General features: G+C 44.2%; 6 protein-coding genes and 1 long non-coding RNA gene across 9 annotated transcripts in view; 2 read left to right on the forward strand and 5 right to left on the reverse strand.

The window, feature by feature from the left end:
• Positions 1-8207, forward strand: part of LOC130152335 (uncharacterized) — a 23390-nt gene extending 15183 nt beyond the window's left edge. The window contains exons 3-8 of the long non-coding RNA XR_008822959.1: positions 1-771; positions 1998-2238; positions 3532-3665; positions 5199-5643; positions 5730-5852; positions 7727-8207. The exon at positions 1-771 is cut by the window's left edge and continues 840 nt beyond it. This is a non-coding gene — a long non-coding RNA (uncharacterized LOC130152335). The remainder of the gene's footprint in view (positions 772-1997; positions 2239-3531; positions 3666-5198; positions 5644-5729; positions 5853-7726) is intronic.
• A 3068-nt stretch (positions 8208-11275) lies between these two features.
• TLNRD1 (talin rod domain containing 1) lies at positions 11276-14450 on the reverse strand. The gene has a single exon (XM_056345722.1). The coding sequence runs from the start codon at positions 13137-13139 to the stop codon at positions 12072-12074; it is 1068 nt and encodes a 355-aa protein (XP_056201697.1). The 5' UTR covers positions 13140-14450; the 3' UTR covers positions 11276-12071.
• Positions 14451-23994: 9544 nt separating this feature from the next.
• On the forward strand, positions 23995-33235 carry MESD (mesoderm development LRP chaperone). The gene is made up of 3 exons (XM_056345724.1): positions 23995-24201; positions 28894-29126; positions 29864-33235. The coding sequence occupies exons 1-3, from the start codon at positions 24037-24039 to the stop codon at positions 30126-30128; spliced, it is 663 nt and encodes a 220-aa protein (XP_056201699.1). The 5' UTR covers positions 23995-24036; the 3' UTR covers positions 30129-33235.
• A 143-nt stretch (positions 33236-33378) lies between these two features.
• On the reverse strand, positions 33379-41039 carry LOC130152333 (uncharacterized). Its single transcript, XM_056345723.1, has 3 exons — positions 37058-41039; positions 35135-35329; positions 33379-34787 (listed from the first exon to the last, which is right to left on the reverse strand). The coding sequence occupies exon 1, from the start codon at positions 41037-41039 to the stop codon at positions 40116-40118; it is 924 nt and encodes a 307-aa protein (XP_056201698.1). The 3' UTR covers positions 33379-34787; positions 35135-35329; positions 37058-40115.
• Positions 40521-154599, reverse strand: CEMIP (cell migration inducing hyaluronidase 1). Of its 3 annotated transcripts, none has more exons than XM_056345721.1 (29): positions 154373-154599; positions 97008-97115; positions 93961-94113; positions 93136-93274; positions 92107-92343; positions 91556-91735; positions 87429-87499; positions 86598-86693; positions 85850-85971; positions 83532-83673; positions 82524-82715; positions 73060-73235; positions 72270-72479; positions 66484-66689; positions 63123-63192; positions 62160-62288; positions 61375-61460; positions 58450-58581; positions 56474-56509; positions 56227-56382; positions 54500-54680; positions 52492-52707; positions 51367-51578; positions 50707-50892; positions 49805-50009; positions 48869-48952; positions 48381-48538; positions 45313-45413; positions 40521-44425 (listed from the first exon to the last, which is right to left on the reverse strand). In XM_056345721.1, the coding sequence occupies exons 2-29, from the start codon at positions 97081-97083 to the stop codon at positions 44298-44300; spliced, it is 4080 nt and encodes a 1359-aa protein (XP_056201696.1). In that variant the 5' UTR covers positions 97084-97115; positions 154373-154599; the 3' UTR covers positions 40521-44297. The 3 variants fall into 3 exon arrangements, with proteins under 3 accessions (XP_056201696.1, XP_056201695.1, XP_056201694.1); XM_056345720.1 differs by having other exon boundaries at positions 48869-48955; positions 93961-94110; positions 154373-154597; XM_056345719.1 differs by having other exon boundaries at positions 48869-48955; positions 154373-154597.
• On the reverse strand, positions 104347-154535 carry LOC130152994 (cell surface hyaluronidase-like). Its single transcript, XM_056347384.1, is given in 24 exon segments — positions 104347-104698; positions 106759-106868; positions 108154-108314; positions 110558-110659; positions 111356-111569; positions 113442-113624; positions 124915-125123; positions 133087-133302; positions 138613-138790; positions 140340-140492; positions 141339-141374; positions 141495-141626; positions 142990-143075; positions 144077-144205; positions 144833-144902; positions 146484-146689; positions 150457-150666; positions 151577-151746; positions 152107-152295; positions 152590-152759; positions 152963-153069; positions 153071-153525; positions 153695-154186; positions 154373-154535. Coding segments are annotated over 24 exon segments (4362 nt in total). The 3' UTR covers positions 104347-104477.
• Positions 154600-164371: 9772 nt separating the features above from the next.
• On the reverse strand, positions 164372-194928 carry ABHD17C (abhydrolase domain containing 17C, depalmitoylase). Its single transcript, XM_056346881.1, has 3 exons — positions 193615-194928; positions 169719-169898; positions 164372-165887 (listed from the first exon to the last, which is right to left on the reverse strand). Exons 1-3 carry the CDS (start codon positions 194145-194147, stop codon positions 165668-165670), a joined length of 933 nt encoding a protein of 310 aa, XP_056202856.1. The 5' UTR covers positions 194148-194928; the 3' UTR covers positions 164372-165667.
• Between the last annotated feature and the right edge of the window lie 26624 nt (positions 194929-221552).

Here is a 221552-nt window from a genome sequence, read left to right on the forward strand (position 1 = left end):
GACAATAAAGCTTTCATTCTGATAAAGAAGAAAGATTCACCGTTAAGTAGACTTGGCCCAAGTACCCTTAACAGGTACCATCCTGACTCACAGTGCTCTACAAATCCCTTAATTATCAGAAAGCTGCATCTCCTTACGTACCAGCTTAATCCAAGTTAACTCTGGAAGCGCCTGTTTCTTTCCTGAGAACTGACCTATACTTTTTGACCAAACAAGTTTCAACTTTCTTCCCTAGTCCTAACATGCAGAGACCCCAAAACCACTGGCAAGGCGTGATGACAACAAGCATTTACATTATTACCAAATATATTTCCATGTAGGTCCCTGGTTATAAGCAGTAGTTCTGTTAGCTACTAATCGTGATGCAGTTGTTTAGCAATTTAATAAGTACTTAGTATTTAAGAAGTATTAAATGGTTATACTTTTATATATAATATGGTTATATTATGGTATAATATATAATGTTATGTATTATAACATTACATATTGTAATGGTTAACTGCCCTTCCAGCAGACTCTGTCTTCCCAACAGTACTTACTCTTTGATGGCAAGAAATACACAGTTTTGCAGAGAAGGCTGTGGGCAAGAAAGGTCAAGCCTTAGGAAGGAGGCTCCTTTGTGCATGTGTGTTTCTACCTGTACACTTCATACCTGCATTTACCACAGCTGATCTTTATCTGCATGCAAGAATCCCGACGGCTACACCATTTATTGAGATCAAGGCAAACTTCCTTGTTTTCAGAGTTCATCCATCAGGACTAACAGTCCAGGTAGGATGCTAGAGACAAAGAATTTATCTAATGAAGGGAATCATGCTATAAACGCTACCCCCACTGAAAACAGCTGATTTTCTACCAGCATCAATGGGTATATGTGCAGAGGGTACTTGCTGTGTATGTGGTAGGGAAAAAAGGAAAAAAAAGGAAGTATCTGAGAAGAACTGAAGAGAGGTGAGATCACCATAAAAAGCTTCGGGGGCTTTCATCCACAAAAACAAATATAAAAGGCTGCTTATAAAAAATAAAAATCTGTGTTGCTTTGAAAAATCCCAGACACCCCAATCTCAGATAACACAGTTCTTAACAAGTATTACAGCAACCCTCCTCACAACGTGCTAAATCTGTACATCCCAGTTTCCCATCTGCAGGTAGGACTCACCCTGCAAACTAGATCTAACTAGGATCATTTTTGCTAAGTATATTCTAAAAGGCTTTAATTTCCAAATAACCTGGGTCTGGGAAAGATAATTCTGTACTCCCTGGAACGGTGATAAAATTAAACAGTTTGAAAATAACATGCTTCAGGCTTGCAAGAGTCCTCAAACACACTACTACAAATGCCAACAGCCTTTAAAATTACTAGGTTGAACTTATCATCAATTTGACTTATGCAAAGTGCTAGCTTTTCCCCTTAGAAATAAATTTAGTATCATTTCACTCTATCATTAACCAGGCTTATTCAGTTCTAAGAAAAAAATGTATATACCGTCAATATGACTGAAGCACATCAACAAGCTGAGCACTTTTCTAAAATAAAACTGTAGGATGTCAATGGAAATCAACATTAAAAAGGTATTTTAGAGTGCAATAAGCAGTGGAACAACTTACTACACAGCACCTACTGAGCAAAAGGGATACTGATTGTTTTGCAGTTCCACTTGTGAAAACCAAAACAGAGGCTTTCACTTTGTTTTTTCCCCATTGATTAAAAAAAAATACTCTATTTTTTTTGATAAAAATACATTTAAACTGTTATTTTTAGGTAGATAAGACTATGAACAGAAGCAAAACATGAAGGAAGCTTGCACGCATTATGTAGGTTATCAATTTTTTTGGCAGCTGAAATTTTTTAAATACTCTCATTAATTTTAAACTAATATTCTTGAGGAAGAGGGGCTAGTTCAGGCAGAGAGTTGTTGAAAAAAAGAGTTGTCCATCCTAAAGTTTTTTCCTATTGATGTGCTCTTAATATTCTTTATGCTTTACCCTCTTGACAGGAGGCATCTTCCCTGGGCATTAGGGCAGGGAAGCATTCATATGAACTCCAGATCACTGCAGTAAAACGCAATCTTACAAGGGAGCACATGCAACATCTCAACAGATCACAGCCTTGAAAAGGATCCAAGACCAGTCAGCAACTGCATCTTCCCTACGTGAAATCAGTCCATCTTATAAAACCATCTCACAGGGAAGGAAACGTCCAACAGTAACATGAAATGAATGTAACAACAAAACCAGGTAAAACTATAGCTAAAGCAGTACTTTGGGGAAAAGCTTCGGAAAAGTACTTTGACTTTTTTTTTTATCATGTTTCTATCAGACAGATTTACTAGTTTTTAAAAGCCTGTTTTACTCAAGCTTCTGAGCACCGTTGTACATTTGCAAAGCATATTTATCATCCAGGGAAAGTCTTCTACAGCCCACCATTATTTTCAAAGGAAACGAGAAAAATATAGCAATGGCTTCAAAGATGTGAGTGAATTATTTCATCTCCTTACAAGTGCAGCATGTGCTCTCTCTTCTGTAACGACACAGTACAGAAAACAAGATGTAATTGATGCAATTTCTTTGCCAAATGAGTGGGAGCTTATGAAGAATTGGCACGTAATTCTGATTTGAGCTTTCTTGTCTTAAACAAAACCAAACGCAATACAGAACATTATAATGTACTAACAGGGTCCTCCAACAGATTCATCCCCACCCCCATCCCACCCCAATACAAGTGACTGCAAAGTGCTGGGCCTGTAATCCAAAGGATCCTCAGTGTCCCAAGCAGCCATATTGATGCAGCTAGGCATTTTTGACTCCTACAGTACAGACATGTAAGTGAACCAAAGAACATTTGACCTTTTGTTATCTTACGTACCAAGGCAGAAAAGCATGCCTTTTCCTCTGCTCTACCCCAATGAACAGATGTGGTTTTAATCATGTCCAAAACAAAATGCTCACAAGTTTCAAACCATGACTTGGAAATTTAGGAGTCAAACTATTTTTCAAAGAAAGTGATTTTCATCTAATAATCTTGAAACTGTCCATAAAAGGCAGATAGTGGGGAATGCACCAAGTAGGGGTTTTTTGGTTTGTTTGGTTTTTTTTTTCATTTGGAGAGAAAATTAAGGTAATTTTGATAAACAAATAACCTGTGGTAAGACAAGAAATGTTAAAAGAACCCTCAGGGTTCAATATAGAACATGTATTAGAGATTCATCAATAAATAGATTTTACAGGGCAGTGTAAATCCAGATGCTACCTTTCTGATACTGAACTCAAAGTTGCAGATTAACCAAATACATAATGTTAGCAGAGCAGTATAGTTCGTTAAGAGAGACAGAAAATGCCATACAAAGCCCAAATGCTACTTCGATGGGAAACGGGCACCTAGAGCTGCTACAACTCCAAGCTAGCCACTAACCTACATCTATGGTATCCAGCTCACCCGCCACCCCCTCAACTGAAAAACACCTCATAAATACTTAATTTAAAAAAACTAAAAAAACTAATAAAGTACAGTTTACCTTTTCTTCTGAACAGCATTAGAGCTCTCTGACAAACTGCGTGGGAAACACAGTTCCTGGGAATATGGATTACAGGCAACTCTTCAAGACCTATTTTGAAAGGATGTGTGTGGTATTGAGGCAGCTGGAATTTGCATACAGATAAAACAGGTAGGTTTCTAATGCGATCTGGACTCCAATTAGCATGAACTATCTTTATGTGTATGACCTGTATGAGGATAACATGCACAGAGTACAAAGGGATCTCTGTTCCACACCAGGAGCAGAGGGTAGAGGGAGGAAGGTGAGATCTGTCTTCCGATGTGAAGGTAAGATGCACGATGCTGGCATCTGGCAACCATAAAAGACAAAGGAGGCAGAGCTGGGCCTCTGGCTGCCTGCCAGCCAGGGCATGTCCAGGGATAACAACAGCTTTTAACCCATATGGAAAGGTCAGGATGGTAAGAAGAGAATTATGGCCCATATTCATATTTCAACTGCAAATTTTCTAGCTTTATAGAGTTTCAATAGAACTCTACCGCAACATCCTATAATTAATTTTAAAACCACAGGCATCCAAAGTTCATCACAAATGACCAGGTCAAAACATCTAGACATACAGCTCCACTGAAAATCAATGGGAGTTAAGCCCCTAATTACTCTTACAGTTCTGACCAAGTATTTTATTTTTTTTTCTTTAAAAACTATAAATTCCACCCTCACTTTCAAACAAACCTATCCTGCTCATAGCTTTTTTCAGTGCTGTATTTCACTATAACTCTTCATGACTATTGCAACCTGCAGTGCCCTGGTGCCAGCAGCACGTATCTCTGAAGTTTCCAAGATGCACTCGTGTGTCCCTGGAGCTTGTACCGCTCACTTCAACAACTGCTCTTCAGCCTGTTCGATGCTACCGGCTCCACGAACAGGCTGTTGTGACAAACTCCTCTAATACGACAGTCACAAGTGAAGACAAGGTTACAGATTCTGAATGAGTTCATGTCTAAAGTCAGTATTAAGGAAGTTTCACACACGGTTTTGCTCACAGATTTTCTCACAATGCCTAGGACTGATCTGAGTTTCCAAAAAAGTGAGTTTTTAATTATGAGCAGAGAAACAATAGCTCACTTCAACACTAGAAAGAATAAACCCACTATTTTTCCATGCTCTGTAATACAAACATAGGTTGACCCATTAGCTTTAAAGCTTTCAGAAATATTAAAACTGAAATATACAGGTCAATTTCCTTTTTGGTTTTTAAGCCAGACCCAGAGACTGAAAAGTTTCAGACTAATGGCTACTTTAAGATGATAAAAGGCGATAAAGTTTTTGAACTATGAATCTAACGCTGCCAGAACAGATTGATGCCATAGTAAATTTTTAAACGGAAAGTAAATTTTTAAACATCAACTAAATACGAAGCGTTTAAATCAGACCAGAGCGTTAACTGCACGCTCATTCAGAAGTGCTACAGGGCCTATAATTTATCACACTGCACATATAGATCTACCTGACTTTTCTCACTTTTTTCCATAGTGTGCGTGTTCAGAATGCAAACAGGGGCCAAAGTACACCTGAACAGCATGCCTACCCATTCCAGAGACTTCCTATGTTTAATGTGAACCAGACAGAATCAATACAAACTGCAAAAATTGACTAGAAAATGCCTTTTTTATTATTATTATTATTTACTCTGTTCATTAGAAACGTAACCCTGGAGGCCAGAACTATGATCTTGACCTTTTGGCAATTGATGACAAAAGAATTATGATCAGCGGGATGCTGACTCCCAGTGTTTCCCAAGCACCTTCTGCAGGAACTGGAGGAACATCTTGTATACGTTGAGCATGAAACAGAAGGTCCCTCAGTTCATCAACACCACAGTGCCCAACAGGCACTGCTCTTTTGAGAAACATTAGTCCTAGACTCAGCAGTTTGCCTGAATTTCAACCAAATGAAACCTCACGACCGCTAAAACCAGATGAAGGGTAACCAGACCTGGCCTGGCACTGCTGCTGACGCCCTTGCGCACTAACCTGTGAACTCGACTGAATGGGCAAAGCATCCCAAAGGTCGGGGAATAAAAGCTGTTTCAGACCACCCCATTAAGAGTCCACCCCGGCATCCGTACAGGCTGCCGGCGCCAATGGTATGATTTGTAAGCAACCTCAGCAATCCTAACAGCCACTGAAGTCTTAAGACCATCTTGGGATTTCCATCTCAATTCTGTTCCAGATCCTGTACTGGATTCAGGGCCGTGTTCTATGCTCTTCAGGATTCTCCATCCCAAGACTGAAGTTCAGGTTCCTGCTGGCCAGCAAAATCTGGAGAAAAACTGTTGGTTTGAAATCACGGTAGGTAAGTCAAACCTCGCCAAAACCCAACTACTCTGAGGTATCTCATACTTGCAGTCACTTCACCTCAAACTAACTTGATTTTTAAACTGAAGTTAAGCAACTTCAGTTTAGTAATCACTTTTCAAGTATTTATTTATTTTGTTGGGGGAGGAGAGAAAAATCAAGCTATTTAGCTTTCCAAGTATTTAACATAAAACCCAAAAGAGCTCCATCTGGCAACCAGCAGGATTTCTAAATAATCTAAATAGTATCTACATAAGAACCAGCCTGTCTATGGAGTAAGACAACTTCAACTTTTACAGCCACAAGAAGCCTTTATTAACATAAAAGGAAATTATAAAAAATTGTTAGAACAGGAACAAGAGTCTGGCAAGCTGACAAAAGACCCCAGGAATCTCTGCATTAATCTTGAAATGCTGCTTTTGACTTTGTTGGAATATAGCATCATTCACTGTGGTTTTAAAAAAACAAAACAAAACAAAAAAACCCCTTAGGTTCAAAGGACTCTAGTACAATAAAACCAGTTCTAGGAAAAGATTCAGATTAATGAAAGTCAATATATAATTCCTTGCTTTGCAACACAAAATAACCCCTACAATTTTAACATAGTTTGTAGAATACATTAGTACTTAATTACACAGACTTCACTGAGTCATGGATGAAGCCCTTCATGTCCATAGATACTAGTCTTATTAAGAAAATGTTTTAGAATACTGCTTCTAATTATGTTAATTAAACATACCTTTGAACTACTCATATAGAAAGTTTGATAATTCATAATTCTCAAGTAAATAAATGCCTCTCAGAGTACACAGTGTTTATTTTTCCAAGTTATTCAGATGAAGGATCTGGCCTTGCGCTCCATACCTTGCCTGTGTATTTTTCGGCCCGTTTGTGAATGATCCAAAGCTGGGGGTGTTTTGCTGTCCTGTGTGAAATATTTTACTCCCCCTGATGCTCCTGTCAAGTTGCCTCTGGGATTTTCTGTCAGGCTCTTAGCAAAAAGTCAAAGAGTGAAACCAGTGGACCCAAAACTCCACCGCATCATGGTGATGCTGTGAGGACAGGGCAGCCTCAAAGCGCTGGATTTTCGCTGTCCTTGGGCTGCGGGGAGAGAATTTCTGCCTTTATCATTGCCCATCTGGCACCTTTCACAGGCAGCAAGAACAAAGAAGTAAAATGTACTGGTCCCTACCATCTGCTTTTGCTTGTAAAGTCTACAAAGAGCCTGATAGGGAAGGGGAGGGGGGGGGGGGGCGGAAGAAAAAAAAAGAAAAAAAAAAAAAGACTTCATCTCCCACCAAGCTGTTCTGGCAGGTACACATTTTTGCCTGGACTCCTGACATGTCTCAGGGCAACCCAGAGGCTGCGGGTTCCCTACAGCAAGGCAGCTGCCCGACGCAGAGCATCCCAAACTCACCCAGCCCCACATCTCCACTCACAGGCATCCAACCGCCCGGAAAGAAAGGTTGCATTGTTTGAGATTTGCTTCATTGGATCAGCCTCTGTTTTATCTAGAATAGGAAAATTCCTGTGTGTTTAATAGGAGGTATTACCCTACAGATTTTCTCTGGTTCCACCTCCTTTCCCATCAGCCACATCCCCCTCTTGCTGCAAGGCTGCATACACCATGTGTTGGCTCGACCCCTTCTGTCTCTGACAGAAATTTGGCCAAAAAGAGCAGATTTTCTGCTACTTTGATCATTTCCTGTGGTAAAAAGTAAGGGAATTATCTGACCCATGGTCTTTTTTTCGTAGTTTTGAAAAATAACATGGATTTACATTTGCAAGTTCCCTTAAATAGCGTACTTGCTTTTCAATAGCATTTTGCTGCTAGTTTCCTGGTTGTCTTACAGAACTTATTTTATTTTTTAGAATCAGAAAACACATTGCTCCAACCTCAAATTCAGAGATAGAGCTGCTGTATGAAGTCAAAAACAAACTTTGCTATGATGAAGCTGCAACCAAAAGGTAATACCAAATTCACAGACAACACAAAAGTGACAACTTCTTTCCTGTTAAAAAATTCTTACATTTAAAAAATAAGCTTAATTCTTTTTTGGTGGAGACAGTGTTATTTTTGGCTACAAATATGCATTGCATAGCGTGTTTAGAAGTAAGTTAACCCTTTTATTAAATGCATTATTAGAGTAGGTCTATGATACATGTTATATAAGCACCCAGAAATATTGATTTCTTTCGTCAAAACCGCCAAGCTTCCAAGTCAGAAAACACATCTAAGCCTATGTTGAAATAGTGGCACTACCTGTTGACCTGAATGGTGTAAGCATTTGGGCAACAAGGGCCTAAAGTATGATGCCAAGTGATAATCAGTGACCTCGACATGGCCCGCGATGACACCCTGAAAACTAGTTCGCCATGTATTTTTTCTGTCCCAGACAGTACAAAGTAAGTGAACAACATGAATATACCTACTGAAATAATGTTTTATATCAGAGTTAATATTCTATACGAGTACACTCCAAATAAATTATCACAATATACATTTAAGTCTTTATAAGCGTGGCACTGCAGCATTTTTAGTAGTGGAGCTGCATACTTTCGGCTCAGAAAATGCTACAATGTGCATATGTTTATATAGACTTTTTCCTGTTAATCATTTACTCGGAGTGCACAAAAACAGTTGTACTTGTTAGCATGAAAAGCCTTTTTTTTCTTCCCCTAACTTTGCTGTGCTAATTACATGAATAGCACAGATTTTGACAGATACTCTCTGAAGCTGAGACCAGGGAGCACATGGGTCCCTTTGTGTGAGTTCTACCTTGGAAAGAAATGGTTGAATATTTTGAAGTGTTAAAAATGACAGTTATTTTAAAATGTTACAGTAAGTTACTCGGTGAATTTACTACTTGTGTGTGTATATATATATATATATATATATATATTAATCAGCCTGTTAACTAAAATCATGGCCTGGCTACATTTCATGTTTCATTTTATGAAACTGAATCTCCCCAAACCCCACACACCTCAAAATCAAAGGGAGACCTAGAGCAGTCTGTTTTCCTTCACTGAAAAGTAAAATAAAAAGGGGAAAGGAAACATATTTATTTATATATATATATGCATGTACTTCACTTTAAAATATAATCAAAAAGGGGGAAGAATCTGCAGTATCCTTGCTAAAACAAAAATTGCACTAAACCACTTAAAACAAAATCTTACCACAACAAATCCTGGCACTATCATTATTAGTAATATATTGCCTTTCACATGCACATGTAATAAGGAGGCTGCACTCTGATCCATATAACCTCAATAATGTATAAATGAATCAAAAAGAATCTAATTAGTTCAGCAGCACCAAAAAAGTAGAAACATCAAAAGAGCCAGTGGGATGTTCTTTTTTTTTTTTTTTTTTTTTCCTCCTGTCAGACACTCCACAGAGCTGCCCTTCAGAACCCTCTGGTCTGTATCTGGAAGCAGGCCTCACAAAGGTAGGTCACAGAAACTTAAAGGAACTGGAGCTAAAGGATGCCATCCTGTACCTGTACCCTCTCGGAGCAGCGCTGCCCCACAGCCTGCCCAGCACCATCTCCGCACGTCCCACACGAAGTTCTGCACCATCTAGGATCTATGCGAAGGAAGGGTGGAGCCCGTTCCTCACCTCCTGTCTGCAGCCACAGGAGATAGCACATCCTGAAAGCATTACGTTTGCCACAATCCCCTTTTCCTCCTTCCCCTCGACGCAACTGCGGAAAAGACGGAAGGGTAGATTGGGACGGTATCTTGGCTTCCACAGAGACATGCTACAAGGCAGGGAGATACGAAGGACGGTTGGGCGGACAACCGCAAATGCCACAGAGGCACAGGACCTCCCTGTAGATGGCCTTGGCCTCCTGTCATTCCCTCCGGAGTCCTACAGCTGTTCCTGCCATCCAGATGGGAAAACGTTGTGTGCATGCCGGGCTGAGAGAGCCTCTGAGGAAATACCTGTGGAGGCATCTATGTGAAAGTTAGAACACTGTGTGTATTTATTTATTTATTTATGGAAAAAACAGTGAGAGAACTTTTATAATATGCCATATAGGTGCAGACATCCATGCCTTTGCAGCATATACTGAAAGCTTATATTGCATCAGAAACAGCGTAGCGAGAAAATCATACCCCAAAGGAATGTAGCTTGGACTGATTTTTCACAAAGAAAAGTCCTAACCATGCAATTCACCGAAGGCAGGTAAGTTTCATTTAAAAATGAACAAAACTTAATACTAGGGTCCACTCAACTTAAGTCAAGGAATTATTTTTTCTAACTTTGAAGATATGGATATATAAGCTTAGCTCGTACGTCCTTCAACATGATGTATTTGTCCACTACCCAGTAATGTTTCCCTCCCTTTTGAAATTAAAAGCACCACATGCAAGAGAAACAATAATGCTATAAAAAGGAAGACCTCTCGCTACTCCAGGACTGTTTTGTATCCGAAACCAAAAAGTTTACTTGTTCAGAGGAATAAATAGAAGAGTATTTGTACAGTAAAGGTTTAAAACATGGTAACAACATTTTTAAGGTACATTCTCCAATAGCTTTCAACATTGTTCAATTTGCAGACATAAAAAACCAAACCAACCAACAACATCCAATTATGCAATGGAACTGGGCAGATAAACAAAGCCTCCTTGCCAGAAGATTCACTCTCCTATTTACCTTTCAAGGAACATATAGAAGGCAACAGATTCCACAGGTCCACAAAGACCAGGCTGAAAAAAAAAATCAACACTGCCATCACAGGAGCTACCGCAGCATACCCCAAGGCCCACTCGCAATTCCCAAGCAATTCAACTGGAGGCGGACTGGGCCTCAAAAGTTACTAACTTTTCCTGTTATCTACATCATCAAACTTAAACTACTTTGACAGAAATCTGCACTGAGGAGCTCCAACAGAAACCTCTGAGGAATCCAAGGTCCCACTCCGACAAACCTTGACAATCCTAAGCAGACACACAAACCAGCAGGACTATCCAGCAGGGTAAAGTTTTTTGAGAAATAAATGAATATGGAAACTCACAAATGTAACACAGATGGCCCGCAACATCTGCAGGAGTTAAAATACAAACACTTCTCACAAGGTAACACCAAATACTGACAAAGACAGACAAAGCCAGCCCATGCCCTGCCGCACCAGCCGCCAGCACCAGGCAGAGCCACCCCAATCCACGCAGCACTGCCCAGCCTGCCATAAACACAACCACAGAGCATCTCTGTCAGAGGCGTCCTGAGGAGGAGGGGTAGTACTGGGAAGGGACAGGATTTATGAAAATAAAAGAACTGAATTGAAGCCTGTATGCTGCTGTCTAGAACTAGTTACATTTGTACCACCCATTCCCTGGGGGAAATGACTTACAATGCAAACAGGCCTCGTTGTTCAATTATTCAAGTATTAAGAGATTCACAGAAAGACATCTGAGAAACATAACATTTTAATAGATGAAATAAATACTCCAGTACATGCAAGATAAAAACTGACATTGGAAAAAAAAAAATTAAAAATCACTTTTGTTATAGTGTAATTTTTTTGTTTGTTTGTTTAAACACTCACAGTAGCTTTTCCCCCAGTTTGGAAATTAACACATGGAAAACATAATCACAACCTCCAGTCCTTCCACTCCTACACACCAAATGCACTTCTAACCTAACACTTGATGAAAAAAAAAAAAAAAAAAGTCATACAAAACAGAAACAAACAAAATAGTAGCTACATCCATCATCTATGTGTTGTTGGTTTTTTTAGTTTTTTTAAATGAGTGAGAACTGAGGTAACCTTTTTCCTGCACAACCGAACAGTAAAATTTAGAAGGGAAATTTCGGAAGACAAGACAAGACAAACTTTAAAAACCGCACCCAGCGCGATTAAAGCTTTTTTTCCCCCACTTTTTTTTTAAGATGCCCCCACCTCCCGACATATAAAAAAAAAAAACCCAAACTTTTAAACAGTTATTACCATTTGTGTGAAGACCTTGTTGAATAAAGGAAAATTTATCTGCAGATACTTGCTTGCCTTTAAAGTAAAATAAAAAGAAGCCCAAACTGGCTACTTTTATTAGTACGTATAGTTTGAATATGTTCTGCTTCTTCACCACATGAAATCAAAGGATTGGGCTCATCCAAGCAAATTCTTTGGTATACCAAAAAGGGGTGAGGAGGTGGGATATTATTTTCCTTTATCAGTGACTGGGATCTAAACAGAACATGTGGGGGTTAATTCACAGAATTGGAGTTCACTGGCGGTAAAGTCCTGGGTGAAGATCTTTCTCTTAGTGCCTGAGATAACAGGTTGCAACCATCCGAGACGGCGCAAGCTGAGTTCCTCAACCTTTCCCTGTAATCGCTCATTTTGGTGCTACTTTCGGGGTGTTGGGCTATATCCCTGAGGCATTGGGTCAGGAGCACACAAGCAGATACCACACTCATGGCTCCTCCTAGGATGGCAGTTTGCACAGCTTTGCCCTCCGGATTGATGGTGGCAGCTTTACCCAAAAACTGGGGCTCAGTGGCAAAGCCCACCAGAGCATAGACAGACTGCACCAAAGGTCCGCTGAACAAGACGCATCGGTTCCTGGTCAGCTCGCTGGGTGAAGTCTTGACCTCCTTGACACACGCCAAGAGGGCAGAGGCGCTGGTGCTCATACATTTGACACTGAGTTTGAACTGCTCCTTAGCAAATTTATCCTTGGATTTCTCACTGGCCAGCACGCAGGCGTCTGTCAGGAATTTCAAGTTCTTGGACATGTTCTGAGAAACCTCCAGCAGGAGCTGAGGGCTCATATCTGCCAAAGGGGTGGTCTTCAAGACCCCGCAGCCGTGCTCCACCTCATGCCTACATCGGGTCACCTTGTAGCGATCCACCAAGCCAGGCATGGCAGGCTGGGCCCCCGGAGTCTCCACTGCAGCCAGGTAAGCAGCGTGGGCAGAGCACTCGGTCAGGGAGACCACCAGCTCCCCCATCTCCATCAGGCTTTCCCCCACCTCCCCGAAGCGTCCCATGTTGAGCTGGCTCTGGACGTCATGGGTCAGGATGGAGAGTCCTTTGGTCCTGGCAATGATCGTGTCCCTGCACTTCTCGAAGGACTCACCGAAGACAGACAGGCTCTCGGTGTTCACCGGCCTGGTCTCGCTCGACAGCAGCAGCAGATCGGCCACCAGTTGCATCTTGATCTTGCAGTGGTCGCAGATAGAGATGAGCTTCTTCCTCTGCAGGGAGCTGCTGCTGGGGATGCCGCCGCCAGACACCTCGCTGCTGGACTTGCCAGAGCCACCGCTAGCCATAGCGCCGGGGGGGCACTCGCATGCCGCTCGCTACCCCGCTGCCACCGTCTCTGCCGCCGCCGCCCGAGCAGTCCCGACTGAGCCCGGCAGGATCGCTCTGCCTGTTCCGCAACATCATTCCATCAATGGCCGGGAGGCACGGGAGGGCTCTGGGCGCCGGGGCTGCCGCTGCTGCGGGGAGCGAGCTCCGCCGGGGCGCCCGCCCCGCTCCGGCGCCAGCCCTCGCCCCTACGGCGCTGCCGCGGCGGGCCGGCGCTGGCCGGGAGCCCCCGGGCCCCGTTCCGGCATCGTGGAGCTGAAAACGTTATTTCTTTTTTTTTTTTTTTTCTCCTTTTTCCTTTTTTTTTTCTTTTTCCCCCGCACGTTGGCTCCCCTCCCTTCCACCACCTTCTCCGGCTTCCCGGCGGCGGGATCCTGCGCAAAGTTCCCTTTACCGGCCGGAATACCTCAGAGCCGCCCGGCAGTCGCGCGGAGTTGGGGCGCAGCCCTCCGAGTCGCTACTGCGCCCCCGGGCTCCTCCGCTCGGCGGGCGCCGGCCGGGCGCAGCTCGCAGGGGCCGGAGGGGCGGCGGCTGCGCACCATGTGCCGCCCCCGGCCCCGCGCCGCCGGCGGCAGGAAGCGCCGCCGAGGGTGTGGCCGCCCGCCGCCCCGCGCCGCCACAGCCACAGCGAGGGGAGGGCGCACCGCGGGGAGCGCGGGGGGGACGGACGGGGAGCGGGACCGCGGAGGGGGGGGGGCAAGGAGAAAAAGAAAAAGAAAGAGGGAGGGAAAAAAAAAAAATCCACCGGATCCGGGCGCTGGGGGCGGGCGGGACCCGTGCCCCTTCCTTTCGCCGCTGCCTCACTCCTTCCTGCCTCGGTCATCGGCGCGGCCGCCGCGCGCTCGCTCCCCGCCGCGCTCCATGCCGCGCGCCCCGCGGGCTCGGCGCCGCCGGCCCCTCCTCGCCCGGCTCCCGCTGTGGCCGCCGCCGCCGCCGCACCGACTTAGGCGCTGCCCGCAGACAAGGGTGGTGGCTCCGGGCTACAGCCGCGGATGCTGCGACCCGCCCGGCCTTGCGCTCCTCCTGCCATCTTTTCTGGCTGAGTCGCCAACTCCCAGGGAAAAAAAAAAAAAAAAAAAAAAAAAAAAGAAAAAAAAACAGGGGGGGGAAGGAAATCTTCTTTTAAATTCCCTTTCTCAGGCTTTCAGACAAACTACTGGGAAGCGGCGGCTGCGGCGGATCTGCCAGCCAGACGCTGCACGGCTCCGAGGGAGGCTCCCCCCTCCCCGTTGCCTTTGCTGTAACCTCACTTAAGCCTATCGAAATCTTTTGTGCGGTGTCACCGCCCTGCGTTTAAATCCTGCCCTCCCCCCGCGCCCCGCGCCCCGCCCGCCGCCCCGCGCTCCTCCCAGGCGGCGGGGGCAGCAGCGCCCTGCAGCGGCCGGCACCGCCCGCGGCCCCCAGGCGCGCTGCCGCCGGCGGGAGGCGAGCCCCGGGCTGCGGGGGGCTGGGTGAATAAATAAGCACGGGGCGGGGGGCTGGAGGGGGAGGCCGGCGGGCAGCCGGCGAGGAGCAGCGGATGGGCTCGGGCCGGTGCGGCCGTGCCGGTTGGGCGGGAGCGCGCCGCGCAGTCGGGTACCGGAGAGCGAGGAGATGCCGGGGGAGCGGGGGGGCGCTGAGCCACCGCCCTCCGCCCCAGCCCGCCGGGACACCGGCGTCCCGCCGGCCGGGCCCGCTGCGCCGGGCAGCCCGCCAGGTGAGTTCGGCGTTGCGGTCAGACCTGCCGCCGCTCGGCGGGGCTCGGCGGGGCAGCAGCGCCCAGCGCCCTTGGCGGGCGGGCGGGCGGGCGGGCGGGCTTTGGGGGAAGGGTCCCCCCGCCGCCCCCGGGGGGCTCAGCCTGCGGGGGCTCAGCTGCAGAGCCCAGCCCCTCGCTAGTCATCGTCGGTGCCGTCGGAACGGCTGGGGGGGGGGGTGGTGGTGTTACCGCATCTTTATTGACATGGAAATATTTCCCTCCGCGCTGGGCTTGACCCATTTTTGTAAGCCAATGACGGTGCATTCGGTGTGCTTCCCTCCCGTTTCTGTCGCTGCCATGCAGACTGGTTACCGGGGTTGGGGTTTAGGAGGGGGAAGGCAGCACACCCACTGACCCCGGTGTGCTCGGAACGCCTCGGCAAAGACTCTCCTCCAGCCTGTGCCCAGCCTGCAGCACATCGGGAACTGCGCTCGACAATTCTCGTCTCTAAAATGTGATGTGATGCTCAGTACATCTCAGGCATTAACGCCAATGCCATTACACAATAATAAAATTAAAATTACTAATCGGGCTGGAACAAGTTACAAGAAGATGGGTTTAATGCTGCCTGGGATGTTTCCAAAGGGAACGTATAGTTTGGTAAATAACGGCGATGAGGATGTTTATGCCCCACACATCGGATTCTCTCTTGGTATTCATTGTCTCAGTCAACATAATCCTGAATAATCAGAGTTCGTGTTGAAACCACATCTTACATTTGTTATGTATTTTGCCGCAGCTTAAGCTGCAGCCAAGTAATAACATCTTTTTGCTCCTTTCAATGAGACTTTTAAGTTAGCCGCTTCATTCTAGGCGTTTACAATGCATTTAGCAGGCTACAGAAATCCAGGAGTGCATTTAGCCCAATTCACCGTTATGCTCATGTCCTGCTATGGCAGGGCTGTAAGTGACCTTGAAATAAACGAGAATCAGACCAGCTCCTCACTGGCAGGCCAGATCCAAGTGTCCCGGCAGAAACGGCGCCCTTCTCACGGACTGCTTACATTGAAGGAGCTTCAGACGAGTTTATTTGTACACATTCTCACCCGCTAGCTAGAGGAACCCCTGGCCTCCTTGGCGGCCCTGTGGAGCATGACGTGAGCGGGATGAGCACAGATGTGGAAGTGGAGGGTTAACAGGATGTGTGCTTCTGGGGGGTGGGGGGAACCCTGGCCATAGAGCTGGGCTTGAGGAAAGGGGCAGATGCTGGTCTTTGGGTGTGTCGACAATAGGGCACTTCTCCACCCATCCCTCCTCACAGAAACTGCGTGAGGGAAATTCTGTTTACTTGAGTCAGATTATAGCAGTTTAAAGGAAGGTCATGATTTGGGCCTAAACAATTTTGGCTTACCGCCAGCAGCTCATTTTCAAAACTATAAATAGGAATGATTTCAGAGTGGGCTGAAAAATAAAAATCAATGGGCAGGAGAAGCCAGCTGAATTGTGTTTCCAAGTATTTCCAGATATGTCCTCAAATGAGGCACTGGGAGATTATGTAGCACGAGGAATGCCTCTCATAAATACTAACCTACTTTATTTTTAATGAGGATTGGCTAAATTTAATTAGGGTTTGAAAGATTTAATTTTTAAAAACGTAGGTCTCTGCCCTGGCTAGCAGCGGTGTTAAATGACCCAATAATCTTTTCCATTTTTAGATGCTGCCGCCCGCCATGATGTTCCATATGATTTGTGCCATTCCCCAAGGACAAAGTGGAGAGATCTGTGTTTTGGACGGTTCCTGCTGTGGCTCCTCCACCTACCTTCCTCCCAGCTGCCCACACCAGGAACACAGCTAGGCCCTCACCCACGGCAGTTCCTAGCTCCTGACAGGGCCACCAAAGGCATTAGTAACTGCTATAATATAAAGCAAATATTGTTTGAGCTCCTTTAATCTGTCCGCGAGACCAATCCAGTGCTCATCAGCCTCAATATTAGCAAGGGGCAAAGCCAGTAATTATTATCATGTAATAGGTGTTGCTTGTGGACCATCTCCAAGGCAGTCCTACCAGATGTCCTTTTCCTCCAGTGGTAGCCCTGGGTGTCCAGCTCTTCTGCATATGAAATGTATGATGAAGAGTGACCAGACTTTGGCTGTTTGAAAAAATAATGTTGAAAATAGCACCTCAATTGGTCATTTTCAACACGGGAAGAGGCATTTCTTGGAGCAGCTGCCTGTTAGAGTCTTCCTACAGACCGCATTGTTGCTTCATAAGTACACCTGTCATAGCTGGCTTCAGCATCACTCACAGTCTGTGCTTGCCAGGCTTATTATTTGACCATAAATACATGGTTTTATTGTAAAAGGCAGCCTCAAAGGCAGAGTCTCTTGAATCCGGCAATTTGAGTAGAACTGAGGACCAGCTAAGCTACATGCTTTAAAGTTCCAGTAGATGTATCTATGTGATTTAGGAGGAAGCTTTTACTCAGTGATGTTTGGGGTGGGTGTTTCTTTCATACATCTTTCGCACATCCTCTTTCAAGGAGAACGCGTGCATACCCATTTGTTTCATAGCCGCTGAGTCCAAAGGTGACTCACAGGACTTGGGCAGCTCTGTGAATTGGTGTAAAGACTTAGAAGACATGAAAATCAGGTGGCCGTGCTTGGCTTTGAAAAGATTCCACTGACAAAAGTCTGAATGAAATAACTCTCTGGGGTTCAAAACAGCAGGCATTGTCAGATACAAGGGATTAAAAGGCTTTTTAATGTGGCTTAGTAGTGTACAGAAGATTGGCTTACTTGTATGAGCTCTTCTTTCATCACATTGATCTTTATTTTGCATTGTGCTTAGTACAACAGAAACTGGAGGCTGAAGTCTTCTTTCCTGAATCATCTGACAGGACTTGGCCCTTTTATTGCTTAGTAAAATCTTTTTTTGTGAAGGAAGAATTGATTTTTGCCAGTGTAGCCAGTGTTGAGTAATAGCCGAAGAATACCAAGTTGTAATAATTTTATGAACACTGTATGTGGCCAGGTCGGTGAGGGGAAGTTACTATACAATGGGTTACACTACTTTATATTACTTTCCTGTATAGATGTATCGATCTAACTTAATAGGGAGCTGGCTGATGAAGGAATAAAAGGCAATTCAGTGGTTCCCCTGTGTCAGCCGTATGTGACTAAACCCCTGAGGTGGTAATTACAGGAACGATAGCTCCAGTTCCGAGGGATACAGCTGGTTTGTCCAATGAGAACTGAAAGTCAGAGGAGGATCAAGTCGGCTGACACTGATGGACGAAATAATTTAACACGGGTAGGCTTTGCAGAAGAGGCTGGAAGAAGTTGGGCCTTCCCCTCTGCAGCGATGGAATGGTAAGTCATACAGAAGGAAGGGTGAGTGTGTTGACTGGTTTATTGTTTTTAAGATCTATTTTGTCTTAAATAGTTTCGTGCTAAGTAAGTGTTTTGTGGTCTGTACTTCCAGTCATTACTTCATGAGAGACTAAAACTGCGAGGTCTGAGTCTGTCTCAGGTCTGCAGAGGTAATCATGGTTGATACACTGGGGATGCAACCTGAGAACTGGTCTGTGTGTAGCAAAAAAAGACCGCTAGAGATCTGGAGGAACAGTTAACTGGTCACTTGTGACAGCAGAATGCAAACACAGTTGCAAGTTTTGGTTTTTCTTCTTTGAAAATGATTTTGTGTATAAATAAGTAGCTTTTTAGAATAATAGGTGGGCTTTCACAGATGAGCTTAAGATGAGTGTTTTGATGTGGTGGGTTATTTTTTTTAGTATGGCATAGTCAAAACCATAATATCAAAGGTAAGAAAAAAAGTTATTACATAGATACCAGTAATATAAATATCTCAGTTATGTCTAAAATACTGGTCAGCTCCTGTTGCTCAACTGAAAGATAATAACAGCAAAAGTGCGGGGTTTTTTGTTGTCCTTTTATTCACTATTTATTGTGCTGTTGTTTTCATCACTTACCGTATATAATCAATTGTTTGTTCCCTGCTGTTACCATGGATATTTAATACATTGACATGGAAAGGAGACACATTTTTATGAAAAAAATGCAGCCACAAAACTCCTCTTGCATGGAATGGAAGGCTGTGTCATATTTTATGTTGATATGGCCAGTAATGGCTTTCTGGTTCTTGTTCTTATCTACCATCTACATATCCAGATATCCATCCTACACCTCGTGTTTTACGAGGCTAGTGCCTAGGAGAGCATTGGGTGCAGCGTAGCTCCTCGCGCCCGTTCTCCCTCCCTGAAGCAGGCAAGAAGGGCCAGGTGCAGGTTTTTAGGTCAGTTGGCTTGAAACTCAGAAGCACTTAATGAAGGAGTGGTAAATGCTAGTGATTAGAATAGTCCAGCATGAACAGGAATCCACGACCCTCCCTTCAGACTCTTAGGTCTGCAGGTTTTTTTGGAGATCAAAGGAGAACACAGTATTTTGAACAAAATGTGCAAGGGCCCACCCTTCCTGAATTGCACTTTTGGTAGTACGTTCTGTCCTGCAGCTGTAATATTCTACAGAAGGGTTTGGGTTTCCCCCCTCTCCCTCCTTTTTAAAATATATATAATGAGAGAAATTTACTAGATGCTTTCACAGGAGTCTGTGATCCTACACTTTTCTCATTGTGCCTGTGTGTTCTATAAGGAGAGCTGCTGATCATTACTGGTTTAAGTCTAGCACCTTTAATTCATCAGAAGTTCATGTAATGTATTACTTACATTAGATGTGGGTGCCAAAACTGACCTGTAAACCTAAACTTAAATTGGGACTACAAAATTAATTTCACTTAGATTGTGGAAATTGGACTATAAATGGAATTCCTGTGGGAACTGCGTAAACCTTCTTTGACATTGATTTAATGTAATTCTTTTCTTAATAGGGTAACTTTCAATTGTGTAACCAGTACATAGTTTTAACCAGCACAGATCTGTAGCAAATATTGCAGTAAGATGAGTACTAACAGGAACATTCTGTGGTGTTTCTGAATTTAAGGATTAAAATGTGTAGCTTTATTGCAGCTGACTAGACAGTCAGGCGTCATACCCTCTCCCCAAATACGATCAGAGAGGTAATGACACAAAGCTAACATGTCATTTATCAAACATCTCCATTCAGTCAATCAGTTTTAATCTATAAAATGTGCATGCACAGGACAGCATAAAGTTGGGGTAAAGATTTATTCTGTGGTCAAACCTGAATTCAAGGATCTGAATTTCAGAGTTAGTACCTGAATTGGAATTTCCTGTCCAAATCACAGTAATTAACCCCTAATTTGGGAGAATTTTGAATTATAGACTTAATTTTTCAAACTGGACCCAGGAATTCAAAGTGTGACTAGCTCTGGAACAAAAATCTGCATTCTCTTAATAGATGGCAAGTGAGTGTCCTTGCTTTATGCATGAAATTCATTTGAGGACTGAAATCATTCTGAATCACTCAAATGTTCATGCTCTAGATGACAACATATTTTGCTTACTATGCTGCTAGTAACAGTATTTAGAAATAATTCTAAAATATTTAGAAATATTCTAGAAAAAAGAAAATATTTTCTTCTTGAAATTTAGAAATATTCTGGTTGTTTTTAAAGAGAACATGTTCAGGTCTGCTTTTTCAAGTTTTTCTCTGAATGTGGTGGCATTTGGAGGTCTGAACGAACACATGCACTGTCTTCGCATGAGAGCTCGCATTAGATTGTCTCTGCAGGGGAACATTTAGGGTACTTAAGATAATTTGACCTATGAAAACATTTATTTTCAATGTTTTACTGGAAGTAACTCAGAATATCCTGACATTCTGTAAAATGTACAATAGTGCTTTTAAACAGGGTAAGAATGCTCTGAATGCTAGGTCATCTCAAAACTTGCTTCAGATTTTCTGCGATCTGTTACTCAGCAAGTCTTCCGTATTGTTTAACACAGTATTGTCCTGGTCCTTTGCTAAGCCAGTAGGTGCAAAAGCAGTTCTAATATCTATCAGGCTGCACAAAGAGCACAGCTGTACCCCAAACCTCCATCATTTTAGACATTCAAAGTAATCACTAAAAGGCTGCCTTTTGCAACACCTCATTCATCTGAGCCACTATTAGACATCCTCTTTTATTAGCAGAGTTAAATTAATTCTTCCAGACACAGCATGTGTCGATAGCAGGTAGCCCTTGCATGTTCATACTCCCTTCTCATGCTTAGGGCTGATCTTCTGATCTTGTTAGTTTAATCTCTTACTCATCTATATGTCCTTCCAAGAAGGCGCTGCCCTTTCCCTGATGAAGTCAAATTCCTTGTTCTTTCCAAGGTTTTATTCCAAGGAATGTCAATGCACAAGCTTTAAGACCCTACAGTACTGTATTTGCAAAGAAAAGCAAAATGTGACTAATGAGAATCCACTTTAAAATAGAAAACTGCACACAAAAATGCACCGCAAGCGAAGACTTGAGGGAGCTTTTGGCAGTTAAAAATATGTGCACATTGTTCTCCTAACTCATAAGAAATAATGGTATGGGAAATATATTTTGCACAAATGTAGTTCAAAAAATACAGGTTATATTAAAAAAAAAAAAAAAAGAGCATCCCAAACTTAATTAACAGAAATTTAGAACATCCTGAATCCTCTCACTTTACAGCTTGACCCAACCCTACTCAATAATGAAAACGATTTACATCAACAGGGGGAGGTAGATTTGCCTTTCTGTTAAGGTGTAACACTGTAATTTAAAGTACTACTAGTAAAATTTGTGTGTTGCTGAAGTAAAAATGACAGCCACAGCTTGAGACATTCCTGGCCTGACTAGATGGGACTTTAAGCTACTAGATAAAGCCTTAAACACCTTACTTGTGCAATCTACAATGAAAGTAACCATCTATTACTGGATATGTTCTGTATTGTAATCATAATAGTGTTAGCTGCTGGGACTATAAAAACTGTTAAGGAATATGAAAATGCTTAAGCTATAAAAAACATATTTGTGTGATTTTATAGGTGTTCTGAACAAAACACAGTGTGCCTCAGTAAAAATAAAATGCAGTTTAATTTGCCGCTGTCAGTGATCCATGTTTCTAGCTGCATTGCTTTTGTCTCTTGCATGGGAAAGAACAGCAGAGTACAGAGGCTGAATAGGTGTTTGTCCTGCAGCTGACTCCACAAAGCATACTTTGGGCAAGTTCTTCCTGGGCACAGAATTCTGCCTGAACAGAGATAGTTGCGAGGTCAGAGCCAAGCATGAATAAAACATCTCCCTTTCAAATTAAAGCTCTTATATGCATGACAAGGAAACGTGTAGTGTTGTTTGGTGCAGTGCTGGATATACTGAACAACTTGTTCACTTCTAAAGAGAACTGGATTACTTTTGAGATCCACATCTGAATGCAGTGCCAGATATTAAGGAAAGTCAAAGTTGGCTTGGTTTGTTTAATAGGAAAAAACAGAATTGAAGAAAATATTTCCCAGTAGAAATTCAATGAAAACATTTTATGCTGTAAGCCCAGCATTCCAAAATGGACTCTTTAGTCTTTATTTCCCAGTGAATGTACGCACGATCCAGTAATAACAAAAGTTACCAGAAACATATTTTAGTAAAGCCTCATTAATCAGGGCAAGCTGATATAGTATACCTGATGTTCATTATATTTAATAAGAAATCACTGAGCAAATGTGCTCATTAGTGACTTACTGGTCAGCTTTGTGAAAGGTACTTGATTAAAACCCCATTTCAGTTACTGTACATTTAACAAGCTCCACGAATAGCTATGGCCTAACTGCTTCCTGTTTCTCAGGCGTGCTGGCAGCATGTCTGAAATGTTATAAAACGATAACCCTCTGTATGGAGATTGCAGACCAGGCTGGTTGTTTATCAGGGTGCTGAAGTCTTGGATCCCACATCCTCCTCTGCTGTTTCTCATGCTACATGCGCACTTGGCAAGCTGCTGCTCCATGTGGCACGTCTCCCTGGCGTTCACAGGCTGCATAGCCCTTCAGCATCTTGCCACTTCCAAGGGTTATCCAGGCTGCGGAGAGCCTCCCGAACTCACCGCCCTGCCCGCTGCCTGCTTTTGGGTTTTTACATGCTGTGCCCATAGGGCAGTGGGCTCCTGGCTCACTGTAGGACAACATACAGGAACAGAACTGGGGTTGGAGTGGTCACTCTGTGGAATGAGTTTCTCTGCTCTGAACCTGCTGCCCCTTCAGTGCTTCCTCTTGGATGGAGAGGGGCCCTGCTCCATCGCCAGCCCAGCCACAGTTACTAGCTGCCAGTAGCAGTTACCATCACGCCTCCTTCAATTCCCAAGTGCAAACTTCTTGGAGTACAAGTCTAAAAGGCCAAAGGGAAGACGGTGCTATTTATAATTAAAACAGCTTCCATGAGGCAAAAAATGAAGACTGCAATAAGGCTATGAAGGCATCGATCTGTATAATTAGTTTTGGATAATGGAAAAGTACAAAGAAAAAGCCATGTCTCTTGATGTTTTGTGTGGTGGTCAGATGTTCTGGAGTTTTTAGTAACAAACAGTTTTATTTTCAAAAGTCTTCTAAGAACAGTATTGCTGAGGTACTAGTTAAAAGTCAGAAGACTCGGTGCCAACGGGCCCAGTGCCTCTCACACGTTACCAAATGCACACGGTTACCATTCTGCTTTAATAAAAAAAATCAGGGAAAAGAAATCCCACGGTTTACAGTCCAGGAGCTGGTCCGTCATACTTTTTATTTAAAAAAAAAAAAAAAAAAAAAAGCCCGACAATGTCCACCTTTCATCCAACAGCCTGGGCCAGGGCCTGCAGGGGCGGTGCCCAGCGCGGCCCCCGACCGCAGCGGGCCGGGCCGGGCCGCGGCCTCCTGAAGCGGCGCATTGTGCCGGGCCAGCGCGTCACACGCCGGGCTGCGACATCGCAGCGGCTGCCCGCCGTGCTGCCCCTGCCCCCGCCCCGGCTGCGACATCGCAGCGGCTGCCCGCCGTGCTGCCCCCGCCCCGGCTCGCTCCCGGCGCTCGGCCACGCTGCGGGCGCGGCCGCCTCCCCTCAAGCCGCAGCAGCCGGGTAATGGCCGCGCCGCTGCCCTCTCGGCCCTTCTCTCCCCCCAGCTCCTCCTCCCGCCCGGCCCCCGCCGCTGCCCCCGCCCCTTAAGGCAGCCGGGGCCGCCTTCCCGCGGCGGCGAGGGCTGGGAGAAGATGGCGGCGGCCGCGGGCTGGGCCCTGCTGGGCCTGGCGCTGTGGCTGTGCGCGGCAGCCGCGGCCGGCGAGCCGGAGGGGAAGCGGCGGGCGGGGCCGGCCAAGAAGAAGGACATTCGGGACTACAACGACGCGGACATGGCCCGGCTGCTGGAGCAGTGGGAGGTGCGGGGAGGGGCCGGGGGCCGTGGCGGGGCTGCGCCTCCCGGAGCCCGCGTAGGGGCCCGGCGGCTGCGGCCGGTGGGGCAGCGAGCTGCGCTGCCGGCCCGTGGAGGCCGCTCTGCGTGGCGTCTCCGCCGGGGGAAGGCGGGAGGAGCGGCGGCCCGGTCGCCCTTCCGCGGGCCTAGCGGGGCCGCTGGCCCAGAGCGGGCGGGAGGGAGCCCCGCACCGTGCGGCTGCGGGATTCCTGCCGCCCGGGCTCCGCGCTCCTGTGCGGGGAGGCCGCAGAGCGGGGCCGAGCGGGCGCGGGGGGGGCAGCCCTCAGGCCGCGCCGAGCCCCGTGCGCCCCGTGCCGGCGGCCCGCTCCGGCTCCGTGGCCGTTTGGGGGTGCCGAGGGGTGCACGTCCCGTGACCGAGTGTGGGTGGCAGGGGAGCCACTCGCTCCACGTTTGCGGAGTAGGCCCCGAGGGCTCTTGGTTTGCGTTTCTTCTTCGCCACTCCTCGTGGTAACAACTGATTCTGACTTCATCCCTCTCTCATCCCCCTTCACACCCGCTGCCGTAATTTCCACAGCTCCCCATCGCTCTTCTCCACCTGGGTGGCATGCCACTGTTCAGCTCTTTGAGTTACCTTGGCTTTCATCCTCTTCTCATAAATGCCAGAGTGCTCAGCAGTTCCTCAGAATGTCTTGCCCCAAAACTGGAGGAATGACAGAGTGAAAACTTTTGTCTCTTGTAATGCCACTTACAGCCGTAAATCGAGGTGGAGAGGTAGGTTTTGCATGTTTCATGTAGGTAAAGTAACTGTGCAAAGTAAGGATGTCAGCCTTGGACCTGGTTGGCAGGTTAGGGACTTGTTCACCCCATGGACTGTTGCTGTGTACCTTCCTTTAGGAAGGGAGATTCTTAGAAAAGTGAGTTAAAATTTCAAATAAAATTATGTAAAAAGCTCCAAGTTCATCCTTCTGTTAGTGGTATCAGCTGAGGACCAGGTAGTCCCAGCTGCTTAAAAAATCAGGGCTTAAATGATAATATTGGCCAACTTCAACCAAATTTGGCGTTGTAGGAAAAATCTTAAAAGATGAGCATCTCTGAGTTTGCAAATCAGGTGCCTGGATAAAAAGGAGACTCCAGTTAATGCTGTCGTGACTCTCTGGCTGTGTATTCTGTTCCAGCCATGTGGCAGGCAGAGTCAGGAGGCTGGTCAGGGTTCTTCCTCTTTAGCTGAAGCAGGTCTCTGATCCAGTTTGCCATGTGCTGCGCAAATGCCTGTAGCCATGTTGTGTGCAGATGTGGCTGAGCGGCTGGGATTGCGTTGCCGCTGAGGAAATGCACATATAGCCAGAGCCCGAGGAGAATAAAGTTACTGAAGCAGGGGCTCAACAATTAACAGTTGTTTGCTTTTGGGGATGGTCAGCTGTATGCCACTCTGCGTGATGGTAGTCAGGACGCATATAAAGAACATGAAAGGCTTGAGGGGGTGGTAGTTAGAGGATAGAGAAGAAAGGGCATGAGTGGATTTGATGGGGTGGGATGGCAAACAAAGGGGCCATTATGAATTTGGGGAAGAGCAGGAATTACGCTTGGGAGTAAGGGGCACAGGGCACAGATCTGTACAGAATCAAGTGTTGCTACTTTCAGCTGAGTGAGATGACTCCTAATAGCATTGGAGGATGGTGGCTGTAACACCCTGTCATGGTTTAACCCCAGCCAGCAGCTAAGTATCATGCGTATACTTGCTTGCTCACTCCCCTGCCCCCAGTGGGATGGGGAGGAGAATCAGAAACGGGTAAACCCCATGGGTTGATACAAGAACAGTTTAATAATTGAAATAAAGTAAGAATAATAATAATTGTAATGAAGAGGAGAGGGAGAGAGGAATAAAACCCAAGGGGGGAAAAAAACCCAAGTGACACAATACAGTTGCTCACCACCCACTGCCAGTCCCTGAGCAGTGATTGACAGCTCCCAGCCAGCTCCCCCCAGTTTGCACACTGAGCACGATGCTCTATGGCACGGAATATCCCTTTGGCTAGTTGGGGTCAGCTGTCCTGGCTCTGCTCCCTCCCAGCTCCTTGTGTACCTCCTCACTGGCACAGCATAGGAAACTGGAAAGTTCTTGACTTGAGCAGGCACTGCTTAGCAACTACTGAAACATCGGTGTGGTATCAGCATAATTCTCCTACTAAATCCAAAACACAGTGCCGTATCAGCTACTAAGAAGATGATTCTGTCCTGGCTGAAACCAAGGGACATCCTTGGGTTCAGCCAGAAGCCTCGAGGGGCTGAGCGGCCACTTCTCTGTTCACGCTCTTGTGCTGCCCCTTGCACTGTGCTGGTGCAACCATGTGCATGCCTGCCCAGTGAAATGGGAGACTGATCTAGTGGGAAGTGAGCATGGGGAACGGGAAAAAGAGATGGAGGTTGCTTCAGCAGCTCAGCTGCACAGCTGGAGCTTGAAGGAAGCCACCTAGGGATTTCCTGCATGGAAAGGGACTTGCCAGCAATCTTGAGTCCGGAGGAGCTGGAAACAGAACTGAGAATCTGGTCTGGAGGTCTTTCTGTTGCTGAAATGTCATATTCTTTAAATAGTTCATTATTGTTATAAGCTCAGGGTTTCTTAGGCTTGACTCTGAGTTGATTGTTGAATAGACTAAGGAATTAAGTGTCCTATATTGCTAATATTTAAAAAAAAAATAATCTAGGGCATTGATGAGAAATGCATGAGAATGGGAGCAGGGGGGAGGAGGAAGAGAAGTAATACATAGTTATTACTGTGTCTGTGTAATGCTTTCCCTCAAGTCTCATGTTACTGTTTATTTTGATTAATCTGCTAGACATTTCAAAGCAAAAGCTTACACTTTTCTTCCAGCCTTTTACTTTGTAGGTAGCTTTATAAATAGAAAACTGCATGATAGTTTGTACAGGATCGAGAAAAGAAGTGTCGGTAAGGGAGCTTTTGACTGCTGCTTGTAGTATTTCTATTTAAACTGTAATAACAGCTTTATGAGCATTTAGTTGGATAGTTAAGGGGAAAATAGGTAATATAGGTTACTAGATTGTGTTGTCACTAAAGTCAAGTCAATTTCTGTGTTACGTAAAGGAGTATTTGGAAACATTCGTTTCTGCCTTTTCCTTTCAAAACTGAAATTGAGCTGGTTTTGTCTGAAATTAGGATTGATTTGCTTTTACTTCTGAAAAATGTTTTTCATTCAGTTATGTAAAATTTTGTATTTTCATTGCATTTTATTGATATGAGCATTTTCCAGCTTCCTCTGAGATAAGTCTTGTTCCCACTTAGTGAGGACAGTGGGACTTTCCATGTGCTCTCTCTGCTCTCAATTCACTTAATGTGGAATTTTCAAAGGCATGTGAGCTACTTGAAAGCATGCTTCAGACTTGCAAAATGGAAAGCGATACATAACTAATAAGGAAAGAAAGGGTAAAATCTAAGGCTTCTACAACTTTTATTCTGTGGTAACTAAATTTTAAACTTTTTGTCAGAAAGACAACAAATGGTACGTAATTGAGATAGGAAAAGAACATAGATCACTTATATGAAACTTTAACTATTACAGAGTATGGGATGCTCCCTGTAGTGGGATGTTGTAAGAGGATGATGTTGAGTTTGTTGAGTTGTATGTGCAGAGATGAGAAGGTAATGTGAACTTAGATCTAAGAATCAAGATCAGCTTCTGACCTTTGAGGCTTTTGAAGGAAGTAACTTTATATACTGCTGTGGTTCATCTTCCTGATGGAGTAATGCATGTTTTCACTAAATGCCTGAAGTCAAAAAACCACCTAAAATATCTGCCTTAATTCCTGCTGATTTATAAGTCCTTGTGTGGATGCCTGTGTAAGACTTCCTGGGTTTTATGTTCTTTTTTACTTTTTCATTCTGTCATAAAAATACTGTTTAAGAAATCAAGTTCTGGCTCAATGTAAGTTGTCACTATGTTCACTCCTCTCTGTTGCAAGCTGTTTTAAGGGGCAGCAGTTTGAATTCTGCCTTTCCGAATATTTAAATGTCGTGTCAACCTCAGCAGAGTCAAGAAGAGGTTTTTTCTTTTTTCCAAGAGTGACTTACTCTTGGTGATTATGTTGTCAGACTATGAGCTGCATCTGTGCATCAGAAATGTCATGAAACCTTTGATAAAAGTTTTCCTGTGGCATTAACATTGAAGCTCTGAATTCTTGTGGTTTTAGTTGTTTAAACAAGGAAAATTAATTTCTCAAGTGATCACGTGATTCCCAGAAGTGAGTTTTGACCTCTGAAAGCAATATGTAGATGAATGCTTTTTAGTTTGTGTGTATGAGGCTTTTTTAGTGCAACTTTGTCAGTTCATCTTGTATATTTAATAAATTCCTGTGAAACAGTAAATGGAAAAAAAAAAAGGTGTTTAGATAGAGCTGTATTGAATTAGTCTTGAGGCTGAAATATTTCTCAGCACATGGTAAAATGAGATTCTGCCTGTCAGTATGAAAATGTGCATTGTTTTGAGGTGAGGGTTGTGCATAGAAAGAACATTCTTGGTGAAGTGTCCTGAAACAAAACTCACTCTTTCTTCTGGTTTGAGAATCTCCATCATTTAACTAAAAAATACTTTATCAAGGCAATCCCAAACAATGGGAAATTCCCAAAAAAGTACATCTTTGTGGAACAGTTGAATTTAAAGCATCCTTTTCTGTTTCAAAACAGAAAGATGATGACATTGAAGAGGGAGATCTTCCTGAACACAAGAGGCCTCCAGCACCAATAGATTTCTCAAAAATTGATCCGGGCAAGCCTGAAAGTATCCTGAAGCTGACGAAAAAGGGGAAGACTTTGATGATGTTTGTCACTGTGTCGGGAAATCCCACAGAAAAGGAGACAGAAGAAATTACTAGCTTGTGGCAGGGCAGTCTCTTCAATGCAAACTATGATGTGCAAAGGTAAAGTGTTGTGTGAAAGGATAAAGTTCTTGCTTTTACAGAACTCTTGTTTCTTTCTTCCTGAAAATCTTTTAAACTGTCCTGTGCCCTTCCCCACCTCTGTTGCCCATCACTATTTCTTCAAATCTGTATCAGTTTATTTGCCAGTTTGATTTAAGTCAAGCTACAAAAATTCTGGTGTGGTGCACAAATCTTTTTAACACTTACACGTGATGCCTGTATAGCCTAGTGCCTAGTTTCTTTTTCTCTCATCACATGTCAGCTATTTATCGGTTTTAGCTGCAGTTGTTTGCCTTTATGTGCTTGATGGAAAGCATCACACTTAGAAGACTTGTCACCACAAAAGGCTTTTTGTTCCTCTGGCTAAAAGATTTGGTTTTTGTCTGTGAGGAAGGATCATTTTGAAACGTGAATGTTGCACTCTTGTATTGAGGCTGTGAAGGGTTGCAGTTAAGTATATAAAGCAAATTTAATGCCCTTTAGTGGGTTTTACATGGTGTCAAATTAGTTCTTAAGTTTTCTTTGTATTCTTACTCCTTCTTTGTCATTTGCAAACTTGGTATGTTTTATTCTTATCTGTGCTAGAAGATTGTTCTCTTGTCCCCATCCCCAGGCAAGAAGGCTAGCTTCTTGCCTTTAAATGTATGCATCTGTCGTGGAGATGCTCTGAATTAAGCAAAACTTAAGCAAAGCTTGAAATGCGCAGAGCTAACTGAAAAAATGTATCTTTCCTCTAGGTTTATTGTTGGCTCAAATCGTGCCATCTTTATGCTACGCGATGGTGGTTACGCCTGGGAGATCAAAGACTTTCTGATAAATCAAGAAAGGTGTGCAGATGTTACTCTGGAAGGTCAGGTTTATCCTGGAAAAGGAGCAGAAGAAAATGAGAAAGGGAAAAACAAAACAAAACCTGAAAAAGCAAAGAAGAAAAAAGATGCAGACAAGAAATCTAATGGCATCAAAGAGGACAACCGAGCAACCAAACAGAGAGAGGATCTATGATGGACGCGTTAACCAGACTGGATACTGCTCTGCTGCTGCTTGAAGGGAAACTAAATTTCTGTACAATTCCTGGGTTTATTGGAGTGGAAGGAAGGATGCAGAGATTACTGAGGTTGAAAGACTTTTATGTTGAAATTCACCAGTTTACTTATTAATGTTGGCCATTTGTTTAGTTACAGGAAGGGTAATGTTTAATGCCAGCAATTGACTACTTTAGTTTGTAACTTTTTATGCTTTTGTTGTTGTTTAAAATTAACATACAAATCTGTGTGTCTAACATCACAAACAATTTTAAGTGGAAAAGAAGAAATACAGTCTCAGAATATGCTGATGTTCATCTGTAGTAGCTGCGTCCGTCTTGGGTGTGCAGGTTGGTCATTGATTCATAGCTGCTGTTAAATAGCAGAGTACAGCGCTGGAAGGTTCTCTCGGAAGCCAGTTTGGTAGAGTCAGTTGGCAAAACTGCCTAAAATTGCAAAGAGTAGCGTTACGGTGGCCAAAGATGCCTGAAATTACAGGGTTTAGGGCATGTCTGGTTAGACTGCCAGTGTCCACAATGAACAAAACCTGTTCTGTTTGTCCCAAGAAATGCACAGGAGTGGTTAGAAGCTTGACAGAAGCTAGGCAGGTACTCAGCTAATGCGGTCCAGGTCAGCGCAGGAAGGAGATTCCGCATCCATCACAAGTGATGCTGGGATGTTTGTGGTGCTACAGCACCCATACAAGCAGTGTCGGTGTGAAAGGAACAGTCAGAATTACGGCATTCGGGTTGCTACCGCTGCCAAAGAACTGTGCCTGTGGAACCAGATGTTATGTATGCCCCATTATCTACACAGTGAGCTAGAAGAAATAGCTTTAACCCTGAAATTAATTTGTTTTACTGGTTTAAGGGTTTGTTTAAATCTTTGAAGAAGTACTAGTTACAGTACAGAGTTAAACTTTCAATTAGACATATCACTTACTAGTGTTTAATAACCGGATTTTCTTCTTTTCATGGGTACAGATTCCTGGCTGATATGGTTGAACATTTGCTTTAAATACTATGAAGTTTGATGTATGGGAGAAAATATGATTTCTCCTTGAAAGAGTTTGTGTAATTGGGAAGGTTTTATTATTATTTAGGTTGTATTCAGTCGAATGCATTGCTTAGAATGGTTTCCTTTCTGCCTTACTGTCTGTTAGGGACTAAATGCACCCAGTATGTATGGTCCACATCATTTCGCAGAGGATGAGCACGGTGTTAACTGTCTTCATTTGATACTACTAAGATGTTACTTTGACTCTTTATTTAAGGTGCTAAAATCCAAGTGTTTTGGATAGCAGGTCCTAATTGAACCATAATGGTTGATCTTGTGGAATACTTCAGTATCAAAAGTGGGAAATTGTGACTTACTGAGTACTTGTTCTAAAATAAAAGATGTCGCTAACATTACTGTTTCACAGAGTAGTAAAACCTTTAAAGTAATTACACGTTTAGTTAGGTATTTGGGAGACAAACTCATCTTTGGTTGCTGTACATAAGGACTAAATGATGTTGATGAAGGTGTCAGGTGACTGGGTTTATTTAATTGTATTTGTGTGAATTTAGGATTAAAGAAATCTTTTCAGCCACACTTCATTAAACAGGTCTGTGCCTGTTTGAGTGGAAGAATGAAAATCATGTGTTTCTTCAGGTTTAACTGTATTACTTTTACATTCTACTATTAATCTAAATGTGTAGCAGAGTTGAGAAGAGTCTGTAAACATTTGGATATTGCATTGCATTGAGAAGAGATATGCAGTCCCTTTCTTGTTTGTAATTAATTTACCATTTTGTCAAATGTTCTAGGTTTGCACTTCCCTTTTTTTAAAAAATATTGCTTCTCATCTCAAGAGACAAACAGAGGTCAGACAAAACTATTATTACAAAATAGTAATGAGGTTCATTCAGGTTTTTTTACAACTTAAATCTATGGTATGGAGATGACAATTCAGAATATGATCAGAAATGTGTGGAAATGCAGTTTCTGTAATTTTCCTGACATTGTGAAACATAAATATGATTTCTTTTTCGATCAAATTGTGTTCTTCCTGAGCTAAATAAATAAGCAATGTGAAACAGTATACAGATAATCCAAAAGAAAATCAGCCAAAGAGGAGAAACAGTACTACGCTATAGCTATCTTTTTCCCTTCATAGTTAGAAAGAGGGGGGCAGCTTTGCTGAAATTCAGCCAGCTGGTTGTCCAGGCTGTTTTGTTGGTTGTTTTGAGTCATTAAGTCGCCTATTCCAAGTGCAGGGATGTTTTGTGCCATCTAGCTTAGTTAGTGTTTGGGGGTTTTTTTTAGGTTTTTAATAGGAGTAATGACATGATGATTGCTTTTTGACCTAAAGCCTTCAAGTAGCTTTCTTTGTCTTCCGTTTTTTTTTTTTCCTCCCTTTTTCATCCTTTACACTCAACAAATAATTAAATCTGCTAGTAAGTATAATGTGGCAGTCTTTCCTGAAGATGGAACTTCTTCACCAGCCGTTCTCAGGTTTTGCAATTCATAACTCTACTCCAAAAGAACCAATGTTCCTTTTTCAAACTAGTAGGTCTTTCAGACCCTAGCACTCGTCCTGGTACAGTGTAACATAAGCAGATGTTATTTGGTAATCATTCAAGAGGCCTGAACACAGTATCACATACAGACATGCATATATAAAAATATTCAAACAGTTCCTTAAGGATATTAGTGTTCTCTAAGTGCCCCAGCAGATGCTGGATTGCATGTTCGAGTCTCATCAGACTTCCAATAACAGATTTTTGGTTCTATATACACAACATTTAGTTACCACCTTTAAAACTAATTTCAACAAGTAAGGTGGTAACTTATTCTTTTTTTTATTCAGTGCTGTACAGAGGTACGTGGAAAACCATCTGCTTTCATGGCAGCTGAATGGCTGTTGCCTGTCACTGCTCAGCTTAGTGGTTTCTCTGTTCTAGTGCCATAATTTAAGTTTCTAAGTTAACCAGCTGTCCTCAGAAAAAAAGTTTGTTAATGATACTACACGAGATGTGGTTGCACTTTGTGAAAAATTTCCAATGGACAATCAACTTTTTATGTAATAAAATACTGGAACAAATATCTTGGGTTTGGTTTGGTTTTCTTTTAAAGATAATCCTAATGTATACTGCATGCCTTACCTGTTTTACTGAAAATTAAAAATTAATAAATTTTAAATTCCTACCCAGAAGAGGACAAGTGCATCTCCTTTTCTTGAGGGCTTAATTTCATCAAGCAGGTAGAAAATTTGGCATTTAAATTGCTAGGACCAAGGCCCAGAAGACCCGATAGAAGTACTATGTGCAGTAAGTGAATGAATTCTGGCAGTTGAATTTATAACAAAACATCATCATGCTACTAAAGCTTACTAATTAGGAGATCTGAGCAATGCCCATATGCATTTTAAAAAGATGAGAATTGCAGGTGCCGTCATTATGACGTTGCTAAGGTTGATCTGTGGTGGTGCAGTGATGTTCCCTGTAATCCTGTGCCTACTACCTGTCGTACCGTCTGTGGCCCAGCCTTCCTCTTTGTGCGCACCAGTGCCAGCAGGGAAGGTCACGGGTCCCTTTTGCAGCTTCTCTTAGTTGTCTTTAGCTTTGTTGCTGCCCTCATTCCTAGGTGAGGTACCCTAGGAATTGTTAAAATTCTGTCCTTTAAGTCTGTTAAGACCCACAAACTACAAGAGGATTGCTAACCTTCCCTTGACGGGGGAAAGCATTTCTCTTCTGTGAACGGTCAGGTTAGTCTTGACTTCAAAAAGCCTCCACATGCCTGTCACTGTTTCCAAACTCTTTGCAATTTTCTCGTGAAAAGGAAATGGTCAATTACAAAACCGTTTTGTTAAGATACAGAACAGCCTACTTCTCTCCGATACTTGGCCACTGTTCTTGTGGGGTTTATAGTAAGGCTTGGAAATCATTTCCAGTCTTTATCTGTGCCTCATTTCCTTTTCTATTCAAGGAGTAACAGTGTTTGCCTTTTCCAGTTGGTTGGGTTTTTTGGTTTGTTTTTTTTTTTAACTGCATTGGATGTTTATAGAAATTGAACGAGCCAGTGCCTGAATAACAGGGATGCCTCTATTCACAAATGCCTGTTTCATTGGTACTTTCATGTTGCTCATTCTTAAGGTTGCCATCCTACTAGGTCTGTTGATACACCTTTATAATTCTTATTTTGGGATAAAATGAACTATTTTTGCCTGTTGCTGTTTTCCATCTTTCATACTGTGCCATTTTAATGGGGACAAACCCCACCTAATATAGGTGAATTGCCAGGAAGGTTAGAGCTGCTTGGATTCATGAAGGAAAAACACTTCACCTGGATTTTTTGGTGGTGGTGGTGGTGCGTTTTCTCCTCCAGCAGAAGCAGCAGGTAGTGCGAGGGGGCTGGTCACACCTCCCACCTCGAGCAGAAGAGGGCTGCGCAGTGTCGTTTCTGGTTAGTATTTTAAAAGTCACTGTAATTCAGTATAACTAAGCGCTCTATGGCACACCAGCCTGCATCCAGGGGCAGCTGGTAAATGCTGTTTCTGTCCTGTGTGATGCTGTTAATGGGCCAGTGTGGTCACTGTCAGTCCTGGTGTCAGCTGGGTGAAGTTATCGGTGGCAGTGTATCGATGGGTTTCTGTAATCTGAAAACCAGATCTGTTAACCATTATTAAATTAACAGTAATAATTGTTTTTTATTTATTATTAAATTAAATTAAATATTATTATTAAATATTTAAAGAAATATTTAAATTGGCAGTAATAGTTGTAATAAAGGATTTTTCAAGAACTTGGGGAGATATATATATATTTAATCATTATTGGTATTTTGAGAGGGAGAAATGGGGCAGATAAAGGAACTTCAGCCTCTTCCCAGTTTTACTAGCAATGGGCAGCAAATAGGTGTTCCTGCAGCACAGGGTTTTGCTCTGCAGTTTCTGCTAAGAAGAGGGTGTCCTCGTGCCAGGGGCCCTCCCGCTCGCCCACTGACCTCTTGCACCTCTCACTGCGTGACGGCAGAGTCCTCCCATCTTGTGAGGCGCTGTAATTCATCCCGTTAGGATGCCTGCTGATGCCCTGGCTCCCAAACCGCAGCACGGAGGTGGCTCTGTCGGGGTTTCTGCTGTTCAGATGGCTCAGTGCCTGCTGAGGCTGTCATAATAATCCTATTGGCAACGTCCTTGGCCTGAATACGGAATAAAATGGGAAAAGAACGTGTTACTTTTTGACACTTCTCTGAAACAGAAACTTTTTTTTTCTTATTCCAGAACTATTGTGCCTCTGCTCTGTTGCAGTTAGACCGGAGAGACCCTATTTTTTTTTTACAGAATGCTAACTAGAATGCTCTAAGTCCATGAGACTTATAACCAAAACCTTTTTTCCCCCTGTTGTAATTTAATGGTACTCCAAAAAAACCAACAACCCGTGGGCTCAGCTTTACTGCCTATAACATCTGCTTTTAGAGATAATTTTCAGTAGTGTCTGAAAATAGGCTGGACTTCTGTGTTGGTGATGTGCCTGCTAATTCTGTGGAAGCCACAGAGCAGAGCACTGAGCACTCATGAAATCATTAATATTTAAATCAGTTCAGGTGCTCTCATTGATGGCAATGTTACACATTGGCAGGCCTCCGTGTGCTTTGGAAAGCAGTGAGCAGCAAGGTGCCTGCAAGGTGCAAGGTCATCAGCAACGAGCAGTAGCTGTTGATTGAGCAGCACCATGAAGTAACCTGCGTCTTGCTGTAACTTCTGTTAAAGGCTTCTTTGTAATGAGGAGGGCTGGGATATACGTGAATAATTGTATTGCAAGGTTGTACTGGGAAAAAAAATCATGGTTGAGCAATTTCTGAGTCAATAAACAAATAAATAAGATAAAGGTGTAATATGTGTATTCATGTGATCATTGCTCGTTATTTCCCAGACCCATGGTTGCAAGCCATCCTGTGTGTTTTGGTTGTTTTGGTTTTTTTTTAACTTGTCCTCAGTGCAGTTTTATTTCATTCAACTTCTTTTGCAAAAAAAATAAGTTGAGTTTTTATACTCCCATCTAAAATGAAATCTCACGACTATCCAAAATAGTGCGTACTTAAATTACACATACTTTCATTCATCCTGCCAATTGTATCCACAGCCATACCCTACAACTTCTCAACCCTTGATAGTCAGCTGTTGTCCTTCTGAGCTGTAAAACATGCTAATAACTGTGTGAACTTTAGGTAACTGCAATTATACGAGGATGGAGTTGCCAGGGACCCTAATGGAAGCATAGGCAGGTGTTTGGGCACTTAACAGCTGATTTTGACAGAAGATTTTTGAAAAACTTAACTTTTCTTTCATTTAAATGTGGGAGCCAGGTATTTTGTTGTGATCTAATGAGCTGTGTAAACTTACCAGGGAAAGGTCACTTTCCATCTTATCGTTGCTCCTACCCAACCCCTGTCCCCACATAACATCACCATTTAAGCCATATTACTCAATTCTGAAATAACCCCAGGAAGGCCTGAAATATATTTCAGCCACGTTATTATTTCTGTCAGCAGTGATAAGCCAGGACAGCCTCACTTTCTGGGATGGGAAAATCAACTTTAGATTTGTAACAGGGGACGCTGTGCTCAGGAGATCCCCAAATGATGCAGCTGAATACTGGAGACAGACTACAGGAAAGCAGGAAAAAAAAGTCAGATCAGCTGCATTAATTTCCTGAGGTGTTGCTATCAACTGACAGACCCTGGGGCTTTAGGTGAGACATCTGTGCTTTAAGAAACATTATCCCGTACTACTCATTCAACACTAACACAATAGAAGATGAGGTTACAGTTATGCTGGGAATTTCATCGTGATCTCCCATTACACACTTTGCCAAAGGAGAAGAGATACTTACTTTGTGAGGGGCTTCCTCACCACAAGCCCCTCACCGTGTCCTGGTACTGCTCCCGACGGCTGAGATATTCCAGCTGAGATGCAAACGCAGAAATTGCAAATTATTCTATTTGCAAAGTGATGGAGCTGTCCCTTGGGTTTTGTTTTGGGGGCCATACAGTGGGTGTACAGGCTGCATCCAGCTCCATGGCTGAGGGATCACTGCAGGGAGGAGCTGCCGAAGGTGTTTTGTGAAGAAGCCATGCAAGAGGAAGGAAGGGTGTAGCTGCAGTGGTGGTTTCTACACATGCCTCCCGCATCCTTTGGTCAGGAAGAAGGTGGTGTGACAAAACAGCCTCTGAGCCAGCTGCCAAAATGGCCCTTTGGGGCTGAAAAGCCCTGGACACATCACAGTGGTTTCAGCTGCTGCTGGGGGTGATGGGCAGGCTGGTCGAAGACCTGCGAGGGCAGCGTACAGAGCACTTCATTCGGGGAGCTGGACAGGCAGTGTTCCTTATTGCCCCGCGGAGCTGGGAGAATGGGAGCGCCGTGCAGCAGCGGCGGGAGCATCCCTGCACCTGGGAGCTGTGGGCAGGATCCGTGCCAGCTCAGCCGCTGCTGCCCGCGGGCGGCTAACAGGACTGGTCCTGGCCTGCTGGCATAAGGCGGCAGGTATGTAAGAGTCAAAAAACCCGCTGGGTTTTCCTTCATTTGCGGCCCATACCTTTTGTTTCCATTGTCCAAAGCAGCATCTAAAAGAAAAGAAAAACAAAAAAACCCCACCAAACCCACACACCCCCTCCCGACGGCTCTCACTGCACCCCGCCTTTAAAAGGCAGGCGGTGCAGCCAGAAGGACAATACTAAGTTTTAGAATTTTGCCCGTTAACCCGCAAACTCACGCGTTTGAAATCAGTTTTGCCGGGCAGCCGGTGCGCGGAGAGCTGCGGTGAAAGGTGCGGGAGCTCCGCGGGCCCGCGGCGCTGCGCCGGGCGGCCGCCAGGGGGCGGGCGCGGACAGGCCACGGCAGCTGCTGCGCCCCGAGCGCTGCGCCGGGCCGCGCCGGGTCACAGCGGGGCCGCGGGCGGGCGGGGTCGGAGGGACCCCAAAGCCCGTCTGGTTCCCAGCCCCCGCCACGGGCAGGGACCCCTCCCGCCAGCCCAGGCTGCTCCCAGCCCCAGCCAGCCTGGCCTTGGGCACTGCCAGGGATGGGGCATCCACAGCTGCTCTGGGCAGCCTGGGACAGCACCTCGCCACCCCCACAGTGAAGAATTTCCTCTTAATATCGAACCTAAAGCTGCCTTTTTTCAGCTTAATACCATTCCCCCCGTCCTGTCGCTACAGGCCCTACCAAAAAGCCTGTCCCCATCTTTCTCGAAGTCCCTTATGCTATGTTATGTTATAGTATACCCATTTAATAATTTACATTGTCTTTGTAATATATTATCTATATTACAGATATTAAAATGCTATATTTTTAATAACAAATGTATATAACTTCTTAATATATAATTATTTATATATTTAATATATATATAACTTTTTAATAACAAATCAATTTAATTTACTAACAAATTAATCATATTTTCCTACAGAAGATAATGTAGTTAATGTACAGTGTATTTTATATATTCATGGATAGAATCTATCTGGTCTATATTTAAATACAAACACATAACTAAAAATTAAGTGGTAATTTTAGAACTAATGTAGTTAATTGTATATAGGTTATACAGAGTTTGTCGTTGAGTTAGTTCTAACAACTGTATATACATATATATATAGACACCTACACACAGACACACACATATACACACACAAATATATACGCAGACACACACAAATACACTCACGTAAATATCCACACACAGGCACCCCAACCACACACAAATTCACACATATATACACACATACACGTGCACACACACAAACACAAAGTGCACGCACTCCCCTTACACAGGCCACACACAAATGCAGATATCCATATGTAGAGCCCTCATGCACAGACATACGCACGTATATATCCACCCTCCTGCTCCTTACACACACACGCAGAGCGACGCAGTGGTAACGGCTGCCCACATGCTGCGGCACGGCGAGGTGGGGGCACCTCTTCACACCTCCCTTTGACTCCATCAAAAAATCAATAATGTAATAATGTATGGGAGTCTGTGTGTAAGGGTGTGTGTGTAAGATGTGTGTGTGTGTATACATATGAGATATGTGTATGGGTGTGCATACATGTGCCTGTGTATGTATGTGTACGTGTGTATACAGAAGAATGTATACGTCTTTATAAGGTATGTACATATATTTGTGTGTGTGTGCGTGCACATAAGATTGTGTGCACACATATGAAAGCTGTGTGTACACGTGTATGTAAGAGATGTGTCTGTGTATGCACGTGCATGTACGAGCTGTGCATACGAGAGCACGTGCGATGAATCCTGGCTGCCCACCCTGGGGGTCTCCGCAGCTCCTGCCCCATGAGCAGGCTCCCGGCTGCCCCGTGGCTTTCTGGAGGTGCCTGGGGGCTCCCTGTGCCCCCCACCCCCCCATCAATTTGCTGCGGTCAGAGGCTAAAGCCCAGCTCTGCCCCTGCTCCCACAACAGCCTCTGCAGCTCTCAACAGGGAAGGTTTTGATCTTATCGCTCTATTAAATAGATGCTTCATTTTTCCCTGATGCTGGTGTTGTGACGTCAGATTTCTGCCATGACTTTCAGCTTTTTTCTTCCTTTTCCCCATGCAGTTGATCTGCAAAAGCCCACATGTCAGTAACTTCAATCCAACACGAGTAGGCAGGGTGCATTTCTAGTTTCCTGGCCTGGAGCCATTAGGCGGTAGTTCTCTAACGTGCTAACTACTATTTTGATACTTGATTCAAAAATATGTGCTTGGATGCTGGAAACGTTGAGTGCTGCCACCAAAAAATCCCATTCCAGTTTTGGAGCCTCCAAAAAGTTTTACAGTGGAGTCTGCCCAGCTGGCACTGTCCCATGGTGGAAAATTTACAGTCTAAGTCGTACTTGACCTGACAGTGAGATTCTCACAAGCTGTAATAGTCGCCCACTACAAAAACTTTATAGGTTTTATATATTATTTCCATATGTATTTTTACTCCGTGTTCACCCTATTCAATGAAGAAAAAGTTTTGTGAGCAAGGGAACAAGATTTTTGGTTTAATCTGCTAATAGTCCCCCACCTTTGGCTGCCCCAAATACAGCCCTTGCTTGTGTCTGCCCCCTGTGACACCCCCTTTCCCGCTCCCATCTCCTTCCCTTCCCATCTCCCTGCCTCACAGCCTGCAAGGGTGACTGGGCAGGCAGTGAAATGTACTGTGGTCTGCACAGACTGGCCAGCAAACGCACACAGGGGTGGTTTGGCCCCTTGGTCTCTGCCTTTTGAAGTAAGTAGGGAGCTGTGTACCTTTCTCTCAGATGCTGTACTAAGGCTCGTGTGTGTCCCCAGCAAATGCCAGCTCATTGCTACAGACACTGAAGAGACAAGAGACAAAAAAAATAAAATAAGAAATTTGCATTGAATATTTATTTCGATAAACATTGTGTACTCCAAACAACTACATGTTATCTCAGTTGTAAGCCACAATCTGTTGGGACCAATGTCCCAAGAGCTCTTGTCATCATAAACCAGTCGATGCATTACCACGGTCTGCGGACACAGAGAGCTTTCAAGTGCAAAGCAGATTATCTGAAAAGACATATCGCCAGTCTCCTTAACAACCCCAACAACGCTAAACTCCAGTAAAAATGCTTCATATGTCTGCAATTTAGTTGTCTTAGTGCCATTGTAATAAATTAATAGAAAATATATCTTTTTTTTTTTTTCATTGGAAAGTCTATAAGAAAATGTACAAACATCTAACTCCGAAAAAGGACCAGCTGTTTCGGCGACAGGTAAAACAAGCATTCGAACAGAGGCAAAAAAATCCAAACATCCAAACAAACAAACAGACAAACAAAATGCAATCAAAAACCCCCACTCTACCGATGGCAGTTGTATAGGCAAACGTGGAAACATTTGCAGTAATAAAACCTTACGAAGAGGGTAACTGCAGCTTGTGCAGGGACTGTGCAGGATGTACAAAGAACAAGCAGTCAGGTAAGTCACTAGTCAAAATGTGCATGAGGAATTTCTAGAATGGTCAAAGATTAAAAAAGTGATCATATGGCACAAAACTGTTGCTGACTGGTGATGGTACTAGGCTTCATTCTGCCTTCAGAGCAGCACACTGACCATCCCATAAAGGTCAATGGGAGCCCTTTGCATTTCACAGGCTTGGCTGTCCCGTTACGCTGCTGCGATGCTCTGTTATCCCTCAGGCTTACAGACTGCAGTGATCCCGTACTCGGAATTCACAGCGTGAGACCGACCCTCGCTCCAAAACCAGCCCCATGTGACAAGCTTTGCATGATAGAACAACCTACTTCAACATCTTCTTCTCTTAATAAGATGAGAGGTTTTAGGAAAGAAAGAAAAAAGCGTTTCCTAGAGCCAAGTCTTATGATTTCACCCTGAGAATTCCCAAAATAGCAAAATCAGAAGCCACGCTTTCGCACAAAGGCAGCATGCTATAGAAGCTGAACAAACCACTGCAGGTGACAGGCCCAGCCGGCACGGTCCTTCCAGGCTTTTCCAGGAGGAGGGAGTGCGCTGGTGTCCCACTGTCCCACTGGAGCAGCACACTGCAGCGGGCAGCTCCTGCCCCGGCGTCATGCAAAACCACATCCCAAACCTGGTACATCCCGAGCCCAGCTTTCCTGCCCACCATTGGTTAAGTGCTCATGAAAGACCTACTCCTGCTTTGGTCCACCTCTCGGAGGCAAGTGCGCCCCGCTGACACGTGCAATGGTATCAGCAGGCTTGCCTCAGGCTGACGAAGAGGTTTAGGTAACCCAGACAAATGTACTCAAGAAATACAGAATGTAGTAGTAGAATGTACTCAAGACTCTTTTTTTAGCCTATTTGCTCGACTCCAGGGATCTGGCTCTGTTTTGGCTATCAGAGAACATCAGATAAATGATGTTTAGATAATCATGGTTGAACCACAAGTGAGACTGACTGTTTCAAGGAATAGTTTCTGAAATCCCCAAACCATCAGAAGACACTGGGGGTAAAAACAACCCACCCCACTTGCCTTTCACAAGTGTTCCCCATTCATTCTGGAAATGGCACAAATGCCTAAAGAGCATTCATTGCCAGACTCTTGTTAAGAAGCGAGGGAGGGAAAGCTCGGCTCTTTTTTTTTTTTCTTTTTTTTTCTTTTTTTTTTAAATACAATACACAGGACATTCAGCAAGTTCAAAACAACTATATAACAAGACTGAAAAGAACATTTCCAGTTTCAAAACCCAGGAAAGGCTTGGGGGGAATGTAACCTACAGTACTATGTAAATTTTGCTCATGGTTGCTTTGACTTTGAGAGCAATTGATCTAAACCAGGCTTATAGACTGCAACACCTGCCCAGCCTTTGGAATGGCACACAAAATCCTTGCCCTTTTGTTCCAGCTACAAGATAGAGCTTTGGATATTCTGGAAAAAAAGCAACTTAATGACATGAACTTTAATTAAAAGAAAGTAAAATGAAGTAACCATCAGCAACTAGAATAATTTCTGTAGTAATGGGGACAGGCAGAGACAAAGTGGGGAAACAAACGCAGACATTATTGGCAAAATTTGCATTCTATGTACTTTGAAGAGCTCGTCATCCTATCATTTACCCCTTCCCCCTGCCCTTAGTGTCCTTAGCATAGCCACAGCCTCCAGAGACACCTTCAGGGCATTTCTGAGCAACAGGCAGAAATATTACTGAGCACTAGCAGTGCTTACGATGTTTTACAATAATGTTTAACTTCCCAGCTTCAAGAGAAGCCCCTGTAGGAGTCCTGGTTGATGCTAAGCTGCCTTCATCACCCAGATATTGCTTTGAAGATGGGGGAAAGGAGGTACAAGGCATCCAAGTAGTTGTATGGGGATTTCCACTATAATTCTTCAGCTACCTGGTATCACCTGTGTCACCTTCTATCCAGACGTCATGTAACTCTTCCAGGAGGACCAAGACACTCATGCCCTTAAGCCTGAGGACAGGATCAGAAAGCAGCACACAGCAGAGCAGTCTGATCCCATTCCCTCTGACCTCCCTGGAAAGGCAAGGACCGCTCACCCTATTTGAGGCTGAATAACGTAAGCCCCCGTATTCCCAGTTAAAAACTGGGAGCCTTGAACAGGATGGCTTTGACTGGCTACCATAAACCCTGCAGACTGACTCTGAACATTATTACATGGTGGGACTGTATGGGAAAGGCTGTATATGTGCTAATCAACATTGCTTTCCTTCTGGCCTACAGCTGCTTGTTGAAGGAAAACTTCTTATCTGAGCAACCACTGTTAAAACCCTTGATCCATAGGAGAAACGCAGTTTTCTCAGCAAGCAGAAAAATGTGGTTTCATCAGTCTCCACTAACACGTTTTAGCCTCTCCTTCTCTCATCTCCTCCCCAACTATGTGCCATGAGTTCGAGTGTACAACACAGATCCCAAAGAGCTTCATCAAACATCAGAGAAACACAGAATCATTTAGGTTGGAAAAAACCTTTAAGATTACCAAGTCCAACCCTAAACCTAACACTGCCAAGTCCACCACTAAACCATGTGCATAAGTGCCACATCTACACGTCTTTTAAATATCTCCAGCGGTGGGAAGCTTTAGGATAAATTCTTATTGTCCAGTTACACTTCCCAGCACCTAGCTAATCATTCAAATATCCTCTTTCTATCTCAGATTTTCAGCTAGTCTTTGAATTGGCATTCCATGTTTAAGCGAGCAGCTCATTACACTATGGAAAAAAAAAAGAAAAAGAAAAAGAAAAAAAAAGGTGTTTGGGCAACTTAGAGGCTCGTAAAAGCAATAGTCCTTGATGGCCTTCAACCCTAGAATTCCCCTTTTGAGAGGCAGCCCTGTCACAGGGGTGCTGATAAAACCAGCAGCTCGTCAAACAGGTCAAACCTTGCTTAGTGACACAAGGGTCAACACGGCATCGGTGGGCAAGTCAGCCGGCGAGGAGCTGGTGATCACAGAACATACACTGATCACAGAGGAAGGCTTTTCTGTCACATGTGGCCACTCTAGCTACTTACAGTGAGATATCTTTGTGAACAGCAACAACAACAACAAAATGCTACACCTCTGGAGCAGGCTGGCGAGGCGCCTGCGGTGAGCAGTCAGTAGTCCGTCCCACGGGGGCAGTGCTGGCAGCCAGGAGGCAAAGCAGTGTGTCCTCATAATTTCATTTTCTTCACCACAGGAATCGGCAGTGCTTGATAGATTTTAGCTGAGTCCTCATTAGTGACCAGCTTCACCCAGACAGGGCGGAAGCTGCCTTTGAAGCCCACAAAAGCCATTTTTTCTGCAAACCAGAGCAGATATATATTAGGAGTGTGTCAGGGCTGCACCAGATACCCACCCACGTGTGTGGCTACACCCAGTGCCTAGATGGATGCAGGTGGACAACAGCACAGGTGCACACAATCTTTGCCCATTATGCATTCCCCAGGTAGTAAAGAAATACTTTTCTAATGAAGCTTAACTAAAATTTCATTTACATGTTGTATGCTTCCATTAATTAATAATGTGTGATACGTATCAGAGGAGAAAGAGAGAAGGAAAACCCCTTCCTAGCAGGCAAGGTTGAAGCTATCATTGTTGGCGTGGTGCTTATGCTCAAAAGCCTTTCCTGCTTGGGAAAGGTGGGGTGATGAGGAGGCACAGGACAACGAAGACCTTTGTTAGTATACATTAGTGTATAACACACACACACAAGAGGAAAGCGTACCAAAAGCTCACAGTTAGAGCTGATCAGAGCACCATGCACACAGAGCAGTATTCTAGCGCAATAAGCGATGCTTTGAAATCACTATGCTTTGTGCCTGCAAGCTGGAATTCTGTTTCAGGAGAAAACCAGCTAAAAATAAGTTCAGACAAGTAAAAAAATCCTCTTTTGGGGCATTTAGTAGGAAAAAGTCCAATATTCCTATTGTTAAAATGCCTTTTTATTTAAAATTAAACCTGGAAAATCAAACCCCCTAAATTCTTCACTTCTAAGAACAACTGCCAGAGCACTTTTTCCATCTACAGGATTAAACTGAGCGCAGTGGATACAACCTTACCGAATAAATAAGTGACTGGTCCCAGGACGTTTGAGCACATGCTGATAGAAACAAGCAAGGCAAAGTTTAGAAGCAGAAAAAAGGTCCCTTTACTGGAACCATGGGAGGGGAATAGAAAAGCTGCTACCTTTTAACCTAAACCCGTCCTCTGCTCCAAGTTTCTCCAGTACTTTAGTCCATGGTCCTCTTGAAATGAATCTTCCTTTAGATGTCACCAGCACTATGGAGCTGGAGGAAACAGAGCCATTTACAGACAGTCAGAACACATTCCTCGCTACTGGTAACTCCTGCCTGAGCGACTCAGCCACCCACAAACAACAGTGGTTTCTCCTTTAATGGCTTTTGTTGATACCTTCCAACAGTTTAGCCATATATTCACTTTTCCAATCATGCACAACCCATGAGAAAACAGACAGGATTCACCTTTTTTTTTTTAAACGCTGTTTTCTAGGATCATTTAAATATTTCCAACCAGCAATTCCATCCTGCTTTGATCAGAAAGGAAGATGCTCTCCCTGAGATGCTCTTAGCAAGTCTCAAGTAATTTCTTGTTCTTTCTTCATTACCAGATTAAACCTGAAGAAACTGACTTCTAGACTTTTGCTGGCCTGATGCTTTCCCTTCATTTTCAGTGTGCTTTTGCTTAAGAATTTGTTTAGTATTATCATTAGTAGTAGTACTACTACTGCCATACTTGCATGTAGTGTGTTTCACTCAAATTTCTTGGGGTACTCTACAAATGCCAAGTGAAAAACAAAAGACATGAGGTAATTGCTTGGGTAACACTCGATAGCTGCCTAGGCTTATTTCTAGATGGGTAGAACAAAAACCCAAGTCAAACATCAAGAGATAATCATGCAGTGAGCCTTTGCTGGGGAGAAGTGCAGGACACTCAGTGAAGTTAAGCTCGTGACGCCCTACAAGATGCACAAACACCCCTCATGGTTATCTCAAAGCCTATGGAGGAAGAGCTACTCTCCAGTGAGTTCCGCGGAAGTTTTGCCATTCAGTTCAACAGGGCTGGGATGCCATCTTTGTTGACCTCCTAATTAAAGCTGCACGACACTAAGTGAGTAAACGCTTGCTTAGAGGAAATTATTTCATTCCACCTTGCAGGGTCTGCATGACGGAAACTTCCTTGACTCAGATGGCATTTGCAGTCTTGCAGAACGAGCGCCTTGCTGTGCCTGCTTTCCAGCATCACAGTGGACACAAGGCACTAAAATTAATTAGGCAACAGCTCCTGCAGAGCTCAAGCCCTGAGCAACTGCATGCAGCAGTTGTATCTTAACACCTCAGCTGGAACTTGAACTGTTCAGGGGAAAATAGCAACGGGTGGTGGCAGAGGAACAAGAGAAGCAGAAGAGTTAAGAGTTGTCAGGACTTTTCCTAGAATAAATCCAAGGTGTTAAAATGCTCTAGTGCTTACAAGAGTGGATTGAGCTGGCAGGCTGGTTTTGACTACTTTGCGGATGCTGAATCACCTCTTTTTTCTTCCTTCAGTTCACTAAAATCATTACTTTCTATTAAGCCTTTCCTGCTATAGAAGTTTAAAATAAATTCACCAGATGTTTTGTTTTCTCATCCCTGGGAAACTCATCAGAAAAATGGATTTATTAAAAAAAAAGGCATCTGGCCTGCAGAGTGTTGCTTAAATGAACAAAGAGGCTTGTCCTTGCTAGAAACACCTCTTTTTGCATCCTTAAATCCATAAACCTAGAAGCTGTTTTAGCAGGCTTCTTCCCCGCCGCCAGCATCGTCCCTCTGCACAGCTCGAGCTCCATATGGTGGCGGAGAGAGGTGACAAGCTGCTGGCTGTATGGTCCCACCAGCCGCACGGTGTCCCCAGCTGAATCTGAACAACAGGTTTGTCCAACAAATGGATCAAAGATCTTCCATGGCTATAGCTGAAGCCCATGCCTGATCAAATTGCAAAGGCCTGCAGGGACTGGGCTGGAAAAACTTCTGGTGAAAGAAGGATGATAATTTGGGGGTTCCATCCTTGCAAAGACACAGCTGAGTGAGACCTGAGAGGTGCTGACCATGCTGGGTTAAGTTCCACTCCTAACCCCAACCCTAACCCTAACCCTAACCCTAACCTTAATCCTGTTCCAACACTAATCCTGAGAAGACAATGAGGCCCAGAAAGATTTAAATACACCTGAAGTGTAGTTGCCATTCAATCTTCTAAAGTAAGAAAGAATCCAGGAGCCGCATTTAGCCAGGATTGAGATTCGATTTTTTGCAGAGGAGGATGGCCTCTCTGAAAAGCTCTCTTATTTTTGTGTGCAAGAAAAGTGAGCAACTACCATGCTTCTCTGCAGTAACTACTCGATGTGGGTTTTGCAACCTTCAGAATTATTTAAGACAGTAGAAACACATCTGCATCCACCTGCGTGACACTGCTGAAACTTCCCCTACATCTCCAGAATAAATGCCAGCACAATATCCTGTTGATCTGCCCACAGCTATTTCAGATGATTCATCAACAAAGCAATCCTATTTGCATTAAATGTTACATATCAGGTTTCAAATCGACACAGATTTAATAACAATGAAATATATGCGTTTCCCAATAGCACTCCACAGACTATACGGGCACAACCCCTTTGATTAAAGGGTTTCTGATTTTGTTCCCATTCTTATGCCAGAGGGCAAAGTCACTGTCATCCTGGATGTAGGAACATGTGTTGGCTACTTACCACCTGCTTGCAGAACTCTGCGTTTCTGGCTGCCCATACTTAAAAAATAAAAGCATCCAGCCCTTAGGTCTGGGCAGGGAACATGTGCAAAGAGGAATGTATTTTATTAGTGGAAATTTCTGCCATTTAAGAGAGTATGCAGACAATAGAAAAATGTAAACCGTGCACATCTGTACCGATAAGTGGTTTGTGAATTTAAGCCTGTGGTTCGTCTACAACCCACAACATAAATGTAGATCTGCAGTTTATTAATCAAATGTAGCTCTGCAGTTTATCTGGGGCTTGATCAGTTCCTAAATCACAGAGTCTGCATCCTGCTGCTGCCTGCACATCCCACTCCCGTTTGGACCCTTTTGAAGCTGGTGGGTACAGAAGCACTTTGTCAGCCCGGTCAGCTGACAGCCCACGTTGGGTGACAAACCCCAGGAAACAGGTGAGTGTTGTACAGCATTCTTGTATGATGCACCTGAGTAACACCAGATTATTTACTCACTGGTCTTTGATGTTGCTGATGTAATTTTCTAACTGTGCTGGGATTCCTTGTAGAATTGAGTTTTTGAATGTTACTCGATCAACGACTTTTCCATGATGTCCATCAATCACAACCAGTTGGATACCCTCATCGGTAAGGAAAAACCTGACGCCGTCAACCTGTGCGGGGGGGGAAAAGTATTCTTGATCTATCATAGTAATACAATTACAGACAGCCACCTGTAAGAAGTACTGATAGTCTTGTGTCACTGGACTGCTCTTTCTATCAAAGGGCAGAATTCCAGATCTCTGAGGCCAAGTTGTCCCACATTTTTACTAGTAAGGGGAAGCTACAGCCATTTGTTTGGGGTTTTTTTTTCCTGCAAAATAGAAAGCAGAAGTGATCTGAGTCTAACTATCCGTGGTAATTCTGTAAGCAAATTTTCCATAAAAATGAAGCAAGTACCTGAGAATTTTGTCCCATCAAGTTCACTGAGAGGACCTGCTCACCTCAATGTATGCAAAATCATCCTTTAGGTGGAAGTACTGTTTCTTATAAGTTTCTATTTTCACTTCTAGTAGGTGGTCCTTAGTCTTCTGTTTACAAAAAACAAACAAAAAAAAAAAAAGGAGAGAAAAAGAGTTATTCTACTGAGGACATCCATTACCTGAATGCTGCATTTTTCAGAAAGCATTTTAAACCTTGAAATTCAATCAACAAGAAAGCTACATAATAAGCACTGACTTGCCAAATTACATCGCTAATGAGACTGGGCACTATGGTATCCTCTCTGCTCATCCTGTCAGCATTTAAATTGTTTCACCTAATGGCAGAGCATAAGTGATTCTCACTTTGCAGAGCTGACACATAATTCTCTGAGGCTTTGCTGTGGATTCCTGCTTCAAGGGTGATGAGTGAAAAAAACCCCACAAAATAAAACACAAAACCCCAGATAAATATCGCCCTCCCTCCTCCAGAACCAGACTAGATTTGATATAGGAGACAGTATTGTGCATTATATGAATGAGAGAGACACTCAGCTATGTGGTCCCCTTTCTGACACTGCTGTTATAGCCTGGAGGAGCTGGAAGCCGGGCAAGGAACTTTGTGACTCTCCAGAACCATTCCCTGGACCAGCCTGTCTTCCAGCTCATCACTTTTCACCCTGTGCTTTTAAGCACAAGCCATCACAACAGAGCCCCAAAAGACTTCAGTATCCAACTTCAACCGAAGTCTTGGGTGACTCTGTCCTTCAAGGACCTGCGCCCTCGGTGCATGCAAGAATCTGTTTGGTATTATTCCACACGCCTGAACCACTTCAGAAAACTCAGCACAGGACGTACTGAACCTGGTATAAAACCCTTCTATGCCTGTGGGCACAATATGTGCCAGAACTACAGGTTTACACTGGCAATAATTCTGTAATAAGAAATCAACTACTTTACCAGTTGTGCACTGGAAAGCTTCTTAGGCATGGGCACTTCTACTATCGGTGTCTCAATGTACTTGGGATAGGCCATGGCTTCACAGTCGCTGGCGCCAGCCGTCTTTGGGATCACAGCTTTGATTCTTATTCGTTCACAGCCCTTGACAGAGCAGAAAGCAAACTTCTCCTTTTCATTTTGAGCTTTGAGTTTCAGAAACAGCAGCCTACAGGTAGGAGAGAAAAATGAGCGGCAGCCTTGAGACTTCCACGCAAAAAATGGCTGCCTCTCAGTTTGGGTGAACTCCTTCCTAATGCTGTGCAACAATGTGCATTGAGAGCCTCAGTGCCCACGTCTGCGTTTTATAGTGCTCAGCATACCACGTGCAAATAAAAGGGGACACAGAAATGCTTTGGGGAGGTCAAGAAACTTAAGACAGATAAATTAGATGACACCTGAATGCTCTTTCAGATCTATTTTATAATGATACATATATGTAGAAATACATGCTTTGTATTTTAGGTCTTTCTTTCCCATTATTAAAATTCTTTAAAATAAAATAACAGGCTTTATACTCTTAGTTCCTGTGCATCCCTGTTGTGTTGTGTTAAAATGGTTGCTGTTCAAAACAAGAAGGGTTGGGTGTGTCTCCAGTTCAGTTTCATCATCTGCACTTTGCTTTTGTCTTTTTTTTTCTAATTTGTATTCACTTGGCAAAGTGTTTCCCAGAGTAACTGCAGCACAGCAGAGGCTATGAATGACTGGCAGCTGTGGGAGTCCCAGGAAAACCTCACACTGGTCACATTCCCAGAAAGAGTTTCTGGTTTTGTTGTGATCCTCACTAATGGCATTAGCCAAATGGCTCACAATTCCAGCAGCTTTCCCAAAGCGGTGTCCAAATCGGCCAAGGCCTGCTTCCTTACCCAGTGTCCTCATCCCAGTAGTAGTATCCTTTACTAGGGTATCTGTGCTCCAGTTTCTCCATTTGAGAAGTTCTGTAGAAGGTTCCAGTTTTGTACGTTTTCTTCAAGAGACGATTGTGGATGTCTGAGAGAATGGAAAATGTCGTCCCTTTAGGATAGCAAAACCCTACTTGGATCCAGTCGTTCCTAAAAATAGCAAAGACTGACATTATAACGAGTTGATACATGACTATTATTTTCCTGGGCATGCTAGAAGCCAAACTAAATAATTCACTCTGAAATGTAACTTAATTTTTTCCTGGCTAGTTAAAATTTTAATGGTTTGGGATGAATCAATGCAACGTAATTTAGACATAACAACCATGGGTTAGTTAAGCAATGTGGGTCAGATCTGCTCCTGACTTCTACACCTGTGACTTCCATGCACCAGGAATGAATTAGCTCTAGCTTCTAAAAATGAACCGTGTTATCTTGCAGGGCTTCCCACGGGAGGAAACGGGAATCTGAGATGTCAAATGGAATGATGGTGAACTCCGTCGACTTCCTGGAACAAGCATGTTCATTCTGGAAAAGCTCACAAGGTGAAGACCTCACTCATTAAAAATGTGCAGTTAGTTACATTATTGAACTGGAATGTTGGAATTCAGTCGGATCACTCACTTGTTGAAGTTGATGAGCCATATGGCGAGCTCTTCGGGGGCTGTCTTGTCCCAGTGGATGGTGTAGCCTTTCCTCAGAGTTATGACTGGCTGATACTGCTGGTAATGAGTGCTTTTGCTCAAAGCGCCTTCCAAGTAGAGTGGGTGATTGTGGTAGTCATTTTTTATTATTTTCATTTTCAGGTTGGCTGGCTTGTAGGCTTGGATGTATATCTAGATGAGAAAAAGATCACCAAGGGTTTAATGAACTACAGTAGAACATTAAAGGCGCAGCTACTCAATAGACATGAACTGCTGCGAGGCCTGTGACCAGCGGCGACCTGTCCGCCGTACACTTATATTCAATTTCTTAGGCTTCTTTTTCAACAAAAAGAGAAGGAACTTTTTCCTGTTTTCAGCAAAAAAGAAGGATAATTTCCTCATCCACCGAGTTCAAGACCATGTGCTGGTCAAGGCTTCAAACAGGTCTGCGGGGGAGCCGAAGTATTTCACAGCTCAGCAGTGGGACAATATCTACCTCAGGCATCTGACTCCTACTGAACAAGGACCCTTTTGCATGGATTTCAGAAGCACGAAAACCAGCTCAGTGGTTAGAAATTGGCTTTAGTGGCATTACACGGGAAAAAACCCCAACAGTCACAACACCCAAGATAAAACCAGGCGCTACTCATCAGAGGAAAGTGAGGACTCTCTCAAGGAGCAGCGCTCGGAGCTTGTGTGGTAGGAAGAATGGTTTGGTGGTTGCACAACAGGATGAAGGATCGTGAGAGCTGAAGTCTAATTTTGACTGCTCAGTACGTTTCCCATAACACTGTGGGCAACACTTCCCTCCATAAATCAAGGAAAAACAACTAACCGACAGCCCATAGATTTATGAATATTAATCCGTTCATGCCCATGGAGCTCTTAGGTGACTTCAGGCAGAAGCTGTCAGACCTGTGAGCAGTCGAGGTCAAAGTATCTAAAAATGTACCACAGTTTCATCATGTTCAAAACCACCTGTGCAGACACGCAGATAAATAAACCTTGAAGCCCCTGCAGAAAGTGCACTTCTAAAGGTCAAGCTTTACAGTGCCAAGAAAATTAAAACAAAGCGATAACAATAGCACTTGGTAAGCAGCTTTACCTGTGCAAAGTGACCGCTGCAGATGGAACCTCTCCAGTCGGGCACGTCAATGCAGTCAGGGTGCTTGATTAACCAGTTATCTTCTTTTATCAGGTATGAGCCTGGATATTCTGACACAGAACCATCTACATCATGAAAAACTGATGTTTTATCACCATCCATATCCAGACCATTGAACCAGGGGCCAGGTTCTCCAAAGAAGACCCTTGAGGTAATCTAAACAAAACAGTGAAAATATTTACATCTGCTCAAAGGAATCCATCACTTAGAGCACAGAGCAAGGGATGGCTATGGTCACTAGGGTGGCTCAAAGGACACATTTTCTGACTTTATTTGGGATTGGAATGTATCTTGGGCAAGAAATAGGGTTGGGTTTGTGGCTCGATTTGTGCATAATGAAATCTATGTGTGCACTAACATCACCGTTCTTTAAATGGCCACAGACATTGGCTGCTCATCTCAAGACATTGCAAGCTATGTTACGTTCATAACATATATTTAATTATATTTTATTCAATAATTCAATAATATATATTGAATAATTTCGATGGCGCTGAGGCCCCACGGCTCCAGATGAAATTTGGGGTTGCAGGTCCTCGGAGACAGCACTTACGTGGGAACAAAACTGAGCTTTTGAAACTGACCATCCAAAGGTGGAAGCACCAAAACTATTTTCAGCTGAGCCGGTCTTGTTAGCTGGCAGGAACGCCGTGCCATTTGGTACAGGCATATGAGGATGGCCTCTGCCTGCACACTGCCTCTTCGGTCAGCCTGGAGTCAGCCTAGAGCTGGGCGACACGCTTCAAAGGTGTGTTTGATTTGCCAGGCAGTGCAGACACAGACTGCCCTGCTGACTGTGGGGGAAAGGCTAAATCAACCAGAATTTCAGCCTCAGCTGTGAGAAGGTGGGTTTTTTTAACTTTCTGGAGGAAGGTTCAGGATATGGGGCAATTTCACAACAGCCACTTCGCTTACTGTCTGCTAATGTATTTTTAAGGTTCCAAAGCCACATAAAGTCACACTGATGCTGGGAATAATCAGTGACCTCCCCTGGGAAATGGCTGCTCAGGCAACTTCTGACTGATATTTTTATCCAGCTTGCCCGTCACCCGCCTGCCTGGTGCAATGTGAGAAAGTAACCAACCAACGTTTTTAGGGGAATTTTGCCTTTCCCATCCCATTTGGCACAAGGATCACGAGTCAGCACTTTTCCCGACACGTGAGCAAGTCTGCTAATTTTTTGAAAGTTAAGCAACCCAAATCGTTTCAGTCTCAACCGCTTTATTTATTTATTTGTTTGTAATGTTTGGCAGTTGGATTTAACAGCTGCTAGAGGTGAACCTCAGCAAACCAGTTAGCACATATTTGGGCAAACAAATTCAAAAATAACTCAAAAGCACAGACCCCAGGACAAGTTCAGGCCAGCACCCAGACGTCCACAGTGTAACTCAAAGTTTGGCAGATCCCTTTTGCCTGGACTCTGCTCTCATTTATGCCTGTAGAACTGGAGTCCGTGGAATTACCCTGCTGTGCGGGGCTGCAGAATTACCCTGCATCGGCTCAGTTTCACTGGCTGTTTCCCAAAATCAGTATTTTCTGCTTCTAGGTGAGTTAGACCTTCCACAACAGATTTCCTTCTGTTGTTGCTTTAATATGAAACTGCTGTTGAAAATAAAGGGGCAGATTCTTCTCCCTATTCCACAGTTCCTAAGACATACAGAAATGGGAATTATTTTCACTTGAATAACACTACTTTTTTCTTGTTTTTTTTTTACCTGACGCCCGCTTCTGGTTTGCTGCAAACCTGTCAGAGAATTGGATTTTCTTGTTATTTTACCTGTCCAGTTTCCCCTTTCTCAGCTGCCATTCTCTTTGTTAAACCACTGGCAAAGACAAGGGGCAACCTCCTGAAGTTCCCGTGTTTTCTCTTAAAGGCTGCTTTACCCTTTTTGCCTCAAGCCCCTTTCCAAGCCGACTGAAAAAGGCCTTTTTGAGAAGGATAACTCACAGGGACATCTTCAAAATGAATGTCGGTGACATTGTTGTTGGGGCAGCTCTGCCAGGCGTTGTTGAGCCGGAAGGCCAGAGCGCTTGTGTGCCGGCCGACCAGGGCAGCGAACTTGCGGAAGGTGCAGTTCTGGACGTTGATCGGTCCATCGTAGAACTGAATCCCTCGAATGGGAAAATCCCTAAAACACATTGGGAGGAAACAGAGACTTGGTCATGACACATCAGCGTGGGGATGAGAATGTGTTCTAGACACCTACAGTCCCACAGCACTTGTTTCCCAGCTGCTTTCATTTTTCACAGGCCTTAGGATGACTCCTGAGTTCATGTTTTGGAAGAGAAGGGATTTCCCTCCTTTTTAGGTCTGTGAAGTCCTCTCAGCCTTGCAAGTTCAGCTCAAGTTCTCTTGTGTCTGAACAGATCACCTTCATTTGGTCTGTGCTCCTCCAGGGAAGGAGCTTATAGCAATGCCAAAGCATTGACCTAAAAATGAATAAATTCGTGTTTGCGATCAGAAACGAGTTTTGCAGCCGCAAAACCTGAAACTCATCAGCCATGCAGACTCCTTGGGCTGAATAACAGCAGGGCTGAAAGCAGTCCCACCACATCTTTCAAAGGAACTTGGAGAGAAACAGTGCAACAGTGCAACACTCTGCTGCAATAAAAAGAGGAGTTGAAAACAAGGAAAGGTCTTGCAATCTATAGGGTTGAAAAGAAGTGAAGAGGCAGACTAATGAACTTTTACTAACAGCCTTCTCTGATATCATCTGCAAGGTAAAGAGGACACCATTTTTCACACGGATTAAGTGAATGAAATGCTTAAACTCCTTAAGAGGCTAAGATGTTTTAAATGTCATTTATGATAAATAAATCTGATCCCTTCCTCACGTGAATGGCTTTCCTTAGACAGCACTTGCCTGCTTCTGTGCATTTGTTCTGTCTCTCTCAATTTCTGCACACAACACCCAAGATGAGATACACCCACATATATATATGTAAAGGATGTAAGAAGAAGAGTCATAGCAGACTGGACTTTGATTATTACTATAGTTAATAATAAGCCTCCTGTATTGCTACCAACAAGCAAAGTTGAGGTGTTTAATATGGCAGAAAAAAATCAGCTGAGCTGTTTGTTCACTGTAGGGCTACTGCTAGGATAACTATGTTTTCAGGAATAATATCAAAACATTATTGCACTTGCAAACCAATCTGTAGTCCTAAGGTCTAGGAAGAGGCCACACACAAAGTTCACTGGGTGTTTCAAAACTATTTAACAAAGGCATCAAATTCCTGTAGCACAGCAGCAACAGTAAGAGAAGTTCTGAGGACATCTACAACCACATCTGGGCCAGTTCAAACCCAGCTTCAATGCTTTCAAACAAGCTTCAATGAGCTTTCCCGGCTGCTGATCTGGATGGAGCAGGTCAGCATAGCTCAGCCACTGCTGACCACATACACAGAAGTGCCCAGCTAGCACACACTTGCTGTCTGCTCAACTCCGTTTGCAAAGGGGAGGGGGAAGCAAAGAGGAGTCTGATGCTGTCTTGGCAGCCTGCAAGTATGTACCTGCCAGCAGCAGCTGCACAGTGAAGAATGTTGGGATCGGGAGACGTGAAACCAAATCCATTCAGTGTAACAGTTATTAAACTGAACAGTGCTGAAGAAACCACACTGGGCTGGAGTTTGCACTGAGTGGGAACAGTGAGTGCTTTGATGTGCTCAACTTACGGGCCGATGGGCAGGGTCCTTCCTCTGTGATCCAGACCTCCAGGTCCCCAGATCTCGTTGTCCATCGTCTCAGTGCCCAGGTTTCCACTCTCCCCAACGAACAAGCTGTTCTTGATTTCTTGCTTTGAGCCATCATCATGAGGGAATGTCCCACCACTAGGCAGGAAGGGCTGGAGGTGACGGAGCTGCTCACGCCCGTCCCCCCCAGCTCTGCCCCAGGCTGCAGCACAGCCTGCACCACACTCACCTTGCCAAGGTCAGGCCAATGCCGTTGTCAGCAAACCTGCGGAGAGGAGAGAGATGCTTCAGAAGAGGTTTGGTTTTGCTTGGTTTTATCACACCAAACTAAAATAACCAAACCAATGAGGTGGAGGTCAGCAGGGCTTAGCTACTGAACAGTGCTCCAGGGAAGCTCCGGCTTTTCCAGGCTTGCTCCCTGCCCAGCTCTGGAGGGTCTCTTGGCACCCCTGGCCGTGTGTGCAGATCACATGGAGCAGCAGACATGCACCTGATTGCTCCAAGCTGAGGCTAAGCCTATGATTACTGGGCATAGTTTACTTGTCTGGTAAAGCTTTTTCTGTGTCTAATGACAACGCTCTTTCCTTTTTGTTAGCTAAAAAGATCATGCTTATTTCTTGCTCCAACAAGCTTTTATTATTTAATAGTGCTTTGCCTGACGCACACCTCTGTGCTACTCTGGATTTTTGAATCACGTAATGCTTTATAAAATATCTTTACAATGGGAACTGTTACAAACACAGAGAAACTTGGCTTCTCTTTCACAAACAGGGAAATCCAGATCGAACTTCCTTATTTAAAGAAAAAAAAAACCAAAACAACCAAACCATACACACAACAAAAAAACAAAATGAAAAAAAAAAAACCAAAACAACCCACAAACAAATTAATATGTCTTTCCACTTCACTGAAATTCCAAGCTTTTAGATGAGGTAAATCACAACTGTCGGTCCATGACCCCTGCTTATAGGAAGGCTACAATTAAAGTGGTCGCGATAGCATGGTCACGCCGGTGCCCGCGCCGGCTCTGTCGCCGGCGGCCGGCGCGGGGGGGCTGAGCCGTGCGCGGCTCCGCCCGCAGGTGGCAGCGCTGCACCGGGGCGGCCGCTCCGTGCGGTCCTGCCGGAGCCTTGCAGCTGCTGGGATGGAAATCACTGTGGCTGTAAGGACATGACAGGCTGACGGCCGTTTCCTCGAATTGACATCCACTCATATTTTGCTGTGGGAAAGGGATAAAGCGCTTGGTCCTTTAGCAGCCTCCCACTGCAGTTGCTGTGTAAGCTGTGCAAATGTCTCAGTGACGCGAGTGTTACTGTGAAAGGCAACGCTCGCTGGCCAGGGAGCGGGCTAGGTACTTCTGGTTCAGAAGTTCAGAAGCACCACAAACCGTATTGCTCAATATTGAGTTTCTGACTGTTCTGCCACGATCTCATTCTTGCCCACCTGACCGGTGGCTAAAGCCAGCGCATACCACCAGTTCCTTTAAGAGGTCTGGGTAACTCGAAGGTAAGGCAGCTCTGGCCAGGAATTGGCCACCAAATAATGGTGTGACAGCTATTCCTACTAGGGTTATCACAATATGCCTTGTAAAGTAGCTTTTCCCTTTTTCTCCTCTTTTTTTCATTGAGATTGGTATTAAAGGGGCTGGCTCAGCAAAAAAACCTGTAGCAGATCATCTGTTCTCAAGGGCAAAACAAATATCTGCTCTGACCAGTGCAGGAAACAGCCTTCAAAGAGCACAACACGCACCGGCCCAGTCTTTCTCCCTTGCTGCGGTGATGCATAGTTTTATGTCTGCTCGGTCAGTACCCGCTTATTCAGCGTAACAGCGAACCACATAAAACTGATCTGTGACTAGGCTTAGCCAGGGAAGGTGGTGGATTTTGCTGCTTTCTTTTCAAAGCACCTCATTTTTCATTTAAGAAATTAGGTTTTCTTTTTAGTTCTTTGCATCTGTATGTCTACTTCTGTGACCATTTTTGAATGCTGGTCAGCATCACACAGAGAAACAATGTGAGGGATCTTTGGTTCAGACAAAGCAGGTTTTGTTTGTGTTAAATAATGCCTGTGTTGACTTAACGTTTCGTCTTTAGTTCAATCTTGGCCATACAAAAGGTGCAAAGCAATATAAATAGTCTGAACCACAGCTATGCTCGCCATAAACACCAGACTGAACTCCGAGAGTTGAAATAAGGCAAAACTCACTGGCAGTTGTCCAGCCACACATCTCCACCCCGCAGCCAGGCCCCGTGATCCTGATTCTTGTAGGCAATAAAGCGTTCAATTATTGCAGGTTCCCTGGGCTTCAAAGGGTCAGCATCTTTGTGTGGGCTGTATCTGTAACCAGAAGGAGAGAAGAAAGGTTGGCGAGGGAAGGTAGCCTTGCTTGGCGCACAGCTCTGCTCAGCATCTGGTTTGTGCTAACTCAGGAACAGCTTTGGGACAACAGTCCACCCAGTGTGTCTTGTCATGGAGCGATGGCCAGACCCAGCTGCCAATGGAAGGACAGCCCAGACAAGGCAGTTGTAAAGACCCGCTCCAATTTTCCTTTCACCTTTCCGTTATTGTATTGTTGATATATTGCTGAAAGCATGGAAAGTTTGTTATTGCTCCCAAAAGCCTGAGGTATTTTTTAATCCTTTACTGTTATCCTTTAGCATACTCCTGTTATTTAGATAAATATCCTTTTGTTTTCCCTTTTGAGTATTCTTATCTCCTGGCTTTGGCTATGCTGCGGCACTGAGTATCATGCCAAATTTTCCTTGCTGGAGAAAGGAATTAAAACATCTTGGAGAGGGACTGTGTGTATGTCCTTCACTATTCCCGCTACACATTACCCAGGACACACGTACAAGATTTATTAACTCTGAAGTTCCCAAGTATGATGAAATATTGGCCTGATGCAGAAAAAAAAAGCAGACACAAGTGGAAACTGCAGCAACGTGTGCCCTCAGCTGCTGCCTGTCAGCCACCACTCCGGTCACAGAACCCGAGCAAGGACCTGGCTCGCTATGGTGATGCTGAGCTTGGCTGTCATTTACCCGGTCCTGAGGCACAGCTTTCCCTTTTGCTACTGAAGGAGCATCTTCCATTATGCTACACAGGTTAGAAAACCTGACAGATGAGTATCCAACTCAGTGCCAGCAACGGATGGTCCAGAGATTAAAATTCATGCCTCACCAATGGGTAGCGAGGCCAAGCTGTCAGATCACTAACAGCTATTCAATAGCACTTTGCTTTCCTTAATAAGCCATCATATCAATCTAAAACTGAGCATCAGGCTGATAGGGTTCCAGTAAATGAATATTGCTTTGGCAGCTTCATCACTGTGAATTTGCTTTCAGACAGAGATTTAGTATCAGCCCTTGTGAATTCCCCAGGCATTGTTAAATACGGATATTTGGAGATGGATTCCAGTTTCATTCACATCCATGTATAACCGGAGGAACACTACAGGATACAGAATTTGACTCAGACATTTAATGCTGTAACTGAATGCAGAATAATCTCTCCAACTCTGCAACTGTCCAGCCTGCCCCAAAGTTTGCCCCAGCCAGTCCAACCATAAGCATTTATTTAGTCTTTCTGTCTTGATACATGAAAGGCAGAAAAAGGTATAAATAATCTGAGCTACAGCCTGTGCTGGTGGGTAATCCCTGAGCATAAACATGACTGCATTATGAATTGCTTGGCTTCCAGGGGTCATTCCTGCCCTTGTATGGCAAGGGACAAATTGCCTTTTGTAATCCCTTCCTGCGCCTGTGGCAGCAGGCAGTTTCCCAAGGCATGTGCTCAGCTACATGGAAAAGCAGTATCAGACTCCCAAGAGAATTTGGAGGTACTTGCAGAGCAGGCTTCTCTTAATAACTCATTTTTTAGAAGTTACTTTTATCATTCAATTAATCATTCAATTAATTGAGCATTAAAATAATGTAAATAATATTCACTTTTGAACATCTTTTAACATCAGCTGCTAGGCAGAGCACTGGGGTGGTGTGGATCCCAGGATAACCGATATCTGAGCTGCTGGCTGGGTTCCCCTGTGGAGGAGGACCAATCCCACCCCTGCAGTGCTTGCCCAGCATGTGACTACAGCAATCTGGGTAAGCCATGCCCCACAGATGGAAAGGAGAAAAGAAAGAAATTGTCATTCTCCCCTGCTGCACAGAGGTTTTCAGCAGATTTCTCTTCTCTGCGTGGTTTCTTCTGTCAAGAAACCCAGTCATGGGGGAATGCAGGTTGGGTGCAACAGCAGGCAATTCATCTAATAGGAGAGAAAACTATGAAACTTGAGAATATGCAAGTCATTCTCTCTCCCTGGGGTTGGTAACTAAGTTAAGAGCCAGACTCAATCTCTACCGAGATAAAAGGGTACAAGTGCGGTCCTCAGGCTATTACATTTTGCCTGCAAGAAGCACTCTGCTTACATGAGCCTCCACATGGAGTCCGCTTTGGGGAAAGAGAGGGGGTTCTCAGAAGCTATCAGACCATGGTAGGTCAGCCGATACCATGTGCTTTATAGAGAGGTTTCCAGTATTTCTCAATGACTCTGTTATGCCACACAGAGGCTGTGTGCAGCAGCAGGGATGAAGAGTGGCTTTGTGTATTTCATTGTAATTATTATTGCAGTCAGATCTGGAACTAGACAGAAATTTGAAATCAAAGTGTGAGCTCCATCACGTAAACACTCCCTGTGCAAGCAGGTCCTGAAGGATTGAAGAAAATCAAGAGCATTCCTAGGAAATACTTTGATTTCTTATTCCTGGGAAACTTTTGCAGCAAGTTCTGCCCAGCAGAGCTGTTGACCAGACAACATTTAATTTTCTTGTTTATCTAAAAAATATATATAATCAGTGCAACACCCCAAAGCAGATGTAATATCCATGACAGCCCAGCTCAGAGCTAAAGAGCAAGGACAAAACCAGAAGAATGTGGGTGCTGGGGGTCCCTTAGGCTGGGGAATGGAGAAGATGAAGTTAGAGCGGTAAATCTAAGCAAAGACCTTTCCGCATTAAGAACCACCCCAAAGATATAGCGATGCTTCTTGTCACCTTCCTTGGTGAGTTTCATAGCTTTCATTCAGTGCTACAGAGAAGTCTTTTCCAAACGAAACCACACAAGACACTTTACCTCCCAGAAATCAGTGTCAGGATAGGTCTTTTGTCCTTGGCAGAAGCTGGAGTGGTTTTAACGCCATTATCAATGATCATTCCAGCCTAAAAGGAATGAGAAATGCAATATTACAGTGTATTTATATATTCTACAGTTCTTTCCATATCCAGGCTCTGCCTTCAATTGTTCTAGGCCAAAGTCACTCGCACGATCCTAATAACTGCTTCTGTCAGTAGCACGTGAAACAGAGGGCTAGCAGGACTGTCCAGATTTACACAGACCCCCCAAAAGTGCTGCAAATTTCCAGAAACTGCACCTCTCTTGTAAATGCATGTAACCCCCCCCACACACACATAAACACCCTGCTGCAGTCTAAAGCAGTCAGGAACACACAGCCCCACACCAAGGCATGCTAAGGGTAAATAAGAGAAGGCGATTAGACAGCGGCCTGTATTTATCCCTCTAGAAGCTGTTCATTTAATTGCTAGCACTGGCAGTTGAAGTCTATAATTAGACAAGCTGCCAATAGATGCTCCCGGAGGCACTATTTCAGGCGAGCAGAGGAGCAGGCTGAGCAGAGGGAAGAGCATCTCTGAATGCCCAGGAGCCAAGCGAAGCGGGTGCTGGCTGACTGGGAGCTCCCACACCAGCACGCAGGCTGCTCTGTCTGCAGACACAAACAAGTTGCAGTGACTCTCAGTGAAACAGAAAGCACAGGCAGTAATAGCTTGCAGACCCAAAGGGCTGGAGTGAGAAGATGATGGTTTTTTTGAGGGCAGCAGTCCCGTTGCGTGCAGACTCACCCGGTAGTTGGAATGTGCGCGGTTGTTGGAGAATTTCCCCATCGGCATGTGCTCCGAGTAGCCAGGGGAATACATGCCCGCTGAGGGCCCTGTCGGCACGTGGTGCAGAACAAACCAAAAGCCTGTTTCCTAAGAAAGAGAATGGACACCTGAGACTTTGCTTGAACTTCTTTGTTGATCCACTTTAGCCCAAGGATTTATCAGTAAAGCCACAAGACATAAGCCAGAATATTTTGGGACAAATCATAGCCGTCAGCTTTGAGTTACATAATTATATGCAGCAAAGAACTTAACACACACATACATTCATATTCACACTCCCGCATCTTCAATGTGCTTTAAGCTAGGTTTTGACATCTACATTGAAGCTATAAGCAAGGCTTTCGAAATCCATCACACACACACATACAGTGATGTCCTCAGATCTTAAAAATCAGATCATTCTTATTTAGTTACCTAAAACTGTATCTAGGACCCCAAATCTAGGTACAAAGATTTGGAAACTTTGGAAAGACCACATCTCTTTGTTTAAGGCTTGCTTTGCTTGTTTATTTCTCTTAGTAGGAAAATAAAGGCTCCTGATGTGACCAAGAATTTCTGTGGAATTAGCATTAGTGCTGATTGAAATTTCAGAGCACCATTACTGTACTGCAACCAACAGAATCATTGCCAAGGACTTCACTGGGACTCCGCAGTCACATTTATTTAATTTATTCAGGCTGCATGCTGTGCAAAGGCTGGGAATTTTTGTTAAAGCCATCCTGCTCTAGAAACAGCAAGTGACAAGAAGTGTGGAGCAAAAGGAAAAGCATAATTTTTTATTGGCAGCACTAGCCACATTAATATATGTCTCGATCGAGCAGTTTCAAAAACGCCTGTGTAACAGAAGCAGGTTTTATTCCAGCAAGAGCCTCAGCCTTGCAGAGCTGCAGTTGTTACCAAATAAGAAACTTCTGCACTCACTTCAGATCCTGCAGCTGCACAGTTTATAAGGTTGTTGTGTGGGTTGGCTATCCAGAAGGTGGATACGGCACTGCGGGTCAGGAAAACAAAGAATAACATGAAAATGACAGTTTGAGCACACACCAGTCACCAGTCAACTCCCCCCAGTACAGGCAGGGCTGATACCTCCCCAGATAAGGGGTCCTGCCTAGGGGGCAAAGGGAACAGTGGGGGTTTTTTTGTTGTTTTTCTTCTCATACCACACGTGTCCTCTGCAGTCTGACAGACAGCACGGCCTTATCTTTCAAAACACCAAGTATTAAACGAGGAATTTCGACTGCAATTCCAAGCCTGCTATGAAGCTGTAGGATGTCAGTCATGGTTTATGATAAGGTAAATATGTTGTTGCACAAGTCACAGAAAAGAACTTTGCCCCCAGATAAGCCCTCAGGTTCATTAGAGACTCATTTAGTCAAGGCACCCAATGAAATGCTTCTTAAGCACTTTCCAAGTGTACCCTGGTACCTGCCTTCTCCAAGAGCTGCATTGATTCAGAAAGTTTATTCGCTCCCATCCTCCTATGCATTTCTTTTGGGACAAAAGAACTCCATTTGTTTAACGTGCATAAAAGACTCTTAATTGAAGGATTCTCATCAAGAAGAAAAGATCAATCCATCACTGTCCACCCTGTGACATACAGCGTTCATTAACCAACAGGCACATGAACTCTGGGAGGAAAAAATACAGCACTCACAACCAGCAGACTGGGTCCCCAAAACTGAGGGTGAGATTCACCCTCCTGAAGGGTGAACGTATAGAACACTTATGTCTGTTTAAATCTCACTGTGAAGGACTTCACGGGGGGCCTTTAGGCCAACCGGGTTTGCTGGCCTAAGATGAATTTCTGTTTGTGCCCCTTTATTATGCAAACATAGAAAAATTTTTCTATTTTGGGCATGGGACTGGCCTAGAAAGAAACAATTTGAGAGTATTTATAGGCTGTGCTCCAGTGTGTGGGCAAGGGCAAGGGCGTTCTATTTCCACAGTGACCTGTCTTTCATCCCAATCCCGTTCCTCAGAGCCATATGGATTGGGCAGGTTACTGTGTCATTTGGCACAATCCAATTGTCTTAATTTCTGGCAGCAGCTGCCTGCCTGCCTCTTCCAAGCCGACAGAGCCACAGCCGGTGCTCATCCCTCATCCTGGCGCTGGGCGCCTTGGCTGCTGCCCCAGGGGTAGTGTCAGCAAACTCACGCACTTGTAGGCTGGATAAGCCCAGTGCAAACCAAGCTATTTTTCTGATCAGACCTTAAATTCTTTTATAAAGAAAGACATGGTAGATCAAAGCACCATAGGACCTTTTCATCAGACCTCCGCCTATCATTCCTAGCACTTTTTCATATAACAGTCTTCAAAATGACACAGGATATGTCCTTCTGACTATTAAATGGATTATCAGTGGAAAATGAGCACAATGGCTTATTAACTCTTATTTTATGAATGGAGACATTAAGTGTAATTTATAAACAAACACAGATGTGAAAAAGAGCATTGCATGAATTCATCTCTTTCCCCTGCCAAACTAAAAAGCTAAAAATACGTTTCTTTGGACAAAACCCTAGTGTGTTCTGAGGACAGAATGGGTGATACTGATACAGCCTCAGAGTAGTTCCAAATAAAAGAAATCCCCTGAAGAATTTTAGCTGTTAGGCATCAATCAGCCTCTGTCTGTCTCATTTTCAGGGTGGAAGTCTGGCTCAGAGACTTTCCCATTGACTTTTTGTGGGTCAGAAATTTATCTTTCTTTTTTAGTGTAGATTCTGCCCACCCCTCCAAGTACAGCAGAATAAATTCCTGGAGAAAAATCTGGACTACGGGCAGAAGTGTTCCTGTCTTCCAGCAGCTTCAACACAGCACCTATGCCCTGTGCTCTCAAGACAAACCTTCACTGTGGAAGACCTCCCATTCTGTTGCACGGGGGTCCTGTCCTCAAGATGATCCACCATCAGTTTTAAACTCTTAAATGCAAAGTTGACATCCAGCTTTTAATGGAAAACATTCTGTAAATGATGTGGTTCCACAGATCTGCTCCAGACCACTTGCTATGCTCCCTGGACTGCAGCTGGGGATCTGCTTGCCTAGCTGCTAAGAACACAGGTTTTGCTTGAAGAGTTTAGTACTCTCTCAAGAAGAGTTGGGGGGATGGGGAGAGAAAAAGAAAGCTAATCAGCCACCTGCTATGCATCAAAATGAGTAAGTTCCCTGAACAGCAGTAATTAGCAATAAAAACATATTCCTAGGTTGCGCACCTTGATTTTGGGGCAGAAAACCAGCTGGAAAATCATGGAAAGAAGGGCAAGAATGGCCTTCAGGAGCTCAGTGAGTCCACACCCTGCCTTACGACAGGGTCAACTACAACTACGGTATTTGTGACTTGCATTTCCCTAACCTGTGTTTAAAAGCTACTGCTAATGAAGAACCCATTAATTCCTCTAAGAAAATATTCTAATGTTTAACTGTGTGGCCAAGCTGGTTGTGTTTCTTTATACTTCATCTGATTTTTTTCTATAAGGCAACAAAACTGCAAAAAGAACTTGTAAAATCTCTTCTTTTTACAAAGGCTTCTATAATCCTCATCTAAACCTCAGCTGGCAGATCTGCAAGGACACTTGGAGGACAGGATCTTGAAAAAAGGGTGAAAGGCATTTGGCATTTTTCAAGTTTAATACAGTGTTTGTGGCAAACAGAAGTTTTGAGAAGTTCTCATGGAAATGTTTTAATGAGCTTATGTACAGACAGGCTACTAGAGACCCAATGGGTGTATACAGTCTTTGATCTTTTATTGTCAAGTTCCAATTCTGTACTAAACTACATTTATTATATCATTTTGGTTTTACTCCAATTTGGGCAGACTGTGCCAAATGAATGCATAAGGCCAATGCCGTACCATTAAACAGTATCCATTCTTCACAGATAATGACTTTTGAATTAATGGGAGTATTTTCAAAATCAGCTACCATTTGAGATGAGCGTGAATGTCAGAACACAGCCCATTCTGAACTCAGCAACTTTTTGTGGAGGCATTGGTATCAAGACTCCGTAAGACACAAGGCATCACTGTGTACTTTGAAAGAGAGATTTTCAACATCTGAGGTAGGAGCTATGTCGGTAGGCTTTATGCTAAAAATGAAAATTACATTGCAGGTGTGAAGGCATCTGAAAAGCACAAGTATAAAGATCCCAAGGAGACTGCTTTCCCAACCTTTGGGGCATGCAGCCCAGACCTCTACAGATGACTACATGATCATATACATGTAATGCTATCTTTTACAGCTAAATCCTGCAAAGAAAAGAAAGAAGAAAAGGAAAGCTCCCACTCACCTACAGTCCTGCCTGGGTTTCGGGATGTACCCCGGGTAAGCACCCTCTGTGATCAGCTTGCACATCCTGCTGTCTCGGTCTGAGGGGAGCAGAGTGCTGGGTTTAACAAGCAGTCCAAGGCAGTGATCAAATGTGTTACGCTCTTCTGGTCCATCCTCCGTAAAGAAGCAATGTCCCAGTGCATCGTAACCCACAGCATCCTTCACCTACATGTACAAAATGAAGGTCGGTGTTCAGGCGTCATGCATCAGCCACTGCATAATAAGAAGTATACAATGATGCATAGGAACCTCAGTACCCTCTTGAACTCGGGGTGTATAAGCAAAACCAAAAGCAAGATCATTCTTTGCTCTTAAGAGCTCATAGTCTAAGCAATAACTCCAACACTTAAATTTAATTAGAATTTGTCATCATCTAGGAAAAGCTCATTCCATTCTTGTTGGCCTGTGAAATCAAAGACTGTCTTAGCATGAGGCTGGAAAAAACACGGAGTGGGGGATGAATGGAGGATGTTAGATGTTCACATCTGGGCTCATTCATCTTCACATGGAGTTACATGAGCAGCTACATAAAATGCATCTGAAAAATGCAGCTGAGCTGAAAAAATATTTTTTCAGGCTATCAGAGAGGCGGCAAGTTGTTTTCCAGACAGGCTGGCTTGTTTTAGGTTTGACCTGATCTTTTTTCCAAGTTGCTGACAGAAGCTTTACTTGACCCTGGGACAAATCAGCTGGTGTTAATCAGTGCTGTTCTGGTTTTGGTTTGACTGTTGTTAACACTGGGACACGGTTGTGGTGGACAGAACATTACCCATCACCCCACTGACAGATCTGAGGAAACTATTTCATGAGCAGATACGTAAATTCAAAGCCTAAGGCTAGGACTGGCTGGGGAACCACAGCCCCCAGACAGACCAGGTCCAGCAAGTCAGTTGTTGGTGGATATGTCTGGGATATGGAAAATTAATTTCATCTCCATTGGCCAGGTGAAGAGCTGGCTTTCCTGGGCTCTTTCTTTGCGCTTCCCATCAGCCATCACCCATCGACCACCTTGGACTTAGGAAACCTTCCTGGCAAAGGTTAGCCTGACACCAGCGCGTTCCTACAAATGCTTCAGATGAAACAGCAATTGCCAAGGGGCAAAAGACAATATTAGACTGGATAGAAGACCTGTTCTTTATGGTGCTATTGAGACACCTGGACACTCCCGTGCCTGAATTACTTTTGTAAACAGGCCTGAGACTCGTTCTTAAAGCAAGGAGCACCGATTTCAAATAAAATCCCAGGACTAGTGTTGAAATGATTACAAATATGTTTTCACATAAGAACACTTTGCTTGCCAAACCTATTACAAGCTTACATCTGCACACACATCTATTATGCATCATCCATGCTCCAGTGTAAATACTCAAATCTCCGAACACAAGTCACCACAGTAAATTAAACAGAGCCTAAATGACCTGCAAAGGGGTGCATTCCTTTGAGCTACCTTTACTGAAATTTACTGCTACCTTCCCTGATCTAATTAGATGATAGCTTTTGCAAGGTTTAGGCTTCTTTATTTAGGTGTAAAACATATGTCATTAGACTGAACTGTCTCCTCTTGGAAGAGGGGGGCAAATGTTTATGCGATATATTTCAGGAGAGTGAACTATCCTCAGAAGTTTTCCAACATGTGGAAGAAGTCTTTTAAATACAGAGATGTCAGAACTGCACAGAAACTGCCACTGAAACCCATTAACTTTCTTTCACCCAACAGTAATACTTAGAATACACATGAGCAATGGTGCTGTGACATTTAGATGACCAAAACAGTTTCCCTAGAGAAATGCTAGCCACTTGGTAGGGCCATTCATCTTTCCAGCCCGCACAGCACTGCACCAGGACTGAGACATCAACCCCTGTAGTGACCAGACTTCAGCTGGGGCAAAGCCCGCCTCTGTGCACGGGGAGTAACATCGCAGGGGAATGTATCTCCCAGCACGGTGAGAAAGGAGTGAAGCAGAAAGAGCAGTGCGCGCTGGCAGAGGGGTTCAGAGCCAGCAAATGCCCATCGTTCTAATTCATCCCTGAAAGCCCACAGAACAACGTGGAGTTACCAGCCAGGGACCTGGTCCCTAGTGCATTTGTCACCCTTTGCCTGATTAATTACTTTCCCTGTACCGCACCTCTCGGTCAGCTCTGTCTTGGTTTCCTGCACAAGCCCAGTACTGAAATACTTGGATAGCAAACAAGATGCTTGTTCCAAAATCACTTTTCCAATGGGTTTGATTTTTTTATTTGATAAAAACCTTCTCAATAGTTCATAATCTTACTGTAACCATGACTAATCTACGGCCTTCATGGTAAAGCAGTCGCTATGTAGTGTATCTGTATTAGTAAAAGCAGATAACCGCTGAAGCAGTTAGATAGCACAGCCTCTTACTCCATGAAGCAGAGCTCTCCCCTGGATTCTGCCAGACTGTTTATTGACCTCCATTTAATTTCCCTCCCCAATGGCTGCTTCTATTTTAGCTTGCACACTGGGATCCAGTGGAGAGTGTGGGAATTGGAGCAAAGTTGCATCCCTGGGACTGCAGTGGCGTAACTAGGTGGTTTTATGGCCAATATATTAAAGCAAATATTGGGTAATTATTGCATTTTCAAACAATAATTATGGTGAGAAAAGAATTTCTACGTATTTGTTTCCAGAAGGACCCTCTGTGCCTTGCAGTGAATATGAATTTGCAGACAAGCGCAGAACAGCTCATCAATGGAAATGAGCTAAGGCTGCGATAGTGACTTCCAGCACACTGACAGACCCACAGAAAAAACACTTCTGTCTTCAGGAATGACTGGACATTCTTTCCTCCTAGTGTTTTCAGTATGAGTATCTCTGAAGTGAGATGAAGTGACATGAGAAAAGTGATAGCAAAGCAAGCAAGGAAGCCTGTATGGAAATTACCAGCCTGCTTTAATGACAGTTAAAAATAACTGATATCCCTCTCCCACCTGTTAAAGCATTTGCCCACGTACTCAACCACAGGCATGCAAGAAGTCCCTCTGAAATCAGTGGCTTAACGTTAAGGACATCACTAACTGCTGTGCTATGCTGAGGTTTAATAGCTCCACTAGATTTTTTGTATGACTTTCCGAAGTGTGGTTTGTAACACATCACCAAGGCAAATTCTCCCTCAGCAAAGTATGCTGTGGATCTACCTGATCTCAGAGGGAATGAATGGAGGAAGACGGAGCTCACCTCTGCGTGCACAAATGGTGTTCATGCATGTGGAAACAAGTAGTGTTGCCCAAGCAAGAAGATAATAGGAAACTAGGAAACGTATAGAGTAACTATTGCAATCACTGGAAACCATGTGGGTGTCTGTGAATATATCTGGGGCAGAAGTAAGAGGAGAGGAAGGAAATGAAGAGTCAGAAAGCAGATGAGGAGATTGTGGTGAGATCACCTGAGAATCAAGGCATGGACCTGCTGGTTGCAGATGTCTATCACAGAGCAGTGACACAACATTTAAGTGATGCAACCTGCAGAGCACGTTGTCTGTGATGCAACTGAACAAACTTGGTCAGATTGCGTTGTTTCACTGGGACTTTCTTTTCAGCTGTCAGCAACAATTATACAGTTAAAATAAAACAAAGGTAAAAGTGTTATGACTAGAGTGTAGTATTCACACATTTTGATAAGCTATAATCAACAGGGATTAAATTCGTGACTAACGTTTCAGATTATACATCTTAATTTCTAAGATTTCTCTCCGGTGCCTTATGATGGAGGCAATGCCCGGTCATTTAGGGAATTGCGGCTGTTGAGTAACAGCAAGAGACTCAAACTGCTTTCATCAGCTACATCATACTGTCTTGGCTGGAAAAGCCTGAGCACATGCATCCCTGTGCCATGGATTCCCCACAACACAGTTACCATTTGGGGAAAGCACAAAAGCCAGAACTGTTTCCAAACGCTCTATATGAACCCATCTGTCTGACTGGTAAGAAAAATGCCAGGCTCTGGGTATGTGGTTTGGCAAGTATTAATCAATAGGGAATGAAGATCTCACGTTAGATCCAGAAGCAGAGCTTTAGCTGCTCTGCAGCTCACCCACAGCTGGGCAGCCCCTGTGCAGCCGGAGGATGTGTTTGTGGCACCACTGGTCCCAGCCCACAGTGGTGTGGGCAAATGAATCCTCAGCGCTGCCCTCCCACTCCCCACACCAACCACAGCTGCGATGGGCAGCTTCGAACTGGGAAGATGCCATATGGCCCTGAATGCCTTAAATAATCTAGATAGCAGAACATCTTTTTCCTTCAGAAGCTGCGTTCACTTGGTAGGTTTTTAGGATCATGTTATAAACTTAGATGCATAGAGGTCAACCCCCAAACCTCAGATTCATAAATAGCAGATAAAAGCCGCTCTGCTTCTAGAGCTGCAATTTCAATGCCCTCTCTTCAACTTCTGTGCATTTTAATTATGCCTGTGACCTTCCCTTCCAAGGCTGCCAGTTTTGGGGGTTGTAGCCTGCAGTCTTTGCCCAAAGGAATACTGTAAGACCAAGGCCTCCATGGGCTAAAGTCAGTGAAGGAGGAAGCATTCATCAGCAAGTAAAGGGCAAAAATCATGTCTTAGCTAAGTGCTGAAAACAATTGCTATTCCCCAAAATAGAATTAGGAAAATAGAAATATAGAGGGGAAAAAGTAAAGAAATGTAGAAATACAGAAATAGAAAATAGAAATATACAGGAAAAGAAATCCTTACAGGCTCCTACAATGAGATGGTACAGTAACTTTACAACAGTGGTATGGATATGAACTCCTAACGTGCAGTGACCATCCGGGTTACAACTGCCAATGATATGTCTTCTCTTAAAACTCTGTTATACATGGTAGCAGGGCTCTTGACGGTACAAATGCTCCTCTTCAGGGCTCTGAAACACATCTTTCCTTTTGGAATATGCTGCTGTCTCACTGAACGGGTATGAGTCCTTTGCCTACAGAAATCTTGTCATTTTAAGACTTCATATGTGAGCTGATGCTTGGGGAAAAGTTTGGTCAAACCTTACGTTTATTTCACACCTTTAGCAGCTCTGCTTTTGGGATAGGTTTCTGCCCATTTCCTGAATATGAGTAAGAAGAAGCTATCAAAGGTGGGATAAGAGTGAGGAAAGCCTTTTGGTGCTGTGTGCCAGTCTCCAGGATGCTCAGTAAGGTAGCATTGTTTTCCCTCTGCATCCTTACCCCAAAGAAGAAGGTGGCACCCCTACATCTGGGGAGAATCTGAATGTGTTCTTACCATCTCTGGTGTCTTGTAACTTGTCTGGCAAGCACAGGTCATTCTATAGAATTACCCTAAAAGATTTCTTCTTTCAGAGGGCAACTCCAACAAATGAGAGTTCTGTGAGTGCTTAACGTTGTGAATGGCACTGCAATCACAAACTTTTATTACATTACAGGAAAGATGAAGCACGCTTAAACCTTCTGATTATCCTCTTTAAATAGCAAGCTCTCCGTCTATATAGACCCAACTACTCATTAGAGATGGGCTGGCCCGCAGACGTTGCTGCACACAGACAGAAGCTCTGCCCGCTCTGAGTCAGCACAGCCTGCAGTGCCACACTGGCCTCCTCCGTTTTAACGTGGGTTGAAATACACCTGGAATATATATCCACGTCAGGAAAAGCCAGACGCTAGCTCTAACAATAAAACACATCGTCCTGCAATAATTAAGCTGTATTAATGCTATGAGGAAATTTTTTGACTGGTGCCTTGATTGCTAAGGTAGACTCCAGGGATTCTTACCAGCAAACCGTTGGATCCATGGACTGTGACACAACGGGAGAAGGTATGGTGAATGGAGACATCCTTCACGTACGTTGGAGGGTTGTAGCCTCCTTTCTCATCCACATCTCCAGCCATATGGAAATGAATTGGGTAATGCCCCATTGTCTGCTGGCCCATATATTTCAGTTCTAGACCTTCAATGTGGGTAGCCTTAAAATCAAGACCAATCTGGAGAACAATAAAACATCAGTCAAGAAACACAAAAGACTGTCGAGGGTAAGAAGGAGGGGGGAATACAGGAATAGGAAGGGTTGCACTGTATCTGCTAGGGAGATTTACCACGTGGAAGGGAGTATATGGCTGCAGGGTGAGAGAAAGAGTGTCATGGTGGCTAAGGGGATTATCTTTGATGCCCCCACTGCTGCCATTGCTACATTTAACTTAATTTTAGAAGGAAAACTATTTGCATTTAATGTTTTCTGTGAGTTTCAGTCAGCTGGGCTCAAATCGAACTCCCTGGGCTGAGCACCACTAGAATCTGGGGAAAACTGGGACCAGAATGTGGGGGCAATACCTTGGGTGGGTTAAGAACCAGCCTGGCTGGCTGAGCAATGTCTGCAGGGGTGTGAGGAGCACTTCAAAGGCAAGGGGCAGGCGGCAGCAGCGGGGTGGATCTGCTGTACTGCGGGGAGAGGCTGTTTGCTCAGTGGCTGACGTGAGGGGGTTTTCCCTTGTGCATCCTGGCTCCCTTGGTATGTGAAGGTGTGGCTGGGAGGAGGAAAGTGCAAGGAGAGGGCTCCAGCCCTACCTTGATGTGTCCCCCAAAGGTGTCGAAATCAAAGAAGGAGCATAACTTGCTGCTGTACTCATAGCACTGCCCTTCCATCTCGCCCATCACCACAACGTTGCGGCTCAGCAGCCCCACTTCTGCCCGCATGTCAACACCGTCAATGACTTCGCCAATGTGGAGGTATGCCGCTTTCCCTAAAAGAGCAAGATCCAGTTTCAGGGTTACTCTGCCAATGCTGCTGGTTTCCCCTTGTGCTTCCTGTGGTGGTGCTGGCATGATAATGGAGTAATTGAATCAGCAAAAACTGTTGGCTGACTCCTCAAAGGAGGGAAGGCTGGAGCACAGGTGTCACCCAAGGTCTTGCTGAGATATTTGCAACAGAGGAAGTGGGATTTTTGGTCTGAAGTTGCTTCATTGAGCCAGGGAGTTAAACCAACAGTCTGTTAGACAAAACATAGTTCCTGCCTTGAAAAGGGACCGTGATCTTTCAAGATCTTTTTACTTTGGATCACAGTCAGTCATGTATGAACATCCAATGTAAAGAAATCTGATGACGCAGCTACTGAACAGTCCAGATCCCCAAGGTTAGGGCAGCACTTCCTACAGTGAGGCACTGGGTGCTGCTTAGATCCCACAGCACTATTCAGGGGCGAGCATCAGCGTGATGCTGCTAACGCTGTGGCTGTTAACCTAAGCAAGGAGAGGGCTGGGCAGAAAGCCTTGCGGCAATTGTGGCTTGGGACAATTGCAACCCCTCATCCAGCTTGTGGGATGCAAACCCTCCTGCTCCCTGCCCTCCCAAACCTCTCAATGTTAGATCCACCTGCATGTCTCCAATTTACTTTCAACACTTCCCTCTGCCCTGGTGTAGTCAGAGTCGATGGGAACTTCCATCTGCCCCAGGCCACATCTCCCTTTGCCAGGCCAAAGTTACTCGTAACATCCTACTCACACACACCTGGCTCCACGGAGGGGTTAAAAGCACAAAAGGCTTTCCCATGCCTGAGCAGAAAGGGGTGAAGTTCAGGCAGTGCGGATGTCTAGAAAGCAAAATCATCTCTTTGCTGTAATCTCATTCAAACATATTCATATTCCCTCCTTCCTTCCGCAGCTTTCTGCAGAGAATGCAGTTGGGAAAAGGTTCATCTTACTGACTACATTCTGTATTATTCCAGTAAAAATAAGTAATAAACTCTTTAAGTAAACACTGAACTTCAAGGAATGCCACACTTGCCTGTATTTAATTTCAATGGAATCGTTCAAATCCATAATTAGAAACAAATGGAAAGCCTGAAGCCTGGATATCGCTGCGAAGCACTTCATGCTTAAGCAGAGGTGCCAAGTTGAGGGGAGGATTTTGAACATTAAAACAGTCTTGTTTTTAATCAAAACATGATGCTCTGACTTTATAACAAAGATAAGCAAACACCATTCACTCCCTCTTCTCCTGCAGCTGGGAGTAGTGTAGTTTGATGGTGATACTGGGATTTGGGAAGGGTGAGTGCTCCGCCTTGCTCCGAGACAGCTGTGTTTGCGGGATGGGTTCGCACCACCACACGTGCCTTCTGCCCCAGCACCTCCGCCTTCAAAATAACGTGATCATGTGAAAAAAAAAAACCTCTCTATGAACTAGAGCAGCAGTGATGGCAGAACAGGTGGACACAGCTTTTTGGCTGTGGTGGGAAGATGAGACTCCTCTGAGCTCCGCACTCAGCCCTAGGAACGGGGGGCTGCAAGGGGCCACAGGTTTGCACCTCACCCACTTTTGCAGTTGCCTGCCTAGAAAGTCCTGGTCTTCCCTGTGTTGTTGCTCTGAAGCCAGTGAACCTCATCAGATGTGTGGTCAAAACTAGACCCAGCCCCTCCAAAAAGCAGCTTCGCTTCCCTTAGTCACATACATTTATAAAGCTGCTGCGGTGAGTGTCCTCCACACGAGGGTACTCTGTGCTGGACCCTTGAGAGAGGCTGTTAAGGAGAACAGCCTGTCACACAAAACTGTTTTTAAGCTGTTATTTTTAAGTTTCCCCCAGAGCTGACCTTTCCTTGATTTACTGAAATGCAGGAAGAAGTTCAGATAACCATAAGAACATCCTATATGAAGCCACATCTCCAGGATTTGTGGCAGTGAAATTAGATAGGCAGTTTTGTTATTCATGTGCTGAGCTCTAGAATAATAAATGTCATGCTTGCACGTATTTAATTTAATTTAACACCAGTCCAGACATGCAAAACAGGGTAAGCACTGACAGAAATGTTAAATACAGACTAACCGGTTTCTAAATATAACTTCTTGGGTGCATGTTTTTCACTTTGTGCTTTTGCTGACTTGACTTGTTTGGAGATAAAAGGAGAGATGGAAAACAATTCCCTTCCAACGTAAAAGTGGATTTTGAATAATAGCTCCTTTAACAGAGTTTTGAAAAACAAACCTCTCCTAAGGCAGCTAGAAATTCAGGCTCCCCATGGCAATAGGGCTGTGCTCCTGAAACAGCTTGTGGCAGACAGACCCTGGCACGGGAGCCCTCAGGTGCTGTAAATACCTGCTGGGATCCAGCACTCTGGTACTGGCCACTTGCCATGGGGCTGGGAGCACCACGATGTGCATTTATAGACACGCGGCACTTCCAGGGAGCCACTGGGGCATGTTTAGTGACAGACATGAAAAAAACCACAACAAAAGAGGCTGCTCCGTGGCGAGTTTAGGGAGTGCACACAGGGATGGGAGCATCTCACTCTGCAGAGCTACAAATTTGAAGTCAGGCTGCTGTTCACAGCCAGCACATGGAGCCTTCCCAGCGAGCAGCCACGATCCCTGAGACCCTGAGCACTGGCCATGGGCAACCCCCAGCCAGGGGTTTGCAAATTGGCACTGAAGTGGTTTGATACTGAGAAGGCGACACTGCGCTTTGAATGTGGGAGGAATGTGTCTGCTGCTTCAGCATCAAAGCTGATGTCTGCGATTGCCCAACTGCTAGCAAACCCAGGGGTCACTGATTCACCGTTTCCTCCTTTGGGCTTGGTCCTGCCGCAGCCCTCACGGACAGATGTTGTCCTGCCAGCAAGCCAGGCTTGTGCCATGGTATAATCTAAACCAAACAAAGCCTTGCAGTGACACAGATTACATCTCCCCACAACGGGCCTGTGTGACGGGCTAGGAAAAACGCCCCGAGTTTGCTGCTGTATTTGTCATACCAGTGCCTCCAGTTAGCAAAATGTAAATTCACAGGGAACAGCTGTAATGTGTGGGCTTGCCTGGTAGAAGTTTTGATTCAACAAGATATGAGCATATTTCCATGCTTATTACTTGACAGTGATTATTAAAGTTGCCAGTTGTTGGTAAGGACAAGGTAATTATTAAAAGAAAGTATGCCTTAAAATAAACATAGATGATGCACTCATCAAGGGCATGCCTATGTCAACAAAGCAATTCAAAGGAGAGTCTCTCTAAACTGTACAAAGCTCCAGAAAAACCTGCCATACTTGAACCTAGCCATAAAACCTGGGTCTTAGGCCTTATCAGACCTAGGAAGGGTGGAATTTTAAAACTATTTCAGCTGCTACAGATGTGGAAGAGTGCTCAGCTCTGGCGAGTTACACAGATGTCTCTGAAATCCCGCCCAGGTACACTCATGCATTCCTAAAAGTGTTGGCTCTAAATGACACAAAGTGCTAAATCTCGCTTTCAGAAGTGAAACAGGTACTTGAAGGTCTGGGTTTGGTGAAGGTAAAAGTGGAGCTAGGATGCTCCTGGATTTTTTTTTTTTTTTCTCTAAGGAGTCTTTTATTCTCCTTTGGGCTCTTGAAGGCTATGACCTTCTCTCTCATGGTCTTTTAAAGTTTCCTAAACAAGAGTTTTTAAAGGAAACGCTAAACACCAGCTTGTCTGTTCAACCCATGTAACCCAGTGACAGTCAATCCTTCAGGCAGTCTTTAAAATCAGTGCAACTCATTGTAGGTGCCAGCCCAGACCTCCGTCAGATTTAACATTTTTGCCAAATATTTGTCATCACTGGTGGTGATGCCCCTATTGCTTATATTTACTAACCAACAAATGTTCACACCAGCATCCTGTCAAATCCTCATTATTCTGAATTATCTCAATGGGGTTTGCTATTGCATCCCTAAGCCACAAGCCTGTAATGTAACACAGCATGGTTTGGGTGAGCTAACCAGCTTCTCGAGTCATACAGTACAACCTGATGTCTTAATGAATAAATATTCCTCAAATTCATAAGTTTTACGTGGAAAATTAAGTTGCCAGTAGAAAGACATACAGCAGAAGGGATGAAATTCTGTAAGGAGTTCAGAGCTAACTAAGCCTTCTTGGGACAGTTTCCTGCTGGGCAACTCATTCCTATTACAGCCTTTTGTTCCTTTTCTCCTTCAAGATCCTGCATGGTGTCCCACAAAAGTCAGAAATACACCCTCTATTGCAGGAGCATGAAAAGCCTTGAGTTCACGTGGACATTAGTAAGTGTATGCTCAAATTCCCTGTCGGACCAAAGCCCCTGTAGCTCTTTGGTTTCAAGGCTGAAATGAGCGGATTTTACTGCTGCCAACAGAGGTGACAGGAGGATTGATGTGGACCTAGGGCAGCGCATCTGCTCATGCTGGCTTTAACCGGGCACTGAGAGGTCTCTGCGAGGTCTGTTAGTGTTTTATCCCAACGGCAGGGTCCCACCTCATGCTCCCTTTCTGCAGCAGCTACTTGGCAATCTACTGACATACTTCTGCAAATGCCAGGTTTTCCCTCCCTGACCTTCTGGGTTTTTCCTCACCTTATCCTGACATGTAAGTTCTTGCAGCTGGGATGGGAAGATTAGGCAGGTCTGGTGGACAAACAGAGCAAACCGTTACTTAAATCAGGCTCAAGCTCAACCCTTCTGAACCTCTGCGCAAGCCTGAATCTGTTTCTGGCAATTGTGCTTCCAGGCAATGCCCAGAGGCAGAAGAGCAAGCTCCCAAAGGCTGTTAGAACGGGCCATTTCCGAACATTTCCCACCCAGTCCTCAAAGTCCGCAAGCACCAAGGTGGCTGTAAGCTGCAGGGGTGGCTTCTGTGAGAAGCTGCCAGAAGGTTCACCCAATGCCCGATGGAGCCACACCAGCTGGCTCCTCGATGGACCCGCTGCTGGCCACAGCTGAATGGTAATAAATCGCACTGATTTCCCCACACTGAGCCTGTTTTGCCGGTGACGGTAACTGCCGAGCGATCTCCCTGTCCCCACCTCGGCCAGGAGCCCCTCGTCATGTTTTCTCTCCCCTGCCCAGTTGACAAGGAGAGATCGAGCGGCTCCGGTGGGCACTGGGCGTCCAGCCAGGGTCACCCCACCACACTTAAAAAAAGAGCTTCTGGCAAAATCCAGCCAGAATGATGCCAACTTCTAAACAGAACACCACAGATCTCTAAAAGTATCTGTATATTGATAGTGGAGTGACTTCTGCCACCCTTACAGCACAAGATGAATGCTGACACAGGCTGTGAAGTTGTTAGGCAGCTACGTATTTACATTTTTAATTCAAAGTTCTCTGCATGAACAAGATCACAGTAAACTCCATATCTCTCTAGTATTTGCAACCCAATAAGCAGGATTTAAGATATGTGTGCTCGTAACCATAGATGCACCAGTATGTGGGATAACTGCAGTAATTATGCCAGGCACAAATAGTTTTTTCATGCTTTATCAAGAGCATATAGGAGCACAAAAGAGCATTTCATCATTTTTGTTCCATGGTGAAACTTATCAGCATTAGTAGCAACTTCAGACAGAGCAACCAAGATGCAGATAAGACTTGTTTCCCAGGGAAACTAGACAAAATACTTGATCTTTCCTACTATCCAGTTCTATCATAACACCACAACCCTTCCTTCCTTCCTTCCTTCCTCCTCCCTCCCTCTGCCCTGCACCATTGTCCCTCCCCAAACCTTGTGAAGTTGGAAGATCAAACAGTTTTAATCTGTTCCCACAGAGAAAATAATCCAGGCACTAAAATGACAATTGAAAAGAAAAGTTAAACAAAGGAGGCAAGTGGAGAAAAAAAGTTCCATTCGAGTGAGTGACCATTTGACTGGGAGCAGGACCTGCAGAGCTGAGCCTTCATGTGAACCACACTTACTCATGGGAGCCGCAGTTTTGACATTAGTGTAATTATTTCAATAAAGGAGTGCACAAGGTCAGTACCTGGGTTCCCTCCCTTGCCTTCTACACTGAGATCTGCAGTAGTCCACAGTTAAGACGACTAAATCCTACTAAAATCCAATGGGAATTGAGTTTTGATGCTCTTAAGCTGTTTTGAAAAGACCAGCCTCTAATCAATCCATTTCTAGCAAGTAAAGAAATATGAGGTTTCAGCAAGAAGTATCAAATATAAAGAGGACATGAGCTAACTAATGAGTTTGACTTATCTGGCACAACATGCTAAACCATGTTTATTAAAATATTATTAAATTACGAGAGCATCAATTATAATTAAACGTTAGTATGCCAAGCGGCTGCCACACCACAGTGTCTGTCCACAAAGCAGAGGTTTTCTGCCTCTTTTTTAAGCAAAGAGGCTCTTAAGTAGTTCAGACCTGACATCTAGATTTCATTTAAAAGGAAAAAAAAATGGAAAGGAAAAAAGTAAAGACTGAAAGGGAAACAAACCACCATGGGTAGGAATGGTTTTATCATTTGTCTTTCAAAGGGCAGACTTCTGGAGTTCTCAGCTGCTAACTAAACCTCTTAGGAAAATGAAGCCATTCCACTTATTACCAGTGACATCCCTCTGAGACCCTGCATAGAAATGTATCTGTGTGGAAGTGTTTTCTCAGGAGAAAAGCAATCTTGCCTATCTCACGCAGCAAAAGGCAGGCAGACATTTATGATGAATGTCTTCTGCATGCAATTAAGAGCCTAATGTGGCCACAAGCACCGGCTGTGCAGGGGCCGCTCACCTGTGCTAAGGCTGGGGCCAGCCCGCTGCTCGCCAACTATTTTTATGTGCTTGCTCTCTGCTGGCCGTTCTCCCTCCACACAGTGTTTGATGAGCCACTGGGACAAATAAAGCCCTATTTAACAGAAGCCTCACAGGTGAAATTAATTGAATCCCCATAAGTTTCACCAAAGCCAGTGCCTGATCACGGGACGGTGGGTTTGTATGTACGTACCCGCGCACTGGCAGGTTTCAGTGCGGGGCGAGTGCCCACTGTGGTGGTGTTTCCCTCCACCAGCAATGGTCACACCTCGAAGCCCACCGCTGCGGTGCTGCTGCCCCCCTGGCTGGCAGGAGTGTGCAGGCAGGGCTGCAGGCAGCTGCAGGCATGGTGGAGAGGAGGAGGCAGGGAGGGCACCCATCGCCTGGCTCATTAGTGCTCCTTATCCTGGCTAATTGCATGTCATGGCACAGGGCAATGGGTAAAGTTACACCTTGGCCAGGAATAGAGCAGATCAGGGACCACCTGGCTCCTAAAGGCAGGGGACATCTCAGCTATGCCCAGGTTTTATTTCATCTAGATTGAATTTAGAAACAGGCAGACAATTTCATTTTCTAGTGTGAATGTGCTTTCGTTACAAGAAAGTTGGATGTGATTTTTATTACTGGACTAGATTTTGCCTTGATTTATATAATCAGTGAAATCCCATTGACGTCAATGGAGTTGCCTGGATATAAGTAAGGGCAGATTTTGGCCTTGGTGTTCATCTCAATTGTGGTAATAAAAGGAATGTCCTAATTCTCCTAAAGAGTAATGGGAGACCAAGAGCACAATTACTTTAACAAGTGTTTCCACTGCTTCTTTATTTGAAATTTACATTAATGTTTTTTGTTGGTTTTAACTCTTTATTCATTTCCTTAAACTAACTTAGTTGCCACTGTTGTAGAAGATAAATGTAATTACATGAATTTCCCAGACCAATTAGATTATGGGAAACCTAAGAGAAATATTCCTACGTCATCTTTATTTTTACTGACTATCTTCCAAGATCATCTCTATGATGTGACTTGTTTCATACTAGTCTGGTACAGTTTTTTTCCAATAGCTCAAAATTTTCTCAGGAAAAATATTCGCTTGGAAATGTGTCTTCTTTGAAAGTACTACTCATTTCAAGTCATAAGACTATGATACATTCAAACTGTGAATAACATTTTTCTTGGCTTGATGAGCATCTCTCTTTTGAGCCACCCAACAATGAATGGCTAGAGCTCTGTGAGGAAGCAGTTGCCAAAGGAAGAATATTCGTACCTTCCAGAAGATGTTGCATCAGAGATAATGGTGAAGTAGTTCATTTCACAGAACTGAGCTAACTCCCTGGTGTATTGGATGTTCCAAGTACTCTCATGGTTTCTGAGAAAGATCTTACTGTAAATGCAGGCAAAACCTCTGCCTAAAGCAATTGCCAATGTGTAAGGAGAAGATAATGTAACGTGCTTGTTTACCACCAGGCATATGCTGCCTTTGAAACGCAGCCTCAGTTACTACATACTTTTATATTGTAAAATAACTTTGCTTTTGTAAACTATAAAAGTTAAGAAATCCTCATCTATTCACAGAAGAGGCAGTTCATGCAGTATTGCTCTGCTTATCAGTGTGCCAAAATACAGATCTAAAAGGGAAAGATTACTTCACAGACTCAAGTGGAGATGCATATCTCCCACGCTGGATTTCATTTTTATGCTGGTATCAGTAATAATCTGTGCTTCATCACAGCTACGCTACTTAATTGGACTTAGTCTCTGAAGGCCACTTTACTATCATTGGACTGCAACATCTTTTCATCAAAAGCAATTTGGTTTGGATTCGAGCTAGTCATCTTCAAGAGACAAATGCTGTGGCTCTGCAAAGGTTCCTGCTCCTCCTGCTCAGACCAACCCATGCAGCACCCGACCAACCCCCACGCTGTGGCTCAGGACAGCTCACTGGCCACATGACTCCAGAAATGTTTGGCGAACACATCACCTCTACGCAATGCCGTCTAGAGACACAGTAAATGAGAAACAGTAGCTTCAGTGGCACAAAACAGTGCTTCTAAAATGTGAAATTACAGTTCTTATTAAATATAACTTCCTTAGGAAAATAGCCAGCTGGACATTACTTCCTAGCCTTATAGTCTCTCATGGTCTGCTCCTGCCCCAGCTCACTCTTCAGATCAGCTGTGTTCACCTCCTGCTTTCTAGGAGATGATGCATTTCCAAATACAGTTACACAAATTGAACATTTCAAATACACCACCTGTATTTGTCTCTCTTAAATAAACGCATCCACTCAGTACTGTGACTCGGGGACAAAAAATGGTGTCAGCTACGAAAAGGGAAGGCAGAAAGGAACGAGAATCAAGTTAGCTGGCTTTCAAGCACAGAAGGCATACGTTTCCCAAAAACATCTGAAAACTAGCCGTCTGACTCTGGCGTCTTCCAGCTCTGAAATTCTTAATGGAGTCACCTCAGCACAAATGACAGAACTGGTGACCTGCAACACCAGCACAACAAGCTGAAGCACCTTACCTGCCACCTTGACCTGGGTGGGTCTGCAGGCTCTGCACGGCAGTACCTCGAACTCCTCCGCCTGGTACATGGAGTAGTCAGTGCTTGCAACCACCAGCCTGTCTCCAGGTTTCCATGAGCTCACATCATCCACCAGATTCAGAACCGTGCTGTTCACATTGGTGTCAATGGTTACCGTAAGCTTTGGTTTTACTGAAAAGCCAAAATGGAAGGGTGGAGAATTCAGTTAATCTTATCATAAAATGCATGCTATTTTTTAATTTATTTTTTTTTTTTGTGCCTGGAACGCCATCAAAAATTATGATTTCCTCATGCAACAAAAAAAACCCCAGTTAACTCTTCCAAGCATGCTTTTTACTGGCTTTGGCTTGGAAAGCGAGCAAACAAGAAAGTGTTTTCCTTTAGTTGCAGGCAGGTGGATTTTCCACTCACCCCAGGACTAAATTTAAACGTAGCTTTTTGTGGCTCATTTTCACCACACCCACTTAGCAGCAGCACTTGTGGGCGCTGGGCACTGGTATTTACAGCAGCTAAGTGGTCTTTAAGGCAAGGATTGTTTGTCTGCCACCTTTTCCCGCTAGCTGAGCACAGAAGAATCCTAATGCCCCGGGTCATGACCAGCTTAGGGACAGCCGTGTTGGAATTAATAACCACAAAATAAAGTATTACTTTCAAAACCTTTTGCCTCTGCACACTCCGATGGTCTAATCCTGTTTCATCGCAAAATGCTTTAGCAAAAGACAAGGTGTTCACAGGAAGGGACTTGGCAAGTATTTGCCATAGCCTTGCTGGGGTTTTGAGGCACCACCCTGCTGCTTCTGTTAGTGCTCAGGAATTTTTTCCCGAGATAAACCTTCAGCCGCTTTATCTGTGTTCACGTCAATAGCCCGGCTCAAGTTTTAGCTTGGGAAATTGCTCAGGTCGTTCTTACGCTGCACAAGAGCCAGTCCACCAGCAGACAGCATTTCTGCCTTTCCCTGCTCTGGTTCTCAAACACGGGGCACATACCGGCTCTGCCGCAGAGGAACCGCACTCTGTAGTTGTGGCAGCCCTCGCCCGTCTGGTCCTTGCCATGGCACAGGAACATGTAATCGTGGCCGCTCTTGTAGAAAACCTCAGTTGTTAAATTAGCTCCATCAAGCGTCATTGCCTGGAATGAGAATAGTAATAAAAAACAGGTGATACCTTGAGGTGAAGGGGTTCCACCAAAACATCGATGCAATCGGAAGAGGCCTTTGCTTCATTTTGGGAGATGCACAACAGTTGTATAACAAAATGTTGTGACTGGTACGTGTGCTGTCCAGCTGGCTCTCCAGCTGGTGCTCAAGCACAGCTATTTTGTCCACAAGATGCACAGATTATTGCTAGGTGGCATGCCTTTCTCCTCTATCTATATTAAGACCATGTGCTTTTTTGGGAGGAGTATTCTGAGCTTCACTAACATCTGCCTCGGTGCCCTAGATTTTCTCTTGCCATTGATTTGAAGGCAGATGAAAACACAGAGCAGAAATGCTTGCGCCCAAATGAACTCATGGTTTCAAGCGTCTTCACTGCACTCATTTCATCGCTTGTGGCTAGGCTGTGTCTGAGCCTCATGGAAGAAAGAGGTAGGAATGCTATTTCTTCTTTGCATGCAGCAGTCCCTCTATAAAAAAAAATGGTGCAACACCCATTGTGCCAAAAGGAACAAGAAGAGGTGGCCTTTTCTCACATAAAAGTACCAGCCTGTAGAGCTGCCTTGAGAAAAAAGGCTGTATCATGCCAAGAAGCAGGGCGATGTGCTCCTGCTGGGGCAATGTCACCCCTCAGGGTCATGTTAAATTTCACAGTCCGGCTCCATAGGTTGCAGTTCTCTTGACCCTTTCACAAAAGTGTGATGCATTGCATTGGGCAATCCAAGTATCACGCTCATTTTAACAAGGCATCAGGAGATAAGCCATCTTTCAATGAAGGGTCTGATCCTGATTCTCTCACTTATGCAGACCCTTCTCATTAATGCGTACACCTCACTGCCATGTATAGGATTAGCACCGTCAGCTGAAGGAATGTGCCTCTGGCTGTGCTGCACTTCTGTTATTATCATCATATCTTCAATTTTCTTGTTTGCAGCCCGGCTGGAGCAGGCCAGCTGCTGTAAATCAGTGTAACTTTATGAAAGCAACCAGCAACGCCAGATTACACTACCTGAGGATTTGCCCTAAGATCTGCAGGATAAACTGAAAAATGTTGCCTTGCTTTTAATATACATGGAAAAAAAGTAACTGTCATTTAACAGAAGAGTAAAAGGTTTGTTTCTTGAAAAGTGTCTTTTTTTTTTTTCCTCTTTTAATATGCATGCTAGAGGGGGCTGTATCATAGCAAACATCTGACCCTTGTTTTGAACTAAATTGTCATTTCTAATACATGTATATGGAAGCAGAAATGAATGTGGATTTGCTAAGACCTGGCAAAAAATTATAGGGCAGTTTTTTCCTTTCTGTTCAAGAGGACATTCTTTATAACCTGTAGCCCTGGAAACTTTCACTCATACTGTCAGCATTGCTGTTTACTTCAATAGCCACATTCTTGCGAATAAAGACAACTCTGCTGGTTCAGAGTATGCATGAACCTTAGGTTCAGCCTCCCGCAGATACGAAGTATTTTATTGCCTTTTGCTAGGCAATGCTTCTCCTATAGTTGTTTTACCAGGTAGACATGAACATATGCAAAAAACAAATCTTAGTTTTTTGCTGGTTTTTTTTGTGTGTGTGTCTTTAAAGAGGCTTTTGCAGTCTCAGGAAGGGTATACAATTTCTTCTCAGCATGCTGGCCTATTGGCATAACTATCATGTTTAGCTCCAAACAGAATTCAAACGTCTTTCCACGGAGAAAAAACTATTGACTCCATGAAATGGCTGCAAGCTCACTGATATTTTTGACAACCTACTACAGCTGGTAGTTTTACCATCTCATTACATTTTGTGATCAATTTTTTAGGTAGGGTCCATTCCAGGACCATTTAAAAACTTTGAAATTTTCATGTGTTTTTTCCTTTTAATCTTCCAGCAGGGAATCACATATTTCATGACGGCATCTGTGCTGTCCGTGGCCCCATCTGTACTCCTTTTCGTGCCAGAAGCCAGAATTCACTGGTAGGAGCTCAATTCTATAAACTTTTGTCTCAGAATGGTGCAAGGTTGGATACCAGAGCTTGCTGGTTATGTATTACAGCAGTGAAATAATAGGTGTCTTTTAGTTAGAAACAGAAATTACTGACAATTACTTTGAGGTTCAGTGTCAGTCCAAAGTGGATGTGCCCCTCTAAAGCAAGCGGTAAGCTAGCCTACCTGGATGTCAATGGGTTGCCTACAGATTTTATCAGGATGAGCAGCTTTGAAGTCAGAAAGCTTCTCCACGTCCTTAGATCTCGCTTTATCAGGCTTCTCAAACCACTCTGTCCATTCTACATCTGGAGACAAGTGCAAACAAGAAAAGTCATTTGACAAAGCTTAACAAATGCAGCAAAAATGCATGAAGCATAATATGATCTCAGATATCATTCACAAATTTCTTCACTGATGACCTGATTCCTGCCTCTTCCTGCCAGCCTGTCAGCCGCTTTTAATGATGCCAGGAAGTGTAACCAGCCAAGGGAGGGCAGAGTTATTAAAAGCTACGTAACTGGAGTATGCACTATGAGCATTATTAATAGGTATGGATTTTGGATCGGTGTCCTCCTTAGCTGCCTTCTCTGATCTTCAGATCAAGTTACGACCAGTTACTGTATGCTGTCTGAAACATGGACATGATGACTATGCAGTCAAAAGAAGTAAGAGGTTGTGTGTGATCTCTTAGATCATAAGAGATGGAATTTCACACCCAGTGCAGTAAAGGAAAAAGGATCCCAGTATTCAGAGAGTCCTGGAGACAATTGGAGAAAGAATCTCTGCGTATTCTTTACTTGGGTGAGTGGCGATGTAAACAGCAGCTAGCAAGCCCCCTCATCCCAAATGGAAAAGTATTTCAGTAAAACCGATGATTCACCTTATGTGTCAGCTATCTACCACCAAGCTAAATGGCACAGAGACCTCTTACCTTGAACCCACTCGCTAGTCAGAGAGACATTAAAGTGTTCCCCATTCTCAGCTTTGAATAGTTTGAATACTTTGGCCGCAGCTGACCCTTTGTGACCTGTAAAAAACCCAAACATTGGTAAAATCACTGAATGCAATCGACAAAAGTCAGAAGTGAAAAGGTAATGGTCCACGTGTGTGTTTGTGTACTTTGGCTACATCATCCAGAATTAGTCCTGCACAGCTTCCAGAAAAATGTACTGATCTTGGAATGAGCCTTCAGGCACTTTTATAACTGCTTGGACAATCAGGAGGACAAATAGTCAAAAATCAAGACAGGATAAAAAAACCCCAACGATTTGTAATATATTGCTATTTTTATTCTATGTTGTATCAAGCCATGTTATTAGCTGCTCTTGAACATGCCATGAAAAGACACAGACTCAGAAGTCTTCAGGTTGCAAGAAAATGGTTTCACAGGAGTATTTGAGGCTATCGATACAGGACACACTGATTACATTTTCGGCTGGTATGAATGGGGTTTGTTCCATAGCTTTGTGTCTACGAGAGGCAGTGTCTGAGCTCAGTGGAGTTACATGTATTTAAACTGGTGCAGGATCTCACCTTTGATCTCAGGGTTTGGATAACCTAGGTTATACCCCACTCAGCTGCCTCACTGCATGAATGGGAGGAAGCAATATATACAAGGAGCATTCAATTAAATGCATCTAACCATCAATTGCTTCAATGTAATGCAGTGTCAAGTGAAAACATCATTGACTAAATTAATCTCAGCCATAACTCCAGCCACTTCCAGAGATAATGTCAAGCCAGCATTTTGTGCATGAATTACCTTGATATTCAATGTGGTCTTCAACAGAAGAGGAGGGATTTCCTTTAACGGTAATAAAGCTCCATGGGTGCCTGGAAAATGACAATGAGAAATGATCAAGTTATGTCATGTATAAGATGCATATGTTTTATAGCCCAATGTTTTCACATTTCTCAGGGGCATCACACTCAAAACAGTCTGATCAGTGTGATGGGCAGCTTAGTTAAAATAAAAAATATCTTAACACACTGTATTTCTTCGGTAAATATATCAAAAGAGAAGGAATTTTGACGACAAATTCCGGCTTAATACACTCCCATAACAAGTGGTTTCTTTCTTAAATGAGTGTTTAAAGAGGCTTGTGTGTGACAGACCCAAGGGACACTGGCAACTCTTTGGGGAACCTGAAAATCTTTCATGTGTGTGTGTGTGCATACACTAAAGAACATGAAAAGAAGCCACTTCTACTTGTATGTATATATAAATAAATGTAAATGATGCTGAAACCTTGGATATCACAATTGTCTTTGGAATGACGTACGAGAATTTCTAATAGACAGACTGGCTGGTGAAGGAGAATAAAAATTACCTAGATAGCCTTCGCATATCTGCTTTCCTTATTTTGAACATTGAACAGGGACAAAGGTTTATGAGTCTGAATTGTCTGTTCAAATCTGATCCCATGGCAGAGGTAAGTTCATTACCGCCTGATCGTTACTGGTTGAATAGGTTCAATAGCTATCAGCATCGGTGGAGAATGACCACACGGATCAGTAAGCAGTGGAGACAGACCGAAGTGCCTCCCCACCTTGGTGGTGAACCCAATTAGTAGGGGTCAGGAGGGAGTTTCATCTTTGAAATAGAAGTTCAAGCATAGCTGCTTTTAATGACTAACAGAATAAAAAATATACATCTAGGGGTGTAGGGAGACTGTCACTCCTACCCTGCCTTTGGCGAACAGTGCCACAGATTAAATCATGTCTCTATAGGTATAAATACCCAGTGATTTCAATTGCATCAAGATTCCCCCTTGAGTCTTGCAGGTCACCTTCCATTTACCATCTGCTGGTGTAAGTGAAGTTATAAACCAACCCCGGGACTTCAGAAGAAAACATACACAGACATTGACAGATAGCCACTAAAACACACACGGATCCCCACTGGCATGAGCTGGCTTTGCTGGGACTCATAGCCCCAGACCCTGGGGGCAGCAGGAGCAGTTCTGGGTGAGCACTGGTGCCCCCGGTGCTGTGCCAAGCTCCCCCGCAGCCACTGGCCACAGCTCCTCCAGGGAAGGCAGTCCCAGCAGCGTGTCCCCAGCCCGAGCACAGGGCAGGCTCAGCAGGAGCTGCCAGCACAACAGCCTCGGGAGCCTGCCTGCCAGCCAGATGCTTCTGCTGGAAAACTCGCCTGTGCACCAACTGCTGACGGCACTGCTGAGCTGTGATCTCCATCCAGGGAGAGAAGGGGGATGAGGGCAGGAAGGACACTTTATCACTCAGCAGGCAAGACAGATTTTATTTTTTTTTGGTCCCCAAATTCAAAACAAATGACGGAAAAGATGATAATCTCAAAAATAATCTAAAGAATATGAAGCTATCTAGTTCTGCAGCTCAAGGTTTGGCCCCATTTCATACGTTAAAATACTTGTTTCTCACAGTTATTTTATCATTAAAAATAGTTTTAAAGTCATTCAACCATGACACATAAGGACACCTGCAATCTATTTGGGCTATATGAAATGAAGGGACCAGTAAATCCAACTAGCGATATTTGGGTGGGATTCCAAAGAGAACAACTATATCATCAAGTGCAGAAAGGCTTTCTTTTAATTTATTAGTAGAAGGGGGTGGGAGCTTACACTTAAAGAGTAAACTGACTTTTCAAAACGACAATAGAGGAGGAATGCAGAATTTTCTTTTGATTCCTTATGTGCTGGACTCAGCAAACAGGCAACTGAATGCGATGCCAGGAGGATAAAAACATTTTTGGATAAATCGGCACTGCTCATCGGCTCTGCTACAGCAAGGGGGAGTTGCACAACTTCACAATCCGATTGAATATGGAGCAACTGGAGATAGACGGGAATTTGTCCACATAACTGCTGCTGCCTCCAGAGTCAGAAAACAACCCAGCCTACAGCTGAACAGCCCGATTCGAGTGGCACCTCACAACACGGGAAACAGAAATTTCCTGAGCCAAATTACTGCCTGGGACTTACACTGTTGTCATGTCAGTGATGCCCATGGTCAGCCCCAGCCACCAGCAGGGAGCTGAGAAGACCTGACCACCAGGATTCAGCAGGACCAGCCAGCAAAGCCCAGGTGCTGGGCAGTGGTGAAGGGTGAGAACGCTTACAAGGGCGTGTTAGAAAGAAAAATCCATCCACTGTCCTCTGTCAGGGCCTTCCTTTGCCATGGATGTTCAAGTATGTACATGTGTGTATAATTTTCCCATCCTGAATATTATTTTTAAGATACTCCAAAAAATTCCAAAAAGCACCTGTCAGGTATATACACCCTTATTCATAGTTATAGATGTGTCTGAAACATAAAGCAAGATGTCTAAATCTTGTTACATTAAAGTGAAGTGAAAGTTCAATTTGCATAAGGAGAAAAGCTTGGTTACATCTGACAAAGCTGCCTGTCTTCCACTCTGCCATCTAACTGCCTCTGTAAATCTGGTCCCAGCTGCCACCCAGACAATGGGGTTTTTTTTGAAATTGATGAACTTAAATGCTAAGGAGTCTCCTAAAAATACAGTCTTTTAAATAAGGCACCAAGATGCAGGTATGTTTCCACAAACCAGTATGCCAGTGGAAGACAATATTTACCAACTACTGCTGTGTTACGGTACCCACAATGTCCCTAGTATTTGTATAAGGAAATATTGTGGTATTTCAGATAACAGCATGATTACAGATAACAGCTATTAGCTTTTTGACTGCAAAGAATAGCAATGTGGAAAGTCACACTTCCATGGATGAATTGCTATGGTATTCCCATTATAAGCATTTATGGCAAAGAAGTGAGAAACTAGCATTAAAACACCACAGCAGCCTAAAAACATCAAGTGCAATTTACTTTTATAAACATATGCGAAACCCATCAATCTCTTCCTGTTGCACAACTGGAAAAAAAAGTATAATGTTCAAAAATCTTTTCCTGTTTCCCTAATTCTAGTTTTTGAAAAGAAACCCAGCAGACTACTGGGCTTTAAAATAGGGTCTGGGTATTTGAGAGCAAGCATTGCACTGATGGAGGTAGCCTGGTTTTGAAGACTATGTCTAGAGCCTTAGTCGATTCTTTGAAATGAATTATCTGGTGCACAGGAGTCCCTGTAATATTTGACACAACTTCTTCATCAACCACCCCAAATCTTATTCCATCTGCATGTGCCCAGCTGACACTTGTTTGTTCCCACAGGCTGCTGTATTGAACTGCTTCTCCCTACAAGGCAGATTTATTTTTGTGTGTGTTCTACAGTGACCTTCTTAGTGCCTCTTAAAAAAAAAAAAAAGAAAGCCTACATAAATTCAGATAAACATAAAAAATATAATGGCAGTTAGGTAAATAGCAAATATTCTCAACAGTATGTGTGCCAACACAGACGCTGTATTGGCCACAGAAGTATTTACAGTCCACAGGATAAATTCATGCTTGCTAAACTTCTGTGCTGCACAAGTCCCTGAATATGTATTGGACAAGCTGAAGAATATGCTGGATGTATGTCTATATGTATTTAGCCAGGGCTACACAGCTATTATTCTACCCTCCATAATGTTCAGCCCACTGAATCCAATGTGTGCAGATATGCTATTTAAATCTTTGGGTGATGGCTTGAAAATAAATTGGAATAAGTAACTTATGGGAACAATATCTTGGAAAAACATCTTTTTTAATGTGAATCATATGCTCTTCCTCAATCTGCTAATAAAAATACCTAATATAGACACTGAGTGCATCTTGAACTATCTAATTAACTGCTAAAACTTCGCATTGAGAAGTTTCCCTCTTTTTTGGTTGGGTTTGTTTTTTTTTTCCTCCATGTAAAATAACTTTGTGCCTTTGAGAGAGTGGAATTATTTGGACATCTCAGGAGCATAATAAAGCCTCTGTGCTGGAAGAACTGGCAGGACTGGCACATACCTAAACCCAAGGTGGAGGAAATGCTTGCTGCCCAGTTTGGTCATTGCTTTCCTGGCCGAGTCATCCAAGTTTCTAGATCCTTCATCGTTCACTGCAACTGACAGGATCATGCCATTCACAACTCTGCCCAAGTACTGGGAAAGACGTATGCTTTCCTCTTTTGCTCTGTAAGTATCAAACCTAAAGTGATAAAAACACGCAAAACCATTCACTTCAGTGGGCATCACAGCTTTATGTACTGAAAAGCAAGTGTTATAAAGAAATAACTCTTTTGTATTGTTTACAGTGATATTTTATCCCATTGCAAAAGCGCTTGTCTAATGGCATATTAAGGGCTTTTTCTTTAATCCGAATCTAGTTGACAGAACAGCAAGATAGTAACACTACCCACTCTTTGGTTTTGGAGGTTGCTGATTGAGAAAGAATTGTATATATATTCAAAAACACACATTTGAAGAAGATGCTAAAATGCAGGTTTCTGAGCTTGCTGAGATGCTGTCCCCCACCTGTTCCCAAAGATCCTCACATTTAGAAGTTGAGTAGTCACTCACCGATCTGAATGGACAACTGCCCCCGTCTTTGGGTCAATGACATGGACAATGACACCCCGATGGCCCCAGCTCCTTTCAAAGTAGTATCCACCTTCTTCCAGGCCACCGGGATGAAGAGTCTTGTTTAAGAAAGTCCAGGAGAGCTTTTTCTTTCCATGGATCTCAAGAGTGCCACCCTTACTTACTCCAAGATACTTCTGCCCAAAGTAGGGATTTGGCTGGCTGCCGTCATCCGCTCTGCAGCAGGGAGGGAGGAAAGGAACCAGTTTGGGGTTTGTATCTGGCAGCCAAGGAGCCTCTCCCCTTGTTCAGCTGTGGCCCAGGGAGGGAAGTGTCATGACTTGCAATGCATTTCTTTCAACTGCTCTAAGGATCGGCAACTGCCCACATTCTACAGAAAATAAATTATTTGGAATTACACTAGCAGCTATTGAAGACCAGCAGATATCTGGAACGCAAATTATACATGTTATATTCATTATATCCAGGCCAGAGGAGGCCTGAAGCTCGGGCTAAATGACATGTTTGTGGTTTTGAATTCTGGAGGAAGGTGAGATCCTAACCAGGAGCTAGGAGCTCCAGTGGTTGTTAAATATGAGCTTGGCACCTGTGAAATTCTAAAAGATCCTGTAGCAATCTGCAGGACATAAATACATTACCCTTTGGCTCACCACTCTCATGCAGAAAGGATGTTTAGGGAGGAGAATTTTTCAGAATAAAAGAACCCCTCAGGTTTTAACCCTCTCCTGGAAAGTCAGCTTGAGTGGTGGCAAGGTGCATACTTGATTTTCTGGCATGTCCAAATACCCCAGTGCTCATCTCCCAGTAGGATTTGAAAACCAGGACCAAAACTGCGTCTTTTTTTACAGTCCATTTAAATCGGTTAAAAAGCTACTGAACATTCCACAGAGCGCTGATGATAAGGATATCTGAGAAAATGTAATTTTAAGGATGTGTGAAATTTTGTTCCCTGTTGTGGAAGAGAGATCCTAGAAAGCTCTAAGATAATATTTTACCATGCATACATACCGCCCATATAAGATGATAATCACATTGCTTTGGTAAGGGCACATCTCACTGCCAATATGCAACTCTCCATCATTTTCAATGAGTATATGTCTAGTACGCAAAATGATAGGCTGCACATCATCTTTAATGACCAGTTTTCCTAAGTAGAAAAGGTTATGACATTTGCTTTAACACACAGCAGCTCACAGGAGATTGTGATACCATTGCACTAAACCCCAGTGCTGGGCTCTCATCAAAATTTGTGAAAAATTCTGCCCATCCTCCCCAAAACAGTTCTCAAGACAAATCCTAAAGAGATTAGATGGGTTTTATTCTGTCCAATTCATGAAGAATGCAATCAAGATTTGCACGGAAAAGGACACATTCAAAACTGAGACAGAAATTCAGAGTTAAGATGAATAAAACTATTCATATGAACAGGCACCAGCAACACTGTGTCTCTGTCCTTAGAGACAAAGAGGCACATATGTGTCTGCCCTGTCCTGAGACCCTGAGAACACTGCTATCATGGTATGATGTTATAGGGGGAATGATTTAGTAAAAAAATGTTTTTGAAGCAAATCACAGAAATAGAACTAAAGAGTATAATGAGCTACTTTTGTAAATTTTCTAGAAAGGACAGCAAATAAGTTGAACATAATGGCTAAACTGCCGATAGCATCTCAGTTACCACCCACCCCGCCGTACTGAATCGAAGCTGTGTTTGTCCAGCAGCCACCCAGTTCTCAGCAAGAAGCAGGAGGCTCCCCCAGCATGAGGCAGGGTGATTTAACCAGCCCCAGTGGAAAGCACTCTTTGCCCAGCCTCGCCACCAGCACGTTTTACCTCCGTCCGTGATGTGGATAGAGTGGACAGTCGCAGAAGAAGAGAGAAGGAGCTTCCTGCCATTACGGATTTCAACGTGGTTTTCCTCATTGTGACCTGGGTTCCAGTTTTCCAACTCAGGATCGTTATCAGGGCATGTGACAGCTGCTTCTGCTGGGCAGAGGTGGATAGTGAAGACAATTACCTTTTGTTGGATGCAAGGCAGAAAGCTCCATATCTGGGCATCTTTACAGTATCGTTCTCTGAGTACCCCCTTTTGCTGACTCCCTGGAACACAGCGATATCTCAGTGCAGCAGAGTACATGCGGGTCATGACCAAAAGAAAACAAACAGCAGCTTAAGCTGTATGTTTTTCTGTTTTCTGGAAGCATGGAAAAACCCGCTACCTGATGCACAGGAGTCTTGCAAGGGATGCAGTTTCCAGAAAACTACCGAGGAGAGGTCATAGCTGAGCCATTCCTGCCTTCATACCATTCAGACACAAAGCCTTTCACAAGCCCAGGGAAGATGTTGATGAAAGGATAAAACAACCACTACTTTTACAGTGCCCCCAAAACACCTGTGAGGTTTGAAAAGCTTTGTTTAATGTAAAGATGTTAAAATGTTTGCATACTGTGTTTTCACTGCAGGTGGAAAGTAAACGTGCTCAATCTAATGTGAAAACACCAAACACCAAGGAATTACCAGTCCACCCAGTAACAGAGAGCAACAGGAATCTCAGGAGAAACCCTGGGTTTGTGAGCTTTTCCAGGCAGAAGCAATAAGGATTCATTCACTTTGGGTTCACACATCACCAGTCTACACACACAAATTTGATTACGGACTGCCATGACGTGTTAGTCTAAAAGGCTTTTATACAAAATCCAAGTCTCAAGTTGTAAGTATTTACTTAAGATAAAATATTTCCCCCCATACAATCTCACTTGATATGTGAGCCTCACATCTTACTCTAATCAACAAAACTGCAAGTGCGAGAGTCCCATGTATGATGTATATTTTCTAAGAGCAGAAGATTTTCTAATCCTAGGAAGCTGAGGTCAGTGGAAGTTGGAGCAATGAGCCCTTTGCTATCAGAAATGGTTGGGAGCTCTCACCAGCTCTCCAGTTTTTAGCCTTTAAAACAACAACAAAAAAACCCCAACATAGGAAAACCATAGGATCCACAAATCAATGATAATAGACATGGGATAAACACCTGGATTTCAGCAGGGTTGTGCCTCTGGCAACTAGTAAGTAAAGTTGGGTGGGTTTTACCCCACAGATACTAATGCCTCCCGTTAATAGAAAGGACAATGATGTGAATCCATTCAAGGACACATGTCCCGGTGCAGGTGTAGCTGACAGCGAGCGGGTTGCGCTGCCACTGGGAAGCCTGGGGGTCGCCTGCAATTAATTCCACAGCAACAGAAACAAAACCTGTCCATCTGCATCCAGCCTCCTCTCAGATTCCTCCACAAGTTTCGTGTCTTAAGAAAACCATAGCATTGGACCAGCCACTGCCTTAATGTCTCCGGAGACCCATTAAATACCAGCTTTTCGAGGTGAGAAGGGACATTCCCTGTGGGCAACATATGCCTTAGCTATTTGCAAACCTTTTCCATATACATGAAGTGATCAAATCAAAGAGGTCTAGTAGGTAGCAAGTCAAATACTGATAAACACCCACGACCTGATTTTGATATCACTTGTGCCAAGTGTATCAGTGATGTCAGAGGCCCTTCTTCTGATCTACAGCAATTGAGGAAAACGGGGAGTTTCTGGGTTCCTACCAGAAGACACACAGGATTAATAAGGCTTGGAAAAGATAAATATATCAGGCAGGAAACGAGGGTCACATTGTAAATAGGTGGTTCAAATATAATTGTAATATACACTGACAACAAATCTAAAAAAATGAGCTGTTATTCCCAGAGGAATAAGGATAATAGAAAAATTTGTTCATGATGAGAAACTAAATAAAACCAAAAGAATCGATTCAAATGCAGAGGTATAATTTATCAACTAGATTAAGTGGACAGGATAAAAGCTTGTTCATTTTACCAATTACTTGGCTATACTACGGTCCAAAAGAGCATCCTGAGTCTTGAAAGATGACTTGTGCCCCCAGAATTCATTATTTAGAAACAGAGAGGTAGAGAGTAAAGCCTAAGGGGAAATCAAGAGGAATTCACACTGGTGTTTGGGATGACATCAGCAAAAGCCGATACAATGCAGAGCAAAGAACCCAAATTCCCAGTTTCATGAGCCAATTCATACCAGAGAGCAGAAGCCAGGCACATCACCCACACCCACTGTGCCAAGGACACCGGGGGGCTGAGCACCTTCTGCCAGCTGGTCCAGGTACCTTGCCAGCTTATTACTCTCAGTGTCATTTTGAAAATAAGAGTGCAACTTCTACCCAGCACAAAGAATGAACTGGACATTCTGCTTCTTCACCAAAAGGGCCTGGGGGAGGCAGTGAAATGTGTTGCTTCGTGCAGCTGCAGCTTTTGGGGCAAGACATATGGTCTCTTTGTTTTAAACTAATACAACTGGCCAAATTAGCTGTATTTAGAATATGTATATCAATCTTCCCTTTCCCCCTTTCCTTAACTGCTTAGGGAAAGGGCAACTTGGAAGAGACAAAGCCCAAGGGGGCAGGGATGTCCCACCCCAGAGCTTTTTGCTATCCACATCTGGGCTTGGGCAATGCAGCAAAATGCTCGACTTCACAGCCCACAGCCACAGCTACTAGGACCTGAGGTTTCTTTTGTTATTTCTTTGTGGCAGTGTGTCGGGTTTGGGTTTGTTTTAAGAATGTGTGGCAGAGTCTGACGGATTCCTGAGGGTACTTTCACCTGCTCAGAAATTTCAGTCTTTGTCACTCCAGCTGCCTTTGATCAGGAGTATGGGCACATCAGAAAACTGCTTTACTTCTCAGTTTTCTCGCTCTGTCCTTGACTCATATGAAGAAGAGTAAAAAACTGCTCAATTTAAACCAGCAACGTCGTTATTTAAAAACAATGTTACAAACCATGCCCTCCTTTCCCATGGCAGGTAAAACTTACCTGTGCTTACAGAAGAGATTACAAACAGAAGAAAAATGAAATATTCAGCCAGATATTTAGAGGTAAGTAGAGCCATTCTTCAGGATTTTTAATTCTTTGGGTGGATACCTGTGAAGAAAGCGTATTAAGCAAGTGTCACTTCTTTTTCCCAGCTCATTGCAAAAACCATTCATTACACAAAAAAGGTTATAGCCAGCTTGTGCCAGACCGCTTCCACTCCCATGCAGCTCTATGGCTGAGAACACCTTCATGCCACTTCGGGACCAGCATGAGCAGAGCAAGAATCCACGGGCAGTTCCTCACCCTTTGTTTGGTTTAGGATAAACCCACTTGGGAATCCAAATAGACACTCAGAAAGCAACCACCAGATGTAACCAAAACCACCTTAGGAACGCTGCATAAACACATCCCGTGTCAAGACTCTCTAGGGCCGCCTATTCACATGTGCAAGAAACTAATGAAACACAACAGAGAAGGTGTTTGCAGAGTGACAAGTTTTCACGAAGTAACCTTGCAATGGCACCTCTCTCCCCCTGTACTACCCACACATTTTTAGCAATGGTGTTTTGTGCATCCCCAAGATAAACCGTACTCACACTTCCAGGCTGAAGCATGCAGTTTCTTAGATTTCAGATCCAAGAAAACATTGTTTATTTAGTGTGCCAGCTCTTATTGCAAAGCCAAAAGCTGCTTTTGAAACCAGCCTACCTAATGTTGGTTTTGTTTCTTCAGCAGCCAACCCCCAGCAAAAACAAACAAGCAGTGTCATGAAAGTCAAAGTTAGAATTAACATATTTCTCTCCAGTCTCCAGTGATTGATTTTGCAGCTTTGCCCCATCCTCATGACAATTTATTGACACATGTATTCACACGGAGGCAAGGACACCCACTTCTTGTGTATTTGTAAGGCACTGTTTAAAATTCACGTGTAGTCCTTGGAGCCATTAGGTCTTACCATGTAAGCCAGTATCTGAGCAATATTGAAGAAATTTATTTGTAGGTGTCATATCACATCACAATGATGAAACGGGATAAGAGTATGCATCGCACAGCTTAGACAGACGCAAAAAAAAGCAATTGGAAAAAACTCCAGGGTGCCCCAATTTCTTTAGGGTAAAAAGCACATGTTATTTTTCATGTCACTTGTTAATACAAACCAAACAAAAAACAGAAGAAAAAGATACGCAAGAAGCCAGGATTTATCCTGGAGCAAATTTCACAATGTATATATGCAAGACACATGCCTGTGCTTTTCATAAAGGTGATATAGCTCAAAGTACAATGATACGTTTGAACTACATGTAATCCAATGATTGTATTAAAAATCTCATTAGAAGCAGTTTTGTCAAGAAATATTCCAGCAGGAAAACGTTTGCTTGTTTTAGTATAGTGTATTTGACAGCCATGAGTTTTGGAAGCAGCATAGACTTAGAGTTTGGTACAGTCTATCAGGTGCTGAAATGCTGTTACAGAGCAGTAGAAGAGAGGAATGCACTTAATAACGCTATAACTTTGAATGATATACATTATCAGAGAGCAATACTGTCGCTGTGGAATTAGTGCCAGAACCAGGCTGCACGTGTCTGACATTTTAATAGCATCAACCACCACTGTTTGATAAGCCAGGGCTCTTTAAAAGGAACATTATTAGAGGTACGCCCAAAGTACAGCAGTCACCATTAAAATGTCAAGATTTATTAGTGATGATTACACAGCCTAATCTGCAAACCCAATCACTAGATTCTGCCTTAACAATAGAGGAAAAACTAAACAAGCGGTAATACCGCAGGATGGTCATTGCAGATAAACAGTGTTTCTTGTAGCGTGGACACAGCTGTATGTTAGTGTCACATAAAACCAGATTCCAATAAGTTATTGGTCATAAAATACATTCAGATGATATCAGAGCTCACAGAAATAAAAGGGAGGAGCTGATTTTTTGGCAGGGCTGGCATGCATTTGCTCTCCTGTTGCTTCATAGGTAGCAAAGAAATTTCTTTGTTCTGGGTGATTAAAAACTCAGAGGATGGTCTCTGCTCGTGATCTTGTTTCTGACAGTAACCTGTAGCAAACTGGTAGGAAATACGTTTAAGAAATGTCACAGACTTTGCTCTCTTTAGTGCCAAGAACTGCACAGTACTTACCATCAGGCTGTGCAAAATGGCTTCTGGTGTTACATCCCCGGTTGCTCACTGGGGACTGCTTCCCTGATTACATCCATCTTCATCAGCAGAGATCACAACAAGCGATCAGACACTGGAAAGCCATGCCATGTGTGGAGGCGTCAGCTGCCTGCCAGGCTTCGGTGTTTTTGTAGTGTCTGATCTGCCACAGTCCAAAGAATATCCTGCTTATTTTGTGGCTTTTTTTTTTTTTTTTGAGGTAAGGGGTTTGATTCTGCTCGTGGCAAGCCCGAGCTCCTTGCGGCGTTAGGACTAACTGGCACTTGGGTTGGAAAGGCTGAAAGCCGAGAGGGCCAAGAGGATCCGACTCCTCTGATTCAGCCCTGACTAACACACTCCTGGAAAAACGCTGCTCGGAGGATAATCTCAGGAATTTTCCTTTAAAGCTTTCAGTTAAGCATCTTTCCCAAACATCTGACACAAACGCTGACATGTTTGATTTTACTGTTAAATGTAAGAAGAGGAAAAGGTAGCAACTTTTTTCATCAACATCTGCTGGAGAGGACTCCGCTACCTCCTGCCAGCCAGCTTGGGTCAGCTCAGCGCTCGGAGCTGCGTGGGGGTACAGCAACACACTGCATCTCCCTTGAACAGGCGCCACGTGGCTGCCTTCAGCTCTGACGTAACCGGCAATGTCAACAAATCTCCCTGCCGATCCAGGCACTCCGAGAGCATGATGGCCATACAAGTGTCCTCCTAAGCCTATCATCTCCAGCGTTTCTCAAATACCATCTGTGACTCCTCTCTTGGGTGAGAAAAGCTTTTTCATCTAGCCATTACAAGCTGCCTGGCAATGGCAAGTGGGACTTCTATCTCTGCATCTGGCAAGGCAGGCTTTCTGAAATGATTCCCAGCTGCTGGATCTTTCCAAAAAGTGAACAATAGCAGCAGACAATGCTAAAAGTAGATGCAGGAAACCATTAGTCCTCAGCTGGCTGCTACTGCAGGTGTCAGCAGCAACACAGTGCTAGAAAGTGCACTGCACGGTCAGGGATCCCTGTCCACTGCCCTCCCTGCGATTCTTATGCTGGAGGCAATGCAAAGCAGACAATCCCGAAAGCTAAACAGCAAAGAAGTGCTCTGAGTGCTCCGGGGAAACTAGATGGTCACACGCATCATGCTGGGGTCACATGGACACCCTAAATCCCAGGGGCAGAGCAGAGCTCCCTGGGTGGCACAGCCGTTCAGAAACACACGCCAGGCTCCAGCCTCAGCTTGCCACCTTGCGTGACTCTGGGCAACCCCCCAAGCCTGGTATCAAAATTTTAAAAACCTAACTCCCAATACTGTCTAGTTTAAAATGCTTTTTAAGACTGGCTTGACAGACCTCAGAGGATGCACCTTCAGCATCTGCTGAAGATGAGGCTCCTTTCTGGTATGTCGAGCAGGGCATAATGGGAGCATTAACCATCCTTCACAAACATGGCAAGGATGGGAGAAAAGCAGCAGCCACCTAGTCCCCCCGAAAAAGATGTCAAACAGGAGCAAGAAACCTGATGGCAACTACTGCTGCTACTGCCCAGCAAGGGAGGCCACAGACCTGCGCAGAAGCAAAGCGGAGATCCGGAGCTGTCCCGAGAGAAGAATAGGAAAAGCTCACATGGAAAAGTGTCAGCCTGATGGGAGCAAATTCTCAGCAGACAATAATCTGCACTGGTCCTTGAGATGACCTTTGAGTGAAATCTGTGTTCCCCAGGGAGCATCTTTGCCAGGCGAGATGCTCCAGGAGAGCCCCCCGGGTCAGTGCCGTGGCCGTGGACACCCTGGGTGGCCAAACCCAGACCCTCCCACTGCCACAGCTGACGCTGAGGTTTTAGCAGTTTGATGGCTGGCTCTGAACCCTTGTGCATGTTTTCTCATTCATATGCACGAAAGCCAACATCAATTTGGAAGCTGATTCTGGAGAGAGAGAGGAGCTGTTTAATTAGCACCTCTGCTACCTTCTTGCTGATGTGGCATGGTGGCGACCCTCCTCACACCCCACTCAGGGAATTTTGCATTTTAGCCCCAGCTAGGAAGATGGATTTGAGGACCACATTTGCCTTTATGACCCGAGGACACGCCAGCTCTTGCCACAGTGGCACTCCTGTGCACACCCAGCCACAAGCACCGCTGAAGCCTTCAGACAGCCTCACAAATAAACAAACACGTTTCTAGAGAACGCTAATGAAAATTTCCCAGTCCCAGCTCATGACAGCAGCGTAGCAGGCTCTGCTCTACATCTTGATCTTGTGCTTGTCACCCACCCTCTAGATGCTCTTTTTCACTAGCAGGTAGAGGAGGATCAAACTCAGGAACAGACTTTACTTCCCATGAAATCAATATTGGAGCCAAAAGCAGCACTCTGATTTTCTTCCCAATGAACCTTGGTTTCTGACGAATTTATCTAATAACTTTCCCTACAAGGAAGAAGGATCTGCTCACGTATTTTGTACATAAACATCACTGCAAATTCCTTCATTCCTGATGTTCATAAAAACAGATTCTGAATGAGGAGCAGGAGTCAGAGGAAATTTTTACAATGAATACATTAAAGGAAACTAAGGTGTTTGTAAATGTGTTGTGATATTGGCAAACTATTTTGAAACAGAAATAAAAGGGGGAAAAAAGTTATTTTAAAGCTATGTTGTTTCTTCAAAATTAACCTTTTTTTTTTTTTTTTTTAAGAGTCTTAAAGACCTTGAAGAGGAAAGGAAGCATGTTTTGGCTCAGCTAAACAAAATCATTTGCAATTCAATCACTCCACCCATCTGAGGCTGACTGACTCCCAGTTTCACAGGCTTTCGAAGTATTCAGCATTTCACTGAATTAAACCTTCATCCACCGAATGAAGATTTCAAAGCACCAAAGCGGTGGGAAGCTGAGCCCCCTTTGCTGAGCTCCAGGGTGCGCTGGCTTTGCTGTGCCTGCTGGCAGTAACTCAGTGTATAGCCCAGCTAATGCTTTTGGGGGGCGCCAGTCCCACCACTCCGGGGGTAACAGCCCCCAGGACGGCCGTGTATCCTGAATGCATCACACGTACTGAACGTGCCTGGATTAGCTGCAGGTCCATGTGGACACGCACACAGTCCATGCAGGCTCTAGCATGCGGGTGGAGATCCTCCTGCTCAGGAAATCCGCGGGAGGAATATGACAGCTTCCCACAAGCACAACGCCCACGCGACACTTACCCCCACAGCTTCAGTCACACAGGCTTCTGGTGCGTGCCAAGTTAGTGGTGGCCTTTGAAAACATCATCTCGAATGTTCCAAGGGTCCGTGGAGGAACTGTACCCTCTACAGACCGTCCCGAATTTTGAATCCTTTTTTCCCTCCCAAGGTAAGGAAAACGCGTGCAGTGGCTGAAAAGGATCACAGCATCCTGAATCCTCTTCAAACTGCTGCTTTCAGCTACCCAAAGAACTGCATCAGGATGTAAATATTTTTCTTTTTGCTTTTGTGGTACTTCACTGTTTGCATCTGGCTTGCCACGGCTCCACGCCTTCCTCTCCAGGACATTTGCCATTTGCTCTCCTTCTGGGGCGGGAGGGGGAATAGAGATTTTTCAGAGGTTTAGGCACATTCCTCTCCTTCCTTCACCAAGCTCTTCCTTTGCCAATTGTTTAGTCTCAGCCCGGGGTTAGAGCTCTGCAAAGTTTTATTGGGATCCAGGGTCTGGACCTGTCAGAGATTATCAAATAAATCTCCAAAAAGCTAAAAGCTTGCTCTGTAAGTGCTTGTTCCAATGTTGGTCTTACGCTCATAGGCCAAAAACATCTTGCTTCTCTTCCCCTGCACAGCCTCAGAAATCATAACAATTAGGTATTAATAGGAGTTCAAAAGGACTTCAGGGAGCTCCTTAGAGGGTCAGTCCCAGCCGCTTGGCCTCTTGTACCACTTCTCCACCGAAGACGTCAGTCTCCATCGCTTTTTTACTAAGAGGCATCAGGGATTTCTTCACTTTTCTAGCAAACCAGCAGCTCTCCCCTGGCTAAAGCCGACTCGCACCTATCCTACCTGGTGTGGGGATGGAGTCACGGTCTCCTTCTTTGCCTGTAAACCTCTCAGGTGTCCTCTCACCCCACATCCAAGGACCATCAGGCGGTATGTGCCTGATGGTGGCAAGCGTCCCAGCCGAGGAGTTCAGTCCCCACTCAGAGGCACAATATCAGCTGGCCGGTGTGCGGATGCCAGAGCGACTAACTCACTGGGGAGCAAAAGTCTGGCCAACAAAACACTAACCTTTTCCTGGAGCAACTTGTTTGGACATTTCTGAGAATTCCAAAGAAACAACAGGACATTAGTAACAAAACATTCACCTACCTCTTTGAGTAGCCCGTGTGGCAAAGACATGGACAGTCTGAAATTGCCTGCCCCCTCTGTCATGCCGTCACCAAGTAACATTGTGTTCAAACCAAAAAGAGCCTCTCATCATTTCAGGGTAACCTTGTACTTAAACTGCAGTCAGTGAGGTCATCGGTTGTTTCTCAGTTTGCATACAAAGCTCTATTTTTGTCTTTACTTCAAAAAACCAGCAGCATAAACAAAAAATCAAAGAGAATTAGCCACTAATACTGGCAGTATTTCAGTCCTCAATGGGAGCAGAAAGTCAATACAAGCATTGTCTGAAAGAAACGCAAGAATTTACCCTGTGCAACACATACTTTATCCTGGGGTTTATTCCTGTAGGTCTTTAATTAAATGTTCACATCAGTTGGACAAACAGTGTTTCACCAGTCATTAGCTACAGACAGACACGCATTTATAACTCTTTGTTGTTATAACACTGCATATATTCAGTTTGATTAGAAGATAGTGTCGCAAGATTATGGCATGCTTACCAGGCAGGTGTTACTGAGCTCACCTGAGACGCTACAGCAGATGGACACTTAGGTTTTTGAAAAGCAGGCATTAACGAAGGGAAAACAGGACTGAAGGGAGAATTCTCTACCTCTGCTGAAGTACATCTGTTTCACTGGATGTTACTAAAGTTTCCACGCCAAATTTCATTTCCAGTTCCTGTGATACCAGAGAGCAGGCTCTTGCCTTCAAAACTTACCTTTTGATATCAAATCACAGATACGTAAAAACACTTCTCTCCGGGAAGGGCAGCCCACAGGCTTCTCCTATTCTGCCCTGTGAAGCACCATTTGGAAAATAAAGCTCTACCACAGTGGGTGAGATGAGAATATATTTATTAGTTATAAAATACACAAGTGAACACCATCGGTTTGGTACAATCCCATGAAACAAGAGCAGGTTTTGGTGACAGCAGGGGGCTTTGCCTGGCTGGTGCTGCCCCAGTGATGCTAACCCCCGGGGGCTGCAGCCCCCGCAGGGATGTGCTCCGAGTGGTTCTGAGAAAAAGCGAATGTTAGCAACTCGTTGGCATTAGCTGGGCATTGATACTCTTTCAGCTTCAAGGGAACATAATGTTGTAAAGAAGCAGCTTTCTGATAACCAGCATGATTAAGGACTTTAATCCAGGAGGGTTTGGCTTGTCCTTTATAGCCAAGCATGGCAAAACTCCCTGAAAAACAGACACAAAGAGAGTGACCCTCTGGGTAGCAGCGTGGCACAGACCCCCTCCACACATCATGGAAACTTCTTAGCCCTTCTTTTTCTCCTTGGATTAAAATAATAGAACATCTAGGAGAGAAAAAGAGTGATAAAAAAGGCAATGGGCCTTGCTGAAGCTGTAACCTCACTGCATCACAGATCTGCAGGTATTTCAGTAAGCTAAGGTAGGTTCCCATACATCAGTTAGCAGGAACATTGTTTCACTCTTTATTTTTGAACGACTGATACTTTTTCATATTTGACTACATGAAAATGGTTAGGCGCTTGAATCCTTCTTTTATTAGTTTACATCAGTTTCTTCCTGTTATGCCTAAATATCCCCCATGTCAGCTCTGCTCTGGCCCTCTGCTGTCACAAAGTACAAAGGCATTATGTATTCTTCCATTTTAATAATAATGTCTTGTGTTTATATTATGCTTTTCATTGCAAAGACTCCCAAAGGCTATTTGCAGCTGGTTGGATCTAGACTATTCCTGTAAACACTTCTAATTTAAATAAAGTTTTGTGAAACCAGGCAACAAGACCCTAAATCCTGATCCTGCTGGGGTCAAAAGGGTCGGGGCTTTTTTGCATTATTCCTGGCGGAAGCAATATGCACTCGGGAGCAAGGTTCCAGCCTGCCCTGAAATGCAGCCCCCCGGCGCGGAGCAGTCCTGCGTGCGATCGCTTTTGGATCTGTGAAGTCAAATAGTGTGCATACTTGAATCAGCGGGAGAAAGCTCATGAAGCAGAACATAATTACCCAGACTGGAAATCAGGGCAGCCACGTGGGTGAGCACCCTTGCGCTTAGGGAAAGGAAAACAGGGGCAGCACATGATCGGCCAGCGGTGGCTTAGTCCCACTGCTGGACGCCAGCATCCCACCGAAGTGGCAGGGCAAGGAGATGGCCACCAACCACCGTGTCACCAGGATGCTAGTGGCCCTGCTTGCTGTGTTGTGTGCCTCAGGAGTAGTTGGGGCTGCAGGCTGAGCTGAGCTAAACTAACCTGGAAACGCTGCACCCAAACAAGTGGCACAGGTGGTTCAGGGACAAATGTTTGACAAAACAAACAAAAAAGATTGCTTTTTAATCAAAAAATTCCTTTCAAAAGTATTCAGGTTTTGATGAAGGAATGAAGCAATGAAGTTTCAGGACAAAAAAAAAAGAAAACCTCAAAAAAACAGTTTTTCGGGAATCAAACAGGCACCAAAGTGAAATCACTGTGTCTACTGTAAAGACTGTGCTGTCCTCCCCTGGAATGGTCATAGCAATGAGCTTTGAAACTTGAACCAGAAATTGATGTAAACTTTAGTAAAGCAGTAGGGAACAAAAAAAAAATATCCCCAAACGCCCAAGAGAAAAAGGAAGCTGGAAATACAGCCAATTCTCCATCTGATCTCTGCTCGAGAGACTGCATAAGAAATTTGAATCAAGCTGGCTTGTTGCTCTCTTGATTTCCTTATCACTCAAATTATTCCTGCAAACCTGGGCACAATAGCCCCCAGATTTCCAGTAGGAAACCCAGCATGGATTTCCTGGACCAATGAGACCAATGGATTTTTTGCAGCAATCCAAGGTAAAATTGTCATAAGAACTTTCCTAAACTGGTGATTGCTCTTTCCATTTATCCAGAAAATAAATAGCTCTTACTTAACTTCAGACTATTTTCTTTTTCATCAACTTTTCAGTTTATGATTGTTTTTCCTTGCAAAGCAGTTGAATTTTAGAGATGGTATCTTTATCAAATGATTTCTCTTTTTTTTTTTGGGGGGGGCAGTTAGAAAAACAAGCTGCCTTTAGAAGGAAAAATTTGCAGTGTGCAGCTTCTCACTGGCAGAGTAGGGTTAAAATCCCTAGGTAGCTCCCGTACTTTTCACCATCCCTAACACGAGGCTTTCACTAGGTTATACTGGCATATTGTAGTAGGAAACAGATTGATAAGCACTGTATTAGTATGTGTACATTTTTGATACGGAAACACACCGATAACTCTTAAGCAAAAGAAACATGGTAGAATAAATACATTTACCTTCCTTGGGGAAGACAATAGGCTTTGCTGAACCTAACCTGGTAAAAACAGACATTTCAGAGCTCCCCATCACATCTGCGATATCACTAGAGCACACGAGAACAACTGATCTGAAAAGAGAGACAGTAGTTACTGCATGGTTGCAAAATATTACTTCATCAAGAATCTGCAAGACCGTTAAGCTCCTATTCAGAAAAGTACTTAAGAGCTTGTTTAACTTTAAGAATATGCTTAAATCCCTTTGAACTCAATCACACGTCGGCTTTCTGAAGTTTAAGGCTCCGTTTAAACGTTCCTAAATTAAATATGTGCTTCACATGGAACCAAAATGAGCACAAATGACTGCTTGCAAGTGCATCCCTTATGGGAGAGGGACAGAGGCACAGAAGAAATCCAGTTGCTGTGCCATCCTGGGACTCTGAGACCACCTGTATCCTGGGTCTGATTTCCAGTCAAGCTTCAGTCTGGCTTTGGTCCTCACAGCTGTGCTTTCAGCCCCCAGTGAGCTGTACCTGAAATGAATTACAGGCACAACTGGCTGCATTTAGCTGGATGCCTAGACTTGCAAAATATACATCCTACCAGAAAATCAAACTGAATGTACAGACATTGTATGGGTATACGTCACTTTATGCACGCTTGATACATGTACATACTCGTGCATTAATACAGATGCAATAACTCAGGAGTGTTCGAATCTTTGGTCATGAACTGCTCAGAAAAGTCTTGGTCTGAAAGTCTGTTTTCTGATTATTTGACCTCTTCTGCCAGCAGCCAAGAATTTATCTATAAATCTCAGTTGTTCCATGTTTATGTGGCGACACATAAAACCACAAGGAATGTGGGACAGACACAAACAGAGATGATCCAGACCATTGCCAGGACACATGCAAGGTAACAGAGCCTGCGGGCAGGCAGGTCTATTCATTGGCTCACCCAGGAAAAGTCCTATTGGAAAATCTGGCACACCTATGATTTTCATCTGTCACAAGAGGCAAAAACAATCAGTAAGTGTAAACAGAAACCAACCCGTTTCAGAAACGGAAAACTGAATCATCAGCTGCCAGGAAACTGCTGGACACCAGGATAGGTGCGCAGGATTGCAAATGGCATTGCAAGGACCTTCTCTACTCCACGGTGGAAAAGCAATGGTTAGTTTTGAAGGAATTGCTAGTTTTCCAGAAAAAGTGTTTCTGTCTGCTCTAAGCTGTGCAATCCTGGGACAGACACACTGCTTCTCTCTTATTATCTGGGTGATATTTGGGTTTTCTAAATGTTAAATCTGTGCCAGATTTCTCCAGAGCACAGGTTTGGTTACAGAAGTAGGCAATTTTCCTTTCTTTGTCTATCACCCACGGGCTGCTAAATGAACCAGGCTCTCAGCAGTTTGCTTACCTTTCTTTTATAAATGTTTGAACATAATCAGTTATTGCACTGGCAACTTTTTCACCAGTAACCATCCCAAAGTGCCGCCTACTCACGACTGCTCCTGAACATGCATCTAGCACCAGGAAGAATAGCCCACGGCTACTGAACAGGAAAACTGAGTCATTTATCTGCAACAGAAAAGAGAGGTAAGTGTTATGGAGGCAGGCTGGGGAGCTTCCGACTCAGATCATTCTTCTCCATAAGGGAGTTACAAGCAAGGAAAATATCAAGGGTGTACACCCTATAATTTTAAATGCATTATTTGTACAGTTGAAGTGACATCACTGATAGATGGTCAGTGGTAGGAGGAAGCAAAACTCTTAGTTTTCTGTGGGGTACAAAACCATGAGAAATGAGGTCATTGGCATCTTTGGGGGATTAGGAAGATGCATTTGGGAAGCTGAGGACCCTGGGAGTAAAATGCTTAGTTCAGTCTTAATACAGTGTCTTTCCATGGGGGGAAAATTACTGTCACTTGGCAAAGCAGATTTGACCACGGAGCAAGGGAGAGGTGCTGAGGCAGCAGATGGGGGAATAGAAGTGACTCATTAACTTTTTTTGCTTTCCCTGGAAATTTAAGTATCAAAACCAAAAGACTTCTTGGTAGGGCTGTCTCAAGTGCTACAAAGAAGCTGTAGCACAAGTGGCTCCTACTCTCCTCCTTTCCTGCAGCAAGGGCTCCTTCCTCACAGGATATGCCACCGTATTTGCTTTTAGAAAGGCAAAGGCTCTCTGAGGTGCCTGGCACTTGTGCATCCCTGGGGACAGCCCAGTCAGGGAGGACACAACCTCCACCAAGGAGATCATACCGAGGTGAGGCTGTCTGTCAGAAAGCTGAGCCCAGGGCACACAACATGCCACTGTAATCCACAGAGTTGTCCAAAGTCAGCAGGCACCATGGAGCTCTGATACATCCCATCAATGAGACCTGTATGTCTCCAGGCAGTGTAGGGCCAGATGGAACAAGGGAGCCAAGTGTTAAAAAGTGCCTTCTGCAAGATGTTGGAGGATGCTGAATGCAACAGTGAGCCAAGGGTAAGGGGAACATCAATGTGCAGGCCATGGGTGGACAGAGGGCAGTGAGGAGGAGCAAAGACAGGCTAAATCTTTTGCCTGGTCCTGGCTGTCTCACACTCCTAAGCTTGGTAAGTGTGTCAAAGTCTGGATGCACACAGAGCAGAGAGCAACCACCACTACAAACTGACCTAAACAAGAGCCATGGTCAAAAGAAACAGGCCTGCTGTGTGTCTCGCCCCTGCCCGCATGCTGAGGACCCGATGAGGAGCCAGCACAAGGGCTCGTGTGGCCCCACGGGGGCTGGAGCAGGACACTACTGCACCTGGTTCCCTCAGTCCTTGGAGAAGCTTGGATTATAAATCAAAAACATTTCTGACTTTTGCTCTTCATTCAGCAAAACAAGAACAAAACATGTGGTTTGGTAATGAGGCCTCCTCTGCTTCACTTCTTTACTTCCAGATTTTCTGCATCTTTTAAGATTCAGGGTAAGAATCCTTCTTTAGACATTAATCCTTAACATGTGCCTAGCCTAGCCTTTATTTCAGCTAGGAGTACTTGTGTTGGAAATAAAACTTCCTTTGAAAAACAATACTTTGCATTAAAGCTTTAGAGAAGGCAAGGATGCTTTGAGGATGCTACACCCCTCCTGCAAGTATCTGCACTTCACTGCAGGTGAGGATGCTGCCTCCAGTAACACCTGCTTGCTAGTGGCTTTGAATACATTTTTGATGGTACAGCCAGTGCATGTGGCAAGAAATCTTGGCTGCTCAGACTCCTTAAGGATGCTGTACCGGCTTTGCTTGGCATTTGTTAGCATTAATTATAATTCAGTAGCCCACAGGCACATAAGCCTGGACAGTGTCCTTGCAAGCATGACTTCAGTCACCCTTCACCATCTGGACAGACATATAAGGCATGTGCAGGGACATCCTGACAACTCCAAACCCCTTCAATAGTGAAATACAGTTATTTTTAGCTTTTAGTGCAATGCAAGTAGAGAAAATCAGAAAAACAAACTTGGGGTTTTTCCCACATCCTTTGTAAACAATGATTTCTGGTGTGCTTCCCCCTACCCCCCTTCCTTTACATTAGTGTGGTGGTGTTAATTCTTCTTCTGAGGTGATAAAAGGCCTTTTTTTCCCCCCCCAAGGGCTCAAATCCTCATCTGAATAGAATACGAACTCCCAGTGACTTTGATGGAGTTAATTGTAAGGGAGAACAATGCACTTGCCTCTTCCAGGGGAACTTCCCATTTCCTTCCAACAAGGCTCAGCAAGATTTTGCAGTAACCTTCCTTGGAGATAAAGTTTCCCCTGTTTCATCACCATTTCAAATGTGGTAAAACACAACATACCTTAATGAATGCAGATGTCAAGTGGTTTTGTACCTCCGCCCTGCCAAGAGACTGGATCTGGATCCTTACATACTTGACGGAGGGCGTGCTAGTGATAGCCAGCTGCAATTACACCAGAGACAGAAACTTAAAAACAAGCTCACTACCTGGCTTTCATCAACAAAATGACACTAGGTACCATTGCTCATATAGATACGATCGCAAAACTTTAAGAATTCTTTTTTCAAACTGTCATCCTGGTTCACAAGTAAGTGCTCGTTATGAAGACACCATTTATCACAGGATTGTGGCAATGCTGGTTGGAAGGACCTCTGATGGTCACTCTGCCACTGAGTTTAAAAGTCAAATATGAATTTCATATATTCTGCCTGGCTATAAACACAAGCGCAGATCTGCATGAGCCTGAAGTAATTCTACAGGATTTAGATTGGAGTGAATTTACAGTAAATGAGAAGAGAACTTGGCTCTGATTTTCCAGTTATTCCTATTAACCAGAATTACTTCCCAGTCTGAAATTCAGCAGCAATGTCATACTTAGGAATTCAAAGTTAATCCAATCCGAGCCCTCTCAAGAGTCCTTTTTTTTCATGTTTAAAGGAAAAAAGTGGGGAAAAAAAGGTGCCATGAATGTGCATTCACATGCTTCCCGTTGGGCAATTTCTTTGAGCCTGCCTTTGAAGCATAGCACAAAACGCTGCCCAAATTCAGACCCAAACCCTTCCCGCTACACAGGTTACATAGCGCTGGGCAGATTCCCCCGTGGGAATTCCTCACGGCTTTTCTTTACACACGCGGTACCTGTGGGGCCCCGCACACCCTGCACGGCCCTGCTGGGTGCTGGGACATGGGGTGCTGGGGAGCTGCTGGCCTCTCCGGGAAGGGGTTTGGGGCACAGCTCCAGGACCCCCCTGGGTACATATGCGCCGTGATTTTGATACGTTCGCAGCCTTGCTGAGAGCAGTAACTGTGTCCTTCCCGCGCTTCACGGGCTTGCAGGTGAACGAATAGGTACCTACAAATGAGAGCAGAGGGATCAGAGACGAGCTGAGCAGAGGCGGAATCTGCACTTGCCAAACTGCATCATCCTTCCCATTTCCCGACATCACCAACTGTCTTACAGCGGTGTGACGTCACACATTTATTGCAGAATGGGTCCTGCAAGGATGCAGGTCCAGCTCCCCTCTCATCCAGGCAATCTCATCCCCCTCACCAGGCAAGCAGGGTGTGGGGCAGCCCCTCTCCAGCCCCAGGCACCCCGGCTTCTCCCCAGCGTGGTGGCATCCCACCAGAGAAGGAGCAGCAGCAGTGCTTGGGCTGTTCTGCAGGCTTGCCTGGAAATATCAGCATCTCCCTTTCAGCTCTGTGCCTTGCACGGTCATGGCCCGCAGGCAGAGCTTAGCCCGAGGCATGCCTGACAAAAGCCTGAAGGCAGCCAGGTCTTCTGGCCTTCGGAATTTTTTATTTTTTTTTCTAGCTGTTCTAAGTATGTTTTCAATCGTGTTCGTTCTGCAGTTCAGGCTGAGGAAATTATATAAACAGCTCAGTTCAGCTCCAGGACCAAAAAGATATGTGAGCTTTAAAGGGATTTTTCATTCTATTTCTTTCAATACTAAATACTTGTTTCTATTTGTCTGGAGAAAGAATGAGTAAGCTTGGTTCCTTTCCAAGGATCCAGCATGTGGGGTTAAAAAAAGAAGGGGAAACATCCCACTCATTATGAAACAGTCTAAAAAACAGCAACAGGAAAAGAAAAAAAGCCAGTCCCGTAACTTCTGTACTCTAAAAGGCTAAAAAAAAATCACTGCTGAGTTAAACAGAGAACCAAAAGGCTGATAGTGCCAGGATTAAGTTAGGTTACCCCACCAATCTGCACGTACCAGGTCCAGATGGCTGCTGGCAGCCAGTGCCTCTTCCCCCACAGACCCACATGTGAAACCATTTTCCCAGCTATTCAGTGGTAAACAACCTGTTTACAGATTTTGGGTAACTCCCACCCCCCTCAAAAAAAAAAAAAAAAAAAAAAAAGGCAGGCAGGATTAATTAGTAAATTGTTATTTCACAATTCCTACAATGAGAGAGATCTGGCCATCAGCAAGGAGCCTGGTTAGCAGGGAAGACATTCTGGGATTTGATTGCTCATGTGTTATGATCAAATGAATAAATATATCCCATTTTATTTCAAATCTGGTGTTTGTGGATTGGTTCCTGAAGTATCTACTTAGTCAGGTGAGGCATCATGGGACCCATGGTTAGACCACAAAACACTTTTTTCCTCCCTAACTATTTTAGCTGACTGAGAAACGCAATTTCGTAATGTGTTTTTTTAACCGAAGGTGTCCTAGAGTCTTATAAAGATATTGCAAGATCTCTAGGACTCTCTTCATGCCTTCAAAATAAGAGATGTACTACGGTGCTCTCCTTTTCCCACAAAATCTGGGTTTTGGAAAGTGATAATTTTAGAAATCTCTCTTCATGGGAATATGAAGAAGTTGAACCCTCCCAAATGATCTCGGCGTTGAAGCTGCAGCAGTCATGAGAGGGCTCCTTCTCATGGCCCTTTGGGGTGCAGTGGGTTTGAACAAACATTTACACCGCACCCACACCTGTGGAAATCTGAGCAGGAGGGATGCCTAAAGGAGCTGGGCCCAGCCAAGAAATCAGCCATTCTCTTAACAGCAATGCAAATCCCTGCTCGGTGATTCAGGCACAGGCCTACCCCAGGCACTCCAGCCTGTACATCCACTGTGAAATGCCATCAGTGAAAGGACCACGCAAGATGAATGGGCTTGAGGTTTAACTATGAGGAAGGGAAAGGACGTGCTGGGACTGGTAAGAGAAAGACCCTGAGGGTTTGCTGCCCGTGCAGGGGCAATGCAGGGCTCACCCTGATGCTCTGTCAAAGTAGAAGAGCCGCTCGCTGGTCCCATTGAGAGCGCTGGCACGGGAAGGAGCAGCGAGGTAGTGCTTCACGCTGTGCACCGTCCCTGTCCGTCGCTGGTAGATATCTGCCACCACCTGAAACACGGCTTCTCTGGGATAGCAGAGGGCAACGCACAGCCAGTCTCCTCTGTTGGCAAAAAGAGGAGGCAGGGGGAAAGAGAGAAAATGCATTTAAGGGCTTGAGTGCAAGAGAGATGGTCTGCAGCCAAGAGTACAGTCTTCAGGGGAAAACAAAGAAATGTCCTTTGAGGTTCTCTTCCTCCTTTAAAAAAACATAACAAATCCTCAAAGCCAAAGAAAATCACATTTTTTTGCTTCGTCTGGAAACAATGGCTGCTTATTACGAAGGTCTGATCCAGAGACCCCAGCTGACCTCAGAGGACTTTGAGTCAGGTGCCAGGATGGCTTAAAATGAGAGATTTTCTCTTCCTTGCCCCATAAGGCTGAGATACAACCAGTCACATACCCACTTGTGTCTCCTGAGGCAGCCGGGGCTTGTTTCAGTTCATCCGGAGCTGCTGCGGGAGAGGGAACCGGCATCCAGCAGACATTTCACCGGGGGCACAGATTCAGGAATTAGAAAGTAATCTCCAGCTTGAACCAGAGCCATGGTCTAAAGAGACCTGCTTCCTCCACTTTACAGCAAAGTTTATTATTATGGTTTCCATTAAAATCTCCCTCTCCCCGTCTCCTTCTTCAGCATCAGTTAGAATAACGAAGGGTAAAGTTAAATCATCTTTTAACTCTTGTCTACCACACTTTCGGCACACTCATTTACCAGAAAGATCGTCCCCATGGCTTTCCTTTATCCTGTGATTTGCATTGCTGCCCTCATGGAGAGAAAAACCGGCTCCACACTAGAAACTCCAAACAAGACACAGAGCCAAAAGATGCAGTTTGGATACAGACGGAAAAGCATCCTCCACAAAAGATCCTGACACCCTTCCCTGTCTGTGGGATGCACTTGTACTGTGCAAAACAGAGAGCCACAAGAAGTTTACGCTTCAAAAGAAAACCTGAATGCCAAGATAATTAGCTTAATTTTATTTTTTCCTTTCCACCCTCTGAAGTGGCTCAGCATGCCACACCAAGGTGCCTGAACCAGTACTGTGGTTAGCTTTCCTTTATAATATCAAAACCATCCAGGCTTTAAAAGTATTCTTTTAACTACCTGGCTTCCTGGTTAAAACATGAGAATATAAATTTGGCTCACAGAAAGACAAATACCACCTTCACTGGCTGTCGTTCTGGGTCCTGCAAAGCTCTGGAAGACAAAAGTTTCTCCAAAGGCTCCCCTGAAACGACCCGCCACCCATCCCTGCATTAAATGGGGGGACACTGCTTCGATTTGGAGAAATCTGGGAATCTGGATACCTAGACCTCTACTTTGTATTACACATGGAGAACACAAAAGCAAAGCTATTTCAGCCTTTTTCTGGTTTTCTCATTAAAACCAAACAAAACTATCTACAGGATGGAAGAGGGGACAGGCTGTTCTAGAATAATAAATCAAAGCTGCACAAAGACCCGTCAGCTTAAGCCAGATACTGCCCTCTAGATTTTAACCAACTCCAGCTGTGTCATAACACAGGACAGCTAGAAAACAGATATATTTTCAGATGATTTGGCCTCCGACTAGAGGAAATGAAAGAAATGCACCACAGCCATATTTGTGGAATATTTTTAGGATGGAGTCCCAAGACATTTGGCTGTTTCATAAGGGTGATTTGCATTGCGTTAGCACATTTCACCCCCTGAAGACACTGTCACAAAAAGGGCTTGTCATCTCCCTCGGATGCTGGGAACCAGCTTTGGTGCTGTGCTACACTGACTGCTGCCTCCCTGGGGAATGAAAAAAGCACTAGAAAAGGAAACTGGATGCTGAAAGAAAAAGAAAAAAAATAAAGTGTGAAAAAACCCACAGCTGCGACAGTCTTGAATTGCTGGGGCATTTGGGAATATAAGCGCTAGTGTGCACGTGAGCAGGCTGAGTGCAATGCTGAAATAAACTAAATCAAGATTGAAAAGATCAAATGAAAAGCACCTACTTCGGAGTTTGTGGAGCAAACAATGGAAATAAGTACACTCCCACAACAAAGGGCTTGGGAGGAGGTGGGAGAAGGGGCAGTATTAGAAGTTATCCTTTAGGTACATATAGGAAAGAATAAGGTGGTTATTTTCTCTTTAATTTAGCGGTATTTTAACAGTTTCCTATTTAGTTCTTTACTTCAATTCTGTTTCTTCAGCTTGTACAAGGTCCACCGTAAACCTGTCCAAATACCTGGCTGTGTGGCTGGACTGGGCTCCATCCTCTCCAGGAAAAGCAAAGCAAGAAACATCAGCACTGCTGCGGGATGGTCCGCAGGGCTCTGCCTGGCAGCTGGCCGGCGGAGGGGGGGTAGATGCCTGTTCTCCAGCCATTGCCAAAACCCAGGGAGAAATGCAACCTCAGGCAACAAGCAGTAATGAGGCATGGGACGCCTTGGACACTGCGTTCAAAGTCAAACAGATGTGCGTGTGCCTTTCTCAGCCACGGCGCTGGCCACCAAGGACCTCCCAGCTGGGCCACAAGTGCAGGAAGCCTTCCTCTCTCAGGGTGGTCAATAAGCTGGAGCTTCTGCTTTATGCCTCTGCTTAAACCTCGCCATTCTGTCTTATTTACAAGCTGCTCCTCTGGGGTGAATATTTGTAGGCACAATCGGAAAAATTTGAATCAGCCTAAATATCTTGCAGGGCATTTGGTCCTTGTTCTGCCACTCTGGGTACTGGCATGTCAGCTGGGATCTGCCCAGGTGCGCCGGGGGCTCGGGGACACACACGGCACTAGCAAGAAGGGAAAACACTGAATTCATAATGGATCCCAAATTATGAATTCCGGGTAATTTCAGACCCCAGCCCAAATGCTGTGGGAACATCTGTAGCTTTAGATGCTCCTATGCTTAACTACCAGCACAAACTAAGGGGAGAGAAATCATTTAAAACACAAGGGGTAGAAGCCAGACTATAGATAAACAAAATGCTGTCCAATGTAGCAATACACAGGACATTATTTATTTTTTTTTTAAATTTTTATTCTTAGGAGTTTCTTACAAGAGAAACAAAAATATTCTCAGGTGGAAAGTCTGACTTTAGAATTAGCTGTCAGTTTAAGGGAAAGTCATATTAATATGCGTAGGAAACTAACTTGAGCTATTTAAGATATTTTCACCCCAAAACTAAGTAACTGTTCACAATCTTTTTTAGTGATAAACTATAGTTCATTTTATAAGTAAGGAACATTCTTCTTTCTTTTTTTTTTCATTCTTGCTCTTAATCAGGCCAATATTTTCCTATGTGTTTTTACCAAAAAAACCACCAAAACCTGGCATTTGAAGAAGAAAAGTGAAATATGCGCTAGCAAAAAGTCAGTGGTTAGTGGGTCCTAACAGTTTCAAACGCCACTTGGAAAATTTTTGAGAGTCTGGCAACACCAGCCTGTATAAAACTGACGCTTCTGCCCCTCTGTTACTGTCATTCAACAGTCCCCACAGGGTGTTTCATGCATTTTTATGAATGTATTTAGCCTGCTTATTTCCTTTTGGAAATGGCTGGATGAAACAAACCCGAGAAGCCTTCCTTTTTTCACCAGGATATTGGCATTTGCAGTTCTGGCATTTGCAGTTCTGGCTCTTTCAGGTGAAGCAAAAACATCAGACAAAGTGTTAAAAGAGTATTCTTAGGTTTTGGCAATAAGCAGGCTTCCTGGGATAAGCAAAAACAAAAAAAAGGATGAGGGAAAGGCAAAAAAGCAGGCAAGAGGTTTTCTGTTCTCGGACATGTGGTAGATACAGATCTGCACGTACACACATACATACCTCATTTACAACCCTCAGAACACCCCCCCAGTTCAACCCCAAACTCCCAAAGGCAAAGCCACTCAAGGAAACGTGATCAAGCAGGCAAAGGAGGGGAGATTTTTGCAAGTGGTGGGATGTAAAGTGAGTCATGGAACTTGGAGATGAGATTTGGCTGGAGTAAACATAGAAGGAGTGCATATCTGGGGCTCTCACCTCCTGCGAGGGGACAAATAACACTTGTTCAACCCTGTGAACATGCCCCTTAACTACATCAGATGGAGCATCATTCCTGGGCAAATGAGTATGATCTGGCCGTGATTGCTGGTTATGCTGGATGTCAGTCCTGGCTGTATTTTAGCAAAGGGAACCTCTAAGCTGGTGATTATTCTAGCAAACAGCCCCACCATGTTTATTGACATGGTGTGTCACATAGCTGATGACCATGGAAGTACACGGTCCAAATCCTGATCTCACTGATGAAAATCTGGGGTAAACTGATGAGGGAATGCCATGGAATACAACTAAAAATTACTTACTTTTTCCTTGGGCTCAAAAAAAAAAAAAGAGTTCCATCCAGTGAGTCAGTCTCCCCCAACTGTCATTTCTCCTATTTAAAAACAACCCCTCCAACATTTTGGTCAACATCTACATGAGCTGAACCTCCAAAGGAAGTAAGACAACTGGGAATTTCAGACTTTCCCATGGCAGATATCCCCACATGCTGCTTCGGTAAGTTTCTCTCTCACAGGCTGAATTTTGAACTTCAAAAGACAAAAAAAAGCAAAGCCAGCATTCAGCCTCCAACCCATCCCACACACAAATCACAAGAGGTTGATGCTCCTCGCTGTCAGTCAGCATGAAGCTGGTTTTTTTCTCCCAAAGTGTCTCCCGACCTCACAACAACCTGCCCAGCACCAGGTTCAGTCTCCTCTGGCACAAAACCTGCTGTCAGGACAAGCCAGCTCCTCTCCAGCTAGCATCACTGGTGGGGAGAACAGTGTGAGAAATACCCACACATCTCACAAGTGCTGAGAAGAGTGGAGGAAGGGCTGCAAAGAACCTGGCTCACGTCCTTACCTCTTTCTCCCAGTTCAAGCTCCTTTCCTTGAACCCATGTTTCCCATCAGCTCCCTGCAGCTGTTGCTTGCTCCTTCTCTTTTTCTAGATTTCTTTTTCATTTTTCTGCCTTCAACTCCAGTCCATTAAACACATCCAAACCCCCTGCGATGATAAACACAGCTACTGGGCAAACATCCTGCAATTTTTTTCAGGACCTTGTTATTAAGGATAGACTCCTCTGGAAGACCACTTTCTGTGGGAATACTAACAAGTCAGGTCTGTGTTTACCTAAGCAGAGTTGTGCGTATTGGGATTTAAATGCCTTTCCTAAATGTTGTCATTTAGGAAAAGCCATTAAAAATTCAAAGGCATAGGCCATCTCTTAATATAAATTATATTTTCTAGTTTTACCCACGTGCCTCCTTAGGCAAAAAGAATGTGACTTTTGCTTTTGAGAAGCTCAACCCATTATAGAAGGGATCCTGCCCTGAGGTACACTTGTGTCGATATTCATGAAACCAGGACATGACGCAGCCAGCATTTGGCTCAGAGACAACTGTATTCCAGCAAAAATAAGAACTTCCTGCATTTAAATACAGTACACCATCTTATCATCTTTTTTCCCACCCTATATGTTTTCGTGGAGGAATCACATTCCAATTTTTTAATGTATCCCCAAGTACCCTGTCGCTGACTATTGTGAATTTGGTGTATTCCTGCTGCTGTGCCGCAGAAGCACGTCAGGTCAGGAGAAGCTGGTGGCCCGGAGGAGACCCAGTGGACCAGGAGAAGGGTGAAAGCAAGGAAAAACCTTCAGTTTCATGTGGCAGGCTTCTAAGTGATGAGCAGCTTTGTTTGCCATGGCCACCTGGGGATTGTTTTATGCTCAGATGGCTCTAATTCATGCTGTAAAAGGATCATCTCAGGAAGGACAAGCCTCCTCAGAGTCACCTTGTTAATCCCAGCTGCTGCCACTGGGCCAGCTGCAAACACAAGCCACAGAAGACAGAGAGCAGCAAGGGATGCAGGGGGATAAGCAAAGATGGGGTTTTAGCATCACCTGAACACAGCCATGTCACCACCCGCTTCGGCCCAGCTGTACTAAAACGGTGCAATCTGCAATCTGGTGTTCTGGCAAACGGTTTTGTTTCTTTCCAATTTTTTCAAAAATATCTTGTGGCTTTCATCTATGGGTTGACCTGCGGGTAATTTAGGGGATTTAAATAGACAGAAGGGAATTGAAATATATCTGCTGACTTCTGTGTTGTGTGGACGATTAACTCTGAATCACAGATGTTATCAGGAGGGGCAGGCTATGAAACCCAAGTAGCACTTTACTTATTATTATTATTGGAAATAGCAGTGGTGTTACTTGTGTTACATCCAGGTCTGGGGGATCGAGGTCAGAACACATGTATGTACAAGAACAAGAAAGCAGTCACAGCCTTGAACTGTTAGCTCCACTTTGAAATACTAATTTTGCCTTCCTGTGCCTTTATCAGTCTGGGAAGCAAGAGGAAAAGCTCACGTAGAACTAATCTGATAAAGAAACAATTTTGGAAATATCCATAAACTGGGCAAGTCTGCAACAAGTACATTCTAGCCTTGTCTTGTTATCTTTGTTTTCCTCCAGACCTTATCACCACTAAGGAATTTTATTGCAGAAATGACAAGTAGCTGGAAGTATGAATCAGGCTGGCATTGAATAAGAAGCTGTAGGAAAAACACCTGCCTACACAACACTGACAAATACAAATATAATGAGTCCCTCAGAGTCTCAGTACAGATACGGGCTGCAGAAGTTTGCTTGCACTGAAATCTCCACCTTTGGAGGGGTTGTAGCACCCTGGAGGCTTTAGATCACTTGGCATCCAAAGGCTCCGCTATTTTTAATGAACAATTTAGACACAAGCTCATTCCAGGGTCTTGAATTTTCAGACAATTAAGATTATTCACTGGTGAATATGATAACAAGCCCTAGTGCAGAGCTCCAGCCTAGCAAACACAGGAGTATTTGCCACCGAGTACCTGTGCCCATCCCTGCACAAACACCGCAGCAGGGGAAAGACTGGACATGAGCCCAAGCACACACACGGACATCTGCCCTTGTGCTTGCTGTTGACAAGAAATTTGGCCCTGCCCTGCCAATTTTTTTTTTTTTTAAAGTTCTCAGAAAGATCTGGCTCCTGCAAGAAGGCACCAAAGAACACCAGTATTATGAGCCTCACTGTACCCCTCCAGGTGAGGGTAAGAGGGTGGCTGTGCAGAGAGCCTGGGGAAGGCTGCCCTGCACTGTCCTTGGAGCCAGCATCTCTCAGGAGAGGTGCAGTACTAGGAAACACCTCTGCTTGCAGGACTGTGACAATCTATCTACAAAAAAATACCCTCTGTATACCACTAGCTGCTTAAGTTTCCCCGAATTCTCTGTCAAACCACAACAGAGAGCCCTAATAAGGGAAATCCCTTCCCTCTGAGCCTTGACAGACCGTGTACAGAGATATTTGCCTGCGCTCATTAAAAACAAGGCATGTTTAATCTAATTGCCACTGCTTTTCAGGCTGCTTCAACAACACAACTTATTACACTATGCTTCAGATATGTGCTTTAAGGAGATTTAATTCTTATCCTTAGATGAGCTGATAGCCCAAAGAAGCCTGGCTGACTTACTGAACGGCACTGTGCCTGTGGTAACAGTATTTGCCTTAGCTGCTTCTGCGATTAGAAAATTTGCACAGGCACAAAGCCTAGGTCATTAAACCGAAGGACTTAATTTATGACTGCTTACTGTATGAAGTGCCAATCTTTGTACTGTTTTCCAGCACCTGAAAAGAGGCACTTACTTGCAACCAAATAATGTTTTCCAGCCTCTCCTGGCTTACCAGCCTCTCCCCACTCTTGTAACAAGCTCGATGCTCTCTGCAGGCCATCGTACTTCAGGATAGTGATTTTGTGGAAAGCCATTAACTCAGTCTTACAAATAATTCTCATACTTCTGTGAAGCAGAAAAAAAAAAAAAAAAAGCAGCCAAGAAAACACACAAACAGCTCTTAGGGAGCAGAAACTGCTCCAACAAAGAGATGAAGCTCATGGAGAGGGCGTCTGAGATCTCCGTTTATGAAGATTTCACACAGGCTTTATGCCTGATGAGAGCAACCCTCAGCAGAATCTGGACTGGTTCTGGTGCACGCTTCATCCCTGGTCATTAAAATTCCAGCCAGCACTCTCCTTCTGTTCTCTTGCCAGAACATTCAGAAGTTATTTGTCCTGCATTACCTCTTTCCAGAAGCATCAATACCCAGCTGCCTTCTCATCCTCACAGGGAAACTCCCACCCATTATACAGACAACCCTATCTATAGCTACAAAAGGCATTTCTGCCGAGACAGCTATGTTCCCCAGCAGCCTGAAAACACAGCCTGTGGGTCTCCACATGGCTTTATATTTGCCCATCAGTCAGCTAGTGACACAGCTACCCTGATGAATGCAAACATGTACGTTGCTCACTGGAAGGGGAGCTGGTGGGCGTTAAACCGCTCGTTGGTACCACGTGGCTGGAGACGGCAGCATGTGGAGGCACAGCAATTGTGTTTGGTTTAGCTACATATTTTGATGGAAGTGAAGAAGCTGTAGAATTACTCTAATTGGTGCAAGGGAGGTACAAGTACTGCAGCAACCCTCCTGGTGCCCACTGCAGAAAGAAAAAGGTCTGCTCAGTGACTATGCTCTAACTGATGTCCTCCTCTGCTGAGTAAATCCACCTGAGCAGTGCCTCTGAACTCACTGGGCAAGATCTGCAGCTCACAGCACTGCCAGTTTCAGCTGAGCCATGTGAATTCATCCCGACCAGCCCCTGCCCACGCCAGGAATCTGGATGTTCCAGTCTTTTAATAGATGTCTGAACTGGCATGACTTCTACTGGGTCTTTCTACAGTGTTTCAGAGGCAGGGAAAGCGTTAATCATGCAACTACTCAACATCAGCGCTATGCCTGACCTCCACAGAAATCCAAATCCTGGTACACATCTGCCTGTCAAATTCCTTATTTCCCCTCTGACCTTCCTTTAGCCAGCATAGAGCAAATCACTCCAGAAGCATGAGGGCTGTCTAGCTGCAAAGGCAGCATCCTGGATACAGCTATCCATCATTTTACAATGACAACACTAAAAATAGTTTAATTGTTCACTCAGGTTTTGTCTGAAATTACTAATCCTAAAATACCGACATGAAAGTTCATCAAACATTTTTTTGGTTTGCCAAAACATATTCACATATTCTGCACAGATGTTAATAGCTTATTTTTGGCAGATTGTTCAGTATTTTGGATTAAAAAAGAATAAACAAAACATAAAGCCACTTGAGACAGGTGAAAGTTTTCCCCAGTTTTCTAACTGATTACTCTGGGCTCCACAATCTGAGATTTCTTCCATTCCAGAAAGGACTGGAATACAATGTTTAAAAAACATTATACATGGAACTGCTTAGGCAGGCACTTGTTTTCTTCCAGCCTCCTAAATCCTCTTTTTCACCTCAGTTCCTTAACCCTTCCACAGAATTCTCATTTCTCCATGTTTCTGCATGCAGTCTGGACATTTCACTATTGCCACTGCACCAGCCTTATGTCTCGTGGTAGTTTGCATCCAGCATACTTGAGGTGTACACAGAGCAGCCACATATTTAATTCCCAATTACTCCTTAGCAAGATGCTCTAAATGAAATGAAGTAAAATTGTGGTTTTCCTTCATTACAGTATATTTCTTGTTTACAGTTCTTCAAAACACATACCTCGCCAACTGTTCCTGCATCAGAAAAATTTACAAACCTTTGCCCTGTTTAACACAAGACCAAGAGAACCACAACCACATTGTGGTTTTCAATAGTAAAACGTAGTGAAGTTGCTGCTTGAACAAGAGCTAAACTTCAAGCTGAGTTTTACCAAAGACCCAGAGTGCTGCCTTCAGATTTGAATCACTGTGCTTGAAAGACCATGGGCCAAAGCTTTGGCAAGTATTAATTGGCACAGTGACAGAGTAACCACCAGTTACCCAGCAGAAGACTTGGCTCTGCAACCGCAAGGAAATAACTAATCATTTTAAGACAGATAATAATTGAAAAGCTCGGCTTCCCTGAGAGTGACTAATGGGTTTTCCTCTTCCTTAAAGTGCACCAAGATCTATTAACACAGAAAAGCAGCGATTTAATTCCAATAATTCCTCTGTGACAGGAGTGTCCAAACACTGATCCTCCAGCAACTCGGTCACAGCCCCACAGCTACTACATCTTTAAATCAAGAGGAGCAGGTATTTGTCACTCCCCACAACGGGCACTGCAGAAAGAGAAAACGCTGCCCTTCCCAGCTACATTCCCATGGGAATTCATAATGGGAACTAAGGACAGTATTTTTCCCCAAACTTCTTCAGGTCCAAAGTTCAGGGGAACCAAACACAGCTCAAGCTTTTGCCAAAACTGTCCTAAGCTAAAACCACCGCAGCGACGCTCTGCTGGAGGAGCAGCACATGAGTGTGGGGTTTGGTGGATAATACTGGAGGGACTTAGGAACCCGCCAGATTTACCGGCAGTATGTGCTGCTTCATATCCTCGGTGCCTCTGACTTCTTTCACATCAAACTGTCTAAAATCTGCTTTGCAAGCCTATGCCTGTGTCTGGCTGGGTTGTATGTACCCATGGAAGATTTCATTTGCATACCTCTGTCCTTTTATTGTATTGTGTTTTTATCAATAACCAAAGGAGTCACATAAATTGCAGGACCCAAGGGGATGGCTAGGTTTTTTTGTGGTGCTCATCTCCTGCAGCGTCTCCTCTGCACCAAGCACGGCGATGTCTGTCACTGCTAAGCTGGTAGGATTGCAGGACTTTCCTAACCAGTGCAAAGCACAAGTCATTTCACTAAAGTAAGAGGAATGGTACTAAAACCCATAAATTAACTTATGCAAAATGAAATAGACTGCAAGGGAAAAAAAGCAGCATCTACAATGGATATACCCTGCTTTTATATAACTCTAGAAGAAAACATGGGATATAAATACAGCATAGCCTACAATTTTGCTGTACTGAGTCCTAATGTTTTTAAACTTCATGTAAAAAGAAACAGTGATTACAGTGCTGTTTGGATTACCAAAGATGCAAAGCTCTGTGCACATTCTGATGTATTTCTGCACTTTATATATATAGGAGATAAATTATGTGTGCAGCAACTAGTACAAACAAATGAACAAGAGCCAGAGCTCTTCTGGAGACATTTCAGGGACAGCAGGCCAGGACTAACTTGGATTCTGTTTCAAAACTTTCTGGAAAGAGAAATGTCTCTGCACATCAAAAAAGCTGAAATAAAGTGAAAGCGGAGGCATCATCTCTTTGCATCCGTAAGTGCCAGCCATTAACACCTTGCTTCCACGCCCTCAGAAATTGCTGAGACATTTGAAAGGTCATTTGCGAATATCCTGGGAAATTGTTAAAGCACCAGACAGTTTGAAAAGAGAGCATTTTCTAGCAAAATAGGGCAGTACCTGTTGAAGTTGATCGGGTACAGGATAATATCCTCAGGTGCTCTGCCATCCCACTGGATGATATAAGTCTGTTCCAGCATGACGACAGGCTGGTACTGCTGGTATGGAGCTCCTCTGTTCACGCCTTGCAGCCGCAAGGGATGGGAATGGTATGCTGCTCTGGCAATGAGTAAGGTCAGATTCTCAGGGCGTCTGGCCTGAATATAAAGCTGAGGGTGAAAGGAAAATGACAAACATATCCATTAAACCAGCCAGGCGCAGCCATAACATGTGCATTTGATCACTTTTGCCTGCAAACAGTTTTTGCCAATGAAGAGCTCAGAACATTTGGAAAGTTGCTGAAACATTTCCAGTTCAAATAAAAAGGTAAAACAGAAATAGCATCTGCTGCCATTCGTGGGGACACCGTGAAGTGAGATATGAATTGTACAGCACCATAAAAATGTTCACTATTCAGAATCTTAAGGGAGAAGGGTAATCAAGGAAATATTGCAAAGTAACTCTTTTTTATGAATTCAAATAACTGCACTTTAAAAACAGGCTTATTCCATTGAAAATACAGAAAACTTGAGTTATTTCAATGGGCTTTGGATTAGGTCCAGGTATCTAATGGAATCCACATCTTTTCTCTCAAGTAGCAGACTAGGCTGGAATTTGGGGGGCTAAAACTTGATGGCTTGACTGTATGACCTTACAGACTAAACACTGTGTTCCATAGGTTTCAGCGGAGAGCTCTTCTGTGCAGGGACCAACAGATGCCCTTGGCCTGTAGTTCAAAACAAACTACACCCCAGCTGTATGCTTTTTCTGTCCTGCCATCACTCAAATGAAGGCAAATTCATGTGGCAAATGTTAGTTTTAAGGCTGAACACATGATGTTTACCTGCGTCTGCCGGGGTGAAATTCCATTGCAAAAGGAGGATGCACAACCCATCATATAATCTGTCTCGGCATGCAGGGTTGTGGCAGACAGCTTGTCATATACCTTGAAGGGTTTCAAAAGCAGCAAGGACAGGTGAGGACACCTATACTTCTGCTTCCTTCACTCTCCCGCACAGTGCTCTTTACATCACAAACTTAAACTATCCAACATAAAAATCCACATTAGCTCAGAAATGTCTGAGCTTCTGAGCATCCATCCAGCACAATTGTTTTTAAACAGTTTCTGCCTTTGAGGTAGAGACTCCATCTATCAGGATATCTGCCTTCTAATGCAGGGCTATGAGACCTCGGCCCCTCATACCTCCATGCCTGTCTCTCCCCTTCTTGTCTACACAGACTGAAAGCTCTGCAAAACCAGACTCTCTCTCACTGGTTTATATACGGGCTTATTTTAGTTGAGGTTTCTAGCTAGTTCAGCCCCTAGTTCCAGTTTCACGCTCAGAAGGACTCTGTGCTTGCATCTGCTCCTGCTGCTGAGCTTGTGCTCCTCAGGACCTCCAAAAGACAGCCCACCTCCACCTACCCCCCACCTCACCCCAAATTCAGCAGCCTCATGCTGAATGCTCAAGTTAAAAATTTGGGTCTCTTGCCAAAGAAATAATCCCAAAACGGTTGTAAATATTTCTTGGATATTCAGCCCACTCCTCCTTTTACACCATTGCACTTTAATGATGAAAACCTGTCCTGAGTGGTATCTGCAGACCCTTGAAGTGTATCGCAGAATTGCATTAAACAGGATTTTTTCCTGATGGCTGAAACTATTGATCAAGTAATTCACTCCAGCCTCTGAGCAGCAGCACATTTGCTCGTTCATGATGGATCAAGGAAGAATAACTGTTTTTACAGTCTGATAAAAGACCTCTTGTATCTACGAAACCAAGGAGGAAAACCTATTTTCCCTTCACATTCAGACCATGATTAGAAAGTCAGTAGCAGGGAATGTAACAAACCACATTTCAATCTCATTTGTCCCCACCCAGATGGGGAAGTGCTGAGGTTGGATCAGGTAATCAGTAAGGTACCTTCAGACCTGAAATCCCATCGATGTATTAATTGTTCTCAATCAAAACAGCATTTTGTGACAAAAAACGGTTGGAATGAACTCTGATACTGCAAAATAATACCCCACTTGTGTCTTTCTGAGTAAGAGGCAAGAGTTTCTGTTCCACCACCAGAAACTTTCACATTATTTCCTTCTGTGTCCTTCAAGCACAGAATGTTACGATGGTAGCTGCTGTGCATTTACCACAAAATTAAATGCACCAATAATAAAATAAATGAAGAAGGGAAGGAAATGCATTCAATGAGCTCCAAAAGTTCCTAAATTACAGACTACCAAGAACAAACGTTTCTTATAGACCTTGAGGTACTTGGGTAAAAAGAAAAAAAGAGAGAGCGAGAGTGCTATGCATGGCCTAAGCTGCTCTCTACAACGGTTGTTAATGAATTCAAGAAAGTGCTGGAAGAGTTTGCAGAGTGCTTCAGTAAGATGATGAGGAAAGCGTGTCAGAGATTTGCTGGAAGCGTTTTCCTCCAAGTGCCGAGGGAACAAGTCACAGGTCTGACACTCAGGATAACGGTGACAGCTGTTTTGAGAACAGTGATTACTAGAACAAGGGAAAATGCCACGTCTGTGTTGACAGAAATATCTGTGGACTGTCTTTGTCTCCAGCAATGACCAACAGTGGCCACTGAGAGAATGCCTTAGAACTGCAAGCCACCAAAGATGTGATTTTCAGTCCCACAGAAATACACATGTGTATCCAGTGGATCTTACAAAACATCTACCCCTAAAGGAGGCCACATGTAGCTGATCAAGCAATGTAAACCCTACACGAAGAGGCTCTTGCCCAGGTGGAGCATCGCTAGTCAACAGGGCTCTGACTGGGAGCAGGGAGGGACTAGCTGAGATGTTTCCTGCAGCAACTGGGCTCAGCTCTGGAATCAGTCCTGGTGGCCTGGTCCTTCTTGAACACACCAAGCTGCACAGAAAGCAGCACCCCACATTTTCCCATTCGTCCCTTTCTCTGGGCCTCTCCCCTCAGGGAAGAAGGGACAAGAGGGGAATCCAATCCCTGTTCATGAAATCCCTGACCTCCCTTCTGTGATGCTGACTCACGTCAGTCCTAGTACTTGCGTTTTGTTACCCCTTTAGGACTGCAGTCAAGATGAATAGATTACTCAAGAAAAATCCCAGGAGATCCATCCACCAAAGGCTGCTTTTAATTCCTAAAGAGATGAACAAAGTAAAAAGAACCTTTTGAGCTCCACTGGCCCCAGGTCGGTGAAACATCAGCCACTGTCCCAGCATAGTGCTCTCAGGATGTCACCGCGTGGCCGCTTTCTTCCTAAGCCTTTACTCCGTGACACCTTTACTGGTTCAAAATGAACTTGGAAACCTTTATCACTTTTCTTCCGTGTATCTACCTTTGCAGGGCCAAAATGCTTCTGAGTAGGAGCAAAAAGGAGAGCAACAAGATAATTTTTTCTGGAATGAAAAATCCATCTTCCTTAGCAACACCTCCACAATTTTTGGTTAGCTCTATCAAAATATATACAAGAAGAAAGTGGGTCATAAAGATACTTCAAAATATGAGAAGTGGTGATAGCTTAATGTAGTAGGAGAAGAAAAGCTAGTTAACATGTTATAAAACGCAAGCCTTCTACTTGCCTGGAAGGTTTAATGGACATAGTTGTCATTTTAGCTGCTTAACACTTCACGCTAAAAGGATGTGTCAGATTTCCCTGTGCTTACATGGCAATTCTCCCAAGTAGGTTGTGAAACTGAGAAGATAAGTTCTTTTACAATTCATGGGGGATCTGCTATTCAACTGGATAGCGAGTATGGAGATAAGCAACACACAAAGTACTGGAACAGTGAGAAAAGGTCTGCTTGCCTTCTGGTTTCTTTAACATTGCTTTTGTCCTGCTGTGCTGTCAGCTGTCAAGCTGGGGCAAAATACCTTAAAAATGAGATGCTCAAAACATACCTTCTCCCCATCAAAAAGGATAATTTCCCAGGGCAAAACATTTTCTGTACGAAACACCCAAGTGAAGACTTTAAAGCTCTTCTGAAAAGAAAAAGAAATGTATCTTTCTTTCTCTAAGACATGCTAGGACATGCTAAGGTGTCATTGATATCAGCAAGATAACTTTGGCTTTTCATCGGTATACATCAGAGATCAAAATTGGACCTCTTTGTTCAAATACGGACACCATCAGCTGAAGAATATCTTGCAGGCTTTTCCTTCTTCCCAGTCTGTGAGGTGCTGACAGTCCTCAAGAACTGCAGATACCTGGGTTTGAACGGTTAGGCCTGGGGTTAGAAAAGCACCGTTCGCTACATGCCGCCTCTCTTGCTTGCTTTACATTGAGAAGCATCAGTACCAAACCCAGCTACAGGTACTGAGGACACAATACCAGCTGGAGGTATGTAACCTGGGGATGCAGGACCGGTGCACTTGCAAACATTCGCTGCAGAAACAGAGCTAACAGGAGTGGAATAATTTCTGTTTTAGCTGCCTGTAGAAAGGTAGTGACTAAGCGAACTGGTGAAAAGTCAACAGCATTTTCTAAAGTATTTTATAATAGCAAGGCATTAATTTTTTGTTAATTTGAAACTGACACTAATCTAGTTACATGGCAGTTTCTTAGAAGAGCCACACCTTGTTAAGCTTATAAAAGGAAATAGCACATACTGCCAAAATCTCTGCTTGTTTTAACAAAGACTAATACCAAAAAGGAGAAATTTCACAGCATCTCCTGATGAGTTGCTGTAAAGTCTGCAAGAAAGCAGTAAGTGCACGGCTTCAGCTACCCGGTGGGAGCCAAGGCACTTGCCTTACAATTTATATAAAATTCAGAAATGGTTTAGGAATCTCATTTATATTTTAACCAGTAATGCAGGTGTTGAGGAGTCTCTGGCTCCGTGCTTTGGAAATCTCACCCAGCTATATGGAGAGAACTATGGGATGAGCCTCTCCCTACATTTTTCTTTTATTACTGGCTCTTGCACCAGCTGCTGGGACACCAAGGACCTCAGTGCCCTGCTGGCAGAGTCTGAGTGACTCACAGAGATTACCAGATGTGGTGCTGCCAACTCTTGTGATTTCCCTGTGAGTCTCCCCCTATTTAGTGTTCTTCCTTAAAGCCTCACTTTATGTACATTACAACATGAGAGTTTCAGCTGTCGCTAAAAAGCATAGGGGCTGGTCTTGTTTGGACTACAACAACCCTACAAGCTCCAGAATCAACAGACCCGATAGTTCTTGCTTGGGTAAATTTCACTATTTTAAACTGGTCCCAGAACCCTTCTTTGGTAGCAAAAGGCAACACTGCAAGCAAAGCACAAGGCATTTCTTAGTGCTCTCTGCTGAAGGAAGGTCTTAGACACCATGTGGGAAAGGTGGCATGATGCTTCTTGGAGGTGGTGGAGAGTAGGGACCACAAACCAAGCACAGGAAGGTGGGATGTCAACCTGAGCTGCTGGATTAAAACACCCTCAGGACCATCTGTCCCCAGGATTTTGTGGAGCTAGAAACACTGCCACAGGAACTGGTTTTCCCCAGTCATTTTCTTTCCTTGGCAAATTACATCCAGGAGAGGAAAAGCATGAGAAGTGAATGAGAGAAACCAAGCAAAAAGAAATTAATCGAACTCTAGGTGCTTTGCTCAGAAAGAATCTGCCTGCAACGTTAGCTGAAGGACCTGGATCTCATTTCTCCATGCCAAGTAGCCCATCCCCAGGCTGACTATCTTGGGCTCAGTTCAGCAGTACTGTAGGAGTCATTATTTCCTTGAACTGAGAGGACATTTTCACCTGCTTGCACTAGGGAAGGATGAAAGATGTTGCCTACCAGAGCTACATGAAAAGGAAAAGAAAAACAGATTTTGTAATAGAGTTGCTAAGATCAAAGCAAACCATCTTTCTCCATAACTAGATTCACTCTTTCAGGCTTTTGAGCTGAAGTATGACGCTCAGAGTGTAGCACGCACATGAATCACCAGTAGTCAACGTGCTGAGAATCAGGGTTAAGCTGAAATACTCCAACAATTATACCCTCCAAATTAAACCAAACCCTGCTGCACGGGACCAATTTCTCCTACCCTGCACATACATATATTTCCCTACCCAAAACCCATGAAGTGAAGCATTTAATATGAACTTTACTCATCCTTCTGGATGCTGATTAGTTGAAAAACACTGGTAAGGAACAGATCCCAGAGAAGCAAATGTTTATGCTTGCCTAAACCTAGCCAAGGAAATTTTCTATGGTGGAAAAACTGCCTCACCGTGTAGAGTGCCATAACCGGGAGGATATTAATAGAAATAAAAATATAAATGCCTACTTGTTTACAATTCTCAATTTAACTGTTAGGTTGCCAGAGCAGAGAGGATCATTTCTCTAGAGACACAGAGCAAAACCAAGTGCCAAGGACAAAGCCCTAATTCAATGGGAGTGGTTCATAGGAGCCCAATCCTGTTCCATGCCTAGTCAATAGCAAACCAGGGGTCATAAACCCAGTGTCTAGACACTTAAATAGCTAGTCCTGCTCTCTGCTGTGCAGCTAAAGCAAATGCATATACATTTTTTTAGCTTAGAGACATGCATAATCTGGAATTGGCTGTGCACTTATTACGTATAGAGGTCTCAAAGATAATTGCACTCCCAAAAGTGTCACGCAAAAAGTTCCTTGGGGAAAGGGGAGTAGAGCGCTGTGCCTGACTACCCGGAGTGCAGGCTCACACATTACTACACACCAGAGAAGCCACAGAGAAAGCACCTTCAGAAATCTCCCAATGTGGAAAGACCATGAGTCTAGGTTTGAAACCTATCCTGAGGTGCATCTGTAGGAAATCAGGCTCTGCTAATCCCCATGCTCACTAATCTGCATGCCAACAAGGGAAACCTGACAGCCTGCTCCTCTCCAGGCAATTTTAGCTCTGCCCGCTCTTCACTGACTTCATCCTGTGCCACACCTGCTGATGTCTGGGCAACGTCTGCTGACTCCCAATGAGACAAGAGTTTGCAGCACGCTCTCAATTGCACAGAAGATTCTTAATAATTAAATAAACAAACACACACCTGCTGTATCTCATGTATCTCAAGAACACTGATCTTATTTTAAGATCACTTCATAATCCACCCTTGCCTTTCATATCCAGCAGTGCGCCCCGCTGTAGTCTTTATTTGACAGCGCAGGGCTGTTCTCAGGGATCAAAAGAACATAATGGTCCTTCCAAAAGCCAGATCTGGTGTGAGGGTTCCCAGTACCCACACTCCAACCTCAAGCCACATGGCACTGTGCACACCCACCACAGTCTTAATCTTTGGCTTGTTCAGCACAAGGAGAGAGGAGACCTCGCAACATGTCCAAGTAACTGGAATTTAACAGGCCTAGATACCTTTTTGGTACATACATTATTATCCTTTAGAAGCAAAGGAGCAAGGAGAGCCATCTGCAGTCTCTTACGGGTGACTGTGAAAGCTGTGGTGAGTCATGTATTTATAGTATGCTCCATCCACAACAAAGGTCTTGGTGAAATTTGAGCAACATACAATGAACCAGGATCTGATTCTGAGGTCACATTTTCCCTCCATTTACAAATTCCTCTTCCTTTCTTTCCCTACTGAAAGGTTACTGGGGATTTGCAGCCCTTTCGACCAAGGTGTCAACATCTCAGTTAAAGTCTCTAACTCCAGCGGGCTGAAGAAAACTGCTGTGAAGGTTTAAGACCACCCTGGCCTAAGGCTGAACATCCCTCAGACAGTGATTTCTGGATGGGAAATCAGAGGTAAGTGTGAGTTTGTCTCTCAGCCACCCGTTTCACCATCCTGAATGCAGTGGGATGTATCAGAGAAGTAACACCTTCCATTACTGAAACCTGATTTACAAGACTTATGCACTAGAGCCCCACGATAGAGGGGACAAATGTCTGGAAACAGGAACTAGAAAACAGCAAACTCTCTCCCAGCTCAGTTTCAACTTGCAGCTGGTTGTGGACAACGGGAAGAGACAGGGCTCCTTGCAGCCATGGATGAACAGGAGCTTTACCGAGTCCTTGGAATTAGGCAGATAACACAGAGAGGAGTAAAATTATACGCAATTTATTATTCATCTGCTATCTTATGGAGTGTTGAGTAGGCTTCACTCCATGGCCCCTCAGCAGAGTACCTGAGGACACCCACCCCACCTGCCCAGCGACACTGCTGCCACCACCCCCGTTACCTGTGCGAACTTCCCAGTACACACCATCCCGTTCCAGCGTGGGACAGTCAAGCAGCCGGGGTGACGCAGCAAGTAGTTGTCTGCTCTACCTATGAAAGTGTCTGGATACCCTGTCACTGAACCATCCAGATCATGGAAGACAGATGTTTTGTCACCGTCATTATCGTTGTTTCCAAACCACTGGCCTGATCTGCCAAAAAACACTTTCAGTCCAACCTAGCAGGAGAAAATAAGAAGGAAAATTACTGGTTAGCTCTAAGGATGGACTTGGGTTTGCAGTGTTTTAACAGCCAAAACAGCGATACAGTTAGGACTAGAAAGCTCTATTGTATGAGTAAAAAGTTTTGTTTTGCCTCCCCAAAGTTAGAAAGATTTCCAACTGTATTGGTTTTCCCCCTCATTTCTTAATCCCGGGAGATATTTTCACAAAAATGAGACTTTTTGAAATGCACCCACACAACCATGTATTCCTTGAAATCACACAGCAATAAACTGTGCGGTGACAAAAGGAAGAGGATGACTCAAAGGGCAGGGAAGTATTGGAAGATTATGAAATTTATTGAGGAATATCACAGCTGTGATCAAAGAAACAAAAATTATTAGACAGTGAATTTTCTCGTATATTTTCAATGGCTGCTCTAAACGGTTCTGAGTGCCATTTTTTTTCAAATTGTTCCTCCTAAAATCTTAGAAACCCTGTAAAAGTGACAGCAATTCTGAGAACTGGCTCTTGTGCACATACAGACTCATAGAATCATTTAGGTTGGAAAAGACCTTTAAGTATGGCCCCTGAAGAATTTTTCTAGGAAAGAAAAATATCAGGAAGCAGCATTATCCTCGTTATGCGTAGGCCTGTTTTCAAGATTTTTTGGTAGCTAAGTAAAAGAATTTGTCCTGATATGAAAGTCCAACAAAACAAGGAAACTGCAGATGTTCAGCTAAAAAGCATAGACTATTTTAATATCTGCAGAGAAAATTAATACAGTGTGTGATGATTAAGTTCTGAAGCAATCAAGAAAATAATTACTCCAGGTCAAGCACTCTGAATGAATCCTGCAGCAATGTGTATAAAAGCAGGCGGCATAAATAGCGACTGGATCACGCTGACCCAAAGAACTGTAATTTGTTTTATTTAGCCCAACTAATTTTAATTGGACTGTGCACATGAGTAAGAATTAGGGTCAGCACGCTTGGGCTGCAAGTTTGCTAAGCGCTTTAAAGGCTTTATTTTAACAATAATAAACAGAACAGATTTGGAGAATAGGAAGGTTATTGTGATTCTGAGTTAGGTGGAAAGTCCCATTGGCTTAAAAAGAATGAACCACTGCAGCATGAGCTACTTGCAGAATAAAAGCCTTTATTCCTTTAAAATTAAATTAGAGCCTAGAACCATTTTTCTGCCACCTTCTTGTCTGAGTCTTATAAACAAACACCGGAAGCAGTCTTATTTAAAGAAGGCTCAAAGACATGGAAATTTAAAGTGTATATAAAGTATATATAGATATGTAAAGTGTAAATAAATTTTTTTAGTGTTTCAAACCTTTTCTTACAGCAGAAAATTTTTGCCCAAAGGGGTACTTGGCAAAATAGGAGGAACCCAAAACTTGGGGGTTTTCCTTCATTTTAATTTATAAAAGAGGAGATATTAAAAAAACATAAACACTGTGCTCAAAGCTGCATCATTAGTACTTGGTGACAGTGCACTTGCGGAGATGAATATTAAAACGGGCACTTCACTGGGGAGGAAAACAAAGTCTGTACTTCAAAACAAACCAAGGCACAGCCAGCACAGCTTACATTTGGTTAACACTCTCAGTGTTTCCATCCAGCAGCAGACAGTTTTGGTGCTAACGCTAATCTGATCTCTTAACATTCTCCTCCCGAAAGTCTGAAAGTCAGAAACAAAGTGGAAATGCCAACAAGTCATGTCACTTATTTTGTAAGTCTCAAGGTGACCTTACTTCTGTACAGTGCAGGACAGGGGCGCACTGAGTTTACAGCTACAGCTATGGCAACATGTATTTTTTTCTAAGTGAACACACATGAGCCAAGACTCAGCTCCTCAGGTATGTCCATATGGAGCCAGGAATGAGCTAGAAGAGGGGGCAGAGACAGGTCGTGTCTAGCTACCACACCACTATTCAGACTCCCAGTTTCCATTAGGTGTGGACTACCTGTGACTGATACGGTATAAAGGTTACTTGAATTACCTGTCTGAAGCCTGACAGGGAGATCTAACAGGTGATGGTTATGTGAGTACGTAACCTCTTAGGAATATGCTAACTCAACCTGTCCAAAGGCAGCACACCTAACACACCTGCAGAGAAGTCCTGAAGACTGCATCGCAAAGCACTTGCTATATTAAATATTAATAATGTACTGGAAAACATCCTAATAACGTGTAACTTCTCCTAAAATTCAAGTGTTGGCACAAGCTGCCAACAAAAGCTGTATTGCTGTTATCACTGTTACCATTTTAAGGAAACTACTTTCAACTAGCGTTGCAAACCTTCCTCTATACCACCCAAAGCCTCTGCTCCCATCAGCATGGCTTTTATTCTGCTGGAGTGATGCAAGCTCTTCCCCTGCCAAGTTCCCTTTGGTCAGGAGTCTCTTTAGGGTTGGGTGCGGCTTTTTCTGCCCACTTTTTCAGGGGATAACAGGCTTGCACTTTAACTCAGTGTTTGCTTTTCTTTTTCCCATCACAAACTGTTTGCAAGCTTCTGCTTTGACACAGAAACCCAGCACTGAGACAACACAAGCTAAACATAGCAAAGGCAACATTAGGAAGCGCCCATCTATCTTAGCTAAGCAGGACTGCAATCCCATGGGAGTCGCTAAACCACAGCCAGGAGCCACTGCTGACCCCTCTGAGCTCTTCTGGGGGCCACAGATCCACCCAACACAGACCACTGGGATTTCTTTGTCACAGGGAGTTTCAGAGATGCCATAGTGTGGCACAGTGAGGAGTAGAATAGGCTTGAATCCTTCCTAAGCTCCTGGCTGCAGGGAAAAATAACCAGAGGGGCTACTAGCAACGGACGTGAACTGGAACAGTTTATGAGTCTTTTGCACCTGCTGGAGGTGGCCTTGTTCATGGGAGTCCAAAAGGTCACATGCAACCTCTTGTTCCTCACCTCACTCTACCAGAGCTGTGCAACAAAAGGACAGAGGGATGAATGCACTGCTATTTTATGACTAAAAAGAGATACACCAGGTTTTCATAAGAAATTATGCACAAGTGTCCTGTTTGGGCATGGCTCTGTTCTGGACTGGGGCCATCTCCTTTGAGTGCTCAAAGTCCTACTGACTCACAGTAACTAGATTGACAGGAGACCACTATCATCAGTCATGCCCTCAGGTGGGTTAAGACCAACTACTGCTTCCACTGCTTTGAAATCACTTTTAAAAGGCACCCTTTCTAAAACAAACAAACAAGCCTAGCAAGAATGTTGCTATTGATAAATGCACAGTATCCTAATACGTGAGATTTGAGTTTGTCGGTGGAAAAGCACCTAGAATACTTTTTGTGGAGTGTACTATTTAGGTCTTCTGTTCTACTTGACTGTTATTTCATGCCAGAATTAAACAAGACCTGACTGGCTGTATTATTTTGTTGTCTAACCAATCTGCTGATTGGTCTGATTAATTATACAATTATTCCTTCAGCATGACTAATAGTTTTGTCATTACTATACAACTTGCAGTAATGTTTAATTTCTTCTCAAAAAACAACGGTAAAATGATTGTCCTTTAGGGAATTAGTACTTAGCTACCCTTTAAAAAGTAATAAAATGAAGCCTGGAGATGGAAAATTAATTAAAACTGTCTACAGGCTCTATCTTAACTAGTCAAAGACATATTGTCCCATATTAGCAATTAGCGACAAAACAATAAACTAACCGTGGTCCTTCAAGTCTGAAATCAGATTTAGCACATCTGGGTTCAATCCAGATATAACAGAAAAGTGCTGGGATGCAGGTGGTTACAAACATAAATGGTTTTTAAGTTGGCAAAATACCAACTACAGAAATGGTATTTCTTGGAAATGGACATATAATAATTATTGGGATAATGTCATTAGGTTTTCTCTAATAGGCTGCCACTGACACTGTACTATTTTCATTTGCTTTGCAGAAGTATTCAGCAAGTCTTCTGACCATTTTTACCTTGAAAGCCTCAGATCTTAAAGGCCCTGCAGTACTAAACTGCCTCTCAGTCAAAAAATGCTGGGATATTTAACAGGCTTATTGGCCTCAAATGGTGCAACTGTATTAAAAAGCTGCACTTTCAGCCAGTCAAGATGCAATCATCCCCTTGCTAATGTGTACAGATATCATCTGCCTGAAACCATTCTGTTGGACTGAGTCCTACAGCCATTACTGGAGGAAAGTTTCCACTCTTCCATCCCACCAATTGAACTTTTCATCATACATTTTTCTCTAAGCCCCCCTCCTTGGTTCCAGGTTGATTTTGTCATTCCTGTTCCCCTTGACCACCTTATAACCATTTCCCCAAGGGAGGACATAAAGAAGGTATTATTAGGTAAATTAGCCCTTCTTCTTGTTCCAAAGGTCCCTGAAGCATCTCAGGTAACTAAGACCTCTTTACTAAAATACACAGGAACTGTGTTTTCCTTAGAGGAGCTGTGACAGCAATCAACGTCAACCTTTCATGAAATACCCTCCTGTTGTTGGTCTGAAGTGTACCAGAGAGGGGACAGACAAACTAACTGCTTGCCAGAGGCAGTGGTATTAGTCAATCCCAGAGCAATGGAAATTTTCCTCAAGATAAAGCCAAACCTCAAGCCAAAGTTACTACAGTTCATGGACATCCTAACAAGCATGGACCTTGTTTGAAAAATGCTAAGGAGAGGTTATGATCCCTGGGAGCATGCCAGGTGGAATCTATCATTTCCTAAGCCAAGCGTGCAGGGCCATGATCCCTGCAGGAATCCAGAACAAGGACTGGAATTGCTCAGCATCCTACGGTTCCTGCCAAGGCAGAGATAGAGAGCCCCATTCTGCTGTCACCGCTCAAGGGAGGCTCCTGTGGTGCTCAACAGGAATTTCAGTGCTGACCCAGGAAGCTGGGTCATGGCTTTGCTTCTAAGTACGTTTGCTATTTCTGCACAGGAGTTGTATTGCAGCTTACTGTCCCCTGACACTTCCTCCGTGTCCCTCAGAACCTCCAAGGCCAGGTCCTCACCAGGTCCTCAGTATATACAAGCTGGTAATGCCACACCAGCTAAAAGTAGTGTTCTGGGTCTCCTGGTTACAAGGTGAAACTTTCCTCTAATGCAGATTTTTTAATGTATGTCTGCCTAGGCATAAGATACTGTCACATTTTACTGGCTTATAAGTAACTTTAATTTTAAAAAAAGAAAAAAATTAAATCAATGGTATGTACCAACACAACATGTACCACTGCCTGGAAATTCCTGCTCTAGGGTAGATCCTTCACCACTTCTAAAAACTTCAAAAACTTGCACATCTAACAGCACACATTTCTGCTTTTCTTACTTACACTTTTCTCCATCAGGATCTGTGACAAATTATTCTGGGGGCTTATCTGCCAGGAGTTTTTCATGAAGAACCCGATGGCACTTGAGTGTCTATCAACAGTTGGGGTGAACTTCTTGAAAGTGCATTTTGCCATCCTGACAGGCCCATCATAAATCTGGAATCCACGAATAGGGAAGGTTCTGTGGGATTTAAAACAAAACACAGTCCTGTGTTAAAAGCCTGGGCAAACTCTGAGTCTGCTCTGGAAGGCACAGAAAAGTATTAACGAGTAGCTAAACCACCCTTCCCTTCCCAAAACTGAGATCTGGACACTCATCACACAGTTGACAAAAGATGAAACTCTGTTGAACATCCTTTACAGGATAAGGCTCAAGAGCCAAAAAAAAAAAAAAAAAAAAAAAAAAAAGACTCATCAGCTTGCCTAAGGCTTGTATGCTGGGGTAAAGCAGTTCAAAACCCTTGTCCTCAACCACCCAGGAGTTCATCGCCACAGGGAAGACCCAGAGGGCTGTGTGGCAGCATTGACATTAGGTTCCTTGTTCCAGGGCAGACGGGTTTCTCAGGAAAACATCAGTATGATTGAAAAAAAGGTATCAGTCACACTCCCTGGAGGCAAGTGCCTCCTTGGAAGCAAGTAGCAAGTGGCACAGCACAGTTTCACCTCTCCCTACAAGCCATGTCACACAAGATCCCTAACACCTAGTTCACAGCATTTCATACAGAAAAGCAGTTTCTGCAGTATCAGTCCATGGACAGGTTGTCAAGACATCAGCATTGAAGGAGACACCACTGGAGAAGAAATAATTCTTCTCCAATTTCCAGACCTGTTGTTTTAGTAGTTGGGTCTGGTACAACCCCTACATCCTGTTTTGCACTATGGGACAATGAAAGGACAGATATCAGACGTTTTGGCATATTCCTTTCCAAGAGTAAATTGCTTAAAAATATGATTAGAGCTTGTCTGAACTGCAAAGGAACTTTTTTGCAACTGCAATTATAATAACAACATGGATAATAACTGAGGATAGCTCTGGTTATTCTTGCTGTCCTACACAGATCCCATTCCTGGGTTACTTATGGCTGAGACATATATAGTCAGAACTGTGTGCGTGGCATGTCTGCTGAGTACTGCTTAATACTTAATTTTATACTCCTCATAGGGGGTTTAATAATTGGTGAGCATCACCAAAAACATACATTAGGGTAGAATTTAGGCTTGGGGAAGCACATCTTGCCATGGGGATGTGGGCAGGTACTGTGGTTGCTAGACAGGAGGCTGTGCTGCTATCAAAATAGAAAATAGCATACAGCTATTGAGAGAGAAAGAAGATGCAATAATGAAAAATGGTTTATTCTTTGTCAAACCGGCCACGTTTGCCCAGCAATGCTGGCAGGAAGGACAGTGGCATGGGGTATGGGAGCTGTGCCGGCAGCTTGATGCTGGGCTACCGAAGCACTACACAACAGCCATTTGGTATCTTTCTGATTCTCTAACCCATTCTCCAGTGACTAATAAATTAAGCAGAAAATTAAATCAAACACATTCAGTCGAGAATGCTCTCAAGCTGTTGGCCTGAAGAGTGAGTTTATTCGGATGCTTATTATTTCTGGCCTGTATAATAATTTAAACACCTGGTATAGATTACTCGTCAGTAGTCACATTCATTCCTGAGGCTTTTCCTCTAGCTTACACTAACACCAAGAAGAAATGGCAGAAGAATAACTCACTTGTTTCGGGGCAGTGTTCTGTATTCTCCGTTTGCCCCTTTTCCCCAGTAGCTGTTTTGGCCTCCCTGGGAGCCAGTGTTGCTGCTTTCTCCAACAAAAATGGAGCGCGTAACCTCCAGGCTGGAGCCTTCGTCTGTCGGGAAAGTCCCATCACTACAAGCAAAGAAACACCAGGTAACAACTATACAGCATGGCGCAACTGATTAATTAACACTTCTAATTTTATCACAGACACAGTAGAATTCCTTTCTTAATTTTGAAAAAAGTGCGTGCACTGTTATAACAGTCTGCTTTAAAATTTGTATAGGAACCAGCAAGTTAGTGCCGAGGTAGCTCAGTGCTCAGGCATCAGTAATACAGAGAACTCAGTCTGGGTAAAACTAGCTCTACCTTATATATATATATATACACATTTAATTGTTCTATACCGAGTAGCTTTATAAATTTTTAGCTACATTTCTGAAGCAGGAGCTAAATATCACTGATTCTCATTGACTGCAGTGGGCTTTGGATACAGCTTATTTTTGCAGGTCTTTGGCCAGAGGGGTTGAGATGAGAGCAGTAAGAGCACAGTAGACACCAGCAGAGGAGGCAGGAGACCTGCCGTGCCACCACCTGGGACCATCCCAGCCCCCCCACCCTGGCAGCACACGAGTTACAGGCAATGCTGCTCCACCAGGCTACAGCAGAAGAAAAGTCTCCCCAAATTCAGAGCCAGATGTTTCCAGATGTTTAGTCTACTGGTTCAGGACCTACCATCCAAAAGGAAATATTCGGCAGTTAGATGTATTCCCCAGATGTGCTGAGGCAAAAAGAATGAAAGGCTAAATTGCCCCTTGTGTTAACGGCAGCCCAGGGAAGACTTGATGTGGTCTGGGAGGGAAATGTGAGGTTTTCTTGTGTCTTACAGTAATTACTAGGGGAGTGTCTCAGCTTCCATTCTTGAGCCTGTTACACTGGGGGAAAAAAGTGGGAAGAAGGTCCATTTTAAGAAATTACCTTGCCAGAGTGAGTCCAATTCCATTGTCTGAAAACCTGGGACAGAAGAAACACAATGGTGTAAATGATGAGGAATGTCTGCAGTGAGTTTGGCCTACAGGCCTATTCATGCCTGCTGTGAGGGGAATGATATAACACATAATTACAGTAACCTACCCCGAGTTGCGGAAAATAATGTCGCCGCCCCTGGCCCAAGCCCCATGGTCATTATTTTTAAAAGCAATAAGACCATCAATCACAGCAGGAACTCGCGGCTTTTCAGGATCAGCATCTTGATGTGGGTGAAACCTGAAGCAAGGAGCTCAGTTAATGTGGCACAGGAGACATAGGAACCGACCTCAGACAGAGGAGGTCGTGCCTGGCAGACCTCGTTTGGTTTCCAAGTATCGGCGTGATGGGCCTGGGAGGCGATACGCCCCGGATCAGTGTCAGGCCATTAGCTTGATTTCCTTTCTGTGCTTTGGTACAAAGCAGAGAACAAGAAACACTCATAAGGGTGAAATTCTGCTCCCAGCAAAATCAACAGGCGATTTCTCACTAGACTTCAATGGATCCACAGCTACTCCTTAATTTGATTCCGTGTGATTTAGAGGCATAGAGAACGTTTTTCCCAAGTCACTTGGGTCCTTTTGCAGTTGTCCTTACAAGGCCAATTGAGAATCCCTGGGCTGATCCTAGAAAATCAATTAGGCTCTTTCAAGAATCTCATTCAGCAAAGACAACAGGGTAATTGGAGCTGCTTTCCTCGCATGTACAGACCAGACCTCCATATGCTTCTGTGTCTGCTGAAAGACAAGCTATCATATAAAAGGATTTGCCCTGGGAACTGGACACTTCTTAACTTCTTGCAAGCTATTTCTTGCCACGCTGGGTCTTAATAGTATATTTGTGCCATGTTTGGAAAAGAATCACCATTGCTTTGTCTGAGTCTACCCTCACCTTCTACTTTTTCCAGCTGATGTACTAAGGGATGTGCCTTCTCAGTGCCCAAGGGCGTGATCCTGGCAGGGAAATCTCACAAAGGGACACAAAGTCACCCTTTCAGTCATATGGGAGCATAATAACATGGCATCGATAGGGTATGATGGAGAAGGAAAAAAGCCCAGGCTTTACCAGGAGCGGTGGCTGATTTCTGCCACAGCCTCCTCACCCAGACCCATGGGGCTGCAGTGAGTGAGAAAATGGCCTTAATTCACCAGCTTCCACCCTGAGAAAGGGGACTCGGAGATCTTAAAGCAGTTACAAAAAGCTTTGAGGCCACGTCATTGTCCTCATTAATGCTAGACCAGTCTCAGCAGCCTCTTACATCATCTGTAAGTTGATATAAGATGTATGTTATTAAGTAATTAATAAGAATTGTTGGAGTTTACAAATGTGCCAATGGAGTAATGGGATCTGGATCCCCTTTCATGTGCTTCACTGCTTAGTCCTCATAACCCCAAGTGCACGCCTATCATTTTTGGTCAGCAATAACAGAAACGATTCAGTGCATAACTATGAAGTATTTGCCTCTGCACATCAGAGATAGCTTGTGTGGGTTTTTTTCAGATACTCCAGCCATAATGAGGCATTAATGATCTGCTAAATACAATCCAGAAGCCAAGAAGCAATACAATTATCCAAAAGACTGAGCCATACAGCATATGCTTACCTGGCATTATCGACAGTGAGATACTCTCTGGGATCTTCAGCATTGGCTCTTGTTGTCTTTACTCCTTTTCCAATAAACAAACCCGCCTGAAAATGCACGTGACTTCTATTATTTTAACAGACCACCCAACAGCGACCAGAGAGCCCAGATTTTTATCAATGAACGTGGGCAGCCAGTGCCTGCAGGCTGGGCTTTCACTTCCCTTTCGGTGTCACTTGGCACCACTCAGCATGACATTAGCACAGGATATAGCACACCGAAGTCAGGACAGAGCCTGCCCTGCCATATGTTATGCATCAGCATCTTGGGCTGTCTTCTGACCCAAAGCAAGGCACTGAACTCCCACTCTCTCTCTCTCCCTCACAGAAAGCAATAAAGGACTTTGCCAAGCTCTTGATAACTTTTTGGAAAAAGAGTGTTGTTAAGCAGTAAGGCTTTAAATAAAGAGTGACGAGTCCCCCGACAGTCAAAAGAGAACATGAGCTGCTGTAGCCAACTGAAAGGCTTTGGGCTAAAGCAGCAGCTGTCATGGACCAAAATGTAAAATATACAAGGCACAGAGAACAGCACTGATTTCAACCTAGAATCCTGAGAAATAAGTTAAAAATGCTTTTTATAGCTTACATTTTCTTGTCAACACTGTATTTGGGGGGGAAGTGTTTTTCTTGGAATTACCCTTCAATTTTTGGTCTTATTTTTGAAAGGTGATGAGCAAGCCCTGGCACAAACAACTTTTGTTCATCCCTATATGTCCTTGCACCACTGTGGCCAACAGAAATGCCCAGTATCCTGCCTGTCATTCCTTAAATCTCACTTAGTAGCAGGTGTACCTATGGGCTGGACATACCCCGTCTAACACAGGTAGCCCAGTGAAGTGCCTGAAATGGGACCCCTATTCTGCTTGGCTCCCTCTTCAATAATTAGAAAGAGCATCACCCCCAAAAGTCGATTGTGTTTCAATATAGTGTTAAAAGACATTTATCCAAGTGTAAGATGCCCATAATCATCTGATTTCAGAGCACCACACAGGGTCAGCCCTATGCCGTACTGTTATATTGACAGAAACGTATGAAAATCATCCACATGCCTTGAAGTTGGAGTGGACTCTGTTGTTGTAAAATACTCCCAGCGGGGTATGTTCAGCCTGTCCCTCTGGATATTGCCCCTCAGACTGTCCAGTAGGAACCCGGTGGAAGATGTACCATATCCCAACATCCTAAAAGACAAAGGAAGGTCCAAGAAATGGGACACTACAATTAACAATACAGGTAATTCTGGGGACTTAGGGTTTCCCACTGCGCTGGCCAGATTTCTAACCTGAGCCTGCCAAACCTGCCAGTCCCGGGGGACACACACCAGCCCGTATCTTACACCTCCCAACGTATCCTTTGCCACGTACAGTGGGTCCCTGGGGCGCACACACATGGGTTTTAAAAATGCATACAAAGTGGGTGAAATTCAGGCGGATTGTAAGAAAACACAGGCTTTGCTATGCAGGCACATTAAACACAAATACGATTTGGGTAAACATCAGAGATAATAACAAGGAGAGAGTATATATTTATATATACACCTATAAAATTTTATTTAGCTATTAACTACTAATAAAAATCAACATCTGCTAAGAGACATCACACACTATTTCCAGCCACAGTTGTGAGAGAAATCACACAAACTGTAGGCAAATACTCGTTCTTAACAGGGACAAAGTTGCAGAAATACATATCCGAATTTTATGATGGCTTACTAAAAATTCATTGCCCTGACAGTTAATGACATCAATAAGAGCAGAATATATGGGAACTGGAGGCAAAGCATAGCTCTTGCCATTAAATGATTTTACCTGAGCACCAGCTGCTGCATTCTCTATTAGGTTGTTGTTTGGATTTGCAATCCAGAATGTGCTGACAGCCCTGAAAAATCAAAATCAAAATGATCCTAAGCAGTTACCAAACAGGAAGGGATACATTTTCATAGCGTTGCACTGGACTTGAGCCACAACTCTCCTATTGACTTTAAAACTCCACACAACCTTTTAATGATACTCTTTAAGGAAAAGAAACTATCTAGTAATGTCAGACATGGTCATTTATGGAGCCACATGCTGAACCTATTGTAAATTATATGAGACTTAACACAAAATCCATGCTCTGTTAAATGCAGCTTAAGGAAACCCAATGTCTTTTTTTTTCTTTTTTTTTTTTTTTTTAAGCTAAGCAGCTTGGAGAGTGTCTGAAAAGTGAACTGGAACTTCAGGGGCAATGGCAGGAGGTAGGGGATTCACTATGGATTTACGAAGTTTCTAGGTGGAAAACAAAACAAATGTCCTTGCAGATTGCAAATGGCTTGTTCAGCAGGAGATTAAGGAGGTATCACTTTGAAGGTTGTTCAAATAAGGAGTTTTTGCTTCAGTGGGAAGATCAATAGTGGCACAAACAGAAGCCGGGTATAGCTATGAAAACATTGTCATCTGTTGTCTTACTTCATTTGGTAACATCTTTTGCAGAAATAAAGACCACAGGTAAAAAAAAAACCACTGTAAACCTTTTCTTATGACCATACCAATGAATCTGATCATTTTAAGTAGACTCAATCATTTTTTTTATTCACCTTAACTACTACATAATCAAGAATCCACACTTGTTTGGATTAAGAGAACCACATTAATCTCCATTAACCATATAAGCAACCTTAGTATTTTGCAACAATAATTGCAATTAATTCATTTAGATTATTTACACAAATCATAATAAGTAGAGTTTGGCCATTGCATCCTTTTCCAGAAAATATGAAAATACAAATTTCCTTGGTTTAGCCGTGTTCGCAAACACCAGTCAGACCAGCACCTGTGTCCCTGAGTGGCCACATTACAGCTCATCAATCTCCAAAACAGAAGTTAACTTTGGTCAGCTATATCAGGATATTGTTTATTGTTAAATGATGCTCACTGTAGTTTATGCTAATCTCTGCATTCTCACTAAACCTCCTGATGTACTGTAGGTATTCATATACTTGTGTACTATTGACCAATTCCCTCTAGATGCTCCAGCCCCAGTTCTGCCCTGGTGAAAAAAGGCAAAACCTCCCTTTGCAGTGAGTGGTATCTTTGCCCGCCTATACCAGGGCTAAGGAACTTGCATTTATCGGACAGATTCCATGGAGCCTTCAACATCTTATTAAAAAGACTTTTGAAAGGGGTTCAGAAACGAGCAAAGTGCTCTAACACATTTATGATGCTCAGGAAACACCGACAGGAATAACCAGCAGCAAATACTCCTTGCTTGGGACTCAGGCAGGTGTTAACAGATGATTTCACAAGCAAAAGATGGTCAATCAGCTAAATTCTTTTAAAATGAGAAATGGTAGGAAAAGCTACAAATTTTCATTTAATATCAAATAGCACCTTTCAAAAGTTTCACCACAGCATTCTTTGGGACCCAGCTATAAAGCCCAAGGTAGGTGCAAATCCTGAGTACAGCTCCTGGAGCACTTACATGCAGTTGGTGCTGGGCACCGGAATGTAATTCCCATAGACATGGCTGCGGATGGCAAGGCACATCGCCTCATTGCGATCTGAAGGCAAGATGGTCCCCGACCTCGTGAGGAGACCCAAGTTGTGATAAAATGTATTGCGCTGCTCCGTCCCGTCTTCAAGGAAGAAACAGTGCCCCAGAGTGTCATAGCCAATGGTGTCTTTTACCTGGAAAAAAGCATACAGGCCATAGATCGCGATGCTAACAGCAGTAGGAACTGTAACTGGTGTGCTTTGCTCATCAATAAATTCCCAAAGTATGTACGGAGTGGGTTGGCCACCCCTCTGCACAGCGAGCAGTGCCTCCACAGGCATCAGTCCTGGAGCTAACTTGAACTACACGCAGTTTGCATAACTGTGGACTGATCTTCTTATACAGTGAAACTGCTATTAAAATTACTCTGAGGAAGATCACAGGCATAATTAAAGGAAAATTGCAAGATACTGGATTTAAAACCACCCTCAGCTCTAAGAGAGAATATTTGATTCAGTGTCATGGACTAAATAGCTGTGCAAAGATAAATGTGTCTCGTGATAAACCAACAAGTTGGAATGGTTAATTTAGAAATTTTCATGACTGCAACACTTCCCAAATAAAATAAGAAATTCTTTAAAATGCACCATGTGAAGTAATTTATATTAACGAGGTTTCTGTTCTTTCTCTTCCGCTCCCAGAAGGTGCAGGGCCACTTCATTCCTGTAATGATCAGCTTGGGCAGAGATAGTGTTTTACTCTTTTAGTCTATTTAATATTAATTGACATGCACAGGGATATTGCATTAAACCCTAATTTGACCAAGAGGACTTAGCACAAGCCTCCTTTGATGTACAGTCTTATGAAGATAAATTCACAAATCCTTCTTTTAAATGTAAATACTAAATCAGGCTAGCTAAAATACCAGCTATTTGTTACTAAACCTTACTGAAACCTTAACTTTGTACTCAAATGATCCCTGTCAGCATATTTATTCACTCTTCAGGCATACAAAATTCCTGTTGACGTCAGAGGTATGTCTCTGTAAGGCTGCAAGATTAACTAATATTAACCTACGTGGTTATTTTTGTATACAGAGGGATACTTGAACTAAATCCATTTCAGATTCATATCCTGTGATTTCCCCTTAATGGGCTGCAACTGTACATAACATCTGGAGTCACAAGCAGTATAGTCCCCATAGGTATATCTCTACTGGATTTCATTGTTTTCCTGGCAGTCAAACTTGTCATCTGCTGCTCTTGTCGCTGCCTCAATGAGGTGTTCAGGAAAGAGCCAGAAATCAGGCACAACACAACCAGGCACCCAGCTCCTAACTGATAGGGGTTTGGAAATCCACCGAGAGCCTGCGCGCAGGTACAGGAGCTGGGACTGAGCTGCCAGGAGGGCAACAGAGCGCCCACATGCATGCAGTGGTGCTGAACGCGTCCCTACCAGCTGAGTCTCAGAAATACAGATAGGAAATGGATTTAGACAAAAAATGCAAGTGTCCTCGCCAGCCTGCTAAGAACAGTAAGCCTGGCTACTTCTGCCCTTCCAAATGATGGGCAGAAGCTGTGCTAAGCAGGCCACGGAAGGCTATTTTTGGAAGGAAACTGTAACGACAGGCTGCTCGCTGGTTTAAACAGCATCACAATTGCAGAGTTTCGTTCTTCTCAATTTAGCTGAAGTTTGGCTAATCTGTGCTTCAGACAGCTGCATTAAAAACCAGCCTGGTATCTGAAACCAGATTTTAGTTTTAATTAATTCAGTTAGTCACAGCTTCAAAGTCACATGGCAGCCCTGAAAACTTACATACACAAAACTATATTGATCACTCTCCTAGCCAGAAATAACATAATTTAAAGATCACTTACATTTGAGATAAGGGTCTGTGCCATTAGATTGAAACCCCAATATCTGATCAATCCTGGCATATCACGGCTTGGAAACAAGTCCACCTGCAGCACTGTGACAGTAGCATGTGCCAGCAGGAAACGCTGCCCACAACACAGGCTACAGCCCCGCCGGTGTGCCCAACACCAGCTGATTAATACGGCTCTAGACACTGAATTATATATATATAGCTCAGCAACACAATATAAGTGACCTTTACGCACTGCAACACTAGACATGAAAGACTACAGTAGCCTGCGTACACCTGATGCGTGCCAGGGCAGCCAGAGGCATGTCGCAGCCTGCTGCCCAGCCGCCCCCAGTAACCCAACCGGGGGCACCGCTGCCGCGGGCTGGCGTAGTCACACAGCCCTGGCACACGGGAGCGGCAGGTGGGAGAAGGGGCTGGCAGACGGTGCTGCATGACCTATACACGGCATACAAACCACAGCGCTCCGTGAACGTACTTCTAAAATTACATCCTCTAAACGCTCAAGACAGGAGGGGGGAAAACCCACCTATCTGGTTTACTCTGCCTCAAGGGGTGAAGTTTCATAGTCTGATGCTGAAACAGGTACCCGTCTACGTTATTTAACTGCTTTGCTCTGATACATGTGCTCTTCTCTGGAACTGCAAATTATTTTAATTTATTTTAAAGCCAGGCTTTTTATTCAATTTTAATTACTCTTTATCTTAATGACTGAAACTATTGAAACCACACGATTCTTCCACAGAATCGCATATTTAACCTACTAATCTATTCACTGATTTCTGGACTCAAAGCCCTCAGCAGTCACATGCGATGGAAATGGATCTCACGCTTGGATTCTTGATTTCACAACCATCGCATCCCAAACATCCAGATAAACCCCTGACAACCTTGCTTCTGATAAAGAGCAAGACTATACACCATTCTTTACAGGGCCAATATTAGTATAAGGCTTATTTTTTCATCCCAGGCAGGTTCCTCCAATTCCAGAGGTTTAATACCAACAGGAGGAGAAAGTGAGTTAAACCACATCCACACATTGGGCAAGTCTCCTGCCACCTAAGGGCTCTGTACACAAAAGCAGGCTCTACAGCCAGAGTAAATCACGTACATGAGAAGGGTATCAATAATTTTGAGTGATCTGGACAATACAAATCCAGTTTAGGATACATGAAAAGTGCTCCCAGTTGTACAAGTCCAGCATTGCATTTCCATGAATACATTCCCTTGGGGGGACTCTTTCACACAAGGGTCCCACCAGAGTGCATCTATGTTATGTCTTACACAGCTTTATGTCCAGGGTTGAGAAAAAGTTGTCAGGAAGAACACGGGAGGTTGTAGATAGTTCAGGGAGTGTCTCTGCCTGAGTACACACCAGGTGAATGAGGAAATGCCCACAGACACCAAAACACCATTCCAGGTCCTGCAGAGCACACAGCAACTGCGCGTGTCAGGACTGGAGCGGGAATCTGTCTTTTCCAGCTGGGACACGTATGTCTTTTTTGTGGTTGTTTTATTTTTCTTTTTTTTTTTTTAAGTTCCTCTGCACAATGCCCTTGTGAGGATCCAGGTCAAAGACAAGTTCCTGAGGGCTTTCCTGGCACTGACAAGCCGTTGGGATCTGTCCCTCTCATATTTCATTCTCTTTGTCATGCGAATATTGTTTGATATACTTCACAGTGCCCTGACTCAAACAATCCCTGTCTTTTTTACCTCCTTTGCAAATGAGAAGTCCGTTGCTTCACTCAGGTCCACTTAAAGTCCATCATTTTGATTTTGAATGAAAGTTCTTACTACCACAAACTGCCCAGAATAACCATGGCAAAGATTGCACTATATCTGATCACACCTTTAATAATACTAAGCAGGCAGTACTAAGAACCTGAAATTTATTGCAAAGAGCAACAGCCCTAACCTGAACACCGCTCAAGTGAAGCTGACAAGTTGGGATGTTTCTCGGGGAAAAGATACCTCATTTCAATATTCTGATTTCTTTTTGCAACACACTTGGCTTTTACTGTTTAGCAGTGCCTAAGCAAAGAAATGAACTTTGTACTAATAAAATATGTCTCCTACCAGAAGGCCATGAGTTCCATGTATGGCAACACACCTAGAGAAGCAGTGGTGGATAGCCAGGTTATCAAGGTACGTTGGGCGTTCATACCCTCCTCTCTCATCCACATCCTCGGCCAAGTGGAAATGCACAGGGTAACTGCCCAGGATTTGCTGCCCCATATTTTTTAATTCCACTCCTGACATGTGAACAGAGCTAAAATTCCTTAGGATCTGTTGAGACAAACGTAGATCCAAGTAAGGCATTAAAATATAAACACACGCAAAAGGAAAACCACTTCTTTTTTTACCCCCTTCTCTCTCATTAGGCAATATGTTTGCAGAACAAACCTGAGCCTGATCCCCGAAGGAGATGTCAGCTCCCTGCTCTGACTCAGAGCAGCACAGCACCTGCAGAGCAGTGTGCCAGCAGCTGCGCACCTCTGGGCATGGGGCTGCCAAGGAACAGCTGCCAGGCAGCATGGATGGTGTTTAGCAACAGTAGTGTGTGACACAGCTACAGACAAGGTACAGACAGGGGTAGCATTTACCACCAGGGTCTATTTCCTGGTAACTATTCTCTGTCAAGTGATTTTAGGTCAGACCTGCACAGCTTCTCGGATTCCACCAACAGGTAGAGGAGTAATTTCACACAAAGCCCCTGCAACAGAAAGACTTTGCACCTCCACCAGCAACACATGGGACAACCAAGAGGAGGCAAAGCACAACAGGGCGAGATTCAGAGCTTCCCTGAGTCATGAAGGGAGCAGGTTTGCTCTGCGGGAAGCACAAGTTCTTCAGCGACACCTCGTGTACCATGCAACTTCCCATTGTTCCCACTGACAGCGATGCCGCTGAAGAATCCCCTCTAGCCCGAGGAAGGGTACGCTTTTGCATACACAGTGAAGAAAATGGGACAGACTTGTTGCAAATCTAGTTTTGCAAAACAGGCCAGTGAACTTTTCCCTCCTTCATAGACAAGTATACTTCACACACACACACACACACACACACGCTCACACCCCACCCAGGACACAACGGTAGTTTCATGCATTATATTTGCTTGTTTACAGACCAGGAGAGGAACTCTCTGAAACAACCTGCTCTGAGCCACCTGCAGGCACATGCATTAAAACCAACTTACTTTAATATGTCCTCCAAATGTATCGAAGGAGAAAAACTGGCATTGATTTTGTCCATAACAGGAGTCTTCCATTTCTCCTTGAATAAGTATATTTCTAGTCAGAAGACCAACCTCTGCCCTCATATCGACACCATCTATGACTTCTCCAATGTGAAGATAAAGTGGGCTGCCTGTGAAAATCAGAGACCTTTTTAGTCAGGGTGAGCACAGCATCTTCATTATCACATTTTTCTAAGCAAGCGCACACCTTTCATTTAAGGCATCACCAAGCCTGGGGCCATGCCCAGTTGTTAGCATCTGGTCCCAGAGAAGACCAGCGCTTCCTCTGTCTTCTAAAAACAATTGCTGCCACTGCTGCCTCTGGTCAAACTTTCAAGTCCCAATATAATATTGGGGCTTTCAGCTCTCGTATGTGCCCATGTGTTTATGGGACAAAAACTAGCTAAAAAGACAAGTAGACGTAGAATGTAAAAGACAAGTCAATGTAAATATTTACCACAAAGGAGTAGCTCGATAAAAATATCTCATACCATCAATTTTCACTTGATTGCTTTTACATTCAGGGCAAGGAAGGAGATTAAACTCTTCAGCCTGGTGCATAGAGTAATCTGTGCTGGCAACGACGATCCGGTCGCCAGGTAACCAACTTGTAACCTCATCCACCAAATGAAGAATTATTCCTTTGGACACTTCCACTTTAAATCCATTATGAGGCACCCCTGGAAAATGAAGCAATCAACTATTTTGATAATTGTATGATATCTGTAAAAGAGCATACCAATTTAATTTTTATCTAGATGGCTCGGCGTGTGATAGAAGTGCTCTAGCTGTTAAATACGTCAGTGTCATCTCTTCATAGGCTACTAAAACGTGACTTTGTGGGAGCGTTGCTGTTAGCTGGGCCACCATCCACATGAGCAAGAGGCTGTGGCGTTATTACCGTTGTTGGGATTCACGGCAGCCAGAGAAGAGCAAAGCAACAGAAGAGAAGTGATTGTCAGGGAAGACTAAACCTTTTATCCATCCACTGAAGGCGGTCACAGTAAAGCGGGTGCCATCGTAGGTGAGGAAATCCCGCTGGGCTACGGCTAAGCCCGTCGTCCCGCTCCCGCGGTACTCCCGTCTGTCCTCCGCGGTGGCGAGCTGGTCCCCGCCCAGGATGCCCACCAGCGCCCAGGGCTGCCTGCAGGAGAGCGGGACGGAGCAGACGAGTGACCCCGCGGACCCGCCATCCCCCGGAGCTGGGGCGGGCAGGGAGCCCGGGGTTCCCCCCCCCCCACCCCCGCAGCCGCGGTCGCGCCCCTCGGGCGGGCCCAGCCGCGGGCAGCGGCGGCGCGGAGCTGTCCATGGTGGCCGGGCCGCCCCCCCGCCCGCCGCCCGCCTCACCTGTGGCCCAGGCGGGCGATGTGCCGGCTGCCCAGGCGGTCCCGCAGCAGCAGCCGCGTCGCCGGCGTGAGGCTGCGGGCGGCCGAGTCCCCCACGGCGGCCGCCACCCACGCTGCCGGGGGCCTGCAGGGCCAGGAAGGCGCGCAGCCGCCGGCACTCGCCGGGCCGCAGGTGGGTGTCGAAGCGCCCCGCCGCCAGCACCCGCGCCGTGCCGCCGTCCAGGACGCGGAGGTTGAGCCCGCGGCTGCCCCACCGCTTCTCGGAGGAGTAGGGGCCGTGGCGGAGCCCGCCGGGGTGCAGCGTTCTGTCCAGCAGGGTCCAGGAGCGGGGCCGCCGGCCGTGCAGCTCCAGGACGCCGCCGCGACCCACGCCCACGAACTTCTGCCCGAAGCCCTCCACGGCCGCCCCCTCGGCGGCTCGCCCGTACAGTGAGATGGTGGCCCGCGAGCCGTAGGGGCAGCGCTCCGAGCCGATGTGCAGCTCCCCGCCGTCGTGGATGAGGATGTAGCGGGCCCGCAGCGTGATGGGCGGCCCGTGGGGGCGGTCGGCGAACACCAGCCTCCCTGGTGGGCAAGGGGAGAGGAGCGGGGCTGGGGGCGCGCTCCGCCGGGGGCGGGAGGTGCCACCCGCCGGCAGGTCCAGCGCCCCCCCCACTCCCCCCCACCCCGGCCCCGCAGCGCCCGGGCTCCGGCAGCAGCCGGCAGGCCCGAGGGGGCGGGCAGCCCCGCTTACCTCCGTCGCGAATGACTAGAGAGTGGAAGGCGGCGGAGCTCTCGAGGCGCAGGGCCGCCCCCCGGCCCACCACGGCGGTGCGGCTGGTGTCGGAGCCGGGTCGCCACGGGGCGAGGTGCGGGTCGGCCTCCGGGCAGGGCCCTGCAAGAGACGGGCGGCGGCAGCGGCGGCGGCGGCGGCGGGGGGGCGGGAGGGGCGGGAGGGGGCGCGGTACCGACCTGATGCGCTGCCGCCGCTCGCTGCTCCCCGACGCGTCCCGCGGAGGCACCGGGACCGGCGCCGGGTCCGGCGCGAAGGGCAGCAGGAGCTGTGGCCCCCCGGGGGCTCCCCGCGGCCGGCGCTCCCGCAGCCGGTACCTGCCGCCCGCAACACGTGCGCGGAGCCGGCTCCTTCGCCGCGGCTTTGCACGGAGCCGGCGCACAGGCACATTTTCCTTTAGATGTGTTTCGGCGCTTCTTTTCCTTCTTATTTCCCCCCCCCCCCCCCCCTTCACTTAACGTAGTCAGCCCGAAAACAGAAATTCCTCCCCCCTTCCCAGCTCCATACAAGCCCGGACACGGCGAGGCAACCACAAACAACAGCAGTACGAACAGAGCCGGCGAGCCGAAAACCCCAGCGGCAGATGGACGAGAAGCACCGGCGGGTTCCCAACGCCGGCTGCAGACACCGCTTACTTACCCCGGCCGCGCCGAGCCGCAAACTTTGCGCACCGCCTCTCGGGACTGCCGGCCCGGGCTGCTGGGCACCCCGGCTGGGGCGGCAGGGCAGGGGCAGGCAGGCGCAGGCAGCTCCCGCTCCTCCGCTCCGGCTGCCTCCCCTCTGCCTCCCTATTTATATCCATCTCCCAACCGCTGGCGGTGCCCGCACTGTTTACAGCAGCGGAGCTGCTGGCTCCTCCCAGCCGGGGACGATCCCTCCAGCCTGGACGTATATCTGCGACGGCGCCCAGATGCCCGGGGCCGGGGCAGCCCCGCTACCCGCACGCAAAGCTCCGAGCGCCTAGGGGCTGCGGGCGCCCCGCAGGGCTCCCCGGGGAGCGGGGTGTCAGCCCGGGGGGGCTCTGTGCTGGCCCATCTGGGCTCCGAAGCCCCATGCAAAGCCTGCGGCTGGGGCACCAGCAGCCTCCCCCGGGAAGGGCAGGGGGGTGACCCGATGTGGTCACCGGGGCTTGGCTTGCCTTGGCCCTTCGTGGGAGGCAGCTGAGCCCTCGGGCACTTTCCCGTGGGGGTGTTTTGCCCCGTGCTTTCCCGCATCTGGCAGGTCTATGGAGAACACTGCAACCCGGCGGCTGCAAAAGTTCCCCTGACAGTGGGCCAGCGGAGAGATATCGGCCACTCTGCCTCCCATGACCAAATCAACCTGCAGTCAGAGCCTGCAGTGAAAGAGGAAAAGCCTTAGAAGGTGCTCTGACACGATACAGCCTCAAAAGAAGCCACGTACTTTTAGCCGTGTGGCCTGGGACTGTGTTCCCAGCTTTCACAGGTTCCTGTCTGGACTCCTGTCTCAGTGCATGCAGCACTGCCTAGGGAAGCACCATCACACACTGGCTTGTTTTCCATGAACCAGAACACCGTGTTATAGGCTCTAAAATGCAGCACAACTGAGCTTCATTTACACATACAGGCAGGTAACTGCTTACTGCGGCCCCCACCTTCTCCCTCTCAGAGTCTACACATTATCCCCTCTGCAGCACCCAACATCCAGAGAGGACAAGCCAAAAGCGGGCAGGCAACAGTGCCAACCACCGCTCCTGCCCAGGGCCAAAGCCAAAGAGGTGCAAAGCCACAGGTGCTGCCGATCTCAGAGACATTTGTGTACCATCATCTGGTCAAACTGTTCCAATCTGTCACCTCTGAAATTTATTCCAGTGCAGGATTTCTTCTGATGGAGGACACAAAGAGGCTATAGTCATGTTAATAAGGAGCAAGTGCTGTCAGACAAAATATGGGAACAGACTGGAAGCAGGGGGGTGGGTGAGGGGCACGGCCATGCCCCATGCTCCAGACAACAGCTCTGGAGAGGGAACCAGGCTCGCTTGTGTGAAACAAAACCCATCCGCTCTCTTACACCCCGTCCTGGGACCCAGAGAATTGCTGTATCTGAAGATAAACATCCAGCCTAGAGAAACAAATCCCAATATCATTCCTTCATTTCAATGCTCCATAAATACAGCGAAACATTAGAGCTGCCACCTTTGATACCAGCTGTTCATCTATCATTTAGTGCTGGCACTTCTATTCCTGTCTCAAATAGCTTTTGTCATTTTCCTTCCAAAAAAGCAGCATTAGTCAGCATTGTGCCTCCTTCTTATCTGAATATGACATATATGAATGCAGGTCATGGGAAAGCAGAGCTATTATCAAAGGTACAGGAAACTATGCTCAAATATTTTTTGGAGAAAGATTTATCTGCCGGTGGAAGTTTCAGGCAAGACAAGACAAATATGAGTATTTTGTCTTAAAACACACCCAATTCTCTGAATTCAGTGACTCCAGAAGTGCAGAATTTCAGGTAGAAGAGGACTCCAACCTTAATTCTAAACCTGCTGGGGCCCTAGAAATCTCATACATAATTTTTCAAAATATTTGCTTGGTGCAAAAGATTTTGTGGACCTACAATCTAAATAAAAGGTAACAACGATTAATCTAACATAGTAATAGTGGAAACGAATATAAAACAGGCTTTGGTTAGCGCTAAGCTTTGTGCAGGCCTCATGAAATGACCAGCAAAGCCAAAGCCACTCCAGTTTAGGTAGGGGTTTTCCTGAACAAGAACCCCAAATTTTTACAGCACAAACGCTGTTTAAATCCTTCAAAGCCATTTTCCCTCTGTAGCTTCAAAATCCACAGAAATAAACCAGCCCGATTCTTTTTCTGAAGGAATTACTTTCTGGTAAATGATTTCAGCACCATTTCCCCCTGCATTAAGTTTTTAGTGGCCTGAGGAAGAAAAGTTCAGTGTAAATGAGACTAGACACAGCATCCTGGCTTTCTAAAGATTCCTCTCTTTTTTAAGGAAAACACAGATGCGCCTATTGCTGCCTGCAGTTTGGTGCTCGGGAGCTAAACTGTTTTCCTTTCACTCTTTCCTAATTTCAAGACAATTTTGGTTTTGCAGCAGCAGCGGTGCAAAGCGCACACCCAGCGCTGTCACAGCACACAGCCCCGGGACCTTCCCCAGTGCCTTTATGCCTGCAAGCGGGCAATCACGAGGAACACTCCCTGCCTCAAGCATGCGGCCAGTGTAACTCCTCCTTGCAAAAACAAGCAACCCAAACCCTCCTCGGAGTGCTGCTGGTGGTTATAAAGGAAGTTTACCATTCTGACGAACAAAACCAGGCCATTTTCTGTAACGGGCTGCCAGGTATGGGGCAACCTCGACCACATGGTGCCTCGGCGTGTTGCCCCAACCGTGACGTTTTGCCTACAAATGCGACCATCACATTCAGTAACAAGTATCGATGGCTGGCGAGGTTCCGTTATAAGGCGATGGTGGAAAATAAAGCTGCGCTGGGTGAGTCAGCGGTGGGCGAGCTGCCTGGTAGGGCGCACCCCCCTTCTCACGGATACAGATCTCGCACACCAGCCAGAGAGGATGGCTTCTGCTGGGTAAGCACCTTTCCCGGGCATACTCCCTCACTGGGCGGTTTCCCGTTTCCTTCTTACTACTTCGGGAGAGGAAGGAGAAGCGGAGTCAGCATCCCCTGAGTGACACCCCATTCCCACGGGGCCGGGAACCGGAGGCACCGCTGGAAAACCGGGGCCAGCTCAGCCCGGGCTGCCCCCGAAGCCCCGCGTCCGCTCCGCCGCTCCTCGACGGGGGAAACGGGCAGCGCCCGGCGGGGCCCGCCCTGCCCCTGCGGCACCGCGGCCGGCCGGGCGGCGTCGCCCTTGCACAGCCGCTGCCTGCCCTGCCCGCCCTCCGCTGCCTGCCCTGCGCTGCCTGCCCCGCCTGCCTGCCCTGCGCTGCCCGCCCCGCCTGCCTGCCCTGCCCGCCCCGCCTGCCCGCCCTGCGCTGCCCGCCCTGCGCTGCCTGCCCCGCCTGCCCTGCCCTGCCCCGCCTGCCCTGCCCTGCCCGCCCCGCCTGCCCGCTGCCCGCTCCGCGGCGTCTGCCCCGCCTGCCCAGCCCGCCCACTGCCCTGCCTGCCCGCTCGCTGCCAGCCCCGCGCTGCCCTGCCTGCCCTGCCTGCCCGCGCCATCCGCCCCCTCTCCCCGATCTGGGCAAACCTGTCTGCACCTCCCAGAAACAGGGACCGCGAGCCATTAGCTCCTACATTATACTAATTAATAAATAAATTTTTTATACACCTATTTTTTTTTCCTCTTCCCAGCCGCAGATCTTGTATGATTTTTTGTTTGATTGATTTTTTTTGTTGTTGTTTTTCTTTAAAATTATTTTTTTCTTTTTCAGTACAGCGTAGCTCTGTTTCCACAGGCAACCCGCAGCTGGAAGCACGGGAGCAGGGCACAGCAGCTCCTGGTGGGACCTGGAAGCGCTGGCACGGCCAGGCCCTGGGGAGCTCGCATTAGAGCTGCGCTCAGGGGCTGCTGTGGACCCCGCAGCCCCACCGAGCCATGCACCACACTACCACAACGCTGCTTTTAGTGCCTGTATTGACCCCTACAGCCTGCCTCCTCACAGTGGCCCATGTGCAGCTGCTGCCCTCCGCACACCATACCAGCCTTTGTCTAGCATCTCCTCTTCTGCAGACAGCGACCGTGTTCCACCTGCCTCATCACAGACCCCCTGCTTAGGGCTAAGCACCCTGAGCCCCGGCTCTAGCTCAGCCTGAACGCTGAGTGCTGGCTCCTGGGGCGACACAGGGCCACCATGTACCGGATTGCACCCAGAGATGGCCGCCCCTAGCCTTGGCAGCACGGAACCTGGCCCCACAGCTCCACTCAGCCAGCACCACAAAGCATTTGAGATACCAACACCATACCTCCTCCTTACATACTTACCACTTAGTTCCTCTTCGGGCTTTAACAGTGTTGTCCTTGGTTTAAGTATTTGCTTCTTGAGCAGAGAGAAGGCCTTGGACTGCTGAACTTCAGACAAGACTCCCATATTCCTGAGAAGCCGAAGCACCCTGTGTAGCAAGAATGGCTTCACCTTGTGCTGGGCCACCTTGAGAGGACTGAGAGGAATTTTGGGCAGGTTGACTTCTTGATCACAGTTATAAAACCGAAAGAGGTTCCAGGCCAAGCTAGGTCCAAAGGTATCCACTAAAATATATCTGGAAAGTGTAAGGAGCATGTCGCAGGACAGCTGCTTTTCTTGTGGTTTCTGGCTCAGGTTCTGACTTAGCAAACTTCTCCTTCCCTGGTGACCCAGGAGAGAGCTGCTCCTGAACAGGCTGGAGGGTTTGTAAGAGCCCATGGTCCCGGAAAGGCTCTTCTTACTGTGCAACAACAGTCTTTCATAATCCGCATCCCACAAAGAACTGTTGGGATTCAGGCTATGTTCTGAAATAATCGTAAATACAGTAAAACCTATTAAACGGCAAAGAACCCCAGTGGGAACGTTTCTTTAAAACAACCGTAAATATATCTCTACATTTATCAGTGTTATAGCCCTGGATACAGTGCAGATTGCTACACCACTCTGACAAACAATGTTTTGACAGGCCAAATCAATAGATGTGCCATAGATAGGGTTTTAGGTACTATAACATAATAACTGTTATTTATAATTTTTTTATTTAAACTAATGTTACTGTAATGCTTATGAAAACTATCTTTGTCATTGGTACATATGCTCCAGAGTACACAGATTCCTAAAAAAAGACCCCAATCACCAAAAGAGTATGTACTATTCCATATAAATTTTCTGAAAAATGGTAAGAAAAATAACAATTCCTATTAAAGACTATAAAAGCCTTTTTCATACATGACCAGGAAAGGAAACTTATATACTTCTGCTGGGCCATTTGCATTTTGGGTACAGTCTCAGGCCCTAGTAGGTTTCCAGTAGATATAGGTTGGGTTTAAATGAAAGGCTCAGTTTCACTTTCTAGGTGATCTTCCTGGTCTCTGCCTGTTGATTAAAGCCATTAGCCTGGTGTAACAGGGTTTAGCTTCATCCTGCACACAAGCTAGTACCAGTATGGAAGAACTGGGACTCTCTGGTGCTTAAATTGGCTTCTCAGGTAGTGCCCCTACCCAGCTCTCCTTCACCTAGGCTGAGCCCAAAGGTTCAATTTACACTGAGAACTGATCAATAAAACAATTAAATGCAACATAAGTAGGCTGGGACTTGATGATAAGTAGGGCTGCAAACACACAATAAAGCTCTAATAATTAAAAGGGACAAAGAACCCAAAACTTAATTGCATCTTGCCAAAAGTGTTTAACATAGTGTTTTAACATAACGGCACCCTGCTAAAGGCTGGAGGTCACGTCCTGGGAGCCCTGGGATGTGCCTGCAGCCTTCCCTTTCATTTCTAAGCAGAGAACAAGATTTTTAAGAATGTTCTTCTGTTTCCTAGAGGTGGATCCCAGCCCAGCATGTTTGAGAAGCCTCAGCTATTTTTTTTTTTTCATTTGATTCAAGATTAAGGTTATCAACTTCAAGTACTTGTGACTTACAGTCCAGGGGATTGCTTGTATATTGTAATCCTATTAGTTTTCTATTATTATGTTGGAATTTTGCATACAAAGCCACACATGTACTGTAATTCATCCCTGAAATATAACATCGTATTACTCAAAACTGCAAAACTAGATGGCAGCGGGTAACTCGGGAACACGTTGTAGTGAAGGCAGTGTTTTGCATCTTTACTGTGTCTTTCATTCAGAGCAATCAATAGCCACTGCAAGAACCGTGTTCACAAGGCCCCTGAGAGATCCATGAGCCAGTGCACCCCCTTAGGGAGGGGCTGATGCAGAGGGGAGCAAATGGCTTGTGTGGGGTCCCTGGGGGGGAGAGGGACAGGGACCAGGCTCCAGGAGGACCCCAGCAACACGCAGAGGAGGGCTGCACACCCTGCTGCTGCTGGCCTGGGCCAGGGGGAAGGGGCTCAGGGCAGAGCATCCCTCCGTGCCCCTTATGGCACCTAGTGGCGCTGCTGTGGAGTGAGCGCAAATGGAAGCAATGCTACATCTAGGTCTGCAAGCTTTCTAGAATAAACCGTTGTGTAAAACGTCATTTAGAATAAGCAAAATGTTGGATCAATACCTTGTCTTCAAAGGCAGCCCATAAAAACTAAAAAAGGCCTGAGGAACTAAAGGATAAATTAAGAGCCGCTGCTTGCAGCCACCTCGGAAGCCACAGCAAAACCATGCCATCTGCTGCGCCTTGCAGCCAGACTGGAAGCCAGAGGCGCGTTCCCTTCGCTCCCTTCGCTGTTCCTGCAGACACAGTCGGGGGTGGCTGGAGCCACCTTCCTCCTCCTCCTCCTCCTCCTGCCCCGGGACGCCGCAGCCCGGCCCCCCACCTCGCCGAGGTACAAGTAGCAGCGGCCGGGGCTGAGGTTGGCCCCCGGCCCGGCACCGCCTTCCCCTCCCCCCCGCCGCCCCCCACTCGCGGGACACCGTCACCCTGTCGCCACTGACTGTAGTCGCTCGTCGCCGGCAGCCCGGGCCGGGCGCCCACCAGCACCAGCAGCAGCGGGAGCAGCCGGGCGGCGCTGGGGCTCCTCGGGGCGCCACCTGCAACACAGACGGGGGGTTTGCCCGGCTGAGCCCCCTCCCCGCCCCCCGCCCCCCCGCGCAGCGGCTCCTTACCCGGCTGCACCCGGCGAGGCGGCATCGCTCCCCCGGCCCCCGGCGCGGGCAGCCCCGGCCCCGCCAGCCCCGCTCCCCGGCCGCGCACAAGGGCCGGTTACGGGAGGCGCTGCCCCGCGGCACGGCGGGGTGCCCCGGGCCCGCCAGGCGGGCAGGGCGGAGCGGCACGGCCGGGGCCCAGCGCCCCCGGGGGCCGCAGGCGGGGGGAGCCGGGGCTGGGCCTTGGGGAGCACCGCGGGGGCCTGGAGCCCACAGCGCGCCTGGGTACCTGCTCGGGAGCCAGAAGCCAACTCACAACTAACGCGCTGAAGGCATAGGGGTCTGCGTGGTTGGTTTGTTTGTTTTGGGTTCTTTCGTTGGGTTTGGTTTTTGTTTGGTTTTCTTTTTTTTGTTTGTTTTTTTCTTTTTTTTTTTTTGGTAAGTACAGCAGGTATATCAAACTAACGTTTTTCCGCAAAATTACTTCGGTTACCGCAGGCACAAAGCTCTAAACCCTGTGTCAAAGCAGCACTGCTCCCTCTCCTGCTGTTAAGGACGCCTCTTGCAATTTTAACTATTGCAGCAAAGCTGTAAGACTCAAATATTGTACAGCTGAAACACCACCTCCCGCTTCAAATTTCACACGCCCATCTGGTCCAAGAATTACTGCCGGACTTTGAAAGTGATAAACACTACGCAGGTGGCTTCCGTGCTTGACCTCACTGCCAACAGCGGAGTGCCCACCACCAGAGCCACCCTGCCCTCCGCCAGTGCTGGCAGAACAGAGCAACCACATCTGCATCACAAGACATTTCAGAGCTAAAATGGCCAACGAATTCCACAAAGAAGGATCTAGAAAATTAAGTTGAATGGACTTAAACCACATCATTAATTGACATCACAAGGTTAGACCTAGGGAAGAAAACATTTTCCAAATGAGAACAATTTCAGGTTTACCGCTGAACAAAGAACCAGAGGAAGAAGGTACATTGATTCTCTACTTCTGTGTTTGGCATCACTTAGAAAAAGCAAGATGCAGATCTTATAAAAGAGGTGCACAATATGAAATGTAAACACAGGAAAGCTAAAGGGTCACCACCCACAGAAAAGCTCCCACAATTTACAAGAATTACATGGAAGAATGAGGAAGAAAATGTGGTAGAGGTGACACAGGTAACAGGCCTCCATGTGAATACAAGTTAAATTTATAACAGTTACATAAATTTAAAAAGGCTGCATAAACTCCTTCGAAAATGCTACCTTTTGAAGCTGTAACAAATACTTTGTTCTGGCTTTTTCAAAGCCCAAATACTAGACAGCTACTGACAAAAACAGATATGCCACATTGTAACCCTCCTGAATAAAGTCATATATGGCTGCCCTATACTAACAAAGTCAGTCATCCAGAAAAAACGGACAGAGCACCCACATCAAGAAAAAAACATTAGTGATCACTTACACCCTTGGAAGACCCATTGCAACATTTCTCCAGACACAGGCACCATCTTCACAGTGACACCTTGGTAGCTCTAAAATATGCATAACAAGTTCTTGTACAGGCCCACGTTACATGTTTAAATGAGAGAACATTAGCAGTTTGCTGGAGCAGACTGGTTTTCAGCCCAAAGTTTCTCCTTCATTACCTCACATCATCACCTTTCCCATCATTTAAAAATTCTGTTCTAACCTTTTCTCTTTAAAGAAATGGGGACCTGAAATCTACTATCTTTAATATAGTTTCGTGACTTGGCCACAGGCTTTTTCAGCTAGTAATTCTAACACTGACCAGCAGTAGCATTTTGAAATGCCTGAAATAGTGACGCAGGCAGGAATTTAGACAAATAAAAGATAGTAAGTTGAAATTCACATTCAGCAAGGATACTATGAACTTGGGCTGCATGTGCAGAGACCATGGGACACGTACAACAACACTGAATTCAAATTTGGGGCTTGCATTAACAGAGGAATACTGACAAAAAGCAAAGCAAACAGAAAGACAAGTCACGAGATGACTGCAGGAGTTAGAAAAGTAGCAATTGAAAAAAAAAAAAATCAATTTATAGGGAAAAGGGTTAAAAGTACCAGTAGAAGGGTAGCTACAAGATGTCACAAGGAAAAAACCAAAACCCAGCATTCTAGGCTGAAGTTTTCAGAGCAACACAAAGTTCAATGTGGGTATCAAAAAACAATGCCTAATTAAGTAAAAATTCCTCAAGTCACTAAAAGGACAGGCTGACACTTTCAAACGTTATCTCAACAACCTATACCATAGACATCAGCTTTGTTTCCACAGACCTAGTCTCAGGAAGAACACATACAGGCAATAGAAGAAAATCCACTGTGGACTTATGAAGGTGCAAAATAAATTTAAAAAGACACTTATCTGAACATTTATTTAAAATACAGGAAGGAAATGGCAAGCTTGAGATGAGTGGGCAAAACCTGCCAGTTTTGGCTGAAAAAGTTACCAAGAGAACAGCTGGGGCCCTGCTGTTTGGGACATTTAAAACTCACAACTGTATAACAGATGCACAGATCCAGATTCTAAGGATCCAGACAACATGGAACAGGATGGGTGTCCTCATTTCCCCCCACTCCAAGTGAAAACACCAGTTTTTCTCCTTTTACAGTAATGAGGCATAGTCAATAACCAAAAACAATAGACACTTGCAGTGCTGAAAACTGCAGGCCTGTTACAAGGACTCATGACAACTAAGTTCAAACATTTCTTCTAGGCAATGAATCATGATTTTACATTACTCAGAACCAGCTGAACACTATGTAAAAATAATCTCTTTACATTTGATTTACATACCAAGCTTCATGGAAATGTGGCTTTGTACTTTAGGACATTTTCCTTGAAGGGAAGGATTTAAATAATGAAATTCAAGTTACTCTATACAGCAATCTGTACTTTACACTTCCCTTGTATATGAAAATCATGCACCAAATAAGATTCAAAAATTCAGCAAGCTCTAATCCATGCATCCTTTATTCCATTACAATCACTGTGTTGCATTCTAGCAACAGGACACAAACTGCAATCAATCGCAATCAATTTATACAACAATCTGAGGCTTACAGTACATTTAAGGCCTTTAAATTTGGAAAAATTAGACCTATGCTAGTAGTGTAACAATTTTTAAGTGTCTTGCATTTCTGATGCATAATCTGTGCGATTCCAGTGTCAAAGAATCAAATTACTTCTAAACTAAAAAGATCAGCTCAATGAAAATTTAGTTACATAAATTCATCAAAACATAAATGTGTAAATTTTCTTTTTGTCCTGGAAACTTTATAAAACTTTAATAGCAAAATAATATAGGGATAAAAACATATTTTAACAAAATGTATTCAATCATATACAAACCAGAATTTTGCAGTTTATTGTAACTAGACTTAAATTAAAACTACCAATTAACAATCTATGCACAATGTAAATTCAAATATGTACAGTACTTTTAAAAAGTCTACAGGAATGCTTTACAGAAGGAAATGTCTGTTATGGCTATTATTCAGACCATCTGAATATTAAAATGAGTTTTCTAGTAGTAAATTTACACATTTATTTTTAAACAAAGCAATTTTGTCCCTAGTTCCTTTAAGAATATTCCAGTTATGTTTGTACAGGTAATGGAGAGGTCATTACAGAGTTTAGCCCCATATAGTAGTTTATTTTCAGGAAAAAGTATATTTAAATAATTTACTCGGGAAGATCAGTAAGTTAACAAAAGAACACTAGAAGGGAGGAGAGGGGGAACTTCATCACAATAACTTTCCAGTTACAATACCACAGCTAGAAACTTTACAGAGTAAGCACTCCCTTAGATTGAACCCATGACTGATAGTTCAGAACAAGCTGTAGCTCATAACAGACGTGTTCTCCACACTGAGAACACTGGGGGAAAAAAACAAACCAGTCTTCGTACGACAGAATCATAAACAATCTGAAGTGAGACAGAGAAAACTGATCTTCGATTATTATAGCACTAGGTAAAAAGTGTCCCCGTAAGCAGCTAGTATTCCCACTTCCTTCAGGGCAACAAAGCTAAAAATTGTCGGTATTACAGTAGTTGACCGTATTTGTGTGCATTAGTAGAGTAATTTCCAGATATAAAAGACAAATTTCATCAGATGTTTGATTAGAACACCCTAAAGACAGGGTATTTCTTCATAGTATAAAGCTATTACAGCTATCCAGTTAAAGCATGTGCAAAACCAGGTAATTTCTTCCGTTCACAGTAACTGAGGTAAAATCAGGTAGGCTTCTTCAGGAGTTGGGAAGTTCATGAGATATGAACTGTTTTAGTCTCTCTAAGTACTGTGCATAAAGCTCTATGTCATTATGCCCAGCCCCTTCCACCCAGAGGGGCTCTACCGCTCGTGGACATCGCTCGTACATGGCCAGGCCGTGAGAGAAATCAATTACCTCATCTTCGGTACCATGGATTACCAACACGGGAGAGGTTACTTTAGATATCTTGTCAATGCTGGGGGATGAAAAAGAAAAACATAGCTCAGTTTGGGGCTTTAATTTTCATACCATTAAAGAAAACAAGCTTAATTATCGACACACAGTCCAGTTACCACCGCATCTTTTTAAATAGCTGCGAAACATTGGAATTGTGCCCAGTAATACGGAACAAGGCTCACTCCCAAAACACACGTGTAAACAGGAGCCTGCACTGCCACTACCATCATCCCACCAGTTCTGACGACAAGAAGATTGAATAGGCAGCATCCAAATAAAGTTTGGCAAAAAGAAAACAAAAATCCCCAAACAACAAGTCTATCACAAAACCCACTGAGAAGCAATTAAGATTCTACGGGACATGCTGCCAGTGCAGACTCCTCACATCACACATTATCACCTTCCAATTTAATAGATTAGGAGCTAATTAGCTACATTCTAGTCATAAGACTTCATTAAAAAAGCTTCAGCTTATGAGGTTTGAACCTGTCTTTGAACCCCCAAATTAGGCAGATTCAGCTAAAGAAAAACAATCTGTTCTTTGTCCTGATTGTTTTAGTTCAAATGAGGAAAGAGAAAACTGGGGGGAGAAGAACGTAACACAAGGATATTTAACTGCACATCAAAAGAAACTCACACAGGATTTTACTTCACATAATCAACTTCTTCGCCAGCTCTGACTGCAGAGGGGCCTTAAATAAACTTTTTTTCCTTTTGTTCCAACTACACTCAGCAGACCAATGTAGCTGGTGACTGCCTCTCACGGGAAAATGGGTTCAGAGGAATGGGAAGAGTGACATGGCACCTTCACACCTGAGAGTTCAGCCCTGAAAACCCTAGTTACGAAGTAGACTGGTAGCACATGAACTTCAAAGTGATAACCAGCAGTTTTCTCTGCCTGCCCTCATGCAGGCACCAGCTTCTACTTCCAGCCATTTCATGTTGGCAGTCACCAATAATTCCAGATCAGTATATAGACACCAAGTGCTAATGAACTCTCAGCTTCCTACCAGCTCCACTTACATCAAGAAATGGAGGAATTGGCTCAGGACATTGTGCAGAGTATGGGATGAAGTGGGTGGAAACATGAGTATCAGTAATATTTCATTCAACAGAAGGACAAGACTATTTCTTTATGCTACCTAATAAAAGGTGTTTGGATTTTCCTGCTCCTGAAGAACATGAAAGCATGCAATTTTGGTAAGACTAGAGATTTTACAAAGTGATCGAGACTTCTTAAAATGATTAAAAAATACAGATGCCAAGATACACTGACTTAACAGGTTTAAAGCTGCTTTATGAAAATATAAAGTTAATTAAAATTTAAGATGCAGACTGAAACACTAAACTTCATGCATATAAATCTCAGCATTTAGTATTCTGCAGTCATTGGTATTCCAGTAAACAGCTAAGTCTAAACACATTTCAGTCTCAATACCTCCCCCAAAAAACAAGCTTCATGTAATTTAAAGAGGAAAAGTATTATTTAAAATTAAAATGCAGCCCATTTCACTTTTTCTGTCTGGAATGAGCTGTGTGCAACTATACCGAATACAGAAAAATATCTCAAGTTGAAAGACATCAGAATAACGCACATTTTTTTCTGTAATTTCCACACCCAAATTAATATCATAGCCAAATGTAAATACTTTATAATCAACATGCTACATAAACTGAAGTCTTAAGCCCATGAAGGGTCTGTCCCTGAGTTCCACAATGTTACAGACATGTCAGCTACGTACAGCTGCGGAGATGTTTATACATAATTTTAGCGGCTAGTTACTAAACTCCCATTTAGCGTAGGAAACCCCTTTCACTTCAGTCCTCAGATAATGAAACTTTTTTCCACGTATATTCACAGACCATTAAGCTAGATAATGTTTGTATTTTGCAGAAAATTGGAAAGTGTCCCACTGCCAACTCAGCGACTCATAAGGCAGTATTTGAACTGCACATTAGACTTAGTATTCTTAGCCATACCGCTCTGAGCTAGAAAAATCTACAGAGACCAAATTCTCATGGAGTCCCAACATAAAATGCACATAATAGTAATTCACTGTAGGTGCACACAGAACTATTTTGTTTCCCACTGTGAAGACAGACAGTTGAGCTGCACACATTCGTAACAGTGCACTGCTGTTTATTTTCACTGCTTACAGTACAAGTGAAGTCAGGCTGACAGCAATGAACAGCTCAGTAGGGTAAGAACAAAATACTCATGTGCTACAGTACATCTGTTGTCACTGTTCCCCCCTCCCACTTTTTCTTTTTAAAACTGTTATTTGATACGACTTATATCAGCTAATCACTGTTACTTTTGTAATCAGAGCTATTCTTAAGGCTCTGTTTTTTCCCCTCTTGCAGAAGCATTTGTAAATAATGGTTTTCAAGTTTGAGGGTGATGAGTCTGAGTACGACTGTTTCAAATTCTGACTGCACTTTCAACAATTTAATTAATTAATAATGTGTTTGGAAGAATTCTAAACATGGGGACTGGACACAGATACTGTGAAAGTCACTGTAACTCAGTCACTATTACTTTTAGCTTTTTGGCATACAGATTTGTATCTAGGGCCTCCCCCACCTTCTAATTTTAATCTGTTGTAACCAAAATAAAATCAACATAACAAATGCTATGAAAATTCCCAACCACACTTATGGCAAACGTGACCTTCTGAAGCCAAGCCAAGCTTTGCACAGGAATTCAGTGAATCTGTTCTGTCTTCTCCCTTCCACAGACCACTTAGCTTCTTATCTGTGCCTCCCCTCACCATCCCTCAGGTCTATATACACTGCCCTATGGAGACTGGCTTCCCCTCTTCTCATACTCTCCCATAATTTAAACTGGGTCAAATGAGAAGTTTTAAAAGACTCCTAAAACATCTGCTATTCCCAGGACCCCTACTACTCCCAAATATCTGGATACTCTCACCTAGGTCTGTTGCAATTGCTTGCCAAATGAAGCACTAGGCTATAAAGGCAACTGTTTTACCTTGAAACCAGTTGCATATAGCTTTCTGTATGTAAAATATTCTACAGTTTCTTAAAGCAAGCTCAAAGTCTTCCAAATGAGGGACAGTAACTTACATTGTTTTGTTCACAGACATTAGGATCTTACCAAGATTTTTATTTGTTCTTCCCTAATGGAGAACATGTATCTTTAGTGGTTTTATATGGACACCATACCAAAGATGTAGTGTTTTTACTTACAAGGACCAAAGGCAAAGAAAAATGAAATGCGTTTCCTTGAGATTATACGTGAAATTCAGAACCAAGCTGAGAAGTGAACCACGGCAGTCTAACACTGTAGCCTCTGACCCTCTCTTGTCTTCTCACTTTAAAAGCAGCACCTATACCTTTTTCTCTGCTGATCTGGTAAAATTACAGTGATATTTTAATAAGCAGCTTGAAATCAGCACATCCATTTCATGATACCACATTGCCTCCTAAATCAAAGGTTGACTGAAATGTTAAAAGCGTATAATTACTGTTTTGTTAGTCACTAGTCTGAAGGACTTATATAGCGTATTATCAGCTGTTAAGCTACTACACCAAACTTGACAGCATAAGAATTCTGATATTAACAACCCATAACACAAAACTCAGAAAAAATTAGTTGTGGACACTTAGACTTATGTTCATTGAGCTGACTATCGTGTCAGTTTGAGACTGACAGCCTCTTTCTTATACGGGATTCTCTGCTTGGATTCAGAAGGTGTGCTATCTGAGCTTTAAAATGCAGGTGAGAATTCAACAAAGTTCCCCGAAAAGTTAAGAGAACTAGTCCCTTTTAAACACATAAATAGCATGTTGAGTATGTAACAACCCTCTTTGCAGCGTTTTTACATACCTTGGAAAAGCATCAAAGCAATAGGTTTTCCTAGTGTCAGGAAAAGCTACCCGTAATCCAGACATCAAGGGAGAATGAAGGATTACTGCTGCACACTCGTACCGAGACGCCAGGTCTACTGTAGGGACAGTACCGATACTCTGACCATACAGAATAATGTTCTCAGGACTAACACCATACCTGTAGAGAAAAGAAACATCCCTTTAATAAAACCAACCAAACAAAACCACAACCCAACACATTTCACACCACAAAAGCAAAAAAACAAACAAACTAAAGGAGAGGGAAATAAAACCAAAAGCATCCCTCCTACCCATTGGAGGCATCTATTTACTATCTATTTATAATTTACAAGTCTAAACTTTAAAGCAGACCAGTAAAGTAAATAATCAAAATATTACCCAGCCTGAAGAGAGCTATCCTCAAAGACGCAACCTCAGTTTGTTAATCTTCACCATCTTCACGAACACCTCTTATCTTTCACTCCACAGCACAGCAAGTCATAAATTAGACTCCTCGCCTCTCTAGAGTCACTCTCAGGAATTTCAATTAGATACTCCGGAGGCTAACAATCTGTCCACTACTAAACAAGACAGGTACTCCTCTGCCCACCTTTAATCCCACATAACTTGAACAGAAAGACCAAACTGCCTTATTAGCATAGCTAAAGACAACAAAGAGGATAAATATTTGAAAGGATAGTTCTGTCCATTTTTCCATTTCTGATCAGTATAAATTATTCCTCATTTTTCTTTTCCAGTTTAAAATATTTCAAGCTTAATTTTTAACCATAAAGACACATCATTCCATAAAACTCAGGGTTTGTTGGAAGTCCTGACTGCTCTCCAGTATGCCCATCCATAAGACTGTCCTAGCTTGTGTGCTGTTTCACAGCTGCAAAAAAAGTTGAAGATGACGCTAATTAATTTTTCACTTAAAGTATGGAAAAATATAAAGGGATTTGGAAGAAGCACGGGAGGAGGCGACAGTGGCTAGGAAGAAGTGAAAAGCGCAATAGTATTTGGTCACCACAACTTGTTAGGAAAGCTGAAATCAAAGCTGTTACATAGTAATTTTCTGGGTAAATATTTTATAATTGAGTATAACTCCACTTCCTATAGTAAGCTGTATAAAGAATAATCAAGTGCACAAGAGAAGACATTTCTAGTAGAAAATTTGTGCAGAACATGTCTTTTTGCCAGTCTACACTGTCTACAGTCCTGCTGTCACTGCTATGACAATGAAAATCAAAACCTACAGTTTAGGCTATATTCAATGTACACCCAGGCGGTTTCACCTTCCTTGCCAAGCTGATAGCAAGGCGTATGGCAGGCCTGGACAGTACTTGACGATCAAGCAGCTAAATGATTGGGTTTGTGCCAAAGAGAGAAAACTACAATGGAAGAATCATCAATTAATAATTAAAATTACAATGTAAGAATAATCCAGTACTAATCACCCAACTACAGGCTGTCAGGATTGCCAGTTCTTACAATGAAATAACATCAGACTGGACTGTAGCTTCTGAGAAGCTGAAGTCTTCTTAATATTTCTCTGCTGCTGAGCATAAGGGTGCTTTTGGCATCTACTGTAATATGAATAAGCAACTGTATAAAAATATCTCCCTGGAGTAAAATTTTATCCTCCTGGTAACCAAGCAGCAGCTCACGTTGGTGGTCTATCACCACAGCCATGGCCTCATGTTTTTAAAGAGATGTTGTGAAGCTTTTGGGGATTTTTTTTCTCCCTTACTGTTAGAAATAGTCCAGCACACAGCAGAGCCTAGTTGATTTTGGTATGCGTGTTAACGAGATCTGGGAGCAATGTCTTGTCCTCACAGACTTCATTTCAGCTGCTGGGTGGGGAGGGCTGGAATATGTACCTTTGAAGGCGGAACATGCATCCAACCTGCTGATCTACCAGCTGTTGCACCGTATTAAAGATGGGCAGAAATGCATGACCACCAGGGAATACAAGGAAATGGGACTGGAACAAGATCCTCTAAGTGGCACTTAAACAGGAATGGAAGGATATTAATGCTGGTAGGTTTTGCAATACCATCCTGAACTCCAGTATCAAGATAAATATCAAGTCCCCTTTCCAAAAGGTTTACTATCTAAAGAGAATATGAAAACAGATGTTTGAATGAGAATCACAGGATTACAAGGCAGCATGGGATAGCAAGATAATTCCTTCAACACAGACAATTGCCTTAGAATGGCAATTTTCTTCAACATTGATCTGCTTTGGATTCACATCTCTTGATGTTGTTTCTGAAAACAGCTCACGTTGTAAGCTCACATTGCTGCTGCACAGCAAGAAAAAAATCTGGAAACAAAACATCTCAATTTCATAGCATGCCAGTTAAAGTCAGATAGAATCTGTAGCATCATTAAAAAAAACAGAGATCTCTAAATTTTAAGTAGTCCTTCACCACTGAATAAATGCTACAAGTATTCAGTACCTAACTCCACAGAAAGGCAACGTGACAATTTTGACAAAAAAGAAATCACAGAAGGGTATTAGGAACCTGACTTAGTGCACTTGTAGCCTGCCATGAGGTCAAATGTCTTTTCTACTTCGTATTCCTGCTGACTGACAACTAAAAGAATCTCTGGGACTGTTTTAGTTAGGGACAGTCCAACTTTCCAAGACGTAAATCTGTTACAGTAACTCTTCTCCTTTGAAGCCCTTTACCATAAGGCCATCAATCAGACAGTGAGACATCAAGCTTACCGCAAACATCAGCAGAAACAGCTATGTGTAAAATGTATTTATTGCAAGGCCAAAGGACATATGACAACTCATAAGCAAGGGCCATGAATAATTGACATGCACAAGCTTCTTGGAGCTGAAGGCCAGAGACTGGCTCTGTGATACTCTGCGTCTTTGCAAATGCTGGTGACTCAGCAAGCACTGTTCAACTGAGGTACAAAATGACCTGGGGATTTTATTTTTAAAATACAGTATCCTTTATGCAAAGGGACTGGGTCCCTTCCCCACTCTGCAAAATCCCTTGTGGTATCTGATTCTTGTGCAACAGGAACAGAGATACAGAAAGTGAAATGGGAAAAGAGCAGATACGGATAGGTGGCAATGAAAGAGAAACTAAGGGACATATTAAAAAGGAAAGAAGGTGATAGAAAAAGGCAAAAGACATTGTGAGCAAAGAGGAATACTGTTACAATCTGCTCTCCCTATTAAGGAAGAAAGTCATTCCACCAGCTAAACAGCAGCTCCTAAAAATATCTTCCTTGAAACACACAAGCTTTGGTCTCTGTGGCAACAGAGCTCCATCCGACAGAGCGGAGACCCAAGTGAAATTTCTGGGTGTGCTCCTGCACTTCTCCTATGGAGTCTATCACAAGAGTTCAAAACTAGCAAGGCAACACTGCAGCGGGGAAACCAGCCTTCACCAAAAGCAAAGTAGGAGGCAATTCGAACAGTTACCGTGGGCATATGTGAAATGCTGATTTGACAAGGGGTGGGGGGGAGGGGGAGAATTAGGGGGAAAAAGGCAGGTATGCTTCCCCCCCCCCCCCAAGGGAAGTCAATTATTGAGAAGTGCAAAGCTACTGCCGTTTAAAATGATGCAAGAATTTCTGCTCCCCCTTACCCACAAACGCTTACCAGGTGGCAAAAGCCTCCAGTCTAGTCAATAACCCACGGGTAGATGATGTGGATTACATTTCTTAGGGGTGCTGAAAAAACCAGCTATCCTCACAAGCACTATGGCTATCTGCACCTACAACTTCTCAGTTCAGGCCAGGCCTAGCTAAGGCACCCCCACGCTCCAGTTAATAGTAACACAGGATTTCCCCCCGCCACCCCCTGTGTTACTGCCTCAAGTTATACAAACCAGGCTTACCAGCAATTCTGGTCTCCTCGCGCTAGCATGAACTATGTGCACAGAAGCTGGCTATTAAGAATCCACACCCCAGACTCTTCTACTTACTCCTGCACGGAGTAATAAGAGAACTCAGTGGGACAGAGCAGTTTATGGATATTGCTGACACCGAGTACAGCAGGGGAGGATGGGACACAATTACTTCAGTTCTGTCTGCTTAGCTGTATGGTTGTGGCTTGGGCCACGTCCCTCCTCAGTTGCCCCATACAACACAGAAGATGGTATCAATCACCTTCGTAAAGCACTTAAAGCTTTCTGGTTGACAGCACTATGTACAAACTATGTATTATCATGAAGCATCTTTAATTATGAGCATAAGATACAGATTCCCTCCCCCTCCCCTCCAGGGCTTCAGCTTTGAGTGATACAGACAGAAAGTTTACCATTCTATTTTTACTCTCTCCTTACTCAGTTGAAAGCACTAGTGGAATGTTGCTTCAGGGACTACAGACGTGTCACACAGCTGAAGCCCTGCAATGTTCATGGCCAAAGTTACAGCATCTGTGCCAATCCTCAAAGGTGCTAAATACATATTCATTAATGAGGCCAGTTCTTTTTTCAGGCTTACTTAATCAGTGAAGTTAACCACACCTAGTATTTTCAGGTTTGAAGTTTTCTCATATTTGCTGTCCCAATATACCTTACCTAAACTGGAACGCATATAGAACAGCATGGATATAGCAGCAGCAACAAATAAAGTTTTCAAAACCTGTCACAGTAACTATCTAGGCAGAGCATTTGGACTATTCTTAATGCCTTTGAGACCTACTGGTTTAACTGGTACTAAACTAAGGCAGCTACTGGTGGTCAAGTTCTTCCTTACAGCACACTACATAAAGGTAAGAGGCCAGGAAAACAACATAACTAGCTTGTGCATTCTTGCAGGGAAAGAGTTTGAAACTAGGCACTCTCCCCTAAAGGGAAACAACAATGAAGTAATTCATTTTCAAGACAAAGAAAATCCAGCATACATCAGGAACAACACACACCATGCCACATCTGGAGGAAATACTGATTTTTAGGGTATTCTTACTAGAACATACATGTCCTCAAGTTATAATAAGAACTTCATAGGCTATCATTCAAGTCTGTTTCTTCCTGTTTATACAAATCCATTTGTCACATTCCCTTTCCAAAATTATCTCTAAACGTTGTAATCCAGAGAAATTTAGGTTGCTTGTTGAGAAACATAGATAGGCTTTTTTTCTATAGCATCATTATATACTTCCACAACATATGCATCAACATTTTCAGAAATAAATGGCTATTTAATCTAATATGAATCTAAAAATCTGATTTTGGGGGTAGAAAACCAAAAATCCTCAATTTGGTAAAAATCCCAGATGCAGATTGTGTACCTTGAACAAGAGCTTATGTTGTAAGACGTTTATGTTAGAAAACCTTAACAAGAAAAGTTCAGTCAATACAAATTATTACAAGTAATTTATAGTATCAGAAGAAAACACTGAACCTAATGTTGTGCTTCAGCAAGTACCACTCCAGCATGTTGGCCAAAATACCACAGAAATTACAGCAGATTTTCAGCCTAAATGCCAACACTAAATTGAGAGCAAGGCATTAGATTAAGGATTTTTGGTGTTAACCATAACAACAACTGTCAAATGAGAAAAATCAGAATTACTTCAAGATTCACAGGAAACCCTGGCACACAGCAAGAGCGTGTGTGCCAGTTTCTCACTCCAGTTTCCTTGAATTCACACAAATACAGGTCTAAAATTCTTCACTGTTTTACTGAGCAAAATAGACACTGATTCTTTAAATCATGTGATGTCTCCTTCCCATCCAAGCCTACAAGTAGTATGTGATTCAAGTTCAGGTAGAGCAGACTCCCTTTGACTTCACATTTGCATTGTAGCAAGAACCAAACAGTTTGCATAGTATTTTGGCTTATGAAGCCACAAAAAAGATAATTTTTTTGGCATATATCCCAGCACACTGTCACAGGAGCAGACAAGTAATTCCACAAATGTGTTCGCACTCAAAATAACTTCAATGGCTGCCAGAGAAATTTAATCAAGGAATCCGCCACAGTTTCACATCTTTATTATTTTACTGCCACACCAGGCAGTCATTTTGTTACGGTATGGAGAAATCCCAGTGCTAATCAATACAGGGTAACTAACACTGGAGTTACAGAACCGAAGGCTCTTGAAAATGTCCTCTTAAAGGCTGTTTTGGAAGTTCATCATTTGCAAATATTACACTACTACAGGCTTTCTGGACTACGTGACTGTAGTGCTAATCCAGCGATATACCAGCTCTTTTCATATAAATAAATGGATTACGTGGAAGCAACTTCTAGGCACTTCTTAGGATGACGATTTGCACTGCAGTAACTTAATTATACCAAAGCACGAATCACTACAACCGCTCCCTGATTACTGCCTTGTGATAATCAGCGATCTGTTATCAAATATTGATAACTGTGCTCAAAGTTCAACCAAGTCCTAACAAGGGTATTAACTATCACCGGTGAGCTCAAACAACCATGACAAAGGCGGGCGATCTACCCACTGCTGTGTAGTGAAGCCGCTGCAAGTTTCCCTGAACCACCAGGGTAGGTAAAGGAAGGCTATTCCATAGCATTCGCTGGTACAAATTGTAATGTGATTACATTTTAAATTCACTGAATTATACTAATCTACACGAGTAGTTTTGGGGTGAAGGTTGGGTGGTTTGTTTTCCGGGGTTTTTTTTGGTTTGTTTGGGGGTTTTTTTCGTTAATAAAATCTAAATAATACTAGTTCCTCTAAGATATTGCTCCTTTTTCAAATACAACCTTAAGTTACCTTGTGTTCATCTGCCTTGAACATAGGCTCCTGAAGATGTCATATTTCAAAATGAGAAACACCTTCCTGAACCAAAGTAAATCTGCTCGGCAAAACCAAGCACTCAAACAGTGAACCTATTCCGCCTGTTTTCCCCCCCCCCCCCCAGCTTGACCACCACAAGCAGGTTCCTTCTCCCCCTTCAACTCCCACTTTGTCGGAGTGAAATTCGTGCCACACCACGGCAGCAATTCCACTTGCTTGCCTTGCACCACATATTTTTTAGCCAACTTAGCACCACGCTACCGCCAGCCCAGCTGTGCCACTGTTAAGTAACCAGGCAGGCAGCGGGTCCAGCCTGCGGTCCGTCTTCTGTTACTCATAAATCAGGCTCTGTCCTCACAACCGTTTATATTAATGACCTCACAGCAGAGACAGTTTGACAACTGCAATCAGACTGTGTCCATCCATTCTGATTTTTCAAGCATTTTCCAGAAATAAGAGTCAAAAGAGAAGTGAAAGAAAGAGCATTAAAAAAAAAAAAAAAAAAAAAAGGTAGTATGCATCATCAGTCAGGAAAGAAAACTTCTGCAAACTTGCACTCTGGAAGAAATCTCTTCCAAGCTAGCTGAAGAGTGGCAAAATGCTGAGATACAAAAGCCAGAATGGGCAGAAAATATGCAATCTGTGCTTGTAGAGCAGATTTTTTTTTTTTTTTAAATTTAAGGAGCTACAAAGTAAACATTCCTTTGTTTTCTCTTGTACTGAGAACTCAACTGTATTTATAACGTGACTTTTCACCACCACAATAACCCAGAATACTCAATTTTGGTGTTTGGTTTATGTTAGGTTGCTCATTTGTCTACCACATGAACTAGCAGTTGTATGTATAAACAACAAACAGATTTGGAACAGTTGCTTCTGCCTGACTGAGGGTTTTGTTTTTTTCCCTGGATAGCAGGGAATGAGCAAACAGTTTTCATTAAATGTGCATCGAAATTTAAGCAGGAATTTGTGCCATGGGCATGCTGATAGAAGACAACAACATAACTCTGCCTCTACAATCATTAACTCTTTCGTATTGAGCGCAAGTTAGCAAGAAGGCCACTAACAAGCAAAACCAGACTCCTGCAGGACATCCAACAAAACCAGTACTGGTGGCTGAGAATTCTGTTTGAACTCCAAACTTTTATCATTCCGCTATTTTATGGCAACAGGTGAATAACACTCCAATACTCAAGTCTGCATTCAGGCAACGAGAGGGAGCACTTTCCTAAATGAATGCTTAAATAAACCCCCCTAGATGTTGGGGGTTTTATCTTATTTCCCTGATCACAGGAGCAAGTGCAATCAGAAACCACTGTAAATTGAAATACAAGAGGCTAGTAACAGTGGAAATAGGACTTAGACATATGAATATATTAAAGTGTAATTCCCACCCACCCCGAGCTCTCTTTGCTTCAGCAGCCTCAGAAATCAACTGGAGTTCTGAATCTCTGTCACAAGGTTATGGTTTTGAAGATACACACATCACCTCTACTCTTCAGTTTCCTGCATCTCCCAGAGTGCCTTCCTAGAGCAATCTTGATTTACACCATTTAGTCCCAAGGCACAATGGGTACATGGTATACTAAAATGATCTCTCACTCCAGCTATTTTAAAACTAGAGCACTGGAGTTAACTTTAACAAGGTATTTTGCATTTAATTAAGAAGCTCTGTAGCAAATAAACATGGGATACAGAAGTCTTAAGCTTTATTTATCAAAGACAGGAAACCTTTACTGTCCACTAAGAACTATCTTCATGACCACAGCATCAATAATTCACAAAAACTCAGTCAGCTACATTCTATTATATACTCTTTACCGTAACCAGTGTACAAAATCTATATGGCCAGTCTCTGAGCTACATTCAAATAACCTGAGACAGCAGAGAAAATTCTGCTACTTTCACAGAGCAGCTCAGTCTATAGTATCTTCTGGAGCGAGAAATTCATTATCTTCACTCCCAGCTTCTATCTCATCTCTGTCCTGCTGTGGTATTTTTCTTTCAGTTGCACACATCATACTCTGTGTTTTATAACACAGCAGAGCTAAGACAGATGAGCATGCTCCTCACAACATGCAACAACATGGTATTAAAACTCCAACAATCCTTTTACTGTTGCAAAAAGCCTGCGTTTTCCACTTTGGATATCCTACACTCAAAAGCTGAAAAAGTGAGGTAAACTGCTCCCTAAAACTGTACTCCTATGAGGGTTTTTATGAAGAAAGATTTGATGATATCCATGTACCTAAACAGTATCTTTTAATATAAAGACTTCAGTTAAAACAAGTATGTGTCAACTAACACAGAAACCGATTCCTGAGGAAACGTTAAAAAAAAATTGAGTGCAAATATTAACACTGGTTATGGTTCTCCACAAGTTTTGTGCTTTCATAGCCGTTTCTTAGATTTCAGTTACTGCCCAGCTGGAGAGCCTTGCCTTATTCCCAAGACCGAAAACTCTGAGAGCCAATGCATTCTGGCTCAGCTCCTAAGCCCATCACGTAACCCCCCTCACCAGCCTTGGCTCAGCACTGGGAGGCTGAGGCTTCACCAGCCTGGAGGAAACAATCTTGCTGCCCTCCAGCAGTTCTCAAAGCATTTTTGTTCGGGAGCACTGTGTTACTCTTTTAGTACTCCAATCTGTTTGATGTGTCAGAGGTGCTCTGATCATCTTGAGCACAGCTCTTACCCTGACTCCTTTCCAAAAAACCCCACCAGCTTTCTGATATATTTTCCTTACCTCTACATACCTATAGCACCATGTGATAGTTGAAGGCCATCCTGCCACAACACTAATTGCCATGAGCTGCACCTATGCAAGACTTAAACCTCTGACTCACGACTTGGGGATTAGTTATCTGAGAAAGTGCAGTGGCTTTTCCTGGAGCTGCTGCCGGCTCCACCCGTCTCCAGCATTTCTGCCCTTCCACCAGGCACAGCTCAGCTGCTCACAAAGCAGGGAACAACTGCTGAGGTGTACAAAACGGAACAGTCAAGGCAAAAAGAAATGGAACCAGTTAAAAAACGAGTTCTTTACATGTATCAGGTTGTAGTTTCTGAAAATACAGTTATTACTGTATAAGCACATAATGAAACAAGATTAAACCCTAAACTGTAATCAAACTGCAAAGCTCACCTAAAATCTCATACTTCTTTTTTTTCAACACCTGGTTATACGCACTATAACTTAACAAAAAGGCATTCCGAGCCCAAGGATATTAAAATGAAAACAGACGTAAATTCTGCTGAAGGCAATTTTTCTAGAGCATTTAAACAATTAAGTGATTTGCTAAACTGGAATTAATCCTTTGGAGAATAATATTAGGAAGGCCAGATGAAAAAAACAAATCCAAAGCAGACCACTCAAATGTGGATACCTATAGCACTTGACCCTAGACCTACTCAGGTAACTAGTCCCACCACTGCTTTAATTCAACTAATTAGCTTTTTCTTTTGGAGGTATGGTTTCTGTTTTGTGATTTGTTTGGTTCTGCTGGTGTTTGGGTTTTTTTCCTATTCTTGCATTCTCTTCTGCCTATTTCATGTAATTTCATTTACATTTCAGTCTCTAAGTAAAAGCTATTTCATCTACAGGTTTTACAAAGAACCTCACATTTTCAAAGATTAACAGCATTAAATGACTAGTTTTGGTACGATTCTTTGATATATCTTACAAGCCATTATATGTGAAATATGTGGCATTGATACAGCACCTTCCTTATGTCACTTACAGAGAATTTTAACTACATCCAGAAAATAGGCTGATAAAACAAAAAAAGATTCAAGTATTATCCCCATAATGCTAGCAGAGGAGAACAAAGAAAAAGTTGAACCTTCTCAACAAACAGCAGGTGCTTGTATCTGAAATCCTATTACAGCAGACCAAGTTAAAGCCATTTTCACACTGTTTTTCAAAGACCCCTGGAAATCTGAATGCAGTCTCTCCCACAGAGCACCAGAGCCAGAGTCCAAGATGGGAGCTGGAATGGAAAAGGCCTTGCAAGTACACAAGCAAACTAGGTGCGGCATTTTACCCATCCAGAAGCATTACTATAGCTCTGGCAGCGACTTGAGAGTCTCTGATAGGAAAGGGATGAGAGGACAGAAAGGCAGAATGCAGTACAAGAATGACAGAAAGGTCCTGATACAAAAGGGATTAGTACCAATGAACCGGACTAATATTCCTAAAAAGAACTGACTGCAGATGAATGCATCTGTCCCCAGTATATGAATATTTTATCAGCCAGCATTATATCAAGATGACTCAGCTGGCAGTAGGATTTCTCTTTCCTTTATAAACTTACATTAATATGCTCAAGCACTGTAGAAGAACAAAGTTATTTAATAAGAATGGGCTTCTCTCAAGGATATGCACCATCTCATAAACACTGAAGAGCTTATGCAGAAGTCAACTGAAGAAGCGTCACGGCCTGTGTTATCCAGGAGACCACACACCCTGCTTGGATAGTCCTTTTAATTCTCTGAAGTATTTCACATATCTTCACATTACTCTAACCATTTCCACAGATTCAAAGAAAGGCAGTATCTCCTTTGGATTTAAAAATCAAAATAATAGGCATTTCCTCTGCACTGACTTGTCTTGTGAGCCATAAATAGGAGTAAATCCTGCTTGGTTAAGTGACACGTAACCTCTATTCTTCCCCCTCACCCCCTCAGATAAGTGGAGAAAACACATACCAATTTTGTAACTGCTCCAAACACTGCGCTTTATGCACTTAAGCATCTGCTGTCAAAGAACTGGCAAATTCACAGCCTCACAGAGAAACACTACTCTCCCGATGAGTCTCTCCTGCCTTCACTCAATTATCCATTTTCAGCTAGATTTGCTAAATATTCCAACAAATACCAAGTGACAACTGTCAAACAGAAGACACTCGTTTCATGAAAGCAATCTATTACTAGAAAAGATTCTTCCAGCATCTTTGCAGAAAACAAGACAAGCTGAGTGTTCTTTCTCTGTGTCATTTTTATACTGGCACTGACTTTTAAATCCGACTCATCAGTTCCTTTCTTCCTAAGCATCCTCAAGTTCTTCCATTCCTGTTGCTCAAATATGGGCTGACTTGACTCTACTAGGATTAAACATCTGTGGCTCCACAAAATCTGTATGTTATCAAGCCAATATTTAAACCTGCACTGTTTTACACTTTGTTTTCCTCTTGCACATGCTCCTTTAATGAACTTTTAGCACAATGAGTGTTCAGGCCCCAGTAACAGTCAATACAAAGCTAAGATGATTAAAAAATATATAGCAATCACCAGGATTAACAGCACCAGATGTTCTAAACCAGCAAACCACAGACAACTAGTTCAGAGCTTAAAAATCAGATTTCCTAGCCAGAGCCTTGATCATCACGAACCCAGGGTCAAAATCCTTCCTCCCTTCTCCCAGTAAATACTACTTAGAATTGTGAACAATAAACTTCAGCACAGAATCAAAGTTTCTCTCGTTTGGTGGATGTGCTCATGAAGCATGCCTTGTGCTCTCCAGGAACTTGAAAAGACCGCACCCAAAATAAATCATTACAGAAACAGTATCTGCATTTAATTTTATGTGAAACCATTAAGTATCAGTAAGTTTTATCTATTCTAAAGTAACAAATGTTAATCTAAGAAATGGGAACAGTACATCTGTACATTTAGAAAAGTACCAACTTTCTTGACTTTCTTAAACTCACATCAGAAAATTCAGTCCTGAAACCAGGTCATATATACTTGCTCAGCTTATTCAGCTATCTTATCTGGGATCATCCGAGCTTCTATGGAGTATAAGACATTTTGCCCAGATTGCACAAATAAAGAGGTTTTAATGATGGTCAAACAGCATACTTGCATGCTTTGTTTTCTGTCAACGTACCTAGTTAGCAAGGCAAATTGCTTTTGTAGGTTTTTTGGTGGTTAACTTTTTTTCCCCTCAAAAATTATGCTTACCAATTAACAGCCACAAGAAGCAGAAGTACCTAGCAGTGCATTGAGGACAACTGTTAATGCAATCACTTAAGTGCATTATTTCAGCTGATGCTAAAGGTAGAAACTGACCTGCAGATGCATCTTAGAAAATTAATAAATAAATAAGTTAAGAGAAGCAGCCTCCTGATGTTACTCAGCATCCTATTTGCCTCCAACTGTGATACAGTCCTCGTAAAGCAAGCAGGCTCCCTACTTGATTGCGGTATCACCAGGGAACAACTGGTTATGCAGGAAAAAAACCTTAGTAATTCCAGTACATGCCACACTGGCACTTAACTGCCTACCAATAAACCAGCATAGCATAAAGAAGTCTTGTACTGTTGGAGTTTCTATTTTTGCAATAACAGATAACAGTGTAGTACTTGGAAAAGTAGGTGTATTAACATCCACATTATGGCCAAATGCCAATTTGTAGTAACATTTTGGTTATGTAGATTTTCTCCATTCACCATTTCACAACACACGCACTTTTAGTTATTAGCAGTTCTCACGCAACACACATTTTTCATATTTAGCTCTGCACACAGTTTCATTTTACAAATTAATAGAGTTTTCTTTTCTCTTAGTACCACAAAGCTTCCAGGACAGAGGCAAAACAGAACTATCTAATGAGAATTAAAAACAAAAAAAAACCCAACACATTCCCCCCCCCAAAAAACAAACAAACAAACTTGAAGAGGAAGTCTGATCAGTTTTACAGTGAAGAGCAGGAAAGAACATAGTTCACATCAGACTGTCACCCTGAAGCACGGGGAATAGTGGAAGGAAGAAAAGCAGAGTAACAAATGATAAAGAACGTCTGCTAAACCAAGTTCCTGCTCTCCCCTCAACATCTCAATAATAAAATTAGCCAAGTTTAAGCTACATCGCTTCCTTTAATTTCAAATCAACATTCACTTCATAATAATAAAAAAACCCCCAACAAAACAGAAAATTGCAGCCAATGTCCAACCAAAGAGACTAACAATCTTTAGTTCAGTTTCTCCTGCTGCTGAAATACAACAAGTTTAGAACTGTATCCAGCTAAGAATCATCCAAGATCCTCAGGTTTAATGCTCCTCATCATGTGCATTAATTACTAAAGTGGATTTTGGAGTGGAAAGAGTAATTTCCTGAAATAACTGGAAGGTGCCAGATCTTATTTATCTCAATAGTGTCTGTCCAGTGCTCTAAGCAAAACAGTCTACAGATCTCAGATCAGCTCTGACAGAGGGGCATCCAGTTTGGAAGGGTGGTGTATTTGGCACCAGTTTGCTTAGTCTCAGGACAGAAAAGAACTCAGTAAACTAAGGGAACCTTACAACCCTCTACAAAACAGAGTGAACACTGAGGATTTATGACAATCTTATCTTTCGCATCAAGAATTCAGATCCAAGTTACATTCAAGTACATTCCAACATCTTTGTTAGTTGTTAACGCAAATACAAATCAAAATAATTATTTTTTAAAAAGACAACTATATTTGTGCCTGTGTATCTTTGCAGATAGTACCTGCATTATCAGAATGATTTTTTGGTATAAATTTCAAAAACAGGATAAAGAACTAGTACTGGTTTTATGCTCAGGGGGCTTTAGAAGCGAACATCACACTACAGGAATAATTAGCAAGAGCTCAAGGGAGAAGGCAGAGGGTTTTGTATCCAAGAAAGAGAAGTCTGGAAGCTGGCAGAGGTTCAGCAAAAGCCAAAACCTTCTAGGCATACTGGTCAGACTTAAGGTTAAACCACCACTTAGTATCTTAAACTACAGTACTGGCTCCTCTGAAAGGGTACTTCTTGCATCAGAAAGAGATGCCTGCAATATATGCTAACTCACAGTGTACTTATTAATCAATCTGAGGCAAAGGTTACATGTTCACGAAATAGTATGCATATAAATAGCAAAACTGTAGCTGAAACTGCCCCACCTCTTTCTACAACACTGGTACTTGGTTAAACTTGCCAAGATGCCAGTACTCAGACTGGAACACAAACTTTTTCTGTAGTATTTTTAAGACACATTAAAACCCATGCTTTACTAGAAAAATAGACAAGGTTTTCACAGTAGAGAACAACAAGAAACACTATGAAGAAAATGTGTAGTACAACTTAATATGCAAGGTGAGGTACATTCCAGTCTTGGGGGAAGGCGGAGATAGGCTGGCTCTTGACCAGCTCCCTCAATGTAAGAATTCTCCAGGGAACACCTCCTAAATAAATATGATACCAAATCAGCTACTTCACTAAAAAAAAAAAAAAAACACCAAAAAACCAAAAAAACCCCACAAACAAAAAAAACAACAAAACCAACACAACACACCAAAATATACACACACTTTTGTGAGAAATTAAGCTATAAAAAACAAATAGCACTTTGGAGAAGAGTTTTGTAAATTTGTCCTGGAGAACATGCTTCAAAAACAAGGCCATTTTCTTGAAAGATGCCACTTTCCCCAAGCTGTCATACAGCCAACATCCTACTCTAAATAAATTAATCAGATGTTGGGGAAGACTATACAGAAGTGGGACAAAGACCAAGATCTGTACAAACCAACCAGTCCAGTGCTTAAAGCAGCAAATTAACTACTCAAAATTTCCTTTAAAGTGTAGATGGTTCCATACACCATTTTGGTTGCAAAAAGCTTAACAGAAGCCTACCCCCATATTACAGCTGGGTTCTCTTATTTTGCATATAATTAAGGCTTGCAATTTATTGAATAGTGTATTAGTTAAATCGAAGTGGCTTGTTTAATTTATATAAATAGCCATTAACATTCATGGAATAATGATAAAATAATCTGAACTTTATCCCAGTTTATCTGCACACTGGAAAAAAACATATAGCTGGTTTCACTTCTTTGCTGATCTTAAACACTGTTTTTCAAGTTCTATGAGAACATCCTAAGCAAAGCTAACTAAATGTCAGCAAAGACAAGGAACGTCCAGAAAGATCCCATGATCTGAGCAAAACCCTTTCTAAACAATCTTATTAATAAGGGAAACATTTCAAGCTGTATTATTTAAAGGGTGCTTTCCTGAGAAACATGCTGAAGCTGCTCTCAGTTTTCAGGCTTGTTGGATCCCATTAACCATTACTCCATAGCTGTTCATTTGCTGCACACAAAAAGAAACGGCCATGCCACTTCACAAAGTTAAAATTTCACTGGTTTAACATACTGGGATCTTAAGAAACTTGGCAGTGTCCTGTAGAAAAAATATTTTTTAAAAATCTTTGAGCTCCTAGCCGACACTGCATGCCTTGAGGAGGGTTATTTGCCAGCCCCCAATGTATGCAGCTTGTTTCAGCAGCATGGCTTGGCTGATAAACAAGGCTCACAAGAGTCTTAAAGTAACTTTTCTATATGTAAGCGGGATTTTTTAATCAGGCATGGTAACACAGCTCTTCCTAAATGCTTACCCCAAACTGTCTAAACCAACAATTCATTTCAAATTAACAGTTAAAAAAAAGCATTTTCACCTTGAAAGGTGTATCTAGAAAGAATTTCAAGAGACTGTACCAACAAATATTACAGTCAGGAAAGCATACATGAAGTTTTTCTAATAAATCTGCAATACAAAAACCCCAGAGGTAATGCTTTGAGATTATCTCTAATTTAAACTTTTCCTTCTGAACTTTGAGGCAAGTATACTAACTTAAAAGCTCATCTTCCACATCAACATCACTCTTCATTTGTGAACCCACATGGAATTCCCCTTTTTGAAAGACGAGACATGGCAGGTTTGTTTCACAACTGTAGGGATTTTTCCAAAAACGTGCATGTGCTCAACAGGAGACATGAAACCAAGGGTGGGAAGGTGGGTGGGCAATGAGCCAGATCCTACTGTTCAGCACAATTTTGTGCCTTTGTGTTATTAGGTCTCAGTCAGCAAATCCAACCACAATGTGTAATGCCAATAGGAGAAGCTTTGTTCTATAAAGGTAACATAGTGGTTAAAAAATACAAAGATATGGATATAAATAATGCCAGTATAACACTGCCATTATACAACTGGCCTAAGTTTGCACCTTTCTGTGATTGTTTGCAGGCAGCATAGCTTAATGTGCAAACATGCCACAATAACCCATTTTTCTCAAATTGGCCTTCGGAATAAAGAATGCAATGATGTTCCTTATACACCATGCACTATTCACCCCATTCTACATTCTTAGCCTCTATTAAAAGCACCTTTGTTCCTCTGTGTTCATACAGAGTTTCCTGGGTTTACAATCACACACCTCCATTGCTCACAGAACCTGACACATTAAAAGCCCCACACCAACAAAACACTCAGTTTGAGAAGCAAGAATGAAAATCAGCTTCCTCATCAGATGTCAGGCTGAGTATACAAGACCAGTGTAAGTCATTCATCTAAAAAAATGGAAAGCAGGACAGTCAAGATGGAGCAGTAGCGAACGGGTCACTGAAACCCCTTATATTCAATTCACAAGTACTAGTCTCTAAGCAACATCAGTTATCCGCAGTTATCTGCTACCCACTGACTCTAGGGGACACAAGCAGTTTGTCCACCTATTTTATTTTAGGCCATACAAACTCAGGATTTCAGAGTTAGGCAAAAAACAATACTTGTTTCAGATCAAGAGAAACAGTCAATGTATACTACAATTAACACGAAGTGACACTTAAGAGCCACCAGCATTCAAAAATTGTAAAGGTGTGCCTTTCCTAGATTCAAGAAAACACAAGGAATCCCTCATCTTGCACACAGATAAGTGCCTTCAATTACTCTCAAGTGCAGAGGCAACTAAAACTATCTCCTAATGGTAGAAAGATTTTCTGCTGGTTTTAAGGTCTAACTGGCAAAAGCAAGCCTGTATGTGTACAAGCATGTCAGGTACAACACATTCATAGCTTATTTCACCAATTATTTCAACTGCTTCCAATGCAGCCTTGTAATTGATTTGTAATTGGGAGGGATGGCAAAAGGAAATGTCAGTTATTAATTAAATTTATTACTGGCTTTAGGAAAAGAAAAAAAGCTGTTATTTGTTCATTTAATTTATTAGTGCTACATAATTTTAAAACTGTTGGCTTTAAAGCCAACAAAAAAATGCAACTGAGGAACTAATTTCTCAATATTTTGCTTAAAAGTGGTTTTGGGGCAAGGTTTAGAAGTTGCTATAATCCCATTGCCCTCTCCACCAGGCAAATGTCATATTAAAACAAACCATGAAATGCATTCGGGCTCCAAACAGCTACTTGCTTGGCATTGCCTTTGTATTTGTCTATCTCCACATGAGGAAGCATCACAGGACCAAAAAAACCCTAGAAAACCAAAAAGAACCCGTTTTCTTCATTCAATATGGAAATACAAATATCCATTTCCTCCAGAAGCATCCATTTTCCCCACAAAACCAGTCGCTGGCAGACTTGCACAGCTTGAAATGTTCTCCACCTGTTATACACACAGGTATCTACAGTCCTGGACAGCATTGCTAACTGTGCTTTGGGTTTTTTATTTATTCTTTGTTCATTTTACTGATGTTCACAAGGAACAAGCTAGTGTAAACTTAGCCCAGCACTTAGAAACACTCCAAAATAGCAGAGTAACAGAGGATAAAACCTGAATTTTGGACAGATTTTTAGTTTTGAGGTTGCAATGGACTGGAGATTGACCCTGGCTTCAGAGTAAAACCACTGAGGTTTACACAGTCCAGGTTATACCCCAGTTTAAGAGTTAAGAACAACCTGAACAAATCCACAGGTCAAACAGCCACTGTGTAACAACCATCAGCTCAGTCTCAAAAGGTGACACGCTTTGCTATCCTGAATGGGAGAAAGGCAAGCTTTTCCCCTTCCTTTCTTGCGCACTTCACGCAGTTTAGCGCTAAAAAGCAGACAGAAACCTTCAGTTACTTCAGCATGTAGGATTTAACAGTGTGCTCCTCTAGAAACCTCGTTCAATGCTCTGACAATGTTGAGACCCAGGTCCTACAACCTTTGTACGGCAGCATAAGCGAACACCTCCAGTTCAGGCAGCTGAATTTCAGGACTGTCTACACTCAGGATAACAAATATAGTTAGCCAAAGGCTCTTTGGCAGCTTATATTTATTCCCAAATAACACTAGTTGCAAAATATTCTTGACAGTGAAAAAAAAGATTTTTTTAAACAAGCTTTGATCTTGAAGTCCTGACAGAAATAGGAAAATACTTAACAAAACTACTTTTACTTTGGTGACTAAACTATGTAATATGATGCCAAAGCTCAGTAAACATTTTGCATAACTTTGAACATCAGAGCACCTGTTTTGAACAGTTGTTGGTATTTGTCCCTGCGATGCTCATCATCTGAATTAGTCTCTGCTCACTGCACAGACAAGAATGGGAGACTGTTCGGTGTGATTCTATTTCTGAACAAAGTTGTATGCGTTTTTTTGTGAAGTACTGACCATGGCAGGTAGAATAAGTTAAGTTTTAGAGAATAGTCTCTTTAAATAATGCTTTGCACACATCATACCGATATTATGCAAAAACTGGAAGCGGAAAAAACCCTATTAAAGTCAATGACAGAATAATCTACTACGTGACGCACCATGAACAAGGGAATCTCTATTACTCCAGGACTAGTTATCATGACTCCACCAAGCACTGCCTTTGGCCATGTCAGGAATTTAGTTGGTAACCTTTTATCAAAACCTCTAAGTATTCAATCTAAAGAACTCAGGTTAGATCACGCACAGAAACACAGTGCTAGTGAAAGAAGATTCTGCTGCAAAGAAAATTAAAGTTTAAATTAACTCTTTTGATAAATCAAGGTAAAAAACCCTGAAGCTATTATTCACCTAGAAAGCTGTAACCACTTCAGCAAATCCAAATGGAGACAAACTAAACTGACACAACCTCCGAAGATTAGCTATCGCTCCAGGCTAATCCAATTAGGTGAGTTTCCTAATTTTATGCAAATGAAAAGTAACACTTTTCCACCAACTCCTGCAAAGGAAACAGCAATAAGGGGAGACTGACCATCAGCACTACAAATAACAAAATTCCCATATAATAAAAGGTTTTGGGGGATTTCTCTAAATTACATTGGGGGAAAAAGCTTTAAAAAAACCACTTTAAACTATCTGCTATGCACTGATCAAAAGCCCTTGCATTTTACTATACCATTTCACAATTCAATTCCTTCCATCATCCCATATTGACCAAGAAGCATAATGAAAAATGGAAGTGAACCGGCGCTCTCCTATGAACTGAAAGACAAGCTCAACTGTGCATGTGCTGAGAATGAAGGATTTAAACATTACAGTAACATCTGTCATTTAGCAAAAGCTTAAATAGAAACAAAGGACGCTAGTTTATACTGTGCACCATAAAAAAATGTCAAGATGTATTTTGTTAAGTGCAACAAGAACAGCTTTTCTAAACTATTTCTTAACTACTCCTTCTTCACCTCCTTTCAATATTTAAGAGATACACTAACAGGTTCTCCTCTTTAATTACTACAGCAGCAGAGAAAGGGGGAAAAAGTACCTTCTTTTATTGGACTGAGGTTTTAAAACATTTCACAAATCTCCAAATTTTTAAAGAACATACAAATTGATTTTAATATAAATAGCAAGCAATCAACAAAGCAGTCATGGTTTTGTGCTTAAGCACTGTACCCAAACCCTAAGCGTGTATCCTGTTTTTAAGCACTGTACATTGTCTTAATGTAGAAGTGTTAGAAAGTTTAACCTTCCCATGTGGAATTCAGGAAAGGGGGGGAGGAAGATGACAATCAAGTCCTTCTGTGCAGATGTTGTACTTAAGTCACTCAGATATTAGGCTAAGAGTTAAGCACATCTGAATAAAAAGCAGTAACTTGAAACTGTACGGACCACGAGAGAGGAGTCAGATAAGGCTTCTCTTCCATATGGTTCTGGAACAAACGGAACAGAAACAGACCAACTTGCCTACAATAAAACACTCAGAAAAAACGTCACCTGAAGCAATAAACAGAAGATTCTTTTTGAGAAATATTTAGATGCCAGATAGAAATACGTTAATCAAGTGGAAACAGACACACGTGAAAGGCCAAATTAATTACTGATTAATACTCAACATTGGACCTAGAGCAACCAATGCTACAGTCAGACCTCTGAAGGAACATCTATAAGAACTCATTTCAAGGGAATGAAGTCAACACCTTTACCTGGGCTGAAAGACAGTTAGCATTCAAACTTACTAATTACTAAAATTATCACTTAAGAGTATATTTTATTCATGAGAAGATAGGCTCATTTAATTAGAGTTAAGGAAGATAAGTTAACCTTTATAAAGACTAAAAGAACAAAGAATAGTTGACACTGATTTTCCAAAGACAGGCTGATAATTGAAACCGAACAAAAAAATTGATGACTCTTTCATCCACTGTTTACAAGATAGTTTTACAATTAAGTTATGTAAAGTTTGATACCTAAATATGCATGTAATAACAAGATCCACTTGCAGTACCTTGAAAAAATATACAGTCAGACTTCGCAGCCATGTTTGCAACCACATCCAGCTCACCATCATTTCTAAAATTTGGCAGAAATCTGTTTCATCCAAGTGTAGGGTTAATTCTTTTAACTTTCAAAATACACAGAAAAACTTCTTTTCGCCAGGTATCAGTGGTACTTCAAAGGCACAATTTAAAGAAAAAGAGAAAAGAAAGAATCGGACTTCCAGCATTTTGATGATTCCCTTCTGCTGCCAGGTGGAACGCCTGCTAGATTCAGAAGAGCAGCAGCTTCCCACAGAACTTAGCACAGATGACTAAATGCTTTCGATGGCATAGAGAACCTCTTATTTTAAGGCTTCACTTTTAACTTTGCATTACAGTTCACTGCCATATGACTACAGGCCAAACGTCAGGAATTTGCATTAAGAATGAAAGCATACACAAACTCTTGAAAGCTACCAATGAACTGCTGCAGCAGAAATGGTATGATATGACACTTTCCCTCAAGGGGCAGACTTGTATTTTTACAGCAGAATATTTCACTTAATTGTGAGCCACTTGGACTTATTAAAAGGGGCTAAGAAATGATCAGTCTCCTAAAGTTCACACTACCGCTTCGAGAATCCATCAGCAGAAAGATTATTGCTTTGCCTCATATCTGACAGTCACCTGTCAATAGACAGAATCTTATTTTTTTTAAGCTTACACTTTTTTTTACTGGGCACCGAAAATACTGCAGTATTTCCTGTGGCTCCCAAAAAAATCTAACGAACGATAACACAACTACTCTAACAGTACTCTCAAGGTAGCACTAAGATGTGGGATTTTCAAACATGGCAAAGTAAGAGCTGGCAAATTTCAACCCCTCAATTTAAGGGGGAAAGCAGAACCTAGATCTTACATAAACCACAGAAAGGACTCTAATGGAAAACTATATACTTCTCCATTCACAGTTTATATAAAAGCACCCAATCCTCTCAGAGCAAGGTAGAGATATGTTGGCATCATCTACTTGGTCAGGCTTCTCAAAGACTGAAGTGTAGAACCCCTTGTTTCTCTATCTACGTAGATCTTAAACATGTACTAAATGCCTGTCAAGACAGGAGCACTTCCAGGCAGATGTGAAGCATCTTTTCAGAGCTCTAGAAGGCTTTCATGAAAAAATATCATCAACTAAGCATTTAGTGAAACAGAAAACACAGCAACTGAAGGACAAGCATTAACTAGGCTTGGCTTAGACACAGCACTTTTCATCCCTTAAACATTATTTACGCCATCCATATGCAAAATAGTGGTATTTAATAATTTATTCTGCATACAGCATACCAAAATTATTTATGTATATAAACCCATACTCTTTCTAGTCAAGTAAAACTTCTAGATTTTAGTTTTGGGAGGGGTGGTAGGGGGTGGTGTTTGTTTTGTTTGGGGGTTTTTTTGAAGGGTTGTTTTTGGGAGGTGGGGGTTTTTTTGTTTGTTTGTTTGGTTGGTTTTTTTGAGAGAGAGTCCTGGAAAATGAACCCAGAATCTTGGTTCGTTCACTTAATAGACAGAACAAATGCCACAAAAGGGTAACTTCCCCCTACACCTTTCTCTCCCACGTTCTTAGCTTGACTTGGGCAGACCAATGTCAAAAGCCATTTGGACTCCACGACTGACCAATCCCCAGATCCTTGAAAAGCCAATTATCTAAATTAGTAACAACTCCTGTCACTATTTTTGAAGCTGGCACGTATCCCTAAGACACTAAATACTCATTTCACGTAAGCCAAGTTCATCTACACAATCCCTGGGCCAAGAAAAGAAAGTGTTCACCGTTCTTTTCTCTTGCCCTACTGCAAAATTTTAAGCTTTTTAAAGCTCTCTCTTTCAGGGTATGTTCTGCAAGGCCCTACTTTAAGAACTGCTTATGCAACAGCAAAAGCGGCTCACGGTTTCTGTAGACAGAAGAAGCAACAGAGGCCCAGGGATGCCAATCAACTGTGGGAAGCAGCCAGAAGCAACAGCCCTGCCCAGGATTTCCTAGAAGCCAAGGGCTCCCTATTCCTACTGGCCACGCCACCTTGCCAGTGCCTTCTCACTGCTGTTCCATCCTTTCGGATGCCACTTACTTCGGCATCTCCTCCTGGCAGGATCCCCAGCTCTACTTCCACCTGTCAACACTTCTTCCTTCCACCCCACTACCCTAACCCATTGGGTAACAGTTGTTCGGTTGCCAAAAGAGAAAAGAGAAGTCTCTGTCGCACGAGCTTGTGCGAAATCCCAGACACACCACAGAACGCCAGCGGTCTCTTGGTAAGCACCAGCCCAGGCTACTGCCAAATCCAGTCAAGGCTTTGGCTCACCTGGGTTACCCCTAAGCAGCAGCAGACAGCGGTGGGCAAGTCGCAAACAAAAGGGAGTTTGCACCTTGCAAGCTCAAACTGCAACCAGTGCAGTATCTCTTGCTCAAGATGAAGACTTTCAATGGTGAAGTGATGGCTAACATGTAATACAGCTGAATAAACCCCTAAATCTAGAAAAAACCCAAGGATGAAGGTGCGCACACTCTTAACAAATTAAGCCATCCAGAAAAATCACATTGTGCTGTTGATGGAACATCTGGTGATGCCATCAAAATAACTCAAGCCATCACAAACCCTTCCCCTCCACCTCTCAGCAGGCTAACCGCGCAGACGCTGGACTTATTCGGATTAAACTGAGATACAGAAACACCTTGTCCCCAATACCCATTTACCTTGTCCTGAGGGCCTGCCAGGCTGCATCAATGTCTGCGTACAGGTTTTTCTCGGAGGGCTTGCCGGTGCTCACCCCGTAGCCAGAGTAGTCATAAGAGAAGACGTTGCAGTTGATGCGGGAGCCAAGGCCAATGTAGAAGCTGCACATCTGGCCCAGGTCCACGGCATTACCATGCGAGAAGAGCAGCGTGTACCGGCCAGTGGGGGCACAACGTACGAACATGCAGCCCAGCCTGTTATCTCGAGCAGTGCGGGAGAAGAACACTTCCACGGCATCCAGTTCCCGCTGCGAATACTGCCAGTCCGCCCGCTCGCTCAGGTGCAGGCTGCAGGTGCCCGATCCCGTGGGGGTCCCTGCCCCGGCCGCCGCCCCCGCCTCCTGCTGCTGCTCAGGCTGCAGCACCGTGTAGGTGGGCTCGGGGGGCAGGAAGGCCAGCTTGGCGGCGATGCGGCTGGGGCAAGGCGGGCAGCAGAACAGCCAGCACAGCTCGCCCAGAGAGAAACCGTTCATTCTGGGGCCTTGTTCTGGCATCAGAGACACTGAAGAAAAACTGACCTACGCTTGGAAAGAAGTCACAGAGCCAAGCAGCCCGCAGCCCTGCTCCAAGGCAACCCCTTCCCGCAAGGCTGCCAGCTGCCCTCCCAGCACGCAACGGCGACAACCTTGGAGGAACCGCAGCTCAGCAAGAACGGTGCAGCTCTCCTAAGCCTGCAAACGCGCTTGGAAAAAATCAAATTAAATTAAAAACAAACAAGAACAACAAAAAAAAAAGCCAAGAAAACCCACAAGCCCAGAAACGTAAACGGAGTACAACCAGCCTTTAAACCCCCCCCAACTAACGCTACGGTACCGGCAGCTACCCGAAGCACCAGCCGAGACCCCCCAGCGGGAACAAGTCACACATCGACAAACCGCCCCCCAGCCCCACGGCCCGGCGCCGCACAGGGAGGCGGCCGCCCCCCGCCGAGCCGCCCCCGCAGGGAGCGCGCACCGCGCCAGCGAGGGCCCTTCGCCGCCGCGCCGCCCCCGGCCCCGCCGCCCCGGCCCCCGCAAGCAGCGACAGGCTCCCGGCGGCGCCCCGCGGAGGAGGGGGAGGGGAGGGAAGGGGAAGGCAAGGTCGAGGCTCAGCCGCGCGTGGCGGCGGGCAGGGCCATGCCGGCTGCGGCGCGCAGGCAGGAGCAGGCAGCGGCCATGTCCCGGCGCTCTCCCCCCGGCGCAGCCGCACCGCTTCCGGGTTACGGGCGCGGAGCGGGGCCGCCCGCCGCAGGTGCCGGCGGGGCGAGGCGGGGGCCCGGCACTGCCCACAGCGCCCGCCGCGGCTCGCGGGTGCCCCCTAGGCCCCGCGCGGGGCGCCCAGCAGGTGCGCGGGAGGGGCGGGAGGGGCGGGAGGGGCGGGGCGGGGCGGGGCGGGGCGGGGCGGGGAGCGGCGGCCCCGCCGAGCCCAGCCGGGACGCGGCCTCCCGCGCGAGGAGCGCGCCGCTGGCCCTTTAAGGGAGCCCCCCGCCGCTGCCGCGGTCACGTGCGGCAGGCGCGCTCGCGCCCCCTCCCCCGCCGCAGCCGCCCACCTCCCGCGCATGCGCGGCGGGGCCGGGGGCCGCGGCTGAGGGGCGGGCTGGGGCGGCCCCCTCCGACCTGCCGCGGCCGCGGGGCTCCCCCCGCGCTGCTGCCGAGCCCCGAGCTGCGGCGCGCCCGGTCGCCCTGAGGGGAGGGCTGTGGGCTCGGCCCTCCCGGCGCGGCGGGCCCGGGGCGCCGGTCAGGGGCGGCTGTCCCGGTCACGCCAGGCCGGCAGGCCGCGCCTCGGGCAGCCGGGTTGGGGGGCGCCCGCTGGCCTTGGGCCTTGCGCACAGAGGGCGGCCGATGGCATCGCCAGGAGTGCCGAGGGCTGCTCCTCGGCCGGCAGCTTCCAGCGCGCCGCTCGCCAGGTGCCGAGCATGCAGCGGGTCCCTGGCTCGAAGGCAGTAGAGACCCCTGTACCTCCAAGCCGTGGCTGAAACGGGTCAGCAGTTTACCACAGAAAACTTAAAGAGAAAACGGTGTGAATGCAGAAGCCTCATTTCCTCAGAAAATCAGGCTAATAACCAAAATACCCAAAATAATTCATTGAATAAATCAGCAAATCATTTAAGGCGTGTGGCAGAACCCATGAATCAGAGGCTGTGGTACGGTGCCTTGCGACACATTCATCAACCCAGAGAGCAGAAAGCAAGACTGTGGGCAAAAGACAACTGGAGGTAACCTTGTTACTAACACGAGTTGTAACTATACCCTTAAGTTAACCAGCCCTGCCTGCTTGCTGAAAAAAACCTCACTGTAACATAGCCCAAATGAAAACAAGGAAAATTATACCTGTGCAGCTGTGCTTGTCATGCAGTTCATGTACATCCAGCCAGTGCCCCGACTTCAGGCATGGCATGGATGTTCACTCCTTTCTGGTGCTCTTCTAATGTGTGTCCATTACCCAGCTTGCTACCTATGAGTAAAAAAACTCTCAAGAACATTGAGCTGAAGTCATTTCGTTAGTGACAAGACTGAGACCAACTCTTTCAGTCCTAACATTTGCCAGCTCTAAGGAAGTTAGTTCAAAACCTGTGTACAAAAGAGTCAGTCATGTGTGATACTCCTTTGTCTTTGCAATGTCAAAAGTAAGACCAGACCCCATCCGCGTACATCTTTAGTTTTGCTAACAGTGGGAATTTTAGAAATGCTAAATTCTACCAGCAATATTTGTGTCCACGCTAACTGTTAAGGGAGAAAATTAAGGCTGTGTATCTCCCACCACCTTGAAAATGTGGCTCTTTCTGCATACCCCATTTATTACCTGTGTCCCAGGCATGTCCCGCTATCAGGGTGGCAGGGGATCAGGCAGGGCAACGAAGCATGTCCCACCTATGGATGCCGGGTTCCTTCAGGTGGCAGAGACAACTGATATGCCCCGCATACAGGCTGTTCGGATGTCAGATGAAATGATGGAAAGGTCTCCTACTCCATAGAACATGACAGAAAAATCTGGATAAAGAAAATACAGAATGGTTAAATGAAGAACCCTTTGAAATTCCTTGGGGATCACTAACAACCTTAAGCTCCACCTATGCTGTTACACTGATATTCTGTGGGAAGACTGATACAACCCTGAGAAGCGATTTGGCTGATGAGATGTGAGAAAAGCCTGTCTGGTGCTGCCGCTACGCGTTCCTCTCACTGCACACATACTGAAACAAAGATAAGAGCTGGAATTTGGTCATTTAGCACCAACTGAAACTAACATTTCTCAGAACCCTTTCAAAGGCTGTATGACTCGCCTGGAGCCAGACAGCAGAGGCTGTTATATCATGAGTAGATTGCTACTCCAAAGAATGGACAATTTAAAGGACAATATTTCCCATGCTCCACCCTGCTCCTTCCTTAGGTCATGTTTATAGTAGTGAGATTAAAGTCTCCTCTTTGAATCCAAGGGGAAGTGTCATGAAATTTGCTCCTTGAGTGAACTGGGCTGTACAAACCTTATTAGTTGCTAGAGTTTCTCATTGTTCTCATCATATGCTCTCTGTAGCTGACATTAATCTCAGTCCATCTCTCATACAATAAAATAGTTCCTGCACAGTGGGTGCCTCCTCAAGAAAGATAACATTTGCTAAGGCTTGGAGAACGGGACAAAGAAAGGAGCAAGAGAGAGTGACTGAAATGGAAATTGTGCTAGATGAGAAGGACAGAGAAGTAAGAAAGAGGAGTTCCTGAATACCACTGCCATGGTGGCAAGCTGAAAACACAGTGTCCTTGAGTTTGTAGCTCAAGAAAGTAAAGCAATCAGGACATACAACTGACACTCATTTGGTATGTGTCCTGTATCTCAAGTTGTCAAAAGAGACATGTAATGCACAAGTGCTTAAGAGAGTGAAAATTCAGAGAATTTTTATCCCTCCATTTGTGTGCTGCATAAGTGGCAGCAACATCTCTAACCTTTCAGGATCCATAGTAGTCCTGGGGTGGGGAGTAGGGGCCGGGGTGAGGGGTGTTGCAGCTTGCTGGGCTGAAGGGGTGGCTGTGGAAATCTGGGCACAGCCAGCTTCATGCCTCTCACATGCACCCTGTCCCTGGCACTGCCCAGAGCTTGGTTTGTTCTTCCTAATGTTTTAGACAAGTCTCAGGGCTGTCCTAACTACAGTAGCCTGCCAAACAACCATGCTGGCTACTTCCACCACCATAGCTAGCTTTGGTACCTCATAGCTTGCTCCCTCCTTCCTTCAGCCACCTCTTTTACTGAAGATCTCACAGGTTCCCTGGGATGAGGATGTTTCCAGGATGTGCAAATCTTCTGGCATCATTATGTGCAGGTATTCGGCTATGGTGGTCTTGGAAAGACAACAGATAGCGAGTGTGCCGGTATTTCTCATGCTCAGCATCTGAAATTGACTTGAAGAATGGCTGTTTTGGATCTTTCCTCTGTGGGTTCCCCTCAATTCTACTGCTTCAGTCCACCAGTCCCTCTTGTCTCAAATCTCCTCTCTTCCAACTCCATACTTCCCTCTGCTCTTTCTTTGCCTTTTCATTTCGCAGCCAGCAGGCATCTGCATAGTTTTCACTTGACCAAATACTGTGAAAAAGCTCAAGAAAAACAAGTATTTTTGCTCATTCTGTTACCACAGAACTCATGTTTTTAATGATCTGTAAATAAACATGTCCCTACTGCTGTGCCTTGTAACTAACGTGACACTGAGACTCAGTGTCATACCCTGCTTCTTCACTAAATGTTAATATATGGCCTACAAGGGTAAAATATGCAAGCATTTAATAATAAACAAGTTGTCAAGCCCGCTAAGAGATGGGAAGTAACCCCCAGGAAAACATGTTATCTAAGAGACTTGTTACTATCAGCCTTTAGTTAACTGTTGATGGACCTAGAAAGGTGCCTCAGGTGAGCAGGGAAAATCTTCAAATAACTACCAAAAAGGTAAATACAATAAATAGAGCACACAGTAGTTGGCTGTCTTGATTATTTCCACCATGTCCTGCCATCTCACCATGCCTGTTACAAGGGTAGAGCACTTTGCACTCCGCTTCCTTTTCCTGAACACTAGGTAGACAAAAGCACGGGCAAGAAGACAGTGAGACTGAAGCCAAAGATGACACCTGGCAGCAGCCCTGTGAAGATTATGTATCTTAAATATTAACCATGCCTGACTTCCTGCTGCTGCTTGCCAACTGTGACTGTTACAGCTGGATAAACAGTCCACATCTAGTAGCTGCGCACATGCAGCCATCATCTGATTGCAGGACTGGTTACAAATGCCAAATTCAGACTAGGAAGTTCCTCAATGCATTTGTGCTTATTTCCTGAACAAATAGTGCACAAAGACTGCAAGTATTATGCTTACCGCTCATGTAAGTTAGTATCTGTGTATCCCAGGCCTGTTCTAGAATGTTAAAGCAGTATGGACGTTGAAAGGCAATGTCTCTTATCAACTGAAGCACAAGGCAAGAGATCATACCAGTCTACCAAACCGAGGTGCAGGGAAAATAATGAAGCACTATATTAATCAGGTTAATTGGGTGTGTTCTCATCAGCCAAGTCCAAGTCATCAAGTTTTTTTGCAGTTTCTGGGCAAAGGTGTGCTTGAAGGAAGGATTTGAAAGGGAAAAATTAATTTCCTCTGGGGATGAAAGAGGACCCTCCCAAACACAAGAGAAGCAGATGTAGTGGGAAGTGGTGTGTCTGGAAAAGACAATGGACAGACAACAGATGGTGGCACCAAGAACTCACTGGAGGCATACATCACTCTGGGGCTAGTGAGAAGATGAAAGGTTGTATGAAGACGCACAGTGAAAACCTTGTCAATGAAGTCAAGAAGGCTATATATGGGATATGCTACCAGCCCAGCATTAGCCAGTGGAGTTAATAAAAGAGGAATCGTATGATGGGGATGTGTTAGAGGGACCTCAAGAAAGAATCTGTGATGCGGCCAAAGCTGGCAGGGAATCTGAATTTGAAAGGGATACCTACATTATGCACTTTGATCAGAAGTGACTCATTGTTTCCATGTATTCTTCCATTTGCTTGTCCTTAGTTGTACATTTTAGCGTTTGATGTGTTTCTTCTTAGCTTCACAGCTAAAACTCTAGGCACTAATAAGGAGTAATAAAAAGGTATCAATAAATTTAAGTTTTTAAAGTGAACAACTCTTTAGAAACATAGAGCCAGTTTCAGCTTTCTCAGATAGGTATGTAAAATTAACTGTTGCTGCCCCCAGCAAACCCATGCCAGGCCAATGCTAAACCACTGCTGCAGAGGGAGCATAGAGTGGAAGGAAGGGATGGAACAAGGAGAGCCAGGCACCGAGCCCCTGAGGGCTGGCCTTGCTGCTCCTTCTGCTGCCAGGAGGAAGGGAGAGTCAGGGCAGTACCTGCTACTCCTGGGACATGACAGGTCCTCCGCCCCACGGAGACCAGCTTCCCAGTTGGCAGCAGCACACTGTGTTCCTTTCCTAGATGCTGCCATAAACAAAGCAGGCACTGGGGCCAGGGCTCGCCACCCACCCTTGGCAGTCCAGCACAGCAGCCTCCTTTGCAGATAGCTTAAGCTGGTCCTCTTGCTTGAGAAGGGTCGTGGATGGTTCCGATCACACAAGCTGCCAGAGTGCCAGACCATGGTCTCCGTATAGTCAAGACTTGTAGATGTAACACTTAAATTAGTCACCCAGGGTAAGCAAGCTAAATATAGCCTTCGGTAGATGGCCCATACTTATGTTTTTTCTGTTGGGTGTATCCTTCCCTGCATTGTACCGGTGGAAAGAACTTTCATTTCTTATTTCTCTTCCTGCAGCCGAGCAAGATCGTAGCAATTTCCTGCCATGTAAACCCATGTAGTATTAAACTTACAGGTCTCTATGGACAAAAGTGCCTCAATTACTTTGCTGGAATGAATAAAAAAAGGGAAAATAGTAGAGAAAACCCACAGAGCTTGAACGATCGATTTTTTCAGATGCATGAGTCTAAGATAAATGACACTATTCAGGGTTTAAAAAAGCTTTCTCTAAGGTTTGCAGGAGTTTAATCAAGACCCAGCTATCCTCAGATTTGCTGTGAATACAGTATGAGAAGAATGTGGAAAGGAAAACAAAGATGTACAAACATCAAAACTTAGGGGAGGGATAGTGGCGGTGGTGGTGGGAAGTGGCAGCTATGTGATATACAATGAGGGTTTAGAGTCTTGATTTGCAATGACTGCATTTTATGCCTGTCACTGGCAAATTGACATTTTAAAGATATCTTCTTGACTGCTTTTTCATGTCAGTATCTTTGTTCAGGCTATATCTGGGTTGATGAAAGGAATTTCAATTAAGGATGAAATCCTTTCCTTACTGTATTGAAATGCACGGGGTGGGAGCAGCGGGAGAATGAGGCCATGAAAGCTCTATAGAGAGTTCTTAAGGCATCTTGCTGACACAGGACAAGATAGTTTGGGAATGCCTGGGGCAGTGCACTCTGTAGCAGGGTTTACTGTGTCTTTACAAAGAAGCAGTGTGCATTCACCTTAGTGCCTACTGCCTGAGGCCATATATCATTCAAACACGGGGGAGCTAAGGGTTTAATAAATCCCAATCTAGTTTAGTCCTCAGGGGAATAGCAGTCTAGAGTCATTCAGGAGTGGCAGGAGGATGGCTGCATAACCTGGCAAGAAAAGGCTGATTTTTTGTTCTGTGAATGTAAGCAGTGTCATGGGAAATGAAAGGAGTTGTAAATCTGCTCAGCTATATTGGGAAGAGCTAGGATGAAGCATACTGAAAGCCTTAGGGAAAAGAAGTGTGAAAAATAGTAAGACATGGATATGAAGACAGTGCATGAGAGAGAGAAAAAACAGAGAAAACCAATAGAAAACCCATGGGGGGTAGGGGTGGGGGGTGAGGGTGAGGAATACTGATTGTAGAAAACCACATCAAAACCACTTTATCTATCTACCTTGCAATCACCTACTATTTGGCGTGAAAGGCAAATTAGTTCCCGCTGAGCATATTCACGTAGATGTATTTCTCTTTGCATGCATGTCTTTGTCCACCATCATTCCATCCTATCCTTTGGCAAAATTTTTTATTTATTCTGCTGATACATCCTGGATGCTCACTAGGAGCCCTGGCTTCCAGCTGAGCTCCCAGCAGCAGTGGTGACCTTCAGAGAGTAGCTGATCCACACTCCACTCCCATCCATGCATTCAGCGTGGGTGTAACAAGCGCACTGCAAAGACTCTTTAGGACCTCTATAAACCTTTGTTCAGGTTTGAAACTGGAGAAAGCACTAAGGCATTGCTACCAGACAAAATCTGGACAGAGCCAGAGCTCCATGTTGCTGTGGCTAGACCAAAAATCAAGCTGTCAATTAAAAGCTAGTTTGTATATGTCTACACTATTACCAAGTCATTAATGTGATCGAGGTGTAGACATAAATTTCATTCATTACAATAATTCATCTATTAAGATGATCTGATTTCTCAGCAAGAGCCAGAATTACTGTTCATGTGGTTTACAGTCATGCAGACATTCAGGGAGAGGCTGTCATGTATGAAATCCTGATCTGAGTGTCTGCATACAACTGCCAAATCCCATGTATGTCACAGGAATTAAGTGGAGAACTTCCAAATTCTCCTGCAATAACATGGAAGCTCTGACGCTGTATCACATTGTTTTCTGAAAAAAAAATCAAAACTAGAACAAGTGGTATTTTTCTGATTTTCCAGAAATCACAAGAAAACATATGCTTCATTTCATCATAAACCTGCAGGGGATTTTCAAGGTCAGTGGAGATAAAGCTCGGGCTCCCATTCATGAGTACTGGTCATGTAATTAAAATAGAAAACTACATTTAGGCTTATGCATGTAACTGTCTGTCAGAAATCAGCAATGCTTTTATTGAAGCATGGGTTCCCTTCCAACTGTCTGTCAAATGAAGACAATCTTCACATCCAAACTGAACCACATTCTCCAGCTGGAGTAAAGCTATTACAAGGAGCTTGAATTCCATTTTTTAAAAGTACAAGCACAGAAAAGCCAAGAGTTTGGTTTTTTTTTATTTCTTATGAGAGGTGTATCAATTTTCTGTTCTCAACATCACTCAAACTTGGTTTTCTGAAATTATCCAAACAAAAAAATAATGCCATTTGTCTGAGACCATCCCTGGACTCACTGAAAGAGAAGTAAATCCGAAAAGCAGGTTACGTGTTTTCATCTGCAGCATGCACTTGAGGCTGGAAATCAGATAGCCCAGCTCTCATGCATCACCCACTCCTCCCTTCCTTCTCTTTAAGCCATTATCTCCCGTATTCTCCCTAGAAAACCGGGCTAAAACCTGTTGTTCTGGTAACATGCTTTCATCCATGCATAAGGAAGCAGTGAACTGAACAGTGCAACTCTTCTCTGGCAGTGCTGCTGGGGGTTACTTTACCTGTTACTAAATGCTGGTGACACTCTTGCTTCCTGTGGCAACAACAGCAACACGTGAAGAACTGCTGCCTGTCCTGACCCCGCTCGTCATTTTTGTGATACTCATTTTGAATTCTCCACTCTGATGTTCTGGCAGCAAATAGGGGAAAACTTGGAGCGAACAGACAGCCTGGCAAAATGAATCTGGAGGGAAGAGGTGAAGCTACCCTTCTGCTGCGGCAAACCCAAGTATGCTCTGTATGCAGCACTTGGCTGACTGGATTGGGCAGGGGGGACCAACGGAAAAGGCAACTGTTTAGGGTAGAAGCAGATGAGCAAAGAGGCTCCTTTCTATGAGAAGAGCAATAGGAGGCAGCAGAAATTACACATTCTGGATTTGTTCTTCACCAACTCCCTATGACTGTTGCCATTACTTAAAACCAAATATTGCACCTTTTAGCTCAAGGACAAATTCTGAGAGAAGGATAGGGGTGCTGAGCTGAGAGCATCCCCTGCGCTGTCTCAGTCATTTTGCTGGCAAATGAAATTCCCACACATTGCCTTTTAGTCATTGTGGTTTCTGAAAGATCAAACCCTGCTGTTCATAGTCTAGGGGAAGTTTCCTAGAAAAGTTTTCTACACTTGGTCCCTAATGTCAAAAAAAGCAATACAATTACATCCAAGCACAGAAGCATAAACAATAGAATCAAGCGACCTTTTAGGAGGTCTCCCAGTCCTGCTTAGAGGCAAACCCATGCCATGCCTAAGTAACAGGTTTTAGCCTGTTGTTAAATACTTCTAATGAAGCAACCTTGGGCTTCACTTCTATTCTACCATGTCTCCATTCTTCCCATTGGCAAATTTTTTTCTTAATTTCCAAGCTATGTGTTTCTATGATTTAAGTCCACCACTACCTTTCCTACAATCAACATTAAAGAACAGTCTCCTTTCCTATTCACAGCAGCTATTTACATATTTATCATTACCTCTATTCAGCCATTTCTTCAGATTAATGCAGTTCCTGCAACTTTTCTTTGTAACTTCTGTTTCTGAGTTATTCCTGTTCTTTCATACTCAGTCAGACCCTCAAGTGCCTAGCCAGCCCCAGGCTGGATATGGTACCCAGCTGTGGCCTTACTCATGCCGAGTAGAATAGTAGGATGATCTCACAGCTTATAGACTGCACTTTCACTGATTTATCCCAGTAGGATGTTTGCATTTTTTAATTATTTTTTTTTTTTTTTTTTTTTTTTACTAAGAGCTGCATGACACTGCTGGCTCCCATTGAGCCTGCAGTCCCGTCTAACCCCCATACCTTTTCAGCCAACAGTGGCTCAACTCTGTTGGCTCTTTGCCCCATTTCTTTGCAATTGGTTGTTCCTACCGACATGCAGAACATCACAGTTGTCCTTATCAGGTTGCATTTATCCACTTCTAATACAATCGACACACTCGGCACCTGCAGAGTTGCAAACAAATACAGTGCTGAGTACAGGGGGGCTGTGCTCAGGTCAGCCCTGCCTTTTGAGGAAGCACTTAATATTCTTATTTTCAGACCCCTTCTTGTCTATAGATGACATGCACTGCCACAGCTGTTGGCCAGCCAGGATGACTGAGAGGGTCTCTCTGAGAGTCCCTTATGCTGCCATAGGTGGGCAAGTGCACTGCTGCGTGGCAAAATGCCAGCCCTACCCCAACTCATGGCCCACGAGTCAGCCCTCTACACCTGAACATTGAAAAATGACCAGTAGAAGCAAAATCTCACATTTCTCTAAAAAGAAGAGATGTTTATCTTCTTTTTGACTCGCATTGCCAGAAAAAAAAAGAAAATTATTTACCATCCTATGAAAAAAATGACTGTTTTCCCCTTATTTTGCTGAACCTGCTGTGCAACATCTGCTGTTATATATGAGGTACTTTAGGGGAAATGTGCTTACTCAAAAGATAGGCTTTTTTTCTGAAGTATATAAAGCTTTTCACAGATTTGCCCCCAGTCTTCCAAAATCTCATACTGTTTTATATATAATTACCAGACTCTACACATACGAACTGTCTGGCAACACGGAACTGAATGCAGCTACCCTGGTCATTCTTCATACCTTTGTCTGACAGGGGTGTTTAAGGAGACGTGCTGCTAATCACTTTGACTGCAGGAGTCTGCGTATATAAGTAAAAAGATGCTCATTATTTTCTACTGAGGTAGCAGTAATGAAACTCGGTGACAGTGACGTGGAAGCTAAACCCAGAAACAAAATAATCCAAGTTACTGTGATAGTAGATTATTGTTAAGTATGCAATTAGTTAAAGCAAAATGAATGAAAAAGGAAACAGATGTAAACCAGCTTAATAGTTATTTTGTATCTTCTTGCCAAACCTATCTTATTAAGGGTCTGCTATTGCTGCTTTTAAATCTCTGCTAACCAAAATCCATCAGATACAGAGAGAAATGACATTTTCCTTCAGGGGTTACAACCCTGAGGTTCTGCCAAGCTAAGCTCATTGTGATAACAAGCCAGGATGCTAAATAGTTAATGAGGTAACAACAACTACATTTATAAGAAAGAAAAACAGTAAATGGCCAGTTCTTTTTGGTTGAAGTCTTGAGGCTTTAAACATTAATGCCAAGGTACTGATAAACTACATGGTAATTTCCTGAGGGAAGATTAGAGGCTTGTGCAGAAGATAAAACCCAAAGCATATGTTTGCCTGCCTTGGCTTTCACATTAATTGTATATATAATGATGGTGTAATTGGAATTTTCTGTGATGGTCACAATTTGCTGAGCATCATCCTACAGCTGAGCACGCATTCCTTATTCTCCCATGACCACAAGATTTTGAATATCTCACTGTTTTCACTTTGTTCAATAACAAAAGGGAGTTTGGTGCTTACGTCTGTCAGCAGGCAATAAAGACTGGATTCTACAGATCCCATAGGAGGTGATGCCTCACAGTCCTTCAGAGTGCTAACCAGCCGGACAGATCCTTGTGCACTGGTTATCAAGACACCCCGTCCCACCAGCTGTCAGGCTGATTCACACCGGCAAGCCTTTCAGTGACGATGTTAAATGGCAGAGCTGCATTCTGGACCAGGAGCTGGCTAGCTTCATATTGATGGTGAAGTTATTATATTCTGTAGTGAAGACGCTGCTGAATAGCTGGGCCAAGAATGGTACGTAGCTCTGTGAATCTGCTGGACCACTTAGCCATCCCTTTTCAGTCTAACCACAGACATTGCCAGCTTGCAGGGCAAGTATTGCAGATTTGGAAAGCAGAGGAAGAAGCTCTGACAAGTTCAGGAAGATGCTAGAAAACTTCCCATGTGAAACACATCGTATTCCTCTTCCTGCACATCAGTCACGCAGGGGGAACAGAGGAAAAAACCCTTTTGGGCTGAGTCGGTCACACTATAGTAAGAAAACCACTTGCAACTGTACTCTAGGGAGCTGCATTACACTAGAATATGGGAGTACCAGGGTGAAGTTGGGCTCCTTTGTTTTACAGCAAACGTCACTACCTGAATTCTGTTGTTCATTTCCAAGCATCATTGTGATTCAACCTGGGAGGTGTCTGTTTTCACAATTTGCTATTACTGTCTGTATTTCAAAAAGGAAACTGGTACAACACATTTTTTTTAGTTGTACTGAAATGGGATGTTTTTCTTATTACAGAAATTGGATGAGTTTTGGCTCTGAACTGATTAAGTACTTAATCTGGTGCTTAACTTGAAAGAGTCCAGTACTTCCACTGAAATGAATAAAATTGTCCACATCCACTAAGTTACTTTCTTGTTTTTCTGGACTGCGCCTTTTTAGAGCTGATCATTTAGCTTAATAGGTATGACTCTAAGCATAATTTTAGCCTGTTCTAAAAAAGAAAATGGGTTTAAAGGGTAGATCCTGTAGCTTCTGTTGATTCTATTTTTTTTAAAAAAACAGAAAGCTTTCTGCTTCCCACTTTGGGCCAAAATGCAGTTTTCTGAGGGATGGAAATTCCACTCTGTCACAGTTCAGATTTCAACAGTGATGGCAGCATTTGCAGTTTTGTTTGCAGTAATTTTTAACAGAAGGTTTATTTCTCCTTTTTGGCTACATTTGTTTCTTGTAAGAGCTCGATGCGATGCATCCATTTGGCAATAACCCCCTGGCTGGGGAGTTACAATCTGCTGGTTTTGTTTTCTGTCTAAAGCTTCCCAGAGTTAAGTCCCGAGTTAAATTTATCCGAATCAACGTACACATGGCTTGCACAGATGTTAAGTCACAGACCCTCCTTTTCCTCACACCACTTCCCAAGCATTCTTCCTACGGAAGCCAGGCATAGTCTGGTGAAATAGAGGTGAAAACGCAGCTTCACATGTCAGCAAAAAGACTCCTCAGTTAAGAGAGAGTCAAGGCAAGTTCTCCGCGAAGCTTTGGTGTACATGATGCATGGTGACCCACTTCTCCAGCTTGGGAAGCTTGGCCGGTCTTCACAGAAATCAGTGAAACCAGGTCAAGCAACCGCAGTGACAGATCTGGCCAAAGGAACAAACAGGATGGAAAATGGGTGTAAGTGATAATGGAGCTAAACACGGCTCGAACTGAAGTGTTCACAGGGACCATAATTTGTATGGCAAGAGGATAAAGGTGAAGTTCAATGACAAAGTTCCCCTGGAGCCTCTTTTTCCTGTTACGTGCACTATTTAGTGTGACCCAGTTCCTCTTTTGGCTGTTGGCATTGGGGAAAAGCACGGTCCATTCTGATCCTGATTATATTTCTAACTCTGCTGGAGTGAAAGGAGGCTCCCAACTACAAAGAAACTTGGCCCTTGGGGTTAGATGGTGGCTTCACACCCCCTTCCCCTTCCCAGCAGTAGACAGCTCAGCAGGAAAATGTTAAAGCAAATGGCTGGGATGGCAGATGTTCAGTCTGACTTCAGATGATGAATGAAATCCTGATCTGCTAATGTTGTTAATTTTCTGATTAAAAACCGTCCATTGACATATAGACAGATAGATAGCGAAAACATTTATATTTTTCTATTAAAAAATGGGGATCACAGCACACCCTTGATGCACGCTCAAAACCGGTCACCAGCTTTGATATACATTTCCTTCCCCAGCATCTCACTAAACGTGCAGAGTGGAGATCCAGCCTGTTCTCCACCATAAGGAAGTTCTCAGGATCTCATTACAGCCTCTCAGTTTGGAGGCACGGGGCATTGCCTGTCATGTCTTACTGCTTCAGCTCTATGACAAGAATTGCATTGCTGAAATACAAAGATGATTGAAATGTTAATTGCTTCTAGGAGCATGTCAGCAGCAGCACTTGCTCGGCTGAAATAAAACCCCCAGGGCATTTACCTGAAGGTGGATAAGGATCCTCCTTATGCCAGGGTCAAAGCAGAGCAACTCCATTGATTTCAGCCCAGCTTGTGCTTTTTTCCCCCTGGAAGAGAGAGCTGCGAATCTGTTCTCTATTCATTAGTACAGCCTGACATGGAGAAACTAACTTAGCAAGATGGGAATTCAGCCATGAAATAAACTGTTAATATAAGTAAGCAAGCAATGACAGACATCAGAATTGCTGCTGCCATGCTTGTGTTTTGGGAGATGACAGAACTCCAGCAGATCATTAGCAGGGGGCAAATGCAGAAGTCCTTAGGCTAAATCTTGCCATTGCTCCCAGTAATTGCCTTTTAAGCAACTGGGAGTTTTTAGGTGAAAGGTCTTGTACAATCAGAATGAGCATTTTGTGACAGTAAATTTTTCTGACTGTAAGTCAGAAGCATTGAGACCCTAAATATGCACGGCTTTGCTGACGCTAACAGAGCAACACAGTCTTCTAGAGGCTGCTTTCCTTAATTTTGTTGTAGCTCATGCAACCAATAAACAGATCGTGCTAGCTTATTGCAAAGATATATTTTCTTTACACACAGATGGTATTAGAAAACATCTCTGTATATAAAATCTGTAAATATGCAATGAATTAGTTATCTGATACACAGTGAGTAACTTTTCTGTGCAATAGCCCCAACAGGAAGCGAAGCATGTGTAGGGACTAAAACCAATATTATTACTTGCTCAAATAGAGCAATGCATCCTGTTGTTGTGAAGGGTAAGCTTTGACTGGAAAGGGCTGTTATTGCAGCTTCAAATCATTCAAAACACTTTTATAAATTTTTTTTTTTTAAAAAAAAAAGTTGTATTCATTTTTAAGCAACAACTGTTGGCATATATCCTTACAGAAGACACTGTTGTGTCCGGCTATTACTCAACCACTAACATTAGAGACATTAAAGTTGCAGGAAACACAGTTCATCTTTTGCGTAGTTAGAAAGGAGTTGGCTTCCCAATTACCCTGGAAACTGGACTTGCTGTTGGGCAGAAAACCACAATCCACAGTGGAAAATAATAGTTGATATATGAATATCTACCTAAAGACTAATCAGTAAAACAAACAACATCCAAGGAAGATGACCCCCATGACGTCGTTTGGAGGAAATTAGTCACCAGTATCCTCTTGCTTCCTTTTGCTTTATAATGTTAAACACTGCCCCTCGCCAATTTAGTTGAGAACGGGTTAATACGATCTGTTGTGAATAAGGAACCAAGCTGTTTTCAACAGACAGGCTGCATTTTACAAGAGCCTGATGTTGACCATGTGCCTGTTGACTTCCAAGGGTTAGTGCTTCAGGCTAGCCCTTAATTCCAGGTGTCATGCAGCGCTAAGGGTCCAAGCCACCATCAGTACCATGAAAGAAAAGCATGAGAAGCTGAAGGTAGCCGCAGGATCAAATTTGCTTTGTGCATGGCCCCAACATACCTTATGTGGTTTCCTGCCACACTCACTAGGTTGATAAGCACACCTTTAAAAGTTTTCCTTTCTCCCGCTACTGGCTTCATGGCATGCTGTTTAGGGAGGATAACCAGATAAATATTGCAGTGAGATAAGCCTCTCTGGATCTGAGGTAACTGCACTAACTTTGACTTCCAGCTTGGTTACGCCAATGTTCAACTAAGAGCAATGGTCCCTCTCATACCAATGGCGTGACGTATAAGCAAGAACTTTGAAAGTGTATGTTTTCTTCCTTCTCCATTGAGAAACTATGTGTAAAACATTCCGGACACCAAGTACTACAGGACGTGTGTAACAAACAAACATAAAAGGCCACAAGATGAATCCAGGACCCACTGATGTCAATGGAGGTTTTTGCTGTTTGTTCCACCATGGCTGGTGGTTCTCCTGTGCCCAGTCCACAGGAAAGACAGAATAGAGTGAAGTTAGTGCTTGGGAGCTTGTGCGTGGTGTGACTTCTCCTCCAAGGTGGTTAACTGCTGTTTATATTCAAAAATCCATCTCTTAGTTGTCAATGCGTGCTGCTCTGTGCGGGTGCTTAGCTCGGAGGCTGGCAGCCCCTTTCCTCCTTTGGATTTAATTAAACTCTAATCTCTAGCAAATTAGCTTGATTGCGGATGTCCACTTTTATTAATCAAACATCTAAACAACACATTGTACTTACAGTTTTCTGGCAAAAGAAAATCCAGACTCACCACTGTTTCACACTAGGCTTCCCCACACCGACAGCATTTACCAACACATAAGCTTTGGGGGCTATAGCCAGCTTTGCCCTATGCTCACTACAGTGCAAAGGCATGTGGCTTACTGAACTGGAAACCACTGCCAAAACAGCCCGTTTTCATGTGTAAACCAGAAGAAAGGTCAGCATGCTGCGGAGCAGACAGGCACCAACACCAGTGACGTGTGTAGGAGCTGGAAAAAGCATCAACCTCTGCGGGTGAATCTGATGACAAGGCAGTCTGGTGCTTGGCTGCTTTGGCAGATCTCATCCCTCACCCTGTTCACTGCTCTGGGCTACCCATTATGCACACCCATTCCTGTGAGCAAAGAGCAACTCTGGCAGAAGTTTAGGGGCTGTCAACCTCTGGGTTTTGTTTTCATGCTTTTTTTTCAATGTAGCTGTTTCACTGAAAGAAAGGAAAGAAACAAAGAAAGAATCCTCAACCCAAACCCTAAAACACTGTTTTGAAGCTTTGAGAAAAATGTTATTTTCTTCCCACCCCCCAGGAAATGACTCAGTACTACAGAAACAACAAAATAAATAAATAGATCATCTTAATTGTCTGTTAGTATAAAAATCAATTAAAAAAAAAAACCCAAACACACCATGAGATGTGCAGCTGGCTTGGCTGACTGAATCTCCTAGAAGTGGTCTTCCCTCTTCTTGCCTCTTTCTCCTTTGGCCTCCTACCCCACAGCTGTGTCTGCTCTGTTCCCTCTCCTTCCAACTGCTACTTCTTCAAACAAATCAGTGCTACTAAGAGTCGTGAAAAGGCCAAGCTCCAGCTCTTTCACCTCATCTCCTGGTGTCAGGAGCTCCTGCAGAACCACCCCTCCAAGCCTGCCTCCTCTTTCTTCAGCCATAGCCCCTGGGATCGGAGCCGCAGCCATCGCGGTCCTGCAGGAGTTCAGGACAGAGGCAGGGCTGCTGCCAGCAGACCTGCAGGGAACAGGATCTTCTCCCCTCTTTGCCCTGGGGCCACGATTTGGTTGTCCCAGCAGCAGGCTGCTTTAAGCAGCTACTTACTGGTTGTACTCAGTGGATACATCCTTTAAACCCCATGACTTTTCATGTCCTGATAAACAATGCAAATATTTTCTGTGATTGCTACCCACCCAACATTTTCAGCCTTGGCTGTCCATCACCCACCTTGCAAGCCCAGGAAGGACCATACCGGTCCCTACAAATCACCATGCTTCGGCACTGCGCTATGGCTGGCCGTGCAGGGACATTTCTGTATTACTCATTTAGCCACCACTGCTCCGCATGGAGCCCTGGGGAAAGGGCTGCCTTGTGCCTGAAACGGAGCTTCGGGAACTGGCCGGATCCTTGCCAAGTCTGGCAGCTCCCCCAGCAGCTGTAGCTGCAGATCGGGGCAGTGCATGGTCAGGGGGCAATGAGCTCCTAGAAAAGCGTGAATGTGCATCTGGTGTGGATCACAGGGCTGACCTGATTTCCTTCCTCCTGGCTCCCTTGTCACACTCTGCCCAGCCATTTCACCCAAGCCTGGCTGTTATCCAGGCGGTACCTAGTTTCATCAGGGCAGGGCCACAGATCGCACTGGCTTCCCAAGGTGCGGGGTAGCTAGTAATCACTCCAATGAGCCTTCGTGGGCATATTTTCTTTCCCAGGAGCCCCGGTCTCCCCAGTAGCATCTGGAGAACATCCAGAGCTGATGGATCAGTGAACAGGCACTTCCCTGTTATACCTGCCTGAACTGAAGACCGCAACCAGTAAATCAGAGAGGAAGATTTCCATTCCCTTGGCCCACAAGGCTGTCTTAAAAGCTGGAGACAGGAAACATTATCTGTTAGGGACCGATCAGTATTTGTGCTGCAGCAGCTCTGGAGGCTCCCACTGACATCCTGCTCCTGTTATTCTGGGCACAGCCACCGGATTGAAAACAGTCTTGGCCTTAGACTTTGCAATTGAAACTTTGCAATTGAACCCACCTACATGAATAAATAGGGCCTGTCCCACCAACAGACCTACGGCTAAGGGGCTTGGCCCTTCCCATTTAGCCAGGGCCACCGGGGATCACTGTATCTGTGCAACCTGCCCAGCCCAGTCCAAGTCCAACATACCCATCCCCAACCATGGAGGATGCTGCTGAGTCAGTACCTGGAAGGACAGCAACAAAGCTGGAGGAAACCCAGCCACCTTCAGCCCTCCTTTCCTTCCTCAATAACTCTTCATTTGATTTATGATTTTAATGCTTAACCTCGCCATCTTTAGTAATTCCCACAGATAAGAAAGCTAGACAAACACCAGGACTGGGCGAGAGAGAAAAAGGACCTTAACTCAAGGTCACATGGTGCAGGTCCACAGCACAGCCAAAGGCTGAACCCAGGTCATCAGAAACTCAATCCTGACTCCAGTCCGCTGAGCAACACCACTTCTCACGCTCTACCAGCCTGCAAGTTCCCTTAATGATTTATTTAGAAAAGGGTTCACTCAATTTTTCAATAAATACCTGTTGCTGGTAGTGATAGCATTGCAGTTATTTGACTGTAGCTGTGCTCCTAGCAGCTTCCTCAAACAAAGGCTTAGAAAACCCGTCACATTAAATCCAGGCACCTGCTCCAGTGGCTCTCCTGGTAAGATACAAGGCAAAGAGAAGAGTTTTGATATAGGTTCTGCCAGATCTTCTCCCTCTTACTCATATCTTTTATACCTTCAAACCTGTACAAGGGTACAGAAGCCAGCGCTTGTCTTCCAGGAGAGGTTCAGTTGCATTTCATCTCTCTGTCTAAAGCAGTACCTTAAGGTGGTACTTCATTTATGACAAAAATGGCAAAAAACTAGATATACAGAGAAGCTTTGTCAGATAGCCATTGGTAGCCATTGATACCATCAATAAACCAATCCAACTTTTATTTAATTTCAAAGTCATCGGTACATGCTTAGCTGAGATGATACCAGGCTTGTGTTATATTTAGGAGGGACAAGGGGGAATAAACTAACCAGTTACGGTATATTCCTGAAGTCTTTTCTTTTTCTTTGTGTTTAAATGGCAGGAAGAATATTCTTTCATAGTAAATTTCTGGGGTTTCAAAATTGGAATAAGAAGCTCCCAAACTCTGCAGACCTATCTGTCTGTGAAAGTGGTGCTTGTTGCTGAATGGGAAAGACTGAGTTAATTACCAGGCAGTGGAAACTGTGCTATAATATCTTGGCGAAAGTGTATATGGTGAAGAGCTTCTTGCTCTGCTGGACTTGCAATACCAATAACATACATGTGTCTACCGGCCTAGATGCCATTTAGAAGTCAGCTGTAACTGGAGGACCTGCGTGGTGATGGAGTGGATCAATCATTCACGAAAATCTGGCAGCTGAGCCCAGGATGGTGCAGTGAGGAGTCAGCTAGGACAGGCAGAGGAATATGCAGAGGCTCTCCCCACGCCAAGTGCTGCCTGTGCTGATCCACCCCTGCAGGCAGCGTTAGTATGAGCCAGACCCAGAGCACGCAGAGACTTGTGGCTGCCTGGATCTGGCATCCTCCTCTGGCCTGAACCAGGACACCAGGGCAGAAATATCTGACCTTGGGATCAGTCAAGCACACGCATTAAGTGGCTGTAACAGCGCTTATCAGGCTCTCATTACTAAAGACTATTCTCTGATGTCTGCACCACTTGCAAAGGCTGGAACTGGCTGGGTTTGTTCCTCTCTTGTTCCTTCCAGAAGGTATATGCACAGTCAGCACTATTTATCCATTCCCAGGAAGAGATGAGCTTTCCTGAGAGGAAATCAGTGTTTCATCTCCACCCAGAAAAATCAGCAGGACTGGCTGAAATCTGCAGTCTGAGGTCTGTACGTAAGCCCAGGGGCACGGCTGGTAAGCATGGCTTGTGTGAGCTCTTTCTGTCCAGATGAAAGTTCATGAAGAAAGACTTAAGCCCCTGAGTTTCCATATTTTCAGTGTGAAACAGAGGACACCCAGCCTGGTTTGGCTCCCCTGATCCTTTTCTTTCCCTTTGGCTTCCTGCCATTGTCTCTGGCAGGGCTGGGGTGACAGCGGGAGCCCAGGGAATAGGGGCACTTGCTTCTCTTGCCCACCATACCAATTACTGGTAGCCCTTTCAGGTATTTTCCAGCCTGTATATGGTTTGCTTGAGTGTCTATATACACATAGACACGTGTATACATTTACACACGCACACACACCTACTTCAAATACATATTCCTGCATATACACACACTTGCCTGGTGACCTTGGTCCTTCAGCAAGTGCGTCAGACTCATCCTGTGTGCTCATATATTTCCATCAACAAATATACAACTCCCACTTTTCCTGCAGAATGATGCAGAAGGGCAGGATGAACATATAGCCTGGTGCTGCCTTACACACCAGCACCACAACACGAAAGTGGGGGGCAAAGCATGGCCAGACTGGGCTTGTCTTTGACGATTGTGTAACAGCTCATCACAGCTCAGCTCCCAATTGCTGTCTCCATCCAGGAAGGAACCTAAACACCTACACAGCTTTTGCAACAATGAGCCTTCAGGCCTGGCTCGCAGGCTTCTTGGGGCTTTGTTTAGTGCATCGGAGCCCTGGGCACCCTGAAGCACCTTTCAGCATCTGCCCTCCCCTCCGAGCAAATCCTGGAAGCGGTCTAGCCCCTAGGGGGAAGCTCCTTGTTTGTGTCAGCAGTACCTGTCCCCTCCACTGCCTGCACACGCTGTATTTCAGTGTCGCAAACACATGCCCTTCCCGGATTCCTCTGTTGCTTGGGAGACCCCGGGTCCAGGAACAGTTCCTGTAACTGTAGATTTTCAGGCTGCTGAGGTTGGCTTTTCTTCCCTTTCCTGTTCCTGGGACAGGCCAAGGCATCTGGCTTTCATTAGTTTTTGGTGCTCTACTCTAGGAAGCATGTTCTAGTTTGAGAAGGACTTTTTGCTTTTCCACATCTTGCTTTGAAGAAACTACCGTTTAAAAAAAATAATGTTTTCTCATCCAATGTCATCACTGGTAATGCTGAAAGGCTGCTTTCAGCCTGCCGGAGCCTGGCCTCAGGGAGACCTCAACACCTGCTAGAATCCTGCCCTGAGCCGGGGCCTCTACAAAAACCTTCCACTGCAGTCCCCGTCAGCAAGATTCAGAGCCAGTCCATCACCGCGGACAGCTTGCGAGGCAGCTGAGTGCTCTTCCTCTGGCCTCGGTGTAATGGTGAGTGGAGGAGCCTCACGTGAGAAAGACTGGTGCCCAGTTGGGATGGGGCTGGTGAACCAAGCGGCATCTCCTCGTGAGCCCAGCACAGATTTCCCAGCCCGTCCGCTGCACGGCCACGCTGTGCAAGGCTTCACACCCGTGTAAAGCGTGTCGTTACTGCTGGTGTGACGTGCAGGAGAGGCCCAGACCTGCCCACCCAGGTGAGCTGAACAACTCCACTGATGTACCAAGGCCAGCTAAGAGCTTACACCACTGCATCGCTAACACTGGGGTCCAGCACATCCACAGTCAGCTCCAAATCACCGTACCCAGGCCGTGTTCCACACTCAACATATCCAGAGAGGCATTTTCTCACCCACTGGGGGGGGTTACCCCCTAGGGACAAATCCAGACCATAAAGGGCTGGGGATGGGAAGAAGGAGGGCAAGGAAGAAGGGGAAAATTATGGAAGCAATGGTTCCAGCAGGAAACCCAGATAAGAAATAAGTCACAAAAAAACCCTACCCACAATATGTTGGTAGAGAAATGGCAGCTCTCAGCCTTGCCAACGTGGGCATTTTCTTTAGCATCCAACATTCCAACTTTCTTCCTGCTCGTACCGGGCATCCCTGCTTAATACACCTAGAATTTCCGAACCATCTTTCATTTATTTCACTGGGACAGAGACTGCCTGCTTATTTTTATTATCCACTGCCTAACAAGATATCATGAGCGGGGCTTGTAGGCTCCAACACAATCCCACTAAACAAAGAACGCAATAGTACATTATCAATAATCAGCCGTAGCCTGAGCTGAGCTGTGCTGTTTGGCAGTGCTTGGCTCATTTCTTACTGCTGCCATTTGGGCTCCAGCGCCAGAGGACCTCTGTGGACCTTGAAGACCCTGTGGGATACGCTTGCTGCAAGTGACACAGAAGCTGAAGGTTTCTCAGGAATAGCACATTGGATCGCCAGCCCTGCACAGGTGGACCTCCCCGGGGAACCTAGCTCTGCGTGTAACTGCTGGGGAGGAACAGAGGAAATATTACTTGTAAACACTGCAGAACCAATATGATACATGCCCGAGAGCAAAGCTGAGAGCTGAAACACCCTGTCACAGTCTGCTCCTGTGGATAAAGCTTTCCATTGCTTTAGAGCAGAGGACGGAGCGGTGGGATCAGGGAAGTGCTGTCACTTAGCAACTGCATTAACACCAGAATCTGAACCAAACTGTTGAGAAGTGAGAAATTTCACTATTTTTTGATGCAGCTGTGCCCACACGCCGGAGCAAAGGGAAGTGATTTGAGCCCTGGAGAGCCTATGCCACCTCCACAGCCAAGAGGGCCCTCGACAGTGAGCTGCGGGGCAAGTACAAGTACAGTCTGGTAGCAGGGAAAAGGCTCACTGCTCAAGGGGAAATGAACTTGGTCATGTCACCCATAGTCCCAAACATCAGTATTTTCTGCAATTATTTTGGTTTTCCTCATTTCCCTATTTTTTGTTTGTAAAAATATCATTTTGGAGGAGGGATTTAGGATTTGTGCTTACAAATAAAATAGACTATAACTTGCATAATGGGAGCAGTTCAGTTTTACATGGTTGTCTCTTGACATGTTTACACAGCTGGCCAGATACCATTAAAACTTATTTTCTCAGGAGGCAGTGTGGTCTAGTGGAATGAGCGCGGGCCTAGGAGTCAGGAACTCCCACGTTGTAATTTTGGGTCCCCAGCGATTTGCTTTGGTGCACGGAGCGAGTCATTTAACCCCTGTGTATGTCAGCATCCCGGAAAGACACCTCCTCATCACAGCTTGATGTTGAGGACCAATGCGTTAGTCCCTGGGCAGGAGAGGCCTAGGGTCCTGATGTGGTACCCAGGGTCAGAAACATCCAAATAAAGACTGTGGAGGGATGCACTGGCTCTAACTTTCTCCTCTGTCTTCACCTCCGGTGGATTTGGGTTAGCCAGTCTGAATCGGAAAAGATGCATCTGACATGGTCTTGCACGTGCCTTTCTGCTCCAAATGAAATGCTTCATCCATAAACACACCACAACAGTTTGTCACTTTTCCTAGCAGTAAAGGAACACAAGCCTTCATGTAAAACCGCCACAGCTTTGCAGGTCCTTAGTGAAGTGAAAAAGCAACAAAGTAGCAGTACTAACTTTTAGCCCAGGAATATTAATGATTAAAAAGCATCAGTTTCCCAAAAGCTGATGAGCATATAAAATACTATATGCGAGCAGGAGCTTGCATAATGATAGGATTGTAAGTACCATGAAATGACTGGCTCTAGTTCTAGCTCAGACAGTGAAAAGTCAAATAAAACCTAAACTGATATTGAACTAAGGTCTATACTGTGACACCATTTGGAATTACAGCCTTCCTTCTTAGATTCCTTCAATTCAGGGTCCTTTTGCCGTAGCATCAAGGTTACCGATTAGACACCACTTGACCTAGAAACTGCATGCACACCAATCCATATCGCTTCTGGGTGATGATGACGGAAATAATCCTACGGGAAGATATTTCAGCTGGTAGCTGAATCATGATCTATTTGTGATCATTAAATATCCTCATTGTTTACTTCTCCCACTGTTGTTACGTCTGGTAACTGCCGTGTTTGCGTTTCACTCTGCTGTTAATAAGGGTTTTATGTGACGGAATATTGGAGATCATCCAGCAAAAAATGTTCCAAATCAGGCAACAACTATTTTGTTGCTTCACTCTGGTTCCTTTCCTTCCCTCTCTTGGTTTCTCAGGGCCTGTAATAAAAAGGAAAAGTTGCTTGCAAAACTCAGGGACTGGCCTTACTGATAGACTGTCTCTCTGGGGTTTTGTCAGCAGCTGAAGGGGATTTTTGTCAACAACTTGAATCGTTTTAGAGAACTGGTCTGCTCTTTGTAAAGCAGATTTCTGCAAAGGAGGATGGGTGTGGGCACAGCTAGGCGGCACAGCATCTGACAGGCACTGTGCTACAAAGCACTTTCTCGGGGCTTCTGGATGTGGGGAAAGGATGCGTCAAGGCGTGAAGGAGGCAGAGCTGGAGGTGGCCGCAGCCCAGGAAAGTCTTGCTGCCGTGTACATTCAGTCCTGCGGCTGCTTTGACTTCCTGAGGAGGCTAGCTGGACTTTTTAACTGATTCAGGGTCAGTGACCACGTAAGGGTCTTGGTGCTTCCTCTGACTCCGCGGTTGTGCTGAGCACTGGAGCTGACCCCACCGAGTCCCAGAAACATGACCCATGGACCCACCTCCTCCACCTCCTGGGGAAGTGGGGCTCTTCCCAGCTTGACACCTGGTCAACCAAGGCTCTGTGCAGCCAAAGATGGAGACAGCAGGACCCCTTGGCCACCTGTTCGCGTGCTGCACAAACTCTCTGAGTGAAGAAGTTTTTCCAAATATCCAGACTGAACCTCCTGAGCCATAGGCTGTGGCTGCAAAGCTCCACTGCAACCTGCGGTTCAGGAATCTGACCTTCTCCTTCATTACTGCCAGGCTCTGAGTCTGGTGAGGAGCAGAGGAAGGTGGCAACCATTTCAGCAGCATTTCTGGACACCTTTGAGAAAAGTACAGGTTTTTTAAACTCACTTTCACAGGTGATGGGAAAGATTTTTAAAATCTGTCAAACAGAGCATTTAGTGCATGTTATCTTCATGAGAAACAACTGAAAGAACTGAAAGACGCCTGGTTTTTTTTAGAGTCAGATTTTCTCTTCTGGATGGCAGACTTGAACAGCAAAGAAATTTCAGCCTTCAGTGTATCTTTAACCCAATTTTAGAACCTCATGGAAGTAGGAGTTATTAATGGACTTGTTGCTGGAAACTCAGCACCAATGTTTTAAATGGTTGTGAAACATACTCCTGATGGGAGAATGAGCACAAAACCAAGAGAAAAACAGGAATCTGTTACACGATATTCCCACAGCTGCTAATGAAGTTCTCTTTTTCAGTGCTGATGTCTTGGTTGGTTTTAAAACAGTCTTGTAAAATTGCCTTGACACCTTACTAACATTGGTACAAAAATCTACTCCCCCACCCTTCACTGACACAGCAGCGCAAGGGATAAAATGGGGGTTTTACAAACCTGTCAAAGGAAATCTGCTGCCTGAGCTCAGAGTGGGCGTGCAGGCTGCAATGAAGTGTCATGCATATCTATAGCAATCTATAAATATAAAATATTACCACTTACTGAGTTAAGGCTTTTGTCTTTTAGTAGCCTTATTTATATAATTGACACTTGCTTCAGTGGGTTTGCTCCGGTATTTCATTACCAGGTGATATATCCAGGTCAGCGTCGGTAGGTTAGTACAGAGCCCTACTCCCTCAGCAGGATCTGAAAATTTAGGTCAGTTCGTATAACTTTGATGAATCTTTAGAACTAAAATGATTAAAGTGACAATTCCATTGACTCCCTACTGAGGTCTCTGACCTTAAATCATGGAGGTCACAAAAAATATGTTAAGAATCTAAATAAACTCCAATTCAGAACTCTTTTAGATTAAGCATCTCTGTGCAATGGGGACATCAATATAGCTTTTAAAGAAAGTACACAACACTTTATAGTTTCTCAATAATTAAAACTTTTCATAGCAATTTCCCAAGTTTCAGTGCATACCTCTTTTTTTTCTCAACCCCACTAGAAGCATTTTTTAAAAAGACAATGGAAAAGATTAGCACTTCAAGTTAACAAGGCATCAGTTTGCAAATTCTTCACAAAGCTGTAACTCTTTGGTTTCAGGGTTGCATAGAGTAAAATCAAGACATTTTTCAGTTAAAGGGTTTGATATTTTTCCACACTGTATCAGGATAAATTTAAACATTCAGCGTTTGAACTTCATGGGTAAAATGAGAAAGATCTCTTCCTACATCACTGAATAAACCATCAGGCAACAACTTTTCCTGACTACACAAGACAACCACAATGACACATGTGCTTGGTATTAAAGTAAGAGGCTGTGATTAGTTGGTGCTGTGTAAAATCTACGTCCAAACCCAGGTTTTCTTTTGCTATAGCATAATTTGTTTTGGAACCGGAGCCTTGCAGGAGCCTGGGGGGTTGAGGAGTCACTGAAGAGCACTGAGGGGAACAGGGAGGTACAGGGAGGACTGTGAGTCCACCTCTGCAAGCTGGTGCCAAGGGGACACTGCGAGAGGGGTCAGGAGCGGTTTTTCCAGGTACCTCTTATGAAGGAAGCATGCTCCCTGCTCACTCATGTTTCCCACAGCAGACCATGCCGGGACAAGCAGACTGCATCTCTCCCTCATATCCAGAGACCAGCGTGGATTACCTCAAGCAGCCCTAAATTTTGAGAGAGTATTCTGTGCTCTCCTGGTGGGCTGGAGAAGGCAACAGCAGGTAATGGAGGCAAGATGTGACATACTCATCTCGAGATTCCCATTTCAAAATAAAATTAATTCTTCATTCACCAGCACTGTGCAGTGTTGCCTCCTGGTGTCTTTTGCTCAGAATTATGTGAACCAGAAACAAAGTCATGACATTTATTTGAGTGAGTGTGATTTACACAAAGGAAGGAATCCCACAGCATTTAACTTCTCCTGTGAGTCATGTTCTGGTATCCCTCATCCTGGGCCTTCACACACGTTTTGCCCTGGACATGCTGAAATTCCATGCAACAAAGGAAACCAAGGGAGAGGAAGGCTGCTTTTGAGATAAATCTCACCGCACAAATTCCTTCATTAAGTGGAAAGTATTATGACCCAGCCTTTGCCTCCTGCTACACGCACTGAAGAGAAGGTAGCGTGGGCTGTGTGTACGTGTGCCAGGGCAGCATTTTTTCTTGTGTGTGTATTTAGCAAAGTGG

This window comes from Falco biarmicus, chromosome 7, assembly GCF_023638135.1.
Source record: "Falco biarmicus isolate bFalBia1 chromosome 7, bFalBia1.pri, whole genome shotgun sequence".
In the NCBI taxonomy this organism is placed as follows: domain Eukaryota; kingdom Metazoa; phylum Chordata; class Aves; order Falconiformes; family Falconidae; genus Falco; species Falco biarmicus.

Bases quoted from the DNA above. Each gene is read 5' to 3' on its own strand.
- TLNRD1 (XM_056345722.1), bottom strand. From the start codon at position 13,139: ATGGCTAGCGGTGGCTCTGGCAAGTCCAGCAGCGAGGTGTCTGGCGGC.
- MESD (XM_056345724.1), top strand. From the start codon at position 24,037: ATGGCGGCGGCCGCGGGCTGGGCCCTGCTGGGCCTGGCGCTGTGGCTG. The intron at 24,202-28,893 runs GTGCGGGGAGGG...GTTTCAAAACAG, and splicing joins GGCTGCTGGAGCAGTGGGAG to AAAGATGATGACATTGAAGA. The intron at 29,127-29,863 runs GTAAAGTGTTGT...TCTTTCCTCTAG, and splicing joins GCAAACTATGATGTGCAAAG to GTTTATTGTTGGCTCAAATC.
- LOC130152333 (XM_056345723.1), bottom strand. From the start codon at position 41,039: ATGTTTCCACGTTTGCCTATACAACTGCCATCGGTAGAGTGGGGGTTT.
- CEMIP (XM_056345719.1), bottom strand. From the start codon at position 97,083: ATGGCTCTACTTACCTCTAAATATCTGGCTGAATATTTCATTTTTCTT. The intron at 91,736-92,106 runs GTGAGTGACTAC...TTATCACTTTAG, and splicing joins GCAGTTGTCCATTCAGATCG to GTTTGATACTTACAGAGCAA. The intron at 48,956-49,804 runs GTAAAGTAGTTG...TTTTGTAAACAG, and splicing joins AGCTTTCCAGTGCACAACTG to AAGACTAAGGACCACCTACT.
- ABHD17C (XM_056346881.1), bottom strand. From the start codon at position 194,147: ATGCCAGAACAAGGCCCCAGAATGAACGGTTTCTCTCTGGGCGAGCTG. The intron at 169,899-193,614 runs GTAAATGGGTAT...TTTTCTCTACAG, and splicing joins TGGCAGGCCCTCAGGACAAG to GTATGGTGTTAGTCCTGAGA. The intron at 165,888-169,718 runs GTATGTAAAAAC...TTCATCCCCCAG, and splicing joins TGCTTTGATGCTTTTCCAAG to CATTGACAAGATATCTAAAG.